Raw genomic sequence first — 288358 nt, 5'->3', positions numbered from 1 at the left:
GAAATATGTTTATCATGACCTGAGAAATAACCTGGTATACCTTTGTCCAGAGAGTGACGGGACACGCTGTATATATATACTGCGGGCGCGTGTGTGTTTTTTGTGTACACCGATTTTCAGTAGTCTAAATAATTCTATATAGAGATTTTTAAATTCTTATTACCTCTTAAATTTTCATTTTTATACATTTTCTATTGACATAGCAAGCGTCAAGCAACACTGTACTACAGACGATCCTTACATGGCATTAATGAAATACAAAAGCCCCGCAATTCTTGTTGGCAAAATTCTCATACCTGTCTTCAAACTTGCCTATTACAATCGTTCTCACATATATTACGTGGCTTGTGGAAACGATAACAGTTCCAAAAGCCTAAACATGTTGAAACCTGGCACAAATATATATCTGGCTAAGTTTATTGGCCAGCTCAATGCGTCATTTTATTCCAATATGGCGGCCATTCCAACTTTTAAAGTTTCGCAACTTTGTTATTTATAGACTTAGAGGAAAAATAAAAGTCCTGGAATGCTCATTATATTCTCTACACTTTGTAATATTAAGAATGTTTCGTGTCGTGAACCGTTTTCAATATCAATTAAATTTAAATTTCACAAGAAGTGAAATATTAAATTTAGATTTTTGAGAACGTCCAATTAAAACTATGTTGGATACAATAAAAAGAGAATAATTTTTTGGGTCTATGTTTTATATAATTTCTTTAACATTACAAGGTAGAATTTCCTCTTGCATAACCACCTATAACGGTAGCAAATTAGTTATCAATTTCTAATAATTCTGAATGTTACTATGTTTTTTACTACTTTACTCAATTTTTGTCACTCTTAAGGTGGTTTAGGATTAATTCTCACAATAATTAAAAAAAATCGTGACACAATAAACTAATAAGTGTCGTTCGGGATCCAGAAAATAAACATTCACTGATTCAATAATTAATTCCAAAAAAATTAATTTAATTTTACCTTTTCCAGTTGTAATTCTTTTGGCATGCACCACTTTAAATATTATAAATGATTCATTATTTGTTATATGTTATGTATATAGCTCCATTATAGCTGTATATAGCACATGCTTTATGGCAAGTACTGAGACAATACGAGATTTATAATCAATGTTGAGTTACACTGAATACTTGACGGCCATTCGTTCACATTATTACTCAGGTCGGAATTAACCACTAATCGTTCTGAACTATAATCCAGAACGCTGGATTTACGTAGTATATTAGCAATTACCAAAGGCCAAAATAAGGTAAAAATGGGGTTTTTTGATAGTTTTACCCATAGCGTGTCTCTTTGCTATCCTCTGCTGGAATATGAATATAAGAAGAAAGAATAGTACAGAAAGGAATGTTTACAATATATTAGACTGCTGGCGGTCTGCAGAATTTTGACTTCACACAAGAAGCCGTCCTCATATCGATTTTTCACATCTTAATTGTGGAGTTATATTTTTTGTTGGCTCTAATTTTAGAGACATACAAAATAGTATTTCAGTTATTTATAAAGTATTATACGTGGATTATAGATTGAAAAGATACCCATGTTTCGTAAAGATGGACTGCGATACCTTATTTTCTTTACTATGTGTTTATATTAAAACTGAATATAAACTAGAATTTTTCTTTCATAGAAAATATTATAGCGTGTTTCAGAAAATATACAATATGACACATAACGTTCCAAAATATACGAATAAATAGCAGAAATTTAACTGAATACGAAGAACTCCATTATTCTTAATTAGCTGATTGGCTAAGCTTTAGGGAAGGCTATCACTCGAAAACGAACTGACCTGTTACATTTTAAATTGTGCATGAAACTTCTTTTCTATGTGAGGAACATTGATTTCGATGTGTTTCATGCCTTTCCGTGGGAATTGGATGTGCTTTAGCGAATATTTTTACATTGATGTTATGGGTTTCCATTGATGGAAACGAGAAAACATCATAATAAAAAATAAACTTTTCAATAAACGCAATGCACTCATGAGAGACCTGGTATGGAACCCAATTTTAGGAATAAAAATGTGAATGTGTCATGTAGCAAGATATGTTCACTCTTTCTTTATATAAAACAAACACAAACAAATACAAAATCAAATTACAAGTAGTTTTTAATTATAAAAAATGTTCTGACACTTGTTCGGTGTATGTTAAGACTTGAAGATAGCGAGGGTTCAAAGTTAGGAACAGAATAGTTACGAATATCGCATGCAATCCAATCACCTAGCCAAATCCTATGTACCAACATCAAATTTTATCTTTTCTATGTAGACGTGAATATTCACGCACAACTTAAATTTTAAATCTCAATTCCTAATACGGACAGACTGGCGGATGTAAGTGACAGGCTTCGTTAATTCCCAGTCCATTTAAAATATGCTGATGTAATAGCATTTCTAATGAACAACATTCTACATCCATTTAAAGAATGATACCATTGAAAAGAAATATATCTCGTAGTACACTATTTTTATGAAAATATATTTTTTATATTAGAAATACCTATAATAGTTGTACTCATTACCGCAATAAAGTTCATGTCTTGAAACCATTCTTTCATGAAAATACAAGTTATGCGTCACTGGGCATAAAACTCATCCTCCTTACCGTACTGTTGTTAAATGTAATGTTGTAAAATGTTATGTACACTTTTTTAATAAAGGTTTGTAGGGATATGTTTCTGTCAGTATTTCGTTTATTCGCCCTTTTCTTAATTATAAAGCTACTGGCTATATAGTTTTTATAATGCTTTAACTATAAAAAGTATATACCATTAAATACTTTATAAACAAGTTTTTTTAAATAATTTTAAAAAAGAATATTTTGAGAGCTTTATTGGGTTTAAAACCGTATCCTTCTCCCTAGAAGTACGCTCTATGTGGGAGATAGTGAATTAAAAACTGAAGAATGAGTAACATTAATAGCATTTTAAATGTGTATAATAGTTGAAAAAATTTAGAAACCGTTGACAAACCAATAAAAAAAGGTAAAGAAATATATTATTTTAGGACCTTAAAATATATTAAGCTTTATTAATTTATGAATACGAATTAAAAAAATTTAGCAAAATATAGCTAAATTAATAATTTTTATTTAGTATAATGTTTCAGTTTGAAAAGTCCATAACAGACGAAAAGAATATAAAAATATATTTTGCAGACTATATAAGGGAAGATAATATTGGTTGTTCTATCTAACAAATTTGAGTACATAATAAAAAAATGTTTATGAAATTAAATTGGCAAACCTGGTCGCAATCTTAATTTACCGTTGGATATATATCATTTTTATATCTCTATGTACGGCCTCATTTACATTACACGCCAATTGGACTTTTTAATTTAAATATTTTATTCCAACTTTCCAACAAGAGTTTGGGAAGTCATGAATTATAGTGGTAATAGAATAAAAATAACCAAAATGTAATAAACAGTCTGGAATTGATAATATCCAATTTAGATTGAGAAGCAGTCGGTGTTCCTTGAGTAAAAATAAATTTAAGAGTATCGTTGATAAGAAAGGTGAAATATACGTCAGGTATAATTTACATAACATCGTAGCACAAGGAAAAAATATATACCATTATTTCATTTTACAGTTTTCCTTCGCCAGAGCTTAGTGCTTCTACGAGATTAAGGTGTTGGCTTCTCAACCGTGTATTGAAAAGAGTGAAACCGCTATGTTGTTTAGCAAAAACTGTAAGAATACGAAAAACAAAATGCCCATCAATTTTGTAGGAAGCCCTTATTTTATGCCAACATTAATGTATTTATTTCCTTCTTATTATTTAGATGTTAAACAAGTGAAAATCCCTTTAAGTGCACGGTGAGTCATGTGGTAAAATATCAATATACTTATATATATATATATATATATATATATAATTGTAGGATTATTACATCCTTCATTATGTCTATAATTATGTTTCTAAATGTCATGATTGATAATGTTTCTTAGCTCCACATTCATAGTTACTAAAGTGTAATCATGTATATTCTTTCAATGTGTTTAAGATTTTTTATTACGTAATAAACACGATACATTCTTAAAAATAACACTCGATAAATATACAATAATATATAATGAAATTTCCATTTTACTAAACGTAGGCTATCACAATACAGGAAGAACACGTGGGGGGGGGTGGGGGGGGGGGGGGGTGGGGGGGGGGGGGGGTGGGGGGGGGGGGGGGTGGGGGGGGGGGGGGGTGGGGGGGGGGGGGGGTGGGGGGGGGGAATTCACATGATTTTTATACCCAATGAAGAACATGAGTTACAGAAAAATACAAGTTCATTTAGAGCGCAACTCCTTTCAGAATCAAACAATATTCTTTTTTCCTTATCAACAGTTATTTTTAAATCCACGTTCCAAAAATTATTAGTAATTACTTGTAATTTGAACTCCTATATTGTACAGCAACTCTTTTACACAAAAAACACCTTTAAATTCTTCTCTTGCAGGACGAGAATACTTATGATACAGTGCTAGGGCCACGGTCTTATTCGTAAGTAATTAAATAAAAACTCTAGCGTTCAAAATATTTATAGGGGTAAAATTGTGTTTACTTAATTTAATAATTTTTATAATTTATCTTGGATTTTGTTCTTTTCTGGAAACCATCACTATAATGAGTAAAAATGTGTCCTCAACTTGTAATTCGTCTTTACACGAGATATGTGATTACATTTTAGTGTAATTGAAATACATTTGAAATTAGAATGCATTAAACTCAACAAAAACGATTATTTTAATTTATACATTTGGGTTTGAAAGAAATAGTTAAAACTAAAACTTTGCTGCTGTACAATCAATATAATGTTTGGTTTATCAGCCTCTAAAAGTGTTTTTAAAGAGTACCATTGTATGTCATTGAATGAAATAATGCATTTTATGTTAATGAATAATATTAATGAATTTAAACACTACAAGAAATAGAACAAGATATTTAAACGGATTCTTTGCTTGATTATACTGTAATAATTATCTCTAATGAATGTTTTCACACTGACTTTATTCGTTAAACGTGAAATGTGGTTTCCGTTCTTAGTGACTCTAAAAGCTATCACTATATAAATATTACGACCTGACTACTATTTAAGTTAGTAATTTGCTATCATTATTTTAATTTAAATTATTTAACCTTCTTTACATATTGATACTTTACTATGTATTACCTGTTACTGGTCTCATATAAAACATATAAGTGAATACATAGTGCATAGGTTAAATATCATCTAGAAAATGAAAATTCTTGGATAGTTCTTTGGCTGTGACAGGTGTGGAGTCTTAAGTACAGAGCATTTTTAAAACAGGTTACAGTTTCTTGACAGAATACGTAGAATTTCCTCCTTCATTCATTGGCTGCGGGTAACGAATCCTAAAGGGTTAAAAAAAATATCACGAGAATGCACTTAGTAATAGGTTGTACATTAAGCTCCATTTCTATGCAAGCAACATCGAGTTCAGTGATGCTTTATGTCGTTCAGTGGGAGTAGATTGAGGATTACCAAATCATTTTACATTGTTCTATCCGGGAACTATGATTGCAACGTGGATTATGATGGAAAACATAAAAAAATTGAAAACAAACTAAATTAAGTTGTATTACTTTTGAACATGTGACATAGTGATGTATCTAACCTAATTAATTAAGCTATAGACTTTAAATATTGCATAGAACTTTACTCTTACTTGTCAAATAATATGTTAAACTGATGTGAATATGAACAAGTACATGAAGAGAAATATAAATTTACCTAAGTGGGATGTCCTGAATTATGTGAACAAGGATAAAGGGTTGTGGGTATAGGGGTGGGATTCGTTGGAAGGTTTGTGAAGGCAGAGGAATAGGTATTATTTTTGCCAGCAACGAACTTTGTTCCAGTAGGTTTTCGGGTTCTTCAACCATTCTTTCCTCAAAGATCTGGTAATGCGTAAGAAAGAAAGTCTGTATCTGGACTTAATAGAGATGCTCTTAGACAGAGTGGTTCATGCATACATTGTAGGTATTGTATTGAAGATCAGGATCTGGAGCTTTCATTTAAAAAACCGTGTTTAGTATTGAGATTTTTATTGCTGAACTTTTCTATATTGTTGATCTCTTTATACAATTATGAAAATTGAGATCTTTGAACCTTCTGATTGTGGTTCGTATACTATCTTTTGAAAAATACAAAAGCTTACTTTTGTAAATTCTTAGGTTTCATTCAAATATACAAAAGTATGCCTTAATAATTAAATTTAAGTATAGGTAAGACACAGTTATATTTAAATTTTGATATTTTGTAATTATATTTTATTATATTCGTTACAGCTCAAAGCAATAAAATAAACTAGTATAATATTAATGTTTTGCTGAAAATTCATTCACCATTTAGAAGAATACTTATGAACTATCAATGAGTACCTATACAATTTGGAAAAGGTAGTTTTAGTGCTCTATTATTAGTTTTAATAAACTTTGTAAGGTGACCAATCTCAATGTCCAATTCACTGCATATGACGTTTATTTATTATCCGATTAACAATTGGATATTGAAAATCCTTATTGTCATTGTCACCAAACCATAAAGGTTACATGCAGAATTTTAAATAAAATTTAACGTTTTTGTCAGTTTTACGATTTATCTAATTACACTATAAGTGCTGTTTTATAATTTAGATAATTCGTCGTATTCATTTCTGTATATTTATTAAATTTTAAATTGGATATACGACTATTAAGAAACATTACCCAACACTTTGAGAGCTCCACAAAAACCTAGACAGACTCCACCACTGTTAAACTAGCGGAGACAGTTTATTTTAACGAAAATAAATTTAAATACAAGAACAAAAAATACACAGTGTAAAATCAACACTGATTTGTATATTTTATACTGTAGGCCACGATATTTCCCAAAAAGGAGAACTAATAGTAAATTACCAACAACAATCAGTTACTCTTGTAATAATGAATCACACAGCTCATTTAAATGCAGGCGCAGTAAAATATAGGGGAAGTCGTAATGGAACTGTAGTGATAACATCACGGTTTGCTTTTTGTGCCTATAAACTGAACAGGCCTCCGCGAGATTCGGCTATGGTAAATTACAGAGTTTTCAAATTAAATTATTTTCAAACATTGCATGTATACTGAATAATATTGAAAAAATGTGGAGAAATTAAATGCCAACAGATTATATGCTTAAATAAACGATTAATGCAGATAACACATCAGCTGTGGTGAGCGCAACTTACAGTTACTAATACCCTAAACTCGGTACAGGACTGGTGCCACAGTGAAGGAGGAATTTGGAATTGAGTTTTTTTATGTTATTTAATAACATATTTTATTATACTATTTTATTCCTCTACGTTCAAATAAGAGACGAGTAAGTTTACTGAGTTTTGATAAAAATCCATTAATAAAAAATTTACATTATTTTATTATTAGCAGAAGAAAACTAAGATTCGTTATTATTCCTACAGCTACTGTAGCAGCCAGAGTAGTAGATTTTTAAATCTTAAAATTTTAGAGAATTCAATCGTTGATAAAATGTTTTAAACAAACATACAAATTATGCAGTATAATCTCGAATTAAATATTTACTTTTAAAAATAGGACCAAGCGAGATAAAAGGCAATGTTTCACAAATATGGGGATTTAAAACAAATTCGTTTAGCTTAAGAGTAACACCCCAAAAAAATGGCTTAAAATAATGTTGAAGAGGGCCACCACAAAAAATTTTAGCACATTCATTTTTCAGTATACTAAATACAATTTTTCGTTTAGATTACAACAATACCTTAAATTAGTTATATATGTGATAAATTTGTGTTAATCATATCATCATTTTATTGGGAGAATAAGAATAACTGAGAAGGGAATTTAAAATATTACTGAATTGATAAACATTTATATATATAATCCCTAAAATATTTCTAAAACACGATTCTGGCAGTTGTGTTGCGAATGGTTTCAAGAAATGTCCATGATGATGGTAATATTTAGTATTTTATTTGTACGGTGTCAAGGAATAATTATGACTGATCAATTGTAAATTTACTGGAATATAAAGTTATATATAAAGTTATAATCAAAAATACATGGATACTTTGAACTTTGCTCAATATTGGCAAGTTTTATACATTACTAAACAATAATATCATTAATGCATTTGAACATAAACTGCATGTTTTCTGTCACATAATACGGTGATTTACTACAACGTATATCCGTATGGACTTATAAAACTATGTATTAAGCTGTTGGTTTTACAAGTATTTTGAATTGTTTGAACTTAAAACTTGAGTTATCCCCAAAAAAATTATTTACCTAATTCATAATTTAATAAAATGTACTTATTAAAACTCTTTATTTATTGAAAATAAAACATAGTATATACGTGTCACAATAGTTTCTTGTATAATATTGCACACCATCCTACACCATAAATATCAACCATATATATTTTGTATGGTAGTTATAAATTCTGGGAGGTATTGTTGGAAAAAATGCTAAACATCACTCAGAAATTCACCATAAGGGCCACGACGCTATATATTACCAAGTATTTTACTTTTATTTAACACTTTAAAGGAACGAAAGAAATATAGTTTTAAACAAAAAATATCGGAATACATAATTTGAAATTTACGTTACAGTTGTTTTCAGACCGAGTGAATGTAAAAACAGTTATGTATTCGAAGTTAATTGATCCTTGACAACGGACTGGAAACTGTTATTACACGCTAATTGATTGCCACTGCGTATGTCCGTAGTCGGCAATAGAAACCTCCATAAAAATACTTAGTGCTTTATTTTCTTGTTTGACCAAAACAAACTGAGGAAATCTGCAATTATTCTCACTAAACAAAACCTGTCTGAATGTATTACAGTACATTATTAATAGCATAATCATGATGTATACTATAATATAGAGGAAAAAAGTTATTGATATAATTAAATTACGATTTAGTATAATATAATAATTAACCAAAACGATCGTGCCTAGCCTTAAAATTTCGTAGAACACTTTAAAGGAACGAAATAAATTTAATTCTAAATACAAAAACTATGATCTGAGATGACACATTTAAAACTGACCATCATACCCTGAAAGATAATATTTATGCTACCGTCAGATAACTAGATAAAGGTACTCAAATTGGCCACTTTGAGACATGTAATTGGTAAATAGTGTTTACTCTTATTTAACGTGTTTTGCGTTTGATTTAAAGAGTTTAAAACTAAAAAAATGCGATTTGAGAACAGAATTGTTGTTTTAAATTTTTAAACAATTTCATAACTTTATATTTCGACCATCAAAACCATCTAGGGCGACTGACGATCCATTTCATTCTTACAGGACCTTCTTATATTGGTTAAAAGAAACCCAAATTGTGTGGACTAATAATCCATGTATAAGTTTATGTCAGTTTCAGATATTGCAAGTCCTAAACAAACTATATGAATATGTGGTATATCTAATGTAAAAACAAATTAAACTAAAAAAATCATGAAGTCCCTCTACTTTTGGTTGCACTACCCTAATTCAAGTGAATTCCGTGTGAAAACACCATAATATGAATACCTCAAAAGCTTGTCAAGATTTTGGTTTTATAACGAAAAAAGAATGTGACCAATTCAAATTTCATCCATTTCTAATTTATAATTAGTTTTTACTCTACCTACATTAAACTTCAAATGTTACTATTAGCAATACTGTACAAAAGTAGCAAAAATATATTACATTTTTGGATTCTTATGTAACAATAATATGATGAAAATTCAGATAAGTAGATAAAGATACTCAAATTGGCCACTATCAGACAAGTAATTGGTACGTATAAAATACAATTTGAAAATAGAATTGTTGTTTTACATTTTTAACTCATTTGATAACTTCAAATTTCGACCATCAAAACCATCTAACGCGGCTGACAATCCCTTTCATTCTTACAGGAAATTCCTCTGTTGTTTAAAAGAAACCCAGGTTGTGTACTTATACAATGCGTATTGCCTGTCCTGCGGCTTGTGGATTACTAACTCATCATGTCAGGTTAAGATAATGCAAGGGATAAAATCTTATTTATATTTCAACAAAATATGAATATGCGGTTTATCTAATGTAACAACAAATAAAACTAAACAATCATTAAGTCCCTCTACTTTTCGTTCCAATACACTATTTCAAGTGACTAAGTGTGAAAACACCACAAAACGAAAAAAGCTAATCAAAATTTTGATTTTATACCCAAAAAAGAACAACGTAATTCACCCATTTCTAATTTCTAATAAATTTTTTATTTTTTAGAATTAATATATATATATATATATATATGTATAAACATGTGTGTGTTTGTGTTCGTTTGTTACCTCATAATTTTAAGCAAAAGCGTATTTTGAATCCAAAGTCAATAAACCGGTCATATTTGGAATTTTGCAAATTAACTTCATAATATAAGACCTTTAAACAAACAGGTCAATTTCAGGAGAGCGGAGAGTATGTCACTTGGATATAGGTCACCTCACTTTACAACTCGCAGTGAGGAAGAAAACTGCCTCCATCCAATCTATCAAAAAGGTTCGCGTTCTCAGAGTGTGGAACTAAGTGGATTGCAGATTTAATTTTCTAACAAACCATTAAATACCGTGTTCTACTACCCTAGTGGCTAGCCTGTCACTTCGATATAGTTGGTTCACTTTACAACTCTCATTATCCCAACAGTAAGAAAACTAACTCTATCCAATGTGACACATAGCTTCGCATTCTCAGAATGTTGCTACGATCATTACAGCGTTTAATTTTCTAACAACCCCGTGTATACTGTGTTGTATTGTTATTGTGATAACCTATGTTTCGTAATATACAGGGTGAGGCAGACCATCCGTACAGTACGTACAGCGGCCAAACCAAACGAGGTAGATTATTCGTAACAACTTAAACCCCCCTATTTCCACCCCAAAGAATTTAGAGAGATTATTTTGAAATTTATAAAAATCCCCAAAAGGATAGTTTTCAGGGGGTAGGGGTGGTTTTTGGAAAATTTTCAAATGTAAAGGTATGTTGAGTTATACCTCACTTTAAAGGTATTTCTTCACTGATTATTTTGATACAAAAAGTTTGAACCTATCTTTCCGCTTATGTACAGGGTACACCAAAACGTTAAAAAATCAGGGGTTTGTGGGTTAATTTATTGCAACTACCTGCACAAATGTAGAGAGACGATATTTTTATTCAATACTAATGATGAGACGGCTTATTGAAAAATATCATCAAATGCCACCCTACCCCAAAATTTACACATTTTAAAAATACATAGAATTTTGAAATACTCTAACAACAACAATCTAAAAAAATCAAATAGCAACCTAGGTTGTGTTGTACATAATTATAAAGGTCTTTAAAAAATTAGTATTTTCTACATTTAAAGTTTGTCTCTATCTCCAATTGTTTCAGAACTGTACTACAAAAATAGATTTTTTAATAATTATACTAAGTTAGTTTCTAAGTTGTTTGTCTTTTAAAGGCTGACGCCCTCGGTTAGGCTGTAGTCTTCTAGAGGCCAAAAGGAGAAAGCATTTACATTTAAATTGTCTCTAGTGACCTCCTTCGCTAGTCAATAGAGTCAAAGAGAAGAGAAGTTTGGAGTTGAAAATCTTGAATCATGAAACTTTTACAGGTTGAAGGGGAACAACAATAAAGATTATGTAGACACCTAGGGTATGCAGGCTTATTATAAATTTGTTTCCTCTCTTAGAACAAGACGCTGAGAATCCTCTCATTGCAATTAAGAGGGAACTCTTACGCTTATCTTGTAGGTGACAGGATATCGGTGAAGTCGGGAGTAGAGTTTGCCTCCTGTAGACATCTATGAGGAGGGATAGCTAGCATTATATATCAATCATGTCAACTTTGAAGAAGGGGAGGCCAGCTCTGTTCCACCCTCTTCAGTTAAAGCGAACAAGGGTAGAACGTCCTTCACTTAAGAGTCAGTCATCCTCTGCAGTAGACGAGCCTATCGATCTACCCTTTCAACACAATATATCAACATTTACGGTTAGTGATATACCACTACTATTTACTATATATTTGCCCAGATTTAAGTGAAAATGGATTTTGCTGTACCCAGTGTAGCAACTGCAAGGTAAACCCTCCTTGGGTCCCTGTTGTATATAAACTTCAAGGATAGGCTTATTAATATTGGAAATATTAAGATCGGAAGTTCTGAAACCAGGAGCTCTTGAGAAAAAGAAGTTACCTTGTACCACAGTTTCACAGAAAGGGATAGTTTCCATAAGTGGTGACTGGCAAAAAAGTCAGGATTACCAGGAGTTGTGAATCTTTAAAAAGCTAGATAATTTCAGAAGCCATGCTTTTCCAGAGTGCGGGAGTTTCGAATTGAATTCTTCAATTGTAGAGTACGGAAGCTCCAAGAGTCCTGGTTTTCCAAAGATAACCGCAGAACAAAAGCTTGTAGATACAAGCTTCCAAATGTTGAAAGACCACACTTTCAAAAGATTCCCAGAGGTAGGTAGCCTTTAGAAATTAAAAGTTCCTCAAAGGCGGAAATTAAAATATACAAGAATGTAGAGGGCAACGGTAAAAAATATAAGATAAAAAAGTTAATGAGTTTTTTTAATATACCGGGATGATCTATACTTATGAGGTCCTAAAACCTAAAAATGTAGAAAGTTTAACCACGGGTTAGAATAATACCTTTGTGGTCCTTCTAAAGAATATACAATATAGGAAGCATACTTCAAAAATTCGTTGTTCCACTGTTTCTTTACTATTCCTCAAGGATTCACAAGCCATATCGTTTAATGTATATTAGTGTGTCGCTAAATTTTATGAAACACAATGGAACATGTCTTTAACTTGTGGTCAGAGGGCTGAAATGTATGCTTTTATTATTGTTTTACAATCTTCAACAGTATTATTCGGTTATATGTAAAGATTTCATAACTGTAAAATGAACAAGTTCAAAATTTATGAAATAGTTCACATTCCAACATTATTCACCAAAATTGTCAATACGTCTATGTAGTATCTACCTATTAAAGTCTAGAAAAAACAAAACCAAACACTATAAAAAACCCAAAGCGCGTTTCTTGCGAATAATAAGCAAAGGAATATGACAAAAAACATCATTTTAAGTTATTGACCTTTAACATTGTTAAATCAAAGAATGATAATTTAGTTTTCAGGTTTGTCAACGGAGAGAATTTGAAACTATTAAAACCCTGTGATTCTATAGAGGCTTTAAAGGTAGTGTAAAATGTGAGAGAGACAAATGTCGTATAACCAGTGAGAGAGTAAACACGAGCCGCCAAACTGACACCAACCCCGCCGCCTGGTGACTAGCTCTCTAGGGATCAGTGTCCCGTCTGTACAAACTTCACTCGTTTTGTACATAAAGGAGACTCATTACTTTAATATATTTGAAACCACCACCGTTTCTCAGTTAAATGGTGAGAAATAATAACAGGGTGGCTTTTACAAGTATTGCAAATTGAGTAGTTCACCTTTAAATGTCACTCCACTAACTATACGAGAATTATATTATTCTATTTGCATCTTTAAAAATAGATTTCGGTATAAAATATATATACCGATTTTGGCATAGACTACGTATGGAACAAATTTAGGTTAGCTTTATCAAACCTCATTATACAAATGAATGGAGCATCAGAACTAAATGATGTACAGCCAACCAAATTGAACGTAATTTTAATGAGAAGGATATCATCTATATATATATATAATATATATATATATATATAATATATATATATATAGAAATGAATGTTTGTGTGTTTGCCCTTTATGGAATCGTAAACTATTATGATATTATGATTTTACTATTATCGTAAAACCGACCATTATGAAAATTGGTATGTATATGTATTTTTCCATAGAGAAGGTTTATATACTATGCCCATTGATGTAATTCGCCACCAGGCAGTGCTGCAAAAGATACAAGTTTTCAAAGCGCCTGCACACTAAAAACTGCAATTACGAGAAATTATGTGTATTAAATAACCAAACACTATATTCAAGTTATGATCTATATTTGTCTTGAAGATAAATTTCTGATTGAACTTAAAGTTTGAGTGTTAGACCACTTTATAATAAATTACATGTAAGTGTATGATGGCTATAAACATACACAGATTTTCTTGATCGTGGCAACAAGGCAAACTCGACATCGGCACTGGAAATATAATTCACTTGAACCAGAAGTACACATACACGGGCAAAGCTTACGAAAAGCGTGCGAAGCCGCGGGATACAATTAGTATGTTATAAAAATACAGTTTTACACCCTGTATAGACATCAAAGCTGTTGCAAGTTAAACAACTGAAACCATGTATCTTCCGGCCAATCACAAAAGAGCCGAATAAACAAAACATCGACAAAAATGGATCTCATCCATATTTTAGAGTGCAAGCGTTCAGAACCTTCTACACCATTTCATTCAACAATGGTACGAGGAAGATTGAGAAATATATTAACGGTTATGCATTTAACTAAATAACTGCGTTTCACAGTGATAGAACGTTGTGGTACATGTTGGAATAGGAGTTTTATGCTCAGGGATGTGTAAATTTACATTTCTATGAGAGAATGCATTTCGAATATCAGCTTTATTGAAGTAAGAGTTTTTTGTTAGTTTTATTCTAAAATTTCCTAATATTATATTCTTAAAAATATTGTACCATGTATTTCTTTCAACTGGGATAATTCGGTAAATGGATGTAGACTGTAATTCGTTAGAAGTGTTGTTATATCCGAACAATGCTTTGGATACTCGCTAACTTGAAGTCTTAACATACACAGAATAAGAGTCATAACATTGGTTATAATTAAAAACTGTTTATAACTTTATGAAAGTTTTATTTTTGATTTATTCTCAACAAATTAAGGATTTAAATATATTGATACATGATTTATTCACATTTTTTCATTAAGTAGGGTTTCATATCAGTATTGAAATAATTAATAAATGCCTACACGCAGTCACTATAAAATGGTGTTTTATGTGTTGGAATAGTTTGGCTGCATGTCTTAATATGTCATATATATTTTAATCCATTATAGGTATGCATTGCGTGTGTTAAAAATTTATCCATACGTTTACTTTCACTTTCAATTATGGTTACCCATAAGACCAAATATTCGCTACGCTCTACCAAGTCCCACAGAATGACATGTACCAACATCGAACTCAGTGTTCCTCTTATACGTCTTATACGCTACGTGCACAATTACAAGTCTTATAAATCATTTCCTTTGCGAGATATTGTGGGGACAGATATTCAGATTGACTGGAAGATATTAATTAAATTTGTACATCCCTCAGAGTTAGGTCTATAGTTCATCCCTAAAGCTCAGCCAATTTGCCAATTGGAAATCATGACAGTTTTCGTATTTAACCATGTTGCTGTTATTCTACCGTATATTTCTGATTTATTTCTACAGCATATGTGTTAGCTTATAGATTATGAAATATAATATTTTCTTTAAATCAATTATATTCAGTTTTAATATAAACTCATGAGAAATAAGGTATCCCAAGTCTTCACGTAAAATAGTTTTTCTTTTTTATCCACGTATAATATTTTGAATGTAACAGATTATCCATTTAGTATGTGTGGAGTCAAGAAAAATATACACTTCACAATTTGGATGTGAGAATGGATATTAGAACGGCTTCGTGTAAGAAGTCAGGTTTCTCAAGTGCAGAACCGCCGGCAGTCTGACATAATGTGACATTCCTTTCTGTAATATTCTTTGTTCTCAAATTCATATTCCAGCAGAGTATCGCATTCAGACACTCTGCTCTGTTGCTAATATACTAAACAAAATCCAGCGATTTGGAAGTAATAATTCCTACATTAGAAATCCCGTATATACAGACAGAAATGGTCGTCAGGTATGGAGTCAACTCAACATTTTTTATCAATCTCATATTGCCTCGATACTTACCATAAGGTATGTACAGATAGAGGAGATATGTTCATAAAATGTAGCGAATAATGAATAATTTAAAATGTTTGAAGTGGTACATTTTCATTAATTGAGAAAAATATTATAAAAGTAATATACTGGTGTTCTAAAATTAATCTATGAATATTTCTTTCTGGATCGGAACGATACTCATTAATAAATTAGTTTTTAATTATTTTTAAAACTAATCAAAAACCATGACATAATTAACAAAATTTAAGTAAAGTAGTAAAAAAAAGAGTGAAATTCAGAATTTTTAGAAACTTATAAACCGTTTGCCACCGTAAAAGATGATTTTGAAAGAGAAAATACTACATTGAAAAGTTTAGGAATTAGATAATACGCCGAATTCACTAAAATTCACAAATTATCCCCATATTATCCTGTAGACAATTCTATATCCCGATCTTTAAATTCTTATTCACTTTTAAAAGCTTACCATTAACAAGTATAAAACTGGAGAATTATTTCTAACACCGAGTTAATTCAAATATAAATGCTATTAAAATTAGATTATCTCTTGAAAGGCAGTGGAGCCGAAATGATAACATCAGGGTAGCTTTTAGAGGCAATAAACCTGGAAACCACATTTAATGCGCTGCCAGTGAAGGAAAGAGTGAACTCATTAATGCTCCGTTACTGTCTCTAATTAGCGCGTATCAGGTGCAAAGTAATTTAGCTAAATGGGTGATTTTAGTCTCCGTAAACTGTTATAATATCATAATGTGGTGGAATACAGTCAGGTTTTAATCCTTTATCTGCTTGAAAACAATAATTTGAATATCCAGTAATTAATTTTTTTATTAACACTCTCAATCTCATGTAAATATTCACGTTAATCATGTGTTTACTGACATATATCAATTATTAATGTGTCTGATAGTTGCATTTACGTGTATGAAATAAGGATAAATTAATTTGAAAAAAACATTGTCGTTTCACTTTGTAACCCTTACGTTATCCTTCCATTTCGACCTGCCCCAATATTTGTGCTGCTGTGATCAATTCTTTGAAGTCAATTCCTTTGTTATGCAGTGCGAATTGGCTCCCGGCTTCTAGTCATTTTTATTGATTGATATTTTGTCTCATAAATAAAATAGTTATATACTATGTAAAATAGTTATGTATAATATATAACGTATTAACTTTCGGAAATTTGAACAGCAGTCATATTCAACATAAAAACACATACAAATTTGTATAGGAATTAAAAATGTTTTCAATAGTTTAGGGTTTTTTCAATTGATTCAAGTATATTATGTAATAATGTGGGATTAAATGTTTCGAAGTAACTTCGAGTGAAACGACACCACAAACATGTATAAATAGTCCTTCCATATTATAAACTGTCAGAATCTGTAAAAAATTACTTTTTTCATTCATCTTGTTTCAATGTTGTATATTTTTTAGCATTACCAAAGTAGCAATAGTAGTATAACGCCTACAGAGGATATGATAATTCATCATTTTAAATTTGTTACATGGGTTTATAGAAGAACTTAGAATTACACAGACTCAGTGTGCTATATTGAACTTTTTATGACGTTTCCATTTCTATAAATTGAGTCCAAGAATTTTAAGAAACTAATCTCAATCTCTAAAATCTAGTTTATGTGGAATCATCAATTGTCTCTGAAAATGTACCACAGATAGTCATGATTGGTACTCAATTTATTTATATGATAATATTTTCATCTACACCACAAAAAGTCTTAGTAGTAAGAAAAGGGTATTTATTGTTCTAAAAACCTGAATTTTAAGTAAAACAGTCCACAGTTCGAAAATACCTTATTTCCCAAAAATGTACATTATCAAGTGCTTGGCACAGTATGCGTGGAAAAAATTTAAATAAATTTGATTTAATAAATTAATTTACAACACTATGTACAGTTGGCAGTTAATTAGAACAGTATAATCAACATTACATTATTAAACATTTGAATATTTTATTTATAAATAATCAAATAAAATATAAAATGTAATCATGATTCTTAAAAACCTTACTATACCTCAAAAAACGTTTGAGAATAAAACGTCGTTTGAGAGCTGAAGTCCACCCGGTCAAAGACGTCGGACTTTAAATCTGAGTAAGAGATAGCGCAGATTCAAATCCTGTGTGTGACCGATGCACTTTTTATCAGTACTACCGACCTTGTGCCGCATAGAATTTACTCCTTATTCTGTTTGATAACATCTTCACGCAGGCCAGTGGCCCATTAAAACGGGCAGAATGAGGTTTAAATTGAGATTGAAGGTTTATAAAATGAAGAAGTAAAGACAAAAGTTGTTGTTATACTACATGCAAATGTTTGTTAACATATTAAGCTAAGGTACTCTAAATTTGATTCTGTTAAAATTTTTATAAGATATTAAAAAATCGGTTGGAATACTACTTTTTGACGTGGTTCTAAAATAGTTTTAGTCTATTACCACTCCATACTGTTGAGAAACAAGTGTTGAAACAATCAAAACTGCCGGTTTTTAACAAGTTTCTCTGAATGAGAATGGGCAACGAATCAATGCGCTTATTTTATTCCCAAACAGAACTTTGTTTGTGTAATTAAGTAACTACGACAATTACCGTGATTATAAGCTCGTTTTATAAATCATGATCAGTGAAGTACCAAAAAACCTTTGAACGTTCTTACATGAAAGTGATTGCAACAGAAGAACAAGTTAACGATATACACTAAAAGATTAATGACATACAAACAAACGACATGACATCAGTCTTAACATGGAACTTAAATATAATAAAATACCATCTTAAAATCAGCAAAGAAAAAACGTTTTATAGAGTTTGTAGCGTTTTTCTTTTGGCTTTGTACGCTCTAAGAAAAAATGTATGTAGCATTTTGGAACTAGTTTCTGACTTATGCATAAATTTTATGGTTAGGTTAATACTATACAATTTGATTAGCACTTTTTTATCAAATATGGATAGAGTAAAAACATTTGGTGGTAGGTAAATGCAATTTATGTAATCTGCATATTGAAATTTCACTAAAATTGTTATTTTTGTCCCTAAACTAAAATTCTAAAACTAATAATATTATAATAAAGAAAATATAAATTTTTCACTTTTCTTTCTAGTGAAATCAAATTAGGTTAAGTACAGCTTATCATCACTAAAACCAAACTGTAATGTTATTGATGTAGATCCATTACAGACGTGCCATTCTCTATACTTGTTATTCATGCATTTAAATTATATGCGTAATTTATTAAACTAATCGTAACAAAATAACTTATTCTGCTGAATTTATTTAACCTTAATTATCTGTTTAGAAAGATTGAAATGTAGAACAAACATCATCACTTATTTATGTGATGAGACCTTGAGAAACGAAGAATAGCGGTTTTTATTTATAAAAAAGTTGCTAATATTCTGTAGCTCCACGAAAGTTTTACAGAAAGATTCCATGAATTTAATTGAATTAGAAACTCGCTTTACCTTATTAGTTTGATTCTCTTTGAAAGATTATCCCTTCACGGCTTCAGAGAACAGTAGATTAATTCACTAATATCAGAAATAATCTTTGACTGATTAAATGTAGGTTTAAATAAACTGTAGAAGTGCCTGGCGTAACTATGTCTTGGATTCAGGAGGGATGAATCTATTAAGAGCACACCAAGCCCGTGGTACGAAATAAATCTGCATTTTTCAAAATTTAAATAAACAAGATAGGTCTAGTTCAACACAAGTGCTATCACTGATTTTTCCAACCCAGTTAGATTGCTTTTATATTTATATTAAAAAAAATTTTTTAGAGATTTTTAAATGGAATTCTTTCCTCTCATATTCAACTTAGTCATGCCAGTAAATGGTGAAACAAATATAATAATGAGACAAAAAATCTTTACAAACGAAATTTGGCAAAGAGAAAGTATTATGACTATATTAACTGTTACTAAAGTAATAATATATTTTTATGCTTTCATACATGGAATACTAGTTGCAAGAAATTTGGAATGGGCATAATATTTCCTTATTGAAAATAACATGATTTATTAATATAAAGTTTATAATTTGTATTAATAAAAGCAGTAATTAATTAATAATTCTGCCCTCAGCTGCAGAAAAAAATCAATGTCTTAACACTTATGTGAAAGTCCACTTTTGTCGAATAGAGAGTGGTAAAGTGACGGTACAAATTAAAATAAAGGTAACGGGATAATAATATCATCCGATTGGGCGTTAGGGGGTTAAAATTTTATTATATTCACATTTCTGTTGCCAACACACACAAACACACACACACACACACACACACACATTTACATGTTTATGCAATAGCAATGTTTTTTTGTATATAAAGAATTTCATGCCGTACAACTTATTCTGTAGTCAGTATCATAGTATTAGTATTTTACTGTGTAACATAATTCTGAAGTAATTCAGACCCCGTTGCGCAGTATTTTATAAAAGTTATTTATATAGAAAAGTTCATGTAACAAGTAGCCTAATTATCAGAAAAACAGAATGTTGCAGAATTATCCTTGAGATGTTACACTACTGTAGATCTATGTTTTCCAAAATCCGAAAATTCCAATTATTAATTTTCCTTCTTGAACACTCTTTCACATCTTATTAACATATTTATTAACAAGTGACATGATGTTTCCATACTGCTTACAATATAAAGTTTTAAAATAATTAACAAAACTTATAACTCTTTCGTAAATGAAAGATTATTAAAAAAAAGTTAGTAGTATTAAATTTCAAACGTTTGTGTTTTTTATGGGTGACAATACTCTTAAACTTCTGAAACAAAAACTAATAGAATATTAATTTTAAACTATTGCAGTATTATATTTGAAATTAATAGCTCGATTAATAATTTACGATGAGTCTAAAACCCGATAAAATAATATGGGTTGACATTACATGAATTTATGGTGTAAAATCACTCCAGGATATAATATTTCTTTGCAATATTTGATTTTTACGCCAGAAACTATTGTGATGCGAATTCGCCGGTATTTTTAAATATCTTAAATATTTATAATTCTAAAATATTTAATCAATATAACTTAATTAAGGGTAACTAACTAAAGGGCTAACTTAACTACCTGATTAAACTCACTAAATAACAACATATAAACATTATTTTAAGATTAATTAAACATGTATACAAAACTTATTAGTTAACGAAATTATTTTGTTATTTTATATTTTTAATACACACTGCATGTTCAAGAAATGTATAAACTTTTTTATGAAAAGTATATTTAAGAAATGAAATTTTCTAGAAAGTATATGTTTGTTGGAATATTTTATAAGAAGTGGGATATTTATTAAACAAATTCTGTAGAACATCCTTTTTGAGCCTTTTAAATCCTAAAATACTGTAAAAATAATATTGAGTATAGTATTCATTACTGCCGATATTATTATTATTCACATTTAATATTAATTTCGAGTTATTTGTTGCAGTTTACATTGTCCAAAAAACGAATTAAAAAAGAAAAAAATCTATTAGCTATAAAATATAGTTTCCTTACAACAATGGTAATAAATCCTTATTTATCGTCATAAGTAAATGATTTTAACAAAGAGCAAAATAAGGACCATGCAATTATTAGCCAAATATTAGAGCGTAAAAATTTACGATAATCTAAACAATGATCGTGAACGAATAACAAAAATATAAATCCAAACGCTTTAAATTAACCACATCTTATTTAAGTATACGTCTCATTTACATTGAATTCTTTCACAAACTGTTATTTTTCTAAATTATTCATCTATGAAGCGTATAAAAATAATGTGATTTAAAAACTTTCTTAATTTACCATAGCCACATTTCATTAATGAAAACAATAATGTTATCATAACGGTTCGATGATGACTTCCCTATATTTTACTGCTTCTACATTTAAATATTATATTAATTTGCACAAGCTTAAATCAATGTTTCAGCACGTACTGTTTACACGCTAAACATACTAGCTGCTATTGTAATTTTTGGTGATACAACACAAATTGTTCAATACTGTTTTGACTCTGTAAAGATTTTTCATTCATATTTACTTTGGATTTATATACATTTGCTCTGCTGTTTGTTGCTCGTCTAACAGTGAACTAAAGGTTCAGGTTAACTTTTAGGCTTCTCACAAATCTCAAACATTTTACTAACCATGCTTGATAGTGATATATACAATATTTTAATGTATTAAAACATACAAGGAGATAACAATAATGAATTATTTAAATAACGAAACAGCTTTGTAGTGTAATAATTTCGAAATGGCTAAAACTTTAATATTCATGTATTTCAAAATTCTGTATTAAACCTCGGAGATTTGGGTGTAGTGGCAACGAAATTATTCCATCCAATATTAATAGAGCTGTTTAAATAATAATGATATATAAAATTTATATATTACTTTACTGAGCACTGGGGTTTATTAGATTGAAAACGTTCATTATTTATAATAATTCAGTATATGTCAATGCTTCTCACGGAACTTCCTGTCGAATAATGGGGACGTAATAGACATATAATTTTTAAAAGACTTACAAAAACTGTGAATCTAATTCATAGTGACTGATTAATACCAATCTCCTGATTCATACTCAAACAAGTGGACTTGAACGATTTCTTTAAAACGTAATCATTGTGAAGGATTTAAAAATCAACACATGAAATTACTGTAAAATACGTTTCTATAACATTTGGCGAACAATTTTTATATTTTATAACCTCTAAGCCAATCAGTTTTAAGACTGTGTCCAGGTAAGACCACTATGAATGATGACTATACCACGATTTCCAAAGGGCCAGAAAAGAAAGTTTGCCGTTGCTATGAGGTAGTATTATGGGAAATTAGTATGAATATTGTAGTTTAGGATGTGGAACCTATCTGTAAAAACATATTTAATAATTTTCAATTATTAGAAGTTACCTCTAGGTGTCATTAAAATAGCCTGCTGGAGATAAATAAATACCTTAACTAAAGTTATCGAATCTATCACAAATTCCAACAAAATATTTTGCCGTCTCATACTCAAAATTATTAGTTTGTGCCATACCTAAAATTAAATTACGAGGACCTATTTCAAGGTGATTCTTTTATGGAAGATAAGTGTAATAAAGGTACATGCACACATTCTGTAAACACACCGAACTATTTAAAATGTGTGTTTAAAACGTTGAAAACACTAGATTTTATTTCTCTCTACGCCAAAGGATTATCAAAAAGCTCGACTACCTAAAACCTAGAGGATAAAAAAAATTGCCAATAATTTTTATAAGAGTGTTATAAGACCAGAAACAGGTAAATTATAGCAGAGTGTCAAACATAAATAATGTAATACGACTTAATTTAACTTTAAAACAGTTAATTACCACCTGCAAGCAAATCCATAATTATATTGAGGCTGTTTTTAGCGTAAATAAAAGAGTAAAACATTAACATATTGGTATTAACGTCATTGTGAATATAATTATCCCTTTGTTATTGGCTGTAATTAGCACTGTTTTAAGTGGAAACGAATTCAGTTCAAGAATATAATTATTTTTCATACTAGTGTTTAATTGCCTTTTAAGTGTAACTTTGCCTCTCTTTGAAAAATGTTCTACTTTTTTCGCTACATTCAAATTAAAAACAAAACAATTTTGCTGTATGAACATTATTTAGATTTTCAAAGAAAAGTTTTCCGTTTGTTTTGTTTCTAAATTTTAATTGTATTTTCACATAAGGTGTTATTTTTTTATAATTTTTTTCGAAATATTCAGACTTTTATAACTAGATAAGGGTGTTACTATTACAAATGTATTGAAAATAATTAAAATGACGTTTTATTATAACTTTCTAGGCGAAAAGATTTGTACATTTCAAGTATTGAATGAAGCTTACCAATATTTATTTTTATTTTATTTTCTTTATATTTTATTTTTTAAATTTTTTTGTAGACCAATATTTATTAGTATTTTTGAATGGATTTTATCAAGTTGCATTATATTATTACTCATAATATTATTATTGAATAGTATCACTGTAATATTGTTATATAATGTCATTTGTTAACTCTAATGTCTTTTTTTCTTAATTGTATTGTCTTTTCTTAAGCTGTTACGGCCCGGTCTTAGTCCTTTATTTTATTTGTTTATTAGATGTTAGGTATAAATATATTTGTAATTAGTATCCCACTGTTTGGTCACTGGAAACACCACTGGTCGATGGCACTGTCACTATGTTCCAAGTCCTCCGATGTTGCACTGTTGACACTGGTAGTCTATGTTGACGAAAGTAATGCACTGTTCACTAATGTTCTATAAAACATTCTGGTACGATTGGACTATCCTGTCTAAAATGTTCTACAAAGTAATCCCGGCTCTGTAGGACCATGTTGGCGGCGCGCTTGACGGGCCTTGTATACTGGAATATTTATATGAAATGAAACACTCGTTTTTTGAACGAAGTAGTAATAAATTTAATTCAAACCATCAACAACTCAAAAAACCTTCTAGTTCATTTTTCAGCAACACACCATGTTGCCCCTTATGCAAAAAGGGTCATAAAATATATCAGTGTGATAGTTTTCAAAATATGCCTGTATTATCCAGACTACAATCAGTGAAAGATTTTAGGTCTATGCATTAACTGTCTATCACATACGCATATTATCAAATACTGCAAGTCAAATGGTTGCAAAACTTGCAGCAAAAAACACAACACACTTTTACACCTTCAAAAAGGACCACTCCAACAGCAAAAATTTAAATTTTGAGTCAAGAAAAGTAAACGTTCATCCTGCAGCCTTAACGTCTAATGTTACTGACAAACACATTCTCCTCTCAACAGCAGTAGTAGATATAGGAGGATAATAATGGCGGGACAACAGCGTGCAGAGTGTTGTTGGGATTCGGCTTCACAGTCGAATTTTCATTACAGAAAGGATGGTGAGAGCATTAAATTTGCAAAGGGTACGCTCAAACATCCAAATCACTGGCATCGGAAATAGGGCAGGCCTCCATCTCACACTTGTCTATTGCACCATCCACTCACAACATAGTGCTTACAAAACTACATTAAGCTGTCTCATTTTACCTAAAATAACTAACGATTTGCCCCACACTCAGATTGACACAAGCAATTGGAATCTGCCATCAACAATGACTCTAGCAGATTTTAATTTTAACTCACCAGGGCCAATAGATATGCTCATAGGAGCAGAGCTCTTTTTTTAGTTTATTGTATGTTGGAACAGGTGAGACCACATAGATCAATTTTCCAAAAGACATCATTAAGGTTGGGTCGCCTCTGGTAGGGTTAGCTACTAGGAAACAACAACCAACCTTGACATGCAATTTATATATAGATGATCAAGTAACAAGGCAAGTGCAACGTTTCTGGGAAATTGAAGATTGTGACGTTCACACATCCCCAGCCAGTCAAACTACCACGTGTGAACGGATGTACACAGAAACAACGTACAGGGATTCTACAGGCAAATATGTAGTTAACTTGCCATGTAGTGATGACATAAATAGTCTAGGTGAGTCCAAGAAAACAGCTGAATACTCGATTTAGTCAACTGGAAAGAAAATTAGAAAGAGATCCCAATCTACATGCAGCATATTCACAATTCATGAATGAATATGAAGCACTAGGGCATATGGAAGCGGTGGAACCCAACGTGAAGCCAGTTGGTCCAGTATATTACATTCCGCATCTACCTGTCGTTAGAGAAGACAGTTCAACAACGAAGCTCAGAGTTGTATTTGATGCTTCGGCCAAAACGAGCAGTGGTCGATCATTAAATGACTGTCTTTTAGTTGGTCCTACCATTCAGCAAGATGTCTTCCTCAATCTTAGCAAGATTTCGATATCATACATACGTATTAAGTGCAGATATAGAGAAAATGTACTGCCAGGTATACATTAATGAGAAACAACTGGACTTACAGCGCATACTATGGAGACAAGGTAGAGATCAACCTCTAAAAGTCTATAGGTTAAAAAACTGTCACCTATGGTACAGCAGCAGCACCCTTCTTAGCAATCAGGATCCTCCATCAACTGGCCACAGATGAACGATAAACATATCCTATAGCCTCATCTATAGCGCTATCAGATTTCTATGTAGATGATCTTATGACAGGTGCAAAAACACTCGAGGACGCTAAAGTCATTCAAACACAAATGTCGCAAATGCTTAACTCAGGAGGATTTTAATTAAGAAAATGGAATTCAAATTCGAAGGAATTGTTGGAAACAATCCCAGATAAAAAAATAGAGCGAAACAAGAACAAAATAAACAGTACAAAGTGCTTGTATGTGGTGGAACTCTGAGACCGACATGTTCCATTACGCATCTACTGAAAGAAAGCCACATGACAAGATATCAAAGCGTTCTGTTCTGTCAGAAATAGCCAGTTTATTCGATCCTTTAGGACTTGTAGGGCCTGTAGTTTTGAAATTCAAACTATTCATGCAAGAGTTGTGGGTAAGAGATCTGAGTTGGGATGAATCTCTTCCATGTTGATCTTCATACATCGTGGCAGACACACCGACAACAGCTCTCAACTTTGAAAACAACTTCAAATACAAAGGCACATCACAGTAGGTCACGCAATCCAAAAAGAAATACATGGGATTTGTGACGCCTCAGAAAGGGCGTATGGAGCATGTGTGTACATACGAACAACCGATACTGACGGACGCGTGTCAACACAATTATTATGCTCAAAATCTAGGGTATCACCACCTCAAAAAATGACCATTCCTAGATTGGAATTGTGTGCCGCGCTGCTACTATCGAAACTTGTAACTAAAGTAATTGGATACTGGCATTAAAGTTGATGGATACACACTATGGAACCGACTCCCTCAATAGTTTCTGGCTTGGATCAACTTCATCAGCATCAAAATGGAAAATTTTACGTTGCTAATCGGGTGTGAAAATTATTCAAGAATTGACGACTGAAAGAATGTATTTGGAGGCACGTAAGAACCAACGACAACCCAGCAGATCTGATATCAAGAGGTTTAAATCCGATTCAAATTATCGATAACAAATTAATGGTGGCATGGCCCAGAATGGTTAATACAAAAATTCTAGTGAATGGCCCAAATTTGATTTGAGTAGGATTTCAGATGTACCAGAACAAAAACTAATACCAACTACATTGGCGGTTGTCAGCACTGAGCCACTAATAGATGTTGCAAAATACTCATCTTTAAGCAAACTCACAAGAGTTACAGCGTATTGTCTTAGATTCATCAGCAACCTGAAGAATTCACATCATAAACTTACAGGTCCATTAACTACAGAAGAGCTCAACCATGCCACAAATCATCTCATCAGAGCAGAACAGGAACATTACATGAGAGAAGATTATAATAGGCTCATGGAAGGAAAGAAGATTAGGAAAGACAGTCCATTGTGGAATCTTCAATCTTTTTTTTGGTCCCGAGAAACTCATCAGAGTAGGCGGGAGATTAAAACATGCAGAAATCAAAATAGATCAAAAACATCCCATTGTTTTACCATACAAGTCACATCTAACAGAACTTATTTTTCGTCATGAGCACATCAGACTTCTGCATGCGGCACCTCAACTGCTGCTTGCATCGTTGCGGCAACGATATTGGCCCCCTTAAATGGAATCGAAATTTAGCAAGACGTACCACACACAGTTGCGTCAAGTGTTTTAAGGCTAATCCAAAAACAACGCAACCTCAGATGGGTGACTTACCATCAGATCGAGTACGCCCATGTCGACCTTTTCAGTAATACTGGCACTGATATCAGCGGCCCAGTATTTATTAAAGCCTCAAAAAGACGAAACAGTCCTACATCGAAGGGATACATAGTGATATTTGTATGTCTTTGCAACCAAAGCTGTACATTTAGAAGTAGTAACAGACATGACCAGTGAAGCATTTATAGCAGCATTCAAGAGATTTATTTCACGACGAGGAATTGTTACAAACATGTACTCGGGACAATGGCACCAATTTTCGTAGGCGCAGAGAGAGAGCTTCGAGAGCTTCAAGATTCTGTTTACAAACGAAGAACATCACAGAAGAATCGTCGAAGAATCAACCGCTCACCTCATTAAAGTTGGCACTTCATTCCACCCCGATCCCCTCATTTCGGAGGCTTATGGAAGCTGCTGTTCGGTCAGTGAAACATCATTTGAAACGAGTTGTAGCCAACGCCTCACTCACCTTCGAGGAATTTTACACTACTTTAACAATGATTTGAAACTTGCTTGAACTCTCGTCCTCTCACTCCCCCTTTTCCACTGACCCAAATGACCTTTCACCATTAACCTCTGGTCACTTTCTCACTGGTGATGCTTTAACCGCATTACCTGAACCGAACATTTTGTTACATTCAATTAAACAGGTTAGTCACATTGGCAGAGGACACAGCAGATTGCGCAGGCACTTTTGGACACGATGGTCCAAAAGAATATCTGTCTCTCTTACAACAACGGCCAAAGTGGAGATCAGAAGCAGCCAACATCCAGCTCAATCAACTAGTTCTCCTGAAAGAAGACAACTTGCCCCCTCTCAAGTGGGTTACAGGTCGAGTGGTGGCGGTCCATCCTGGAGCGGACAATAGGATCCGAGTCGCCACCGCAAAGACGTCGTCTGGCACCTTCAGGAGAGCAGTCAACAAGCTATGTATCCTCCCCCTAGAACCTAATACAGTGCAAGAGTGTAATGTGTAAAGCGAAGGTCAGTGTATTCGTGTATATAGTTAATAATACATTTAACATCATAGTGACCTCAAATACTCGTAGTTTAGTCCGTTGTATAGCATAGCTTAGTGTAGTAATTTTCAATTATAGTAGCGAAGTTCAAAGACACACATCCAATTGTTTGTAGTTCTATTCAGTCGTGGGTATTCTACTCAACCGTGTCATCATTTCTAATTACAAACTGTCTATGTTTAATTGTGTATTAATAACAGATTGATTTATTAGTTGAATATTCATTGTATTTGTTTCAATTTCAATATTTTCATAATTTTTGTTGTTATTAACTCTGTGTAAAAACTATAGTAAATGTAAATTAGATTTTCAATTTAATTATCCTTGTTCTGCTAACTACCATGTTTAAGTTTTGTCTTGTACACATACATTTTATAGACTTATATTTTTGATTAGTATTGTTCCATTGTTTAGTTTCATTGTTTCGTCCTGCACATGTGTCATTAGTAGAAATTTAGAATTCTTCATCACATAGCTTCAACAAATCAATTAGTTTTGAAATCAATATTTCAAGGCGGGGAGTATATGTTACGGCCCGGTCTTAGTCCTTTTATTTTTATTTGTTTATTAGATATAGTTCATTTATGTTAGGTATAAATATATTTGTAATTAGTTTAGTATCTTACTGTTTAGTTTATTAATTGTATTGTTAGAGGGGAGAATTGTTGTCTTACATATTACGGGTGACATCCCTAATATTTATGACAAGGTCGCCTGGAGGTGTGGAGTTCTTGTTCTCAGGGCGTGGGAGGCGACAGAGCTTTCACTCCCATTGTTAGAGGTGGCCTTCCACCAATGATTACATAGTATAAAACCTAGATAGGCCATGGGAGGCGCTCGGTGAAGCAGCCTCGGCAGCCCCGAACCTAGACCAAGATGGCGGCGCGGAGCATGACTCACCCTAGTACCGAGCGCCCAACCGCCACCCGCTAACCAGTCCAAAAGAACAACAGAACAAATTAAGAAAAAACAATGATAGTTTATGACATTAAGAGGTATACAATTTTTATCTAACTTAAGACTGAATTTAAAAAATCAATTTTCGGCGTTTTGTAATAGCCAAGATTGCAATTGATTGCAGAAACCTTTTAAATTGGTACACATTTTTATATTATTTGGTAACTGGTTTGAAATACTTAGGGCCATTGTATACCCATAAGCCTGTCTAAAAATAATTTTGTTAACTTTTTGGATTCTAAAAAAAAAATTTTATGTAAACTTCGAGTTTTATAAAAAAGAGTATTAGTGCCTTGATTTCCACTTCTGATATAGAACAATCTGAGAACTTTAAATATATATATATAGATGTTGGGTCGGTAATATTTTAATTCAGAATAGATAGGAAAGAACTTTCCCATTTTCGTTTTTGCCTTAATGATTCGTATAAAATGGTTTTGTGTAACTCTTAGTTTTGTCTATTAGGAATATTTAAAAGCAAATATTTTGTAATTTATCTAACAATGTTCTTTTTCCATTAAATGTACAGTATTTGAAACTAAAAATGAGTTGTTTTTATTATTTGTACCTGACCAAGTTTCCTAATCGTATTGAGACTTTTAATAAATGTTGTCAATGTGTCAAATATAAAACACGTTATACAACATAAAATATACAGGACGAAAAGTACCTGTTTTGAAAATATTTAAATTGTGAACAGTTAAATGTAGTGTTATAATTAAGTATTTAATAATTATGTAATAGTTAATAATAATAGTTTTGGTTACAATGATAGGAAGCGGCCTACGGAGCAATGGCCAGGTTCGGAGTGCAATCCTGACGCGACTATGCCGCGGCCAGTGTTGAATTACGCTTATCTTCAACCTGCCTTCCCTGTTCCCAGAGTATAGTTCGTACAAATTTTTTATGACAAAATAAGCTAAATTCAAGTGTTTATATATACAACTTTGTCGCTTACAAAACTTCTCTAAACCCAAAAAATAAAAAAAACCTCGCAGACCAACTTTTTCATGTCAAGTTTTAAAAAACCATACAAAAGTTTTTAACTTTAACTTGTAATATTAATTAGTAATAAAATTATATTTATAATTTTAAATTGCACCGTTTCTGTCCAACACTAATGTTTGGTCTGCACGCGAAAGTTTCGAAATTTTAACTTCATTGTAAGTCGGTCAAACGACAGTGTAATTTGAAAAGCGCCCATTAAAATTTTCTCCGTGTAAAGACTGCATTTGACGCTTCTATACTCGACCAAGATGGCGGCGTTGGCTTCAACTGCTTTAAATGCTTGTTAGAGTCCACGGCCTATCTAGGTTTTATACTATGTAATCATTGCCTTCCACGAACCAAGGGGATGTTACCCCAGGTTTATATGGTAGGGTCGCTTCAGGGCGGGAGGGGCTGGCCCTCACGCCTCGTGGGAGCAAGAAGGAACCTTTTACCTGGGACAAGGGCCTAGAACGGTGCTCCTCTAGTCAGTTTCTTCATTGTACTCCGGAGGCGTAGGGTAGAGAGCACACAGCTCTCTACATTACATATAGTTTAGGACAGCTAGAGCCAGCTAGCTGTATTACAATACAGTCCGCTTATTCCACTTTTTTGTATTAACATTTTAGTTTGAGTAAATACAAGTTCAGTTCGTTCAAAAACAAGTGTTTCATTTCATATAAATATTCCAGTATACAAGGCCCGTCAAGCGCGCCGCCAACATAAGCTATTCTTGCAAACTAGCGGTTGCCGTTGGAAGAATAAATAAATAGATAAACTTTATTTATAAGAATGCATCAGACATGCTGTGTGGTACATATCCATCAATAGGATTTTTCACAGCACAATTAAAAGTTAAAATATTTAAATTCGTTTATACCACTGCCAAGAGTCTGTAAAAATTTCTTTTCTATCTGATTAGTGTCTGGATGTATTTTATCGAGCCTTGTCTACAATGAAATAAGCTATAGATATTGCTTGCAATTTCAGGGGAGCTTGTTAATATGTGTCCCTTTATCGCCAATAAGTTTTATTAAATTAACATACACTTAAATTATAACTAGCATAAACGAGAGTAGATTTAAATATACAGCATGTTTTGTAATACATTTCCAAAGCATCAGGAAATGATAATAGGCATATCAGTTTCTTGGAATTATTACTTGTGTCAGGTTTAGTTTCCATGTAAATTTTTTCTTTGAAAACCTCAGTTTTAAATTGATTTACATTGTTGTGTTGTAAGTCAACATTATTATTTATCCTGCGTTATTTTCACCAACTAAAATGGCTCCAAGATGCCGTTTCAAGATGTTAATATAAACATTATTTAATGCCTATGAAAGGACAAAAAGGTATCCATGTGTCACATTAAGAAATCTTATAAAGAGGTAAAACTTTATGTACGGTGGTACGATCGGTTGAACGATAACTATGAAGAGTAATTATTACTGATTTTAAGCAATTCGAACACTAATAAATGAATGGAAGAGGGAAAGGATTAATGACAAAGGCCTGTTACAGTTTAGTTTTGCTGAGTTATAAATCCTTCGTGCCATTGATTGATCTCCTCAATGTTAAATCAAGTTGGAATGCGCGCCTTCAATGATAGGATACAACAATAATAGTTGCTTTTGATTAGGTATCATTCCCGGGATGTAACACTCGTAAAATGTAAGCTAATCACAAACTAAACGTCACGTAATTGTCTAGCTGGTATCTGGCCGTTATCGATCTGCTAGTTAAACGGCCATGACCTGCAGAATTTTATAAGGTCGTATCCTGCAAGGTAACATGACATGTTGGTACGCCGTTGGACAGAATTGGTGAAGGAAGTTGTGGCATCAAGACCCTCTTCAACGATCTCCATTATACTTGAGAACTACGCTTATAGTGATTTTTTCAGGGTATTATAAAGTATTCAAAAACTTTGTAAATTATATAAAACAGTAAATAATTCTTTTGAGATTTAATCTATGAAGGGATTACAACCCGTTAAAATGGGTTCAACCTACCGCAACAATGTGCTAATTTCTTAATTCTATTCTATTGGTTTTTAAATAGTTAATAATAGAATTTATCGTATTTAGTTTAAACAGAACTATAATATAAACTATAATAGCATTTGTTTAAACAGATTTATTGGGTGTCAATTCAAGATGTCTTACATATAAGGGCTGGTTTTGTTTTCATAAAAAAAAAATAATATTACATTTTAATAACGTACTTTTATATAACATGTTTTATTGAACAGTCATATTTATTGAAAAATTATTTACTGTACGTGCTTGTAACTTAATACCAAGCTATATAAGGGTCATGTTATTTTCTATAAATAGAAATCAGTATTTTATTATTAGTATATTGCTATTATTTCCAGGTCTTTTAATTAAAATGTGAATTCAAACCGGAAATCTAATTAGTTAATTATTTTCTATTTGTGAATAAATAATAGGTAATGATTTTTAGAACTTATAATAACTTACTTGGTAAAGGTTTGTAATAGACTTTGAAATAAGATTTTATTGACCTACCGTGGCTTCGTGATTAATAACAATATAATAATGTGTTTATACCATACGAAAGCTAACTCTTAATTTTAGTTCCTTGAAACCATATTATTGGAATATATCACATTAAACTTTAATACATGAGTGGATTATTCAACTTCAAGTAATGGTAAATCTGAACGTGTTAAATAAATATTGATAGCTTTTATTAAAGGAATATTTGTAAATATTCCAAATAAAAAATAAAAATAAATGTTGTTAAAATCACTCTTACATCAAATTGTCTATATGTATGTTGAAAAATGTACTGTCCATTTAAATTATACTGTGTGGGTACAATATTTTAATTGTGTAGTAACTCAAAATTTGTAAATGTATCAACTAATATTGTGAATAGAATTATGTTCATGACTGTAAAACTGACTAAAATGTGTAATATTAATCGTGAAAGTAGGAAGTATTGTTTTGATTTGTACTAATTAATAACCTGTGTCATATTATTGCAATTTAATATTAGGTTTAAGAAAGCCTAAGTAAATAATTAGTTTAGCTATATCCATATAATACTGTACTTAGATAACACATCGGTAATTGAGCTAGTAAACATTGTCACATGATGTAACTTAAAATCTTATTAACATATCATGAATAATTTTGTGAATGTATAAATATTTTTGCAGTATACTGTAAATATATATTCTGGTAATCAGAGGCTGTATCTACATATAGTAATTCCATTTAATAAATAAAATAAATAGTATTTATTTGAAATATGAATTGATTTCTTTAATCCCGGGAGCATGGTTTTATTAAACTTTTAGTACTGAGCTTCGAGAGTAAAACAAAAAAAAATATATCGATTTGATGATTAAGACTTACTTTTACATTTCTAGTAAAGGAAGCATTAAATATACTTATGGTTTTGATAGGGGTAATATTTGTTAATAAATGTACCAGATATGTTGATAATATTGAATATCTGATTGTTTTGCAAGCGGTGGGTCGACCATAATACACAGCACGGATATTGACATGGTAACTGTTTTGAGGACGGTCTCCTTAATTATAGAAGATTCTTTCTTGTTGGAATTCTATATCAATCCTTGAAACAAGGTGGTGCCCTGGAAAATTAAGGGGCAGCTTCATCTTTTCAGATATCCACTACCATCGGACGGTACCCAGTGACTCATTCTTAGAACTCCACCCCCCCCCCCCCCCACGCGAGCTTTGCTTATCTATTATGCATCCTAGGGTAGTTCGCAGGCTGTAAGTACAGGCAAGAAGTTGTGGTGGTCTTATAGCCAGCCGAGTATTAGCCACCGCAATTGTGCAGGTTTGTAGAATCATTAATGAATGAAGCCAATTATTAATGACTGAGGCCACAAGTACAGGCAAGAAGTTGCTATTGTCTTCCAACACTTGGAGCATTGTCTCTAATATAATAACAGCCTCGTTACTTGTAAGGATGTGATTTACGGCTAGTCATAGTGTACACAATCTGGATTGTAGATAGTTTTTATATAGATTTTTACATGTATGGAAGTTATACTTTTTAATCCTTAAACTATCTTAAAAATATGTTTCAAGTCTAATTTCTCTATAATCAAAATACGTATATGATTAGATGAAAATTTGAAATTCTTTGGCAATTTTAACCGTACTTACTAACGCACCAGTAGCGATTATTTTGTTTACGTAACTTTTAAAACCATAAATCGAATTTTTCGAAGGAATGTAAAATTTTCTAATAATTTTTAAACAATGGTTTATATTATCTTATAGTACTCTCTAGTGGATCTTCAGGTAGGTGTTTAATGGTTTACATGATTAATTCTGACATTTACATCGTATTGGCCCTAATGATAATTATATTATTTTGTTAAGGTTTAAACAATTACAATATTTATTACTTTATTGCCTAGGACTCTATAGGCTACATAAAATGTGTTTTTCTCAATATTAAGAACAAAGACAGTTTTATTTGTAAGAAAATATTGTATTATAAACGGCCACATTGTATTACATCCAGTGTCAAAACCAAACACGACGTTGAATATGACGAAAATGTTCTTGAGAACATCCCCTACTACTATCCAAGAACAATAAGAGAAACCTTAGAAATAATCATTAAATAAATTCAATTCAACAAAGCAGTTTAGCATGAGATTGTCAAACCGTAGGGAACCTATGATAAAGAAGCTATATTAATCTTAGTTAGTTATTGGTTAGTGAAAGCTTCAGCCTATCACGATTAAGCTCCTCTATTCTAAATCTAAGACGGGAAGGGCACAAAATCAATGTTTTGCACTGTGCGGACGGGAAAACATAGACGTTAAAATTTTAGCAACATAGTACTATGCACTACTACTAGTACAGTACTATTCATTTGTGAACACACCCTTCGATTTTGAAAAGTGAAGTGGCAGGTAACTGCTAGTATCATTATTTTTGTATTTCAGAAGCAGTCAAAGACATGTTTCCCGTTGGTTCATTTTATTAAGGGTAAATCACTACGACATTATGCAGATTTATCCTGTAAAAGGAAGACAAGCATTTAATTTTATGGTCATTGTAGAACATGGACTTTTCGTAGATTCTGTTATGGCTAAGCCCTAAACTTCAGAGATTCCCGTTTCACAACATTAATGATTTCAAATCATGTAAAATATTGTGGTTTTAAATTATTGCAATAATATCTAAACATTAGTATTTGAATATCATTTAATTCATTTGAATATCACTGAGAAACGATCAATAAGCCCTGATCGATCTCAGGCTAAGCCTTGGAGATTTCTCTTTCTCTTTCATACAAAACTATTGGTTAATGTACATAGTGTATCTATTTTATTTGTTATTTGTCTAATTTTAAACTATAGTCTTAAGTTTGTAATCAAGGACAGACTGGTATTATGAATGAATTGTGTATACATATATATGTAAAAATGTAAAAGAAAGAAAGAGAAATAAAGAAATTATTATTATTATTATTATTATATTGAAGGAAATAATTATGGATTATGAAGATACAAGGATGCTATGCCATCACAATAATTTATTCAACAGAGCTACGTCAATTGTTAGAAGAAAATAGTGAGAACATTTGACGTAATCATGGAGTTTTATATTAATTCTAGTAATGTGTTGTCCGAACGCGAAACATGAAATGTCAGGATATAAATACGGTGCTTTTGAAGGGATGCGGAATGCTCGACACTTCCGTTTAGTTCATTGTAACTCTCTGTATTCTATAGCAAGGACAAAACAACTTTCATCCAGTTTGACATTACCCACTCGTATTTTTGACACCTGGGCCTGGAGGAAAAGTGAACAGCCGCTTTCAATTTATTACCAGGCGCAAAAACCGCTTAATTTGTAATTAAACTCAAATTGAAACGTTTGGATTCATGGAGTTCACGTCAAACCTCAATTTATATCATTTCCTACCATCGCATTTCAACTTTTACTTGTAAAAGATTTATAATTGAATCAGAAAAAAGTCTAATATTTTGTATAATGTACCTGTATATTGTATGGAATATTTTGTTTTATATAAAACCACTCTGTCTGATTTTTATACCATATTTCCTTAAAGTGAATAAGGCTACATTAGTCAAATAGTAAATCTTCCAAGCTTTATTTGTTCTTGTGTTTACATTAAAGGCAATGTTTGAATTGTCACTCATGTGGTTTATAATTGTTTAAGAGCCCTCACTGAAGAACAATATTATTAATATTTTACTCTATTTTCGTTCTTTTATGGGACACTGGGAAACTGAGAAATTCCACTTAGTCCTAAAAGGATCTTCCGCTGTGTCCGGAATGACAGAATAATCGGGATGTGTAAGGTTAAGGGTAGGGGTCCTGTCAAGATCCATTGAAAACATTTTTAGGCATTTATCTCAGTCATGTCTCATTGAAAGAAGGGCAAGCCAGCTCTGTATCAACCTCTCCATTCCTAGCGAGAAAGAGGTGGCAAAAACTTATGTTTTGACTAGCAAGAGCCCTTAACACCTAGGGAACCCCACCAACTCCAACAGTCATCTTCCGCAGTAGACTAGACGTATAGAACTATCCTTACACCCCAATGTGTTGTGGTTAGTGATGTGCCCGCCTTTGATATCCATAAGATTGCCCCGAGTAAAGTGACAAATCGGTTTTTACTATACTCAGTGTAGGTTTAACTGGATTTATGAAACAGCCAGAAATGGACCCTCTGGGGTAAAACGATGATACGTTTACAAACATAACGTAATATATAATTGTTACCATAATACAGTTTTGTATATTTACAAATATATATATATATATATATATATATATATAGTATATTTATTATACACACACACACATATATATATATATATATGTATATATATATATATATATATATATATATATATATATATATATAAAACTGATAGTTAATTAAAAACAAACACTCCAATAATATAGGTTTTTTATTTTTGTGAGGCCTTTCGTACTCAATGAGAACATCTTCAGACCCACACAACTGAATACAAGTGTGAAAATATTTACATCTGTTTCCTACAACAATTTATCTACAGATATTACTAAAAGTTTTAAGAAACATGCCGATATTAATGTATCTACAAATTCAAAAATAAAATTAAAGAATATATTAGGAAATCCCAAGAATAAACTTAATGAAGAAGAAAAATATGGAATTTATCAAATTAATTGTAACAATTGTGATTTAAAATACATTGGCCAAACAAAAATAAAGTTAAAAAAGAGACCTAAGGAACATAGGGCTTGTTTAGATTACCAACAAAAAGAAAGATCGACCATGGCAAAACATGCACTTCAAACTGGACACTCTTTTTCAAATGCAAAATTATTAAAAGAAGTACAAAATAACAAATTCCTCGATGCATAGGAAACAATTTTTATAAAGAAGAACCAAAATAATCTAGTAAACAACGAACCTGGGCCTTTTCAAAATGCACCGTTATTTAATTTGATCTAATTAAATATCAAATTTATTTTTATACATACATAGACATACTGTCCTGTCATAGAATATTATCTCTTTGTATTTTTAATGACATATGTTTTTATTTATTAAAAAATTGTGTATGTTATTATTTTCACAAAAATAAAAAAAACCTATATTTTGGGAGTGTTTGTTTTAAATTAATATCTAATTGCCAATAAGAAAAGAGCTTCAAGAATGTAACTGACAGTTGTTTCCCTAAGTATTGAAGGTTAACTGCTACATTATATCGTGTTAAATTAGAAACCACCTAAAACAATATTAATATTGTTGGTTCTTAAATTCAATCTGTAAATCAATAACTATGTTAAACTTTGGAAATAATTTATTGTAGGCTAGATAATGTGCTACTGGCCATGTATATGGTGTAAGCATTATAAAAATTTCTAGATTTGTAAATTGGAACTGATTAATAAATCAATTTAATTAGAACAACATTTACTGCATTTTATAGGTTTGTAAACCCTTTACTAAGAATAAGAAGAATAACGTAACTTATTCACCCAACAGACCACGAAGGTTTTCTTTTCAAGTCAAAACATCAGTATAAAAACTAATTTTTGAAAATCAACTTTAATTTTGAATTTGAAATATAGTTAAGCTTAAAAGCTATTACTAATCATTAAAGAAATTCTGTAAGAATTGATTTATTTTGAATCACACACATTTATGTATGAAAGGAAGGAACAGTAATGGAACTCTGCTCAGGTTTATAAGCACTTACAACCCACCTGATGATATTGTCATCCTATTAGGCTTTGAAGGAGCAATATTGCTCAGGAGATTTAGCCCAAGTGAATCACTTCCTTAGAGTTTCCTGACACTAAATTCCTGTTCAGTGTTCATGTTAAATATATTTTTTTGCATTTCCAAATGAAAACATAAACTTCTTATATTATATACTTTTATTTTCATGATCAAAAATTAGAAAAATAAGTGATTTAGGATAATAACTATTTTTAATACCTTGCCTTACTACATTCGAAGTGTAATATTATGATTACGCAATACTTTACAACGGTTTATTTAAAGTTGCATAACTGTTACTGTTATTATAATGCTATAATAATAATATTGTATTACTCATATAAAAAGTATTGTAGCATTGTACGATTATATTATAATAAAATAATAACTAAATAACTACAGTTGGGAAATGTCCATAAGAATAACGCCATTAGTCTAGCTAAAAGAAAGTCTAACAATTAAAATTGATTAAACATGTATTAGATTACAATAAAATATTCGCTCAATCTCTAAGCTTTTGTACGGCTAAATCTCAAAAGTATTGATCTTTAATTCTCCAATGCTATTTAAATTTTGACACAAACAATATATTATGCCGTACACATTTGATAAATTTACAGTATTTAAGTTTATTGTATTTCTTTAATAGTTTTCAAATAGTCTCAATTATTGATACATTAATAAAATTTTTTAAATTATCTCGAGTGATGGTTTTTATTCCTGCAACGCTATTATCTATAGTATAGCCTCGTATAGAGAAAAAAAATAAAACTTCAATAAATTCTGTATTTTAAAAAAACAACTTTGGCCTGTTACAAATACAGTACATTTTTCTTATCATGTTTAAAAATGCGTGATTTTCAAATAGTTGAAACATAAATTTTCCACTTTTCATAGCAACAGCGTTGTACAAATTGATCTATGCATCTTCGATCTGATATTACCAGATACCTACCATATGTGAAATATGCGCTTCTTCTGACTGTGTGTGAATGATATTTTTTATTAGAGCGGAGATCTTAGAGCCAAGGGAAAGGTTTTCTTATTAAGAACTAATAACTGTGTGGCGATGAACTCGCTAGTGTCTACGTAATAATATTATAAGTTTTATGTCGAAAAACGAAATATATAATGATGAGAAATAACCCTATCAATATTATTGCACACAACCATACGGAACTACATAGGACATCTTGCACGCACCAAAAAAGACAAGGGACTGAGGAGCAAATCATTCTGCACTTCCTGTGGTATCGTGGCACGTCTTCTGATACAAAAAGGAGATCAAGGCATGGTGGGAGAGGGAACTAGGGTTTTTTCTGAAAAACAAGTTATTAAATTTCCAAAATCCTGTTATCATAGTTAGGCGTCTCAAAAACAAAGTTTAGGAAAAGAATTATCTCGCTTTATAGTTTTATATCGCGTCAATTCTGAAAGAAATTGTGGTATATTCTTTAAAGGAGTATTTACTTTTTTTTAACTAATGTACCCTAAGACGAGCGTAATAAAAATAGAAGGTTTTAACTACCATGTAAGCTTACAGATTAATACCAATAGTTTCTGTTTTTGATCTATTGATGTATAATGTTCTAGGTGCTGTCATGTTAAGGAAAGTAATTTGAAAAAAACATTTATATTGTAAATTAAATTTATGTTCAGAAAAATTGTGATCATTATTTTATTGGAGACTGTGATAATTTCACACATTTTATTTACTTGTTTTAGTATTTGTATCAATGCATAATATAATTGTAAAGATAACATCGCGGTTTGTTTTAAGTGGCAATAAACTGTCGTACAATGAATGCAATTAGGATTAAATGTAAAAATGTTTATTAATATCTAATGGTAAACAATATACAGTACGTAACCTCAGTTTTATTTTTACTTCTGAGGAGTCGCCATCACTCTGAATAGGTAAAATCTTTAGCACCCTTAAAATAACTCTGTATTTTTAGACCACAAACATGGATGTTGAAATTCACAATAAAGGTTTATATAGGGTTTTAAATCATGAAATTAACTAAATTTCTCTTAATTAATTTCAACTTAATTAATTAAATTAAGTTTTTGAGAATTAAACATAAGATTGTATCAAATAACTTCCTGAAAATGGTATTTTTATCGCACTTTTATAGACAGATTTATATTATTGGCAGTTTCGATTTATCATCTATTGATTTAAGATGGCTCTCGTCAGTGAGGCCAAAATATTTCAAGAATTTAAGTGTGTGAGCTAAGTTTTGAGACTGAAAACTTAGACATCAGTTAAGGAAACGGCTGAGCAAGCTTAAAAACTAAACTAATTAAAACTTTTGTTTCCTAAAATTTACGTTTTTAACTGAACTACAATTATTTGGGTATTACATTTAAATATATAAAAATTCCAGAGTATTTAACCTAATAACCAGAAATAAAATCGAATAAAAAACAGAACACTAAAAATTGTAAGTTTTAGGAAACAAATTATTTGTTAAAACTGTAGAACTACTTTTGAAAACTGGTCATTTTAAAATAAAAGTAACTAAAACAAACTATTTCACTTGTACAAATAGTGTGGCTGTGTAAATTTAAAAAAGAAAGGAAATATTTTACATCGTAATTAAACAACTACAGTATTTATGCGTTATACTATTATTAGTTAGATTGTAACTTATAAAAATACAATATACATGGTTAGATATAGATTTTAATAACATAATTATGGCAAGAGTAAACCTCGTTGATGTAAGCTAAGTTATCCTTTCGTTACTAGTCGATAGTATAACGAATTATATATAAAAATAACCCCTGTTGTCTGATGGCTCTGAGGACACCTACACAAAGGCGATCCCTGGCGGGGATGTGGGTGCCCTGAGTACGCATGTTGACATGACACCCCTACACAAACATTTACACATCAAACGTCACAGGTTCGCTTTGCTGTGGCTAAATCAATGACGACAAAATTCAAGAGAATCAAGCCCCTACAGCTTTTACAGATTTGGTAATAAAAGTTTTCAGATCTGTGCACAAAATTTTAGAGTTGATTCAAACTTTCATGGACTATATTGTGGAACGTATTAATGATTTTCAAGTGTTATTAACTGTAACGCAACTTTTCCTAGATAGTATTTTCTGTTTATAAATAAAAACCTGAATAAAATTTTGCAAAGTCTGCGTCAACGTGCAACTTTAGCCTTAGAGCAAAATCCGTACGCACCATTTATGATATTGATTATATTTAATAACATTTAAACTGTTTTACACTGTTGTTGTACACTACTAATTATAATAAGTTAGAATAATTTTCTCTGATTTTAATCGCCTTATTACACTGGCAAAATTAAGGGGGAGTTTCTGTATTGTCAGTATTGGTACTCTACACAATTGGCCTAAATTATGGCATCTTAATTAAAATTTAAATAGTTCCTGCCTTAATTTTTTTAATATGTATTTTTACACTTTTAAAATTGAGTGTCCACTTCCGCAGTATGAACGTAATTAATTTTATTTTTTCAATTCACAAGTTATTTCACAATATTTAACGCTCTAAATATAGTAAAACAGGTGTATACAGATATTATTAATTGTAAATAGTGAAATAAAAATAATGCAATATCAGGAAGGGGAATCTCGTACATAAAAAATTGTTTATCTGTTGTATTGACCTTAAATGAGAATCTACTTTTAATTAAATTTATATTTGAATAAACTCAGTAGTATCAATAATTTACAACGTCGTAATTCTGCATTTTTTGTTGGCTGGATTTTAAAACCTTACAAGAATATATACATAACAATTTGCCCAAAAGATACTTTAAGAACTAATTTAACTATTCACAATCAAATATGCAACTTAAAGCTTAAGAATAAAAATGTGTGCTATTGTAGAAAAACAATGTATGAAAGAACTCATTGTTATGACACAATCTATATTTATAGGGTTTATGCCACAAAACGTGTCGCGTAAAAGGATTCAATAAGGTTACATAACCGTTGAGCACAACATTTTTGCTGACAATCTATCGTAATTATTTATATAACCTATATATCAAACTTCGTGTTAAAAGATTTATCTTTCATCTGGCTTCAAATTAAGTGGACTTTGTATACAAAATCAGCCTATTACAATTGTCCTCAAATATATAACAAAGCTTGAAGAATCGATACTTACCTCAAAAAGACCCAAAGATTTGAATCTTGCTACAAAAATTGGTTTTATAAATACATATATTAGATAAGTTTATTGACATTTCAGTGCGTCATTCTATTCCAATACGGTGGCCGTTTGTACTTTACCTGTATACGTTTCACAACTCGGTATAAGACTCACAACAAGAGAAAAAAAGTAGTGTCCTGGAACGCTTTTAATATTTTCTACTAATTTTAATATTAAACAATGTTTTGAATATCAACCTGTTTTCCATATATCGATTATATGTAGAAAACAAATTATTAACATAACTGCTGTCACAAAATCTACCTACTTCTTCCGACAGAGCCGGAAAGATTACTTTTATTACGTTTTCCATTGTTCGCAGGAAAAGATTCAGCTTCTTTGTTACTTTTAAGTTATTCATTCAAAAATGAAATACTTCATTATAATTTAAGATTACGTGAAATTAAAACTGTGTTAGTTACAATTTTAGGAATAATAATTTTTTTATCAAATTCAACATATATTTTACCTCCCAAACATATCAGGTAGCTTTTACTCTTGCGAAACTATTTGTTACGGAGGCAAATTGTTTATACATTTCTACCAATTCTGAATTCCACTCTTTTGTTCAGCAATTTACTTAATTTTTGTTACTCTTGACGTGGTGTAGGATCCAGTCTCACAATAACTCAATAACAAATTATTAATGAGTATCGTTCCAATCCAGACAAATGCATTCATAAGTTTAATAAATAGTCATAAAATATAACTTTTCTGTAACTTTAGTAATTTATAATGGTTCTTTGGCATGTACCACAATTAACATTTTTAATGATTCATTAAATTTATATTTTACGTATATGATTCCATCTCATCCTTTATATGTACATTCAGATGGAAATTACTGAGGCAATATGAGGTGTAAATTGAGTAAACTCGAGACCTTACGATCATTTCTGGTCATTCACAAAATTACTAAGCTCAGAAACTGTAGTTTCAGAAGGCTGGAATTTATTGAGTATACTAGCAATCAGCTATGGAAAAAATACTGGGTTTGTGGTAGTTTTACCCACTTTTGAATGCGATCAACTGAAGGAATATGAATATGAGAATAAAGAATATTACAGAAAGGAATGTCATAATATATCAGTTCTGCACTTGAAAAACCTGACTTCATACAAGAAGCTACTCTCATATCCTTTCTCACATCTGAATTACGTACTGTATATTTTTTCTGACTCATTTACAAACACAAACACACAAATACAAATATATATATATATATATATATATATATATATATATATATATATATATATATATATATTTATAAAAATATTGTAAAATGAACTGTTTATTGATAAACCCAGATTAATATAAGAATCATGATAATTTTTATTTTTAAGAAGTTTTAAATGATCATATCCACAAAATACACATATTATAACGTCTGGAATATCGTCTGTAAGAAGTGTATAATTCTTAAGAAATTAGTTGAGGGCTAAGGCACTAACTTCAGCTAACTTTATACATTCCATTATTATCATAAACACCTTCAAGTTATGTTTATTTAAGTGTACAAACGATGCTAACTCCAGTAAAAGTATTTGGACTAGGAACTCCTTTCATGTGATATTGTAGTAAAATACAGATACTGATTAACTGAAAGTTTAAAAATATTAGTAACTCCAGTTAGTCATAATAAGGACCGTCGCAAAATATATCGCTTACATTCATAGTTGTTATTACATGTTCAGCTAGTGTTGCATCTGTCGTGTAAATGAGGTATGAAAGGGTTACAACTTATTAAAATTGTCAGACTATAAAATGAATCCAAAGGCTCTAAAGAGCAGTTTCCAAAGGCTCTGAAAGGATTTAAAAGAGTATTTGAAGGTAACTTTGATTGAAATCTACTCCTACATAAATTTTATACACATGCAAAAATAATTAAAACTTAGGTTTTAATAGTGTATAAATAATATGTTAGAAGTTGTGACCCTTAAGCTCTGTTGCTATATTTCAAAAAGTAATGAATAAATATTTGAGTTACCTACTTATTCCATTAATGTTGAGGTAAATTTTCGTTCACTTTCATGAATCCCAAAGAGGCCTATAGCAGTTTCGGAGCAATGCCTTAGGCCCTAAAATGCCACTTCTTCGGCTCAATCAATTCATTCATGTATCGGCATGTTTCTTACGAGGAAGCAACATTTTGTTCTGGTGTTTCATTCACTTCTCTCAAAAGTTTCGGAAACCTACCCTGGTTAACATTTTTTGCATACATAGTACATTCCAAATTTGGTTGAAATTCGTGGATAACAAACACTTTTAGGATTTTTTTAGTATAAAAGTCGGTTTTAATTCTTGGGCTTCCTTCCCTGGACCCATAGAATCATCAATTAAAAAAGCTTAACATAGATTAGTAGTACTCATTTAGGTCAAATAAATATAATGCTTTTTTTCTCTTAGCCTCTTTTGGCTGGTTAAAAAATTGACAATGAAATTTAGTGTAGAACGTTTAAAACAATACAATGAATTGTGGCGTAACCGTAATTCCAAAATGCAATCATTATATAATTTGTTTACGTAATTATTTTGAAAAAGATAGACATGAAATTTACCTAACATAACGCAAATAAAATATTGCGACAAGCAATATAAAGATGTGCAAAGCCAAAATGTGATATTTACATTTATTTTAAGCTTTCACAAAATGATATGTGTAAGCTGTCTATAATTTACACTCAATATGTGTTTCGCCAAACACTGAATACAGTAAAGATTATGAAAATATTCCTGTAAACTAGGTTTAAAAAACGTTTTTGTTTACTTTTTTGAGATAAATGTTTAAAGACAAAATTAGAATAATATACTTCTTCTAAATATGATCGATTTCCTAAACAGAACTACTTACTTTGTAACATTTGAAAACCCAACCATGTTATTATTTTTTAACATGTAAAAGAGTACCTGTGGTGTTTTTTAATTTATTTCAGTAATGAGTCGCCTTTGTGTGCCAAACAGTGATGTTTGTACAGAAGGGACACTGATCCCTGGAGAGCTTGTCACCAGGCGGCGGGGTTGGTGTCAGTTTGGCAGCTCGTGTTTACTCTCTCACTGGTTTACGGCTTTTGCCTATCCCTGTCCGTTAGAAACTGAGGCAGCCTTAATAGTACCGCAGGGTTTCAATGGTTTCTAGTCTTTTATTTGACAAATCTGAAAATAAAATGATCGTTCTTTCATTGAACAATGTTAAAAATACATCTTTTCATATTTTCTCTATCACAAGCTTTTCCCATTAGTTTCAAGGTATAATAATAGGGTAATAAGGATTTAAATTTGATCCAAACTTATCCTAAGGAAAAGAATTTTTCTTTTGTCTCAGTTCACAAGCTGTTTTACTTTAATAGTTGACAAATTTGACAACTAATATTTATGAGGTCTATGTTATAAATATTTTGATTTTTCATGTAATAATCATGGTATGATCTCATACCAAAACATAATGAAGATGATTATTTAAATAATTAAAAGATCTTTTACGACACTAAACACAATTTGAAGATAGATTTCGTCGTAGTTCATAAAAGCGTCCTATAGATATTTAGAACCGCCTTGATATTTAGGAGTGTCCATGTTAGAATCTTCGGTACTCTGATAAATCTTGGCTCCTGAACATATCTAGCATTTATACATTCTCTAACTCTGGAATTCCTAGCTCTCTTGACAGTTTTTCACATATGGAAATTGCCTGTTAATGGGAACCTGCGATCTAAAGGAATTTCTGTTTTCAGAGCTCAAGACGTCATGGTTACATAACTTCTCAGCTTAATCCTGCCAATATTACAAGCTTATCTTTTACATGATATATAAGAGAAGACCTCAGAAGGGTTCTCATTCCAATTGCTACACTCGGTACAAAACACCTATGTGCTATTCAATCTGAGAAATTGCTGTGCAAGGGTAGATCGATAGGTCTACTCCATTCGAGAGGATGACTGTAGGAGTTTGTAGAGATCCCTAAGTGTTAAAGGGCCCTAGGTGTTAAAGTTTGGGGCTAACCTGGATATAAAAGCGTGTACCAGTGTACTGTGCTTCAGCTAAAGAGGCTAGCCCAGAGCTGACCTCCTGACCTCCTTTTCTTCTAAGATGATATGAGTGAGATATAATACCCGCAATCCCTTATATCCGTAGTGCTTTGGGATCTCTACAGGAGGCAGGCATGACTCCCAACCCACCCACCCTGAATATCCAGTAATTCCGGAAGCAAGCTTAAGGGTTTATTTTAGGACTAAGTACAATGAGAGGTTTCTTCACTTCTTTTCGCAAGAGAAAGAAATTATAAGTGGCCTATAGCCTTCAGGCCTGTAAATGTTCTTGACTATTATTCCCTTTCAGCCTGTGGATATTTCATAACTCTAGAAGGCCTCACCACTATGTTATAGCATGCTATAACACCACTACTACATATTCCCTGGCCTTTAGAAGTACTTGAAAAAATTTGAATCAGGACACTTTCTAGTTTTAACCTCTAGATTCACCAGCCTACTCAAGGTTCTAGCTTTTAGAAGTTTGTGGAGTCTGGGAGGTTTAAAATGTTTAAGTTCTAACCTACTACATTTAGTCGATTTCTCTCTATATAATCTCCAAGTTCGTGTGAACTCTCGGCGTCTTGAAGTTTCTGAAAGAGTCTGGCCTGTAGAAAATCCAAGCCACTATAAAATTTCCTTGAAGTTTTGAAACTCGTGGCTATGAGGGACAATTTTTTATAACGCCAAATTTATTGATACTTTATAGTTACATAATTAAATGTTACATTTACTTAAAATATCCAATTATTACCCCCTTTCTTACAACTGTATGAGGCGTGTTACATATAAAGAAGGTAACAACAGTTGGCACACATTGGTAAATGAAAATATTAAAGAACCTGGTGTTTCGAATTGAGCCATGCTGTTTTATGACATTTCATTGATCATGTATTTTACATTACGCCAAATATTGAACACTTTTTGACTAGTCTTAACACATTACTTTCATCGATCTTTGAAGCGAAAACAGTACATCTTCTCCAACAACCTATGCCTAATTGTTTAGTAATAGGTGGTACAATATATTACGAGTAATTCTAAAATAATTAAAAATTTAATCTTAAAACGTGATAAAAGTGTAAATTTAGTAAATTTAATAGATAGGATACTTACATCATGGAAAGTATTTAAAACGGTTTTTGTTTCAGTGTCATAATTTTTTAAAGTAACTTAAAAAGCTTTTGTGAATTATTCCCAAAAGCATATTATATACTTGACACTTTAACTGTAGTAAACTCTTCCTACTCGCAAGGTTACAAGGACACAAATTAAGTTTAAGTAATAATATTGCAAATTACTTATGAATATTCTTTAAATAATATTAATTTAAAAACTCACAATTTACTGATCAAGCACGTTTGTGTAAGAAGATTTTCATAGTGTTCGCTAGATATTTTTCCACAAAATATACTCGACAAATGTACTCTAATACTTAATTGCACATTCATTTTACAAACTTAGACAGTCACAATAATAAAAGAACACGAACGTATATAAGGGTGTGTTAGTAAATTAAACGCTGCAATTCACTTAGTTCCACACTCAGAGAAAGCTAAGCTATTTGTCAGATTGTATGGAGGTAGTTTTCTTCCTGTTGGGATACTGCGAGTTGTAAAATGAGCTAAACGATGTCTAAGTGACGAGCTGCCCGCTCTTCCTGTTATTTTCCGGTTTGGGTAAAGGCCTATCATTAAGAAACTATAGCCCGCTAAATCCGGATATAATCGGCTTATTGAAATCGCCACTAAAAATATGTTTTTGCAACTACTAAATGTATTTTCATTCATTTTACATTTAAAATATACACACACACTTAAAAAATTATGGGGAAAAATACTTTATATAATGGTTTAGTTACATTCAAAACGAAGAATCAATATGAAAATTTAATAATGTAATTATTATCTTTATTATCTTAGGTACGTTGGAATTTAAGCGTGTCATGTCAAGTCATGCGTTTCGTATTTAGCTTTAAAAAAATATATTTCTTACATTGTTGGTGTTCTTTAAAATTGAAACACTTGACAAGCCATACTAATGTGTTTTTATATTAAACTTTACCATATTTTGATTATTTCATATACCTTTTTCATCAGCAAAGCGCAGCAAGATTAATCTTAAACTTCGTTAGTACATTATGGTCAAACAAGAAAATATATAAATTTTATGCAGGTTTATACAGGAGACTCCGGACAGTGGCAATCAATTAGCGTGTAATAAAAATTCCCAGTCCGTTGTCAAGGATTAATTAACATCGAGTACATCGAATATTTTCGTAAAGTCAATTTGAGAAATGTATTCGATTTCTCTGTTGAAAACTGATAAAACATCAACTGTTTGTCTTCTATTGAGGGTTACAGCAATTACGCCAAGCTGATTTGTAACTTTCATTCGTAAACAATGTAATAAACATGATTCTTTGCTGCAAACCAATTAAGTCTGAAACTGTGTCATTGCTGTATGTGTTTGAGATCTAATTTTTTACTATTTTATTATGTAAACTATTCATCATTTGGATGTTTTTTATTCTGTTAAAAGTGTGTATTATTAGGTTTGCATGTCGTTTTTGCCATCTACCTTTGAAAATTTGTAAAACTTGGGTATTTTGAGCAAGGGATTCTTAGGTATCTTCTCGATTATCCCTACATTTATAAGCAAACCCTTTATGAAAATCAGCATACAAGCAAGGTCAGTTTCTTTGTTAAAGTGAAAAGGAGTGAAATCTCAGGAATAACTTAGACAAGTGTTATTTTATACAACTTTATATGTCTTGCGTTGCATGCATTTTGAACGAACATTTTCTATGAAACAAACTTGTTTCTACAGAACAATCGTACTGTCTTAAGGCATGGTATTAGTTTTACTGAAAAAAATATAATTTTAACAACGCACATCCGAACTGAAATTTAAAAAACAAGTATAGGCGTATTGACTCTATACTTCAGTAATTTGAAACATAGTTAAAATAATCATAGTATCAAAAGAAGTTGTTTCGAAACTACGCGCTGTCATAATACAGCAATTAAAAGTCTAAGAATTCGATGTCAACTCGTTCTATAAAAAATTACTTTTTTATATGGAAGTTATTTTACAAGTGTCTATTTTGCTTTCTTATATTAAAAACCATTTCCATGTACTGAAAATAAAAAAAATACATTATAGTAAAGATTAAAAGGGTTATAAAAAATGATGGTGTGTTAATAAAAATAGAGATATCATTTATACCGCAGTTACATAAACGCTTAGAATAATTTACAATAATGCAAAATTTTATTATCCTATGTACATTACTACATCAACTTATTCATTCATCAGGGTCATGGTCAACCAAAAAACACACACAAATACAGCTGAAAGGGCAGTCCTACCAATAGGGCTGTGAGTACGTGCGAAACGATGAGGGAGTCCAGAGTTTATAATCCCTCAAATGCCACGGCTGGGTGGTTATTTTTGTAATATATTGCTTTTTGTCTACTGTATTAAATTTATAGAAGCGGATTCCTAAATCTAGATGAGACCGTAACAAGCTAAAGTACCTTAGAAAAGGGCAGTTTTTCAATATGTATATCCATTGTATTATCATTCTCCATTAGGCCACATTTTTAGTGCCATTTGACATGGTGAACATTTTACCACAGTTAAAGGTGCTGTAAAACAATTTATAAAAATTTTTAATTAAATTCAATTTCAGGATTATCACTCTGAAACAAAAGTTTTAAATACTTTCCACACTGTAGTTATCTTATTTGTTGAGTTTACCCTTTTATCACGTTTTAAGATCAAATCTTAAACTACTTCAGAATTACTTTTAATTAAATTATCGAACGATTGCTGTCACATAATATAGTTAAGCATAGGTTCTTGGAGAAATTATAACGTTTTTCCTTGAGGTATCGAAGACAGTACTGTACTGAAACTAGTCTTCAATGTGTTCAAAGTTCGCAGAAATAGAAAATACAACCTATTTTATTGTAATAATTTAACATACCCCAATTCAAAAGTACAGGTTTTTTAACATTGTACAGAATTAATAAATGTGGACCAACTAAAATGACGAACAAGCCACACTACTTAAGGGTCTACCCTTGTACAACAATATCTCAAGATTTGCACTTGATAAATCGCTGCTCCTGGACATCCATATACGTCCATCAATAGAATTTAAGCATCGGTTTTTCTGAGCCCATCGTAGCAACTGGAATGTGAACCCTCCTGGATGCCCCACACTTAAAGGATAAGCTCATTAATATTGGAAATATTGAGCTCGGAAGTTCGTACGTCAAGAGCTCTTGGTAGACAAACGTGTCCTTAGACCTGCGGGTTCCCAGAGAAAGGCAATTTTCATTTGTGGAAGCAAGACAGCTAGGAGTTGGAGGAGTCTGAGAATCTCTAATTGCTTGATACTTTCAAAAGCCTAGCTTTGAGAAGCTAAATGCCAAGGCAGTTTTACAGTTCCAGAGCACGAAAGAGGCTGGGTTTTCCAAAGGACCAAAGCTTGCAGATACAAGCTTCTAAAGGTTGGAAGATCTCACAGTCAGAGAATTCCTAGAGGCCGATATAGCCTTTGGTAGTTAAGCTGTAAATTTCACTCCTCAATACTGAAAATTGAAATATATTGAATAATAGATGGCGGCGCTTTCAAAAGGTACAGTGGACTAAAGTACGAGTACTTCAAGACCTCTTTCTTAAAGATAGAGTTTCTTGAATATACCGGGATGATCAATACATAATTAGTCCTAAAGCTGACAATTTAACCTCTGGTCACAATAAAACGTTCGTGATCCTAATAAAGAGTTCATAGGGTTAGACGCATGCTTCACAGGCTATGTTGTTCCATAGTTGCGTTACTGTATATTTAAGAAGCTTTCAGGAGCCATATAATTAAATTTATCAACTACGATTAAATGTATATTTAACTAGTGGTCGGGGAGCTAACATGTATTTGAAATTTTCTTCAATAATCTTAAAAGGTGTGTATTTTTTATAATTATAAAATGGACAAGCCGAAAAGTTATGACATACAGCTCATTAAAAATATGAACCGTCAAAGGTTTATGTGTATTTTATAGTTATTAATATCAATCATTTAACTGTACGAATTGCCAACGGGGAGACTTTGAATCTATTGAAACCCTGTGGTGTTATAGAGGATACTTCAGTTTAAAATGTGAGAGACAAAAGCCGTATAACCAGTGAGAGAGTAAATACGAGCCACCAAACTGACACCAACCCCGCCGCCTAGTGACAAGTTCTCTAGGGATCAGTGTCCCGTCTGTACAAACATCGCTCGTTTTGCACACAAAGGCGACTCATTACTGAAATAAACTAGAAAACACCACAGGGACTCTTTTCCATGTTAACAAATAATAGCAGAATGGATTTTACAAATATTATAAATTAAGTGGTTCCGTTTCAGAGGTCGCTTCTCTGACTATGCAGAAATTATATTATACCGCTTTTTTCATTAAAAATGTATTTTAAAATACAAATGGGTAAACTAAATTATTTTCTGCTTCACACAAGCCTAGTTTACAGGAATGTTTTCAGAATCAATCTGTGTAATTTGTTAAAAAAATAATATACGGCCATTACCATTTTCTTTGGTTATCAATTTCATGTTGTATAATTTTTTAGAACTATTTTGCCTATCAAGTAAGATCTTTAAATTAGTATCAATTTTAATTATGCTTTAATTTTTATTCACCACCGACCATATGGAACGCACTTCTTTATTACATGTTATAAAAAAAGTTTTCAACCTTATATAGATGCCCAAAACCACTTTGTTATAAGTTAAATTCCTAAAAACATTATATAGCCGGGAGCTTTTTAATCAATAAATAGCCAAATAAACAAAACTCTGACAGAGGTGGATCTCATCTATACTTTACAGTACAAGCGTACCGAACCATTCACACCATTTCATTTAAAAACGGTACGAGAAAGATGGAGGAATCCATTAATGGAAATGAATTTAGTTGTGACTAAAAGTGATAGAATATTGTAGTATATATTGAAGAAGGATTTTTATGCTCAGTGTTTCATAACTCAGCACTTTCATTAAAGAATGCTTTCGAGTATTCAGCTTTATTGGGGTAATAAATTCAAAATTTGATTTTTATTTAAAATATTTGTATAAAGTGATATTCTTAAAAACAATATATTAGACATTTATTTCTTTAAATTACAGCTATTCTTTAAAAAGATGTAGAATTTAATCCATTACAAGAGCTATTACATCAGCAAAATTCAAATTGGCTGAGTATTAGAGAAGCTTATCACTCAAGAGGGCTCGCAGTCTTTTATCTAAGTTCTATGTGAAAATTCATTTCTACGTAGAGACTATAGCATTCGACAATAATGCATAGGATCACATTCACACATTCTGTGGTTAAAACTACCAAAATACCAAGTTTTACTGTATTATTTCTTTAGCTAATATACTAAGTAAAATCCACCCTTCTGGGATTTCGAATTCCGAAGTATCTTGTATGGCAAGAAATTTTCGTAATGTTTTGAGTCTACTCAACATTGCTTATGAACCTCATATTAACATAAAGTATGCACATATAAAGGAAGTACATACATAAAACATAATTAATTATTACAATGTTGAAAGTGGTACATGCCAAAAGGACTATCATAACTTGGGAAAGTAATATAAAACTCATATTTTAGTGTTCTTTATTAAAACTATGAATGAAGTTTTTCTCAATCGAAACGTTATTCCGTAATAAATAGCGACTATTTTAATTATTGTGAAAACTGGACCCAACAACACGTCAAGAGTAAACCTTTAAGTAAAGTTGTGAACCAAAGAGTGAAGTATATACATTTTCTACCGTAATAAATGATTTTAAAGAAGGAAATACTACCTTGAAATAATTACGAATTAACTTATTCCCGTGACATTGTATCTATCATATTCGTAATTGTACGTTACAAAAATTAAAAGTCAATAATTTATAGTTATATAATGGAAACCTCAAAACTAACTAATCAACTCAATATTTGTTACAAAAAATTTGAAATGCAATAAAAATAGTACTTTTTCACTCAGAATAAGTAGGTAGTTTTGTGATATAAATATTCATAATTTATATCTTGTGGGACCTAACAGTTGTCAACATCAATATAATGCTTCGAAATACAAATCATTGTAATATAAAAGAGTGTAGAAAATATTATCAGCATTAGAGGATACTTTTCATTTTCCCCAAGTCTACAAATAAAGAAGTTGTGAAACTTTAACAGTTTAAAACGACCAGAAATTGCGCACTGGGCAATAAACGTAGCCGAGATATATTTTTGTGCCAAGTTTCTACATGCTTAGACTCTTTGTTTCAGTTATCGTTTCCATAAGCCACAATATACATGTGCATACAATTGTAATAGGTTGATTTTGTATGCAAAATTTTCCTAGTTTGAAGATCGGCGTGAGAATTCCTTTGTTAAACTAGAGCTTTAATGTTTATCTGTGATAGGGCTGCAAAAAATCAAGACTTTTGTGGTTTATAAATGCCATGTCAAGGGTCGGCTCTAGTATAGTGGTGCTCGGCGGTTGCGCAGTTAATTAACAATGTTTAACACTTTTAACATTTCTTATAGTAACACATGTAGACTAATGAAATGATCTTTATACTTGAAATTTTATATGCGACTCCAGTGTAGCTTTTATCGACACTTGCTGTGGCATATTGTTACCTTTCAGAAATTGCAATATAACAATGAGTTTTTTAGATACATAGATTATTTTTATACAACACTACACAATTTTTATGCTTAAGCTTTAAAGGTGCATTTTAATTTTGAATAGTTCATACAGATCTTTAACGTATTATACATATAGCCATAAATTCTTATTGATTTTAAACACAAACCATTAAAAAAATGGAAAGGCAGTCGCGGGACTGACCGACAGAAGTGACTACTTCTTATAACGGTCTGTGAACACATATCTTGAAAAAGTACGTTTGCAAAAAATATTAAATGGTTATTTTTTTATATTTTGAAATAATACGAGTATAAGAATACATTCATCCCCTAAAAGGCTTAAAATTTTAAAACATATAAGTATAATAGCAATCCAACTTGCTAAAAACCTTAGTGAAATGTTGTAAATAGAATTGGGCCTACCTAATATATTTTCAATGTTATTTATTCATATTCATTCCATACCCCTAGTATGGTAGGTTCCTGAATTAGATTCAACCTCCCTGAAGCAAAATTGTAGTTACGCCACTGAATTCTACAGTTTATTTTATACCTAAATTTAATAAGTCAAAGATTATTTCTGAGATTTTTCAATTAATTTACCGTTCTTTAGAAGTCTGAGGAGATAATCTCTCAAAGAGAGCAAACTGATCAGGCAAAGCGAGCATCTAATTGAATCAAATTCATTGAGTGTTTCTGTAAAACTTTCCTTTAGATCTACGGAATATTATTAATTATAGAGAATGGTTGATCTACATCCATATAACCCAAATTTGGTGCCACTAAAAGGACAAATAAATAATCTTCTTTTCCCCACATGTTATTATTTAATTCGAGACAAAATAGTTTTCTCCAAAAATTTTAATTTTAGTGGGATTTCAATAAGTAGGTTACGTACATTTTGTTTAAAACATGTTCTTCATGTATCTAGCTTTGTAAAAAGTGCAAATAAAACTGTATAATATTAAACTAATCATCAGTGTTATGTTAAAGTTAGTAACTAGTTCCAAAAACGCTACATACATTTGTCTCTGTGCATACAAAACATACAGATTAACGCTACTATTTTCATTCTTTAATTTTTATTGTATTTAAGTTACAGATTTTTAGTTTTCAAGTTCGAGGTGACTGACGTCATGTCGTATGTTTGTATTGCGGTAGTTTTGTTAAATATATTGTTGATTTGTTTTTCTGTTGCAGTCACTTCCATGATAGAATGTACAAAGATTTTTTGTAACTTCACTGATCATTATTACTAGATCCTCTAAAACAAGTTATCAAACACGACAGTTGTCGTAGTTAATGAAATTACTCAATAACTGTTTGATTGAGAATAGAATACACGCCTTGGTTCGGTAGCTATCCTTATTCAGAGAGAAGTGTTAAAAAAATTGGCAGTATGGATTGTTACTACACTTTTATTGTTTATAGTATTGAGTAGCTATCGACTACAAATATTTTTGAATCGTATCAAAACGTTTTAATTGTTACAAACTTGGTAATATTTCATAAGATTACATTCTTAATATAAGAATATCTCGTCTTAATAGTCTGATATGCATAAAAGAACTACCACATGGTAGTTAAATAATGTAATAGTAATAATCATGTAATGTAATAAAATAATGTAATACTTTAACTTTTGTTATTCTTTCTTCTTTTTTAACCTCCAATTCCCATTTAAACCTCATTTTAACCTTATGAGCCACTGTCACATGTGAGGAGAAGTAGAGTCGATACAATACAGGGTCGGTAGTAATGATAAACAACTTTAACACAGGATTTGAACTTACGCTATCTCTAACCGAGGTCCAAGGTCCAAAGTTTTGACAGTGTGACCATCTGCTATCCCAAAAAACGTTTTGTTCTTTCATGTTTCAATACTTCGAAATGTTATTAAGAATATATTTTTTTAATTAATAGTGGCTTTGATTATTTAAAAATATATATTCAGTTCATTGAAAATATTGAGTATACAGTTCAATTAAAAATCTTTTATCTTTTTTTAGAACAAGAAATACTGAAGCGATATCATATCATATAAAACAAACTATTACAGTTCTTACAAATAAACTGAGCACCATTCAAGACTATTGTAAGACGTTTTAGGGACAGTTGCTTATTCCACACAATCGTAAAAACATAAAATTTATAATAATAGATAAAAATACTAATAAACAATGTATCAAACTGAATTTTTGCAAGACTGTTTTTTTTCATAAACTCATTTAACACATTCTCCACAATTGTGCAACTACTAGTACAAAACATTTTAAAGGTATGCAACAAAGAAATAATATGAATGAAAACAGTAATGTCTAACATATTCAAATAATTCGTAATAAGGAAGTACTAATTATACATTTATAGATTTGGTGACTCGACAACCTTATTCAAAAAAAGGTTTTTTTTCATTTATCGCTGTTCGCGTTTTAATCGAATTTAGTAACCAGAAAATATAAATCTCGATTATTACACCATATACTCGAACAGTATTAAATATTGAATAAAACTGCATATCGTTTGAAAAACCCAATTTTCACACCTTTTTCATGTATTTTGGTTCCAGATGGTCAGTGTTCGAAGTTCAAAAACGTTACAGGTTATACATCAGATCTATACAAGTAGATTATATCTATCTTATTTATGAGAAACAAGATCGATTATTAATAAAGTCTAAAAGCCAAGAGACAATTTGCAATGTATAAAAAAGGTAAAGATAAAGAATTGATCAAAACCATAAAAATTTTGATGAGAATCTTAATGAGAAGGTATCCCAAGGTTTAAAAAAGGAAACTAAAATGATTCTTAATTTTATTTTTTTCCTTATTGATTCTTGTTGGTTTATTTCCAGCTATCAGACACACAAATAAAAGTAATATAATCGTCAGAAAACCACAAAAAATAATGAACTACGCCAATTTGAAACCCTTTAAATGGTTTAATATTTATTTAATTGATGGTTGCTTTTACATGTAACGAGATGAGAGGTGTATACGAGAAAAAATATCATTTAATTTTTAACTTTTTCGATACCTTTGCATTTCGACTTCCAACTGAAAATTCTCAATCAATTTCGAGAAAAATCAAATTTTGTGTTAATAAAGTGGTACTCGGCTATTTAACTAATTTGTTCACCAAAACGTTGTTTCCATCTTTCATTATAAACTTTCAATAATATTAGTGATACTTACTAAAATAAATAATAATATGTAGTTAGCTAAAAAAAATAAATTGGCACATATGTTACTGTACAGTCAGTGAAGACATGTGTAGCATTAATCTTCACGTAACGTTAAGAGTGTAATTTAATTATTACTTAATTATTATTTAATTATTAATTAATTTGGTTATTCATATGATTGATTTTAAGCAGATAAAGGATTAAAAGCTGACTGTATTTCACCACATTAAGATATTATAACAGTTTACGTAGACTAAAATCACCCATTTAGCTGATTTCGTTTCCACCTGATACGCGCTAATTAGAGACAGTAACGGAGCATTAATGAGTTCACTCTTTCCTTCACTGGCAGCGCATTAAATGTGGTTTCCAGGTTTATTGCCTCTAAAAGCTACCCTGATGTCATCATTTCGGCTCCACTGCCTTTCAAGAGATAATCTACTTTTAATAGCATTTATATTTGACTCGGCGTTAGAAATAATTCTCCAGTTTTATACTTGTTAATGGTAAGTTTTTAAAAGTTAATACGAATTTAAAAATCTGTATAAACATTAGTCGACACGATACTTTAAGAACTATTTAGACTATTTAAAATCTATTTTCAGTTTTAAACTAAAGACTAAAAAGTTTGGAATATTAAATAAAGATAATTAACTAAATATGTTTTACAACTCATAGCTGTATCACACACACACACACACACACACACACACACACACACACACACACACACACACACACACACACACACACACACACACACACACACACACACACACACACACACACACACACACACACACACACACACACACACACACACACACACACACACACACACACACACACACACACACACACTCACACACACACACACACACACACACACACACACACACACACACACACACACACACACACACACACACACACACACACACACACACACACACACACACACACACACACACACACACACACACACACACACACACACACACACACACACACACACACACACACACACACACACACACACAAACACACACACACACACACACAAACATATGTGCCAATTTATTTTCATAGTCCATATACTTATTGTACTATTTTTTGGAAAATTTATATACAGATTTTCAAATTCTTATTGTCTTTTAAATCAACATTTTAATTGACATAGCAACCGTCAAGTAACACTACCACAGACGATCCTTTCATGGCATTAATAAACTACAAAAGGACCACAATTCTTGTTGCCAACATAAGTCCTCCCACACCTGTCTTCAAACTAGGTAGATTTTTTTATTTACAACATTTTGCCTATTACAATCGTCATCACATATATAAATTGCCTCATGGAAACGATAATTTTCCCAAAAGCCTAAGCGTATTAAAACTTGGCACAAATATATATCTCCGGCTAAGTTTATTGGCTAGCTCAATGCCTCATTTTATTCCAATATGGCGGCCGTTTCAACTTTTAAAGTTTCACAACTTCGTTATTTATGGACTAGGAGGAAAAATAAATGTCCTGTAATGCTCATTATATTTTCTACACTTTGTAATATTAAAAATGTTTTGTGTCGTGAACCGTTTTCAATATCAATTAAATTTAAATTTCACAAGAAGTAAAATATTAAATATAGATTTTTGAGAACGTGCAATTAAAACTATGTTGGATACAATAAAAAGAGAATAATTTTTGGGTCTATTTTTTATACAATTTCTTAACATTTCAAGGTAGAATTTCCTCTTGCAAAACCACCTATAACTGTAGCAAATTAGTTATCAATTTCTAATAATTCTGAATGTTACTATGTTTTTTACTACTTTACTCAATTTTTGTTACTCTTAAGGTGGTTTAGGATTAATTCTCACAATAATTAAAAAAATATTACTAATAAGTATCGTTCGGATCCAGAAAATATACATTCAATGATTCAATAATTAATATTAAAGAATTAATTTAATTTTACTTTTTCAAGTTATAATTCTTTTATCATGCACCACTTTAAATATTATAAATGATTCATTATTTGTTATATGTTATGTATATAGCTTCATTATTATAGCTGTATATAGCACATGCCTTATGGCAAGTACTGAGACAATACGAGATTCATAATCAATGTTGAGTACACTCAATACTAGACGGCCATTCGTTCATACAATATTACTCAGGTCGGATTAACCACTAATCGTTCTGAACTATAATCCAGAACGCTGGATTTTACTTAGTATATTAGCAATTAGCTAAGGCCAAAATAAGGTAAAATGGGGTTTTCTTGTTAGTTTTACCCACAGAGTGTCTGCATGCCATCCTCTGCTGGAATATGAATATAAGAAGAAAGAATAGTACAGAAAGGAATGTTACAATATATTAGACTGTTGGCGGTCTGCAGAATTTTGAATTCACACAAGAAGCAGTTTTCATATCGATTCTCACATCTTAATTGTGGAGTTATATTTTCGTTGGCTCTAATTTCAGAGACATACAAAATAGTATTTCAGTTATTTTTAAAGCATTATACGTGAATTATAGATTGAAAAGAAACCAATTTTACGTAAACATCAACTGCGATACTTTATTCTCACGCCTATGTGTTTATATTATAACTGAATATAAATTAGAATTTTTAATTCATAGAAAACATTGTAGCGTGTTTCAGAAAATATAAAATATGATACATGCCATAGATATAATTCCAAAATATACGAATACAAAACAGCAATTTATTTGAATACGAAGAACTCCATTATTTCTAATTAGCTGATTGGCTAAGCTTTAGGGAAGGCTATCACTCGAAAACGAACTGACCTCTAACATTTGAAATTGTGCGTGAAGCTTCATTTCTATGTGAGGAACACTGAGTTCGATGTGTTTCAGGCCTCTCCGTGGAAATTGGATGTGATTTAGCGAATATTTTTACATTGATGTTACGGATTTCCATTGATGGAAACGAGAAAACAGCAGAATGAAAAATAAACTTTTCAATAAACGCAATAAACGCACTCATGAAAGACCTGGTATGAAACCCAATTTTAGGAATAAAAATGTGAATGTGTCATGTAGCAAGATATGTTCATCCTTACTTTATATAAAACAAACACAAACAAATACAAAATCAAATTACAAGTAGTTTTTAATTATAAAAAGTGTTCTGACACTTGTTCGGTGTATGTTAAGACTTGAAGATAGCGAGGGTTCAAAGTTAGGAACAGAATAGTTACGAATATCGCATGCAATCCTAACACCTAGCCAAATCCTATGTACCAACATCAAATTTTATCTTTTCTATGTAGACATGAAGTTTCACGCAAAAATTAAATTTTAAATCCCAATTCGTCAGACGGGTAGACTGGCGGATGTAAGTGACAGGCTTCGCTAATGCCCAGTCCATTTTAAATATGCTGATGTAATAGCATTTCTAATGAACAACATTCTACATCAGTTTATAGAATGATACGAGTCGAAATAAATATATCTCGTAGTACACTATTTTTGAGAATGTAATTTATTTTTAATATTAGAAATAACGAAAATGGTTGTAACTACATTCCCAATAAAGCGTATGTCTTGAAACCATTCTTTCATAAAAATACAAGTTATGCGTCACTGGGCATAAGAATCTTACTCCGTACCGTACCGTTGTTAAATGGAATGTTGTAGAATGTTATGTACACTTTTTCAATAAAGGTTTGTAGAGATACGTTTCTGTCAGTATTTTGTTTATCCTGCCATTTTTTAATTATAAAGCTACTGGCTATATCGTTGTTTTACTGCTTTAACTATAAAAAAGTATAAACCATTAAATATTTTATAAATAAGTTTTTTTAAATAATTTATAAAAAAGTATATTTGGACAGCTTTATAGGGTTGAAAACCGTAACCTTCTCCCTAGAAGTACGCTCTATGTGGTCGGTAGTGAATTAAAACTGAAGAATGAGTAACATTAATAGCATTTTAAAGATGTATAATAGTTGGAAAAAATTAGAAACCATTGACAAACCAATAAAAAAGGGTAAAGAAATATATTATTTTAGGACCTTAGATACCTATTAAGCTTATTAGTTTATGAATACGAACCATAAAAAAATTAGCAATTATAGTTAAATTATAGTTTTTATTAAGTATAATGTTTCGGTTTGAAAGTCCATAACAGACGAAAAGAATATAAAAATAAATTTTCAGACCCTATAAGGAAAATAAATATTGGTTTTTCTATCCAAAAAATTTGAGTACATACTAAAAAAACAATTTGAAATTAAAGGGACAAACTTGGTTGCAATCTTAATTTACCGTTGCATGAATATCATTTTTATATCGCGATATACGGCTCATTTACATTATATGCCAATTAGAATTTTAAATTAAATATTTTATTCCAACTTTCCAACAAGAATTTGGGAAGTCATGAATTATATTTCCAATTAAATGTACGGGTGTTAATAGAATTAAAATACCCAAAATGTAATAAACAGTCTGGAATTGATATTATCCTATTCATATTGAGAAGCAGTCGGTGTCCTTGGGTGGAAATAAATGTAAGGGTATCGTGAATAAGAAAGGTGAAGTATACATCAGGTATAATTTACATAATATCGTAGTGTAAGGAAAAATACATACCATTATTTCGTTTTACAGTTTTCCTTCGCCAGAGCTTAGTGTTTCTACGAGATTAAGGTGTTGGCTTCTCAACCGTGTATTGAAAAGGGTAAAACCGCTATGTTGTTTAGCAAAAACTGTAAGAATACGAAAACAAAACGCCATTTTTTTTTGGTAGGAACCCATAATTTATGCCAACATTAATGTATTTATTTCCTTCTTATTATTTAGATGTTAAACAAGCGAAAATCCCTTTAAGGGCATGGTGAGTCATGTGGTAAAATATCAATATACTTATATACATTTTTGTAGGATTATTAAATAGTTCATTATGTCTATAATTTGTTTCTAAATGTCATGATCGATAATGTTTTTAGCTCCACATTCATAGTTACTAAAGTGTAATAATGGATATTCTTTAAAACATATTGATTTAAAGATATAGATATTTACTTATGTAGTAATGTGTTTAAGAATTTTTTATTACGTAATAACACGATAATTCTTAAAAATACACTCGATAAATATACAATAATATTTAATGAAATTTGCATTTTACTAAACGTAGGCTATCACAATACAGGAAGAACACGGTATATAAAGGTTTGTTAATAAATTAAACGCTGCAATTCACTTAGTTCCACACTCCGAGGATGAGAAGCTATTTGTCAGATTGGATGGAGGTAGTTTTCTTCCTGTTGGAATACTGCGAGTTGTAAAGTGAGCCCAACTATATCCAAGTGATAAACTTTCCGCTCTCCTGAGGTTATCCTGTTTGGTTGAAAGTCTTGTTAATATGGTATTAAAGTCCGGCAAATCTGAATATAACCGGTTTATTCACTTTTCCATACGAAATACGCTTTGGCTTGTATGGTTTCTCGGACTAATTTATTTTAAGGTTGAAAAGTGAGGGTATCAACTGGAATAAAAATATATAACGGTAATTCTCTCCTTAAATCATATTTTTCTTTGTTTTAATACACTCTAAACCAATATTCAAATAAGTTAAAGAAGCCTAAAAAACTATATACAGACCCAGCATTGTCTGAAAGTAGCATGTTTGTGTATCTTTATTTAACTGTCAGACGGTGACTTAACATCGGTTCTAACAAGGTTTTAAGCGGGTAATGTTTTAGATTATGGGTTTTGAATTTATAATTAAATATCTTTCATGCCCTTTGGTGTTTTATACATGTGAAACACTTGGAAATATGTAACGTTGTCGTCCTCATGATGAATGTCCTAAGAGATATTTTGACGCGTTTTTCCGATGATGACTCCTAGAAAAATAACTACCATATTCCGAAAATGTATAAACATTCTGACATTTATGGTCGATGGTGTGCAATTTTATCACATACTAATGTGATAAAAAAATATCCTATGTACTATTTTTAAGAAGTAAATATTTATCGTAATAAGGTTTGTTTAATGTTTAATCTGCTTTATTAGTGTGAGAATCGAGTAAATTCATTTTGTAAGAATAACTCAGGTTTTAAGATGAACCGAATAAAATTCCTGTGAACCCACAGGTTAATATATATGATTATATGTACAGGCGGGTACACGTTGTGAATCGATGTACTCTTTGTGCAGCTTATAATAAGATAACTTGTACAGTTTGGAAGTTGAAACACATCAATGTGTAAATGCGTTTATGCATTATTGATATGTTTTAGTTTAGTAATATCTAAAAATCTTTTACGATAATACTTAAATTTGTCTCTGGTAGCAGACCACAATTCAACGTTACACTCAGTATCAGGTACACTTTCTATTGCCTATATATTTTTATTGCAATAATATAGTCCAGTAAATCAACAACTAATCCTTTAGATTTGTTACTTGGCGAACGTACAAATAAACCACTAAGTATTACATTCATTATGGACTTTCCTTGAAACAATGTGCAACTACAACTGTCATCATTGTCTTCAAATAGTGCTTGCAGGAATTAATAGTTCAGTTTCTAAAATTTAAAAAATGCTAAACTTTGTATATTTCTTTACAAAGACGTGTTTTAAAAAATGTTTGGGGGTAATATATGAATTTGTATCAACTCAGTGATATTTTGAACGGAACTCAATCATTCTTAGTCTTACAAAAACATCATGATAAGAATTATTTATTATGAAATCATTTTTGAACTTAAGTTGATTACATACATAGATAATTTCAGAAATTAAAAATTGCACATCGATATTGGACGTACAAAAACTTCTTATATTATCAGTAACCTTTCACCTTAGGTGCTCCCTTGAAGGATAAGTCCTCTTTAACGTCAGTACAGAAATTAAAATGAAATTTAGGTCACCATATAAAATATAATGATTATTTAGGTTTTAGAATGTTGTATCGTCTGCAAAATTTTATACAATCTGAACGAAAATTGTATACTCTGAAAGCTAAATCAGCTTTAGCTCTGATTAAATACAATATTTCTGGGGCGGTCCTCTGAAATATTATTTTAAGCGATTATATTGTGGGTGTTACTTTAGGCTAAAACAAATCTTTTTTTAGAAACCCCTATTTGTTAAAAAAAATTAAAAAAACATCGCTTTTTAGCTCTCTTACGCTAGTATAACAAATTCTATTTAATTTATATTTTATTTTAGATTTATTAATATATTATTTTAATGTTTATTTTCAAATTTATTTTATAGTATTCTCAAAAAAATATTTTTAAAATCTGTAATAACTCTAGCATTATTTACTTCCTTTTTTAAAGAGAATAATAATAATATTGGAAATATTTCATAATGAATTTGTAGCAAAAACCAGAAAATTTACTTACTTCTTGTTATAAAATAGAGAAATAAAAGTAATCTAATAAAGTGTCAGAATGAATAACATAACTAAGGTAAATTCCAAATTGCACCTTCACTGCGGCACGATGTACCGACGTTAGGCCAACCTGTATAATAGCACTCCTAAGTTGGGCTAACCGCTGTCAATGTGTTATCTGTTATTGTTTATTTCAGTATATAATCCATTTAATTTAAACTCTCTACCAACTTTTAATTTCCAGAATTTTCTGTATCTATGCATTGTATGAAAATTAATTTAATTTACAAACTCTCAGTAATTTACCATAGCCGCATCTCACGTAAGTTTGCCTGGTTTATCGGCACTAAAAGCAAACCGTGATGTTATCATTACGATTCCATTACAACTTCCCATATATTTTACCGCGCCTGCATTTAAATCTCTGTAAATTAGCTCTGTAATTTACTAGCACAAGAGTAACTAGTTGTTTATGCTAATGTGTTTTCCACGTTAACCGTAATTGTTCCTAATATATTAATTGCTGTTTTTGGGGGACGCGTAGCCTAAATTATAAACTATCTAATAAGGTTTTAATTCTGTAAAGATGTTACATTCTTATTTATGTTGGATTAAAGCAAATTCGTTCTGCTGATTTCTAATTGTTTAGCAGTGGTTTAAACTTGTTCGATTTCTTGGGATCCTCAAATTTTGAGTGACGATTCTTGATAGTCTTATGTCCAATTTTAAATCTGCAAAATGCATAGAAATAACTCAAATAATTATTGAAAGTATGAAACAACGCTTAATGTGTAATATAATAATCATAAAACTGGTAAAGACGATTAGAATTCATACGAGCTATTTAAAAATTCTGTATGTAAGAAACTTTTGATATTCAGATAAGGGTGACAATGGAATTATACCATAACACATGCAGTTGTTCATCAGATGATATATAACCGTCATATTTATTGAATTAAACATTGATACTTTTAAAAGTTTCTTTATTTATAGTGAAAATAATAATAACATACTTAAACCAACTGTAATAAATTGTATAAACAATAGGTAATACATACATAGACCCTTAAAATCATATAATGTATTAGTTTACTTAGGATTTTGAGACTGTCAATTCTCAACATAATTAGTTTGAAAAGTAAGTGTTCCGTCGTTAATTCAGTGAATAATAAGAATGTAAGTTAATTGTTTGAAGTTGTCTTAAAAACTGTTATAAAAGTGAAAACATGAAGAACTGGCCAATACAAATTCTTGGTTTCAAAAAATTCAAAGATTAAAATCAATCAATTTAAAATTTAGATTGATCTATAGCAGGTCCTTATGGAATATAAATTTTAAAATTTCTAGAATTCCAATTATCTTCTATCTAAGAAATAAAACACATATATGTTATCACTAATTGCATATTAAAGAATTAACTTGAGTAAATAAACTTGAAATAAATACCGTATAAACTGAAGGTTAGCATTTGGCATTGACTTTGGTCAAATCCTGGGAGAAATAAAACGCCGGTATTCGTACTTCAAAGCGTAAAAGGATAACAATATGACCAGATTGGCTGCAAGTGCCTATAAACCCAAGCTTTTACTGTCTTGCGATCAAACTAAAGGGCTTTTACTGTAAACAAGGAATTCTATCAATAATTGAATTATGTGGAATAGATTTTCATACGATCTTTATATAAGATAGATATGGGGTACTTGCAGTACCTCAAGCTAGATATTTTATATCTGATCAAGATTTCATAAATATTAAAGAATTAGAAGACATTGTATTTTTATTACGTGTTATAAATCAATATTCAAATTATCACTAGTTAAGTGAGAATTGCTTTTGGGCTAATTTTACAAAATCATGAATGGAGCATGTCTTTTAGGAATAATCTAAATCATTACGTATTTCGACGTTATTAAAACTTTTTTGAAGGTTTTAAAAATGGAATGGTTCCTGTTTCTTCATTTATATATATATATATATATATATATATATATATATATATAATATCTTTTCATCTATGCAATAGCAATGAAGCAGAATAAATAAATTTGTAAACAAGGAAACAAGCCTGAAAATCATGACTGATGAAGCAATATGCATTATTATTACAGTAATCAATGCTAGTTTAGTTATTTTCATGATTCGGGAAAGTATTACCAGGCGTAGGTGTGTAGGCTTGTATAAGATAATGATCATGAATCATTAAAGAATGCAAGAGGACATAGATTATTGTACAAGAACGCAAGTACAGACAAGAATTTGCCGTTGCCTTGTATCCAGTATAACCGTCGGAATTGTATAGGCGGACGATACTCATCATGAATCATTCATGAACGGAATAAGACAAGGATTAATGCAAGTACAGGCAAGAAATAGGAGTCGTCTTGTAAAGTTTGGAGCATTCTCTAACAACATAACAGCCTTGTTACTCTTAAAAAAGTGATTTATGCTAATCCTCGTTTGTATAGACCATTTGTTTTAATATATTTTGTATACATGTACCAAAGTACGTCACGCTTTATAATCATTAAACTACCGTAAATTATCCTAGAAATTCAATTTGCATTTAAAATTAAACTATTATGGAAATATTAAATTAAAGTATGGAATATTTTAGACATTATTTTGTAGATGCGTCTATAATTACATTATTAGTGCTGAGCTGTCAAAAGTAACATAAAATAAGCGTGTTTAACGAAAGATGGAGTGACTGATTATTACAATTAGAGAATACTCGTATTTTAACAGGTATAAAAAACAATGGTACGTGTTTTTTTATAAAAATTCCATTTCAGTAAAAACAATTGCTGCCTGAAAATTCAAAATAACCTTCTGTAGTACAGAAACAAAAATACAATAAGATTGGTACTGGCTGTGCTCCCTTCAATTCCAAAAATATCATTGCTATTCAAATAACTGCACTGAAAGTCTTCAGTATTTTTAATACATTAATCATTTAGGAAACAGGATATCAGAAAGCAGTAAAACTGAAGGAATTAATCAAAACTTGAAGGTCAGATAATTCTCTGACGTGACTATCACTGATAAGTAACAACTTTTACTAGATATTAGGATTAGAAACTCTTTTAGAGACTGGTTTAGACATGATTTTAGCTTCAAAGTCTATTATAGTTCTTCGGTGCATCAGTGGAATTTGGTGTTAATAGAGTGTATACCTGCAAGATCGAGAAATCTTTCAGATAAACCATATTATCGAGATTGGTAGGATCACCGCATTCCTCATAGGCCACCAGTCAGTGGCACGGCAAGCTCACCATCTTGGCGCGACTTCTATCACCACCTCGGTCGATTTTCACAGTTCAGTCGCCAGCCGAGTCATATGCTTCATGATACAATCGTCCAAAGAGTGAAAATGGTAGAAGATACTGGGGCCCTTGTAATATAACAGAAGAGACCAGTGATTGCCGTTTCACTGCAGTTCGCCACTATTGTCAACTCCAGACACCTCGCTGTTGTCTTCCCAAGTGCTGCTATTGAAAGTCCCCATCTTGTATGTAAACTGTCTCATATTAAGTTGGACAGACACATGAGAAACCACAGCCACGATCTTAGACATTTTAAGAAGTTGTTAAACAGAGCTATCAAGTAAAATTGCGTTTTTAGGAACGTTAAAATGTTTAGAAGTCCAATTTCCATGTTATTCGGATGAAACCTCGGATGCTGGGCTTGGCATTGTAAGCAAATTTGAAACGAACTTATAAGTTCCATCTTCCTCTTATAATGGTTTGCCGCCAGCCTTTTTCCTTTAATGACCTCCTTTTGTTTAGCAGTAACAAACATAGTAGTTTGTTATATGTGGGTGCCGACATGCGCTCAGAGTCAGACATGCCATTTTATTGAATCTGTAATGGTGCCGGCGGGAAACTTTCTAATAAGAAACTGATCTCCTTTTTGACATTAACGTTCTCGCTTTTGCAGCAACCAATAATGAGATGCCTATCAACCTCCTGTGATGGCTTTTACGTAACTTAGGCAATTAATTAATTTTATTTAAAAGACTTATTTAACCTCGGGTTTTAACATCCTAATTTTTTCAATCATTCCTGTATTTATAACCTGTAATTTATAATAATAAACCAAATTTGGTACTATTTAACTTCCATTTTCCGTAACAATAAGTGTTACTATAAGGATCTTGTGACTGGATTTGTACTGTATTGAACCGATTGTATGGAAATCTTACATGGACATCTTTAGGGTACCTGGTGTGAATAAAATCCTATTCTTGTTTCAAAAATCTCTCAGGGCTTCGCCCCACTGGTCTCTAAAGCAGTTAAAAATTCCATGTTGATCTCTAAAGTTGCGAAAAATTAGTTTAATGAGCCTGTTGAATATAATAAACTGTTCTTTGTAAATATTGTAATATGATAGCACGGACATATGTTTGAATAAATAAACCACTATTATCAGTTTGTTCATATTTATAGAGTGAAAGCATAAATTATGTGAGAAATAACAACAGATCTGAAATTAACATCGTACAACAAGGCCATAATTTATTCTGGATCTAACTTAACTTAATGAACAAAATTTATTGGTTAGCTCAGACATTGTAGAACTGCCTATTTACAGCAGATGAAGGAACAAAATGGAATAAACTCAGTGGGTACTCATATAATCTCGTATGAATATACTCATAAATCGTCAAGGAAACATCACATATATTTGTAACTGATGAGTTATATGATACTGCTTAGGTATATAAATGCTGATTTAATTCCTAAACTGGACTGAGAAATTAGTATAATAATAGTGAACATGGATTTTAAACCAATGCCTTTCCTGAATAATGTATCACCTTGAAATATGGATGGCAACTGTCATAATGTAAAATATTGATATGTTTTATTCTTATTGATGTTAATATTAATTAAAATTGAAATACGGATGAAATATGGAATGATAAATAATGTGTCACCTTGAAATATGGATGGCAACTGTCATAATGTAAATATTGAATTTTTTTTCTTATTGATTTTAATAATAACTAAATTGGAATGAAAGTATTTAATTTCCAATCATTTTATATAAAACAATGCGATTTATGGAATTGTAGTGGTTTGATTAAAAAATAACTACATTATATATATATATATATATATATATATATATATATATATATATATATATATATATTGTATCTAATACAGCGACTGTCGTAGTAACAATAAATGCCCATTTCCATAGTAACAACACATTTTAAATTAGTATCGTGACTACAAGGTAAACCAATTAATTTATTCTGGATTTGTCTTAATGAACTAAATTGTGTTTGTGTCATAATGTAAGTACTGAAATGTTTACTATTATTGATGTTGATTTAAATTTAAAACAACTATATCTACAGCTATACAATTTATAAAACTATACATATATATTTAATTCTAAACAATTACATAGTTGTTTTTTCTCTCAAGGCAAAAGAGTAAAATCGAATTTTGCGTTGGAATTAGAATTAATTTCAACTTGAAGTGTAAAACCTAACATTGCTCGCAACTTTGCTTAACCTCTGATACTCTTGAATACTGAATAATGGGTACATGAAAACTAGTTCTAATGATATGTGACATTCTATATTTTTAATATAATAGGACCCTACAGTATTGCATCGCATGTGATTTCACGAAGAAAACTATAAACATTTCTTCCTAATTGGTCTAAAATAGTTCAAGTGTTACAGAAGTCGTGAGAGCTATTCAATCAAATACACGTGATGTTGTACAAAATTGTTTCTGAGAGCCGCGGGAATATCATCATGAATATCTACTTCAATATTTATCATCTCTGAGCATTTTAACTTTCCGGCTACTATACAAAATAAACGTTTCATATGGTTGTCAGGTTTTCTATCACAACTAATCTTTGTAAAACTCCCTTTTTATAGAATTAATTATTTTCAAAAAATATGCTAAAAAAAATATATAATTTCACGAAGAACTAAGAGAGGCAAATTTTCATACAAACAGAAAGAACTTTTGACGTCCTCATGGAATTTTATATCAATTTCCATAATGTGTTTTTTGTGGCGAAACGGGAAATATCTGTAAATAAATATATACGACACTTTTGAGGTGAAGCGGAAAACTCGACACTTTGGTTTAGTTTATTACAGCTCTCTATATTCTATAGCAGGGGCAAACCGACTTTAGCCACGTGTTCTCTTGACACCTGAATCTGGGGCAAAGTGAACTGCCGCTTTCAATTTATTAACAGCCTTGTTTTTACTGCTTTATTTTATCCACAACAACACCTTCAATTTATAATTAAGGTTAAATTTAAACTTTTGTATTCAAAGGTTTCACACCAAACCTCGATTTATGTAATTTCCGACCGAGTCGACGTAACGATTAACTGTAAAATATTTATAATTAATTCATGTGAAATTGTTGTATTGTGGATCATTCATATTGTACTAATACTTAACCGCAAGTTCGCTCGCAGTTTCGTATTCAGCATCCAATTCACCTGGATTACACTATATTTATATTTTATAATATAGGTGTCGCTGGTATCGAAAATATGTAAAATTTTAAGCTTCGTTTGATCAACTTTTTATCTTAATACAAACAAGACACCAGATTCTAGGAATTAAGTCTGTAACATCAGATTCTAGACGCTGCAGGTGAACTGCAGCTAAACTCATCATGTATATTAAATAAATACTTCACACCATGCCTACGTTTGGGTCTTTGGGTCTGATATACTTTAGTGAAGAACATTACATTGCTATTAAGCGTTCATGCTGCTTTTAGGTAAGAATTTTAAGGACAATCGAACTTCCTAACACGAATGACCCTAGATTTGTTATAGTCCAAGTATATTAGAAAATCTATGTAAAAGTAATATATTACAAATTTTGAACAGAATAAAAGAATATCGCTTCCAGCTCAGTTCGAAGAAAAGTGATTTCACATGTTGTCATCACGAAATATCAAATTGAAGATGCATTAGTTTAGATTTTTTAATCAAACAACACTGACAACACTGAGGAGACAATGACACTCAATGTTAGCGTGTAACACTTCAGTGTTCGCGCGGAGTACAATAGTACTTCAGGTATTTTGTTTCGTTCATAAAACATAATTGGGAACATGAATGAGCATAAGCTCTCATTTCCCCCCCCCCCATGGACATCCCCGACACCTATCAGTACAGTGACATCTTCCGTGTCGCCCTAGACTATATTATATTAATTTATTTCTCAAGCACTGTAGTATTTGAAGTGCTATTGCACTCCACGCGAGTATCAGTGTTCCATCCTTTTCACTGAGTGATGATGTCTTTCATGATTTTTTTGCAATAATTTAACTTTTGTTTTTTAATTAAATGTTTTTGAGCTTGAAAGTAACTAATAAAATATTAGATTGGCAATTCTTTGTGTTTGAACATGTAAATAAATTGCAGCTAATTGTTCTATTTTATATAATCGAAGTGTATATTCACACCTATTGCAATATTTATTATTATTATTTTAAACTATCTGACTTGAATTTTTATTTTAAATACTAAAGTGTTTTTAATGGTTTTTTATGCCAATTATGTACGTACACCTAATATACTAACCTGTATAAACTAATATGGTTAATTATGTTATGTGACTATTTTTGTGTGTTTGAAAATATAAATCAGTTGCTGCTTTACTAAATACCGTGTGTACTTAGCTCATGTTACAACCTCGTTACGTAAAAAAACCAAAATGTCACTCACCTCGAACACTCATGTTACAGCACTACACCCGAGCACCGGAGTTTTAATATAATCGTAATACTTTCATACATTTAGAAAGTACATAATCGAAACCTTATTAAAAAAATATCAAATATAAACTTCTCCTTGTGAAAACATGGACTTCATTTAATTTCAATTATTGTTATGTTAATTTCAAATTATTATGTAAACATTTTTACTTATTACGGTTCCATTGTATACTTCTATTCTTGTAAACGGTTATTATTTTTAAACCTAAAAATTTTAAATAATGATGATTTAAATTATTTGTCAATTTTATGAAAAGATTTATATATATGTGTGTGTGTGTGTGTGTGTGTGTGTGTGTGTGTGTGTGTGTGTGTTTACTACTATAAATTCTACCTTAAAAAGGCAACCGGTAACGGTTTTATATCTAAATATAATCGAATATCTAAATATAAAAAACATATAACAAAGAGAGCTTCAGAATTGATTGGTTTTGCAACAAGGAAACATGTTTATTATGTTTGATTGTTTACGCATGAAAGTTACAAATAAGCGTGACCTAATTGCTGTAACTCTCAATAGAAGACAAACAGTTGATTTTTGCTCAGTTGTCAACAGGGAAATCGAATACATCATCTGATATCAATCTTACGATTGTTTTCAGACCGAGGGAATGTAAAAGCTATTTATGTACTCAAAGTTAATTAACACTTGACAATGGACTGGGGATTTTAATTACATACTAATTGATTACCACTGCGTATGTCCGGAGTCTGCCATAGTAATCTACATAAAAAGGATTATTCCTTAATTTTATTACCGTAAAGCAAGTCTTGTCTAAATGTTTTACAATCAAATTATGTATAGGATATTACGAATTCAGTTTATAGTATGAAGGAAAAGTTTAAGAAATAATTAAAATTCGATAAAATCTAATATAGTTGTTCCCTTAAAACCAATCGTAATGAATTTAAATTTATATAACCATCAATTTCAATTATGAATTTCTTTATTGTATTACTGTATATTACCAGATACGTCAACAATTATATTATTGTAACACTTCTCGCCTCTGTTGTGGAGATCATCCTCAGTCATCAGATGTTCAACCGAAACTGCCAGTAATACGCATTGGTCTATACAGGTGAGGTGAAAGGAGAGAATCTTTAACGTGATTAGCTAAAGCCTAACCAACCAATAAGTAACTATGATCAATGTGATTTCTTTTTAACAGGCCTCATCATATTTGCTTTGTTCAAGGTATTTGAAAACCTTTGGACTGGACTGGGCAGCTGATAATGACGGAATAAGTCGATTTCTTATGTAATTAAGATTTTTTTAATAAGCTTTTGCTTTCAACTGTGAACTACTGTTGTTCGATGTCCCCAAATGTGTGATAGGTAATTGTCGAGGGCATTTAATTTTTCTGATAGTATTTGTGCAATGCTATGCCTAAACTCAATGCACTAACACTATTTCTTGATTAAACCCATTCTTCAATAGGAATACACTATTATTATTTATAATCTGAAGAGGTTTTAAAAACTGTTGGAACTGAACATGGTAAAGCATGTGTAATAATCGACAAGTATAGATATCTTCCTGATCGTGCTCATTCCAACGGTGACGTGAGGTGGTTGTCAAAGAGTTGTGTGGTCAATATAATCACCAACTCTAACCATCATAAGGTTTTGGAGCATCGGAAAGCGCACTGGCAGAAATCCCGTGACTATCAGTTCGCCGAGTAGATCATCTGCTGCATTATCCGTTTCTCCTCGGCTCTTGTCATCATTAGACACCTCACGAACACGGGAGTGTTCCGCAGCAGAAGTGTATACGCCAAATATGTGTGCTTGTAGTTTAACACAGAGCTATTCGAGGGAATAGATAAGCTGAAGAGTCAATCTGGTGCAAAAGATTAGCATTAATATCGATTAGCTGCTAATGAGTTCAAAAACGAAACTTCTTGATCCTGTCAACAAGAACCGATTGGGCATTGAACAAAAATGTATTGGAATTGTGTTGTCCTATAATTCGTTGATCAATAGAAGACAAGAGGCAGTATCCAGTTTGTGTACCGAAGGTGTCTTGGATAGTACATATTTAACAGCCTACATTTTAAAATAAGTGATCTTACTTTGGAATATTGATTGCTGCAAAAGATGAGAATCTCAAAAAGGTCCTAAGTTCTCTACTGTCGAACATCTCTCGGCCAACACCATTACAGATTCAGGAAATCTACATATCTGTCCGTGGCGATAGGCACATCTGGCTAAACCCATTTCTTGACTCAGTCTGCCAACCAATAATTATATGGCTCTGTAAGGAAACGATTATCAATTGTGACGTAACTGCTAAACAAAATAAGGTCATTAAAGGGAAAAGGCGGGCGGAACCCATTTTTATTAAAGATGAATCTTAGTAGCCTAAGTCGTTTTAAATTTGCTTACTAAGCTAATCCCAGCTAAATTACCGTGGTTTCACCTAACCGACGTGGACATTGAACTTCTAAACATTTGAATGATCCTGAAAAACACACTTTTATTTGATATCTCCTTTTTACATTTCTCCGTGGCTGTGGATTCTCATGAATGTGACCAACGTAATACGAAACCGTTTAAATACATGATGGAGACTTTCAATTGCAGCGAGAACAACGGCGAGTTGTCTGGTGTTGGCAAGAGTGGCGAACTACGGGGAGACGGTAATCACTAGTCTCTGCTGATCTATCACAGGGTTCCCGGTGTCCTCCACCATTTTTACTCTTTGGGCGATAGGAACATTAGACTTGGCTGGCGACTGCAATGTGAAAATAAGACCATAGTAGTTAATAGAAATGGCGTCAGGAGGGTTAGTGTGCCGTGCCGCCCACAGGTAGGCCTATGCGGAAGACGGAGATCCTACCAGTCTCGATAACATGGTTTATCTGCAAGATTTGTCGGCGTAGCAGGTATACATTCTATTAACACCAACTTCCAATGATGCACCGAAGAGTCCTAATAGACGTTTTATGCTGAAAACCAGTACAAAGGCGTTTATTTAAAGTCCAAATACCAAGTAAAGGTTTTTGCTTATTGACAATAGTCACGTCAGATATTAATCTGACCTTGACCAAATAGAATTATCTTTTGTATGTCAACGTATGGTTTCCCGATAGTAGTCGTACAAAGTTATATCTAGTACACGACATTTCGGGAATAACTGTGAAGACGATAAATACCCTTGTTCTCGCTATATATAAAGGCAAAATTTTGTACAAAGGCAGTATTGTATATTGAGGGGGTCGTTACCCTGTCTTAACCAATAAAATGTTTCAGGATGGCAATCCTTCGCATATTAGTGAAGATTTTATGTCTATTATTTAACAAGATAATTACAAAATTACACTTTTCATGAAATGTTTAAGTAATTTCAAACAACATTTTTTATCCCATTTATTCCTTGTTAACGTTTTAGGTTTCAAGATGGTTGCATTTAAATTTATATAAGTATACCATTGAACCGTTATACGTGAATACGTTCACCAATATAATTGAGGAATAATTGCAACTAAACTCGCCCACATTTTTACAAAGACATTTATAAGGTTTCAAGATTATGTATTTATTTGTGTTACGGTTATATTAACATGCCGTACTGATAATGAATGTTTAAACTGACAATGCATCTTCAGCTTAATATTTTGAGGCAACATCCTTATGTGAGAACTACCATTCTTCCAACTGAGCCGGAAGGGACATCGCTTTATGTTGTTTAAAGTACATTTATGGAGATTTTCTAATATACTTTGAATATAAGAAATCTAGAGTCTTTTTCTTAATGAAAGTTTTACGCAACTCCATGATTGCCCATACAAATACTTAATGCAAACCACAGTGCACGGTTAGTAAGTGATATAAGGTATTTCATTAAAGCAAATCAGACCCAAAAGGTCCACTTCAGGAATTTAAACTGTAACTGAAATAAACCTATTATAAAAGGTAAACGTTTCGAAACTACAAGTAGTTTTGCAATGGAAAATTAGAGGGTTCGATGTTATCTGGTCCTGTATAGAAATTACTGCCAATTAGAAACATAAATAAAGAAATACATATAGTTAGGGTTGAATAATATCACAATGAGTTACAAAGTAGATAATATAATTTAGATTGCAGCTATAGAAAGATGTATAAAATTTTAAAATATCTGGAGTACCTTTATTCATAAAAGTAAATAATATACATTAAAACCCCAGTTTTTCATCACATAGTATAGAATAATCCTGTTTATTAAAATACGAATTGTTCCGAAATGTTGTACTTGGTTTATGTTATGTGTAAAAGTTAAACACATCTCAGAGGTTATATTTTTACCAATTTAAATTATTTCTTCACTTCGTTCATGACAATTTTTAGGAATGAAATATACAAAAATAAAGTGCCCTCTGTGCCAATTGTTGAGGCAAATTAATTTTCACGGATCTTTAAGATTTTGATAACATAAGTAGAATAATTACAATAATCTCGGTCAGATCTCATTTAGTACTTGGTTTATTCATCCAGGCCCCCAATTCAATGTCAAAAACAAATGGAATTTAGTGTCATGTTTCTAGTAACTCTCATGAAGCCGAATAAAGTCTCGTGGTTGCACACAAACAACTCAAGCGATAGCGGGACAACTGTAGTGCCAGATGTAATTAACCTCAATAGCTTCCTGTGAAAGATTTATGTTTCGTCTGAATTATTTTATATCTTGGTTTGCTTGTAAATTTGCGTCTAAAACTATGAATGAACCTCTTGAGTTAGGTGTATTGAAGCTTGTGGACAAATCTTTAAATCTTTCAATATTATATTCTTTGTAATTTCAAAAATTCAGAACTCAAAATTAACTCTTTGTTAGAATTTGATTTGTTGAATAGATTTTAATATAATTCTGGAAGCTTGAGATCATTCAGTCTATCACTTTTTAATTATTTGTATTTCGTTATGATTATTGATGTTATTTATATCTCTACTATTATATAAAAACTCATGGTTTCTGTCTGTTTGTTTGTGTGTGAGTGTTTTCAATCACGTAAACGCTACTGAACCGATTGTAATGAAATTTTTCTTGGAAATATATATATATATATATATATTCATATTGATATTTAAAAAACCCTCTGGGCCACCTCACACGCAATTTGGTGAAAAATTGCATCTTAGTTGCTAAATTTGTATTACAACAAACAAATGTTAATTAATTAAAAGAGCCTGTTCAATTTAATTAACTGTTCTGTGTAAACATTGTTTCATGACAGTACAACAAGTTTTTTTAATTATTTTCAATTTGTCTACCTTTGTAGTCTTAAAATAAGTTTGATAGCTTGCATATTTCTTATTTCAACCTTTTTGACAACCTTGATTTTATTACAGAATAAGTAATACCTACATACGAAAATTAAATAATACTGTGAAAATATAATAATAAATTTACATGTTATTCAATAGTAGGAACACAGTGGTTTTTAAGTATTCAAGTGCACATACAAAAGACAAAATTCTAACCTGTAGCATAAATTTAAAGCCTGTTATAAAACCCACCTTAGTTGTTTTTAGACTTCAGTAGGCTTCACAGACTTATTAATGTGTATATAGCGGGAAAAGTAGGTAAAATCAACCATGGCAAAAAATACTGAGGCTGGATTAATTAAAATAGCGATAATTGTACAGGTTGTGACATATCTTTTTGATCACAGCTACAAGGTGAACTCGACATTGGTGTCAGAATGTCAGTAAGTGCTCACACACGTGAAAAGCCTACGAAACTGCATGAGAAGTCACTGCTAATTGTTATTACAAGATAAAATGTCCACAATACAACACTTTTACGTAATTCAATATACATTTTACTAGTACGAATCAAGTCTTTTCGGTCAAAAATACACAAATTGTGGTTCAATGTGAAGCCTAATGAATCCAAAACTTTCAATTGAAATTTAAATACAAATGAAGCTGTTGTTGCAGATAAAATTAAGCAGTAAAAGCAAGGCTGGTAATAAATTAAAAGTGGCAGTTCACTTTGCGCCACGTCTAGGAGTCAAGAGAACGTGTCAGTAAAATCAAAAAGAATGAAGGTAGTTACCATCCTACTTACTGTTATAGAATTCAGAGGGATGTAATGAACTAAACTGAAGTGACGAGCCTTCCACTTTCCTTCAAAATTACGTATATATATATATATATATAGGGTGTATATTATGTCTGGAAACACCCAAATATATCCTTTAATAATTTAAATATAAATTTGAAACCTCTTACAATCGTGATAGAGATTGGGCATCTACTTTTTGGAACAATGTTTTGTTATGTCACACCAACGGGGGACGTCCTGCCGAGGGTATCGTGAATATTCTTAATGGAAGCCTATACCTTGTGATACATAATTTTAAAGGTAATAGCTTACTGAATTGAATGCCACAAACCGCATCTCAAGGGAATTATTCTATCAGAAAATAGAGCATTTTTAGTATTGAAAATTTACTGATGTTCAACAATGTAATTTTAACATGGTTCTTGCCACAAAATGTGTTACACTAATTTTTTAGCATTTTTTTAAATGTTCAATTAAATAAAACAAAAATTTCATTTTAAGCTGGTTCTATTAGCACAAATTTGCCAGTTTTTATTACAGTACAATTATGGAAATACTTATGTTATTGATTTCTTATTACAAATAAAAAATAATGTATGCTGTTAGAAAAGTCTTACAACAAACGTTTTACCTGCATTTGGTGTCAAAGCAATTGTTCGAACTGTGTTCCTTCTACGGTTTGACAATGAGCCAATCTTGTGTAAAATGATTCGACAGAGTTGCCTAACATTTCTTCAGTTATCAGAGCAATCTCCTCTATAATCCTGTTTCTTAGGTCTTCCAAATTATGAGGCTTTCTTCTATAAACATTGGATTTTAAATGACCCCATAGGAAATAATCGATTGGTGACAAATCCGGAGATCTTGGAGGCCATTCGATTTCTCCTCTTCGGCCAATCCATTTATGAGAAAACCTTAAATCCAAATACTCTCTTACCTGTCTCCCATAATGGGGTGGAGCACCATCCTGCTGAAACCATACATTATCAAAGTATTCTCCTGATGCAATTTGAATAGCTGGGATTATTTCATTTTGGAGCATATTGTAGTAAAGTTCGGCATTTAAATTTCCATTGATGAAAAAGGGTCCAACAATTTTGTTACCTAAAATTCCACACCATACGTTCAGTTTTTGTGGTTGCTGTGAATGGGACTCAGTAATCCAATGTGGGTTTTCACTAGCCCAGTAACGGCAATTGTGCCTGTTAACATTGCCATTTAGGAAAAAAGTTGCCTCATCAGAAAATAGTATGTTGGTCAGAAAATCTCTATTGTCATCACATTTGCGCATCACAAGTTCACAAAACTCAACTCTTCTGTTGTAATCATCCTCACTTAACTGTTGGACTAAATGAACTTTAAATGGTTTGTATTTATTAATTTTCAAAATCTTACTCACAGACATAGGGTGCATATCATGTTGCTGTGCAGCTTTTCTGAGCGATGTATGTGGGTCTTCAATAAATGTTTGCAAAACATCTAGTGCATGTTCTTCATCTGTTGCAGATTGTATCCTACCCGACTTTGGCCGATTACGTACACTCCCTGTCATTTCAAAACGCTCAATAGTTTTTGATATTGTTGAAACACTTATGGGATTCCTTTCTGGGAAAGTGTCATTAAACAAATTACAAACTTCCCGATAAGATCTTTGACGATCGCCATATCCTCGCATCATCAACAGAGTAATTCGTTCTCTTTCAGACAATTCCATTAAAATGCCAAATAAAAACTGATCTACTGTAATTAGATAACTTGTTGAGAGCAATGCTTCAGAGACACTGATTAACTCGACAGGAATGATATGACCTTTGTCCATTTGTAATTCCCAAGCTTAGACCTGTCTAGTGAAAGCTCCATGCTCAACAAACTGAAACCTGTAGACCAGATGATTAATAACACAATAATGTTTCTCACAGGCTAGTGACCTTTGTCTCTTTAAACCTTCCTGCTGACTGGAAAACACTAAGTACAGATTCATAAGTAATCAGAGAAAGTGACTCATAAGTTTTATTCATTGTAATAAAAACTGGTAAATTTGTACTAATGAAACCAGCTTAAAAATAAATTGTTTATTTTATTTTAATTGAACATTTAAAAAATGCTAAAAAATTAGTGTAACACATTTTGTGGCAAGAACCATGTTAAAATTACATTGTTGAACATCAGTAAATTTTCAATACTAAAAATGCTCTATTTTCTGATAGAATACTTCCTTTGAGATGCGGTTTGTGGCATTCAATTCAGTAAGCTATTACCTTTAAAATTATGTATCACAAGGTATAGGCTTCCATTAAGAATATTCACGATACCCTCGGCAGGACGTCCCCCGTTGGTGTGACATAACAAAACATTGTTCCAAAAAGTAGATGCCCAATCTCTATCACGATTGTAAGAGGTTTCAAATTTATATTTAAATTATTAAAGGATATATTTGGGTGTTTCCAGACATAATATACACCCTGTATATATATATATATATACACAGGGTGATTCATGAAGTTCTCCCCCCACTTCTACAGCAAATCTTACTAGTAAAAATAATGAAAAAATGTTATATAAACATAGGTCCGAAAACGCTTCGTTAGCGAGTTACAGCTAGCGAAAGATTTCGCCTGAATTCCTGGGTAAAGAGTAAAATAAAGCCATATTGAACTTTTGGAAAGGTTAATTAAGTAAGAAATATCATGGATTCTTATGTATTTTTACCTGATAAAGCTAATAAAATAGGTTTCAGAACTGTACCTGTAGTAGTTTTTGAGGGATTCAGGGTTGAATGCAAAAAATTGGGGCACGAAACAATGTTTTTTTTAAGTTTGATGTACAATAACTTTGTTAAATTGGTAATAAATACATAAAATCAACAAACATTAATTGTAGAGAATTTAATTCTGAGAAAATTTATATAACCAAAGTCTAAAATAAAACAGAAGTAAGTACCAAAAAATCGATTATATTCAGTATAATACATTACTAGTTTTAAGCAAAATTAATCAGGTTGGGCCAACCGTACGCACCTTTTTATAATAGATGTTCGAAAATGAGGCCATCATTATTAATACATTTTGCAGCACGTTTGTGTATTGCTTTTGTTGCGTTTCTTAATTTTTCAGGACTTCCCTGTATCTGCACAGCCGAATCCATAATACGGGCAATTAATTCATCACGAGAATTCACTTTTGTCTTGTACACAATGTCTTTCATCCATCCCCAGATGCAATAATCCAATGGAGATAGATCTGGTGATCTTGGTGGCCAAGGGTGAGGCCCTCCACGACCAATCCAGTGTCCAGGAAATTGATGATTTAATTAAGCAGAAACGGCACCTGAAAAGTGGGGAGGTGCTCCGTCATGCTGGAAGTACAAATTTTGTCTGAGATGTAAAGGAACATTCTCTAACAGCTGCGGCAACTCTTCTTGAAGGAAATGCAAATAGAACTCAGCATTTAGGCGTCCAGGTAATATGAAAGGTCCAATCAGCCGATTGTGCAAAAGGCCACACCAGACATTGACGCTAAATCGGTGTTGAAAGTTCTGTTCCACTACCTCATGTGGATTTTCTTCTGCCCATGAGTGTTCATTGTGCAAGTTATTGACACCATCCCGAGTGAGTTGTGCCTCATCCGTAAACAAAATACGCTTGTAGAGTTGATTATTAATATTCAAAAAGTTGCAAAACTCCAAGCGAAGCGGACCATCCCCTAGCTGTAGATGTTGAACCTTTTGTTTATGAAACGGATAAAATTTGTTTCGATTAAGTGACCTCCATACCGTTGACTGCGAAACTCCTATCCGCCTAGAAATACGTCGTGTACTTACACCTGGACTGCGATGAACAGCATTAATAACAATATCATCATCAAGTTGGACAGCTCGTTCATAATTGGTTCTAGTACTTGGTAGTGATCCTGTTTCCCGAAGAGTACGAAAAGTTCCTGGAATTGTTTTGGTATCTGGAATCCTCCTATTAGGGTAACGTAGTTCATATTTTTCTACAGCAGCTCTAGCATTACCATTACAGTAACCCAAAATAAAAACCATATCAGCGTATTCCTCTGATGTAAATAAGTAAGGCATTTTTTCGCTGAATAAACAATCGAATTATAACTCACAGAAAAATTGCATTTAATAGCACGATTCACAGAACCCGATCTCCTGCTGTAGCTTGCAAAACACTACTAATACACAGTTCTAACGTAACAGTACAGAATACCATTGTTGATCAGCTGTTATTCGTGCGTTACCAACTTAGAAATTAATAAAACAAAAAACTGCATTTCAATGATTAGTAAACAATAATGGGAAAATGTTTGCTTCATTTATTTTCGAACATTTGATGTACATTAAAAAAAAAAAATACAACGTAATAAAACATGATATTTTTATTTACAAACAAATTTATTTAACAGTTAATCTTGTTTTATCAATTTATCTCATCATTAAGGAACAAACATTTTGTTTTTGTTTTATTTTAACTAAATACTGTACGGTATTTCTTTACAGCTAGTAATGTATTATACTGAATAAAATCGATTTTTTGGTACTTACTTCTGTTTTATTTTAGACTTTGATTATATCAATTTTCTCAGAATTAAATTCTCTACAATTAATGTTTGTTGATTTTATGTATTTATTACCAATTTAACAAAGTTATTGTACATCAAACTTAAAAAAACATTGTTTCGTGCCCCAATCTTTTGCATTTAAACCCTGAATCCCTCAAAAACTTCTACAGGTACAGTTCTGAAACCTATTTTATTAGGTTTATCAGGTAAAAATACATAAGAATCCACGATATTTCTTACTTAATTAACCTTTCCAAAAGTTCAGTATGGCTTTATTTTACTCTTTACCCAGGAATTCAGGCGAAATCTTCCGCTAGCTGTAACTCGCTAACGAAGCGTTTTCGGACCTATGTTTATATAACATTTTTTCATTATTTTTACTAGTACAATGTGCTGTAGAAGTGGGTGGAGAACTTCATGAATCACCCTGTATATATATAAAGTTCCTCTTTCGCCACGAACACATTTACTGGAATTAATATTAAAATCCACAGACAGCAACTGTTCTCACTATGTTTGCCTGAGAATTTACGTAACTTTCTGGAATGATATTGAGAAAGAATTGCACCTTAAATCATACATATATGCTTTAATAATAGTGTTGGTCTTTAAATTTGCTCTACAATTAAGTTTATTGCACTAATACTAAACCACGAAAATTGTCTTTTGCAATAAACAATGGTATAAAACGTTTAATAATGTTGAGAAGACGGTTTTGATAGAAACATGATGAATCTATGAATGTATCTGTTCTAGATAGGCCGGAAAATTAAAGTGCAAATTGAATAAAATAAATCTTCGTACTGCGTTAATAATTTGTATTGAAATTAACAATGATTTAAAATAACGTCTTCTGCCTTTGATGAGAAAACACGTACAGGTATACTGAAAATTTTAGTGTGAGATAGGACACAAGACATCTTAAAATCATTATAATTATATATATATATATATATATATATATATATATATATATATATATATATATATATATATTAAGATATTCTGAACTAATTTATTTTCTTTTAATCTTATCATCAAAGACAAAATTCAGGAGAAAAAGGACACGCATTTCCCTTATCGCCACGAACAACATATTACTGGCATTAATATAAAACTCCATGATAACTTCAACTGTTCTTACTCTGTTTACCTAAAAAGAACTTAGCTCTAATGAATGAAGTATTGTGATACGATAACATCTTTGTTCAACACGAATATTTACTTCTGGTAAGATAAACATACAATGCTGATATTGATAATCTAAACATGTTTAATCAAATTAGGTATTAATAGTTTTTAGATATTACTTTTTATTCCCTAAAAGTTTTATTTTACAAACAGTATTTTTCAAAAATTTATTTACAAAAAAGTGTTTTTTTATTGTAAGTAAATAATTTTATAAAGTAGAAATTTTATAAAGTTAGGAGTATTTTATTTTTATTATAAGAATCACTTATGATTCTATGAAAAGTTTGTTTAATAGAATGTTCAGAAGATAACAATGCTCGGCATAATGTCTTAGTGATTTTTCCTTTAATAAAATAACCAATTTGACACATTTTTCTGCTCATCAATGAAAATTTACAAAAAACTTACTATTAGACAGGGCACGTAAAATATTGAAGCAATTAATTCTGTCAAATAATACCATTTGTAACTATTTTATTTTCAAATTAGTCATAAAATATTAATTTCATGTTAAACAAACAAAATAAAGGATTCCTAATACTTGATTTAATTTTCTGTCAGATTTATGCTTATATATTGCCTAAAACCAAAAAGAATTGTTTGACACTCTCGTTGCTAAAACCTTGGGAAAACAAGATGACTATAATAACACAAAAACCAATAATTTTACGACATAAGACACAAGTTAAATAATCATTTATCTCACATTTACACGAGTTCATCATAAATTGTACCATATTTTGGATTTATTGTTTTATTTCACATGTGTAATATGTATTTTTTTTATAAAAATAGAGCGTTAACTTCTAAGATTAAATTATACTACTACATAAAATTAAATAAAAGCCTAATATTCAACTTATTAGAATATGAAATAATCATTAATCACAGAGGTGTTATTTTTTTAAGTATTCACACGAACTTTAGATTCAAACCCAAAATTAGTATTTCTATATTACATTGACCTTATCACTCACTAGCTATGTTACAAACAGTGCATAATATTTTCTTAGCGAGCTATCTAAACTTTTGGTGATCTGTACTTATGGTAATGCATAAGCATAAGCTTAGTACAACATTGACGGAACAAGAATGTTGCATGTACGGTCAAGCAAATTAGATTGAATTAGATTTACCGATACTGTATCTTGCATTTATAAGGCATACTTCGTAGTATCCTTAAAGTAGTACATCAGAATTTTGTTTACAAAAATTAATGTTAACTTTGTTTGCTATTTCAACAAAATTCCAATAGTTCCACTAAATCCATTTAGCTTGATAGCAGATTGCTGTTTGTGAAAATATTTCAGACCGAACAGTAAATCTGCCAACAGAAGCTGTTAAAATTTTATTACATCTGGCTCTCACACCAGTGCTACCTGTTGGAGATTTTATCAGTCTATGAATGGATAATCTGCTGAACAACACGAGCTTACTAAAGACTTCATTACTTTAAAAATTTCTCGATAAAGAAAATAGGAACATTGAAAGAAATGTATCTGTAATAAGATAACAAGGTCATCAAAAGTCACCTAACTGTGTAAAATATATCGTACTATATACTCAGTATAAACGAGGATTAGCCATAAATTACACAGCATTATATATAACAAGGTTTTTGTATCATTTGAGACCTCATAATATTACAAGCTATAGTCAACCTCTTGATTCTACTTGTGGTCTCCGTTATTAATCCTTGTCTTCCTCCATTCATTAATGATTCATTATCAGTGTCTTCCGCAAACCTACACAATCCCGGCGGATAATACTCTACTGACTACAAGAGATCAACCACTTCTTGTCTCTACTTGTAACTTACGTCATCAATTCTTGTCTTCTTCCAATCAATAATGATATATTATCAGTGCCTTCTAAAAACCTACACAATCCCGGTGGATAATATTCTACTGACTACAAGAGATCAACCACTTCTTGTCTGTACTTGTAACTTACGTCATCAATTCTTGTCTTCTACCAATCAATAATGATATATTATCAGTGTCTTCTAAAAACCTACACAATCCCGGTGGATAATACTCTACTGACTACAAGAGATCAACCACTTCTTGTCTCTACTTGTAACTTACGTCATCAATTCTTGTCTTCTTCCAATCAACAATGATATATTATCAGTGCCTTCTAAAAACCTACACAATCCCGGTGGATAATACTCTACTGACTACAAGAGATCAACCACTTCTTGTCTCTACTTGTAACTTACGTCATCAATTCTTGTCTTCTTCCAATCAACAATGATATATTATCAGTGTCTTCTAAAAAACCTACACAATCCCGGCGGATAATACTCTACTGACTACAAGAGATCGACCACTTCTTGTCTGTACTTGTAACTTACGTCATCAATTCTTGTCTTCTTCCAATCAATAATGATATATTATCAGTGCCTTCTAAAAACCTACACAATCCCGGTGGATAATACTCTACTGACCACAAGAGATCAACCACTTCTTGTCTCTACTTGTAACTTACGTCATCAATTCTTGTCTTCTTCCAATCAACAATGATATATTATCAGTGTCTTCTAAAAACCTACACAATCCGGCGGATAATACTCTACTGACTACAAGAGATCGACCACTTCTTGTCTGTACTTGTAACTTACGTCATCAATTCTTGTCTTCTACCAATCAATAATGATATATTATCAGTGTCTTCTAAAAACCTACACAATCCCGGTGGATAATACTCTACTGACTACAAGAGATCAACCACTTCTTGTCTCTACTTGTAACTTACGTCATCAATCCTTGTCTTCTTCCAATCAACAATGATATATTATCAGTGTCTTCTATAAAACCTACACAATCCCGGCGGATAATACTCTACTGACTACAAGAGATCGACCACTTCTTGTCTGTACTTGTAACTTACGTCATCAATTCTTGTCTTCTTCCAATCAATAATGATATATTATCAGTATCAGCAAACCTACACAATCCCAGCGGCTAGTACTCTACTGACTACAAGACATCGGCCACTTCTTGTCTGTACTTGTGACTTACACCATCAATCCTTGTCTTCTTCAATTCATTAATCAACTATCAGTATCTTCCACAAACCTACACAATCCCGGTTGATAATATTCTACTTCATACTAGATAACGATAACGTTTTGTGTGTATTTCAACCTATGCCATCAATACTTGTCTTCTTCCATTCATTAGTGATTGTTTATTAGTATCTTCCACAAAACTAGACAATGGCGGCCGATAATACTCTACTGGGTACAAGACAACGGCCAGTTCTTTTCATTAATTACGACTCACGTCATTAATTCTTGTCTTATTCCATTAATTATTGATTGATTATCAATCTCTTCTACTAACCTAAGGTCCCAGCGGCTAATACACTTCTGGCTACAAGACTCTGCCCACTTTTTGTCTGTACTTTGCGACTTACATAATCAATTCTTGTCTTCTTCCAATCAATAATGATATATTATCAGTGCCTTCTAAAAACCTACACAATCCCGGTGGATAATATTCTACTGACTACAAGAGATCAACCACTTCTTGTCTGTACTTGTAACTTACGTCATCAATTCTTGTCTTCTACCAATCAATAATGATATATTATCAGTGTCTTCTAAAAACCTACACAATCCCGGTGGATAATACTCTACTGACTACAAGAGATCAACCACTTCTTGTCTCTACTTGTAACTTACGTCATCAATTCTTGTCTTCTTCCAATCAACAATGATATATTATCAGTGCCTTCTAAAAACCTACACAATCCCGGTGGATAATACTCTACTGACTACAAGAGATCAACCACTTCTTGTCTCTACTTGTAACTTACGTCATCAATTCTTGTCTTCTTCCAATCAACAATGATATATTATCAGTGTCTTCTAAAAACCTACACAATCCCGGCGGATAATACTCTACTGACTACAAGAGATCGACCACTTCTTGTCTGTACTTGTAACTTACGTCATCAATTCTTGTCTTCTTCCAATCAATAATGATATATTATCAGTGCCTTCTAAAAACCTACACAATCCCGGTGGATAATACTCTACTGACCACAAGAGATCAACCACTTCTTGTCTCTACTTGTAACTTACGTCATCAATTCTTGTCTTCTTCCAATCAACAATGATATATTATCAGTGTCTTCTAAAAACCTACACAATCCCGGCGGATAATACTCTACTGACTACAAGAGATCGACCACTTCTTGTCTGTACTTGTAACTTACGTCATCAATTCTTGTCTTCTACCAATCAATAATGATATATTATCAGTGTCTTCTAAAAACCTACACAATCCCGGTGGATAATACTCTACTGACTACAAGAGATCAACCACTTCTTGTCTCTACTTGTAACTTACGTCATCAATTCTTGTCTTCTTCCAATCAACAATGATATATTATCAGTGTCTTCTATAAAACCTACACAATCCCGGCGGATAATACTCTACTGACTACAAGAGATCGACCACTTCTTGTCTGTACTTGTAACTTACGTCATCAATTCTTGTCTTCTTCCAATCAATAATGATATATTATCAGTATCAGCAAACCTACACAATCCCAGCGGCTAGTACTCTACTGACTACAAGACATCGGCCACTTCTTGTCTGTACTTGTGACTTACACCATCAATCCTTGTCTTCTTCAATTCATTAATCAACTATCAGTATCTTCCACAAACCTACACAATCCCGGTTGATAATATTCTACTTCATACTAGATAACGATAACGTTTTGTGTGTATTTCAACCTATGCCATCAATACTTGTCTTCTTCCATTCATTAGTGATTGTTTATTAGTATCTTCCACAAAACTAGACAATGGCGGCCGATAATACTCTACTGGGTACAAGACAACGGCCAGTTCTTTTCATTAATTACGACTCACGTCATTAATTCTTGTCTTATTCCATTAATTATTGATTGATTATCAATCTCTTCTACTAACCTAAGGTCCCAGCGGCTAATACACTTCTGGCTACAAGACTCTGCCCACTTTTTGTCTGTACTTTGCGACTTACATAATCAATTCTTGTCTTATTCCATTCATGTTTTATTGATTATTAGAATATTCCACTAACTTAAAAAATCCCGGCTGCTAATATACACGGCTGGCTACAAGACTCTGCCAAGTATATCTAAACAAGTAGAACTGATGTCTGTAAGAATGTCGGATATTGCATCATCATGTACGATTTGGAGGAACAAAGTAGCTATTGTAGCTGTTATAAAAGTTTATAATCGAACTATTGCCAAATGATTACTAGGGTTACTACCAGTAATACTATTAAGCGGTAAGGTTTTCGCACCGCTATGTAAAATAATAGTAGATACATATACGAGCAAAAAATCCTGGGGCAAATGTTTCTACCGCACTTTCTCACTTCTTTTACTGTCTATCAACGCGTGTCATCCTGAAAATGTTCTAATATCAAGTATTCTAACACGGTAAAACCCGTAACAGCCTAGTGTATCAATGCGGACTCAGTTTTTCACAGTCATTGTCAATCAGGGCTGAGATTGGTTAAGTTATATTGTTACATTTTAGAGTCTATATGAACTTTACTGTAAGCAAATGTACTGTATGCAGTTATTTTCAACCAAGAATGTCGCATCGGTAGCCTAGATGGCAATGAAATACTTATAATTTATAATATTAAAATTATTAATAACTTAAGATAATAAGAAAGACATTTTGTACTAAACTATGACGATATCAATTACGGAAACTTTTTCAGATACTGTCAATTTGTTTATATGGCGTAATTTTTAACTTTAGTTGTGCGTTATTATTTAAAGAATTGTATATATAATTTAGGGTTTTTATTTGGTAATTTGTATGTGTATTCTCTACCATCTAAAAAGTATACTCTGAGTTGAATACGTATATCTTTCTTGAATTGAGGTTTGAATGGAGGAAGCACTTAGTTTCTATAGATATTTAATCATTAGTGAATGCAGTAATTGCAAATTAATGAATTAACTTGAGCAGAGAAATTATTACAGTGTTAAAACATGGAATCGACTATGGTCAAATTCAGAGTGAAATAAAAAGCCGGTGTTGGTGCTTCAAAGCGTAAAAGGATAACAATATCATCAGGTTACATGTAAGTGCCTATAAACCTGCGCTTTTACAGTCCTGTGATCGAACCTAAGAGCTTTTACTGTAAACAAGGAATTCCATCAGTACTTGAGGGACGTGGAATTTATTTTTATACGATCTTTAGAGAAAACAGATTCGAGGTATTGCAGTAACCCAAATAATTTATTTTCTAATCGCATCCTTTGTGTTAGAAAACATTAAACTTTTAATAAATTTGTTACTATTTAATAAACATATTATAAATAGGTAAGAAGATGTGCTTATGAGCAAACTTTACCCATTGATTAATTTAACATGTATTTGAGAATAATCTAAATTTCTATTTATTCTGAAATTAACAAAACTATTGATTATTTTAGATCTGTAAATATTGAATAGTATTATTTTCTGGCGTATGTATAATCCTCAAATTTATTCAAACAAGAACTCATTGACTAAGCATTAGTGAAGTCTGTCATCCAAGGAGCTGACGAATTTAATTTATATATGTGTCTTTACGATATCTCTAAATCGAACTGGCTTTAGTCTTACGTTTTTTAAGAGAAGCTTCATTTCTATATCTTTATGATAATGCAAGTTATTCCATGAGATTTGGCTGAACGTTAGCATATATTTTAAAGTTTATATTCTGGGTAACCAGTAAGAAAATATCAGAATAAACCATTTGTAAACAAGCCGATTACAATTATTTGAAATTTTTACATGTGAAATTTAATGTTGCTAAGTTTTATATAATATACAACATTATATTTTAGAAAATTGATGCGTAAACTTATTATTTAAAAATACTATGAACCCTAACTTAAGGAAAAAGATTAGAACGTATCGTGTCGGATGATATTTTGAAAAAGATTCTGTACTCTTTAAGTTTTACTTAAAACTTCATTCGTACGTAGACAAAAATGAGCTTTATGGGGTATGCAACCTACCCCATCCATCTAACCATGAGATTTTAATTAGTGTCTTTGAAGTCTATCACTTAGTAGGCTAGCTGATTTTCTATACTGGCTGCCAAAAAAGGCATGGTATGGCGTATTTTGTATTTATCTTACGTTACGTATACTTTAAAACTAAGACAAAAGTAAAACTTTCACAATAACCTCTAATTTAAGATTCCATATTAAAATTAAAGAATGCCTATGAAAGAACTAAAGAGTTTCCAGGGAACACAAAAACTAGACCACGAAGACGAAAGTTTTAAGTACCTCATATGTTACTATCGGTTGAACAATAACTTAAAAGTTTAAATGTCCTTTGAGCAATTTTATTGAAAACCAATAAATAATTTTTATGATTTCTTAAACTGTGAAATATCATTAATCTGGTTATATTAAATGGTTTTAGATATTACACGTTTGATCTTTTATAGCATAAGGTTGATTGACACCGTATTTAACCTAAAGAAGCTTTTATAAAATATGACAAGAATGTTTTAAATGGACAAAATATTGAAACTGGAAGTTATAGTCTTTTTTTCAGCAGTATATTAGCTTACAGTTAAACTTATTAATATCGTTTCTGAATTTTTACAATGTAACTTAGCCCGTAACAACTAGAAATTATACCAACAGTGATAATGTTGTTTGTAAGTACTGCGTGAACAACTTTGTCCCTATTATGCTGTTACGGGTAACACGTGTTGGCTGTAAAGAAAGTGAGAAATACGGGTAGACAATTTCTATCCAGAATAAATTTTCTTGTACACGTGTTTACCATTATTTCACAAATCAGCACCAAGATTACTTCGCTTAATATTATTACTAGTATTAACCCTAGTAGCGTACTCATTTGCCATCCGTTCGAATACAAAATCGTAGATTAGCTACATTATTTTTCTCAAATTCGTACATGGTGATGCAATATCCGATATTCTTACAGACATCAGCTGCTTTCACTCTCGAAATGTTCTGCTGTTAGATAGACAGATACGTCACAGAGAAAAATAAGTCTCCGGACAAATATCTTCAACTTAATAAGTGACTTCAGCAAATTCAATTACTCTAAATTCCATAACTAATCATATCACTTATCCTTTTCTATTCATTTTAGATTCTTAAAGTATTTAGATATTTGTAAACACACAAACATATGGGAAGGCAAAAAGTATGATAACTCTTTGTTTCTCATTTCTTTACAGTCTTTAAAACCATGAAGTCTTAATTAAGCTCATGTTTAGCAGATAACTATTCACTGGCTGATAAAATCTCCAGCAGGTAGCACCACTGCGAGCGCTAGATGTAATAAAACCTTAACAGCTTCTGTTGGCAGATTTACTGCTAGGTCAGAAATATTTTCACAAAGAACACTCTGTCATCACGCTAAGTGGATTTGCTCGAAACTATTGAATTTTGTTGGAATAGCAAAGGTAACATTACGTTATTTAAACAAAATACTGATTTATTAAATGAGGATACTACCCAGTGTACATTATAAATGCAAGAAATACTAACAATACAATCTAAGCCAATCTAATTTGCCTAACCCTACAGATAACCTTCTTGTTCCATCAATGCTATAGTAAAGTTTACTAATACAACTAGCGCTGTACAGTGCATAAATGAATATTATAAATAGTTTCGATTAGCTCACTTCGAGAATATTATACATTGTTTGTAACATAGCTAGTGATGAGATCAACATACTATAGCAATATTTAAATTCAGGTCAGATCCACGCAAGAGGTATTTTCCTTCGCAATAAACGTTTGCATTAAAATACAGAACAATTTTTAAAGTAGGTATAATATCGTATCTAAAATTTAGGTGAATATTCTTTAACAGTAACACTTCGGTGAATAAAGATTAATTCATGTTCCTAATGTGATGACTATTAGGCTACTAATTAATTTTATTTAAAAGACTCAGTATTGGATGATAAGACCCTATTTCTTTTCAAATAAATGTTTACACATGTGAACTAAAACAACAAACACGAAATCTGGTACTATTTGTAGCATTTGCGATATAGGTAATTTAAAATTTATTTACTAAATATTATGGGAGAAAAGACATGCGAAAACATTTTAGAATTTAAGTAGTGTTATCAAAATATAGATAAAATAAATAATGTAATTTCTCAAGAAAAGGTCTGCGGATGTAGGAATGGTACAGTACGAATGGTAGCAGGTTTTTCTGGTAGTCTGCTTTGAAAACGATATTAAAATAAGGGTGAGTTTGAGTTGACAATAGATCTCTCTGGCCTTTTTAAAAGATATTCGGAGGCCAATCAAAGGCCTCGCTTATTAAATGGCTGGTTAAGGAAAGGTGTCGGTGTAAAAAAACCTCCCACACGCGCATCTCGGCTTCTTTTTTTGTGGTTTAGTTGTTGGTGTTTTACAATTTAAAATTTTGCTCTTCAAGCCTGCATGTGATGTTCGTAAGTATCTCTTTTATAGTCGAATTACAATTTTCACATTTTGATACAAACAGAAATTAAGAAGAAGGAATTCACTTATTAATTAACGAAATTAAAGTTTTTAGGAAAGTACATGTCGTTGTAAGTATGTTCCAAGTAAAGTTCTTAATTTTTGTATATATAAAACGTTAATTTTAATACATTTCTAGTCCGCAACAGTCGCAAATGTTACTACATCAAGATATAAAATTTTACAATTTTATTTTAAATCTAAATTTTATAACTAGATAAACAAAATTTATTATAGTGATAAAGTGATTTAAGAAAGTACTCTACTATCAATCTACCATAATTTATAAAGGCACTTAATTAGTTTTCAAACGGTATTATTAAGTGCAGTTAAAATAATAAAAGTATTTTTGTAAAGGGATAAATTTCCACACTATTTAACTTCCATTTGTAATATAAATCCATATGTAAAATGTAAGTTACAGTACTATTTAATATAAATGTTTTTGAAATTATTTTGATATTATATTATAAGTAAGGTTTCATAGCAAACAGAGTGTCAAACTACTTTATAGGTTACAGACACAATATAAGTAGAAAACTGACAGAAAATTAAGAAATTAGTAGCAAGCCCCCCCCCCTTCAGTATGATCAAGTACCTTAATTCAATTTTTATTTGTTTTACATTAAATTTATCTTTGATGATTAGTTTGAAGGAAAATAAAATAGTTTTGAATGATATTATTTGATAAAATTATGTGCTTCAATATTTCCGCTTCTGATCGTACATTTCTCAATCTTATTGTTTAGAAAAAAATGTCTCCAATTCTTTAATATTATCAAAAGGAAATAACTGAGAAATTAAGCAGATTTATTTTGTAAAAGAAGGAAAAAGATCACTTTTATTACCTGTCCATTGTAAAAAATAGTCTTTTCGAAAATTTATTAGTGGTTTTTAACAAAAATTTAATTCTAAACTCTATACAATTCCTATTTAAAAATCAAATTATTTCCAATAAAATTGACCTTTCGATAGTAAAAAGTGATTATTTATTATCTAAAACTTATTAAGAATTAATTTTATGAACCATGTTTAGACTATCAATATTGACGTAAATATTCATGTTGAATAAAGATGTTATCGTATCACAACACTTCATTCTTCAGAGCTAAGTTAATTGTCAACAGTTTTCGAGATTTCCGACAGTATATAAGTAGAAAACTGACACCAAACTAAACCAAGTAGTAGCAACCCCTCCGACCTCCATCGATGACTCTAAGTACATTTGTTTGATTTGTTTTACACGAAATTCGTGTTTTGTGATTAGTTTGATGGAAAATAATATAGCTCCGAATGATATTATTTAATAAAATTAATTTCCAAATATTTCCAGCGTCCTATGTGACACTAAATTTTTTGGTATGCGAAATATCAAGACAAATACAGAAGACTGTATCCAATTAGTTCATATTAAAAAGGGAAAATCCTTAATAAACTATGCAGATTTAATTCATTAAAGTAACACTTTAATTTTTCGGACATTCTAGTGAACGTGTACATTTCATAAGTTTATACACATTTCACCATGTTTCTATCAAAACTGACTTCTCATCTTTGTGAAACTATCTTTTTAAAAGATTTATTGTTTCAAAAACACTTCATGATTTAAAATTGGTGCAGAAAACTTAATTATGAGAAAAATTTAGGGAGCAACATATGTTGAATCAGATATGTATAATACTTTAAGCATATACTTTCAGGCAAACATAGCAACAATGGTTGACGTTTTTTATGGAATATGATATTAATTACAGTAATGTGTTGTTCGTGGTGAAACGAGAAATGTATATACATAAATATGGTACTTTGGAAGGAAAGTGGAAAGCTCGTCACCTCGGTTGAGTCGTTTCAACTCTGTTTTCTATAGCAGGGCACAGCCTACTTTCATTCTATTTGGTTTTACTCACGAGTCCTCTTGACACCTGGACCTGGGGCAAAGTGAACTGCCGCTCTCAATTTATTACCAGCCTTGTATTTTTGGCTTATACAACAACAGCTTCATTTGTAATTAAATTCGAATCGAAACTTTTGTATTCAAAGGCTTCACGCCAAACCCGAATTTATTTAATTTTGACAGACGCGAAGTGGCCGTACTTGTAAAATATTTTATATTGAAACGAGTAAAAATGTTGTATTGTGGGTACTTAAATTGTACTAGCACTTAACCATGGCTTCCCACGCAATTTAGGAGGCTATACACGTGTATGAGCACTTATTGTTTGAGTTAATCATATTCCGACACCAATGTTGAGTTTCCTTGTTGCCACGAACATAAATAGTATATTAGTGCCACACTGTACACATTTATGAACGAATTTCACTGGGACAATTTTTAATCCAAATGTTTTTTTACAGTAGACATTTAGGAGTCGCATAGTTTTTTTGTATTTTTTATAAAATGGGTATAATCATTACAATAATCTCGGTTAGATTTAATTTATTATTCGTTCATTCATCGAGACCACCAGCTCAATAAAAAAAAACAAATGGAAGCTGTTGTAATGTTTCCAGAACATTTTTGAAGCAGAATGAAATCTCATGTTGGCAGACAAACAACTCAAGCGATAGCGGGACAACTGGAGTGCCAGATGTAATAAACCTCAATAGCTCCCTGTGAAAGATTTATGTTTGGTCTGAATTATTTTATATCTAAGCCACTTTGTAAAGTTGCGTCCAAAATTATAAACATTGTGTGTGTGTGTGTGTGTGTGTGTGTGTGTGTGTGTGTGTGTGTGTTCAAGTTCAAGTTCAAGTTCAAAAACGTTTATTTTCTTGTAATATAGGAAGACATACATATTCCATGAGTTCTGTTGAACTCGCGCGGAATAATTTTTATACTAAAACATACTTAAGAAACAATCAGTTGGCATGTGATTTATGCTATGTAGCTATTCTTCTATACAACTAACATCATTCACAAATGTTCTTAATTTTATCTTTTTAAAATTGTAATGAGCAATTAAAAATAGCATAGTGTAACTATGAACCCGCTAATATTACCAATGTTATTCAATATTAAATTTAAAATGTAATAGAAAATAAAATAACAATGACCAACTAATAAGAAATTTAAATATACGAATTATTAAATAAATAAATAAGTATAAATATATGTATATAAATAACAATAAAATATAAATAGAAATAACAAGAAACAAATTACTTAAAAATTCAGGAAATTCCAGCAGACAATAGGGCTGGATACCGGTCTGGGCACACAAACCCGAACACATTTTACCCAATCCCAATTCCTCGGTTACAAATAACAGCGGAACATAATGAAAGCAACAACAATAAAAAATACCCAAATAACGACAACAAAACAGCTTAATGAAACAACAAGTAATAGAACAATTAAACATAAAAAATAAACACATTAGCAACGTTATAGTTGTTACCGCAACAGCTACAAAATGTACTGTATCAAGCAATACTAGAACGGAACAACAAGAAATAGAATATACATACAAACAATAACTAAAATAGAATATACAAACAATAACTAAAATAGATTATATAAACAATAACAACAATATAAAATAAATATAAACAATAACAAACATGTGAAGCAAAAGGTACTATTAAAAACAGGAAATAAGAAGTATAACAATACTTATACATATAAATTAAATTCCTACTTAATGTCTATACATTAATGCCATCATTTACAAATTGCTTTGCTTTCATTTTAAATTTCGGTTTACTGTCATAGGTGACACTATTCCCAAACTTCCTTATCATTCCATTGTAAATCTCCTTCCCCTTATAACAGAACTGTCTACGGCTTATATCTTTAAAAAAATTATCAAGTTTTAAAGTGAACGTATTTGCAGCTCTCGTCCTTACAGTGAATTCTTTAATCTCGTAGGTACTCAGAAACTTATGAACATGCATTAAACATGACAATGTATATAGTTTTTCGAATGTTAAAATATTAGTTTGTAAAAATAAGTAAGTTAATCTTTCAGTTTTTTTAATAAAGTATATTGTTCTAAGAGCAAGTCTCTGAGTCATTACAAGAGGCTGCAAAACAGTAAAATACGTACCTCCAAAATGTATAATACCAAATCTTAACGTACTCTCAACCCATGATAAATACAGCTGTTTCAGATGTTCACTCTTCAAGAAATTCCTGATGAAGTAAAGAGAATAATTGATTTTTGTAAGCTTTGACGTCAAATATTTCACATGTTGGTGCCATTTCAACTTATCATCAATATACAAGCCCAAGTATTTAACTGAATCTACAATTTTCAATTTTTGAACAAGAACATTTATATAAACACTGATGTCCGTGACACATTAAGTCAAATTCATTTCTCAAATTTTCCTTAGGTATATCAGTGTCGAAAAATATAACGCACTTAGATTTGGAGTTATTGATTAACAATTTGTTACTAATAAGCCATTGGGAAATTTGTTTAATGTCTTTCATTTATTTTCATTTTTAGAGAATAACGATTTGAGGCTGAACATACCAAGGTAGTATCATCTGCATAAGCAATTATTTCTGAATTTAACTTCATTTCCAATAAGTCATTTATGTACAGGTTAAACAATAATGGTCCCAAAACACCCCCCTGTGCCACCCCATAATTAAGCTCCATTAATTCGCTATATTCCTGCCGAATCTTCACACATTGCTTCCTCCCAGCACAAAAAGATCTTAATAAAGTTAAAGCTGGTCCCCTTATTCCATACTTTTTTAGTTTATTTAACAATATTTCAATATCAACCACATCAAAAGCCTTCTGAAAATCCAGATATAAAGCTAGAGTTAAATTTCTTTTTTCAATGGATGACACAATGGTATAGACATGGCGTTCCACAGCTAGATCAGTTCCCCTGTTTGGTAAAAATCCATACTGGTTCTTTGAAAATATATTATTATTTAAGAGGAATTGTAATAATTTATTTTTTATAAGCATCTCAAAAAGCTTAGCCATTGTATTTATTAGAGTGATGGGACGATACGACATTACAAGTTTGCTATCTCCGGCTTTAAAAATCGGCACCACTACACCTAATTTAAAACTGTTAGGGAATTTTTCTTGTTTCAACGACTTATTGAATATGCTGTATAGCAGTGGAATAAAAACATTGCTATTTTTCTTAATATTAATAATACTAATATTGTCCATACCACAACTTTTCTTGTTTTTTGCGTTAATAAGAACCGCACTAATATCTGATTGACTTACATTAAAATTATTTAGAACATTATTAAACTTAAAATCCAACTCATTGTCTAAAAACAAATCCTCACCGAAAGCTTGATATTTTAGTTCGCCCACAACATTTGCAAAGTATTCATTAAAATAGTTTGCCACTATTTTCTCGTTATTTGTCACTTCCGTGTTAATGCCATTCATATGTATAACTGACAAAGACTTTTTTTGTTTATTCATAATATCCCTAACAATAGACCAATATTGCTTTGTGTTGCCTTTATTTCTTTCAACAAGAGAAGAGAAGTAATTAATTTTAGCTTTTTTTATCTCCTTAGTCACTAATTTAGATAAAGTTTTGTACTGCAATTGTACTGTGTGTGTGTGTGTGTTTGTGTGTTTACTCAATCACATAAAGGCTACTGGAATTTTACGTTAAAAATCTTAGGAAATAAGGGTAGGGTATATGGCAATATTGATATTTCAAAAATCCCCGGGCTACGCCTCGCGTCACAAAAACATTGCATCTTAAACTGTAAATTTTCATTTCAGCAAAACAATTTAATTAACATACAGACATACAGAACCTGTTAAGTTTAATGATCTCTTCTGTATAAAAATTGTTTATAACAGTACAACAATATTTTTAATTACTTTAAATACTAATTTATTTTGTACCTTTATAACCTTGAAATAGCAGGACATTTTTATTTAATTTAAACACTATTTTCAATGTGTCTACCTATATAGTCCTGAAATAAGTATGCTAGCGTGAGTACATCTTAATCTTTTTTACAACCGTGCCATTTATTACAGAGTAAGTAATACCTACATAAGAAAATTAAAAGATACTGTGAAAATGTACTATTAAATGTAATTGTGAGCAAATATTAAGAATGAAGTGATTGATCAGTATTGATGCACACATAAAAGACAAAGTTTAATATCTACCGTTTAGTATAAATTTAATGACTGTTATAATACCCACCTTAATTGCTTATATATAGTAGTAAGTTAAAAATTTTTTTAATATTTATATATTTTCTTGATTGAAAAAAGCAAGGCATACTCAACTATGGTACAACAAATACTGAATAACTCTATGAATATAAAATTTTTACTCAATGGAACAAATGATGTTTGAGTAATTTGTAAGCACACCATATGAATAATTAAATATACTTCATAAACTAAAAGAAGAAAAGAAGGTTTAATAATTTTTATTACTATAAACAAGAATTAAACTGCCTGAGTCTAAGTAAGTTAGAAAATGATTAATTTTTACAAACGTTGCTATATCAAGTTATCACTTACACGTGTCCTAAAATCAAATTTTTAGTATACAGGTGTCTCATTGGTTACATTACATATGGGTGTATATTTACATTTGCAATAAAGTTAATTAGTAAATTTTGCCCTTATCCAAAGTTAATGTATTTGATAGAGCTTTATACGTTTTTATAAAATGCTACAAAAATCGATAGCTTTTAGTATAGAAACGTCTCCAAGAAAAGTTATTTTATTATATTAAACAAAAAGCAACTTGTAGGTTTACGTTTACATTAGCAACTTCACGCAGCAATTGGTTAACGTTATCAGATCGTGAACAATCAATCAAAACACAAATATTTATTTCTAAATTAAGAAAGACTGAAGTATTTAACTCTTTCTTTTCAATCTCCTATCGAAATAAACCCCTGTTTGGTACATTAACTACATATATTGCTTATTTTAACGGAGAAAAAAAGGCTAAACCCTTACTAACTAACTGCTAGTTTTCCAACATCCTGAATATTCAAATAGTTGAAATTTGGCACATAACTCAAATAGTACTAGAGTATTTTCAAAAATATATAGCACCAGGTGTTGAAATGGAGTTGCATCTCTTTTGTTTCTCCAACTTCCCAATGTCCTCAAAAGATTAAATTTTACACACACTTCATAATAAAATATAACAAAAAACATTTGTTATGAAAATTAAAATTAACCACATTTAGACGTTTAGCGGTGGAGCAAACTGTTTAGTTCACCAATCTGCCTTAAAAAAGTGAAATATTTATTTTTTGATTCAATGTTTATTGAAAAAAAAATTAGGCTATTGCCACTTATATAAGTTTTATGAATATATATATATATATATATATATATATATATAAGCATCTTATAATATGTAAAGCATTTAATGCCAATGTCCTTGTTTTATATATTTCTTGTGATTTAAACTCCTGCTAGACACAATGAAAACTATAAAAACAGAAAACATTTATTTGGAATAGTCAACATCTTGACAAAAAGAATATTTTAATTTTTGTATTCATTTATTCATATATAAGAGGTATAAAATGAAGATATTTCCTATCTAATATAAGCCAAACAAAATTCTGATAGGCATATATATCTCTTACTAACATTTTGTTGAGATTAATCAGAAATATATCATGCATGCACTCAGTTTTTTCAGCTAAAAATATCATACTTTTTTCTAGTGAGTTAAGAAAAATTCTGTATTGAAATAAGATAATTCTGGTTCCACCACATTTCCAATTATTTCCTCATATTAAAAATATAATCAATCATGATAATTATAAATTATCGCGTTTGACAATGGTTTCGTTATAAGTTTCTTAAAATACTAAAATATAACAAATTACTTTAATTTATATCTAGGTTTATAATGGTCAGCCAACAAACAAAATTCGTGTTTAAATATAAACCATCAATATATTTTGACCCTGATTTACATTGATTTACTAATTGATACTTGTAAATGTAACTAAAGTGGTTGTATTTTGATTTGTGTCATAACGCAATTCAATCTCTACTTGATTACAAACATTCCTACAATCAATATTTTTGAAATTTTTCATAAACATGTATTATAATTAAATAGTTTAATACACGTAATGTAGAATTTGCTTCATAACTGAAACGAAAGCTTTTGACAATCAGAAAGTCAATAATACGGTTGTATAAAGACAATTTCATTAACGAATTGTCAGGGCAAACTGACAAATCTCTGGCGAGCTGAGAGCTCGCCACTTGAGAATATTACAGTTCAGCACTAATCGCTATATTCCAGCAGGGTAAAAAGTACCTCCCAATCTGACAAATAGTCTCGCGCTCTCTGGACGCCAGCGCCAACGTGTGGAACGAAGTGAACTGCAGCATTTAATTTAATACGAGACTCTTCCACATCACGTTTATCTTTTACTGCGTTTACTTTTTACTGATACATTTTCTCAAATACATGTTTAATTAAGAATCGGAGAGCAATTAATTATTGAGTGCATATTTTTTAAATTAGAGGCTCCATTGGATTTTGTCACGTACTGCTAACAACATTGGGATTGAATTACATGCATTTAGAAGTGTGCGTCAACTTTATATTTTTATGGGACCACATATATCTGCTTTATTTCATATTGAAGCGATATGTTGCATTGTGTACTGCAATGAAAAATGCTCTTGAATTTTAAACTAGCTCCGAAGCGTTGTGTAGAAACGTATTAGGTTTCATAATAATTCGCCACTTTTAATTGAACGTAAAAATGCCAGTTTGAGGGAACAATTAGTTTTTCTACGTCTGTTAGAGCACTATGATTAACCTAACTGCCTTTTTCCTTAGTTTATATCGAAGCATGTACACAGCATTGAATCTCTGCAAGATTTAATCTCGACTCTCTTAGGAATATTGTGTTACTAATTATCCAAAAGAGTTGAACGTTCATTTAAAGTCAAGCAACTTGTTATTATTATTGCAATGCTTTAGACAATATAATGTTGTTTTAATATACCCAGCGTTTTGAATAATATTTGAACAGCTTTGAAGACTTAATCTGGTGGTATTTCACGTCTTATTTGCAGACAACTTTAGTGATAGTTAAAGAATTTTTTTTGAAATACGACTTATAGTAATATTAATACATAAGTTTTGAGTTTATTAAATAAATAGTTTTTTATATATATATACTATTTATACAATTGTAAATATTATATACACTGAGACAAAATATCTACATTGAAATAATATACACACATTACACACAGCTATTTATTTGTTACTCTTGACTTATCATATTGTTCAATTCTAAATGTATATTTATTTTTAATACAAACGAACGAAAAAAGTGATACTAATGATACCTCTGAATAAAAAGCGTCATGATTTTTTTAAATTTGTATATTGTTTAATAAATATTTGTCTCATATGTAAATTTGGTATTAGAAGAAGCCTTTATACAGCGATATAGATATACTGCAAGAGAAGTCCATGTAAGTGAAACATTTATTCAGTCGCTAATAACAAAATCAATAACTCACCATCTGTCGGAGTCTATGGGCAGCTGACTCCAGTTCCAGTAGTATTCAACACAACCGAACTCTAAAAATTCTTCTTTACAAGTGGGGTTTTGCAGATATAAGAATGTCAGTTTTCGCTGTATGATTACTTTTTCTATATCTCATGTCTACGAATATAAGCGTTGTATACACGTTATTAATATAAGAATAACCTACTTCATGTTATTTCTAGTCTATGCCACTTTTGCTATTATTGGGTTAATTGGAAAAATAAGAATCCCGTATTAAGAGTTGGAGACACTTGATTACTAGACTTGCATAATCAGAAGGTTTGTAAGCATAATATTAAATAGTGGATACTCGTCTATAGTTGGTTTAAACAAGTTTTGTTTAGGAAAATACAGGGATGTGAAATAATTAATGGAATATCTTACGACCTTTTGACTCACCAGTCACAATATTCAGGTAGATTTCCGTTACACATTATAAGACTGGCGTATTGATCCACTTTGACCCTAAAAGGCACTCTAAGTTCCGATCTTCTGAGAGCTTCAGGACTGACGTCAGTTCCTTGTTTTTGGAGCTCCCAGAGTCTGAATGTCCTCAGCCTCTCAGAGATCACTACGTCTTAGAGCATAGTAGCAATAAGAGTATGAAAACCCTTCTTTGCCAGAGTGATTAGACAAATATTGAATAAAGCGTTAAGAGTTAGACTCTATTTATTGTCATATATGCAATTCATAATCTTTGGTGTGCATTCTATCTCCTCGCTGTTGCTTGTCTCAAAGAATGTTCGGATTCTTGTGACCTGTAAAAGAATACCAATCGCAATTTTGACTTTAGAATTGAAACGCTTCTTTGCATAAGACAACCCAGCAAAATATATAAGACACTCTATAACTGTTTTTCTTTCCGTTTTAGGACAAGTTTTATGGGCTTACAAGAAGAAAGATTGATGTTCGCAGTATCAATGAAATAATTCCTAATGATTACTGTTTCTCTACAACTAACACCTGCTTCCTTTGATCAAAAACATGTGTCATTCGCCTTCAATTAGATAAATGATAGCTATTGTCAGTTAGCTATAAGTTCCATCTCCGTATTCTATTCTATATATTTTCATTATATCACATTCCAGAGCTTCGAATAGAAGATACTTGAAATCCTGATAGGTAAAGCAATGTGTTTTCTATTATAAAATAGTTATGTCATACACAATTGGAAATCCCCAACATGAGATTTACTGATATTGTAGTATTCAAATTCTCCTTGACAGGTATCTCACAAAGATTGGGATTTAGGGCTATCAAGCCTTTCTACCACCGAACCGATAAATATATACATATTTATCGTATATTTACTGTTTTCATAACAGCTCAATTACATATTATATTTACGATTTACAGAAGTTAATAATATGTATTGAAACAATAACAGCACATATTAATTTTCGCCTTCATCTCATAAACTAGTATAATGAATCATATATAAAAATTAGTCAGTAATGTAAAATTCAATACGACGGAAATCAGTATTTCTAGGTATAGAGTGTCTGCAGTAGATTATTTCATAACAGATGATCCAAAATCCCGTGAAGTATTGAGCGTGCTCTCCGTATGCATCAATGTAATATTCTATCAATGTAAAATGCAAGTAATCTCATATTCCTTATGGGTTTTAATATGCATCACCTCTTTGTTAAATCTAAAAAGTTTGCGGTTCGTTTGGTTGTTTTTAAACCTTTCTCTTTGATAACTTAAACTTCTGGTTTTATTTATTTAGTTTTATCAGAACTTCCTTCAGTAATCTCTTTGGGTTGATTTATTTGAGCACATCCGTAATTATTTGTCCAGTTTCAAATTAAAATACGAGTATTATTGGCATTCGGGTATTATAGATTTCAATAATTCCATATAATTATATTACTTTATAAGCATATATAATGGACTGAAATCCTTAATATTTTTCAGAATTAAAGCAATACACTGTAAAAGAACGATTATTTTGTAAGAATTGTAAGGAAAACCCCATCTTATATTTCTAAAAAAAAAAAACTTCAAATGAACTCCGTACACACTGCTCAAACTCAGAAATGATTTTGAAGACCAATAATTCGATTTGGCTACAGATAAGTTAATCTCTGATTTTTATATTAAGTTTAGAGACCACCTCATTATCATAACTTCATCTCTAATAAATATTTCCTTTAGTTTAACTTTTAAATCTGGGAGAGCAGAAGTTCTAGTTCGAAATCGCTTCTTATATTATTTTAGACTCCTCTTATATTATTATTTTTCAGGACGCAAAAATATTTTGCGTAAACTCAAATAGAAATTTGGGTCCCTAGAGGAATAAGTATAAACGCCAAGCATTCAACTACTAGAGTTCGATTCAGAAAATAAAAGTTTATATACTCCACCCGCTCATACGTTTTTCAACTACAACTACGATCTACCTATGTAATCTTGGCAATGAGATTTATTGTGGAATATATAATAAAGTTTATGAGTTAAAGTTATAACATTTTAGAAACCTAAATTGTATTTACTTTTTATAGTAATTTTTGTCTCATTTCTTCCCTTTATGTATTTTTTCATTTCTCTTGTAAGCTATATAATTTTCAAACCCTACTAAATATAATCGTATGCCTGAATAAGAGTTGTTTTTATCTGAAATGTTTGCACTTACGGACAACAATATCGGATTCGTTTAGTTTTGCACCCTTTGTTTTATTTAGGTGTATATAATCTAATTACTACTCTATAATATATAATTTTGGAAACTCAAGACTTTCCCATGTACAGGCTCTGTGTTTATGGGATAAACAGATTTCATCCAATCCAAACCACAACATTAAGATCGGAAATTTCCTATAATGTTTATTTTCCTCAAAAGAAAAGTTGATTTATTAGGTATTTTATATTATAAATTCAATATAGATACACTGTATCTACCCCACAAATCAATATTAGCTGGCAGTTTTCTCATCAAACAGCTGATATCCTGAAAAACCTTAAAAAAACATTTATTCAGCCACTAATACCAAAATCAATATCACTCCGTCCGCTGAAGGTATCAAACCCGGCTTGTATTTTCAGTTTTCCTCTCTCTTTGGAGTTATGCCACAGATTTAACATGGGACATTATCTTCGACAGGTGTAATTAGCTTGAAAACGTGCATGCCTTAGCATAGACTAAATTAATCTACTGTTCATTTATTTTATTTTCATTGTCTTTAAAATACAGTTGTAAAAAAATGTATATAATTATTGCCCATCTTATGAATCTCTAATACGTCCTTGGACCCCAGTCATGTTATTTTTCTTATTTATCTACTGATGCTAAACATATTAAAGGAGTATATTACATTCCGTTATGGATGCCTCGTTTCGTTATGGACTTACCAGAGATTACGTTCTTATTTTTAATTTAAATAGTGTGGCTAAATATCTTTAGTTAACGATAATGAAAAATGAAAATTTAGCACTGTAAATATAGGACTACATTATATTATCGATTACTCACCATTTCCTGCTAACAAGCCTCAACGTGAGCACAGTTCCCATAAACACTACCAACGCCAAGGCTGTTTTACACAGTTATACCACTACCTGTAAAAATAGGTTATTCAATTCAATTTTTCCGGCTCACCAATTCGTACATTTTTTTTAAGCGGATAGTTAAAATTTATTTTCTTTTAAATAACATAGTTCATTTAACACAAATCCCTCTCCTTGTTAATCAATAGATCTATAGTAGGTTAAAAAATTATGGATTTACCAAGACTGGTGTATTTTATAACCGATATCTTGTTTTGTGGGTGTATCTGGGGGTATTCAATGGTAGTGGTACCGTAATTCCGGTTAAAGTATGCCGTCCTAAATCATATTTGTATCGAATTTAAAAATCTTATATAAATTTGGCCCAATTTAACACAAAATTGACATTTACCTATAACAATTAAAAATAAAACTTTAAATCTCTTACAAATGTTATACATTTTTATCTCTTATGGTAGTTGAGGAAAGGTTACTAATTAACCAGTACTTGGATGTTAAAATTTCATGATCAGGGCCAGGATAGACTGGAATGGGGAACGGTTTAATAGGATAAAATTAAGAATAACAAAATTCTAAACTCTGATGGTAAATAACGCTTATTTAACTCCTAGTTACACGATGATGAATCATATTTGTATAAATCTTATAAGTAAATGTTTCTGTTTAAAAACTTTGAGATTTTTTGCAGGAATCCTCTATCTGAAAATTAATTCAGTTTTGTTTTTTATGATAACTTAATACACCTAACGACCAACCAAGAGTAAAAAAATGCTAAATATTAAAACAATGTAATTTTTGATGAAAAATAATTGAAAAAAGTTAGAAATAAAAGATATACCTATTATATGTGCACTTGTGTAGGGAATTTTGCTTATTTTCTTGTTTTACAAGGACCTTAGTTAACTTAGGTAAGGCTATGGCATGTTGAGCAAGTCCACGAAATTTGATAATTATCAATAAAAATAACTAGAGTAGGACTACAGCAGGAAATAAGGATGTCGAAGAAATAATTTACTGATGAATAAACTGGACAATTTCTGTTTACTATACGTCTACCGTGCCATTAATCAACATTCCGTCTCTGATATACAGTGATGATATTTTATATTGAAAACTCCATGATTATTTCTTTATTGAATGGAGAACACTAGATTATTTATATCTTAATACGTGTGACAACTTCTATTGAAAACAAACATTTACCTTCTGGCGAAAACTTGTGAATCAATATTTATAAAACTATGTAAAAAGAATTTAATCGTATGGTAAATGAGGTGCTTCCTTGTCTTGTAAGGAACGGGTGGAAATAAATATTAAAGATAATAAATATATTGTAAATACAATGTTAAGAGGTTATATGTGATGAAAAATTTAAAATAATTACAATATTGGGTATGTAACTTGGCCAAGTATTGTAAAATTTTATCACATGTTTTGTATTTAATTTTTCTTAAATTTAATTTTAAGTTCTTGAACACATATTATGATAAATGCCGAAAATATCGTAGAAGCAGAAAAGAAAACAATGATTTATAAAAACTCTGACAAAAATTGCACCAACAGGAAGTTGTCACGCCTATTTGTAGTATAATTTACTAAAATGTCGCTTAATTTAAGATATCTACCAATGCAGTTTTATATGTGTCTGAATGCCGAGTAAAAAAAGAGTTATCCGTTTGGCTGAAGTTTGTGACTTCAATGAGCGCGTCTACAAATACAAACTGTAACTGCTGACTGTATGTATTCGTATTACATCAAATTACAGATTCATCTTCATTTGTATATAGCGATTAGTGTTTAATATATTCTAGATTTATTTTACAAGCTAATAATAGTAAAAATGTAAAAATATAAAAAACATTGTTTATTTTTGGTTAATTAATGAACAATCATAGCGAGTTACCTCCATTTAATAAAATAGTACTGGTTAACAAGTATAATTCTAAAGACAAAGAGAATGAACGCGCTCTAATCATCCATTTACGGGAACAAGGCTCTAATGAATGTGGGTAATGAATTGCAGCATAGAGAAATGTGAGGTTGAATGTGATGCCAGTTTTAATTTTAAGACCAGCAACTAATAGCGCCACTACATCAACAAAATAAGTATGAGAGAACATTCAGCTCACCTCTCAGTACCTTGTCTGAGCTTCGTTACTTTGTTTTATTAGTGCCTTTGTTCTCTGACATGATTATTCATCATAGTCAATTTTCTTTGAAGTTTTTAATAAAAATCAAGTAATTATTTTAGTCTCAGTAGTACATTGTTGAATACAATTTTCATAAGCAAAATAAACGATTTCTCATGAAATATCTTAGTCCGGAAGTAGATAATATGGATGTAAAGACGCTCTTTGACAGAAGAAGTCTTTTTACACCGTCGTGAGTGTATTTTTTTAATCAAGACAACGCAAACTTTATGAATTCGCAGAAACAATTGCTTATACCTAGAATAGATTACAATGGACTAAAGTAGTCGTTATCTGGCGAAAGCAGACTTGAATATGTTTCTTGACAGCGGATTTCTTGATTCTACTACTATCTAATAACATTTATTACGGGAGGGCCGGTATGCGAGTGGCCTAAGCGTCGGACTTTGGATCTGAATTAGAAATGGTGCACGTTCAAATCCTGGCTGTGACCATCGCAAATGTTATCGTTACTTTCAATCTTTGACTGTACCGACTCTCGTTAACTTCGCACAGTCTTAGATAAATACAGGGTGGCGCAAAGGTCACTGGACAGTTGGTTAAAAGAAGAAAAAATCACAGCAAGACATAGTACAATAGTTTTCTTCCATGATGTTGCTATTACTAAATGTTGGTAATTATGCCTTTTTAAGTTTGCAATACAATGAAATTAAACACACAACAATCAAACTAGTGAGTTCATGTGTGACACGTGTTTAAAGCTGTAGTCCCCGAATTATTATTTTTCTAATAGAATTTTTGTTTCAAAGAAGAGTTATTGGTCGAAGGGCAGATATTGACATGCCCCCCACGTTCACCAGATATCACACCAATGGTTTTTTCCCTATGGGGAGTAGTCAAGAATTCTGTTTATTCTCGAAAGCCTCATACTATTGACGAACTGAAAGACTACATACATGACGCATGATTAGGACAATGATCCCACACTATGCCGTAGAGTATGTAACAGTATTCCAGAAAAATAATTTAAAATAAATCTAGTCTTGTTTTAACCAACTGTCCAGTGACTTTAGCGCCACCCTGTATAATGTCCATGGAATAAAAACTTCTACCATGATATACTTTTAAAGTCTTGCTTTAATGAATTCACGAATTCACTGTCAAAAATATTTAGCACTATAACATTTTAGCGTCATATATATATATATATATATATATATATATATATATATATATATATATATATATATATATATATATATATATTGATTTACATTGAAATCACAAACTTACTCTGATGTTTTTGCATGTGGAGTAATGTATATTATATATATATATATATATATATATATATGTGTGTGTGTGTGTGTGTGTGTGTGTGTGTATACACACATTAATTTTATTTACATATTATTCTAAATAAAAGTCATTTGACAGGTATTTGGTCTTCCGATCATAATGTTAGTTTGGTTACTTAAACACATATGTGACAGATACGGCAAATACAAAATAATTGAATCGTAACAAGTGAGGGCTCTGTGGTGTAATAGTAGCACATTCACCCGGAAAGTGAGAGATCCGGATTCGAGTCCCGGCGGAGCAAGTACTTTTTGCGATTCAATGTTTATTGAAATTATATATATATATATATATATATATGTATTTTATCTCAAATTACGTTCCTTGTAATTCTAAAGATTTCTTAAACCTAGTTGAAAAATTGTTTGCACCACGCCATACTTTATCTTCAAGTACCTGACTTTTCCTCCCAGTCAGAAATTCTTGTTTTTTTAATATTAGAAACCTAGCTAAATCACAGTACTTCCCCTTCCAATCCAATAGTTTTCATTGATCAGTAACAAAATTAAATAAAACTCTCACCTACAGTTGCTTCCATCAGTCAATTAAATGCACTAGTATAACATACATTTAAAAAAAAAACATACTGATTAGCTATAGTAATACAGTAGTTTACAGTTTATTACAGTCATAAAAAAAATCTAACCAGTACAGCCCCTCTACGTGTTTACTCAATGAAGAACACATGAGTGGCGAAATTGTTGGTACTCTCAATGGAAGACTAACAATTGATTTATGTTCAGTTGTCAGTAATGAAATTGAATGTCATCTGGAGTTGACTTTACAACTGTATCAGGCTGTGGTAATCTGGAAACAGTTTTTGTTTGTGTTGTATATTAATTGATTTTGATAACGGACTGTAAACTGTGATTACACGCGTTAGGCTACTCTATCGACCAGATAATGCGATAGAGACCCTCATTTAATAATGATTAGTCATTGATATACATTTTTCTTAAAAAAACCTTACCTAGGTAGACGATTATTCTAATGCTTTCCACAGAAAATATAGCCTACGTGACTGGCTTTCTGTTTTGTATGGTGTCTAGTGTCTGATGTCTGGTGTTAGACACCATCTATAATTTCTTTTTCAACATTGGAAAAGTTCTTTTTTGTACGTGTTTTTAGGTGAGTTTTGCTCGCATGAGTTTCTCCGCGTATTATCCCGGATTAAATCTATTAAATAATAATATGTAGCGGAAGTTTGCATTTTAACTTTACGTATTAGTGATCGGAAGTAGGGCTTGGTAGTAAACACTTAGATCGTAGTAGGCTACTACGATCTATCCATGTGTATATTTTCTTGGTTAGGACAAGAAGGGAAACAACGACGCTGGTAATAAAATTACTTTAAACCTTAATTAGACGGACCCACCTTTCCCAGAATGAAGAACTCCTGTTTTAAATGAACTTGATATGAACGAGATATACAAATATTCTAAACCTTACAACCGAACACGAACGTGTCTATCTGTTAACTAGGATGTGTCTAAAATACTTGTAACATAAAATTAATATATTTAACATAATTTTGCTTAAGAAATTTAAATTTCACCTAACAGTACAGACTTAAATGAAATTGCACATAAAACGGCATATCATGTGTCAAATACATTCAATATGATTAATTATTTCATTTAATACACATCATCTAACCCAGGTATGTAGAGGAGAGCCACAATTGCACTGCCAAAAAAGAAGTTTATACTTTAAATTCAAACATTGTTTTAATTTTAAACTAATTTTTAGTTATTTCTCATTCAAACAAAAACAGTATCAAAATAAAACAAGTTAACGTCAGGATAGTGGAGAGCTCGTCACTTGAAAGAGGTTCAGTTCACTTTGCGAGTTGCAATATTCTAACAGGGATAAACAGCTTATAGTTCTCTGATAATTAAAGACTACGGCAACGACAATTGCTGCTATAAATGACAACTTGAATCTGATAAATTCTGTTTCTTTATGATAGTTAAATTCAACTCTACCTCTATTATGTTTGATTTATATCCGTTCAAGTAGTATTGTTCAACTATCTCTTTAAAGTATTATTTCTAATTTAAATTGTGTCCGTGAAAATAATTATTGACTGGTACGAGATTTCTAAATATTATGGTTCAATCTGAATTCAATTAAATACAACGGTTTTGTTTAGTATTTTTATCGTTTACGTTTAAAGTTTGGACACTTAATATACATTTTCATCAGTAATATGTAGTACTTTTTATTAAGGAATCCCATATTTGCTGTTATGCTTCATCAGGATCCTTCCTTATGCCTTACTGATAAAAGCGTAAAAGATATACCTATCACGCAAGAAGACAAAGAGACAGGTTTTCTTAAAAATTTTAGAGCTTAATTCTTTCTAATAGATGGAGAAATCAAAATGCCAATTGAACTGATGAATTTATATTTGGGTTTGGAGGCTCGTACACGCCTGAAGGTATATGTGTTTGAAGAGGTTCCAGGAACTTCCTCAATGCTGGAGTCATACAACGAACAGATGTTCCCAGTGGTTAACTGCTGCTTGAGCGTGAATTACTTCGAATTCGTTGATGTACGATGCAATAGTATTTGCCAATATATTAGGTACTGTCCTATAACATTGATAAAAAATAAGGATTAATAAAAATCTGGAGCCTTCCAACAGTCGAACCAACCATGTAAACATACCGTTACTTATTTTGTTATCACTAAGTAATGGAAATTTCCGCAAATCCTGTTTTATTCACAATCCCTCCTAAGTTAAAATAAACTTCGAGAAAAGAGACAATTTCACATTCTATGGATAGAATCTATCTATCGAAAATTAAATTAAATATTCTTAGTGAAGTAGAAAAATTCTGCGGAAAATAATGATATTGACAACTTCAATACCAAATATTGAATACAATATCAGTTATTATTACGTTATACTTCTAATATCAGATACTGAACCACTTGGTGCCTAAAGTGGTACACACATTTGTAATTAAAATTTAAGTATAAAGATTGAATGGTACTTTAAAATTTTCATAACGTAAGTAAATAAAAATTTCTTATCTATCTTTTTAAGCTCTCCTTAACTAGTTAGTTTATTCATCTAGGCCACCAGCTCAATGTCAAGTACAAACGGAAGTAGTGTAATGTTTGCGGAACTCGTATGAGAGCTCACGTTGGCAGATAAACAACTCAAGCGACAGCGGGTCAACTGAAGTGCCAGATGTAATAAACCTCAATAGCATCCTCTGAACGATTTATGTTTGGTCTCAAATATTGTATTTATCTAGACCGTCTTTTGAGTTTATGACCAACATATTGATCGATCTTGCTCTATGTATTAATGTAAGGGACTGAAACTTAATTTTTCATTAGTTATTTCATATTTTCAAATATAAAATTAATAATACTACTTTAAGATTGAATTATTCAAAATGCGTGTACTGTCATTAGCTTGTAACTTTAGGCCATTCTATTTATATCTCTAGCCGGTAGCTTGCCTTATAAACTCGCAGTTTGCCACCTAAGGTGGGAATTCCTAACAATCCAGAGGCTTAAATCTGATATGTACTAGGAGATTCAAGTGGTGAAGTCAAAAATTTCAAAGTTTTCAAATACAAGACTTGTTCATTCGTCGATTACTCCCAGAAGTCGGGAATGTTCATAGGTCAATTATCATGGAAATAGGGAGCTCTATTTGACCACTAAATGTCGAGAGGCAAGACATTTCCACCTGTCACACTTATAATGAGGTAGTTTTTTTCCCACGGTCTAGTAATCCATGGAGACTTAAAAATTTCCATTTTGGATTGAAATTCAATGACAGTCTGAATACGGCAGCTGCAATGAAGAGATCCAGAAGAGGTTAGGGATTCTCAGGAGCCCAAAAGCTGAACGCTTTTCTGATTTTTACACTGAAAGGGCTCAATAACTGTAATTTGGTAAATTATATGTTCAACCGGGACGTTCCCATTGCCCAAATAATTTTGAGGGTGGAAGATCCTAGGCACCAGGTATTTATAAAGTCACCTGAAGGACAAAAGCGTCTAGACAAAAACCTTCCAGAGAGTTCCCATGCCCCCAAGATGTCCGGAAGCTTATACTGTAGAGCTAAAGATTGCCAAGATCCTGAAGTATCAGAGGCCGTAAAAAAGAGGACAACGGTTGCAATAAGTCCAGTGAAATCAAATACAGATGGCTCTCAATTTTCTATAAACATAAAAAATATGGACCGAATTATTAGATACGTAAAACAATTCAGGGTTTGAAGTTCCTAATTTTTAGTTAGAACAATACCGTCCTGAAGAGTTTGATAAGCAGTAGTAGTATTGGCTATGGAATATCAGACATCAATTTGTTCCACAGTAGCGTTACTGGCTCAGAGAGCTGGATAGATTTACCTAAATAATTTTAGAGAAAAGTATGCATGGAGAAATGTTGTGTAGTGAATTTGGAGTGTTCCAGAAGAAATATTTAAATAATGAACGATTAATGCTGTGGCTTTATAAACTATAGAGTTTTAATTACTAACGAAATTCTGTTTTTTATTACACTAAGGGCATTTTAATGAATCACATTCCTTAATGTTAAGGCGCACTATTACAATCCTAACTATAAATAGATAAATGGCTGCTATTTTAATGGCTGTCATTTTCAACTTTAGTTATGAATCAAACTATTACACTCATATAATTTTGACGTTTTCAGTGTAACAAGTTTCACACGTACTTGCATTTCGATCTGTTTCTGATATCTTATAGAATATATGACTAAAATGTAAAGGTCACAACAGTTATAAAATTTTTTTTTCCAGTCCCATACAGATGTCTAGTTTTACTTTTGTATTAGTCAAATCATTAAGAATTACGTAGCTTCGAATGTTTTGATACACCAAGCAATAACCGAGAAACTAAAACAAGAAATGAAAAATAACGCCTTCAGAAATTAATTGAATCTTATGAATAGAATCGTGCCGATATTTCTCAATGTTTAATGTACCAATAAATTAGAAAAATTAGAAACTGAATATTTCAGAATAGTTAATATGTGTTTACTTGCTTTTGCTCTCTTCTACATTACATGCATCCTGCCACTATTACCAGTAGCAGAAATATTTGGAAAAAGAGATAATATTTTGATTCTTGTTTTTTAATGTAATCAAAAAATTAGAACAATGTATTTAACATTACCTTTGAACCCATAACTGTTGAAATATACTTATATATTTTAATTTTAATCTATAAAAGATTATACACTAAAGAAATATCTGTTACGTAAAGATTTTGAACAAAAACATATTAAACCGGTTATATCCGGATTGCTGGTCTTTAATAATCACAATAGAATTTTACCCAAACAGGATAACTTCAGGAGAGCAGAGAGCTTATCACTTGGATATAGTTGAGTTCACTTTACATCTCGCGGTATCCCAACAAGAAGAAAACTACCTCCATCCAATCTGACAAATAGCTTCGCGTCTGGAACTAAGTACATTGCAGCGTTTAATTTAATAACAGACCCTTATATACCATATTCTTATTTTATTGTGATAGCTTATGTTTTTTTTAACGAGTTTAGTATCAAATTAAATTTATTGAGTTTATTTTGGTCTTCAATTTATTGATCACACTAATTATTTTCAGTATAACTGATTTTATATCATACTAGATAATTTCCAAGCTATTGCGTTATTTGCAATATGATTGTTAATTTCCAGCCTTATTTCGCAGATGTATCAATGTATTTGTTAAAATGCAAATATATTCCAGAGTGTGGAACAAAGTGTACTTTTGCTTTAAGTTAACTACCTTTCACATGTTAACTTTACGATAACTAAGTTTATTTGCACCATATTTTATCTCAGACCTTGTATGTGTATATATTTTTATCAATTCCATTTTGAAGGCATTAGAAATCATGTTCATTCTTACGTGATTATATCTCTTAACCTTTTGGAAAGTGGCTTGGAATATAAAATCTTCGTCCCAATGTGTTGAATTTCAGTTTCCAAAGATTTATCATTACGTTATCATCGTTACGTTATATTATCGTGTGATTATCATTTAAGTGACCTAATATGATATTCTGATATGATTTTCCCCTTCCTATTGTTATGATTTAAATAATTTAGAGCAAAAAATTTAAAAGGATATGTACTGAATAAGTCTCTAAGAATCAGAGTGTTTTCTTGCTTAAATGGTTTTTTTCAAATTGGGAAAAGGATAGCCGAAAGAAGCGTTTTAAATATTAAATGTACACATATACTAATAACATATCATCATTAAGTATACTAGAAAAAGTACTCGCTTCTAAAAAATGTATTGCAAATCTATAGTTTTAGCTAACAATTAAAAAATCTAATTTCCCTTTTTTGTAAATAATTGTTTATCAAAATCAATTGTTTTCTTTTGAATACCATATTTTCTTTGAGATATCAATGTTGCAGTGAAGTAAACTTTAATTCCATCCCAATGAAGAATTCAGAAGAGAAGATAAAGGAAGTGAAACATTTATACAACCACTAATACCAGTAGTACTCTATACTGTGTCTAAATATAGGCGAGGACGGAAAATGTCACACGTATGAGTGTCAGGGATCTACAGAGCTGGAAATCCGACGTGTCATTACAATTTTTCCCAACGAGAAATAAATGTCGATTCAAACAGCATATTTAATTTTTCTTTAACATATAACAATTTATGTAGAATATAAAACCAAGTACTTTTTTAAATGTTTCGAGATATTTCAAACTAGAACTGCCAATTCCATACCAAGTACTCAGACCAAGAAGGCCGAAACTTCAATAATCTACTCAGACCATACAACTAAAATTGGAACAATAGCATTCTTTTAGACTATTGGAAATATGTGGCCTTTTGAGAGAGGCTTAAATTTAAAAATTAGACAATTCTTATTTCTAGATTTTCCAGAGGAAATCCCTTGTCCAATTCTCTAATAAAGTATATTTATTCAGTAATTAAAATTTCCTATTATAGTGGCGTTTTTAATATTTATACTAAATAATTGTATAAATATTTTCTAAAAGTAAGCAGTAGTTGCACATTAAATTGATTATTAAGTTGATACCAAAACACAGTCATTTCCAAATAGTTGGAGAACTTGAAGAAGGATCCGCTCATGTTTTGTAGATAAGCCAGTCTAGGGCTGATAAAAGCTTCAGCAGAAAACATCACTGCGAGTGCCAGATGTAATAAAACCTTAACAGCTTCCGTTGACAGATTTACTACTCGGTCTGAAATATTCCACACAAACAATGCTCAACCATCATTCTAAGTGATTGGATGTAAACTAATAGAATATTCCCAAATACGAGTACATCAAAACTGAATAAGTGTACTGTTAATACGAGTACAATACTATACTGTATCTGAAATTATTGCGTTTAACGCGATTGTCATGAAAATATTAAACATTTATCAATGTTTCCTTTTAAATAATATTCCAGATATATTCTGGTCTACTTTAGGCGATCTTACAATAACAAAAAAAATATTCACCAAAGTAAAATAAAGAGGGAAATGAGATTAGTTTTTAATACAGCTCCGTTAGACCTTCCATTTAGTGAAGTGTCTGAAATCTGACGATGTCACAAATATGTCTCTTGGAATATAGAATCATATGCCTTTGAAGAGATAAAAAAAAAGAAGCACAAAGTTAACTCATTGCACTGTTTCAAACTCAAAGCCAACTAGACTACACAATATAGTGTAATATACGTTAATAGGAATTCTCGTAATCACATCTGTTGATCAATTGATATATCTACGATGTTTTAGATACGGTCCCAATGCACTGCGGAGCAACCGAGTTTTACACACACAACCGATAATAAAACTTCACTACCGTAGCTACGTTATGCGCAAATTTTGATACAATTGGCGTAGTCTAAAAGTAATAATCAATTTTGACAAAGATTTTGATTTATGTACACTAATTAAGAATAAAGCAAGGTTTATGACTGCCCTATGAATGTAATGCTCCACTCCTTTAAAACCGTTGGGGATGACTCCTCAGGGTGTGCATAATTACTTTATCAAACTTCTTCATTTGATTTCTGTGGTTATAGTAAGTATGAAATGTCATAAAGTAAAGTCATATTAAATTAGTTTATCGTCTGGCTGTCCGTTTGAATTTTAAGGAAAATATTATACCTTTAAATTGAGTAAAGACTTAAAATTCAAACCTTAAAAAAATAATGTGTTACCTAAGACTTTAAAACAAATCAGAACTATATCATATCAGGATAAAAATGGTGTTCATACAAAACGTTTAAGGGTAATACCTCAAAAACTGGAGATTTTATACAATTTGTAAGAATAATGAATTAGACTACTTTTAAATAAAAATTTTATTGCTAATATCATTTCAATGCAACAAATATAAAACTAGTAGTAAGGTTTTACTGAGCACCATCATTTAGTGTAGTTTTTATTTATTGCAGATTTTACTCAATAGTAGGATGGCAGAACCTTGAGAAGATAATAAATTTATTGATTTATAAACAATATTTCGCATGAAAACTAATTATTATATGTAATTAGATATATGTATATTCCATTCCTTATTTAGACTTAAGTATTAGCTATAAATTGAGGATGTACATTCTTTCTTTAAACGTTATGATTGATGACTTAGATGTTAATGTACCACAAACAGATATGCTTACAGAAAATTCTATATTTAAATTACATTACTTATTAAGCCAAAGTCAACAACATGAACATCAAAATCCAAAGTCCTACGAATGGTAAAATAATTTAAAATATAAATGAGATAGGATATAAAATAAATCAGGTAAATAGAAATTAACTCATTGTTGCGAATATTAAATTTTAGCTCCATTTCACCTTTCCTTCCGTACAGCGTCTAAAATATGACATATATTGTGCCAATTGTCAATGAAATACGTGCTTCATAACCTAGATATATAATCAAAATAATTTTTATGAACATTAACCACCTATAGACATTTAAATCTGGTTGCAACCCCTAGAAGAGATTTATGTTTGTTTTTCAACTTACCAATGGCCTAGAAAGCATTACACTCCCAGATGTCTTATCGTTTAAATAAAAATTATCATAAATATCAACCACACATAGAGGTTTAAATGGATCTACAAGGTCTAAAGGAAATATATTTTCTCGATGCCCTATAACGGTGAAATTTGGCACACGAAAGTATTGTGATCTCAAGAGCCTGCCAGAACTGGAATACCTTACCTGGAAGTAGAGAACAATGGCCGAAATTAGTGGCTTTTTGACAGAAGTAGACATTTAATAACACCATATTTATATTATACTTTCTTGATCGGTAAACGGTTCTATGGCACGGGAAAAAAACTATATTTACCAATCTAAAACTTGAGACCAAAACTATATTTAAATAGACTGAAGTAATCGCTGTTTGATCGAAGAATATTCTAAAGACCAATACAAGTATATATTTATTGATCATAGCAAAAATTCAAACGCTACTAAGTAGCCTCAAATTCCTTAGACCGGAAGTAGATTACTGTGGCCGATATAGAATTTTCAGACCAACGTATGTACACAAACGTTTTTGACCGAAAGGTCAATAACTAAAAAAATGTTTCACACCCGGCTTCTGAGTCCAAAACATTTAAACTTAAATCTAAAATGCCTCAGGAGATAGGAACATCTTTCAGTAACTGACTTACCTCATGTTTAGAATGTAAAAGAATGTTTCTCTGTTGAAAAATATGGAATCGCTGGCGAAGCAACGGGAAGCTTCTAGTCTATCTATCTATCTAAATACTTATACAGCCGCAAGTGAAACTGACTCACTGACATATAGATACAAATTCTAACATATTTCTAGAAGTGCTGGAAACATGAAATTTGGCATGCAGGTACCTTTTGCAATATGACTTATGACAATAGGACTTTTTTTACTTCTAAACGCCCAAAAAAATTCCTCAAAAATCGCGCATTCTTTACCCCAGCAGGCATTTCTTGTAAGCCTGATAGCGGGTGAACCGTTGGAGCTAGCTTCGATCTGACGAAAAATCGTTAGTCAGGAATGAAGTGAACTACAAAAAAGGTCCAGTGACTTTTTGTCCTATCTCGTGTGGTTAAGCGACAAAACGCGGGAATGTTTGACATTCCAGAGATTTTTTTGCTTAAAATAACGTTTCGAGCCTGATAGTGGCCGAACGGTAGGTCGTAGCTCAAATCTGATTAACCCATCAAATTAGCAAATTGCGCGATCTACAGAAAAGGTCTAGTGACTTTTCGCTCTACCTCCAGTGGTTCGGCCGAAAAAACATGATTATGTGAAATTTGTTGTAATTTTTACGTGAAACTTTTGTTTTCGGGCTCGATAGCGGCGAAACCATTGGTCGGAGGTCGAAATAAGACAAACGTTGGAGTTAGGAAATGAGGTGATCTACAAAAATTTACCAGTAACTCTTTACTCTATCTCCATTGGTTTGGCCGAAAAACGCGATTAAGTGAAAATATTTGGAAATTTTCGCCTAAAAATTTACCTTTCGGGCTCAATAGCGGCTAAACTGTTGGTCGTAGCTCAAAAACAAATTTTTAAAAGGATTTATGAAATTGCGTGATCTACAAAAAATGTTTATTAACATTTTGCCCTATCCTCAACGGTTTGGCCGCATAACGCGTTTTAAAGTATAGATTTTTTAAGTTTTACGTGATATTTTTAAACTGCCCAGTGCAGTCTTTTGTCCTAAGCTCTGTACTGCCTAAATTATAGGTCGTAGCTTAAATCTGATGGCATAATCGAAAGACAACATTAAATTTTCGACAAGAAAGGTCCAGTCACTTTTTCTCGTATCTCTAACGGTTTAGCCGCAAAATGCCCTTAAATTCAAAACTTTGGTTAAATCTGGATAATTCGATAAAATAGGTCTTCTTTTAATTCCAAGATCCCTAATCTAATGCTCGTACATAAACTCTCCCCGAATACCGCTAATCCGGTTAACGAGTGAATATACCCCACATTAGAAATTGGCTGAACGTTAGCTAAGCGTCAAGAGTAGATAGGGATAAAGTGAATTTTTATTATGTTCACAGGCAAACACCTTCTAAAATAAGCCCATGTGTCATTAACCCCAGGTAACATTAACCACCCCCGGAAATTTCCTGGTATGACCAGATAACCTCCAGGGTAAACTAAACCCCCTGATGTCTTAACCCCCGGTAACATTAATCCCCCCCCAGGGAATTTCCTGGCATGACCTCATGTCCGAATTTTACCAATCACCAAATCCCTCTCATCTCCGAAATTGGCAAACACCCAAAAGGGGGCCTGGGGGCGTAGCCCCCAGCGAGCCGAAGGCGAGTAGTAATATAAACTGTGACAATATTTAAAAATCAGAAGCTTCGATGGGAATCTGTTAGGATTGAGGTTTAATACATCTAGCTCTTCAGCTGCAATAAGAAACACAACCAGCACTTGAGATGTTTTCTCTGTCAGTATACAAGTTAACTAGCTAGCACTTCCGGTAACTGAGATATTCAAGTCCAGGCGCGTTGTAGCAAATTGTTTTGTTCATGAATCGTCTTTAAAAAATCAAATAAACTAATGTGACAGTCATTAAATTATACAAGTAAGTCTATACATCTTTAAATTTGGAGGATATGTAATGGTAACGTCTGTGTTTTTTATACCTCGTGATTTAAACACATCCTATCCTTTTCTACCTAAGAAACAATGACAACTATAAAAACAGACCACATAAAAATTTTTGTTTACAATATTTAATATCCAGAAGCAAATAATATTTTAATTCTTTCATTTATTTTATTCATTTAGGATAGATACTGGTATACGTACTGCATAAAGACTTTTAAAGGTAGAGTCTGAAGCTGATAATTATTGACACTGAATATCGGTGCTTCTTGTCGGAAACTTTTAGTGTCTCGCTCTATATATCTGATTTTTTTTATTTACCTTTGTAACGGCAACTGATATGCCAATAACGTCATCGCCAGTATTATTTCCGAACCATCAAAAACCGAGGTGTCCCTTATATCTGGCCAACTCTATGTATTTCCACAAGCGGCACATCACTAACCTCAAATGACGCAATATTGGGATAGACCGATAGATATATCGCAGAATGTGCCTGTTGGAGTGAGTGGAGCTCCCTTATTATATTTAAAGTTTCTTTCTAGCCAGGACATAAGGGAGTGGTTTCCCCGACCGTTTTGGCTAGAGGAATCTGCCCCAACAGAGGCTACAAGAGAGCATCCTCCCCTACTTCCAAAGTGACATGACAGATATAGTTTCCACCATCCATCCTAATGGGACCTAGACCCCCCCAACCCTACCCGTCCTGGATATTCTGTAACTTGGAAGAAAGCGTAAAATCCTTTTGAAAATAAGTGCTATTAGAGGTTTCTCAACTTTTAGTATTTAGAGAACAAAAAAAATTGTAATAACAACTGATGTAAAGCTATCTCTCAATATCATTATATAGTGATTAATTATAAATCATAACTATACAATGTAACTTTTCACTTGTTCCAGCAAAACATATCATGGTTGTTTTTTATTAAATATTATTACACATTATTCTTTTTACATGAAAGATTATTCTGCTTTCCCAATATTTCTAATTTATTTATAATATCAAAAAATTAAATTGTATCGACTTCGAACATATTCCTTGTAATACGTTTAGTAAATACTGAAATATATATAATGACTTTAACCTTAGTATGTACGTACCTTAAGATAGAAAAAAAACATGAATTCATGTAGGAGTATAAATCCATTGAGTCATTTTCACTAAATTTTAAACCTAATTTTTATTTCCTAATTGTCTTATGGCTTTAACAGCATTATTAAAAAATGTAACTACAATTATTATGTATTGGTTTGTGTTATAATGCAATCAAATATCTTCTAGATTATGAAAATACCTAGTCTCAATATTCTTTAAATTTCACATAAATGTATATTGTAAATACATTGTTTAGAACACGTAATAAACACTTAGCTACATAATTTAAACGTAAGCTATATAAAATTACAAAGTCAATAAGCCGGTTTTACCAAGACAATTTCATTAATGAATCGTCAGGACAAACTGACAAATCTCTGGAGAACTGAGAGCTCCCCACTTGAGAATATTTCAGTTCATCACTACTCGCTATATTCCAGCAGGGACAAAAGTACCTCATCCAATCTGACAAATAGTCTCGTGTTCTCTAGACACCAGTGCCAACGTGCGGAACAAAGTGAACTGCAGCATTTAATTTACTAAGAGACACTTTCTTATTTTAACTCAGTGATATACAAGTTAAATTAAGAAAGTAACATAATGTTTATAAGATCTATCCATTTTTAATTTTAAAGTAACTTAACATCACTTATGATTTGATAATAGCACGATATTTTAAATTTGATAGGGAAACGAAGAATGTTCTTGACGTTTAAAACAACTTCAAAACAATGAGAAGAAAAATATTAGGTTTTATAATTATTGGACACTTTTGTGTTAACGTATCAATACAAGCTAGAGAGACCCATTTTATTATTCTACATGTGCATTATGATGAACATGACAGTCTTCCTTAACAGTTTATAACGAATTTTTACTCTTAAGTTACTCATTAATCAATTCTAAACGAATATTCAAAATAAACAAAATAAAAACAATATATTTTTGTGACAGTAATGATGCCTTTGACGACAAATGATCATAATTTTATAATTTTTTCTTGATTTAACGCTTATATTGTTTAATATACATTTTTATTCATATTTAGACTTTGTATTAGAAGAAACTTTTTCCCAGCGAAATAGAATTTCAAGAAGAGAAGTTCAAGTAAGTAAAACATTTATTCAGCCGCTAATAACAAAATCAATAACTCACCATCTGCTAGATATTTCTGAGGACAGCTGCGTCTTCCGGTTCCGGTAGTGTTAAAAATATCCAAACTCTGCGTTATAAGTGGGGTTTTCAGATATTAAATTTTCAGTTTTACGAATATGCGCAATGTATCACACGTTATCAATATAAGAACAGCCTATGTCTCGTTATTACTACTCTATGAGGCTGTTCATATTATTGGATTAATAGGAAAACGAGAATGCTGTACTAAGATTTACTTCATATACATAGGGTTGAAGATATTTCATTATTTTATTTGATGATCAGAAGCAGATTAAATGATCGTACGTATAATATGAGATAGCTGATGTTTGTCTATATTGTGCGAGAACGAAAGTTCGTTCTGTAAATTATAGTGTTATGAATTAATGGAATGTCTTACAACCTTATGACTGGTTGATGAACCACATGTGTCAGGTACATTTCGGTTACACTTTATAAGACTGGTATATTGATACACCTGGATCCAAAAATCCAGAAAAAACTTCCGATTAAGGTACTTTGAAGCACTCTAAGCTCCCGTTCTCTGAGAGGTTCCAGAGTTTTAGGAGCTCCTAGGCTTCGAGAGTTCTCAGCCACTCTGAGCTCATTACCTCTACCAAGGCATAGTAACAATGAGAGTACGAACACCCTTCTTTTGCAGGCTGATTGCACATATTTCGAATAAAGCGTTAAGAGGTAGACCTCTCTTTAGTGTCATATAATCAACTCATAGTCTTTGGTAGAATTCGTATCTCCGCACTATATCTTCTTGCCCCAAAGAATGCCCGTATTCGTATGACCTGGGACAAAAACAACATGATTAGGCACTCGTCTCCTTCCATCAATCGACCCAGCAAAATATATAAGAAAGAAACTCTATCACTTATCTTTTCTTGCTGTTTTAGGACAGGTTATGAGTGCTTACAATGAGAAAGCTTTAGTATGAACTAATATGTTCGTAGTACCAAAAAAGTGACTATGTTTGCTTGAAAGATCCCTAACCTCCAGCCTACAACCACCCCCGTTGCTTAGCAAACGTGTATCATACGTTTTCCATGATGTAAATTATAGCTATTGGTAGGAAGTCAATCTCTGTATTTAACATACTTCCTTTCTCCATGTCGCATTTCAAAGACTTTGGATGGAAATAGTTGGTGTCGATGCTAAGCTGTCTAAAGGGTTGGACTTTGGATACGAGTATGGGAGGAGATTCTGCGCTATCTCTAACTCATCTTAAGTTTTAGAGAAGTCTTCTTAGCCCTAACCCCACCTTATAAAATAAGACATACTTGGACTTTTTAGATTTTAACTTAAAAGGAAACAGTATTTTTCCGGACATTTGCCATCGTTCAGTGATACAAGAAATCAGTAACACTACGTTTCGAGACCTGCAATCTGATCTCTTTTTAAGGTAAATAACTAACCTAATACATAATTACAAACTAGGTTAAAATCATACTAAAGCGTTGTGGCACGCCTAAAATAAACCTTCAAACAAACAATTTAACTTAAACCCAAAATTCGACGCCCCACACTGATCAGCACCTGGCTCTCCCAAACTAGACTAATTGAAGAAAGAGTGACATGAATTATATTCTGTACAAGGAAGTTTCTGCATATTTTATCGTGTATAAATACTATGCTTATTAAAGAAAATATAAATTAGGCTGATCAGAAGATTTTATATTGATCATTTCACAGTAAACGTTAATTTTACATGTAGTTTAACTGCACATGACATCTAACTATCAAAATACGTAGTAATTTTTAGTACATTTCGAAAATATATATATATTTCTGTGAAAAAATTGTTACATCATTCAGAGAGAAGGAATAGCTTTTAATTTTATAAAATCACGTGAACGTAGTCTTAAGATCAGTTCTCACATATTTTAAAAGTCTTGGTGTGGATTTCTGTTTAAAGTAACATTGAGAAACGTGTACAATGAACGCGTACGACTTTACTTTTGAATTAATAGTAATTCTAATTAAAAGCCATATATCAATTTATTATTAATATCTGCAATATCTTATACATGCAATTGTATATAAGTGCCAAAAGACACTTAAAAAAAAGACATTGATTAATTACTATAAAAATAAAATAAGAACTAAATTTTATTGAATTTTTTTGACACAATAATGACATATTCAAACTGTTAATCTTTAATATAAGAAAATAATTGTTATTAACTTTTACTAAAACAATAACATAATTTAACATTAGCACATTAAAAGAACTGAGATTATGTGCCAACTGATTTTCGTAATGAGACATTAAAAAGCAAAAAATTCATAGACTATTTGAAGTATAAAAATACCTGTTATTAGTGCAGTATATAATAGTACACAACTTATTATCCGAAGCGTACTCTTTTACATAACAGAGCAGCAGTAGGTTGCATTTAGCTTTTTTCCTGTTTAAGGACATTTTATTTCACTAAATGAATATAAATTTGTCATCCATTTACTATTTTTTATTACAGCCAAGGTAATTTTGATTTAACTACGTTTCCTAGCAATCTTTCATTAACTCATGCCAATAAGATGTGTCGAAATAACAGCATAACCAATTTGCTTATTCAGCTCATAAACAAATAATATATTAATAATTTATAAAAAATTGCTATAAGAGTATAGTAGAATTTAATTCAGAATATAAAATTCAACACGTCGGTAATTAATATTTCTAGATACAGATTGTCTGCAATAGATTATTTCCTATGAGATGAGGCAAAATCCCGTGAGTTATCGAGTGTGCATTTCTGAATGCACGAAAATGTAATATTCTGTTACTATGCAATGCAAGAGCTCTCATATTTCCTGATGGTTTTTAATCTTCTTACACTCTTAGTATAATTCTTTTCAAAAATTGTATATTAAAAATAATTTAATATCTGGTTTTATTTGTTTAGTTTTATCACTACTTCCATCTGTAATTCTTTAAGGTTGATTTGTTTCATCGCATCCGTTATTCTCTGTCCAGATTTAAATTAAAATATTATTGGTGCTTGGATATTGCGGATTTTATTCCATTCCAATTATTTGAATTTTTTAAAATTTATTCCAATGTTATTCCATTCATAATAATTTTAAGTATAAATATTTCATTAACATTTTCAGAGTTTCGTGTAATTATAAGAACATATGTAAAGACTGGTTGGTTATACTGGTAGTATATTAAATAAAAAACCTTAAGAGGTGTTTATTTAATATTATCTTAATTATAATTAAAATTATCTTTTATAATTATCTTTTACAAAATTTACCCTAAATAAAAGTAAAACAACTGAATTGCCATTAATTTGTTTACAAAATAAATCTTTAACAACTAATAACATTTACGAAGTGGTTTAACTGTACTTCTAAAAACTGCACATAGTTTATAATTTCCATAACAATAAATAACTGTAACTCAATTTCATCAGTTTCTCCTTTTATATTTTAAAAATCTGTAAGCGGCTAATGTTGCATTAAAATATTTAACTTGGAAATTTTACAATCCTTACTTATAGAAAAGTTTTATAGATGCCTGTCATAAGCTGGATACTATGCAAGTGTATGTACAGCGGGTTATACTGATGCATTTCACTCCCGGTTATAAACTTGAAAATTATGTATACACCTTATGTCTTTATAACTTCATTCTGTAGTTTCACTGTGATTTTCGCATTCATATTTCTACATTCACTGATAACTTGTCGCATCTATTAATGTCATAACAGTATACTTGGCTGCAGTACGTTATTTACCTGAAAATCCACCTAAGATCATAGAAAGATCTATTTTTTTATAAAACCTATTCTTAACATCTAAACTGTAACGTCTCTTCTCCAAATTATGTTTGCAGGCCTCTGGCCAACGAGAACGAGCACAATAAGACTAAAACGGTGATCGGCCTCTCCTAAACAACATTTCAATATACGGTCTACTTGAATAACTTCTACATACGTAATAGGCCATTAGTGCAGAAGTTTGGAGAGAATTGAAGTAAACGCAATACCTACCAAAATCAGTCATCTGTGAAACTAGAAAATGGTTATGTAATCCAGTAAATTTTAAGTGATTACAGGTCAGTTTATCTCTGATGGTTTAACATGAAGTGAATAGTCCTAACGTATACTCTAATAAGGTGATTTCACTCACTTAGTTTCACTTTAAATCTGGCAGAACCGAGAGTCTAGATCGGAACCATTTTTATATTCCCTAAAACTGCTCTAAGACTACTATTTATTGGTGAAAAAAATGTGTTGCCTTAACTGGAATTAGAATTTGAGTTCCTGGAGTAGATGTAGAGATCCCAACCATTCAGATACAAATATTATGTTTTAGACAAAACAAAAGTTTAAAAATACACCCGAAAAAACGTTTTTCACCCACTAGTACAGTTTTATATAGAGCTTTATAGTGTTGTGACTAAAATGTATTGTGGCACAGAGTCAAAATTTTATGCTCAAGGGATGAAGCTAAAACTCTTATAAGACTTAAGAGAAGCCTAAATGATATATTAAATATAGACACACAGTATACCTTAGAGACCGATAATAGGTGGCAGCTTTCTCATCAAACAGCTGAAAATCCGGAAAATCCTCAAGTGAAACATTTATTCAGCAAGTAATACCAAAATCAATATCGGTCCGTCTGCTGAAGATATCTAAACCCGGCTTGTGTTCAATGACGCTACAAACAGCTTTCTCTCTTTCTTGGATTCCCTCACAGATTTAACATGACACCCCCTATCTTTGAGATGTACAGTAAATAGCTTGACGACGCATATGCTTTACATAGCATACATTTAACTAATTTACAGCTGTTTTGTTCTATTTTTGTTCTCTTCGAGTGGTAGTTTTAGAATATTTTTAGTATTATTGCACGTAATCCTGTTTACCTCTAATATGTTCTTAAACCTCACTTCCTTTATTCTTCTTATTAATTTACTTATCTTAAATGTATTATAGGATTACTTGCCACACCTTATCCTAAACTCCGTTGTAGAAGACTATCATTGTTATGGACTTAGCTGAAAAAGCAGATTTTATTTTTAATTAATTATTGCTTGGTTAAATTTCTTTACCTATTAAACACATTAAAAATTATGGAATTTTCCAAACAATCTTTAAAATGTGCTATGAGCAGAGAGCTGGAATTTCTATTATATACAATGACGCATTTTATATTCCGTGTGGCTTAAAAGTCCAACTCCCCCTACCCTATTAAGTTTCTTAAGAAATCTGAACATATTTCCGGTAACTAACAACAGTATATCCAAAACATATACTGTACCTAAAAATAATAGGTAAATGTAGTTTATTTTTAGTTCATACATTAGCGACAGTAACATTATATTATATTATGTTTTAAATATTAAATGAAACATCAAAGAGATTTACTTCCATCTAAATAAAATAATAGTGAATGACAGTAAGATTAGTGGTTAAAAAGTATAATTATAAAGACAAAGAGAATGAACGCGCTCTAATCATCCATTGACGGTAACAAAGCTGTAATGAATGTGGGTAATGAATGGCAGCATAGAGAAATGAGGTTGAATGTGATGCCAGTTTTAATTTTAAGACCAGCAACTAATAGCGCCATCTACATCAACAATACAAGTATGAGAGAACATTCAGCTCACCTCTCTGTGAGCGTGAGCTTCATTACTGGTTTATTAGTGGCTTTGTTCTCTGACATGATGCTCCAGCATATTAACCTTTCTTTGGAGGTCTTTAATGAAAATAAAGTAATTATTTTAGGTTCAGTAAAACATTTATGAATATAGGTTTTGATGAAGATAGGCCAATTAAACATGGCAGTAGTTTATATAATTATCATTTACGTATAAATTAGCAACTTATTTACACTGATGCCTTTTCACGTGGAGTAAAAGGCGCTGTTTTATTTCATCAAAGAAACCAAATATTTAAGTTTAAAACCATATAATCATTTATTATCAATTAATTATTTAGTTATTTATGAATCACGTTTTATAAATTACATCCCTTTTAATTCTAACACTTGTTGATAAATTATTTACAGCACGCCCGGTTCATGTGTCAGTCTGCATGAGTCAGTCTGCAGTCTATTTTATATTTTAAAGAGTAATAAGCGCCGTTTTTTTACATTCCTCTTGAGGAAACCTAGCCAAATCACAGAAGTTCCTATTCTAATCTAAGAATGTTTATTTCTCAGTTAAAAACACAAAATGAAATATATACTTGCTTCTAATGTTTAATTAAGTTCATTGGTACATCGTATGACTTTAATTAAACAAACTAACTCATTAGTAATAGTTTATATCAAAGTAAACAAAGAATATTTTCAAAAATATAACCTGCACAGCTTTAAAATGTTTATATCAAAGAACAAATAAGTGTTGCGTAATCACTGATACACTCAATGGAAGACAAACAAGTGATATATCCAGTTGTCAACAGGGAAACTGAATGTCATGTGTAGGCTTACTTAATTGTGTCAGACTGTGGTAATATTGAAACAGTTTATCTATTGTAACTCAATTTATCCTTGACATAGACGACTGTATCAACCAGATAGTGCGATAGAGACCTTCATTCAGTAATAATTAGTTCTTTACATCCATGTTATTTAAAGATTTATCGAGATATACGATTATCGTAAGGCATACCACAGGAAATATGTGGATGACTGTTGGTCCGTAGTAAAACTAAAATTGTGGACATTATTCATAGACCAGTTTTTTTATGAAATTAGACTGGTTCGAAATGTGTTTTTTATGTGTTTCGGAGTGTTATGCCCCACATGGGGGTCCGCTTATCATCCTGGTATGATGTGCGGTAGAGAGGTTGAGCTCTAAAAATTCGATCTATTAAATAATAAGACGTAGCCAGAAGTTCGGTTTTATCTTCACATTTTAGGGGCCGGAAGTAGATTACCATGTAGACACTTCTAAGACGCATGTATATTTATGTTCTTGGTCAGGACAAAAAGGCAAACTCAAAATTGACACTAAAAATATAATTAATATGTATAATTTTAAGACAAACTATTTCCAGAATGAGTGAACTACTAATTAAAATGAAGTTAACGAGGTCTGTAATATTATAATGAAACTTAAGGCATAAAATATAAAACCTAAAATATGTGTTCACAAAAATTAATTTATTTAAAATAGTTAAACAAAAAAAATTAAATTTGGCATTAAAATTTTATATATATATATATATATATATATATATATATATATATAAACGAAACATTACCAAGTTTCATGTTTTTGCGTATTATTATTTAACTTTACCTAGTTAAATATAAAACAAGAGACTCTTGCCATACTACTATCAAATACAATGTGATTAATTATCGCATGTAACACACACCCTCGCACCAACGTGACGTAGACGCCGAAAGCACATAATTGCTCTGGCAAAAAAAGTTTCTAAAAGAACTACTAAATAATTTTTGCTAATGACACGTCTTTGATCAATCGGGATAATGTCAGGCGAGCAGTGAGCTCGATACTAGGTAGAGGTTCTGTTCACTTTATAAGTCGCAATATTCTAACGTGGACAAACCTATTGAACCCCCCCCCCTCAAATCTAATCTTACAAGTATCTGAGAGTTCTCTGGTCCTATTACCAAATATATTTTAAAACACACTTCATTCGTTATTGTATGGACTTTGGCCAACATTTTAAATATTGCAGGTAATGAAATTAACCAAGTATATTTCCTTCTCAATTGATGTTTTCTGTGGAACAGCATGGCACATTATAGCCACATCATTTTTTACTTAAATTTAACTGCGCATATTCAAATATTATACACACAATTTTGCTACGGAGGGAAGGGTTTATTCCATATGGATGTTGAGTTCAGCTTCAGTTTACTTACTTTTAGTGCAGCGGTTGGTGTCTGATGCTGTCACAGACGTGACTCCTGGAATCTGGAGTCATGTTAATGTAAAGAAAACCAAAACATTTCGACGAAATAGGAATTTAAAACGAATAAATTATATTGTTTCAAAGATAGCTACGTAAAACTCGGTTACTCCACCGTGCTTAGAGATTGTGTCAGAATCATCACAGTGCAGTAAATTGTGCACCTGATGAGACAATGACAATGCTAAATAATCTGGATTGCACTATAGTTATATATTTTGTAATTTAGGAGTCTGTTCTAAATTTTCCAATGCTAATCTATTTGAGACTGACCTATAACATTACATACAACAAATATGAATGTCTATCTATTCTGGAGCCTTCCACGTGTAGACCAAAGAAAATCAGATAATTTCAACGAAACGTAGTGTTACTGATTTTTGTATCGCTGAACAACAGTCAGTATCAGTCACTCGAACTGGCCGGTCGTTATCACTCTGCGCTCTGACTGAAGGTTAAGTGTAGCACGTGCTGTGTACAGGTTAGCTTAACCTGCTTGTACTGGACGTTACAGTGAATTCGTTCATTTTCGCCTAATTATGTCGGCTAACTGCAGCATTTGCAATTTGGTGTGTGACGATGAGAAGAGTTGTATAAAGTGTGTTGGGAAGTGTAGTGCAGTGATACATATTAACTGTGTTCCAAGCAAGACCCGTTCCAAACTCGAGTGGATGTGCGATGTATGCAGACTTTAAAAGGAATCCGTAAGTATTAAAAAATCGTCATCAACTGTAATAACTAAAGATTTTCTTATCTCAACCATGAACTCTTTCAAGAACGAAGTTTTTAGTGAGCTTCAAACCTACAGCAAAGAGTTTAAAGACTTCAAATCCTCCTTAGAATTTTTCTCAGAGAAAATGGACAATGCCTCTGAATTAATGAATAAAATAACGGAAGAAATGAAAGGTGCAAAGGAGGAAGCCCGACTACTGCGTGAAGAAAACTCCAAGTTGCGCACGGCCGTGGAGGACCTGGAGATGAGAATGAGAGACATGGAACAGTATTCGCGGATCTCTAACATTGAAATTAGCGGAGTTCCTGTGTCCCAGAATGAAAATTTGGAGAGTCTGCTGTGTGATATTTCCAAGGCCATCAACGTGGAGCTGAAGGAGGAGAGTGTCGAGGCGGCGCATAGAGTCCCCAGCTACAACAAACAGCGAGCTGCCCCCATCGTCGTCAAGTTCAAGTCCCGACGAGACAAGGAGACGTGGATCAACGGCTTCAAGGCGTCGCGACCCCTGACAGCTGACAAGATCAACCCGAGGATGCCGAAGGAGAAGGTGTTCATCAATGAGCACCTTTCACCAGCAAACAAGCAACTCCTCTCCAAGACCAAGTAGGCTGCAAGGGACCGCGGTTACAAGTTCGTCTGGACCAAGGACGGGAAGATCTTCGCACGGAAGGACAGCGGCGATAGAGTATTGAAGATCACTGGTGAAACTAGTGTTAGAGACATGTGAGTACAGAGATGTACATAGTTTGTATATAACTGTATCATATAACAATCAGTCATGTATATTAGTTTAGCATATGGACCCAGAAAATAATATTTTGAATTTTGAATATTTAAGCAAGGATTTTTTTGCCTCCACTGAAATTACATTTAGCTGCATCCATATAAATATTAGAAGTTTGAGACAAAATTTTGACATATTACTAGCCAGCTTAGCGAAATTAGACCACGAAATAGATTTAATAGTTTTATCAGAAATCTGGATTTTCGAAGAAGAAATTTAGTTGTACAATATACCGGGATATTCTAGTTTTGCGAACTGTAACCAAACATACCGCAGTGGCGGTATTATAGCATTCGTTCGTGATACATTTAGAACCAGAGACAAATGCATAAAAATGACCTCCGCCGATATTTTAATTCTAGAGCTTAAAATAAAAAATTATATTTTTAATATATTTTGCATTTACAGACTACAAAGTCATACTGCACATAACTTCATTCAAGAACTAGAACCTATATTAAACCAACTTTCAACAAATGTAATTTATCTGGGTGATGCTAATATTTGCATAAAAATAAACAATGCAGAGGCAGAAGTATATCTTTCTTTAATGTACAATAATGGATTTTCTTCCTTTATTAACATACTAGAATATCGCCAGAATCTTCCTCCTGCATAGACCATATTTTTATCAGACATAAAAATCTAAACAAATTTGTATCAGCAAACTTTAAGTCCGAAATTACTGATCATAATTTAATAGCTTTGTTGATTAAAAATGAAAATAATGTTAACCGATTGTCTGAACATAGTAATTCTACTGTAACTTGCAAAAAAGTCGATTTTGAAAAGTTAAAGAATTTTTTAAATGATTATAACTGGAATAATGTGTTAACTGAGTTGAATGTAAACATTGCAGTAACAGCGTTTTATAATGCAATCCAAGAGGCCTTGTCATGTAGTAAGGAGACTAAAGTAATTAGATATAAATATCAAAAAGCAAAATACAAAAGCCCTTGGATTAATGAGTACCTTTTGAAAAAAATTGAAAGAAGAAACAAATTAAGTAAAATAAAAAGAAAAAGGCCATATGACTTAGGGTTCAAAACATATTTCAGTAATTTTGTAAATAAACTCAATTTAGATATTACTAAGGCTAAAGACAAATATTATTCAAGTTTATTTGATGCGTGTAAAGGTAACAGTGCTCAGCAGTGGAAGTTGATTAACAGCCTAACTGATAAGACAGATAAGCAGCTGATAACGTGTGTTCAAGACAGTGACGGCAACAATGTAGAGGATCCACAACAATTGGCAAACATGTTCAATGAATACTTCATAAACGCTCCCTTATCACTGGTGGCCGGCTTGCCCGACACTGGTGGAGTGGCTGGTTGCGTCTACCAAATAAACAGCATGTTCTTATACCCCGTATGTGAACAAGAAATTCTTAAAATAATCAAATCTCTCAAGAATAAGAAATCAGTGGGCAGTGACTCTCTCTCGGTTCAGCTGTTAAAGGAAATCGCTCCAGAAATTTGTCATGTATTGGTACATTTAATTAATATTAGCTTCTTAACAGGGGAATTCCCAACCAAATTAAAACAAAGTATTGTTGTACCGATCTTTAAGAATGGTAAGCGGGACCTCCTACACAACTATAGACCGATTGCTTTGCTTTCTGTGCTATCGAAGGTGTTTGAGAGAGCAATGAAAGTAAGGCTCCTAGAATTTTTAAATAAACAAAATTTTTTCAGTACAAAACAATTTGGCTTTACTAAAGGGAAAAACACCGAGTTGGCAATAGTGGATTTTACTGAAGGCGTATACAAGGGTTTTAACAATAGCGAAAAAAACATCGGGGATGTTTATAGACTTCTCTAAAGCCTTCGACCTTGTCGATCACGAAATTTTACTTAGAACATTAGAAATAGCTGGGATAAGAGGCATTCCCTTGATGTGGTTCAGAAGCTACCTATTTGGCCGCTCACAGCAAGTACGTATTCAGCAAAATTTAAGTCCAACAAAAATAATAACAAAAGGCGTACCTCAGGGGTCCGTGCTCTCTGCCTCTTTATTCTTAGTGTTTATAAACAGCCTATTAAATATCCCAATGTACGGAAAAATCAGTGCTTTTGCTGACGACGTCTCACTTCGTTACACAAATAAACATTGGGCTCCCATTTGGACACAAATAACTGAGGATCTCAAATCACTTCGAAATTGGTGCAACAATAATAAAATGGTAATTAACGTTTCCAAGAACAAAATTGTGAATTTTGACCTTAGAGGGTTTTCTTTCGATACGGATTTACATTTTCACGTCGTTAATGAGTGCATCCAACCTTGCGATTGTGTTAAAATTGAGCAAGTTAATCAATTAAAATATCTTGGTGTTTACATAGACGATAAACTTTCATGGAAAACTCATACTTCACAATTACAGATAAAACTCAGGAAAAACATAAGGAAATTTTATTTTTTAAGAAATATTGTAAATTTAAATCTTATGCGGACCCTTTATTTTTCACTTATAGAGTCAAGACTAAACTATGGAATTGAAAACTGGGGAGGGACAGACAAAGTGTCCATTAATCCATTAATAGTAACGCAAAATTATTTTGTGCGTATAATTACCTTCCAACCAAAACGTGCCTCTGCTCCTCCATTATACAACCACTTAAAGATTCTTCCCTTAAGTCATTTATTTGTCTACAAAGTTTTAAAAATATTTTTTAATAGAAGTGGAAATTATGGCATCGACAGAGCCTATAACAATACTAGAAGTGTGGCTCGCGGGCTCTACACTCATCCTAAAGTAAAAAAATCGATTTTTAATGAGTTTCATTTTTTTGGGCCCCAAAATTTACAATCAATTGCCAAATTTCGTTAAAATAAACAATAAAAACTGCAAACAATTTTTGGCTAAAGTTAGAAAATGGTTATTGACTAAAGATGACATAAGTTATTTATTTACGATTTTATCGTAAGCTGCAATTAAAAACAGGTAGAATAGATATAGATATAGAATAGATAGAAACAGGTATCATTAGATTGAGTTATTTTCCACACTTTAATTTGTATGTACGTAAAAATCTTTTTTTCACTTAGATGAAACAATTCTGTGGTGTAATACTTTAATTAATTTTACGTTTATTATGTTTTTTAAAGTATATATTATTTTTGTATAAAGAGTTATTTTAGCAATAGCAAGCATAGATTGCGAGTGCTGTGGTGTCGACCAGGTACACAAGAAGATAGCTATGTAGACTGACTGTCAGTGTAAAACACTTAGTTAAGTTTTCTTTGCACTAGCCATCGCTACTTGTTCAGATGGCTAGTATTTCCACAATTTCATTTATTGTAAATTTGTACAAAGTTTGGAATAAAATATTTCTTATTTATACTTATTCTTATTTAGTAAATGCCTAGAAGAATCCTGTTTCCTGCAAAATCCTTCCATCGTCAAAAACAACTCCAAACAAAGAGATGATTTTTACTTTTTGGATAGATTCTGACCATCGAAAATGAAATTATACATTCATAGTAATTAAAATGCTTCTGAGGCAAATGATGAGTTCAAAATTTTCGCTACAAAAAGTCTCAGAAGCAATATTTTACGATACTCTTAATACAAAGACACTGAACTGCCTAAGTAGCCAAAGTTTTAAATTAATTATTATTTCATATTAAAATTAGAATTAAAGATTTGGTAATACTGAATAAGGTATTAAATTAGGTCTGAATTTATCATCTATCTTGGTCATATGCAATTTAGTAGTTGGTTTATTCATATAGGCCACCAGCTCAATTTCAAGTACAAACGGAAGTAGTGTAATGTTTGTGGAACTCGTATGAAAGCTCGTGTTGGCAGATAAACAACTCAAGCGACAGCGGGTCAACTGTGCAGTGCCAGATGTAATAAACCTCAATAGCTTCCTGTGACAAAATTTATCATTGGTCTGAAATACCTTATATTCAGGCCGTCTTGTGATTTCCTGTCCGAAATAATTATTGAACTTCTTGAGTTTAGTGTATTGAAGTAGGTTTATGAACCTTGATTTGACTAAAATGGTAATGCTTTGCTTAAGTTTGATTTCTTGATATGAGTTGAATGTATTTATTTGTAACGAAACTTTTAAACTGATAGTGTTATTAACTATGTTATAAAGATTATTAAAGTGATAAGCAAGAACTATATATTCGTGTACAAAAAATTAACGTTGAATTTAATGTCTTGATATAATAGACCTTGCTCTTAACAGGCAAAGAACACTTAACTATTAATTAAGTAGGTACTTTCTTGATTGTGGTTTGGGCAAATCACACTATAATACCTAACTGCCTAAGTAGCCAAAGTTTTAAATTAATTATTATTTTATATTAAAATTAGAATTCAAGATTTGGTAATACTTAATAAGGTATTAAAGTAGGTCTGAATTTATCATCTATCTTGGTCCCATGTAATTTAGTAGTTGGTTTATTCATCTAGGCCACCAGCTCAATGTCAAGTACAAACGGAAGTAGTGCAATGTTTGTGGAACTCGTATGAGAGCTCGTGTTGGCAGATAAACAACTCAAGCGACAGCGGGTCAACTGGAGTGCCAAATGTAATAAACCTCAATAGCATCCTGTGAAACAATTTGGTTGAAATACAGTACATACATTTGGTTGAAAAATGCTTGGTCTGAAATACTTTACATCCAGGCCATCTCGTGATTCATGTCAAAAATGATGATTGAACTTCTTGGTTTGAGTCAATTAAGGTAGGTTTATGAACCTTGATTTGACTCAAATGGAATCCTTTCTTTAAGTTTGATTTCTTGATATGAGAGTACTGTATTAATTTGTAACGAAACTTTTAAACTGATAGTGTTAATAACTATGTAATAAAGATTCCTAAAGTGATAAGCAAAAACTATATATATTCATGTACAAAAAATTTACGTTGAATTTGATGTCTTGATATAATACTCCTTGCACTTAACAGTCAAAAGAACACTTAACTATAATTAAGTACTTTCTTGATTGTGGTTTGGGCAAATCATACTATAATACCTCTATAGTTGTTAATATATTAACTGCAGTACGAGATATGTACCGACTGAGAACAGCCAATATGGTTGCTACTATAGCACGAGATGTATCAATGCAAGCCTGGGATGTTGCGGGGTGTTGCCAGCTGTAACGGAGGAATAACTAATCTAGCTTTTGTTAGCGATCTTTACTCACAATCTATTTTCGTTAATCCTTTACCTTTACGATTTAAATTAACACGTGTTTAGACTATGACAGAATGTAAGCAATAAATAATAATATTAAAACGTGCAGAATAATCTAAAGCCTAAGTGTGAAACTGATACAAACAACCGGAACAAAGTGAAAGACATAATCTTGTCGCCTCATACTGAGAATTAGCTTATATGATGTGGTAACGCCGCCAACGTGTGAAGAAGTGGTGCGGGGTGACTGCCCATGCTGGCCGCTTGCGATGAGTGACTCCTACTATTAATAGTAGTTTACCACTGTCAAAGTGTTAATATTATTGTCCATCACTATGTTAATTTTCAATAACAAATATTTTTCTTTTAGAGTCAGAAGTGCCAAATTAACCGATTTACCTCAATCACGTTAATTGTTTAGACATTTCATTTAAAATGAGGTAAATCATTTTAGCTTGAATGTAAACAACAAAAGACTTTTATAATTAATAGGAGAACCATTTAAGAAAGATACACCGTCCGTTAAAAACTTCTTATGGATAATATAAAGTTGGTTTTATAGGGAAGATTAATCTCAGTATGTGGTTTTGGGAAAATTTCACTGTTAGATGTTAACAGAAATTAATACAGAGCCTAAGATATAGTTTCTGAGAAGATGAGGTCTCAAAGTCTTCTAAACACTTTTTACATTCTCAATGAAACGCAAGCTCTAAGTGTTTGAAATCGTTCAGAAGCCGGTACCTTGCCACATTATCTTATCCATTTTTCAGATACGTGAATTTTCAGTGGTCGATAACTCTCAGAAACCGAGAATTTTCATAGGTCAAGTATATAGAAAATCTGGAGTTTATATGACCTAAGACTTCCAGGGGCAAGAAATTCAGACATGTCTCACTCTTCATGAGGTAGTGTTTTCCCATACTCAAGTAATCTATCAAGACTAGAGCATTTAACGCTGGTTTTCAAGCCAGGGCAGCAGCTAGAAGTCGGGAGTTTAGATTGCAGAGATCCCTAAGAGGCTATGGATTCACAGAAGTTGGGAATTTCTATTAGCTTAGTGGTTTTCAGGCGGAATTATATCATTTTCATAGATCTGGTTCTCACAATGTAAAAGATTAAATTCGCGTGTCACAATCAGAATAAAGGAAGTGGCGGCTTATCACATATTAATATTATTGAAAACAAAAAATTATTTCACAGTTTAACAAAAGTATAAACCAATAAGGATAAATAGTACTACAATACTTTCAAAACACTGCGCTCACTTGCTGATAAATCCTAATCCAGATATATTAATGTAATCCTTGCCGTACGCAAGTACACACTCACTTTACAATTACACTGCAACACATTACATTACAAGGTTGAACGGTTTAAAAATGTATAGCACATGCAAAATTTACAAAGACAAAGCAATAAAACGAAAATTAACGAAGTACTAGTTTAAAAAATAAACGAGTAAGTGAAGTTATAAAGTTTGACTAGCAAATACTTACTGATAGTTATCTTATCCACAGATAAACGAATATTGCAAATACAGCTGGACAAGATAATATACCGTCACAGGGCACTTTCTTTCTTCATGCACACTACATGGTTTCTTATCTAATCTATTGTGTGGCTTAGTAATTATGATCCTTCTATATAATAATATACCGTTACACTAATTGTTTTACGTCTAAATTCTATATACCTTTAACGAAATTTTAAGATTTAAGAGCACAACATATATAAGCCACTTTAAATATAGATAAGAATATAGCGCCTCCCTATATTTAGATTTTTAATTCCTAAAACATTAACAGAATAAGTGCAAATTATCTGTATACAGATCTTTGAGGGTGTTGCATGCTTGGTACCCACTGACAACCCCTGTGTGGCTTCTTGGGTCTTATGTTTAAGAAATAAAAATGTAAGTAAATAAAATTAAATTTATACAAAATTTTGCAAGCATCCTCAGCGAACATGTACAAACTGATTGAAGTTAAATGTAGTTTTCTCTCTCTTAGAAATACATTTCATTATAATTTACAAATTGATACAAATATTTTCACTTTTAAAATCTTTAAGAAATACGCACTGAAGTAATATGTGAGAGTGGAAATAAGAATAGCTTCTTGTATAACGTCAGGTTTCTCAAGTGTGGAGTTGCCGGCAATTTGAGTTATTATGACATTCCTTCACGTAATATTCTCTCTTTTCATAACATATTTCAACAGAGAATCTCATAATAAATCGTGAAAAAAAACTGCCCGAAAATAAAGTTTAAGCATATTTGGGTTACTACAGTTTTTCGCGAGCGTTACGAAACCTATCTCGTAAGGGCAGGTTCCATCTTGTTTCTAATAAAAAACGCAGTATAACTCTCTTGTATGGTTGTTCAGTCATCACTACTTTCTATTGTAACTCTACGTTCCGTGAGAAAAGTAGTTAACCCAAAATTTACCAACTTTGAATAGTTGTTTTTGCGTGGCATTTCACTCATCACTTTTGTGTATTCGTACTAACCGTGCAAAGTCTGTGCTATTGTGTAGAAGATAAATATCAATTTATATTAAGTTTCTATTGATACAAAATTAGACCTGTTTCCATGGGAACAAATACTGCTATAATGACTTAAGTACGAGTGCCTTGCGCTTACCACTAGCTTTTACATCTGAGCTATACATTTCAAAACTATACTATCCACGATGGAAACTTTAAGACATGTCTAAAACACTACTAAGCCCCTGAAACCAAACTGACTTATTACAGAGTTTTTTCTGTTTTTGATTTTAAGGAATGAGTCTCAATATTATGTTAAAAAATAAAACAATACGTTTCGAGGATTGGAATCGACACTATTCTACAATTGTTTAAAGAATCTTAAGGCGTGTGGTTAAGCAAAATCCAATGAAAAATTAAAACTTACCTACAAGTGGTGGTGATATTGTTCTGTTTCAGTTAACAACAGAACAATTTGTAGGTCAAGAAAACTCAAACAATCATCTGAGCGCCCAGAGCAAGTACCAATAATGTCACTCGACTCGGCAGGTCAAGGGAAGTTGGAAGAATGTCATATTATATACATCATATCATATGGTTTTTTTCAGCCTGCTTATATAAATAAATAACAAAAGCACAGTATAGTTTCGATGATAGCAACATACACATACTGTGTGTTATCTAACCGATAAGAGCCAAACCCTAGAGTCCATAACAGAGCTTCGCTATCAGCTTTATGGATTTTCATATCACCTGAAACATCCGACAGAGTCAATAATGAGATTTTGCACCTCTGCACCTCAATCACAGACCTCGTCTTAAGCAAATTAATTCCTTACGAAGGAAAAACTACTCCTTATACATCATATGATAACGTAGGGGTCTGATACTTAATTTTTTCGTGTTTCAAAAATATCCTACTCGGATGTCCAGCGGGCAGTGGACGAAAAGTTGTGTGCAGCAATATGCTTTAATATTGTTAACCCCTAACAAGGAGGATCGATTCCAATCTTTGAAACGTTAACGTACTGTTTTATTTCATAATTTGTTAGAATTGGGTAAAAATTCAATAGAATTTAACCTTAAAAAGTCATCCATAGCAGAATACCTTTAGCTGATTCAATAAAAAACCGCACATGTAGGAACTGCGGGCCAACGGCCAAAAATTTCTAAACTCTATTTTTGCTTAAAAATTTGTAATGGCAAATTTTTAATTTGATGTTTTATTATAGATTAGGCGGTCTCTACTGATAAATACAGTAAAGACAAGTCTGGTTATGAATTGAAAGCGGCAGTATACTTGAAAGTCTGTGTTTAGGCTTCAAAAGAAAGCTTTAAGAATAATTTGTCATGTCCCATCCAGAACCTCATGTGTTAACCTTTTTTCCTCCAACAAACTTTTAACTTTTCCTTCCATTTATATTCTGGAAACCTTATCATTTCTTCATAAAAACTTTCACCATTTTAATAGATTTTTTCCGACTCACATGTATGGAACAAGAAGTAAACCCAGATGCATTATGAATATCCCGCCACACTCCACCTCATTTTTTGAAAATCATTTAAAATATTTAGCAGTAATTCTTTTTAACAGTCTTCCATTAAGCTTAAGATTAGTCCAAGATTACACAGTTTTTAGAAAAAAATTGAAATGGTTGTTGATCGAGAAGGCTTACTATAGTAAGGACTTTTTAGCTGATAAGATAGTGTAAACTTGAAAAAGTAAAATTATTTTATTGAGAGACATTATTATATTTTGTTATGATTTGTTGACTTAGCATATACATTGTTAACTCTGTCTACATGCTGAAAAAAGAATTTGAATTTGAATACTTCCACGCGACGGTGTCAAGGGAACGCATGGGTAACGTTATATTACAGGAGAGTTTTTCCTTGCTGCAGGATACAGTGAGCTAATACTGCATAAAAGTGGAAGTGACGAGTTTCCCGCATTCCTATAATAATAACGAATGCATTTATATACAGACAGTTCTCGTTTTCCGGACGGATGAAACATTACTGAAGTTGATTTTAAACTGTAAAATGACGTCGAATGTGCTAACTTTGTTTGTTTTAAAATATACTTTACTCTAGTACATTAAATGTTGTGATTGAATTACCACCTTTGTTATATATGTTGGATCGTCTTTTAATTTTTCGTGTAATGAAATTTTAATAACGTTTACCTAATATTCTAATAGTTTTAAACGCATAAAAATGTATGAATAACTTAATATATGAAGTTATTAAGTATAAAATATAAATGAGAGTAATTACTAACAATGACAGGAAAGAAATTGCTTTCCTGTTTTAAATGGCATGACAAACCTATTTGAGATAATTGATGGTCGTTGTATGAAATACCCATCTCCTTAGCCATTTTAGCATACGTGTACCTTACATTTTGTACGCTGCGCTTTGAGAGGTTACGCCAGAGATTGAAATAGTATGGTATAACATGAAATATTTTACAACAAATTTATATATGAATAATTTCAAAAATTTGAGTAATACTTGATTTATTTTAGGCGAGTGTGAAGGAACTCTAAAGTATAAGACCGCAGCTTTCCTGGCTGTATGACATTACCTTATACAAACAGTTTTTCACGTATTTACGAAGAGTTATTTTAGTACGGATTTAAGGCCACGTATCATGTGGCACAGATTTACTATTGAAAATTTAGTAATTATAATCTACAGCAGTAATATCAAGTACATTTTAATGTATTTTATGTAATGTAATGTATATATTTTATGTAATATGTATTTAATGTAATGTAAAATATATTTTCATATTTATACACATTTATATTTTCAATTCATTTTTAAATTATGTAGCTTCTGTTTTTGTTTATGCTCATTTTTCAAAATTTTAATTCGGGGTAGGGTGCACGAACTATTCTAAATAACTTCTTGTGACGTGAATACAATGCAGATTAATGTAATAATTCTTTTAAAACTGTTATTTTATAAAATAGTTTTCTAAATAAACTCATTGAAAGTTTATCGGATGATTATAGTTTAAAAAATATATACAAGTAACAGAGTTGCACTTAAAATATTTTTATTCAAACCTAGGATATCAAGTTCCACAATCTGTTCTTCAAATTTGAAGAAAATGTTAAAACAGAATTGTGTATATGATTTAGAAAGGTTGCATTTTGTTTCCCCATTACAGTTCTAATAGTTTTCCATTTATACTTTTATAGCGCCATAACGAACTCACCATATAAAGAGTGAGTTTTATGTCCTGGCACACCTGGATATAATTTAAACGGCCCGAGATATCTATGTGAAACCTTGACCCTACCTATTATAAAATATATTTTTTAATTTTTCAAGTTGTTGAAAATTTTGCGGGGGGTAAAGGGGGCAACTAAAAATTTCCAAATACAAACCCCTATCATGTGACCCCTCATTTTAAAGGGAATAAAAAAAGAAATCCAATAATCCAAACTATAGGTCTCTACGTTTATTTTAACATATTTTATGACAAATTTACAGTAATAATATATCTTGTTAATATATCTGTGTTGGATATCTTGTTTTGTTTATCGTAACATGAGTCAACACTAACGCAAATTCTAAAAACAGTTACCTGTTTTAATGTAGCAGGTGTTCAAACTGTTCACCTTCGGCTGTTTGACAGTGTGCTAGACGTGTGTAAAAACTTGAGACATGATAGGGGTTTGTATTTGAAAATGTTTAGTTGCCCCCCTTTACTCAATTGTAAATTTGTCATAAAATCTGTTAAAATAAACGTAGAGACCTCTAGTTTGCATTATTGGATTTTTTTTTATTCCCTTTAAAATGAGGGGTCACAGGTGTGGCAGGACATAAAACTCACTCTGTATACACCTGGGTCATCTCTCATAAATGACCAATAAGAATCTGATTGCTCCTCCATATACAATGGCCCCAACCTGCCGCCATTCAAAGCTTCACTGATTTGGAAGATTTGTGAACGTGGATAAATCTTGAAATTGTAATTTTTTATTTAAAGAAATTATTGGTATCGTATTGTAAAAGGCCATTTTTAAAAACTTTATGGAATTGTGTGTATATAAAGCTTGTTTCTCATTTAATTATAGATATTGATATTTGTTTCAAATTCACTCCAATTATTCACCACTTCTGAATAGTGACTCAAAATATGTTTCTTCTCAATTTCCACCTATTTTATACAAAAAACGGAATCTAGGAATGGTTTTTATAATGAATTTCAAATGCTCAGATCGATCTCCATGAATAAACTCTTTCCAGATACACAATACAAGTGCACAATCTCCTAAGCGAGGTATAATATTGACAGAATGTACAATAAGTATACTCGTAAGTAAGAAAACAGTGAAGCTCGTAATAAATATTAATACTGTGAAGTGGATTGCATAGTGTGCTTTATTGGTTGATGGAAAAAACAACATTCCCGTTCTGATGCAAGAGGGCATCCAATTGGATAACGTGATTGTTGGATATTTATAAAGAAACCTTGTTCGTGTAATCAGTGACCGCAATAATCGAGCGAACTATTATGTGATATTTGGCACAGAGTCGACAACTGAGCACACATAAACTGTTTATCTTTCATTGGCAGTTGCAGTATTTAAACTGTTCTAATGGGTAACTTTCGTGCACAAATAACGAGATTATTGTTTGAACTGAAACAAATTGTGTGGTTGTTGCTCATTGAGTTCTTTCAATAGCTGTATGTTCGTGTTACGAACAACATTAATTTAAAACGGTTGTTTATTGGCTTGATATTAGTCAAGTATGAATCTCAGAGAAATATCACGAGAATAATTTGAGATATACGCTGGAAATTACTTATCTATCGCTATGGGTTTTGAAAACATTAATCTCCAGTCTGTCTCTCTTTCAAACCACCTGCCATTTTTCACTGGTTATATCAAGAGCAAATTTCACTACTGACCTTTTCGAGTAGCATTATTAGTAAATAGTCTTCGATAATTCCCTCTTTGGAATTTGACAGAGCCTTTAAGTGGTCCAAATATCTGGAGAATGAATTGTGCTAAATACAATAAAATTTCGGATCATATAACTGGTGGTGTTGAATAAACTATATTCTCTCAGTTAATTTACCCGTCTATCCGTCGGACCTTAGGAAAAAATTAAAATCTGCTCAAAGTTTGTTGCAAAACGTATTAGTTAATTAGTTTAATCTCTTTTGGAATCAAATATATTTGCCTTGGAGAATGCAGAAGGCAAAGGAAATTGTTTACTTCTACATCACTCATGCACAATACATCCGCTGCACTATTTTAAACTTCATAAGTAAAGGGACAACGCTGATAGCAGTGCTTATTTTCACTTTTCATAATTCCATTTGGCGTTGAACTATGTTTACAAGGAACTTTTCAGGCCATTTTGAGCCACTATTAATGAGAATGTTGTTTGAATGAACTGCTGGAATATCTATATTTTAATAAACAACTTTATTCCTTAAACGATTTACTGCACATTTTATTGAGTTCTGTATGATTTTTGTCCGGTAATTTAATGTTGGTAGGCCGGTCACATGAAATAACGACCAAGACTACGATGGTACTTTTGAAGCTGTAGGTAATAGGAAGAGCGTGTTCGTACAAGATTCCACAAAAGTTTAGCGACTTTTAAAATAAGCCATTTTACGTTTAATATATTCTGCTAAAATCGGTTTTTGACCTGTATGACGATAAAGCTGGTTGTTTAAAAGATTTATAAATTTTAGAAACCTCTACAAACTATATATGTTATACAAAAAATGTGTAACAAAATGTCTTATTGTTGCACACAACATAGCATATTTGTAAACAATTTTGAGTTTTTATGAGATATTTTAGTGCTAAAAGAAAAATAACTCATACTCATGTAGTATGTATTAGTCATTTACCTCGGTTATAACGTATTGGTGATATATTTAATGTCGATGTCTAGAGCAGAGTGTTGTTAAAAGATTCGTTAGCGTATAGTTCTATAATCCGTTCATTATTAATATTAGTAATATGTAAGAGTTTCAATGATATAACAGAGGTCAAAAATACTACTCTAATGTTGAATCTCATCTTTAGTTACACATAAATGAACAGAAACTCTTATAAGTGTTTTTACAATATTATCAACGCTTAAATTTTAGAGATAAAATCAAGATATTATAATAAAAATTACTAAAAATATTCTAATTATACAAATCAATTATTTTTTAATAACGTTAATTGGTTGCTAGCTCTGCAAAATGCATCAATCGGAACAAATCTATAAAGACAGTTTGATGTTGCATATGAATGGTACTTCACATATGCATATGAGTAATTAATAATTTTATAATACATATTTTAAAAACTATATAAACACAATTTGCAAAAAATCAAACGAGAGTAATTAAATTAGTGTATTTCTCGTTATATATATTTACATAACTTTTAACTATAGGGTTTTACCTATTTTCATGGTTTCCTATAAACTAAAACTAAATTCAACTTTTTTTGTTCTATTAGGACAAGAAGCTTATAAATTACACTTAGTCCTTTAAGAACCTTTGCGCTGCTTCCGAAGTGACAGTATATTCAGGATGGGTAAGGTTAGGGGGTTGGGGCCGCCTCCTATCGAGGTCCATGAGGAATAATTAGGGCACTAATCTCAAAGTGATGTCCCCCCCTAAGAAGGGGAGGCCAGCTCTGAACCAGCCTCTCCAGTCAAAGCAGGCAGGGGGTGGCAAACCCTTGTTGAAGCTAGCAAGAACCTCTGATAGTTGGGGCACAAACTCCATAAAACTCCAACAGTCATCTCCCGCAGTAGACTAGACCTATTGAATTACCCTTGCACCCCAGAATCTCGACATTTGCGGTTAGTGATGTGCCTCTCCTGGACATCCATAAGGTTTCCCAGATTTAAGTGACACATCGGGTTTTGCTGTATCCATTGGTAGGTTCAACTGGAAAGTATAAACCAGCCAGAAGTGATCCCTGCTAAGTATAAATTCAACTATACTTGTTTATAAATGCTATCTTTATTACTGATCTATTGTAACACTTGCATTGACCCAGATGTAGTGCCCTAATTCTTCCTCATGGATGTCAATAGGAGGCGGCCCCTACTCCCTAACCTTACCCATTCTGAATATCCTGTCACTCCGGAAGCAGCGCAAAGGTTCTTACAGGACGAAGTGTAATTTATAACCGTCTTGTCCAAACTTATGGCTAAATAACTATCTTGTTATTGCTAAAACAACGTAGTTCATTATTGAACGACAAACTACTTGTATAAAGGTTACATTTAGTTTTTAAATCTCCAACAAACCATTCTCGGCCTTCTCCAAACAAACTAATCTTACGGTTTAGTAATCGTTATGTACGCATTATCTCATTTAAATATTACTGAGGTCTATAAGATGATCCAAGAAATCGTTTAGCATTTAGTGTTAAAGTACATTAACTTATACTTTATTATCATGGTATTTCTTGCATTATAATACACAGTAACCTTCGCCCACTTTAATACTAAGATTTTAAAATACTATACTCATATAAAATAAATTAATATTATTTTTTTATATATCAATTTTCATAGTTTTTCATTAATTCCACTTAAGATGATGGCAGAGTGGTGTTTGTGTAAAATATTTTAGACCAAGCAGTAAATCTGCCAACGGAAGTAGTTAAGGTTTTATTACATCTGGCACTCACAGAAGTGAATGGCTTATCTGCAAAAATTAGCTTTTTAAAGACTTCATGGCTGATTTAGAGGTATTAATATTTAGAAATTGAATATGAATAAAAATAAAAGATATATAATAAGAAATAATGCAGGAAACCTCAAGGCAACAAATTTTGTTCAGCAATTTAACTGTGTTTGTCTATAAAAGTGTTAGAATGTTCCTAAGCCATTTATGAATTATATATTCTAAGTGACATTCTTGAAAGCTTTATACACATTTTGGATTTGAATTCTTATCTAGTATTACTTTTTCCAAAACTGGCTCAATGCCTGTACTTATGGCATACACCAATAATTAATCCATTCATAATCTATACCTTCAAAAATCTGTTGAATGATCGCAGTATTATATAATATATAATATGAGGTATTGCATTCGACGCAAGACTTTGAAATCATGCAGGCAGTATAAGACTAGTGGATACCAAGTTGCTGTAAGCCTTACAACACAGAGTGGGGCAAAGCGAAGTAATTTTATTGCATGGGATACCGAAAGCACCGCATCACTTTTACAGTAGATATCAATTAAGCAAACTGTTCTTCTCCAAATATATGATTATATCACATAGTTTATTATCTATTTGTTCACCAACACTAACAACCACACGGATTAAGTTAAAGTTTGATATTTTAACCTTCAGAATTTATACATCTTGTGTTACGTTAAGTTGGCGATAAAAAAAAAACAAAAAACTATTTCCCAGCTTCAGAACAGTAGTATTTTAAAATATGTACGACATATTTCACAAAAAAAAATTATGGTTGCCTGTAAAGTCGGTTTTACGGGCGAAGATTTTACGTGACAACGTCTTTTTCTCCTCGGTAGAATATTTATTGATATGAATATTATTAAATTGCACAATAGGAACAAGGAATTGAATGAAAATAAGAATTGCACAAATTTTAACTATAGAAATATATTTTTTGTTTACTAAAAACATTGTACAAAATTTGAAATTAATTAAAATTTGTTATTGTAAATGGTAAAGTTGAATAAAACATTTACTAAAATTGGAATTTGAAATTCTTGCTAAACACAGTTAAATTCTAAACTTACGCGCGTGGTGATTGGTCGGTTTAGTTCGTTTTGTTTGGTCGCACTGTTATGACTAGCAATACGCGCTGTTTCTTCTCAATCGACTGAATTACGATTGATTGCAGAGTGATTTAAACTAATAATTTTACTTAACACTATCAACATTTGTCAATAGTATGACATAACCTATAAACTCAGTTTCTCAACTTTTGTGTCAATCTAACAATTAATCAATCAATCATAGTTTACGATAATGAAATATCAGTGTACAATTATTTACCTTTATTGTTGTAGTTGTTGTAAATGACGAATCTAAGCACTCCAACATTTTCACGAATAAACATAGTTATCTGCTTTATCCCGTGCGGCGGACCCACTGGACGGGCATCGTAACGTTACCGGGCGTTACAAATTTTTTCATGAGTGACTCCGAGCCGCAACCTAATTTAAGACGTTGTCACGTCAAAACTGACTTTGTGAAAATATTTCAACTAAAAAAAATAACAAAGAACAATAAGAATTTTTAAATGCACCTTTCTTAATTATACAGTATTAAAAAAAAAATGCCAATTCAGTTCTTATAATCGCTTACTTATTGCAGTAATACGGTTTAAGAGTTTTAATTTATTATTTGTATATTTTTATAACACGTCTCTCTTTTCTCTTAATTTGAGTTCCCTCTGCCTAGTTTATTATGCCAGTTTGATTTCTTTTCAAGACTGTCACCTGTTATGATCTAGCTTAATTTATTACAAAGACAAAATTATTGGTAATTCTAGTATGATACTCTATAATTATTTTAAAACGGCCATGAAATATCTGGCTCACTAATAAATATAAATATTTCTGTATATTCGTACAATCTTTTAAAGACACATTGCGAAACAGATTCATTATGATATCTTTGATTGTATTAGATACAGCAGATAAATCATTCATGCAGAGAAGATATGCTGTGGTCCGAGGGGTTACTACTGTTAGTTCTGAGGTCCGTCGCTAGGACTGCGGTAAGTCCGAGTACTCACCTTTGCCGTGCCTCAATTCAAAGCATTTGGTGAGTTTTCTCTCGTATTACTATTACAATTAATATTAATAGGTGCAATAGTACACTCATTTTACACAAAAAAACAGTTTTGCAAAATGATACATGTATAGAAATTTATATCATTGATAAATATGTGTATGGTAATAGTTTATCACAATTTCGATTAAATGAAAGTTGCATTACATTTAGCAAAACATTTCTTCATCGTGAGAATGAAATATTCATTAGGTTGTACCATAAAACCTAATTAAACTATGATTCCATACAGGGGGGGGGGGTGTGAAATCTTCCCCTTTAAATTAGTTCTCACAGAAAACGCCACTTCTTTCTAATGACCGGTATAAAATTAAAATCCACGTCCCACCGGTATTGATACAATTCCCTGTTTACAGTAAAATCCCTTTAGTTTGATCGCAAGAAAGTAAAAGCACGGCTTTATAGGCACTTACAGCTAACCTGGTGATACTGTTATCCTTTTACATCTTCAAGTACCAAGTCCACAGTGTTATTTCTCTGCGGATTTAACCAAAGTTGGTAAGAAACTTTAAGCTTTTAGGCAAACTATTTTTAAATCTACATATGATTTATTAGTAAAAATTAATGCATTCGTTAGTAAAATCTTGAAGCTTTTTTTTTTCTTTTAATATATTTGTCTTTTTACGAAAGGCCTTTTTAAAAGCATATTAAATACATTTGCCTATAACCTAAAAATCATATTGATTATCAAGCCTTTTTCAATGTTTAGCAAAATATGATATTGAATTAATAGCAATACAATTTCAACAGTCATTAATAATCAAAACCGAATATCTTAGTTTATTGCTTACATTATTTTAAATTTATTCTTTTGGACCAAAAATCTCTTGAATTCTTATTAGGGCCTAGGGGTGTTTTAAAATTTTGATCTATTTACAAAACTTTCCTCATTTCAATAAACTTTAATTGAACTTGTGCCAGGGAGATTATTAGATGTAGTAATTCACGTATATGAAGAAAGAAAAAATGTATTATACTTTCTTTTATATATTTATATTGTGTTCAAAATTAAACCTCTTTGGTTTGCCTAATAAAGCATTGTGCGTTGTACATTACTAGACCAAGTTCCAAAAACATTTGCTTTAAATATGTTATTGTTAAAGTCTTTATTTTCTACCCGTAATTTTGTACATGTACAAGTTTGCACAGAATCAAAAACCGATAAAATAACAGTGAAAGTCTGGAGCTTACCTCAAATGAGAAGATAGTTTATTTTTAGATTTAATTTTCAGTATCAAAAGGATAAAACAAGGAGATTATTAAGAAAGTTCAAAATATAATTTGGCGACGAAACATCCTCAGTAAATTCAAAGACAAAAATAGGGATGAAATGCGTATAACTTCGTAATCTTTGGAGTATACTATCTATCCGACATATATGGTAAATCGGATTTAGTTATTTAAAACTGCATTTGAAATCCTTATACCTGTAATATATTGAAGGTATTTCCTAATGTACCTCGTATGTCTTAATATTTATTGCTTGTTAGCTCAAAGATATTTTCTCTTCAACTTTGACAGTGTTTCATCACACTTTTAAACTATCTACCAAGATTAGTGTAGGAAGTAGGAACGGAAAAATAATGTCCTTTGAATCTCTTTCCTTTCCATAACGGTGCATTTAAAACAATTCTTTAATTTCAGGAGCATAAAATCAAGTAAGAGCAAATCAAATAATATATAGAAAATCAGGAGTACATCAGAAGTCGAGTGAGAAATTTTGTTGATCATTCACTCAACATTTAATGTCAACAGATGTAACCTTTCTTGAGTTATCTTGCCACATGACACTAATGATATTTGTTAAATTGGGTTTTATAGCAATATTAAAATGATAAGAATCTACACACGAAGTCAACAAGTGATGATGTACTCTCAAGAGTTGGGATAGTTTATTTTGCGTTTCCATTTGGTTACTCCTAATATCAATGTAAAAATATTAGGTTACGCTCATCCAAACCCATGCTATGATATGCATCGTCATCAAATTCAAAGTGTCTTTAACGTAATGAAGCTTCATGCAAAATTTCAAGTCTATAGTTCATTTGTTTGCGATATATCGTGCAGACAGACAGACAGACAGAAATTGAATTTCACAGCCTCTCAAGTGATAGTCTTCACTAACACTCAACCAATAGATTTCTCTAGTGAATAACAATTAAGTTACAGAAAATGTGTAACCTCTTATCATGCCAGACGTTCTGATACACTCTGCTAAAAAATATATTTTTAATAATTTATCTTAGTATTAAGCTTACCGAGTAGTCTTCACTTATTCTTAAACAAAGCAGAAATACGTCATCATTAGGTAATGCATTATTAAAATATATAGTTTAGTTCATACTACCAAAATATGTGTTTACGATTAACCGAGATACAATTTTTAAAATCAAATGCATTTAATACATTCGATATAGATCAAATTAATTACCTTTCCTTTCACAGCAGTAGTACTAATTGGGTTGTAAACATGTGTGACTCCATTAATTTAGCAAGATAAATTATAACTTTTAAAAATAAACTTGTTCTGGCTTCCAAAATCTATGGTTGCACACCAATAAAACAGTTTTGTAAGAATAACATTACATTTCATTTGATTTATCTCAAAATTAATAATTTGTTTGAATGGTAAACGCTACATTGAACAATAAATTGATCATTAAATTAAATTTCTTTCCACCTAAGCTGCGATAATTAGTGCTAATGGGAGATTAAAGTATTGACACTCGACTTTACTCGCAGCTCATTACGTACTGTTGGTTACCCAGTATATTGCCTCTAAAAGCGAGCCTGAGGTTAATGCTACAAATCTACTACCTTACAAGTTGTAAATAACTATCTTTAGATAGAAGGTTACTCTTAACCCTATATAGTGTACATAAAACTGGATTAACATTAAGTTCTTTGGAATGGACCAGATAAAAATAAAAAACAGAAATACGAGTGTAAAACGTGTTGCTTAATTTTCTTATGCATAGTTAAATTTTTCAACCTGAAGTCCACAGGAATACCTGAGTTTTATTTCGTAACAAATTGTAATGAAGGGCTATGTTTAATGCTCCATCATTTTAAAGCGTAATTTTTTAATAAGAATCCACAAGTTTCAACTTAAACGACTTAATCAGGTCGTGATATTGAAACGGGAATTTTTGCGTTATAAATACTAAGTCTAATGATGTTATACTCCACTCCTTGTAATTTGGTTTACCGTTAACGTCTGTTTTTTGGTCGTATGGGTAACCTTGTTGGCAAAAAACCAAATAGCTTTGTAAACCATCTCAGTAATGAGGGCCTAAAGCCTACCACAAACAATATCGCTTTGGTTGTCAAGATATACACTGCTGTGAAACCCATTTTAGTGTATCATGTGGCATATCTCGATCATCAAGAACATCAAGATATCTAGAAAAACTTCATCTGTAGAATTTGTTTTTTTTATGCAACCTCAGTAAAGCCTGTTACGCGACACATGGTATGGCGTACTCCTACAATGTTCATAGTTCAATAGCCTGTGCAAATCAACGGAGTACTAATAATTTATCCAAGCCCATCACGAGTCTTGGTTATTGATGGGCCGCTAAAATTGATATTAAAACTCCAACTTCACCTATCATTCATCCACTCCAACTCCTCTGTTTCGATCCATCGCCTGTGTTAGGGCGGCCGTGAAGTTTGCACGTGACCCAAATGTTATTTTAAATGTTTAAACCATTATATTCCATTTCTAAACTTGTAAATGTATTTTATAGTACCTATATTTTCCTATTGTATAAAAATGGTTTAATAAGTTTACCCTTTCGTTATGTTTGATGTATATCCTTTTGCTTATTTCAAACAACACTATCATCAATTTTGTAATACAATTAATTTACTATAAATAAATGTACTAGTACTAGAGCCAAGAAAATCTAGCATGAAACAAAACTTACTTGATTAAATCTATATAACCAAAGCGCAACATTATTACGATGTTTCGAAAATGGCCACTAATAAATCTATTAGCAGCAAAGTGTGTGTATGTAAAACATTAGGGGGGAAACAATTATTTACGCTTGTGCTAATGAATCTAATATAAATGCAGGGCAGTAAAATATAGGCGAAGTCGTAATGGAACTGTAATGATAATATCACGGTTTGCTTTTAATACTGATAATATCACGGGTTGCCTTTAGTACTGATAAACTCGACAAACATACGTTCATGAGCTGTAACTACAGTAAATTGTTTAGTTGTAAATTTGAATTATTTCGATTGAATATCATTATTTACCTATGTATAATATTTGTGAAGAAATTAAATAAAAATGTTAAACATGTTTATAAATAGACAAGTAGATAAATTACAGGAATTTTGATATTTTAAGGAATTTATTGGTGCCATTAAACATTTTCATTATTAATTTAGTGGAGGTCAAAACTATTCTACTTTAAATTAATTTTTTATAGGAACATTTATTATTATAACTTAATATATCGATATTACTGGACATATATATTAATATTACTTACTATTATCATAGTCAAAGGTTAACCAAGATTATTCTCCTTTATTCCGAGGGTTTGTAAATTCCAAAATATGTATAAACAAAAACACACACACACGTAATTTATATATATATATATATATATATATATATTGTGTGTGTGTGTTTTTATATTTTTTTTAATATAAATAATCAACCAAAACTTTTTTAACTGTTTTAGCCATAAATAGGTAAACAATTAACCACAACTGATATTCCATAAGAAATTGTAGAGTATAAAATAAAAATAATTTATTACAGGTTAACAAACCGTAAAGAAATTGTCGCAGTTTTAAAAACTAAATTTATTGACATTTGTATTGATTTGGGACCCTACATTAGCAATACCTTACAACTTTCATTGTTGTCCTGAATAAGTTGTCTGGAATGTACAGAGAAAAACTTCACATCTCCATATTTAAGTTTGTAAGAATATATACTACAATTAATGTCTAACTTACAATGTATTTAATGAACTCATCAAGATAGTTAATAAAGCAAGTTAGACGTACATTAGAAGAAAATCGGTTGGATTGTTGCTGTTAATTGTTAGTTCTCAATCCAGAATTTCTAGATATTCAATTAATTTTCTATTTAATTTTAAAATAATTATCGGGCTAGCTGAAATAAAATAATGCCATATTAGATCTCCGAGTGCTGTCCTATAGATAGTTATATCTTTTCGTTTGCAGTTATAAACGATAAGAACATTATGTATAAAGTCTAAAACTAGGAAAAAATTCTGACTTCTTGATTATCTTTCAATTTCGGTTTGGTGATGAAAGCAGTTTTCCTGTTAGTTAGAAATTTATTGTTAATTTTAAAACCACGAACATTTTTTACAAGTTCTAACTGTGAATGTGTTATATAGATTATAAAAATTACTTTTATAAAATCAGCAATTCTTCACTATCTTACGGGGTCACCAGTCAGGGGTCGGTAGAATTATTTATTAAGAGTTAGGCTACATTCAGTTTTACACGTGAGGTTTATATAAATATAATTTAAAGGTTGGACCCAATGGAAATCTGTTATTCAGAAGTTGAATTGTAAAAAAATGCATTGAATACAGTACAATACTCTCAACTCATCTTGTTACAGCGTATCAGACTCAACTTCTAATTAAATCATATTCAGCACTCAAATTTACCAATTATAATTCTTGTCCGCTAATTATAATTAATCTAACCGAATTCATTTATTTTACCTACAGTGAAGGAAGTCACTGTATCACTTTTCATTATATCAAGGTCTCTGTCTTGCCTTTAATTAGCGACCTCAAGGTAATAATGGTAAAGTTAGGTTTTTTACAATCGACTCTTAGGTCAGCGGTAATTATTGGAAAGCACCTTTATGCTTTTCAACTACTTTTGGGCATTATATCTAAAGAACTTCGTTAAAAAAGGTGAACTGTAAATCCTTAGAATATTTCCAACCAGATCATCAATTTATAATATGTGATCTGTGGTGTAGTCTGTGGTTGCCATACCTGATCAACGTCAAGGAGTTTAATATGCCGCTGATGATATAACTGGAATTTTCATAGGACCGAAACTTATTTGCTCAATTCAGTGTAATTCTTATTTAAAACAATCTATTCTTATGAAAATCACAACTCTAAACGTGCTATAGATTGGTAGAACAATAGCTTTTTTATAATATAAAAACAAGAACTTAATAATGAAGCTTTTCTAACTTTGTGCTCTCGTTAGCAAATTAAAAAAAAAACAACGCCCAATTGTAAATTCATAGTAAACCTAATTTATTAGTGGTATTATTGAAATTAACTTATTATTACAAATTTATTTATAAATGAGTTATAAGCAATTTTCTAATCTTGCAAGGTTAGTTTAAAAGGTTGCCTCATTTGGTCCTTAGTGACATAAATGTAACAATAGAAGCAAAGAATTAGTATTAATTGGATTAAATTTTATTTTAAATCTAACAATCCAATAAGTTTGTATTTTTTAAGCCTTTCACTGAAAAAAAAACCATTTTTAGAACAATATTAATAGTGAAATAACATTGTAATATAAAAATATAACATTAGATTATTAGTTTTATTTCAAATTTAATACAAATGTATCACTATTTACATTAATATTATTAACATTTTTAATAATTAAAATAAAAAAGTATTTTAAAATGAAAAAGTAATTTAATTCAACATTAAAGTATAATAATTTTGTAATAATGAAAAATATGAGCCCTTAGATGAATATTTATTTTTCAACTTTCAGTGAGGATATAAAAGTTGATTTTTGCTTCCGTTCAAGATCCTTTTATGAAATCAGGCACTGTCACAGACTTGACACGTGAAAATCTGGATTCATGTTCGTTTGAAGAAACTAGAAGATTCGGCAGAGGAGACATTAATAATGAACTCTTCACATCGTTTAGATATAAGAGAAATCCAAAAGGACAAAAAACATATATACTTACATTAAATATATGATTTTCATTTAATTCAATTTTAATTTGCAATAAAAAATCAAACCATTAATATAAATAAGCTCATCCACTTTTACAATTATTCATAATCACTTTCTTTGAAATTGCATTTCAATGCTCAAGCGCCACACGCCAAATCGTATAATGCTAAGCTCGAAGACCGTTTGCACTCTAAGAAAAATCATTATTAAATGCTGTGATACTTATTAGAAATATAATTCCGTAATTAAAAATTAGTTTCTATAGCAAGTAAACATTTTACTATGTTGATATACGAAGAATAATTCAATGCATTTTGAACTTATAATTTTGATAGATAACAAGAACGAATAAAAATCTGTTCTGGATCCTTAAAACATACTAACAAAGAATACCTATCAAAACAAAAATGAAATTAGTGATTAATATCAAAGTAAAAAACTCTGTGGCAGATATTAGTTTCACACTTTTGCTACAAAATATTACAATAAAATTATTTGTTGGTATCCAAAGTTTTATATCAATGTTTACTTTAATTAACATTAAGATGAACTATTGAATGGTACTTTATGATTTTTATAAAGTAACTCTAAAGTAGGTCTACATTTTTTGTAGTTGGTTTTATTCATCCAGGCCACCAGCTCAATGTCAAGGTCAAACGGAATAAGTGTAATGTTTCTAGAACACTCGTGAAGCCAAATGAAGACTTGTTGGCAGACAAACAACTCAAGCGATAGCGGGACAACTGGAGTGCCAGATGTAATAAACCTCAATAGCTTCCTGTGAAAAGATTTATGCTGGACAGAAATGTACTATAATCCAGGCAATCTTGTAAAACCATTTCTAAAATTATGATTGGAGTTATTGAGTTGAGTTTACAGGGGTAGATGGTTGAATCATAATTTCTTGTAAATATTTTTTTTAGTGCTTTCAGATTTTCAAATCTAAATTATAATATTAATTTTTAGTTTGGTTTATTGAAATAATTGTATTGTAATTGTTGTTTAACTTTACACACTGTGGATTATTTAATTAATAACTATGATAAAAAAATGATTGAGATTATACGCAAGAACAAGTACTCGTGTACACAAAATTAACGTTGATTTTTATGTCTTCATATAATTGTAAGCAAAGTTTTTACTACGACTATACCACATCTTCCGGAAACCTTTAACTGGCCACATAAGCCCAAGTCTTGCCCCCTAAAGCTTAACACGTTTATACATTCACGATTTCAAAGATTTCAGGATTCATTACAGGCGGGAAAAACATACGTGGGAAATAGAGGACAATGGGTGTAAAGTGTCTAGTGAAACGAAATACAGATGTCCTTAGATGTTCGAAAACACAAAGATAAAAAATAGACCAAATTATTAGCTGCGTAACAGATCTAAGTAGCTGGAGATTGCTATTGTTAAGTTAATATGATACATGGAGATTTTTGAAAAACTGTAGTAGTACTGGCTATTGGCTTTCAGGGATTAGGTTGCTCCACAGTGGCGTTACTGGTAAACACTTTCATGAGCCATGTGGTTCAAGGTTGAGGATAAGAAGTCAAAAAATAGCAGGCCTTATTACTACGAGGAAAATCTATATTAATTTTATTTCAAATTACTGCTTAATAAAAGCACAATTTCTACACTTCACGGATTTATTAATATACTTTGAAACTGGATCACTGCATTGTTAAGCCAATTCAATTTCAGCTTAAGATAGAGACAAAAGCCGTAAAGCAGTGAGAGAGTAAACATTAGCCACCAAACTGACACCAACCCCGCCGCCTGGTGACAAGCTCTCTAGGGATCAGTGCCCTGTCTGTACAAACATCGCTCGTTTTGTACATAGTGGCGACTCATTACTGCATTTTATGTTTTATTAAAAATTAAGTGGTCTCTGCGAATAAAAGCAGTAAAAGCGAGTCTCATTATGAATTTGAAAGAGGCAGAACACATCAACGTGACGATGTCAAGGGAACGCGTGCGTAAGTTCAGTTTAGAGGAAAGTAGTTTTCTTGCTATAGGATAAACTGATTAGTAGTGAATTAAAACGGAGTAGTGTCGAGTTTTCCATATCCCTTTAAAAGTAAAGTGTATATTTATATAAACACATTTCTCGTTTCCTGCATGGACGACAAATTACTAATATTAATTTGAAACTGTAAATTACGTTGAATGTGCAAACTTTTTTGCCTGGAATATACTTTGCTCTAGTAAATAAAAGTTTGTCATTGAATTAACACTTCCAATCACTTTATGTATAAACGTATATGCTAGATCATCCTTCCATCTTTCGTGAAATAAACTTTTAATATCGTTTAGATAACATTTCACTAATTTTTAAGGACAAAAATGTATACTTTTTGAATATAAACAGTATTGAAAGTAATTATAAATAATGTTAGAATTGTCATTACCTTGCCTTTTTAAATGGCATGAGAAACCCACGTGAGATAAGTGATGGTTACTGGAAGATATCCCTATCTCCTAATCCATTTTAGAAGAAGTGTACCTTACATATAATAAGCAGCATGTGCAAACGCCAATGAAATAAACTGAACTCATTGAATTAAATTAAATTAAATTTGAATTTAAACGATCAAGAAAGTTCCGGTTTTTAACTTTAGAATTCCTTCACTCTAGCTAAAATAAATCAAAAATTACTACAACTGTTGGAAGTATTAAATGAAATATAATGGTATATTGTAAAACTCAAATTTAATTTAATTTAATTAATGAAGTTAAATTTATTTACGATAGAGCCCTATGCTATTTTATAAACCGAACCATGCATTTTTAAAGTTTATATTAGTGTTAGTTGCAATAATTTTACACAAATTACATGTAGTAGCTTTTTATAACAGAATAACAAGCATTCAAATTATCACGTATTTACGAAGAGTTTACTGACACAGATTTACGTTTGAAAATATTACCATTGTAATCTAAAACAGTTATATCGGGTGCGTTTTAATATTCTTCACTAAACTTGGATTTTTGCTCCTGAATTCCTAACGGTTAGAGATTCGCGTATAGTTGCACGTATAGTTCAGGTTCGAAATTTATTTTTATTTTTAACATTTATTTTTATTAAATATTTTAACATTTGTATTTTTAATTAAGTTGAAATTTATATATTAAATGATGTAGCTTCTGTTTAGTGATGCTCATTAGTTTTTGTTCTAAATATTAATTGGTTGTTATGAGAACGATGAACCATAAGTTCAGTATAATAAATAAGTTCATGTGACAGGAATACGTTTGCAGATTAATAATGTGATATGATTAATAATTTTACAGTTCGTTCTCAAAAATGTATCTGTTGACTCGAGCTTTAAAACTGTTTACTCAAAGTAACAGGGATGCAGTTTAAATTTTTTTATTCAAGCCTAAGACCTTTAGTTCTAAACTCTGTTCATTAAATTTTATAAGAAAGTATTAACCAAAATATAAGTATATGATTTAGTGGGGTTGCATTTTGTTTCAATATTCCAGATCCATTAGTTCTAGTAATATTATTTTAGGGCACCATAGCTAAATCACGTTGTATTCACCAGGATTTACTATAAGCGGACGTATAACAATCTGTTTCTTCCTCCATTATTTAGCTGGTCATTAAAATGTTCAGTGATTTGGAAGGATTAATGAAGGTGGACAAATCTTGAAATTTTCATCTTTTATCTAAAAGATTATTGGTACATAATGACAAAAAGGTTAGCATTAATGTTCGTAAAACATTTTAAAATTGTGTGAGAAGCCTTTTGTTTCCATTAACTTAGTTAGTGATATTTTGCATTTTTCGCTTCCTATTATTCAACACTTCTAAGCAGTTCCAACAAATTTTTTCTTCTCAGGTTTTACCCAACATTCTCAACGGGATTATTTTGTAATGCATTTTGAAAAACAGATTATTCTGCGCGAAAACATATTATTTTCAGGTACAGAAAAGGAGTATTGCGTGATGTATAATATCCACAGAATGTATAAGTAGTATAATTATATATTCAGGAAAACGATAAAAACGTAGCTCTGAACAAATATTAATACTGTGAGGTGAAGTGAACAGTGAACTTTACTCTTGAGAGGAAAAAGCAACATTCTCGTGCTTTTGCATGAGATCATCCACATGGAAAACGTGGTTGTTGGATATTTTTCAAGTAACCTTGCTCGTGTAGTAACCAGTGACCGCAGTATACGAGTGAAACTATTACCTCATATTTGGCTCAGAGTAAAACAACTGAACACACACAAACTGTTTGTCTTTCATTGGCAGTTTCAGTAATTAACCCACCTTAATGTGTAACTTTCGTGCACAAATAAAAAGATTATTGTTTGAACTGAAACCAATTTTGTAGTTGTTGTTCTGTGCATTACTTCAATAGGCTTATGTTTGTGTTACTAACTGTAATCTATTAAAACAACTTTTATTGGATCAGCGTTAGTGGGTGATATCTAGAGAATGCATTGAGATACGATCTTGAAATGTTTATATATTTCGCTTAGTAAGGGTTCTGAAAATATTCCTCTTCAACCTGTCTGTCTGACTATCTGCCTGTCTGTTTCCGGTAGATATCTCAAGAACGCATATAAGTATGGACTTCTTTTTGTAGTATCATTTCTAAAAAAGGGAACATCGTGTTTGATAAGGAACATTGAATTTGGCAGAACCTTTACGTGGTCCAACTTTATCAGCAGATCTTGAGAATAGAGCGAACTATACACTTTTTTTTAAATTTTTTAATTCACTCAAGAGAATTAAATAATTTATATTCTGTCTGTCTTCTGCAGGATCTTTTGAGATATAGTAATTACCGTAATACGAGAAATATTGCAGAATCAGAAAACCAGCTCAACTGAAGTTTAAAGAAAACCAGCTAAGAGGAATTTTGTAAGGTGGCTCTGTAACTTTGACTACTGTTTAGCTAATCAGTGACCAGCATAAACTGAAAATAAAATAAAAACTATTGTTAAGAAATTTAAAAAAGGACACTGAAATTCGGCCATAACTAAGTATATTGGAGAGGTAAACTAAGAACTAAACAATGATCAAACATATTGCTAAGAACAGAAATTGTCGTTTACGTTCTTTAGTTTGGTGGATAATATTCATTACTAGTTTTAAGGGCATATTTTAGAGATTGTGTGCACGGAGTTAACCATATCTATCTTCTGTCTGTTAAAAAGTATTGTTGTTGTGTAGTTAGTATAGCCTAGTTTGAGGTTTATTTGTTAGGTAATATATCCATTAAAGAAGCCATCAAATTACAGATCACGTTAACTTAGTTACTCCTTTGTTTCATTCAACGATTGAAAATAGCCAAACATAGTATGTTACCTTCACAGAAACTTAATTTGTTTAACATTGTTATGTCAAAAGGAAATATTCCTATTTGATTGGAAATAATTAAGTATTAAAAATGTTCCAATAAGTCATTTTGTTTCATTCATAATTTTCTTAATCGAAGATCACATATGTAGGTTTACATGTTTCAAATCTTTCATATATAAAATTATAACAGTTTCAATATGTTACTTCTTTGATTAGAAATTTGACTACTGATTATAAACGTCAAAAAGAAACGGTTACATATGACATTTAAAGAAAAGTTCAGAAAATAAATCACTCTCGATTAAATAAGATTATAGTTAGCAGGCGCATTTGCCTTATATAAGAAATAGGTAACAAAATGCAAATATGTAAGAAAATAAAGAAACGACGGCTTTACAAAATTGACGACTCATCCATGTGTACAGTTTGTACTGACTCGTTCTTTGAAATATTTACAGAAAATACTGTCAGAAACATTTGATAAATCATCTCGAACGTTAATAATCGAGATGGAGGCCTATCTACTTTGCTTGGACTTGTTGTGCCAGGAAGGATATTAGTTACAGTTGTTGGCGTATATGTTGAAAGTAAAAGTTATATTATACTTTGTATTTCATATTTATGAATCTTGTCTAAAATTAAACTTATGCGATTTGCTTATTCAACAAGTGGACATTACTGTACATTACTAGAAAAAGTGAAAAAATATATAATTGGTTGTAAAAATGCCATATATAATGCCAAAAATATTCTGCTACTATTTAAAACATGCTAAAAGTGAGCGCACATTCCAGTCAAGATAGTTTCATTTTTTTCCAATTTCAGTATAAAAATTACGAAATTAAGAGATTTCTAAAACAAAACGATTTGGTCAAATTCAAACACAAACAATTACTATGAGTAATTACCATTATTGAATTACCACCTTTGTTATTTATGTTGGATCGTCTTTTAATGTTTCGTGTAATGAAATTTTAATAAATTTTAGCTAATATTTAAATAGTTTTAAACGCATAAAAAATCTATAATTTATTAAGTATATAAAATATAAATGAGAGTAATGACTAATAATGTCAGGAAAGAAATTGCTTTCCTTTTTTAAATGTCATGACAAACCTATTTGAGATAATTGATGGTCATTGTATGAAATACCCATCTCCTTAGCCATTTTAGCATCATACGTGTATCTTACATTTATTACGCTGCGTTTTGAAGGATTATGCCAGAGAGTGAAATAGTATGGTATAACACGAAATATTTTACAACAAATTTGTATATGAATAATTCCAACAATTTGAGTAATACTTTATTTATTTTAGGCCAGTGTGGAGGAACTCTAAAGTATAAGACCGTAGCTTTCTTGGCTGTATGGCATTACCATAAACAAACAGTTTTTCACGTATTTACGAAGAGTTTATTTAGACCAGATTTAAGGGCCACGTATCAAGTGGCACAGATTTACTATTGACAATTTAGTAATTATAATCTACAGCAGCAATACCAGGTACATTTTAATATCCTTCACTACACAGAGATACACTTATAGTTTGGACGTAAAATTTATTTTCATATTTATTCACATTTATATTTTCAATTCATTTTAAAATTCTGTATTAAATTATGTAGCTTCTGTTTTTATTTATGCTCATTTTCAAAATTTTTATTGGGGGTAGGGTGGACGCACTATACTAAATAACTTCTTGTGACGCAAATACAATAGAGATTAATGTGATGCAAAAAAATTGTCATTTTTTTAGAAACTATAGGTATTTTCCTGTAAAAAGGTCATGTTCTTAAAAACCTGTGTGGTATTATTTTGTAAAGCTTCAATCTCATTTAATTACAGATATAATTACTTTTTTAATTCATTCCGATTATTCACCACTTCTGAATAGTAGTGACTCAAATTGTGTTTCTTCTCAACTTCCACCTATTTTATAACCCAAAAACGTGTTACGGGGAAGCTTTTTGTAATGTATTTCGAAATGCTTAACTCGATCTCCATGATCATATATACTGTTTTCGGATACAGAATAGGACACTATCTCCTAAGCGAGGGGGGGTAGGACAGAATGTACAATAAGTATACTTGTAAGTAATAAAACAGTGCAGCTTAAAATAAATATTAATACTCTAAAGTGTGCTTTACTAGTTGATGGAAAAATATATTTCCCGTCTGTTTCAATAGGGCGTGGAAAACGTGATTGTTGGATATGTTTAAAGAAACCTTGCTCGTGTAATAAGTGACCGAAATAATCGAGTGAACTATTACGTGATATTTGGCACATAGTCGACAACTGAACACACATAAACTGTTTATCTTTCATTGGCAGTTGCATTAATTAAACTGTTCTAATGGGTAACTTTCATGCACAAATAACGAGATTATTGTTTGAACTGAAACAAATTGTGTGGTTGTTGTTCTTTGAATCCTTTCAATATTTTTATGTTCGTGTTACGAACTGCAATAATTTAAATCGGTGGTTTATTGGGTTGTCATTACTCAAGTATGAATCTCAGAGAAATATCACGAGAATAATTTGAGATATACGCTGGAAATTACTTATCTATCGCTATGGGTTTTGAAAACATTAATCTCCAGTCTGTCTCTCTTTCAAACCACCTGCCATTTTTCACTGGTTATATGAAGAGCGAATTTCACTACTGACCTTTTCGAGTAGCGTTATTAGTAAATAGTCTTCGATAATTCCCTCTTTGGAATTTGACAGAGCCTTTAAGTGGTCCAAATATCTGGAGAATGAATTTTGCTAAATACAATAAAATTTCGGATTATATAACTGGTGGTGTTGAATAAACTATATTCTCTCAGTTAATTTACCCGTCTATCCGTCGGACCTTAGGAAAAATTAAAATCTGCTTAAAGTTTGTTGCAAAACGTATTAGTTAATTAGTTAAATCTCTTTTGGAATCAAATATATTTGCCTTGGATAATGCGGTAGGCAAAGAAAATTGTTTACTTCTACAACACTTATTTATGCACAATACATCCGCTGCACTCTTTTAAACTTAATAAGTAAAGGGGCAACGCTGATAGCAGTGCTTATTTTCACTTTTCATAATTCCATTTGGCGTTGAACTATGTTTACAAGGAACTTTTCAGGCCATGTTGGGCCACTATTAATGAGAATGTTGTTTGAATGAACTGCTGGAATATCTATATTTTAATAAACAACTTTATTCCTTAAACGATTTACTGCACATTTTATTGAGTTCTGTATGATTTTTGTCCGGTAATTTAATGTTGGTTTGGCCGGTCACATGAAATAACGACCAAGACTGCGATGGTACTTTTGAAGCTGTAGGTAATAGAAAGAGCGTGTTCGTAAAAGATTCCACAAAAGTTTAGCGACTTTTAAAATAAGCCGTTTTACGTTTAATATATTGTGCTAAAATCGGTTTTTGACCTGTGTGACGATTAAAGCTGGTTGTTTAAAATATTTATAAATTTTAGAAACCTCTACAAACTATATATGTTATACAAACAATGTGTAACAAAATTTATTGTTGCACACAACATAGTATATTTGTAAACAATTTTGAGTTTTTATGGGATATTTTTAGTGCTAAAAGAAAAATAACTCATACTCATGTAGTATGTCTTAGTCATTTACCTCGGTTATAACGTATTGGTGATATATTTAATGTCGATGTCTAGAGCAGAGTGTTGTTAAAAGATTCGTTAGCGTATAGTTCTATAATCCGTTCATTATTAATATTCGTAATATGTAAGAGTTTCAATGATATAACCGAGGTCAAAAATACTACTCTAATGTTGAATCTCATCTTTAGTTACACATAAATGAACAGAAACTCTTATAAGTGTTTTTACAATATTATCAACGCTTAAATTTTAGAGATAAAATCAAGATATTATAATAAAAATTACTAAAAATAGTCTAATTATATAAATCAATTATTTTTGAATAACGTTAATTGGTTGCTAGCTATGCAAAATGCATCAATCGGAACAAATCTATAAAGACAGTTGGCTGTTGCATATGAATGGTAATTCACATATGCATATGAGTAATTAATAATTTTATATACATATTTTAAAAAAACTATATAAACACAATTTGCAAAAAAATGTAACGAGAGTAATTAAATTAGTATATTTCTCGTTATATATATTTACATAACTTTTAACTATAGGGTTTTACCTATTTTCACGGTTTTCTATAAACTAAAACTAAATTCAACTTTTTTTTGTTCTATTAGGACAAGAAGCTTATAAATTACACTTAGTCCTTTAAGAACCTTTGCGCTGCTTCCGGAGTGACAGTATATTCAGGATGGGTAAGGTTAGGGGGTTGGGGCCGCCTCCTATCGAGGTTCATGAGGGATAATTAGGGCACTAATCTCAAAGTGATGTCCCCCCGTAAGAAGGGGAGGCCAGCTCTGAACCAGCCTCTCCAGTTAAAGCAGGCAGGGGGTGGCGAACCCTTGTTGAAGATAGCAAGAACCTCTGATAGTTAGGGCACAAACTCCATAAAACTCCAACAGTCATCTCCCGCAGTAGACTAGACCTATTGAATTACCCTTTCACCCCAGAATCCCGACATTTGCGGTTAGTGATGTGCCTCTCCTGGACATCCATAAGGTTTCCCAGATTTAAGTGACACATCGGGTTTTGCTGTGTCCATTGGTAGGTTCAACTGGAAGGTATTAACCAGCCAGAAGTGATCCCTGCTAAGTATAAATTCAACCATACTTGTTTATAAATGCTATCTTTATTACTGATCTATTGTAACACGTGCATTGACCCAGATGTAGTGCCCTAATACTTCCTCATGGATGTCGATAGGAGGCGGGCCCCTACTCCCTAACCTTACCCATTCTGAATATCCTGTCACTCCGGAAGCAGCGCAAAGGTTCTTACAGGACGAAATGTAATTTATAACCTTCTTGTCCTAAGAGAACAAAAACAAAACACCTGCATACATAATGGCTAAATACCTATCTTGTTATTGTTAAAACAACGTAGTTCATTATTGAACGACAAACTACTTGTATAAAGGGTTACGTTTTAGTTTTTAAATCTCCAACAAACCATTCTCGGCCTTCTCCAAATAAACTAAACTTACGGTTTGGTAATCGTTATGTACGCATTATCTCATTTAAATATTACTGAGGTCTATAAGATGATCCAAGAAATCGTTTAGCATTTAGTGTTAAAGTACATTAATTTATACTTTATTATCATGTTATTTCTTGCACTGTAATACACAGTAACCTTCGCCCACTTTAATACTAAGATTTTAAAATACTATACTCATTTAAAATAAATTAATATTATTTTTTTAGATATCAATTTTCATAGTTTTTCAATAATTCAACTTAAGATGATGGCAGAGTGGTGTTTGTGTAAAATATTTCAGACCGAGTAGTAAATCTGCCAACGGAAGTAGTTAAGGTTTTATTACATCTGGCACTCACAGTAGTGTTCTACGCTGGAGATTTTATCACGAGTGAATGGCTTATCTGCAAAAATTAGCTTTTTAAAGACTTCATGGCTGATTTAGAGGTGTTAATATTTAGAAATTTGAATATGAATAAAAATAAAAGATATATAATAAGAAATAATACAGGAAACCTCAAGGCAACAAATTTTTTTCAGCCATTTTACAACTGTGTTTGTCTATAAAAGTGTTAGAATGTTCCTAAGCCATTTATGAATTATATATTCTAAGTGACATTCTTGAAAGCTTTATACACATTTTGGATTTGAATTCTTATCTAGTATTACTTTTTCCAAAACTGGCTCAATGCCTGTACTTATGGCATACACCAATAATTAATCCATTCATAATCTATACCTTCAAAAATCTGTTGAATGATCGCAGTATTATATAATATATAATATGAGGTATTGCATTCGACGCAAGACTTTGAAATCATGCAGGCAGTATAAGACTAGTGGATACCAAGTTGCTGTAAGCCTTACAACACAGAGTGGGGCAAAGCGAAGTAATTTTATTGCATGGGATACCGAAAGCACCGCATCACTTTTACAGTAGATATCAATTAAGCAAACTGTTATTCTTCAAATATATGATTATATCAAATAGTTTATTATCTATTTGTTCACCAACACTAACAACCACACGGATTAAGTTAAAGTTTGATATTTTAACCTTCAGAATTTATACATCTTGTGTTACGTTAAGTTGACGATAAAAAAAAAACAAAAACTATTTCCCAGCTTCAGAACAGTAGTATTTTTAAAATATGTACGACATATTTCACAAAAACTGACTTTGTGAAAATATTTCAACTAAAAAAAATAACAAAGAACAATAAGAATTTTTAAATGCACCTTTCTTAATTATACAGTATTTAAAAAAAAATACCAATTCAGTTCTTATAATCGCTTACTTATTGCAGTAATACGGTTTAAGAGTTTTAATTTATTATTTTTATAACACGTCTCTCTTTTCACTTAATTTGAGTTCCCTCTGCCCAGTCTATTATGCCAGTTTGATTTCTTTTCAAGAATGTCACCTGTTATGATCTAGCTTAATTTATTACAAAAGACAAAATTATTGGTAATTCTAGTATGATACTCCATAATTATTTTAAAACGGCCATGAAATATCTGGCTCACTAATAAATATAAATCTTTCTGTATATTCGTACAATCTTTTAAAGACACATTGCGAAACAGATTTATTATGATATCTTTGATTGTATTAGATACAGCAGATAAATCATTCATGCAGAGAAGATATGCTGTGGTCCGAGGGGTTACTACTGTTAGTTTTAAGGTCCGTCGCTAGGACTGCGGTAAGTCCGAGTACTCACCTTTGCCGTGCCTCAATTCAAAGCATTTGGTGAGTTTTCTCTCGTATTACTATTACAATTAATATTAATAGGTGCAATAGTACACTCATTTTACGCAAAAAACTGTTTTGCAAAATGATACATGTATAGAAATTTATATCATTGAGAAATATATGTATGATAATAGTTTATCACAATTTCGATTAAATGAAAGTTGCATTACATTTAGCAAAACATTTCTTCATCGTGAGAATGAAATATTCATTAGGTTGTACCATAAAACCTAATGAACTATGATTCCATACAGGGGGGGGGTGTGAAATCTTCCCCTTTAAATTAGTTCTCACAGAAAACGCCACTTCATTCTAATGACCGGTATAAAAGTAAAATCCACGTCCCACCGGTATTGATACAATTCCCTGTTTACAGTGTAAAAATCCCTTTAGTTTGATCGCAAGAAAGTAAAAGCACGGCTTTATAGGCACTTAAAGCTAACCTGGTGATACTGTTATCCTTTTACATCTTCAAGTACCAAGTCCACAGTGTTATTTCTCTGCGGATTTAACCAAAGTTGTTAAGAAACTTTAAGCTTTTAGGCAACTATTTTTAAATCTACATATGATTTATTAGTAAAAATTAATGCATTCGTTAGTAAAATCTTTATGTTTTATTTCTTTCAATATATTTGTCTTTTTTACGAAGGGCCTTTAAAAAAGCATATTAAATACATTTGCCTATAACCTAAAAATCATATTGATTATCAAGCCTTTTTCAATGTTTAGCAAAATATGATATTGAATTAATAGCAATACAATTCAACAGTCATTAATAATCAAAACCGAATATCTTAGTTTATTGCTTACATTATTTTAAATATATTCTTTTGGACCAAAAATCTCTTGAATTCTTATTAGGGCCTAGGGGTGTTTTAAAAATTTTGATCTATTTACAAAAACTTTCCTCATTTCAATAAACTTCAATTGAACTTGTGCCAGGGAGATTTATTAGATGCAGTAATTAACGTATATAAAGAAAGAAAAAAAATGTATTATACTTTGTTTTATATATTTATGTTGTGTTCAAAATTAAACCTCTTTGGTTTGCCTAATAAAGCATTGTGCGTTGTACATTACTAGACCAAGTTCCAAAAACAATTGCTTTAAATATGTTATTGTTAAAGTCTTTATTTTCTACCCGTAATTTTGTACATGTACAAGTTTGCACAGAACCAAAAAACCGATACAATAACAGTGAAAGTCTGGAACTAAACTCAAATGAGCAGATAGTTTATTTTTAGATTTAATTTTCAGTATCAAAAGTACAAAACAAGGAGGTTATTAAGAAAGTTCAAAATATAATTTGGCGACGAGACATCCTTGGTAAATTCAAAGACAAAAATAGGGATGAAATGCGTATAAACTTCGTAATATTTGGAGCATACTATCTATCCGACATATATGTTAAGTCTGATTTAGTTATTTAAAACTGCATTTGAAATCGTTGTACCTGTAATATATTGAAGGTATTTCCTAAGGTACCTTGTATGTCTTAATATTTATTGCATGTTAGCTCAAAGATATTTTCCCTTCAACTTTGACAGTGTTTCATTCACACTTTTAACTATCTACCAAGATTAGTGTAGGAAGTAGGAACGGAAAAAATAATGTCCTTTGAATCTCTTTCCTTTCCATAACGGTGCATTTAAAACAATTCTTTAATTTCAGGAGCATAAAATCAAGTTAGAGCAAATCAAATAATATATAGAAAGTCAGGAGTACGCTTACATCACGTCGAGTGAGAGATTTTGTTGATCATTCACTCAACATTTAATGTCAACAGATGTAACCTTTCTCGAGTTATCTCACCACATGACACTAACGATATTTGAATTGGGTTTCATATCAGTATTAAAATGATAAGAATCTACACACGAAGTCAACAAGTGATGATGTACTCGCAAGAGTTGGGATAGTTTATTTTGCGTTTCCATTTGGTTACTCATAATATCAATGTAAAAATATTAGGTTACGCCCATCCAAATCCATGCTATGATATGCATCGTCATCAAATTCAAAGTGTCTTTAACGTAATGAAGCTTCATGCAAAATTTCAAGTCTATAGTTCATTTGTTTGCGATATATGAATTTCACAGCCCCTCAAGTGATAGCCTTCACTAACACTCAACCAATAGTTTTCTCTAGTGTATGACAATTAAGTTACAGAAAATGTGTAACCTCTTATCATGCCGGACGTTCTGGTACACTCTGCTAAAAAATATATTTTTAATAATTTATCTTAGTATTAAGCTTACCGAGTAGTCTTCACTTATTCTTAAACAAAGCAGAAATACGTCATCATTAGGTAATGCATTATTAAATATATAGTTTAGTTCATACTATCAAAATATGTGTTTACGAATAACCAAAATACAATTTTAAAAAATCAAATGCATTTAATACATTCGATATAGATCAAATTAATTACCTTTCCTTTCACAGCAGTAGTACTAATTGGGTTGTAAACATGTGTGAATCCATTAATTTAGCAAGATAAATTATAACTGTTAAAAATAAACTTCCAAAATCTATGGTTGCACACCAATAAAACAGTTTTGTAAGAATAATATTACATTTCATTTGATTTATCTCAAAATTAATAATTTATTTGAATGGTAAACGCTACATTGAACAATAAATTGATCATTAAATTAAATTTCTTTCCACATAAGCTGCGATAATTAGTGCTAATGGGAGATTAAAGTATTGACACTCGACTTTACTCGCAGCTCATTACGTACAGTTGGTTACCCAGTACATTGCCTCTAAAAGCAAGCCTGAGGTTAATGCTACAAATCTACTACCTTACAAGTTGTAAATAACTATCTTTAGATAGAAGGTTACCCCCCTATATAGTGTACATAAAACTGGATTAACATTAAGTTCTTAGGAATGGGCCAGATACAAAATTTTCTTATGCATAGTTAAATTTTTCAACCTGGAGTCCACAGGTATACCTGAGTTTTATTTCGTAACAAATTGTAATGAAGGGCTATGTTTAATGCTCCATCATTTTAAAGCGTAATTTTTAGTAAGAATCTACAAGTTTCAACTTAAACGACTTAATTAGGTCGTGCTATTGAAAAGGGAATTTTTGCGTTACAAATACTAAGTTCAATGATGTTTATACTCCACTCCATGAAATTTGGTTTACCGTTAACGTATATTTTTGGTCGTATGGGTAACCTTGTTGGCAAAAAACCAAATAGCTTTGTAAACCATCTCAGTAATGAGGGTCTAAAGCCTACCACAAACAATATCGCTTAGGTTGTCAAGATATACACTGCTGTGAACCCCATTTTGGTGTATCATGTGGCATATCTCAATTATCAAGAACATCAAGATATCTAGAAAAATTCATCTGTAGAATTTGTGTTTTGTATGCAACCTCAGTAAAGCCTGTTACGCGACACATGGTATGGCGTACTCTTACGATGTTCATAGTTCAATAGCCTGTGCAAATCAACGGAGTAGTACTAATAATTTATCCAAGCCCATCACGAGTCTTGGTTATTGATGGGCCGCTAAAATTGATATTAAAACTACAACTTCACCTATCATTCATCCACTCCAACTCCTCTGTTTCGATCCATCGCCTGTGTTAGGGCGGCCGTCAAGTGTGCACGTGACCCAAATGTTATTTAAAATTTTTAAACCATTATATTCCATTTCGAAACTTATAAATGTTTTTTTATACCTGTATTTTCCTATTGTATAAAAATGGTTTAATAAGTTTACCCTTTCGTTATGTTTGATGTATATCCTTTTGCTTATTTCAAACAACACTATCATCAATTTTTTAACACATTTAATTTACTATAAATAAATGTACTAGTACTAGAGCCAAGAAAATCTAGCATGAAACAAAACGTACTTGATTAAATCTATATAACCAAAGCGCAACATTATTACGATGTTTCGAAAATGGCCACTAATAAATCTATTAGCAGCAAAGTGTGTGTATGTAAAAAATTAAGGGGAAAACAATTATTTACGATTGTGCTAATGAATCTAATTTAAATGCAGGGCAGTAAAATAAAGGGCAAAGTCGTAATGGAACCGTAATGATAATATCACGGTTTGCCTTTAGTACTGATAAACTCGACAAACATACGTTCATGAGCTGTAACTACAGTAAATTGTTTTAGATGTAAATTTGACTTATTTCGATTGAATATCATTATTACCTATGTATAATATGTGTGAAGAAATTAAATAAAAATGTTAAACATGTTTATAAATAGACAAGTAGATAAATTACAGGAATTTTCATATTTTAAAGGAATTTATTGGTGCCATTAAACATTTTCATTATTTAATTTAGCGGAGGTCAAAACTATTCTACTTTAAATTAATTTTGTATAGGAACATTTATTATTATTACTTAATATATCGATATTACTGGACATATATATTAATATTACTTACTATTATCATAGTCAAAGGGTTAACCAAGATTATTCTCCTTTATTCCGAGGGTTTTGCAAATTCCAAAATATGTATAAACAAAAACACACACACACGTAATATATATATATATATATATATATATATATATATATATATATATATATATATATTGTGTGTGTGTGTGTGTGTGTGATATTTTTTAATATAAATAATCAACCAAAACCTTTTTAACTGTTTTAGCCATAAATATGTAAACAATTATCCACAACTGATATTCCATAAGAAATTGTTGAGTATAAAATAAAAATAATTTATTACAGGTTAAAAAACCGTTAAAGAAATTGTCGCAGTTTTAAAAACTAAATTTATTGACATTTATATTGATTTGGAACCCTACATTAGCAATACCTTACAACTTTCATTGTTGTCCAGAATATGTTCTCTGGGATTTACAGAGAGAAACTTCACATCTCTATATTTTAAGTTTGTAAGAATATATACTACAATTAATGTATAATTTACGATGTATTTAATGAACTCACCAAGATAGTTAATAAAGCAGGTTAGACGTACATTAGAAGAAAATTGGTTGGATTGTTGCTGTTAATTGTTAGGTTCTCAATCCAGAATTTCTAGATATTCAATTAAATTTCTATTTAATTTTAAAATAATTATCGGGCTAGCTGAAATAAAATAATGCTATATTAGATCTCCGAGTGCTGTCCTATAGATAGTTATATGTTTTCGTTTGCAGTTATAAACGATAAGAACATTATGTATAAAGTCTACAACTAGGAAAAAATTCTGACTTCTTGATTATCTTTCAATTTCGGTTTGGTGAAAGCAGGTTTCCTGTTAGTTAGAAATTTATTGTTAATTTTAAAACCACAAAACATTTTTTACAAGTTCTAACTGTGAATACAAACGTCATATAGATTATAAAAATTACTTTTATAAAATCAGCAATTCTTCACTATCTTACGGGGTCACCAGTCAGGGGTCGGTAGAATTATTTATTAAGAGTTAGGCTACATTCAGTTTTACACGTGAGGTTTATCTAAAATATAATTTAAAGGTTGGACCCAATGGAAATCTGTTATTCAGAAGTTGAATTGTAAAAAAAATGCATTGAATACAGTACAATACTCTCAACTCATCTTGTTACACCGTATCAGAGACTCGACTTACTTCTAATTAAAGCATATTCTGAACCCAATGGAAATCTGTTATACAGAAGGTGAATTGTCAAAAAATGCATTGTGAATGCAGTATAACACGCTCAATCTCATCTTGTTACACCGTATCAGACTCGACTTCTAATTAAAGCATATTCTGGACCCAATGGAAATCTGTTATTCAGAAGGTGAATTGTCAAAAAAAATGCATTGAATGCAGTACAATACTCTCAACTCATCTTGTTACACCGTATCAGACTCGACTTCTAATTAAAGCATATTCTGGACCCAATGGAAATCTGTTATTCAGAAGGTGAATTGTCAAAAAATGCATTGAATGCAGTACAATACTCTCAACTCATCTTGTTACACCGTTATCAGACTCGACTTCTAATTAAAGCATATTCTGGACCCAATGGAAATCTGTTATTCAGAAGGTGGTGAATTGTCAAAAAATGCATTGAATGCAGTATAACCACGCTCAAACTCATCTTGTTACACCGTATCAGACTCGACTTCTAATTAAAGCATGTTCAGCACTCAGATTTAGCAATTATAATTCTTGTCCGTTAATTATAATTACTCTAACCGAATTTCATTTACTGCACCTACAGTGAAGGAAGTCACTGTATCACTTTTCATTGTATCAAGGTCTCTGTCTTGTCTTTAATTAGCGAGCTCAAGGTAATAATGGTAAAGTTAGGTTTTTTAATCAACCCTTAGCGGTAATTTATTGGAAAGCAACTTTATGCTTTTCATCTACTTTTGGGCTTTAGATCTAAAGAACTTGGTTAAAAAAAGGTGAACTCTAAATCCTTAGATATTTCCAACCAGATCATCATTTATAATACCTAACGACGTAGTTCAAAAATATTTAAATATTTAGAGATTCAGTACGTTTTTTATAATATTTCTGTGGGTCCCATACCTGATCAACATCAAGGAGTTTAATATGCCGCTGATGATAATAACTGGAATTTTCATAGGACCGAAAACTTATTCGCTTAATTCAGTGTAATTCATATTTAAAACAGTCTATTCTTATGAAAATCACAACTCTAAACGTGCTATAGATTGGTAGAAGAATAGCTTTTTTATAACATAAAAACAAGAACTTAATAATCAAGCTTTTCTAACTTTGTGCTCTCCTTAGCAAATTAAAAAAAACAACGCCCAATTGTAAATTCATAGTAAACCAAATTTATTAGTGGTATTATTAAAATTAAATTATTATTACGAATTGTTTTATAAATTCCTTACAAGCAATTTTAGGTTGATTATGAGTTTGTAACATTTCTAATCTTGCAATGTAGTTTAAAATATTGCCTCATTTGGTCCCTAGTGACATAAATGTAACAATAGAAGCAAATAATTAGTATTAATTGGATTAAATTTTATTTTAAATCAAACAACCCAATAAATTTGTATTTTTTAAGCCTTTCAATGAAATAAAAAACCATTTTTAGAACAAAATTATTAGTGAGATATCATTGTAATATAACAATATAACATTATATTGTTTTATTTCAAATTTAATATAACTGTATTACTATTTAACTTTAATATTATTAATATTTTTTTATCATTAAATTACTCATCAAATAAAAAAAGTTTTATTAAATAAAAAAATGTTTTAGTTGGTTTATCTATCCAGGAAACCAGCTCAAGTTCAAACGGAATAAGTGCAATGTTTCTAGAACACTCGAGAAGCCAAATGAAGAATTGTTGGCAGACAAACAACTCTAGCGATAAACGGGACAACTGGAGTGCCAGATGTAATAAACCTCAATAGTTTCCTGCGAACAAGTTATGCTGGACATAAATGTATTGTATCCAGGCAATCTTGTAAAAACCATTTTCCAAAATTATGATTTGAGTTATTGAGCTGAGTTTACAGGGGTAGATGGTTGAACCATAATTTCTTCTAGATATTTTCTTTAGTGCTTTCAGATTTTCAAATCTAAATTTAATAATGTTCTGTTTTCGTTTGGTTTGTTGAAATAATCGTATTGTAATTGTTGTTTAACTTTACATACTGCACATTATTTTAATTTATTAATAACTACGATAAAAAGATGAATGAGATTATACACAAGAACAAGTACTCGTGTAAACAAAAATTAACGTTGAATTTTATGTCTTAATATAATTGTAACCAAAGTTTTTACCACGACTATAACCTCGCTCAGAATGTAAAATACAACACATCTTCCGGAAACCGTTAGCTGGCCACATAAGCCCAAGTCTTGCAACCCTAAAGCTTAACACGCTTTATACTATTATAGGAGCTTTCAAGTAATTAAAGCCGAATAAGTCAGAAAACGTTCAGAGACGAGAAGGTCAACAGCTTTTAGAAGCCGGGAATCTTCACATGCTTCCCATAAATTGGGAGATCTGGATTGACCCAAAACTCACAGAGGTAAAAATTTCCCACATGGTTCACTTCAATTATCATAAGGAAAATATTTTCCATATTCCAGCTATCCTTGGAGATAAACATTTCACCTTGGATTTCAAGCAAAGGACAGCCAGAAATCGTGAACTCAGACTCCTGAGATCCCTCTGCCTCTGGGATAGGATTTCGCCAGGGCTGAATGACAGTGATTTCGTAAGAATATCGTGAACGTTCAACTGGAACGTTTCACAGTCCAAATCATTATAAAGAGTTGGAAGCTCTAAGAGACCAAGTATTTCTAAAAGCCACCTGCAGCCTCTAGACAGAATATTTCCAGAGATTGAGAGTTCCCATACCCCTAGAGTCCTAGAGACTGATGGGGGTGGGGGGGGGGGGGGGTGGGGGGGGGGGGGGGTGGGGGGGGGGGGGGGTGGGGGGGGGGGGGGGTGGGGGGGGGGGGGGGTGGGGGGGGGGGGGAACCTGTAGAATTCACTCACCACAATCCAGTCTAATTGGTCCCGCATGTAGCGCTCGTTGAGCAGAACCGGGAAACATTTCTCGTCAAACATTGTTGTATACTGCTGCTAGCAATTAAACACGGAAATGAATTCATTAATTATTTTGAGACGAAAATGTTGTTAATTTGAATTACTGGTTTTAGTATTCTTTTTTAACTCTTGGGTCTAGTATAAATACCAAAATAAATTATTGAATATTACAGGTTTCCAATGAATAGAAATGATATAATAAAATTCTGACTGATTATCAACAATGGGTAGCCTTCATACCTTTTTGGATTTACTTAAATAAATACAAACTGGTACGTCGTAATTATATAATATTAGATTTGACAAGAAGAATGCATTGGCAATATGTGCATGTTACAAATAGAAATGTGTTCAACTTGAGGTGAAACCCGACAAGCGAGATGCAACTTACAGTAGTTTTGCCTCTATCGATAACCGCTAACTACAAAACTGCCGTTACATAATGAGCTAAAACTTCCCTGTATACAGCCACCTATTAAATCCGCTTTTCACTTTTCAGTCCCTGAAATACAGCTGGGTAAAGAATATCACTTACAAAATTTTATAAACTTCAACTAAGTCACCACTACGTTGAAAAAACTCACATTCTTATAATTGAAAATCACTCCAAAACGACTGTTCTTCATCTATACTTTCTGTGACGTTCCACTTCTTCGTTTCATATCTAAATCATTTGGATTCTAAATAAGTTGGCCCCGCCTTGGCAATCAGTCGTTACTCATGTCTGCTGCTTGCTACATCACTGCCAGCCGTAAGATTGGTCAGTGGAAATACAATTATTTATCCCTTTTATTCTTTATAAATCAGATATGTTAAAATATTTTAATTTAGCGATAGTTTAAAGCTCTCCTAAGTAAATAAAACGAATAGTTGGTGGTAATTATTAAATTAAAAAAAATGATGCACATACAGGTCACGATTTTTGTAAAAATATAATGTATACAATTTAGCAATATAAAATATTAAATTTATGAATATTTACAAAATAAAACATATTAATTACATTATATCATAAAAACATCTACATTTTTGTTACAACAACGCATCGATATTACTGGCACGAACCAACTCTTAAATTACATAAACCTCACTATGAAAGACATATTTATGAGCTCAGTAGTTGCTAATCCAAAAGTGCTAATAATACATATCCTGTTGTACATGTATGTTAAATAGATGGATTAAGATAAACTAGTCTTAAGACTAATAGGACAAAATTGTGATTTGAATTAGTCATTTTTATTTAATTCAATTTGAATGACTTATTTATCACAGACTAACTGACATTCTTACAACCATAAGTTAATTGTATGTTAAGTTAGCATAGTTTCATATTATTCCTAAGGTTTCTCGTATTATATTTTGAGCGTTTTGATTAGTTTTCTCAAATTTTATTTTATTTGATTATAAATTATTTCCTCGTATGATGCAAAACCTTCATTATCCTAATGATTTGTGTGTTTAATGTACTCATTAACACGTTAATATTAACTAGTTAACACGATTCTTGTTATTGTGTCCTTTTTTGTTATTGCTTTCGTTTTCGGTTAGATACAGATTAACATACTTTTAAAATAGACCCAATAGTAACCAAGGTTAAGTCATAACCAAAATAATATTGAACTTTAAACCCATAAATTCCTTTGTTAAGAAATTTGGAGAAGTAATGGTTCAGTAATAACAAATAATTCCTTAAATACATCTGTATATAGTAATATTACATCGAAAACAAATATAAATATTCATTTGTGAGTATAAACTTTTGTTATAATATTTAATTTGAAGAAATGATGAAAAAAGGATTAGTAATTTTTATTTAATCCAATTTGAATGAGTTATTCGTATGCATCATATTATATGTTTTAATAGAGCTTACATACGATTAAGTTTGTAGCTCTATTCGTACATTTTTATATCACTGTCCTTATAAAAAATTGTCTCTTGTTTTTGCTTGAAAACCTATTCAAACAAATGAATGCATATTTTAGAAAATGCTAGGTTAAAAAGGATAGAATGAATTCTTAAAAGAAAGAAGTATGTCATAAACTTGGCTTGCACAACTTTCTGAATCTCTTTTGTAAAAATGATTTAAGAGGAACTGTAAAGGCAAGGACGAGTGTGACTGGAGAATCAGAAGCAAATTTGAAAGGCAACGGTACGTAGAGAAGTTGCGGCTCAGCATGTGACATTATATAGCAGCTTTGTGACGGTCGTTGGTTAGTGTTACAGACTGTTGTGTCAGGATACCACTACTTGCTATATAGGATGCTCCAACACGACTCTTCTTCATCTACACTTTCTGTGACGTTCCAATTCTTTGTTTCATACCTAAATCATCTGGATTCTAAATCAGTTGGCCCGGCCTTGCCAATCAGTCGTTACTCATGTCTGCTGCTTGCTACATCACTGCCAGCCATAGGATTGGTCAATGGAAATACAATAATTATTTATCCCTTTTATTCTTTATAAATCAGATATGTTAGCATTTTTTAAGTAGATAGCGAGAGTTCATAGCTCTCCTAAGTAAATAAATTGACTATATCAATATTCACAGAATAAAACATATTAATTACATTATAACATATTCTAAATCAACATTTTGGTTACAGCAACATATACATATTACTGGATACGATCCAATTCTTAAATTACATAAACCTCACTATGAAAGACATAATTACGAGCTCAGCAGTTGCTAAGCCAACACTGCTAATAATACATATCCAGCTGTACATATAAGGCTGTATGAGCTGAATAGTTGGCGCTGTGGCTTGATTGGGTAATCACGACACCAATACGACTAGAAGTGACCAGCATGGCTTTTATATTACTACATGATATTCTTACAACCAAAGGCTGATTGTTTCTTTAGTTGTCATAGCTTCTCGTATTTGTATAGTGTGTTTTTCTCAAATTCTATTGCAAATTTTATTTTAAATTCTTTTCTATTCTGTACTAACTAAGTATTCTAACTATTTGCGTGTCTCACATATTCATTAACTTGTTATTATTAACTGTTTACCCAATACTTTTGTAGATACTGCCTTCTTGTTTATTATTGTTCTCCTTTACGGTTCGATACAGATTAACAAATTTTGACATGATTGATACTAGTAACCAAGGTTGTGTCATAAGTGAAATAATATTTAAATTTAAACTCGGAAATTTCTTGATTAATAAAGTTGGAGGAATGAGAGTTTAATAATAGCAAATAATTTAACAAATGTATCTGTATATACTAATATTACATATAAACAAATATAAATATTCATTTGTGAGCAAAAACTTTTGTTTAAAATATTATATATTAATAAATGTTCAAAAAAGGCATTTTTATTTAATCCGATTTTAATTAAAGATTCGTATACATCATATTGTAGCTTTTAATAGAGCTTACATACAATTAAGGTTGTAGCTCTATTCATACTTTTTTATATCACTGCCTTTGAAAACAATTCTCTTTTGAAGATCAACAACTGGTATGTAACTTGTCATTAGAAAGCTTCTCCAAAGAAGAAATGAATCTTTTGTATAAAGTTTTACATTTTAATCTAAAAAGAAAGAATGATAACAAAAATATGATAAGACAATTAAAATGTCATTTTGTTTAAATATTTTATAATGGGTAACCATATATATCCAAATCTTTTACCATATTTTATTATAATATCTATTATTAACAAAAACTTTAAACATTTTTTGATTTTTGAAGTGCGTGATGATGGTAATCATTGATTCTGACAGACCTTGCACTAAAATTAAAGTCACTTTGGAAAATGTTTTATTTATTTATAAACCTTTTTTGAAATGCTCTAAGATTCTACATTCTACAATTCTCCTCTTGCTTTGCTTGATAAACAATTCGAACAAATGAGTACATTTTTAGGATAAGCTGGGCTAAAAAGGATAGAATGATTCCTTATAAGAAAGAAGTATGTTGTAAACTTGACGTAAAAATATCTGTTTCTGTTTTGTAAAAGAATGTAAGAGGAACTATAAGTTAAGAACGAGTGTGACTGGAGAATCAGAAGCACATTTGAAAGGCAACGGTACATAGGGAAGTTGCGGCTCACCTGTGACATTATACAGCAGCTTTGTATCGGTCGGTGGTTAGTGTTAGACTGCTGTGTCAGGATACCACTTTTTGTCATATAGGATAGTAAACTATATCAAAGATCAAAATGTACCATAGTATTTTATATCAACGCTTCATTATAGTTTTATCTTGACTATTTCACTGCAAAAGTCATAATCTATAACCGTTACTATGCAAAATAACTGATTAATGTATTAGTCTGCTTAGTTTCAGTTGCTGTGGAAATTGTTTTAAGAAACAAGTGATTTTGCAAGATGATGTTTACCCCATTATACTGATTGCTACAATTACGATTAATGCCATCAATAAAAATTAAGAATTCACGTTACGTAGTATTTAAATAATTTGTTAAGTAATTCACAAACACCACGCCCTTAAGAGATCTTTACTCAATTATATAACATGAAATAAGATTGACGTTTACATTATTATTAATATTGATCCAACATATTTTATAATTTAATAATGATGGACGGTAGCAATGATATATCGAAACTGGATATGTTTATGTACGCGATCAAATACAATTAACAGATTTTTAATCGACTTAACTGTATCTATACTTTGAATTAATCAACTCATAACAGACATTTTAATTATCATTTTAGTGTCCATAAACGGACATTTATTTGCCCTTATAATTTTATTTCATTTTTCAATTTAATATAACTTGCTACTTTTAATTTCTTTGTACATAGAGATGTGTACTGTCGATTTATACATTATACTGTTATAAATGTCTATATTATTTATAACAAACTCTTACCTTGTCTTGAGCTGGTACCACAACTATGCCATAGTTAAATGATTAAATATCAATGTTAAAACATCATTCAAAGAAACCGAGGCCTTTAAAGTATTTGAAATTATTAAAGAAATCTTTGTTCAAATTGGTCTGCATTAAAATTTACAGTAAGATTTTTAGTTTCAGTATACAAACGGTTGTGAACAACAATATCAGTCCCTTATAATTTAGTATTCGACTATGTACTTATGATGTTTTTGTGATTTGTTTAAAAGGAAGCAGATCAAAGCCTATGCCTTGAACAAAGGAGCTAGTATTTTTGTACAAAGTGTAAAAATCTATCAAAAAATAATAAGCTATGAAGTTAATCATACTAAATTATAACATCCAACGAGGAAGACGAAAATATTTACTAAATAAATTGCCTTTAATAAAATAGTTACCTTAGTTAGTATTTTATAATGCATGAAGATATTGATCATTGCCTTTTATCAACGTTGAAGCTCATGGCAGACGTCGAATGTATCTATTGCACTTTTCGTGTGTGAAAACTAATATATATCTATGTGTGTGTCCTTTTAAAGTGTTACCAATGACGTTATTTAAGTAAAAAGTTAAATTTGTTATTAAGGTTAGTCGGACCAAATCGATTGGAGAAACAGAGGCAAAGGTATTTTTTAACTAATTAAGACACCTTACGGGTGTTATTATATAGAATTATATTAATTTATTTTCTGAATATAGACACTAAAGACAAAAAGGGGAAAACATAAAATATACCTCTATGTGTTTAAACATCCTTGATGACCATAGATCTATTAATGTCAATAAACATTAATCTACAAATTCATTGGTCTAAACGGTTGCCTAGGATACCTGTTCCATGTATTTTATGCTATGGGGTCTGAGTTAAAAAATTGCATGAATTCCTTTTAATCGTGGTTATTCGTAGAGCTTTCCGAATCAATGGATCTCAGCTATTTCCTTTAAAAATATTATTGATGTTTTAAGCATTAATAATACTAAGCATATTTTCAATAGTTAAGTTAAATTAATCTAAGACGATGGAATCAAGGCAACTACTATTCCCAAATGTACTGGAAGATTTATTAAAGGCATCAACCTATGGTATAGACCAAATTTGGCATGGATACTCCATAAATCAGATTAAATGGCACTTTATGGATCTATCGATTAGAACTACAACTGGCATGGCAATTTTTTAAATACAAATTAATACCGTACATATATTTTGTTTCCTAAAAGACTAGAAGATTCAGTTTAAAGGCTATTCGACTTTTATCCTACAAGACTTACATATAAATGATAGATTTTTACTAATACTGGCATACAAGTACGTTTTTCATCAAACTTTTAAGACAGGTTCTAGCAAAGTAGTTTTGAAGCCAGAAGCCCTACAACCACCGTGGATTCCTTTGTTTTGGTGCAAACCAAAGGCAAAGTGGTATAAAAATTAGACCATAGAAACGGAGAAATCATCAGGCGCATTTTAGAGACCATAACTTCCAAAAACTTCATTTTAGGATTAGAACGTGTTTGATGCCAGATGCTTCCTCATTTTGTGAAATAGTAGCAGGAAGCTATAGCTATATTGTGTAAATTCGATCAAGAGGTTTTTATTGTATACTCGCACGGATAAAATTGTATTACTGCCAGGAGTAATGAACTCATATATAGCCTATATTGTGAAGGGTGGTCGAAAGAACTTCTTCTAGTATAATACATCTAGCCAATTATAGTTCAAAATATTGTAACAGGTGATTTGACGAGTTTTCACAAATTTTAATTAGTTTTTATTGGAAGACTTGATTAAAGTAATTTTTAGATATTATTTGTAGTAAAATAGGAAGAAACAAAGCTAGGTCCGTAAACATAAAGAAGACGCCACATAGGAATTAGAATGTTGGAGACTTTACTATACACAATAAAATGCTAATTAAAATAAAGCTAATAGAAAAAGGAAAGTTACGTAAGCTCGATAAATGAAAATAAAATAAACAACATTCTGTATATGATAACATAATTTTAAAATGGACGTATTCTCATTTCGTTAACGTGCTTATTATAGAGGATCTTGCAATGAATAAAGGTCAGAGCTGCGATTCTTTCCCTTGACAGTTATCAGAATATAGAAATATTGAAATGCAAATGTGGAAAATATTTGTTATCCAAAAGGTCTGCCTTTGAAAGAATCCGTGTATAATAACACAGTACTATTAAATGTCATCATTAAGCGTCCTATGCTCTCAATATTTGTATTGTTTATAATAAAAATAATTTTTTCCGAGCTAGTTTCAGATAAAACTCATTCAGTAATAGCATCCAGGTTAGTTACGAAAAGACTGGAATAGTCATTGAGATACGTCTCTTAGAGTTCAATTGGTCTCTACAGAACTACAAAGAAAATTGTATAATTATTATTTATCGCTGAATTGTAAAGTAATCATAAAAATGATTTTTTCCCAAAATAATTATAATTGTAAAATATAACTATTACGATGAGGACAATGAGATAATTACCATGTGTTAACATTTACTTATGGTACTTAAATTCTGTTCAGTACTGGAAATACTGCTAAGGTTCAGAAAATGAACATGAACTAGACTGGTTAAAATAATTAAAAGGTTCCAACGAAAAATCTGCAATGTTTTAAATGCAAGAACAAGCAGTGAACAAGAGCACAAGCAAACAATAATTTACCTGAGGGAAACCTGTAGAATTCACTGAACACAATCCAGCCTAATTGGTCCCGCATGTAGCGCTCGTTGTGCAGCGCGGGAGAACATTCCTCGGGAAATTTGGTTGTATTTCTGGAAACAATTAAATACGCAAATTAACTTATTACTTGTGGTTGCTTGGTTCAGCGTGAGTCGTATTAATTGAACTATTCCTTCAGGAGGAATATCCATCAAGTGCGTCCCTAAACAGTTGTAAAAAAGTTGAATAAAATGAAATTTTTGCTAATTTTTATGAGAATTATAAATTGCTTTTTAATCTAGGTTTTATTTGTGTTATTACTCTTCACATTTATTATCACCTCTGTAATATACAATTTCTATTATATAAATTAAATTCCCAAAACAGAATTCTGTAAATGGAATTGAATGTAAATGCTAAAAGAACATGTATTATTAGAACGTTGCAACGGGTTGATATATATGTAGAACGGGGGATATATATGTAAATAAATAAATAAATTAAAATATATATATAAATATAATTATATATATATATATATATATATATATATATATATATATATATAAAAACAGTAAAATGTTACTCTTCAATATATAAACATTTAGATGATATATTTTAGCAGCTTAGCATTTGATACTAGAACCACATGAGAATCGTTGTTTTACATACTTACCTCTAAGGGAAGTTGAAAATTTACGATTTTGGAGTATAAAAACTAGAATTACATTAAATAAGGTTATTTGTCATTTAAAGTTTATTTCTTCACCTAAATAGAAGTCCAAAAATAAATAAAAAAGGTATAATCCAGTCTTACTGATAACTTTGCTTATTTAAATATGTAATTGGCAAATAACAATAACCATTTTATCTCCTTTATTCTTGCAGCAGAGGGGTCACGAGATGTTTTACTTGAATACCGAGTATATAAAACTGCTCTTATCAAAAAGTAAGAAATATTAATTTGTAATTTAATAAAATTAATACATATAAAAATATGTATATACATACACATAATGAAAAATTATGTTTTCCGTGGAAAAAATATTCAATTTGTTAATATTTGCATATGTAATTAATTAATTAAATCATTCAATTACCGGGAACACAAACAAACATCGCCTAAACACCAATGATAAATGTAAGTTTTTGTTAGGTAAAACTCACTGTAACATGTCCAACATAATCAATCAACAGACTGTTGTAAAACCAAAACTGACAATAATACGTAACCTGCTTTACATGTAAGTTTAAAAGGCGTAGGGATATCATGATTGGATGAACATTAACCAATCTTAAGAACAATACGACCAACAGCGACTAATATGGCATATCTGGTAGACATATAAAAAGTAAAAAAGTAAAGAATGTCTTATTTTACCAGGCGAAGTTAGGGCTAAAAAGCCTTTTCTAACACTTAACCTGGGGACCAACGGCTTATAGGTGACTTCCGAACCACCACCAATGGCCGGGCAGGCGGGCCGCTTGCAAGGACAGGATCGCTCAGCGGTCACCTACCCAAGCAGCAGCCACGCTCGACGTTGCTTGATCTGGTTATCTTGGGATAACCGCCGTACCCACTACACTGTGCCATTGGGTTTCAATATAACAAATTGAAGGTATTTTTTGTCCTAAATTATTAGACTGTTTATCTAAGAGTTTTCCTACTAGCTTTTAATGGTATTGTGAAACCTTTGGCAAATAATATTGCACATTTGAATTTGATTCTTTGCTATCCTGTAGCTATTTTTCAATAACCAAACGATTGGTATATTTTATGTATCAACCAACTCGTTAGTATTACCTCATTTGCTTCTCTTGTTGTGTTTTTGTTTATTATTGTTTTACTTCTATATTTTTCGATAAAAAATAATAACAAATGTTAACTCATAGCTGAAACATACTATTACTAGAGTTTAAGGAATCGTGGATTAAAGAATTGAGAAAAATAAGAGATAAATTATATTAAGTAATTTTAAAAACATATCTTCAGATACAAATTTGTCTTACAAATATTAATTTGTATTCAAAAAGCTATTGAAAATATTACGTTTCAAGAAATATTGATGAAACCTATTAGTAATCTTTATTTAATACACTTTTAAATTAAAAATCCGAGCTTACCTGTAAGAATGGGTGTATTCTATTAGTAATTTTATATAACTGTTATCTTCGTAAATAATCCTTCTTTCTTTGCTTGTCGGGTTGAATCTTGCCTTGTTATAATAGTAGTAGTAGTTTCAGTTTAGTATTTTTAGTTTATCCACACTAAGATATTAAGAATTAGAAAAAGTGTATTGATTAAAGTTAGAGTACGTATGAATTGACTACATCAAAATTTCACATGTATCTTTCAATATAAGCTAATAATGTTTCATTTTAAACTATCATGTGGTCTAGAAAGGTCGACTTATATTACCTACCATAATGCTTACTCTTTACATCTCGGATGCTTATTAAAATCATAACTAAGGTTTTGTTTGCAAGGAAGCGTGGTTTTATTTATACCGCCCTTCACACAATCCTTCCACTAATCCCGTGTATGATGGTTGGATAATTGAAAAGAGTTTGTATTGTGATATTTTTCATTGTTAATTTTCTCTCCGATATCCATTCACTCCTACACCTCATTTATTTTCATTTCCGGTACTGTCAATTTAAAAAATGAAAACCAAACATGACGATAATGGATTGCTTTACTTAAACACAAAATGTGCTTTACTTTATTTTATATACTCGTATGTTGTATTGGATCAATAATATCAACTAACATCAGTATAAATAAAAAAATAAAATAAAATATTTAAAGTATCTTCGGTTTACTTATGGTAATTTTGAGAAATTATAATGATGCATAAGTTCAGTGATATTGGTGTAGAAATTCTTTAATAAAAAGAAATACGTTGAATTATTATAAAAAAGTAAATCTAGTATGAGCTGTATTTTAACAGTGCAAATCTCACCGATTAGTTACAGTAATAGTTATAAGTAAACGAAAATTTGGATTAATAGAGTTTCTTAAGAAAAACAAGTGTATATAAACTGAAATACTAAATATAATGTTTATTACCGTTAAGTAATTCTTTTTATAGATATAATTAAGTTGAGTGGTAATTAGTTGATTGTATTTGATATCGTAAACAAACATATCTTTCTTTCAATATATCTTTGGTACCATTACTTATTATTGAATAATAGACATGTCGCTATATACTTTATAAAAAAGTAAATATCGCCTAAAGTTATAGTTATAGTTTTTAAACCATTTTAGGACAACAAAATGCCACATTATAAGATATGTTATAACACACACACACACACACACACACACACACACACACACACACACACACACACACACACACACACACACACACACACACACACACACACACACACACAAATTCTTTAACAATATTAATCGCATCACTAATAATCATCAGGTTAATTTATTTAAACATCATCTTGTAATAATGTTTAGTGTTCTTAAACCGACTTTTGTACAAGATTAAGCTATAAGATATAGTGTCACCGTTTTGAAACAACTATTAAGCATTTCTTACAAGGAATTCTTTTTGCACTATAACCTTTACATGTCTTCGGTTCTCTGACCTTAGCCTCCTCGGCTTATAGCTTTCCGATTTATTTTTAATCACATAACACGCAATTTAAAGTGCCATCCTTCACTTTTACATAATAATTTAATTAATTCATTGACATTTTTAGTTTGATATTTTAGTATGGAGATCTTAATTTTAATCGTAGTTACTAACGAGCTTAATATTCCTCATGATATTTCAAGAACAGTTTGAGGTATAAAATTGAAATTGTTCATATTATACTTTTATCTGAAGAGGGGCTGGTAAGACTTTTCTGTATCTTTTTCTATCATTTATCTGTAAGAGATAGATAAGAGAGTAAGCCAAGACCTTGATATGTTGCTTGAAACTAATTATTCAAGTTCGAGTTTGATACTGTTAAATGTCTCTTCGTAAGGAGTTGCCTGAGCATTAGTGAATGCTCAGAGGATTTTTCGAGAATGGATTTAACTGTACGAGTAGATTTTAAATTTAGAAAATTCTATACACTGCTACTTGTACAATATGATAGCCCGTAACCATCAATGGGTTTTGAGGAGCGTTAACACATTGTATTACTCAATGGGATAACTCAATATCATATTGTGTTGAACATATTATAGTATATTTTTTAATTACAAAAAAATAGTAGATAAATTATAGATAAAGAAGTTGGTAAGTGAAACATACCAGCAACTAATAGCCTAGACTATTTTACACAAACCTAATCTGCATGTTTATGGACAAGAGAAATAAATCGAGACTCAGCGGTAAACAGGACAATTTTCTTTCAATATAACTGTGCAACGGTAGTAAAATTCTGTAGTAAACGATAATCGAAATGTTGTGAAATAATATTTATTCTATAGGTATCATAATACTACATCATATATACTATATCATAATAGTACAATTTAGAAAAAAACTTTTGAATCAATTTTATTAAGAAACCTAATTACAATATTAAGTGTTTATACTACATAAACAATCAATAATTTATTGTATGTACGTTCCGACCATGCGTGTACAATCACAAGTATATCCTACAACACGTTAAGAATTTAACAATGAAACTGTGTAAGGGAACACTTTCATCATAATTTATTATTTTTCATTTGTTGCACTGTCAAGGAAAAACTTAAATGAAGTTGCATTAACAAATTGGAGGTAACTGCAACTACTATAATATGTGACATTAAGTGATAACCAGACATAGCAGACCGCACCTAACACCTCTCTATAACACTAACCACCTACCTATACAAAGGTGCTGTATAATGTTACGTGCTGAACCGCAACTTCTCTATGAACAGTCGCTTTTCAAATGTGCTTCTGATTTTACACTCTGCCTTACCTTTACAGTTCCTCTCTCAACATTTTACAAACGAAATACAGTACCCTTTACACGATAAATTTTATGGCATACTTTTTCATTTTATGATATATCCCATCAATTGTAACCAGCTCATCCTAAATAATGTATGAATTAGTTCAAATAGTTTATTGAGCAAAGTAAGACGAATTATTTTCAAAGATGGCAGTGATACAAATGTATTAATATAATTCACCCATGCTTGCGGGTAAGCTCGATTACAATTTATAAAATCATGCATACGGGTTTTTAACTTTTTAAAAATATTAACTTTAAAAAAATTTAATTTAAAAATATATTAATATCAAAAAATATTTTAACTTGTAATATAATGTATCCCTTATTTCTCCCAATTAATAATCCATAATTGTTTTTAGTTTGGGGAATATTAAATTCTTCTGGATATGAGTTAACACTGGTTATTATTTGTCACGAAATGTTGAACTTAAAAAAGTTCAAGTTCAAAGGATAGCAAATAATTAAATTCACATATGCAATATTATTTTGCAAAAATGTCACACAATCATTAAAAGATAGTATGAAACGCCTTATATACATTAAATAGTCTAATGATGTAACATATAAGACTGCTTCTAATTGTAATAATTCTGGAGGTCTGTGATAAATAAGCCATGTTAGTTCCTGTTCATCGTATTGTTCTTAAAATTAGTTAAGCTTCATCCAATCACGATACAGCTCCGCCCAATAAAATTAAATGTAGAGCAGGATGTGTGTTATTGTTAGTTTTGGCATTGCAACTGTTTGACTAAATATACATTATAGAAACAATGTTTAGTTAACAAAAATAAATTTTGTCATTATGTTTAGACAATTAATATATTACATATACAAATATTTACATATTGAATTATGTTGTTGTTGAAACAGATAATATTACGACAAATCTTTATGTGTGTGTACTTACTTTTGTATGAATTATTTTTAATAAAGTACCAATTGCCATTTCTTACTTTTTGATAAGGGAAGTTTTAGAGACTTGTTATTCAATTAACATATCTTGTGACATTTCTGATGTAAGTATGAAAGATATAAAAAGGTTATTGTTATTTAACAATTACAATTATATATTTCAATAAGCAAAGTGGTTACCATGACTGGATATCAGCTTTATTTTATTTGTTGTTAGACTTCTATTTAGGCGAAGAAATAAAATTTAAGTAACATATAACTTAATTACACGTACATCTAATTTTAACTCTCCTAAATCGTAACTTTTCAACTTGCTTGCTAGACTTCCTTAAGAGGTCGGTATTTTTATTTAGAGCACCGATCCCCACGTGGTTCTAGTATTAGAGCCTAAACTGTTAGATACAAATAAATTTCAGGTTTACATATTAAACAGAAACATTTTTACTTTTTTGCATGTGATATTTAAATCTTCCTTTAAGTCTACTGGGCAAAACTCGCGCTACTAAATGATATTTATTAAGCGGTAGAGGTAAACCAGACAAACATAATAATGTCTTAATATTAATTTGAAGCATAATTATCAGAAATATCTAGAATATATTTTTTACTAAATCCTGTGTACTTGAAACAAGTTCAAGTAGGAGGAACCTTGTAAGAAATGTGGAATGTGATTGGAGAAAGTAAAATACATTTGATAGGCGATTGCATATATAGGGAAGATCATCTCACTGTGTGTAATTGTCCGAAACTTTGAATGGGTCAGTGGTTATCGACAAGAGCGAGGCAGTCGCAGTTTTCATGTGTTAGGACACATCTGATAATGAACACATTACGGATTATTATTTCAAAACGGTTTTATTTGCCCCGATCATAGTTTTAATTGTAATCAGCTTCCTGTCTAATATTTGTATAGTGCCATAATTTTAGTTTGCCTAGTTATCTCAACAATAATTATGTATATTAATGTAAATTCGAAAGGGCTTTTGCTTGTTTTTCCCTTTCAATATTCAAAATAATAAACCTATTGTACTGACATTTTTCACATTTCTTTTTAAGGTACCTGGGATGATTATAAGCCTATTTCTATTTCAAAAATCCATCCTGCCGGGCTACGCCCCAGTAGTCTCTAAAACAGTTAAAATTCCATCTTGGTTTCTAAAGATGTGAAATATTAATTGGAAGATCCTGTTAAATCTAATAAAATGAGCTGTGTGAACATTGTAATGTGACAGCACGATTATATCATTAATTTATTAAACCACTTTTTAAATTTTTTTACGTTTTTAGAGTAAAAGCATAAAGTAATTATCATATTAGGCTAACAAATGTTATTTCAACAAAATGGCAGGTAACAAAAGTAAGGCAAGGTTAATTTTCTGAATTTTACTAAATGAAATAAATTGTGAATGTTTATGTATAAGGTCTAGAATTTTGTTTCCTTAGACATTGGGGGACGGCATATTTACAGTAGCTTTTGAAACATAAACGGTGGGGCTGGGTATTAGCATGATTCGATAAACTACTTGATCCATGGCCACAATTTGAGGAAAAAAGGGAGCGCAGTGAGTCCGTGATTGTTTGCTACAGTGCAATAAAAAAGCAATAAATTAAGTTACATTTGTAGCACAGAAAATCGTCGAGAGGAAATCACAATCCATTTTTACCGATGAGATATACAATCCTGATTGGGTATATAAATACTCATGTAATTACTAGACTGGACCAAGGAAGTGGTATGATATAGCGAAAATTGATTAGGAAGCAACAACTTGACTGTATCATTATCTTTCCTTATGACAATATGTTACTCATATTAATGCTGATTTTAATTTGGAATAGTTTCAATACCTATATTTATATCTATATAGTTAAAAACTTGTCTCACAATTTTGCTTAAGCTCTGGTCCTCGTAATCATGAACACTGAAAAATGAGTAACTGATGACTAATTGTAATAGTTCCGTTTATAAAATATCATAGGGCCCTATCATATTATATTGGAAGTGTATTCATTAATAAAACTACTAACTTCGATATTTGAGCTCCTCTACATTGGTCTAAAGTAGTTTAAGTGTTACTGAAAGCGTGGAAACTATTCAATCAAATATATGGAATTCTGCACCTAAATCTTGGGCGAAGCCGCTGTATGTGCTATTATTATAAGGTACATACATAGGACTAAAACACTATATGTTGCACGGCTGTTTTATTAACAAACGGTTTAAAAATGTCTATTCCGATCGTTTAAATTAACTTCCTGTCTATTTTATTTACGATGCCACAGTTCAGTGTGCCTTGTTTCTCTATAAAAAAATACAAATAAGTTTTCATGACTTACTTTGGTCAAAAACCTTATCTACTGGATCTTGTAAATTACTTTTGGTATAAGTTATATCTAATGCGATAGAAGGATTTGACTTTTAATAATGATTAAGAAAATATACTTACTCACGACTATTCCGACTATTTAAATTCACTTCCGTTGTTATAAGTAACGGAACAAAAGTTAAAATGATTTTGTTCAGAAAATATTAACTGTCACTATCTTTTAGAGTAACCATGCGAACTTTTATTTAAGCTCCATTAGGAATTACGTGTATGATCAGTATGAAGCATATACCGAAATAATTACCATACATATACCATACCTTCACTGTTAATTATAATACATCAACTATTGTATACAATTAGATATAAGGTAAGGTTTAGGCAATTTCTTGCACATGAACTCCACTAGTTAAATCATTAAAATGATCACCAAAGGTCATCAGTAATGTTTTAATATGCAAGAACTAGTAAGTGAACATGACCGTGAACCAAACAAATATTTAACCTGAGAGAAACATTTAGAATTCACTCGCCCGAATTAACCTCATTTACCACTCGTTGATCAGTTCTTGGAAAATTTCACGGATAAAATTTATATACTGTTGAAAGCTACACGGAAATGAATTAATTATTTGTGTTTGCTAGGCACAGGTGAGGTGTATTAACTCAATTATCATTCTAGGAATAGCACAATATTCATCGAGTGCGTTCTTAAAATATGTAAAAGAAGATAGCAATTAAACTTTAGCGATTATTTTGCAAATATAAAATGGTTGTGTTTAATATACAGGTTAATTTGCATTGTCAATTTATTACGTATTCTTCATTTGGTAAATATGCTGTAATCACCAAATTAGTATTCCTCGAATTCTGATAATTAGAAATGGTAATACCATGGGTGTCTGATTATTAACTTTTAAACAAAAATATACCAACATGTAAACTCCGACTAATTAAATGACATCTGATTTAAAAGCCCATGTAAATTATAAATTTCAGCATATCAGAGGTATATATCTTAATACAGTACAAAATATTGCCCTGTCAAGATTTTTATTGAATTATAAGCTAGGAATCAATACTTTAGTTCAATGAAATACTAAGCCAAACATAACGTATTAGATGTACAAAGGTCATTGGACAAGACACCAGAAGCTCACTTGACTTTTGTTTCAAACATTATTGAGATTAGAAATACCATTGGTATGTGCTTCAATGTTTGATAGGTTTTTATTCAGGAGAGTGGCTTTAATAGATAATTACATTTTAAGCACTTGCTTTGTTGTAAAATATTGTTAGATTTAACGAAGCAAAAGCTCAAATGATTTTGTAATAAGGTGTGGTGGGCAAACACATTCGCCAAGCTGTACGTGTGGTCAATATATGGCAGAATCTGAACTTTATATTTCAAAACGTAATGTTTAAATGATATTATACACATACATTTGATCCGAAATAATGTAAATTTTACCATAAGTTCAATAAGGATGATTTATTTAACGGAGGATCTTGTTTTGTCAACCGATGATGCAGAAAATGAAAGAAAATACTGATTTTATTCCTGAAAACCTTTTCTGTTACGAAGCAGTATTTTCTTTGCATGGAACAGTCAACCTACAGAATAATCGAAACTGGCCAAACACTAAATTTTATTAAAAATACGAAATTTCAATGGCCGGAAAATGTCTTGGACCTTTTGTATTGATGGGCATTTAAACGGCTACTACTTCTAAGAATTGTTTGAACGTAATACTGGTCCTGCTATATAAGACGTAACTTTATGTAATTTAATCCTTACTTCGAGCTAGACGGTAGTCCATCGCACTTGTGACAAACGATAGAGCATATTTTTAGACCGCTATTTTTGTGTGAGATGGATAGGTCGACGTTACTCTGTAGAGTGGCCATATCGTTCACTTATTTTTCCTTCCTTATTTCTTATTTTTCGTTCCTTATTTTTTTGCCTTCGGTAGTTTTGAAAAGTAAATTGTACAAGACCACACCACAAAACCATGATGACTTAAGAATGAGGATTGAAAACCCTTGCTAAGTAATCACGCCAAAAAATGTTGGTAAATGTAAGAGATGCCTATGAATCTAGGTATTAGAGGGCATTTGGAGCATTTAAAGTTAATGAATAATAACTATTAAAGTCGTAAAGAAATATTAATTATTAGCGTATTTTTAAAATGTAAACTTTGATAGGCCGCCGACTTTTACTTTCTACTTGACTCAGTCAGAGACCTCTGATTTACATGATTGGTCTTTTTAGTCAAGGGCCTTTTAAATAATATGGATTTTCATTTAAATACTTTTACTTACCCACCAATCCCTATTTCAGGGAAGGAGTTGAATATTCCAAAACATCTACACAAGTATGATTATGTAAAGTACCCTATGCATGTAAGAACAATTAACCCTATTATTTGTATCATGTTTATAGTCTTGATAAAATAATTATTGCACTAAAACAGGAAATAACCAGCCGAGAGTTTTCAGAATTACAATTGCAAATATTATCGCGTTGTGATAATATGGGGCATATGCTCACTGATTATAAGTTTACCTTATATATTTCAAGGCAAAACACTACCCTGAAAGATTTACTGCGCACAGATAGAATTGGGTGGTATTTCAGTAACCGTAACATAATAAATAGTAATGTTTGTAAAAATGTGATTGTGGAAAATAAAATCGTTTGGAAGTGAACAGTTCGAAATGTGTTCAATATCAGATGTGTCCTAACACGTGAAAGTGCTACTCAATACAGTCTCACCTTTATCGGTAAACCACTGGCCCACACAAAGCTGCTGCATAATGCCATACATTGAGCTGAACTTTCCTCTGTCGCCTTTCAAATGTGGTTTCATTCACCAATGACGATATTTTAATAATTAATCTTATTTTAATAAGTTCCAAAAATACAAGAACCTTATAATAAATATTGAAAAATTATCATTTCTAATGTTTGTACTTTGATTTAATTTAAAGAAATTTCGCTTTTTATTTGGTTCATCTCGTTCATTTAATAAATATAGTTTAGCAGCGTAAAAATTGTCTTGCAGATTTCATGGAGGGGTCGGAATAGTAGGAATAAACTCAACATCATAAAAAAATGCACTTTACAACACAGCGGCCATCTTTATTTTGATGTGTTGGTTGGGTTATTTTAATATTAACACTTTCCAAGGACAAAAACCAAGTATGTAAACGAGGACAGCAAAACCTCTGATGGTGAGCGAAATAACAGATGAGTACTTTTAAGAATTTTACTTGATCGCGAACATTATAAATGTGATTCACTGAATTCGTGCTAAATATTATTTTTTGAAACAGAAAAAACAATGTGTACTGATCCTCAATATGTCTATATTGGTCCCAGAATTATGCTATCACTATAAAAGCTACGAACGTTCTCCTCACTTGCCCAGAATATGTTCAGGAACTATTGAAATCCTTGGTGCCATCAGACGTCATAGAGTGTTGTATACGAGTATATAATAAAGTTACTTCGAACGTTATTATGTAAACTGTCCCACTCTTAGTTTTCAGGATTACAATGCAGTTTAATTTTAATGTAAAACTAAAATAATAAAATTAGACCAGTATAACCAAACATGTTCCAAAAATAATTAATTATCTCAGGAGTACTTAAAACACCTTAAATAAAGGATTTTTGTATCACGTTCCTATTAAGAACATCGAATGTGAAGCCATGGGTAACATCTAGTGTTACTATAACATTACTGAATGTTGGACAATAAGAACATAATAAAGTGAAATACGCCACTTTGTATTGTGTCAAATGTATCCGGACACTTCAATACGGAAAGCGCATATGAAAGCAGTCTGTTTTGCTACCCACTGATTCTCACCAAGCTGCTGTGTACTGTCATACTGTGCTTCAACTTCTCCTCTCTATACTTTCAGAATTCATTCTGCTGCAACTTGGTCCAAAAACATGAGAATTTTATTTTAAAAATAAACGAATTCCCACAATTTCCGTATATTTATTCAATAAAGAAAACATTTATCCATCTAGTTCTTCCCATTATTATACGATTTATTGGAGATATTACTTATAATATTGGCAAATTTTGATGGTATTACAGAATTATTACTGAATGAATTAGCAAAAGTTTTACATACAAAACAAGAACTTTTGTAAGCTTCTGGACAACTAATGGAAACCTAATTGAAATGCAAATCATTATTTTCAAACAACAGACAGTGGATAATACAAGTTATAGAATATTTAAATGGGAAATAAAGGTGTTTTCTAATAATTTATTTAAAATAAGAAATATTCATAAGGAATTTATTTAACAGGTACCAATTAAACTAAAACTTTCATGAATGAATATCTGCGTTTTGAATTAGCTTTTTGAAGTTACTTTAAGTTCCTACGAATCATTAATGAGCAGAGTTTTGACAATCGAGAAACATCTTTTTAATTATTTGTAGTATTCTGTGCATTCACAAATTGTCCCTATTATTACAGAAACTGTACAGTTATTACATACAAATACATGTTTTACAAATATAATACTAATGTGACAAAAGAATTAACAATCTTCATCACTTCCTTATCAGTTAAATAGAAGACAATACATATATTATACCATAGGGTCCATACTTTTAGGCCTCATCCTATTTTATTTGTTTAATAAGCCTATTTATTATAATGCTATAGTTATTGTTATAAGATATAGACGGTCTCATGGTGGTATACTTGTTACCGTACTCAGTTCAGCGTCAATGTTAGATGAGTCAATTAGAAAATTTAATTAAATATGATCTACGCTAAGTGAAACTTTAAATATGGCCGAATGTGATTGAAAACTATAAAAGAGCGCGTAACCAAACAATAGTTTACCTGCGGGAAACGTGTAGAATTCATTGAACACAATCCAGCCTAATTGGTCCCGCATGTACCGCTCGTTGAGCAGCGCTTGTGAACATTCCTCGGCAAACATTGTTATTATACTGCTCGAAGCAATTAAACACACAAATGAATTCATTACTTGTGTTTACTAGGCATGATATGCTTGGTTTTAACTATACAATTTTGTTAAGAACAATATTCTCCTACTGACTTTCCCCCTTCGTTAATAGTTAAAAATATAAGTTTACAGAATAAAATACGAACGAATATTTTATAATATATTTTAAATAAGTCGTATTTAAAAAAATTAAAAAATATATGACTCCGTTGAAATATTATAAACATTTGCTTTTAATACGTTTACTATAATTTTAAGGTGTTTTTTAGGATAGAGTGTTTGTGAGGCAAGATGTTTGTAGGATATTTTACAGCATTAACAAATGCAGTAACGCATTTGCGACGTAAATCACACAGTAATTCGGCCTACTACATATGTTAACCCTGTTAAGAAATATAATTTAAGATAATCATACTATTTTTAAGGATAAAATATGAAGCATTGTTCTATATAAATGGTTCTAATTTTTTTATTTTGTTAATTCATGTGCTTATGACTTATTCAATAAGATATTTTTAAACTAAATGTTTATATGTTTAACTACAGAAATTATTTTAGAAACTCACATTGACAATGTACATGACTTACTAATTTAAAAGTCATAGGATATATACTATAGTTCTGAGAATGAATTTGAATATGGTATATATAAGTATTAAAGTCATCAAAAGAAACAGCCCCATATTTACGTTAAATTCGTTTTTACCCTTTTTGATCTTTGATGGGTGGATTATGAAATACAATATTAGTGATAAGCTATTTATACATCTATTTTTAATATTATTTTGATTCCTATACTTGAAGCAGAACTTAAGATCATTGCGCAATCAAGCCAAAAACTTTAGAAAATAAGGGTTTGGACTTTTTTAAATATGTGCTCGTATTTCACCTGCTAGAGGACATTCATCACCAAGGTTCATGATCTAACGGTAGTGGAATATAGATTTTCCCTTCTTAATTTATTTACTTTTAGTTTTTTTCATACAATAAGCAGCGTTTAGCGGCTTCAATACTGTCGTTGCTTAGTTTTTCACCAAAGAATGACATTAAACACACATTTTTTTTCAATAATACCAAGGAGTTGCATTTACGCCATTGAACGATGAGTGTTTGAATTAGTAATTTAAATTTACTTCATTTTGTATAAACAAACATATTATAATGTCAGGAAATGGCTGGTATTTGTTAAACACTGAAACAGTATATTTGACATTATAATAATTGAAGCGAATTGAAAGGCAGTTATACGTAAATTGGGAAGAAAATGTTTATCGATGCTCCAATTTAAGTGGGCAGCCATTATTAAGTGTCCGATAGAAATTGTGACGTAGCAAAATCAGTCTAATTAAGAAAATATACGGTTGGTTGGTCGCGTCTACCAATACCTATTAGGTAGTTTTACAATGCGATCTGCCAATAACTGGTAATTGATTTATATTGGTGCTCTCGGCAAGCTATAAACCTCTGTTTCTCGAGCTGTTTACGTTTATTATTCAAGCCGAACACGTATAATAGCGTCTAACGTGAATGACTGGAAATCCAGCTTATTTACTCCGAGCTCGCTCATTCGCTTTTCATTTCTACACTGTTATCATTTCTTTTATTGACATATAAAATGTAATTATATTACCAAATCGTATCTCAGCAGCATTTTTAGTGTTTTAATGGTTAAGTTGAGATGCATAGCAATATTTGAATAACATAAGTCTACACACCAAGTTTAAGTCAACATATATAGTCAGCAGATGTAGACTTTCTCGAGATGTCTTTTCACGTAATGCATACCCATTCTGTATATTAAATTAGTTTTCAAAGCATTGTTCAAATAATACAATTTCCAGTGAGCAAAGGAGGATACGAAATCGCATGATTGTACTGAAATGAAATCTCCAAGTTTTGTTGATTTTATGTCCTTTTTCTCTACTCTATGAACAAATAACACACATTGAAATTTAAGTTATTGATTTCATGTAGTCGTGCACACATTTATTTATCCTGCTTTTTCATATCGCCATCATGATTTCCTACAATATAAATGTAAGAATATTTTTAATGCTCAGCCCAATCATATGGAGTGACAACACAATTATAAAACTCAATATTTTTATTATATAAATGCAGCTTCATGCAAAATTTAAAGTCGATTGGTCAGTTTTCGAGATATGTTCGTCCTGCAGCTAGACAGACAGAAAGAAACGATATTTTTCAAGCACCACAGGTAATGGAGTTCGCTAAGCCTCATCCAATGTAAAATAATCCAGCTTAAGATTGATTTGTTTAAATTTTTTTGTTTTGTGTATAATTTGTTTGACATGCTCGCTTGTTTAGTATCAAATAAGCCAGATGTCAATGCATTCCCTATAGAGGAGCAAACATTCAAACCGTGTTTTCTCAAAAAAAAATATTTTTTGGAGATATTGACATATTTGAAAACTCTTTGTTAGACTACAATTGGAACTGTAGTTATTTTAAACCTAAACAAGTTTTCTCCAATTATATAATAGTGAAGAAAAATTGAAGTTTTGATCAAACAGTGTTTTCTCCAGCTGTTGCATTCTATCAAACCATGCTTTCTCCAAACAACCAATAAGAAGTGCTCCCATTAGTCACATGACCACTTTGTTTATCTAAAATTTTGTAGGTTATGCTCAATAGTGTGTGCTTTGTTACTTCTAGTATTGTGTGGTTTATTAAAATTGTTGAAATAATTAGACATTTCACATTATTTGGTGATGGATGAGTTAGTAGATGGTATATTAGTGGGTATTGGTAATAGTGGCACTCGTAAACGACAGAAGTCCTGGCGGTAAAAAGAGCAGATGCGAAAAAGAAGAGGTATTCAGCACCTTCAGGCTGTAATGTGTACATTCCTTGCAATCATAGCAAGACATTTTTATGTAATGAAGGTAAAGCCTAGAGATGTTAATAAATTAAGGGACAGACTCTATAACGTTTCCAGACAAACAAAAACAAGACTCAATACTTGCATCGTGGGACCGAACAACTCAAACCAAAATAAATCTAAACAATCAGGGTCACAACATAAATTTCAACCAGGTATTTCATGATCACATTGCAGTGGTAGGAGAATAACCTGTTTGTAAGAATAATTTTATAAAAATAACTAAAGTTGGACGAACTAGACTCTCAAACATCGTAAAAAAGATTGCTTCGGGAGAAGCTATAGAAGAACGAAGAGGAGGTGACAGAAAGAGTCATTTGAGTGTTCGCAAGAAAAACAAAGTAAGGGAGTTTTATTTCAAACATGAAAGGGTGTGAGAGTCATTACGGAAGGAAAAAATCAAAGCGCCTGTATTTACACTGCCGATTAAGCATACAAAAGCTGCATGAAGATTTACAGCAACAGTTGCACTGAGGACCTTGATAGGGTTAGCTTTGCTATGTTTAGAAGAATCTTTGTTAATGAAATTTAACATAGGATTTAAGTCTCCATCTAGTGCTGTTTGCATTACATGTACTTTACTTGATCAAAAAGTAAGAACATCCCCAGTAGAACCTGCAGAACGTATTCATTTTTATGACTGAAAAAAAGGGTTTACAAACTACGGGCCAATGCTTTTTTATTCCTACATGAAGGAAGAATTAACAGATGAAACCGTTGTTAGTTTATGTTTTGATCTACAGCAAATTCAGCAGCTGCCTAAAAGTAACATTCAAGATGCAAACTACTTGAGGCAATTCAACTTTTATAGTTTGTGTATAACTAGCTTGGATGGAGTGAATCCTACATTCTACAACATGGACGGAGGAGTTGGGTGGTAAAGGCAGCACTGAAATATTATCTGCTCTTTATTCCCACTTAAGCAAAATGAACCTTGAAGGTAAAAAAAAAAAAACTGTGAGGCTCTTCAGTGATGGGTGTATTTCCCAAAATAAGAACAATATAAATCTTCAAATCCTTTTACATTACTTGTACACATCCAACTCAAGAATTGAAAAAATACTGTTATTCTTTCCTGTCAGAGGACACAGTTTCCTTCCCAGCCGACCGTGTGTTTTTGGTCGTGTTGAGAAGATAATAAAAAAAAAATGTTACGATAATATCAAAAGAATAGTAGTATGAAATCTACAAAACCATTGGTGATGTAAAAGTTTTAGGGGCAGATTGGAAACTACTAGACACAAAGTCCCTTAGTGTTTATTTTCGTAACTTTCCATATATTTCGGAAGTATAACTGTTAGTTTTACAAAAAGAGAAGGCACATGTTAAAGTTAAAGGATTCAAAAACTTTAGGTTCGAAGAACAAAATGATTAATCTGGTGTAGTGTTGCTTAAAAATGGGTATAAAGTGTTGCGGTTGTCAAGCGGCATGTTTTACAAACTCTTTCCCCTTAGTCCATCCCATAACATTACAAAAGAAGAAGGACGTGGAAAAACTGTTTGAAGTTAATGTAATGGTGAAGAGTGGCAAAATCAACCCGATGATGTTTTTAACTGGTACAAACATATTATCTACGATATGCTTGCCAGTACTGAAGAAGTTGAAGAAGTAGAGTGTGATTGCTTTGACGAAAGATATTGGTTTAAGGGTTTAAAAGTGTTATAAACAAATAATGTATTGTAAAAGGTTACAAGGTACGAGTTACAAATCATATGCTTTCTTTTGTTTTAATAATAATAAAGATTTTGTTATGATTCATTTCATTCAAAACCTGCTTTATCCAAGACCTTAACGTTCAAAAGAGGTTTTCTCCATTGAGTTCGGTCAAAACGTGGTTTCTCCAAATTTTAAACGCTTTTTTTTAAAGCTGTTTATTGATAGAATATCTATTACATGATTGACATTACTAATAATAAGCCGTAACAAATGTAAATCAATAAGAATAAATAGTTTTTTGGCATTGTTTATTTTTTTACATGTTTTTTGCCTCACCTGTAAAGTTGTATCTGAAAGAAAAAACACGGTTTGAATGTTTATTAAACAGAATGGATAAATAGCATGATCTCGGTGTAGCTTCTTTTATTTTCATTTCGTGTGAATCTCTCTATTGTTAACCTTGTGGTGTACAGTCGCTCGTTTTTGTCTAAAAACGTTGCGTCATTTGCCCTCTCCCTCTCAGATATGATCTATTGATTGTTAGTTCATTATCATTAGTCTGTGGGTTTTCTTTTATGATAATTTCCTCCAACGCATTGTCAAGAAAATCAAAATATATAAACTTGGACTGTGCTCCCTCTTGTGTATTTTACATCCATGTTCAGACTGTGTGTGCCTTTAGGTCATCTCCTTGTGTTCGAGAGGAGATACTATTCCTTGTGCAATGCTGTGTGGCAGATAAAACCCACTTCAGTGAGTCTGTCAATTGATTTATCTATCAATTTATACCCGCTTTCCATACTAATTCCTCCCTCTCTCAAAATGTTGTCACAGTTAGTTAATTTTCTTCATTGTTTTTAAAGTAATTTAAGGTAATTATTTTATTATATTAAATTTTAAAAGAATAAATGGTTAAATACAATGATTTCTAGAAATCGCATTTTATATTATTTTACTATTGTTATACTCTCAAAATTTTGTCACTGTTAGTTAATTTTGCTTCATTGCTTTTAAAGTAATTTAAGGTAATTATTTTATTATATTATATTTTAAAAGAATAAATGGTTTTAAATAGAATGATTTATAGAAATTGCATTTTATATTACTTTACTATTGCTATAAAGTGAGAAATAAACTTAAATTCATACAAGCTACACAAATGTGCTTGTTTTAATATGACCTTAAACGTGTTAGTACCAATTTCACCAAATTTACTGCCTTTTTAAACAGATTATGGTAAGTTATATTTTATGTTTTAATCGGTGACTTTTTCATCGAGAGCTTAAAAATATGTATTGCATCGTTCTATATTTACATATACAAACATTGAGATTTGAACACTTTGTACATATATTTTTAAGAAAATATTTTTAATGAATTCTTCATGTGCGTCTCATGATGAAGTAATTTTTATGTCATAGCAATACACTGTTTTCATACTATACATGCTAAAAGGGCGGCTAGACTTATTTTTGTAAACAATTATTCCTAATTTTATTCGCATGTATAATTTGTAGTTGTTATTGATCACCTTTTGTGTTTGCTGGCCTAACTTCGTCATATCGTCTACGTTTTTTGGGGACATAAACTAAAAGAGACTAGGTATATTATCGTAAATAGAATTACACAAAATATGAAACTGAGTACTGTTCTAGAGCCGCCATCTGTTCTACAAATGCCACACATTTAACTACCCATGAAACTCTCGTAAACCTACCAACGCAATAAGATTAGGTTTGTTATTTTCAATTCGATCATAGGACGGACATTTATTAGTGTCTTATTAAATCTGCTTTGGAAACTTTTTAACAATATTTTGTGTAATTTTGAATTATAACATAGGATTCTTTATAAACGTTTTAAACGTAATAATCTTGTATGAAAAATTACTGCTACACCTACGCAGTAAATTTGCTTTGGGGTAAAATAAAGTGTTATAAGTATATTAGATGTCTAATGTATTGTTGAATCTTCTTCTATAGCATCTTAACTTTCAATGTAGCGGAAGTTGAAATTAAAGGGTAACTATTTTACGTTGCCAGTGTTTTTTTACTATATTCCTAGCAGTTGACACGGCCAAAAACTCTTTGCATTTTCACCTGAATAGTTCTGAAACGCTAAATGGTTTTCTTACATTTTATCTGTGGGTCAGGTATTATAATGAGAGTAGTAGCCAAATTTATACTTCAGTCATCCTCTAGCATGAAATCTGTAAACAAATATTCCACTCAAAAGAATTTCAGCGATGGCCAGAACGTACCACGTCAACCTTCATTACGTGTAATCATATGTTTATTATAAAAAAAACTTATATTACTCGTAACTGTTAATTTTACGTCTCTGAAGTCAGGGATATAAAAAAGACTATTATCACTCTACGAAGAATTACAGGCACTCCGGTTTCTTCAGGGTATTCAATTTCAAACTTCTTTAGTGTGGGAGGTTGGTACATTCTTCCATCTAAGTTCAGGCACATACCGTGATATAGAGACACCGCTATTATTATGCTATGCAAATAGAGGACAAATTGTGATGATCACTAAAATCAATTTAATCTCTATCATCTATGTTTAACGTTATTTATTACAAAACCCCACAACTTACTTATAACAGTAGTTTTATTATTTTATGTTTCTTATTCCTTTAAAAGTTTTAAATTTGTAATTCAAAATCCAAGGGGGACATAGAAAGCTTTTTAAAATGGGAATGTTTTAAGAGAAAATGTTGAACAATTCAGAATAGTTATCCTGAAGATGTAAGTATTTTTTATATATACCAGGTTATATCCTAATTAAAATATGCGTGGAACACTTCATATTATTGACTACACTAACCACTAGTAGAAGTATTTTGATTTAATTATTCTATTTGTGGTCATATTTGACGTATTATCGAACTAGTGGATGTAATAACTAATGGCTTTTCTGGGGCTAATTAACTTGTTTACTGTCAATCTGTCGGATACAAATTTGTAACCCTGAAATATTCAGGTTCATGAAAAACAGATGAACCATTGACGTTATATACCGTTTCATTGGGGTGTTGTTGAGAACATGATAAGGTGAGAACCGTGTATAATATGCTGAAGACGATTAGTTTAGCGTATTAATGTTATTATCTGTGTGCACTCAAAACACATTATGGCATCAGAAATTACAATAGCGTATCCAAATTTAGCCCCAAAAATATGGGTCTGAGAGAAAATTGTGTAAATTGAAATGCCTAGTTGGTCTAGATCAACATGCTTTATAGTATTTCTCTATATTTGAATTTGAAAAACTTTTATATTGTCAGCAATTACACCAATCTGGATCAATTGATAATGGTCAACACTGCATAATAGGGGCGTCATTAAACAATGAAGTAAAAGAAGATATAGAACATAAGACTCTGGCTGAACTTATAGAACACATACATTTAAGAACCTAATTATTTTAACTTTTCTGTACGATAGGATAAGACAGTTCCTACCCCATTGTGACAGTAGATAAAGCTATAACATAAAGAGAACTGAATTCTCATTGTCTCTAGAAATCCATTTTAAAAGGGGACTGATCCGGGATGATCACATTACAGCGTTTGTTTAAAGGTTTATCATATATTTACGTTTTACCAAACATATTTAGTGTCGATAACTGGATAGTTTTGTGTGTTTTACCTAAATTTTACGTATGATATAAAGCTATTAAATTGATGTCCTAGATATACATTTTTAAAACTTGTACAGTTTCAAAAAATGTGCAGAATAATCTCTGAATTAAAACAAAAATTAGATGGCCTTCTAAGTTACTAACCCTTACATAGGCCTTAATTTTTAATGTTACTCTGAACAGGTTTGTATAAGGTGAGTTGGTTCATACAGGCATGTGCACGAGTACTTATCTAAAACAAGGGGAAATAATCGAACAGAATATTTTAAAATTTTTGCGATTATAAGCTAATCTAGAAATACGAAAAATCAACTGCACCAAATATTCAGATCTTCAACAGAATATTTCTGGATCTAAAGCGAACATATCGCTAACGAATTGATCGACTCGCTAGAGTTAGTGTCATACTTTAATGCTCTAATTACCATAATGATATTCTAAATCGTATAAAGTTATAGAGGTGGTCGATTTAAATTCTTAAATTGTTTAAATAAATAATTATTTTATCAAACATTAGTCGTAAAGTTGATATTTATGCGTGTTATTTTTACTTTTTTTAATGTTTTATATGAGTTAAGTTACATAATCTATTAAATATAACGAAAATGACTATGACTAAGACTAAAATACAATTTTAAAGTATGAATTTTATAGAAGTTAATTTAATTAAAATTTAAATGTGAAGGTAGAGTCTTGGGATTGTTCCACGGAGTAAGTAAGTTTCTGCTCTAGTTCCAATAATAAGTAAGAGTTAATTATTAATCTTAATAAGTAGGTTGGATTGAAAACTTAAATTCCAGATTGAACATCACGATTAATTTATTAGAGTGAACAAACGAGGGAACTAATGAACTTGCGACTTGCAGATTCAAGCCGTCCGGGAAGTTTACGAGATTGGACAGAATTGTCAGAACTTAATTGCCTTTTTAAACGTGAAATTGTACCTTAATTGAATATGCATTTGTTGAACTTTGATAAGTGGATATAAATGTATTTTTTTATTAAAAATGCGTTTCAGTGGTTATTTATTAAACCGAGTGATAAATTAAATTAAAGTTAAAGAATTAAACACAATTTTTGATCGATATAAATATCTCAAACTGTTTATATAATTTGGTTTAATACTTAAAAATGCTCAAAATACGTTTAGTGTCATATTGGTTTAAATAATAATTGCTATTATATAAGAGGATAATTAATGCGTATAAGTTCCTGAAAAGACATAAGGTTATAAAGGTTTCTTAAAGGAAATATGATTTCTTGCCAATAATGTTGAACAGTATTTTGTTTCGAGAAACGCAATCTATTCCCAAGCAGACTTCGACCTAAAAAAACTACAAATTAAGAACTAGCTTAAAAGATTGTAGCATACCAAAGGATTGAGTCAGCCGGAATCAGAAATTGGAGCTTATACTCTGTGTCAATTTCATACACATTAACTATAAAACGTGCACTTAATGAAATAACACTATCTATTATAACCTAACTAAAGAAGGTGGGTCATTAGGGTAGCTCGGTAAGTTATCTGTCATTTGTTGTAGCAACCAGATTTTAGTCATTTGTGCTTCTGATGTAATTTGTCTTAAATAGATTAGATTACAAATAATAAATACTTCTTTTAAGTATTTCTTTTAAACCAAGGTGTAAGCAATATTAGTAAAAACGTAAGGAGAATTAGTCTGAATGAAACATATATCTCAAATTATAAAAATAAAAAATATCTCTTCTCATATAAACCTATTGATTTGAGTTGGGTGCTATAGCATTATTGAATATCTAGGTAAATGATAGTGGCTACATCTGAATTCCAGTTTTTTTAGCACGTTTCTTATCTCCTCATATTTATATCTTTTTCTACACATAATAACGGTTTTATTTCAAGTAAGACGATTTTAGTTTTTTTTTTTTTTTTAGTAAAGTAACCGTAGGAATGGTCTATACTATAGCAAATCTCTTAAAACTAATAATATTGTATTTAGTTAAATTTAATAAATAAATCTTTTTAACTTTCATATAATAATATTAAAATTTAGTGCGTTATATTTCTTCTAACATGGACATCCAGATACATGCAAAATTGCATTTACGTAAAACTTTTTATCATTGCCAGATTTAACTGTTTTGAGTCACGATAATTGGTTGATACGGTTACAACCTCATTGTGCATCTTAAAGTTGTGTTATAAGGTTTGACAACTAGAGATAAGAACACAATATAGTCCTCAAAACGTAGTTTTCTAATATAATATATAGCAATGAAAAATATAAAATCTGAACCCCTAACAACTTTTGTTAGTAATGCAATTAAAACAAACAATTACAATAGGATACGTCATTAGTATTTTATAATAAATTATAATCTATTATAACAATAACAAAGCCTACTACAGTAACTTTATGTATTTGAAACAGTTTATTTTTAAATATATGATATCTCAGTTTTTTACTTAGAAGAATTATAAGGTGGTTTTATTATCTTAAACCGTTTGCAAAAAAATATTTTGAATAAATGTTTTCAACTCAAAATTTAATAAATTAAATAAAACTTAACTCGTTTACAATATTATTGTAACAAATTGAATATAATATGACATCTATGGCGTAGTTCTTTGGCCGTTAATAATATAACTATAGAAACACCACCAATAGTACAAAGGTTCAGTTACGCGAACGAAGTGATATAGTTGTATGTGTTCCACGTCCTTTAAAAAGAAGGCAGGCCATGCTGAATGTAGGATACATAAGGGCATTGTAGAAATGACGGTTCAACAAAAATGCTTGGGTGAGACATTTATCCGTCTTCAAACAGCATTTCTGCTGATCCCTCTGCTGATCTGGCAGTTGACGATACTAAAGTATACAGACATTCCATGAATGCTGCTTCACCAACAATGGCTGGATTTGACAACATTTATCTGTCTACAGAAAGCACATCTGCTGATCCCTCTTCTAAAGTGGTTGTTGGCAATATTGCATTTTAAAAGTAGAAAAAGCTTTCGTATATAAAATATTTTAGGTTAAGAAGAAATTATTCGTTTTTAACTCTTGATATTTAATTTTTTAATCCCTTTCAAACACACCTTGTAATAACGTTTAGATTTAAAGTAAAATTGACTATGTAAGCCTTGAAGTTTTAAGAATCAACTGTTGAATAAACGTGTGATATGCTCACACGATACTTTCACATGATAATTAGTTTTACTTCTACACCTTCTTAAAACTTTCCTAACATTATAAGAATATTTTAACGATTTGACTCGAGTAAAGTTTCAAGCATATAACACATAAGTTTTAAATCGTACCAGTTTGGACTAAAAATCACAATTGGCATTTAAAGTATAGTTTAAACAAACATTTACTTAATGATACAAAGTTAAATTGATTGTTATATATATTAAATGGTGTTATATATTGTTTTGATTATGAATACAATCAGTATTAATGGCTATGAAAGAATAATAAATTGTTTATTGTATATTTTTATAAATTTAATTTACAAAATAATTTAACGGACTTTTGTTTTTGCATAAAACGAAACACGTAAAATGTTACATTAAATATAAAAAATGTATATATAGTTATTAAGACCACCACACCACAGGTGCGGTGGTCAATAGCTAAAATAAAATAGGTAAAATCAATAGCTATTACCAAAGTTTAAAAAACAGAGAACAAGTTTACAAACCTTTGAATTATCCTATTAATTCATTGAATATTTTACTTCAGTCGAACTATTTAATTACAAAAAGACAAATAAATGCAGGAATACATGAATGAAATACAAATACGAGTTTGTATGGGCCTCTCTCCGTTTCCCTTCCATAAATATGTTTGATGTGGTTTTACTCAATGTTTGAAATAATTCAAAATGTTTACTAACCAAGTTATTTCTTTTTGTGTTTCCGTTCCTTTTTTTCTCTTGCAGTGGTTTACAATGTTTATTTCAAACTAGACTTATCGTATATACATATATTTTGTAACACTTTTCATTAATTGCTTCCTTTTATTTAATTTCTGTTTAAATAAGTACTTTTTCCTCTTCACAGGCTTTTTGCATATTAGAAATTTGAAATTAATCATTTTAAAATTTTAAGATTGTTTTTTTTTGTAGTACGAAATAATGTTATTTCATCTAATTTTAACACTAGGTAGTATCATCAAGTATTTGTTTTTAAACAGATTAATTATATATTTTGTAAAATTGCAATGGTAGACTTGCTAAACAGTGTAGATGCAGTGAAATGTTTACTTCCGGATTAAAATGTTAACCGCTTTACTAAGTTGGCTGTGTGTTTTACAGAATTTAAATTTTACAAAGGAGATGTTGGAATATATAATATATTTTTAACAATAGACTATTTTATCTTAAAAAGAAATGCACATAGTAATACGTTGGTACATTACTATACAAGTGACATTGTTATATCGTGAGTGAGTTACAATGTTCATGATACACGATACTTAACAAAACTGTATAGTTGTAGTTTAAATGTAGGTACAAACTATTCTACAGTTAAAATATTACTTAAGAAATTTTGATCTCGTGAGTTGTATAAAAAAAATAATCTCTAATATTAAAAATTCACGTGTCTCACTATTGTTTTAACTAGTAAGTGAATAGTATGTTTCAGATTAATTTCCTAATGTTCATTAAGATCCAGCACTGATATAACAGGAAACTATAAAATAAGTTACATTATAGAAGCTCCTGAAATAATAAAGACAGGTTTAATGGCTTAAGGTCGGCTGTATGTATTATTAATTCAACATTCAGTTATCTGATACGTCATGACACATAACATAACTTACTGATGAGTGGACATGTTTTAGGAGGGGAGGCGTTGTTGAAAACTGATTTCCGGCCATCAGGTCGGAACAGAACTTCTTTGTTTTATTCGGGTAAAAAATGTGAACTGTCCTTAAATATGTAACTCGATATCTAACTCTATTTTTAGTTTTTTTATCAATATTGTAAAATATACCAGAAAATAAGTTAACTGAACATATAACTATTTCATAACATGTTATTAGTGTTTTACTTTGAAGCTAATCATTTCATACACAATACGAAAGTGGAATGAAAGCCAAACATATGACGAAACATTATTGGTTAATATTTGTTAAACACATGAACATTTTTGTTTGCTTAACAGTAAAAAAGTTGTTACGTAAAACGTACTCCTTAATAAAGAAATAAATTTTACCTCATAAAAGTTCAAAAAATTACCTTAAAAAGTATAGTTTTTTAATATTTCTTACTTTTATGATATAGATTAAATATGCCATCTTTCCAGGCATACTTCAAGTACGTATTGTATAAAATTTCATAATATTATTTTTACAAATTACTTTTGGGTTTGATTATAAGTCTTACCACAAATTTTGCTTAAAGATTCTCATGGAATGATCGAAGATTTTCAATGTTTCCTGTTCATAAATAGTATAAATAGTAACTTGGCCTGACCGGTTGTAAAAATTACAAAAAATCCCTACTCGTATTTCGTATCACGTTAACAAAATATGATAGATATTCCTGGCATAAATTTGTTATTAAAATCCACCAATATATTGATATTATTGCTATATTATACATTTGAGAACATTTTGAAAACAAGTAATTTAATTGCGTATGACTGTAAACTTATATTTTTTACACACAAAGTTCTTTTCTAGAATTAAAAATTTCTACCTTTATGGAAAACTAAGTACTTATACCTAATACGTAAGAAATAGCTGGATTATATTTCTTTATTATAAAGAAATCAACATCACATAAAGTATGAAAACTCATACGTTATATTTTTAACGAATAATTAATAGAACTATGATAACGTTCTGGCTTATAAGGAATGTCTAATATTGTTTCAAAAACCAAAAGTTAAAGAAGTTAAGTGTACACAAATAACTGTGTACGTAAGAAAAATTTCCTCACATTACTTCAACTGTAAGTGTAGTCGAATACATGGGATGAAAATTAAAATTTTGCATTTAATGAGGAAATAATATGCATAATATAGGAAATCAACAAAAAGGTAAAGAGTTTTTGCATAAATTGTAGAAAATTTAATACAGTGAAAACCTATGTTTGAATTCTGAAATTATTGCTCCATGTTTGTATATTTGTTTTACAGACCATCTATTTTCTTATGTTTTTCTAAATTGTTAATTTTAACTAAGTGTAACGTAGCTAAGTTGGAAAGCGTTTATTAATGTAAAAGTTGAGTTTACTCCAGTTTTCACTCGTCTTATCTGACGCTGTCACATTTTGGCATGCATTTCTGGAATTTAGAGACATGTTTATCTGAAGAGATCCAAAAAAAGGGCGCAACATCGAAACTCAAGACGATTTCTTTGCACCGTTTTCATAAAAGAGACACCTAGACTACATAGTATAGTGAATTATAGTTGAGTAGGTACTCTCTTTGTATCACCAGATGTTCAACTGAGTGCATTTCGATGTTTAAGACACGATCTCTTAGCCCTGAGGAGCAACCGAGTTGAAAAGAATGAATTTTGGTTATGAGAACCGTGAAATAAGATTTTAGAGGCTCGATTAAGAAGGACCACTTCACACTAGGCAGTGAAGACGCCGAATACACTGATTTTAACAATAGTTCACCAGTTTACAAATAATGAGTTTATGAACAGTGCATATTCAAATAAAGTGCAGAAAATAAACAGTTACCTTTGTTTTCATGAGGGGTAATCGTAGTCTGCTCTTGTTGAGGGCCAGGTTGTGATCAGGAAGTGTGGAAATAGGCTGCTGTCTTGTAGGCAGGCGTGAAGACGGAAGATGTCCTTCACGGATTCACTCACGCACAATATGATCGCAAACGAATAGTTCATAACACTGTGGCCAGTCCTGTAGAGCACGGTAGACGCGGGTGTCCGGGAACAGAGACGTTCTGGTAGAGATTGCCAATCCAGAGCACTGACTTTATGTTAATGTAAATATACAACAAATAGAGATAAACTAATATTTAAGTGAGAGAGTAACTCATGGGGCATAAAGTCACGTGTTGAATAAGTATGGTCAGCAGTGGCTAGAGTGCTATATAAGTGCCCCAGGCGGGACTGAGCGTACACTGAGCAAGCGTGCAGTCGCTTGCAAGGTGGGCAATTGATAAGTCAACCGTTGTGATTGGTTGGTGAGTGTACAGTGAAACAGCTGATTCGTGAAACAATGGTTCATTGGTCTGTCACTGTACGTTAATATTTTAATCCAGTAAGGAATGGTATTGTAGGCACTAGGCCGCAGAAAGAGATATAGAATTAATGCAGTATATACAGTTTAGTAAAATAAAGGCAAATATAGAGTATAAATTGCCCAAAAAATATATACATAATTATTGTTCAATAAAAGTAGCCTTTTCATATTAGGCAATAAAAAACAAGTTATTTAACGCAATAATACTTAACACGAGTGTTCTCCGTATAACTTAGCAATGGTGTAAAGGGTAGATTCAATATTGGGTTTAGCTCCAGTTCAATCCCACCAGTTTGGAGTTCCTTATGTAAAAACATTTACAGCTTTGTTCATAAAGGTTGATTTTATAACAGGGTTTAAATATTATTTACGATGTATTAGAGGTTTTAAATTCTTCGTAGGCACAATTCGGATTAAAATTTAGATTTCAAATTTGTATTTTCCCTTTGCATTACACTACTGATAAATCACCGTATACTGTTAATATTTTATAAATTTTAAATATAAATTAATATATCAGCCAATTTGTTGAACTTTAACTGAAAGTTTTAACAAGTGTGTTTTAACAAGTTAATTATTGAAAGTTTTATTATACTTATAAATAATTTTGTTCTTTTTTAATATTCCTGGTAACTTGATAATAGGTGATAACAAGGTAAGTCAGGGTATGAGGAAATATCTTGTTAATCAACCTATTCCTATTGATATTTACTATTTCTTCCCACTGTTTTCAAAGACTTCAACTGCCATACATAACAGTGACGGAGGTGACACAACTTTAATTTCCGTATGACAGATACAAATCACAATATATCTTTGGATAGTGCACTATGTCAAACAGTTTTTCTGTAATATGCAACATTTCATATCTTTTCGTTTCACAGTAATAATAAACGTTATAATTACAATAAACGCTAAACAAACTTCTAGTTGTAGTTCATGTTTTGTTGTAATCTTTTAATAATATACAAGAAACGAGGAGAGCGTGCAGCAAGCTGGCGTTCATTAACTCACCAGTAGCGATGTAAAGGTCATATGCTGATCATGTAACTTAATTTGTCATCATATAAACCGTGTAGTACTTTTATTTATTCCTTTTATTGTATTCAGTGTAGAATCCAATTAAAACCCGGCTTGAGTTTAGAAATATTACGTTTATATGTATAATGTAATGAAACTAATAACCACACATGCGGAATATAAATTAACCTTATACATTTGTGTGGTTTTCCGGACTTACATTACAGAATTCGTAGTTTTTTTTATTTAACTGAAAGTTTTCGAAGTAAAAATAGATTTAACTATGATAGGAATTCATCTAAACGAAAAAATATTTCTAGATTTATAAAAAATGGCAATGGCAATTAAGTAAAGTGATATATGTTGGTGGAGCGTTAACGAATCCGTTAATAATTATATATACTATATATATATATACTTTTAATTTTGTATATAATGAATATATCTATAGAACTAGTAAATCTAGAGATAGAAAAACTTGGATATTATGTTGTGTAAAATAAGAGAAAAGGAAACAAAAATGTCTTTTTATTTGCCTTAAAATTACCAATAATAGCAATTATTGAACATTTTTAAATTAAATTAACAATAAAACCAGTATACTATAAAACATTCGAAATATGGATATTTTGACATTTTTATTATAGTTCCAAATATTTGTTGTTTCAACGAAATATGACGACGCGTATGCGAGTTCGAGAACTTTTAATGTATATTTGCACAAGCGGGAGCAATAAATATGTTAAATAGCTTATGTCTCTCAACTGATAATAATGTTTGATACTCCTGGCTTGTGTGTGTAATCCATGTAATATCTGTGTTTTATATTCACGTATCAGAATAGTTTTGTTGACATAAACTTTCTTTAAGAAGTCTCGATTAGAACGTATTTAAAGACACAAAATATTAAATTGAACTATAGACTATGTCCGTCATGTTATTTAATGATTTTTCCTGGAGGAATTCTTTACTTTTGGAATAATTTGTATGTTAGTAATAGGGGCATAGTAAAGTTTCAGACAACTGTGCAAACAAAGAGTATTTTCGTTATATTATGCTCAGAGTAAAAACGAAGATTCCTGTAGCTCTTAAATGATAGAACCACATTTATATGTTTATGTTGGGATAAAAATTTAATAAGTGGAATTGTAGGAAAACTTCGTGAAGTATTAAAGGTACGGCCGTTTTTTCGCAATTGAATTTTGTCAACTTACCCTTGAAAGTAGCTCACCCCTATCTGCGCTTTTTAGGGCAGACCCTAGTTTTCTAATGATATAGCCTACTGATTCACTGACAAGTATATGTGTCTTTTAATTACATCTGAAGACCACAGGGGAAAAAGGGGGAATGTAAAAAAAAAATTTTTCCGGTTTTTAATGTATTTGTATTCCTTGGAAGATAATACATTGAATGGTATTACTAACAATGGCAAAAAAGGTTCAATGTCCAAAGATATAATGCATAATAGTATTAGCAAACAGGGAAGAAAGAGGACTGTCCATTGTAAAAAGGTAAAAAGGGGGAATGTCCTAAACTCTCCCACCATTGTTACTCAGGTGATACACAGCTGATACTTATTGCATCATCCAACATAACCTTAAACAGTGCTTGCATTTTATTGTGTGTTTTGGTTGTGCTAAAACTAGTTTGTTTTTAACAATGTTATCGTACAGTGAAAGTGATACGGACACAGAAGAAACTAAAAACTATTGCTAAGACTAAGAAACGAAAGAGTCATGGGCGAGTTACTGATGTAATGAAGAAAAATGCGCCCTACAGTCACATGAGCTAGGCCCAGACTGTTGTTTGTGCTAGGTTAAAGTGTTTCTCAGAAGTGTCAGCAGAAGAAAGATCCGTAAATATATCACATTTTAATAAGTTACAAAGTGTTAATGAGCAAAACTCCCTCCTGAACAGGTCTTATTAATGTAAGTTCCAGTATCCAGACGACGATCTCGTAAACCTGAAGAAGAAGCTAAAAAACATGATGGTGCATGTGCATACAAGGTACGTGTAGTTAGAGATGGTTGTGCTACCGAAGTGCTGGTTTGCTATACGGCATTTTTAAGCATGTTTGGTATAGGGAAAAAGAAACTACAAGGAATTCAACAATCAGTAAAGAGATGACAGGAACGTCTCCTAAAGACAACAGGGGAAGACATGAAAATAGACCTAGCAAATTATATGATGATGTAGTGTTAACTTAATTAAGGATCATATTTCCTCATTCAAAGGACGTAAGAGTCACTACTGCATCAAAAAAACTGATCGAATATACTTGTCTGAAACCCTTAATATTAAGAAAATGTACAATTTCTTTTTGAAAGACAACTCATCAGTAAAAGTGGTCATACGAAATTATATCGTAACATTTTTAATACTTTGCTTTAATATAGTATTTGGGTATCCTAGATCAGATACCTGCACAAAATGCGACAAGTATTCCGCACAGTTTCGATGTCTTGAATTGGAAATCGAAAACTCTAAAACTGAAAAAGAGAAAATCGACCTTCAGCAAAAACTAAGGCAACTGGAAATACAAAATAATGTTCACAAGGTAAATCTGCAGTCTTTTACAAACGTAAAAGAACTGCCAAGAAACAGGCTTGAAAAATAAAAAGCTTTGAAGTCATATGTATGGATTTCGGTAAAAACTTCCCAATTCCAAACCTCACGACAAATGATATTTATTATATAAGACAACTCTCATTTTATTCATTCAATATTCACGTGTTATCTGATAACCAAGTTTTCTATTATAACATATACAGAAGTTGACGGAAATAAGGGTTCAGACGCAGTGTGCTCTATATTCCATGACTTCATAAGAACAAAGCTTGGATCTGAGAGCTTATCTGAGATAAGAGATCTTCACATTTTCTGCGACTCCTGTGGAGGCCAGAACAAGAACTACACTGTTTTTAGACTCCTTTATTTTCTTGTTCATGAAACAAATCGCTTCGACTCAGTAAGGGTGACTTTCTCAAAAAAACACCTGCAGAAACCCCTCAACAATGGAATGAGGCTTTTGAAACAGCTCGAACTAACCCATCACCTTATGAAACGGGTTGGCATGGAACTTTCTTTGTTTCGTAATTGGACAGAGTTCATTATATCCACTTTATGTTGAGAAATGCCCTTTCAAAATCAGACCTGTAAGGGAAATCTTTGTTGAGAGCTGTAATAAAGACATTCTGAAGTACAAAACCACCTACAATGGGGTCATGGTACTCCAGTAGGTCTCTTACAGAAAAAAATAATCAGGAAAGCAATAATAAGAAGAAAAAAACATCATAGCGAAAAAGAACATCGCAGAAGAAATCAGCAATAGACAAAGAAAAAGAAGAAAAACAACAAGAAAGAAAATTAAACTTAGCGGCCTATAAACTTGCTAAAAAGTCGGCTTGAGCCTGGAGAGTTTTCTGCTTCCTGAACCAGTCACATAAAGAACCTTTGAAAATAAGTCGTAAAAAGTTCAAAGATCTTCAAGATCTGAAGCCTTAATATGGTCCAGATGGAAAGATGTTTTTGGACAGTATTAAGTGGCAGTGAATAAGCAATTTAGCAGCCTGGTGCAAATGAACAGACATATTTCATGTTGTTACAAGAAGTTTGTTATACAACCTACCATTTCAAAAATAAAACTATGTTTGGACATTCCCCCTTCTTAGCTATAAAACTCTGACAACATTGTACAATTATATTTTTAAATACATTTCGTGTATTATTTTAGTGTTTTTATACCTATAACGTATAACCAAATATATTAGCTATAGTGTTGTGTAGGTATGTAATATTTAACTCTGAAAAAACGTTTGTTTTATAATGTTTATCGATGGTTTTTTAGGCTTTTCTCGAAAACTGTTTTGTGACATTCCCCCTTTTCCCCTTGTGGTCTTCATCTGTAATAATCTTATGGACGCCTGCAGAAATAAAAATTAATGAGATTAATATTATGGTGTAAATATCTAGGGTAACTTACATATTTCTCGTAGTGGGCTCGATGGTATTTTTCGTGATTTTTATTAGTGGTCACAATACTGTAGTGCTGTAAGGTTTACATAGCATTACAAGCGTGACTTACAAATGTTCAGTTGAAGGATCATTGATTAATATTTACACAATTTATAGAAGTTCAATATTTCTGATAGTTGTAAGAGGGAACATGTAAGTAAGGCACCACTTAAAGTGCGACTTTACCACTTAAAACAATCTGAAATTACTCCCTCCTACCCAACATTTACAGAATATTTTCAATAAAATATATTTGTTTAAGACTTTTATCCAAACTTTAAAATACGAAGGATAATGACAAAAAAGTAAAATTTAAAAGGGTCAGCTTCCTTATATAGGCTGGATCCATCACTTTACCCACCTATTCAACAAAGTATTTTAATTTAATTGTGGTTTAGGATGAATGTATATATTACAATTTGCACTTATTCTTTGTTAAAGAACACTACCTACCTGTTTTTACTGGATAAAGTGTGACTAAGTTTTTAAAAAATATAATGAATAAAATATAAATTTTGTTCTTTAATCAAATATATAATGGTTTATTTGTTTAATAAAACATTGCTTGTGTTATCTTTTGATTTAAACTTCAATAATGGTATTTAATTATGTTTTAGTCAAAGTGTTATAAAATAATATTTAACTATGTGTTCGTTTATATTATAATCTTTGAAACTTATTAAGTACTTTAAATCATTAACTTATTCCATATCTCTTAACGTTTCATGATGGTGGCCATAACAAATTTGAAAAATTATTGAAGTTTTTATGCATTTTAGAGGAAACCAAAGACAAATTTGTAAGTGTTCAGGTCATTTACAATAGTTCTTGTCAAACGGGTTTTTTACATCAAATATGGTTTCTAAATACCGGGCGTATAAAGATTTTACCAGTATAAAGAATTGTGGGAATAATTATAAACACGGGAGGGGATACTTTAACTTTTGTCTGTAAATATATTCACCGTATTCTTGCACCATTAAGAAATAAATCATATACACTCCTTAAACAAGTTGCTAACATTGGGTGTACGTCAAAACTCAAAACACCTCTTATGCAAACATGTTCATAAGAAGCGGGGGTTATTGTTAGCATATAATTAGTAATTAAATATGCAGTAATTAGACTAAGTTAAGTGGATTAAAAGTCTGTTGCGAATAATGCTCGTTCCAGACTTAGTAGAAGAGGAAAGCTTTTAGTCAGTGTATGATAGAAATTAATAATTAATAAAATAAAGCTCACGAAAAAAACACTTCACCAGTTGGTTTTATCATAGTTGGTAATTACTTTCTATTTTAATACTGTATTAGCTAATAAGTAGCTTTCTTTTGAAGTTCCAAGATACTTTCTTTGAAATTGAACACTCTGTAAAGCCCAATGTACTTTTTATATGAAAATCTCTTATTATTATATGTGCCATAAATTTAAATCCGGTTAGTAGCTGGATTTTATACTAAATCCACAAGAGGAAATATGTAAAATCTCTTCACGTTTTGTGTGTTTGTAAATGAAGTTTCATAATTAGAAAATGACCTTTGCAAAGCTGCTGGTGAGCTGTTAAATGCCAACGGCACGTTCCCTGACCTCATTCCCTGTTTATTATTAGAGCATTTCATGGTAAATTTAATTAAAACTAATAGTTTATTCAACTGTCGGAACATTTTATATATTTTTTAATTCAACACTAACGTAAACCGTTAAAATACTATAAGTATATAAAATGTTACGTATGGAAATATGTATGTGGTTATTGTAATATTGATGTTTTTCGTTTTTAACTTCTGCAACTACGTTTTTCAGCTAATAATTTCTGTTTGTTATCCTGTATTGTTTACATAAAACTCTGAGCTTTGAACTTTAATAAAAAATGAAGTAATTAGAAAGAAACGAGAATAACTAGGACGGGACCTCCGTTGTGAACACAATATAATAGTCATTAAACTTTTTGAAACAGAATATTTCAATCTTCAACGAAATGTAACATTATTCTCACAGTAGTTTATCATTATCAAATATTAAGGCGTGCCTCTAAAAGAACAAAGTCAAAGTAAAAAAGTATTTATTTCTTCATCTAAAAACACATTTACATCTAGTTCACATGCATTTCCTTAGGTGAAATAAAATACACTACAATAACTATCTACGTTCCTGTAAAACTCTATAAAATAAAACTTAGAAATTAATTTCCAATCTAAGTAAAAACCTGTGTTTCAGAATGAGTCGTCTAATGTACCACATTGTTACTTAATATTTTATTAGCTTAATTAAAACAAACTAAAAAGAATTTTTATAAAAATAATTAAAATTTCTGTAGAAATTAATAAATAAATATTCAAAAATAAAATTATTAATTGATTATGTTTTTAATAATTTAAAAGAATATGCTAGATTTGCTTGGTTTCTTGGGAGAATACTATGGCGGTTGCAACCCTCCCACCCCCCACCAATCACCTAATGACTCGTACGTCCCCAATCATTCGCACTCTCATACACCCAATTTATACTAACTCGAACAGTGCACACACACACACACACACACACACACACACGCGCGCGCTCTCATACACCTTAGCACACAAGGACAACACATTTGTACTACGGTAGGTCGAAAGTTAAGTTTATAATTGTTTTTTATCTATCTATATATATATATATATATATATATATATATATATATATATATATATATATATATATATTGATTTTATAGTTTGTTCACTTCTTTCCCTTCCAACCTCTAGTAACCATGTATTAACTTTTTTTATATGTCGTGCTTGTATAAAAGTTGTTGTGCTGTAGGCCTTCAGGTATATCTCTGTATAAATAGTGTGCAATAATGAACGGATATAACAAAGGGTCGAGTAAGTCCTCAAAAGTCTTGGTACACGTATTCCAACATTTTCCGCATTTCTAGTTTTGTAGTCGTGAGTGATTTCGTCGAAGATTTCGTCGATTCGCTTGTGTATATGCTTCAACAATTTCCTAACAAATAACTGTCATATGTCAAAACCTTTTAAGTTGTTAAAAACGGCATCTGTAGGGCTGCTATTTACTCTTAGAGCTGCTTTGACTATTGCCTTTTGCGTAACTAATAATGGTTGTAGAATTGTTTTGTACGCTCCATATGCATATGCTATCAGTCCATTTTCTAAAGTAATTGTTTTAAAATAAAATAAATAAAATAATTTGCTCTAAATTCTAAAAGTGACTAATTTTTCTAAATGCATAAATAAATTATCTAAATTTTTTTATTTAAATAATCTATATTTTCTGTCCAGCTTAACTTGCGATAAAAAAACAACCCAGATATTTATAACTTGTGCACACATTCAATTTCCTCACAATTACACGTTGTGTTGTCGAAATTTCCACAACTATGAAGTTTATTGTTTTGGATAGGTATGTATCCTGTGTCTCTTAATGATATCGGCAGGAATTTTGTTTTTTTTGGAACATTAACTGTGAGTAGGTTGTGGTCTAGCCATTTTTTTAACAGACTCAATATCTTTAGTAGCCTTGCCTCTCACTTCCTCCCAAATTTTGCCAGCAAAGAATATCGCTGTATCATCGGCAAAGAGATAAAGCTTACCCGTTATATTTATTTTAGCAAGGTTATTCGCGTATATGAGCAATAATGTGGGGCCGAGCGTACTCCCTTGAATGACGCCGTAATCTATGGTGGTTTCCGTACTATTGACGCCATTAATTTTAACAAACTGCTTCCTATTTTCTAGATAAAATTTTAACCAATTTGATGAATTTGCTTTAACGCCAATTAACTCTAACTTACTTAGCAGTTTGGCCCTATCTACCGAATCAAACGCTTTTGCGAGATCCAAAAACACCAACAGACAACGCCTGATACTACTAACAGTCTCGTTGATATCTTTATTTAAACCAAAAAGTGCATCTGCAGTGTTACTAGATTTTCTGAAACCATACTGCGAGTCTGTTAATATATTATTTGTATTTAAATATTCAGTTAACTGATCGTTTACTATTTTCTCAATTCTCTTAGTGAAAACGCTCAATAATGGTATAGGCCTGTAGTTAGATATAATTGTAAATTCGTTTCATTTATAAATTAGTACCACTTTAGCAATTTTGAACGCGTTGGGACATTTTCCAGAGCGGATGCTTTCGTTTATAATATGTAGCAGCGGTTTCCCCAATACACTTAAATTGTCTTTTAAAAAAGAAGCAGATATTCCGTCATAGCCCGGAGCTGAGCCACCACGTAGTTGGTTGACGTGCCGTTAAAAGTCATGCTCCGTGACAGTGTGAAGTGTAAAGGTCGAGTAAGTCGCATAGTCAGTGCCGTCTACTACAGGTGGGCCGCCTGAATTGGAGCGGGAAGGCCCTATACCGACCATGTTAAATTCTACAAATTTAGGTACACTTTTCTCAGGAACCTTAAATCTATAGGCCTACAATTTTGTGTAGGTATTGTTATGATATTTATCTAACTACAGAAGCACAATGATAAAAATTAAAATAAATTAATAAATAATTTAGATTTTTTTTAAAAATTATTTAAAATTTATAGTTTTTTTTTAGAAAAATATTTTTTTGAAGCTAGTGTGTTGTGCTACACTGTCTATTCTGCTTCCATGGTTAGGTAATTAGGTGTTTTATAAGTGGAAAAAAATTGGTTGCCATACCTCCATTGGTTTTTGAGAAAAATGTACCTTTGTTTAAAAAAACACAGTTTTCGGGAAACGACGGTTATATTTAAAACTAGGTACTGTACTTACTTTAGCTAGCTTAGAACATCCCAGCACCATAGGCAGGGCCATCAGCATGCTCCTGATCCTCCTCTAGAACCAGTCTTCTCTTTTTTCTAGCTGTTCTGGCTTCCTTGGTCATTAGTTGTGCAGCTTTGTCGGCTTTCTTGAGTCGCAAATCATCAAAACCACGAAGCGCGAGCACTGAGTTTTTACTCAAAGTTAGGCCTAATTCATTGTAGATATCCAACTTACTGGCAAATCCATCATTTACATTTAGCACTGCATCCAGCACACCTAACTTCAAAGTGTTCAGTCTACAAACACATTTTTGGGGACTTTATTCCAAACTACGTTATTAAAACTTTCGTTAGGATTTTGAGTTTTTTTTGTGAAGGCATTTTTTTAGAAGTTCGGGGTTTGCTAAACCCTTATAAATTTGTTTAATTGTGGCCATTATGTCACTTGGTACAAATACTGCATCAGTAACAACACAGGTTGTACTATATGAAAGTTGTTCACAGTGTGGAGTAAAATTTCATGCCAAAAGCGCCGGTAGTTACTTCGCAAATATTTTTTTTGCGTACTTAGAATAATCTTGCAACAAAAAGTGTTATATTTTCTGAAACTGTACAAGTCTGAGTAACAAAAAATGAAAAAAACAGAAAACTAAAAAAATTCAATTTTTTGCCATCCCGCTCCCCTGAATCAATCGCATTCGCCAGATTAGAACCGACTTGAGAGAAATATCGATTAAATTATTCTGCTACCTTTAACTTAATTTCTCCAGATCCTACAGTTTGATTATATGTAAAATGTTCCAACGGAAATATATCTTTGTGTTGTTTTTTCTACCAGCAAGTTTGTTGACAGTATTCCAAAAGCTTTCTGAATCATACTTTGCTTCGTTCATTCTTTCTCTATAGTATTATATATTAACATTTTTAATAATACTATTCAACCTATTTCTATATCTTAAGTAAACAACTTTTATATTATTGTTAAAGGGTTACGATTTAACTAACTAACTACGCTTTTCTCGTCTTCTTATAGATCCTACTATTCCTTCAGTAATCCAGGGTTTTATAGGTCTTAAAAGGGCAGGTTTTATTTTAATGGATATTTTTGATTTCTCTAAACAAACACTTATAATTTCAAAAAATATGTTCTTAGCGGTATTCAAATCGGAAGTTTCCGTAACACCTGCCCAATTGCTGTTATTTATCTTTGCCGTTACTTGTTTTTTTATCTATATAAGTAATACTGTTAAGTGTCCTGCTAGCATTGCTTCTATTAAATTGTACTTCTAAAACCACTGCATAAAGGTCTGTTATGTCTGTTTCGATTACTCCAGTCCGTACATGTGTGAAATTATCGTGATGTATGAAGACGTGGTCGATGCAGGTTTTACTCTCTCCGACTACTCTTGTTGGTTTGTCAATCCCACACATAAGCCCAGCGTCATACAAGACATCCAGGTAGCGTTCAGTCTTGTTGTCAGTAAGTATCAAGTTAGCATTAACATCCCCCACTAGTATATACGTCTTGTTATTAATCTTGTCCCCATAGTATTTGTTTAGTGCTGTAGTAAAATTGTCAAGGTCACTATCGTGGATCCTGTACACTGCAAGTAGGTTGCATGTTTATTTTGATAAGTAAAGTCCAGACTCATGCTGTACACATCACCAAGCTCTACCTCACACACAGACACACTCACTCTCATACACCAATACGCCATAATTTTTGTTTTTTACTTTAGAACTTGAATAAACGTAAAATCCCTCTAACTGAATCCCCAACCCTGTTCCGCTAAGCCATGTCTCCCCTAAAATTATAAAATCAAACTCTGTTTTAATTTAGTTTAAGTGTATTAATAGTGAGTCAAAATTTTTATTGTAGCTTCTGATATTAAGATAAAAACCTTAAAACTATGTTCCTCTGAGGAGAACACCAGATCAATATGTTTAAATTTTTCAACCGAACAAAAATTTACTTTTCTATACTCTTCTACCTAAAGGTCAAAATTTTTAATTTAATTATAAGAATAGTTGAGAAAAAATGGGGGAAATTAAACAAATTATTAAACAGAAATATAAAATAAAAGAATAATTTTCAACCCACCCACCCTGTTCTAGTTCTTATATTATCTATTAACATGTTTTATTTTAAACTGAAATGAAAACTTCATTTTAATTTAAAATAAATAAATGAAAATTAAATTTATTTCCTTCATAAAATTGTTAGACATATTGTTAGGAGTTTAATAAAAACAAACAAAGTATCCTATATTAATAAAATGCAAGGAAATTTAATTTAATGCATATAGGTTTATAGGGTATGTTAAATAGAGACATTACAGTAAACAATCCAATTAACATGACATTACGAGTTACTGAATTGTTAAATATGCTTGAAACTGAGTTAACCATATTATACACTAAGACTTACGAAATAATCAGATTGTGGCCCTACATATTTATTACTATAATAATTAATATAGGCTATAGTTTCCTTTAAGTGATAATAAACATTATTTAATAAGTTATGACTTTGACTTTTATTATATGGTTACATAAAATAAAAAAATACAGTAAACTTAATAACAATGGGCAAGATTAAATACACAGTTCTTTTATTGGGGTAATCAAATCATACTAAGAATGCAAAACATAATTGTGCAAACAAACTCCTATTATACTAATAATAATGAAAATAGAATAAGTGTAACCTTTGAAATTAATTTTTATAAAGCTTACAACTTTAGCTTAATTTAACATAAACACCATTGTAGAATAAATAAATCTGATGTACTAAAAATCCTATTTTAACTTAGTTGTTTTATATAAGTTATATACGTTTTTTTAGAAGTATTAATAAAAACTATTTTACAACCTTTAGTGACCCCCTTCGAAGGTTTCAAATATAGTTACACATATATATTTATATTCGTTTTAATTAGTTTTAATATCTTACTTTTTAACTCTAGTTGAGCTGGGTGATGCGTCCATATGGTGCCTTAAGGTGTTGTGTTCGAGCCATCATACGCCGTGGCGGTGTCATCAGGTGCCGTGTTGTCCTTAGATTTAGTTGTTCGTGGTCCCGCAGCTACCATGTTGGCACTCTCACAGCTTGCGAGTCTGCTGTCTTGCGTACCAGGATGTTACCGTCACTCACCTAGGCGTAGGCGAGCTTCTTCTCCCTGACCAGGGTCTTCGTGTGTCCTAGAAGTTGCCTGTTGTGTGCCGTGAGGTGTTCATTGACGTACACAGGGGCTTGCTTGAGTGTCGGGGACAGGTCCGTGGTCTTGATCTTCTTCCTCTTGGCTGCGGACAACCACTCGGCTCTGGTGTATATTGACAAAAACTGTATTACTATGCCTGGAGCCAAAACGTTCTTAGTGGGTATCGACAACCGGTGCGCTATAGAGATGTCCTCATTTGCATGATTCACATCCAGGGCCTGGGCGACCATTCTCACTACATTGTAGATATCCTCATTACGAGAGTAAGGGATTCCTCTAACTTCTATGTTTCGGTTTCTCGAATACTGCTGCATTTCGTTTATTTCATTTTTCATGCTGCCAACCTTCTTGTCTAATAGGGCGTTTTTATTGTATAATTCTTTACACTTAACTTTCAGGTCTGAATTTTCTTTTTCAAGCATAGTTAATTATGTTTGTTATTCTCCGTGTAGCGTAGTGCTGATATTTTTAAGTGTAATTACAAGTGCAAACGAAACTATCTTTATTTTCTTTGCTGTTTTTAATCATTTCTTGTTGTATAGATTTGAGAAAACTCATTGTTGCTGTATCTTCCAGACCGGGGCGTGTCACCGCTGGCACCACCGCTGGCGTTTGCAGTCCTCACACCTCCATTTAATGGATTAGATGGTTATCGTGTCTTAATTTAAATGTTGCTAAAATATATGGTGCTCATATACAGTGTCAAGTCTTAATAATCAAATGTTAGAAATAATGTGAAACAGTGATATCAAAACAGTGGAGTTAAAAATTTTTGTAGAAATGGCTCTAAATGTAACACTAAAAAGAGTCGAACTTCAAAATCTTTCAATTTTATATTTCAGGAACTTTAAAAAGACAACATGGTAAATTTTGTGTAGGAACAAATGATGATCAATTATTTGATAATCTTATAAAGTTTTTATTTTATTTATTGTAAGTAAGAAAACATAATAGCCTACATTGTAGTCAATTCAATATAAATAAAGGAGGCATTAAAAATTGGTGTTATTTCTTAAATTTAAAAAAGCGCTATTTTTCACAGATAGTATTTGATTTTTATTTGTGGGTCCGATAGTATGAAAACGTACGAAGCTGATTATCTGTGCAGTGAACTGTTCAGGTTTATTATTCAAGCTGAACACGTGTATAGAGTGCTCACATGAATGACTTAAATTTCAGCTCGTTGACTCTGAGCTCAATGATTCGTGTTTCCCTTACACTCGGCTTTCGTTTCGCTTTTATTAACCAAAACAAATTTTAGTCTTTTACAGATTTTTATTTTTGGTAAAATTTAAGTAGAATTGATGTACTATACTATTGTATGAGTTTTAGCTTTAAACTGTAATTCGCGTTGTTGAATAAAATAAAATTAATAAATATAAATGCATTAACCTATCCTAAGAAGAACATGCAAACGATATTTAAAGACGTTACTATTGAAATCTTTTTGACTTTGTTATTTTAAACGGACCCTATGTAATTTTATGTTTTAAGTAAAACTTTGGTTATAAACCAGGTTTCATTCTAACATTAATAAAGCCACATTTCCGTTAAACTTTGTACTTATTTAACTTTAACTTAACCGTTAAACTATATGCTAATTCAATATATTAACTGTTAAACTTCAGAAAGACGAAAATCATATAAACAACGATTATCAAATCACTTCGACCTTGAGTGAAAGATGTAAAATCGTTTCTCTATTCCTGTCCCTAACACCATCTTTTAAAGTTTTTACATAATTTTTAACACAGTTAAAATGCATTAACATGTTGCATTTCTATTAGGTTAAATATATTCAATATATAAATGTTCAAAATAAGGAAATTTACATTTTATTATGAAAGTAATATATAAATATTATATATATATATATATATATATATATAAATATATATATATATATTTATACACTGTTGCTTTGTTTCTTACTACAAGTGAGACACATTACACCCACTTTGACACAGGAACTGGACTTAATGAACCTGTACAACAGTCATATAAAACTGAAAGTAGAATGTATATTAGTAAAATGTCCATCTGAGGTTCAGGGTTGTAAAACAACGTAGTCTAAGCTTATTACAGTAAGAGGTTTACGTTGATGGAGAGCTTTTTATGAGCTTATTAAATGAACCCTACTTAATTACCAGATGAGAGCTCTTTTTAAGGAACTTTAATTTAATAAATGAAGCCCACACTTATGTTCTACTTTGATTTTTAATGAAGGGCCGTTAAGACTGAGAAGTGTTATGGGTAAAATATATTTATTAAATTAAAATGTCTAAGTTTGTATTCTATAGCGATTTATTAATAATTGGCTTCATAGAATTACTGAATTTCAAATATACAAAATCAATAGTGTGATATGAATATTTAGATTTAAATAATACAAATTAAATATTTAAATTATTTTAGGCTGTATAAAATAAATATTTATGTATTCATATAAAATTACACCCCATTCTCCCGGGTTTTACCATATCTTGCAGAAAACTTTAATAACATAGAATAAAAGAGTAACAATATATATTAAAATAGTCTTATAAAATTATTTAAAGTTTTTGACTTTCACGAATTATAAAAATTCAATGAGATTTATTAAAGAAATTTATTTTTGGTAACTACTGATAAGAGACTGAGATATATAATTCAGTGTAATTTCAAAATTTAATTTTTTACTTTCACTTTAAATGGCCTACTCTTCAATGTTCTTACTTTTAATATTTGTGTATAATTGCTTCTAGATGGACCGAAAATTTCGACAGTAAAAGGGTACACGAATGTAATAATGTAATAAACATGTAATAATTAACGAATGGGAAGAGTTCTTAGTTCTAAAAAAATCCATTATTAAACTAAGCCTAAACGAATAGGTATAGAACACGAGGTAACTTTATTTTGAAGGTGAAATATTCACTCTCAGGGTTAGTAAAAGTCATTGGGATAAATTTATATTTCTCCCCAAACAATGTTCCTCTACACTAAGGCTGAAGAACCATCGGTATGGTAACTGCAGATTGCCATATACTGGAGGTAATAATTGGAGAAATTCCTTACCTACTCATCAATTACTATTCCAATGTACAACATCCTAATACTATGCATCCTCAAAGTATATAATCGCTCGTACTTACAAGAAGATGGGATGCCCCACGAAAATTAGCATCAACAAAGTATGACTCTTAATGATACTTTGTATCTGCAAACTTAGTATATGATATTTTGATCACTCCACGTTATTGGTTATGCGTACATGTTACGATTTTTTAATCAAACATTTCTTTCTAAGTAAAAGCCATTAGGAGAATTCCTATCCCCGCACTCAAACTAGTTCTACTGTACGCTACCGCAAGTATTAGTCTCTCACAGAATGAAACTTGTTTGATTTCTAATAGTATCATATTTATATCACTTATAACAAGGTGTATGTTTAAATTACTGTGGTAAAAGTACAGTATTTTTTAGAAACTGTTTCACTTGGCTGTAAAAACTTATTTTCTTGTTATAAGAGAAATGTATGACCTATGTATGTTAAAAAACTTAAAACTCAACTACCTTATATTCTTTTCCGAAACGACGTAATAAATTATTTTTAAAAACCTATTTTCATGTTTTCACTGTAAAGATACCAGTTTTAAAAATCGGTTTCAATTGATCTAACATTTTATGTTAAGATACCGGTATTTAACACACATATAAACTATGATCAAAGTTTATATAATTGTGAAAGCTAAAGTAGAAAAATATTGCAAACGCTTATCTCAGATTAATGTGACTATAAGAACAATTCCATCTGCAATAATCTCCCATTACAAATCTCTTGACAACTTCTCCAAGCACTTGTCTTGGGATATGACATCCACTTACGCTATAACGATGATTGCTTGATCCTTTACTAAAGAGAGATGCGTCGTTAAAAACCTGGCATTCTCATGCACTTTTGCCACCAAGAGTAGTGCAATATAAATCATCAGTATGTTGGAGATAAACTATTTTCATTATTTTTAAAATTAAATTTTAGGTATTTTATACTAAATTGATTGTACTTGTTTTTAGAAAATGTACCACTTATATTAAATAAATACTTTATTTATACTTTAGTGTGTTTTATGTACATCAAGATAATGCAGTTATTTTCACAAAGAATATTTAAACCCGATTTCATATTAAGGTTTTTACTGTTAAGATGATCTAATAAGTCAGAGTAACTATACGTCATTGGATTCAAAAATTTAGCGTAAGGCTCAGAGTTTTTTGTTCAAACAATATTGCTGAAATATGTACAATCAAAATATTCAGAAATAAACGGTATTTTGTAAGTACAGCTTACAATAATATTAGTGGGTTATGTCGGTCATTTGGACTAGCAGTAATGGAAAGAACATTAGGTGTTGTTCGTATATAGTGTTAAAATGAAGTAATCATTATTTAGTTGAAATTTAATAAACAGATTTTGAAATAATTCTTTCGGTATAAAATTTTTTGGATAAATATTGGCTTAGGAAATGGAGACAAAGTAATAATAATTGTAAAACATTTAATATTTCCCTAACTTTCTTTATAACAAGTTGTGTTACTTTCTTGGTCACATTTAATGTTACTATTTCTATTGAATTTATCTAACACAATTACCCTCTCACGTCCTATCAGATTTCTTCTTCCATTTAATAAAAATACGAGTTAAGAGATTAGGAAAGAGACAAAGTCAATAAACCAAAGTGCTCAATAATGAAGCTGGTTTATTCCAAAAGGTGTTGTAACAGTTCTGCTACCGAAACTGTTGTATTTCATTCTCGCTGTGTGATTCTGGAAGAAGAATCATTCAGGTTTGTGCACGATATTAAAATTTGTACAATATTTTATTTTGTGAAGTTTTCACATGCAGATTCCAATTTAAACTTATAGGTTTTGACATAAATTTTAAATAAAATACAAAACTATTTAATGCTGCATTAATCAGGTCCATTCTTTAAACAAATTATAATAGGATATATTTCACAGAACGTAACTGACGTGTTACCAACGAATACAACAAGGTAACATTATTACATACGTATACGGTTTTAATCAGTTTGTTAAAAAATTGCGTATCCTATGATTTATGGTTCTCGTCATTGTTACCCAAAAGACGAACTTAAAATTTTTATACATTTATTTTACCTTATTTTTGGCCATAAAATGAAGAGAAGTCTGTGTACAAATTTTTAAGTATTTAGACCTTTTCTCTCCAGTATTTTTACAATGACAATATTTTTTTAGAAAATCCTCTACTATTCTAATTCTATATTCATTTAAACTATACTCTTTATTAAAGGTTATTTTTGATTTGTTATAATATACAAAACCCTAATATTTAAAAATTCACTGCCGTCATTAATCCAATTAAAACCGATAGCTTCGGAATTCTTCACTGTGTACAAAGTTTCTTTTAGTGAAAAAACACAGTTTTTTGTATTAATTACAATTTTTAGTGTAAAACCTTTGAAATAATTATTAATTTTTGTATCAATCCCTATATTCCGGTATTCCCCCTCATTGCACCATAGACTTTGTCTTTAAGCTCGTTGATAAGATTAGAAGATTTACTGAAAGAAAACTTTTCTATATAGTGCTTTTTCAGTAGATACTCTGATAATGATGTGTTTGTTTATGCATATTCATCAGACATGTAAGGTAACAAAGGATCTAATGAGACATTGTTTTTCTAGACTATTATGTAACTAATTAGCCGAGCATTACAACGAAACGTTCTTCTGCTGGAACCAGAATAAAAACTATTCTTTCATTAGATACTGTCTCTACCTGGTATGTTATTTCAAAATGTAAATAACTAAAAATGACGCTTCTTAATGCCATTGTGTTAGAAGCTGCTGTATAAAAATTGACAAAGATGTTAGTTTGATTAACACAAATCTCAGAATTGTAAAAATTCTGAAGAAATAGCAAGAACGTTTCATTGAAATGTGTACCAAAAATGATTATTACAGTTTTGTTAATTTATGAGGCAGTCTTTGTCATAGACTGAAGAAACATTTTAAATTGCACAGATTTTGTTAGGTTATAGTTGTTTTATTAAAGTTCTAAGAAAGCTATAAACAAGTATTGCCAAAGTAGTGTGAGTTCGCGAGCGTTAGCAAAGCCTACCACTGAAAAGGCTGAAAGATGTCATTTCTGTCTATCTATGTGCCTGTCTATCTGTGAGAGCGAATTAACCCTTGGGCTTTTGGAACATGGAAATTTCGCATGAAATTCATTTGTTTTTAAGTAACATTGATAGTGCAATTCACGCATCGGGGATTGGCTGGGCTTTACACGAGTTTCATGAATAATAATCAATATTAAAATTTGGAAAAGGTATTCCATTCTTAGTGCAAGGAATAACAACGTAATAGCTTGTTGGCCTATATATTTTAAATATTTCCTTCGGGTTCAAAATTATATACATAATGTCTGGCTTTCCATTATTTTTATGTAAACGTTTTGACACACACACACACACACACACACACACACACACACACACACACACACACACACACACACACACACACACACACACACACACACACATTAAATATAAAGTATTTTTATGTCTCCTGGTTTGAAAGCATGATAAGATATGGTGTCATACATTATGGTGGCACGTATAATACCATACTGAATCCTATAATTATGAGCCAAAGAAATGCATTGAGAACAGTTTTTGGCATTGGGCGTATGGGTAGAGTAAGCAGTTTTTTTAACGATAATAATATTCTTAATTTTTTTCAGTTGTATAAATTATGTGTATTAATGTATATTTACAAGTATTTAGATGAGTATCCAAAAAGAGAGACATCTCGATTAACGAGAACTGCTCAATATGATCTCCTATATGTGCCAAATTATGCAAAAGAAAAATGTAGACACCAGTTTTGTTATGCAGGGTTAACATTTACTTTATTTAACAGGTTTATTACAGTATATGTTAATAGTGTATTTCTTGACTCTAAACCCAAATTTAAAAGGAAAGCCGTGCAGTTTGTATTAAACCTTGGTCCTTGATAATTTATTTCTATTTGTTATATTTATGAAAATAGTTTATTTATTTCTTGCATGCTTATCACACCTTATGTTATATTATGCCTGTTAATGATTTATATGTTGTATTTATTATTGTTATTGTTGTTGTTATTAATTTGTTATTGTTAATTATTTATTATTGTTATTTATTTATTTATTGGCTGTTTTAATTTACACTCATGTACACAAATGTACTCAATATTGTTGTTTACTTTTTTCACTCATATTTATTGTTATATTTGTTAATATCTAATCTATCTGTGACTTATGAATAGCATCTATTTATTACAAATTAGTTCGCATTGTTATTGGTTTGCCAACATAAAGACTAAATATTTTTGACTTGTAAGCTGCATTCCCGCACGCGCCTTGCAAGGTTTTTGGGGTAGTATATAAATGTAACATGTCTTTTTCTGAATAAACGAGTTTGAACTTGAACTTGAACAACCACACACACAGACACACACACTCACACACACACGCACGCACGCACGCACGCACGCACGCGTTCAAGCACACACACACGTTCAAGCACACGTAACTTTATGTTCTTGTAAAGATCACATTTGCCATTTATTTTTTTAAACAGAATTATAAATTACAAGCATTTTTTTAAATAAAACTTTAGGGAATTACAGTATTTATAGCTAAAATTTTCGTTAGCATACAGAATATGCAAACAAACTAGAATGATTTTTGGTTTTGTAAAAAGAATTTCTTGCGTGTATTCCAAGCTAATCCGTTATAGAGTGCTGTTATAGAGTATCCTCTGAAACCCTGGGATGGGTTGGATTTGTTCCGAGTATCCACAAACAAACAAATAAACAGATCATGCCTCGACCAACCAATATGGCTGAGATATTTGTTTACAATTAACAAACAAATCTGGCATGAGATCGGATTAAATTCTTTTAGCTAATCCGATCTCATGCTAGATTTTTTGGTTAAAAAGTATATAAAAATTTAAATGTAATTTAAAAAATCTCAAATTTTATACAATTTTTTTTGTAAATAAACCTGCAATTGTGTTCATGCGATACAATTTTAAAAATTAATACAGCAAATAGCTATAATGGAGCGAATACTAAATTAGCGATTAATCGTTCCTCAAATCGTTATTTCTTTCTATTAAAGGAGATTAATCACTAATATTAAGCACTAAGCTTTATAAAAAAGAAATGACTTCAATAAGTTCAATACATCCATGCTAATTTAGAAAATGTATGAGTCATATATGTTTTATTTCTTTGCAAGAAATCATTATTTACTATAAAAACAATATTGTACTATGAAACTAGTCTAGATTCTTTTATTTTTTTCTATTGATATTTTACGAAGTATTCTACGACTCGTATATTTTATTTAGTCCTTCACCCCAGTCTTTATAGTATGAAGCTATTTAAAATTAAGTTGCACGAAGTTTTGTAGTAAGATAAAGCTGTATAAGCTATGGATAGCTTACATTACATTTTTGTATAATTCTCTGTCTAAAGTACTTAGGGGTATTTTATGTATTCCTATTTAAATCCTAACCTAAATCGCTAAATTTACCCGTACAACCTAGTGCAGCTCTGTATAAATTATAAACTTTCGCGGGTTGTTATTTTCTTACTTATAATTTATTGGGGCTGATACCGGTTAAGGAATCAAAGTTAACTTAAATTAATACAATATACTTAATTAAATACAATTCAAGTGTCAAGGCACGAATAATTCAAGTTCAAAATAAAATACGAACGTCTTTGTTAAGATCAGATAAGAAAAAGTCGGAAGCTACTTTAAAAATGTAGGGCTACTTTTATTTAGTTATATTTTTTATGTATTAAAACAAAACTTATTTATGATTAAATCTATATTTTATGTAGACGTGTTCCTATTAACATGCTAACCTACATCACTAAATTATTCCGTAACACGCTAGCGTAGCCTTGTATACATTGTGGTACGCACGGAGATTGTGATTATCTTACTTATTGGGACTGAAACTGGTTAAGAAATGAAAAATAAACTTGAATATAATATACTTAATCAAATACAAATAAATTGATAAAGCAAGGTTATTTAAAATTTCAAACTAAAACATTATCTACTCTTTTCAGATTAGATACCAAAAAGGCAGAAAACGACTTCTGGTTATGTCGAGGAAAACTTTGAGGAGTTGAAGTAAACCTACAAAATCAGAATTGTCAAAGTTTGCTAAGAAGTACTTTAGATTTCTTTCTGTATATAGCTCTTAGTTTAATAGATATTTAAGAACACTTACTTACTTACTTGTACTTGATGTCATGTCCAGTTGGCCTGGTAACGGCGTTGGACGAGTCATTAGTGCCCTAGGAAAGGGTCACGGGGGGGGGGGTGTTAACTTTCTGTTAAAAACTCTGACAATGAGTAATAACTTTTTTTTATTAAAAAATCTTTGAGTTCACTCTTGAATTTGTTTACAGGAATTATGTTTCTAATGGAAAATGGTAGTTTTTGATAAATTTTAAGACCTGAGTAGAGTGGTTTTGTTTCAAACATTTTTAGGTTATGCTGCTCAGAATACAAATGTTTGTTTCTAGTATTGTACCTATGGGTGTTATTAACAAATTCAAGATGGTTGAACTTAATGTAGTTTGCCATTTCATAAATGTAAAGACTAGGTATAGTACAGATTTCCAGCCTTTGAAAGTGTTGCTTGCAATGGGCTTGAGGGGGCAGTCTCAGCATTGCTCTGATTGCCTTTTTTTGAACAATGAAAATTTTGCTCAAGGCTGACTCCTTTGCTCCCCACAGGGCGATTGAGTAGGAGATGTGCGATTCGACCAAGCAGTGGTAGACATTTTTCATGAGTTTCAGATTTTTGAAAGCACTGAGGCTTCGAATGACAAAGATTCCTTTTGAGAGCTTGCTTTCTAATGCCACCAACTGCTCAGTCCAACACAAACCCTCGTCCAACATCACCCCCAACAGTTTTGCTGTTGAGGTCGTTTCCAACTCAACATCACCAATGCAAATGACAGGGGCTCCTGAAAGCTCAGTTTTGGATTTTCTTTGCTGGGTCTGAATGACCATGCATTTTGTTTTTTCTGGGTTGAGGTTGAGAAAATTTTGGGAAAAGAATTGTGCAAGATTGTTGATTTTGGTGAAAGAGTCAATTTCGAGAGCCTCCCTACTTCTTTGTTTGGTGATAAGAGTGGTATCGTCTGCAAAAATGAAAAGATTTTTTTCGGGAACGACATCTGCGATGTCGTTTATATAAATCAAAAAAAGCAATGGTCGTAGAATTGATCCCTGAGGTACCCCACACTGGATCAGTTCAGGGTTTGAGCGATAATTTTGAATTTTGTTGAATTTTGACTCGTGTTGGATCTCTACCACCTGGAATCGGTTTCTCAGGTATGAGGAGAACCAACCCAACTCTGGATTTTGGATGCCCAAGGAATTCAATTTTTGGATGAGTGTGTCTGCATCAACACAGTCGAAAGCCTTCGAGAGATCGGCATAGCAACCATGAACGATCTCCCCCGCATCAACTGCATCGATACATTCGTTTATGAAATCAATGAGTGCCAATTTTGTCGATTTGTTTTTTCTAAAACCATACTGCCTGCCAACCAAGAGATTATCTTCTAGGTAGGCAGTCAGTTGGTCACAAACTGCTCTTTCGAACACTGCATACTAATTCACAAAGCCTTATTGAGACGTTCGGTTTGCGTGTTTATAGTGTTAAAAGCACTACTAACAAGTACATTTTAGGTACATTATAATTAATAATTATATGTGAACTGCAAAAAATGGTTGAAAAGGTCTTTAATTTCAGTTTAAGATGCAAAGGAATTTCAAGCACACGAAAAACCCTAAGCGCGTATTAATAATCGCAAGAAACAAGCGAATTTCTGGGATTGGCCTATTTTGTATTTTTTTAAACTATTGTTCGTGGTTCTTGTAACTTTAAATTTTATTCTTCGCAAATAGTTTTATTCTATTAAAAATACTGCACGCATGTAAATCTTTTGAAAACAAACAGTACAGTATTCTATGAAGTTTATCCAAATTTTCGAATAAAACTGACCAAAAGAATTAAAATAAGTTTGTTACTCTGTACAGTTAAATATATAAATATAAGAAATTAAATAATGGGTCAGTTAACGTCTAATTGCATTTACATAAATTTGTATACTCCATATGCAATATTGATTATATAGGTTCTGTAATTTTATTTCACTTGCTTTTTATTTAGACTAATCTATGTTCCCAATAAACATTTTTTGAATACAAATAAACGAGAAATAACTGAATTTCCTCTGAACGAAATGGCGAAAACTATTTTAAACTTTGCAGTTTTGTAGTTCACCGGCATTTTAAGTAACCATCGTGTTCTGTTCTCTCGAATTAAACCTGTAAAACAGAGGTACAAAACTAAAACTTGAATGGATGTTAGTGAAATGTCCATCTCAGGTACAGGGTTGTAAAACAACTGAGTCTAAGCTTATTACAGTAAGAGGTTTACGTTGTCGGAAATATTTTTTATGAGATTATTAAAAGAAGTCTACTTCATTAGCACGAGAGCTCTTTTAAGGATTCTTATTTAAATTAAAGAATTTTATATTTATGTTCTATCTTGAGGTTTTAATTAATGGGAATTTAACACTTAGAATCTTTAAAAATGAAAATGTTGCTTGGAATAAAACATTTCTGGTATTTTATTCTATGGCGGTTAATTATTAACTGGCTCCGTAGCAATGCTTTACTTAATATAATTAATCATATTTTACCTAATAATATTATATATGTGAAAGTGACTTTGTTTGTTTTCATTTCACGTGTACACTACTGAACTGATTGTACTGAAATTTTACATGGACATTTTTAGGGTCCCTTGGATGAATATAGGCCTATTCTTATTTGAAAATCCCTCTAGGCTACGACCCAATGGTTCATACATTTGTGAAATATTAATTTAAAGATCCTGTTTAGTGTAATAAATTTTCTGTGTAAGCATTGTTTCATTCATCTAAATAATATTTTCGATTGTATACAATGATATATTAACGTTTAACGTCTCTAGAGTTAATTCTAGGGTTAATATAACTCATAGTTATCATTCTCTACAACTCATCACACGATTTTTAAATTCTAGCGATTAGATAAGTACTCATCTACCTTATAAAATTTAATAAAACAATCCTCATAATATGACTCCCTTTTAAGCAGGTGGAATGAACTCTGGCAGATGAAAATTCGCTGGACTTTGCTATTGACGAAATGTACTGATTTCATTTGTAAATTTTCATTGTTAATGTAGTTAAAACAGTGGAAATATTTAGTATTACATATAAAAGGCAAAGTAACTATCAATCTTTTATAATAAATTTAAAGTCTCCTATGAAACCTATTTTAGTTTTCGTCTAGTGCTTCCCAGAGCTGTGTACGTGTTTATATATGAATATGAGCAACCGACTCAGAAAGGCAAGGACAGAATCTAATCAAGTTTTTAGTTGAATAGATTCAAAACAAACTGTACAGCCACAATCATTCAAGATACCCACCCTGAAGACCGGAAAAATATAAAGTAATATTTTGGGTCACTGTATGAGGAATTGTAGATATTTGAATTAGTCGTTTTGGGCCATTTTCTAATTACGCCCAATAGAAAACAGAAGCAGATAACGATTTCAAATACTGACAGTAAGTAAGGTAATTTTGACCGAAGGGATTGGCATATTTTGTATTTTCAAAAACACAGGTTGATTTTAAAACATGTATAAGATTTTACAAAAACATTTCGTTTTATATATTTTTTAATTAAAAATTTGTTTATCCCTCTGGATGAATGTTATATAATAGTTAAGGTTTAAAAACAGGATATGAAAGTTTTTAGAGTAAATATATTTTAGTATCTGATACGTTTAAGATTCCAAATTATTCATACTAATCCTAATTCTAAGTGATTGTTATTACGCTGAAACCCCAGGATTAAATGTCTTTGTGGTGATATTTTGCAAATACTTCATTAATAATTAATAATCTGTTGTAATATAATATGTAATTAAAATCATATGTTTTAAAATTATTTTAGTTAATATAGTTAACAACGAATGTAAAAGTTACTCGTGTTTTGAGATTTATATTTATTGCACTGGAAGAATTTCAGTTATTAAATCAATACTATATGTATAATGGGTTTTAATACATATTCCTAGACATAACTACTAATCTCGCTCTTAAACTCTTAAAATACTGTACAAAACCAGCATTAGGCTAAAAAATGATGTCACTGGTTTGTTATAATACGTGTTGTTTTGTATTTTTACAACCCAGGGTGAGAGGTTCTGGTTTAAATTAGAGTCGAAACGTTTTTATTTGTCAGTCAACAGTTATTAAAATTTCTTTTAAAAAATGTATTTACTAAAAATAAAATCATGAATTATTATCATAAGAAAACTAGAAATTTTCCCCCAAAATTGGTTATTATTTCATCGGTTCACATTGTAAGGTAATTACATTTTTTCTACACATGAGATCTCAGTTTTACACAACATATATCATTTAATAAACCATTAATGTTATGTAAAGAAGCGAGAATGTAAATTAAACTCATGAAGTAAAACCGCACTTTATTTCCCATAAATGTTTAGAGTAAAGTATAAAACGTTACTAACGTAAAAATCCTTAATATGAGTTTAAGGACAACTCCATCAGTAATAATAACCCATTACAAAACTCTTGAAAACCTCCCCAAGCACTTGACTCAGGATATAATATCCAGTTATGCTATGACGGTGATGGGTGGGTGCTTTACTGGAGAAAGATACGTCATTTGGTACTTGGCTTTCTGTTGTAATTTTTGCAGCAATCTACAAAGGTTTAACATTATGAATGAAACCTATCTTCAGATAAGTAGGATTAGAAATGAATACATATATTTAAAACTTAATATTTAGACGAAAAAGTTTGTAGGAGCAGTATTGTTAATTTCGGGCTTTTACACATAGTTTATTCTTAGCAGACCAATTGCAAACATCATAAACCTTTCCTATTTGCATAAATTGTATACTTCGTTAAATTGTAGTTATCGCTTATTCGTACGATAAAAATATTTGTCTTTAATTTAAAAGGTGAATGGTTTTCTTTATCACGATGTTTACAACATTTTTTTCATATAAGAAAATTAATTTCTCTCTCACCCCCCCTCTCTCTCTCTCTCTCTCTCTCCTCTCTCTCTCTCTCTCTCTCCCTCTCTCTCTCTCTCTCTCTCTCTCTCTCTCTCTCTCTCTCTCTCTCTCTCTCTCTCTCTCTCTCTCTCTCTCTCTCTCTCTCTCTCTCTCTCTCTCTCTCTCTCTCTCTCTCTCTCTCTCTCTCTCTCTCTCTCTCTCTCTCTCTCTCTCTCTCTCTCTCTCTCTCTCCCTTTTATGGGGTACCTTGTTATGTAGTATTCCTTCTGCGATTTGGTTTCTTTCAAGGTTATGTTTTGTTTACCTACTATTAGATGTAAAAAAAACATTTATCTGAGGTGAGGAAAAAGACAACGTTGAGCCAGCGAAGTCCTTAAATTACAGTACTAGAGATTTCCCTACATGTTTTAACATTTCATTGAGCGAAAAATAGACATAAATGTTTTTTTTTAATATTATTTATAATACTTTCAGGCCATATTTTTGTACATAGAGAATTTAAAACTCCGCCCTTAAACTATTCCTACTCTACAAAACCAGTTATTACTCTTTAAAGTAAATTAAACACATTCATTATTAAATATTAAATATTGAAGGTAAAGTCCAAAAACTATATAAACGCAAGTGTCTATTTAATGTGACTATAAGGAATAATCATTTGCAGTAATATACCATTGCAAATCTCGACAACTTCTCCAAGCACTTGACTCGGGATATAACATCCAGTTATGCTATAATGATGATGGGTGGGTGCTTTACTTGAGAATGATGCATCATTGCAGTAATCTGCCGACGGTTATACACTACGAATTATCATTATCTTTACTGCAACTACAATAGAAATGAATAAATCTTTTATTTTAAAGATAAATATTCAAACATTTACATTTTTACTAATAGCGGTCGTAAGAACAGTATTAATAATTTCGTGCTTTTTATTTAAAATGTTTTAAAATCAAACAACAACAAGCAGTTTACTGTCCGTGAAATTAAAATTATAAAAAGAAATCATAATACTTTTTTATATTCTATAATATTTTAATTATATTTAACAAATTTTCTCTTCATTTAAACATTCCTCGCAATCTAACCAAACATTAAATAGAAGAATTAGAGGAATTGGTCTGCTGATCTCGAGATTAGCAGTGAAAGACACACATTTAACACATTAATGAATAATTTTTATTTACAAGATGCATGTATGTGCTTATGTAATATAACACAAGCTTGTGAATACTGTAACTGCCATAGTGTTTCATTATCTAGAATTAACTTGTCACAAAGTAGTAGTTTCACATGGTTTTAAATGAGTTTGTTCGTGAGCATTAACCAAAAGTTTCAAGATAGTGGTCTTGTACATTGAAGGAAAGTTTTATCTCAACTCACACAATATCAACTCAATTCACAGCAATGATTCAAACCGATAGTTTTACACATTACATAATTATAAATAAATGTTATTGTACATTTTTAGTTTTCTCTTAAAGTTTCATGATGGTAGTCATTAAAAGTTTGGAATCGTTATATATAAGAAATAATGCATTATAGCAAAAAAATGAGAATTCTCAAGTCACATAAAGTGGTGTAAGTTCTCAAGTATTTTTAAGATCACGTTTGGTTCCTAGATAAATAGCGTGCAAAGTTTTAATTATAGTACAACATTGTGGAAATAATTGACAATTCATTCAGTTCATGACAATTATTGTATTTATTGATAGATTTAGACAAATTTTGTTTATTGAGAGTATTTGTACACAGCTTGAATGGTTTCTTAATAAAACGTTTCAATTTCGCGGTATTTGAAAAAGTTTTTACTTTGAGTATTTTAAGAGGTAAATGAAATAAGATAGATTAAAAACCTTTTTTTGTGTAATTATTTTTGTATTAATGTTAATACTTAATTATATTGGTCGTTGAAAGTTATAAAAGTAAAAAATTTAATTTTAATAGGAAAATAAGTTTACAAATATATTTTTCATCTCAGTAAACATTTCAATCTCAGGAAGGAAACGTACATAGTAATAAACATAATTTCTCTTAGAGTTTCAGTTGTGGCCTCTCTTAATATTTGAAAGTGTGTATTATATTAAAATGCCTGTTGGAATTAAGGGTTATTATAATCTGGGGGTTTAAGGGTTATTTATACATCCGTGATGTGCCAATAAAACAACTAAGTTAATAATGCATATTGGGATTGACACTTTGAGATGACGGTCTTATCAGAAAACTACCTTTATTCCGAATGAGCCGGTAGGAATACTACATTCAATATAAAAACCTACAGTATTAAAAACATTCACTGCTTTGCTAATCCAAGCGAAACTTGATTTAACAAAACTGAAAGAAGTTAATAATAAAACACAAAATAATTAAAAAAATAGTAATTGTATTTATTAGTATAGAACTTTTAGAATAACAAAAGCTTTTGTAATGAATCACTGTCTACCCATTTTCCTCCTCTGTACACGTTGCATGTACTTGAGGTCGTCGTCTCTAACAAGGGGGTTGTCTATGAGACCTAATTATAGTACAAGATTCACTGAACAAAAAGTCTCTTAATATACTCATTTAACTTCAACTGACTTGCTAATAATGACGTGTTTGTTTATTTATACGCCTCACTCTTATTTTGTAACAAAGAACCTAATGAGGCAATGTTTTTCTAGAGTATTAAGTAAATAATGAGCTGAGCATTACAGCAAAACAATGCCAAACATTGCACGAATAATTTTGGAACCAGGATAAAAAGTAACTAAATGTTAATAAGGCACTATATCTATGTGTTGTGTTATCTTTAAACTAAAATAATTAGAAGTCACTCTTCTTATTGTTAACAACCTAACTTTAAAACTGACAGAGCTTTTGGTTTGATTAATTAGGACAGCAATGAGAATGAAAGCTCTAAATAAGTAGTTACTAATTTTTTTTATTGAATAGTGAATAATGAACGTTCGACTAATTGTGTCGGGATGTTTGTTTTATACCGAAGAAAATTTGTAAAACACATAAATAGTTTTTCCATTATGGTGGTTTTCTTAAAGATGCTAAGAAACTTATAAAGTAGGCTGATAGTGGTTAATGTAACCAAATTAAACTCGAATATAATATACGTAATTAAATAAATATGAAAGAGCACAAGTATTCCGATGTTCAAAATAAAACAGTAAAGTTTCGGTTTCGATAAGAAGTAAAATGTGATACGGAAAACCCAAAGTTTTCTGGTTACGTTCAGGCAAACTTTGAGGAGATTACAGTAAAATTCTGTTATCAGGAGACGTAAAGTTTACACACATACTTTATACTTTTGCTACATAGTTTAGTCTATGTTTAAGAAAATTTTGTTTTTATTTAATAACATTTTTTATGATGCATGTGTTTTTTTGCGTTTGTATTACTAATAGTGCTAAACCAAAACATGTTAAGTGCATTTTAATCAATAACCATAAAATACCATATATTCATCAAATTTGTATAAGTGGCCATAGCCTAATTTAATTTCAATAAACATTGAATCACAAAAAGTACTTGCTCCGCCGGGACTCGAACCCGGATCTCTCACTTGCCGGGTGAGTGTGCTACCATTAAAATTAAATTTAAAAATATTCTACAGTAATTCTACAGTAGGACAGAATTAGTTAGATGGTTGTTTTCATAGCGAACTAAATATTATATTACACTGTTCTGCAACTGGTAAATACATCTCTTTTTAACCAGATAAAGTAATGTTTATGAAATTTAATAATTAAAAGAATAATTATAAAAAGGAATACTATAGCAATTTTTAAAAAGTCAGTGTTATGGGATTCAAATAAAATATTTATTTCTAAACATATTCATATGTGCCTATTGATGAATATAAAGTCCTAACAAACACTTTTTATGTAATTAGGAGATGACAAAAGGGAAATGTTACAGACTAGACTGGAGGAGACGTAACATCACTAGAGTAGCACTGATTACTTTAATGAGGTTGTTGTGTTTGTTCAGTAAGTAGGTTAGGAATTAATTAATTCCCAAGTAAGAAAGGTATATGAAATCCGACTTTCTAATACCTGCTTTCCCTTCTTCACCCACAGTTGCCAAATAATCTACTAATATATTTTCTGTATTATATATCTGAAAATAGTTTTAAGTTATTTATGTTATGAAATTCACATTTATGACTCCATCAGTAACTTTCTGTCGCATAATTAAATGACTAGCTTCAATTCACCTAGGGATTTTGAAAAGTGAAAGCGAGAAAAAGTGAGATTTGAATTAAATGTATACAAGCTTTACAATTTTCACTGTCAGACTTTCAGTTCTGGGTTATATTTTTAATAAAATTTATTGGTTTATTTTTAACTAAAAATTTTAAAAGGAAAAAAAGTATGCATATTTGCTGAATGCTGTATTATGTAAATTATGTAGTCTAAATTTACATAACTTACATGTGTTACTATTTTAACGACACCTAAAGCCTTGCTAGCTCATTTTTTAAAAGGAGTGCGTCACATTAAACTTTGCGTAATAGGCTTCGTAGAGGCTGCATGCATAATTTCAAGAGCTAAATGTATGTCCCCTGTAAAGTGTCATATGAATGTAATAACTTTTACCATTATAATACAGAGCCGTTGTGTAGCAAATGAGTAATTTACTTTTGTATTATGTAGATTTTCTTATTTTGCGAGGATTTCACGAGGAAATCCATTATAAATACATTATAGCTGCATATTTTTATGTATTCTTATGTACTCTAATATTACTTATGATCTCCCAATTACTCCTAACTAGTCCTGATTAAAATAATATACTCACTTTTTCTATCCTATCGCATACCATTGATTGCAGCAAAATTTAAAGTACCTAAAAATGATTTGGGTTCTGCTTTGAAATAGTTTAATCGTTTTGGAACCTATGTTCAATGTATTATGTAATTCCATAAAGTTTTTTATTTAAACTACTTTACCGACTTTGATAAATCTGTTATTAATTAAAGAAGGCTGTTACACAGTGGCCTCACGTCATTATTAACGATCGAAAAAATATCTGATGAGGAAATCATAATACTATATTGAGAAGCAAGAAAAATACTTGCGTCGATGCCGTTTCCTTAAAATTACTACAACTTTCCTCAGAAGGTAAAAAAGTGTTTATCTTTGACTTTAGAAAGATTTTATACAGTAGTTGGAGGAACAATAAATAGTCCACCTTAACCTATACAAGTCCTGAAGATAGATTCTTAGAATCCGAAATGTAAATTGTGCCAAAACAAATACAAAAGTGTTCAAAGGTATATTCATATTAATTAATTAATAGTTCGTCCTAAAGGACCGGGACAGGTTTGAGTGCAAAGATTGGAATTTTCCAAATCAATATAAGTTACCTCAGACCTGTTGTGTTAAGCTTCCTAGTTTACGTCATAACTCAAGATAATACCTCTCTAAGATTACTCTAAGAAAAGTAACATGTAACGTCAAAATAGAGTTCGTAGCTGAGGAGTATTTTTCTTTGAACAACAATAACTTACTTAACTAGGGAATACTAATGACAAATGTTATACACCAGTACGGTACAAGAGAGATCAGACAGTTTGGGATATCAGTAAGCCTGTTTTATTGTGTAAGTTTGAGGTAAAATGGGACCTAGTGTAGCTAGAGTAGCGAGTAAGGATGTAATACATAGATTAAGATCTAATTGATTAAAATTACATCTCCAACGTCACTAGGGCATGGTTTATGTTTCATATTTTAATTATTAATATATAAGTATATAAGTATTATATATGTGAGAGAGAGAGAGAGAGAGAGAGAGAGGGAGAGAGAGAGAGAGAGAGAGGAGAGAGAGAGAGAGAGAGAGAGAGAGAGAGAGAGAGAGAGAGAGAGAGGAGAGAGAGAGAGAGAGAGGAGAGAGAGAGAGAGAGAGAGAGAGAGAGAGAGAGAGGAGAGGGAGGAGAGAGAGAGAGAGAGAGAGAGAGAGAGAGAGAGAGAGAGAGAGAGAGAGAGAGAGAGAGAGAGGAGACGAGAGAGAGAGAGAGAGAGAGAGAGAGAGGAGAGAGAGAGAGAGAGAGAGAATCCTAAAACACATGTTTTACAGGCCGCCTGCAGACAATGGAGTAACTGTGTCAGAGCACTGAATAATAGGCTTCCATAACGCGTAGCCAAATCTCATGATTGAGCATTCACCATTATTGAACTCATTCGTTTTTTCTCAAAATTCCAAGTCTAAAAATTAAATATTTATCAAGATATCTTGTCACATGATTGTCATGACGGCATTCAAGTTTTTATTCATTAAGTTAGGTTACATAGAAGTTCAAGTAATAATGCAAAGTGTGCGTTGAAATCATATCTTAACACGGAATTTAATATTGACTTTACTATATACTATCTTTTTTTTCAACCTTTGAACGAGTGTGCAAATTATATAGTCTCGTACAATTGTACTCAGTCTCTTCCCAAATCTATTTATTCTGATATTTGGTCGTTATAAACATGGTTACCTATAAGACCAATGTAAAATCATTCACTAACGCCATTTTAAAATGTATAGCAATAATAAATTTTTAAATAAACACAGTGGTGAGAAAAGCTTATGAAGAGTTGCTCTGAAAATATGGATTCGTCCTAAATATTCAAGAAAACATGAGGTGATATTCTGACACGGGTAATCTCCACTAGTGGCAGTCGACTCTCCGAAGAGCTCCGAAAAATATTCAGATGGCATGAGGTGATATTCTGAGACGGGAAAACTCAGCTGCTAGCAGTCGTCTCTTTGTCGGCAACCAGCGATCCGGACAAAGCGGCCATATAATACACCACGTACTGAGCCGCAACTTCCTTCTGCAGCTGTCTTTCAAAGGTGCTTTTGATTCACTTGAACTGGTTCCAAGAGTGAAATAAGACTTGTACTAATAAAACTTTCTTTTTGAATATAGGCATTATATATCTTAAGGCTACGTTGATTTGTAGATTCTCTAACTTACCGAAAAGTTAAATATTTACAAAATAATTCACCTTAAAACTTAAACTTCTTGTTAACAATTCGGCGCAGGAGTTTTCACATATTTTAACACTAGTAAAATACCATTTCTCAATGTCGCACAAGGATGATGAAAACTCATATTTTATTTTATTTCAGCTAAAAAATATGATACCCATACAAATGTTTTATTCCTTCTAAACATCTTGGTAATTTATTGAATACATAAAGCACTGTAGATTAAATATTTATTTAAAGTTAATGATTGTGAATGTAAAACGTTTGTAAAAATTGTCTAAAGAGTGTTTAGAAAAATATATCACAAAATTCTGCTGTTGTTAGTACTCATCACATCAGACAAAATATTTTCTGTCAATATAGATCGAGAAATATATTTCTTACATTTTAGCAATTTTGTTTTTAGTATTGATTTCATTTTTAGTACGCATTCCCTCTGGTAGTTGCTTGCATAGGTACTGGGATATTTCCCATAATGATAAGGTAGTTAGATATCTGGATTACTAATCACAGGTTCAACTACCATGTTAACCTCCATTACGGCCTCCAGACGACAGCTCAAAACGATGAAAAATTCTGATATGAAAACATATATAGAAGCCTCTTAAAATGTACCTTGCATAAGTCCTGAAGATATGCATGCTCCCTTGCTGATAATAATAATCACATGGATTATCTGTTTTGTTTTGTTTACCTTAAATCCTCCTCAGCGAAAAAAATAAAAAAATAGAAAAATTTAAAAATAGTTACATAGCGGTAAAAAATAAAATAATTCACTTTTAAATCTGTTTTTTTATGTTTAAATATATAAGTATGTCCAACACAACTTTTCACTCTAAAGTAAAAACGTTTAGGATAAAGGAGTCATTTGGAATTCATTTGATACTTACCGTAATTTTTAAAAGTAATTCTCGTATTTTAAGTTAAAATATACTTTTGCTTAATAATTTTTGAAAATTTTTAACACCACTTGGTTCCAGTAAAAAAAAAAACAGCTATTAAACAAATATTAATGTTGGTAAGAATTTAAATCAAGTTTTAATGAATTTACGCCTTTGCCTGTGCAAATGCTCCAGGTAACTGAGGTAGCTAGAGTTGTCTGTCAACAGGCACGTAATATTGTCTCTATTCTAACATAAACATGTTAAAGTACATAAAGAAAAAAAGAGAGAAACGTCTCCACAGCATTTTCACTTTTTACTTGCAGGCTTGTAATTTGTAGTAAAAATTTGTATGTATTCTGTGAAAATTATGTAAAAGCTTACTCGGAAATTTAAAATAATACGAGTGTATACAAAACTGACAGCATTTAGGACTGCAGGAAATGTACCAAGCAATTATTAGCCAGTTTTGGGAATGCTGAAGATGGTCTATTGTACTTGTATTGTAGGCTTGAAGAAAACCGGTAAGAATTTGCTTAAGTGAAGCGTTTCGCACAATTTTGAGGTTGTTAAATACATATGAAAAAATCGAAAGGCAGTCGCGTATCAAGAAAAAGTACGTTTGCTAATTATAAAAAGTTATTTTAGAATAATATGAGACACTAAATATTTTAAATAACAAATGTTAATATTTGATATTTACTGTTGCTAAATATTTTGTAAATACAGCATCTGTAGTTTTTCAATATCTCGTTGTACTTATGTTTTTATAGTTTAACGTTGTTAACTCTATCTTATGTTTTAAAAAGTAAATTAATGATTTTGACATTTCTTCATAATAATTTATACTAAATTCTGTTTTTAACTTATTTAATTTTTTAAGCCAATTTAAGTTTAGGGTAAAGGTATGAATATAATCAACAGAAATGGTAATTTTCTTCTAGGATTAATTTATACTACTGTTTTGTTAGCTAGAAAAGATCTAATCAATTTTTTAAAATCTTTTTTTAAATTTCGTCAGGACGATTTTAGTACCCAACTAGAATAGGAATTAATATTAAACGAGCTGAAATTCAATTTAGAATCCGACGACCTTTAAATACTGCTATTTAATGGTGCAGTAAGTTAATTAATTTTACATTGGATTAATAAATAAATAAATTAGTAGTTCGTAGATTTATTCAAACCAATCCATAACTAATCAAAAAATGTAGACACTTAAATAGATCGATAGTAACCTCTCACTGATAGCCACTGAGCGGAGAATCGCCCTGCCTGACATCAAAATGGCCACGATAGTTCAGTCCCTAGCGACTACAATCAGTCGCTTCGTTATGTGACGCGAAACAAACGTTTTCCTCCGTGCATACATTCATAGTCTGCCAAATGAAGTAGTTACTTAAAATAAAAATTCTAATTAAAAATACATCTCAGTCATTATAGAGGCAATCTTTAAAACAGTTTGTAATCGATTTCTAGGTTCATAGTATAAATCCATTTTTAATATGGTTTTAAATTGAACTGCTTTATTAATATAACAATTTATATTCCAACAAAGTTTGTTTTCTAATAAAGGGAGAAATTAAAAAAAAAATACTATTTTACATTCTTAGTGTCACAATAACTTCATTTCCATAAGAATGGTCACCACCTCATGTAATAAATACAATTAATTCCTGTAAGAGTTAAAGATAAATTATGATTTAATTTAAAATGAAATATTTATCCTCTTTCTTAGTTTCATTAAAAAAAGTAAAACTTTTAATACATTTAGTATTTGGAATTTTAGTAAATAAAAGACTAACCCTTTCGCGAAGTAGTAAATTGACCCGACAATACAGAATAAATTTAAGGAACGCCATTTCTACTTCTTCGCATTGACTACAGAATTAATTTGTGCTGCACAAGGACTCATCCCGATCAGATTGAATTTTGAAATTTTTTCTATGCCTTATCTTTCTCGATGTATTTAGCCTCCTATGTTCATAAAATACTGGGACAAATAATTCATATCTTTCTGTAATCAGCCTATTCCTCATCCCTCATACACTCTCTTCTGTTACTGGTCAAGAACATAAAACGAGAACATAAACGAGATTAGTGTATCCATACCTAGCTTAGCTGCTACATCATCTTTTCCATACTATACCCATTTATCATGAATAATTCACATATACTCCAAAAATTACTAATAATAAAAAATTTAAGTTTTATTCAGTAAGTAATGCATTTGAAATTTTCTAGGAATTTGAAATGTAGCTTGGGAAAAGTATAATACAATGTCTAACAAGAAAGAAAATGGGTAATCATTAATTTATATTTGAAAATCTTTGACAACATCGGACTAGAAGGAACATAGAAGAAGTAGAATTTGTGAGTTTTACACATATAATATGTAATGCCAGTTTGGCTTCACGGTATATGAATTCATCATCGAGAACATTATGTAAACTCTACTGTTCTTGTTCACGAAATTTTACAATATACACAAGTTTCCTAACTTTTAATTTACAATAGAACTGTAAACTATAGGAGTTTTCTATTTTAAAATAACGTTATAATAACTGGGTACTGGACTTTTGTATGGGACGTTTAATCTTGTGTGGGAATAGTGAATTATAATATGTAATGCGACAAAAGAATTTGCACCGATTTAAATATTTTTTGATTAAAGAAAATGTAATACATCAGATTCTACAACAGAAATATTGAATAAGGACATTTATAAAGGAATTGCTGAATTTGTGCTCGATATCTGATATATCGTAAAGCTCGGTTGACAACAGTCTCGTCTTTCTCTGGAACCGCTGACACACACAAAGCTGTCGTATAATGTCACACAGTAAGCCGCAACTTCCCTTTATACAGTCGCCTTTCAAACGTACTTTTGACTCACCAAGCACGCTCCTCCTTGCTGTTACAGTTCTTCTCACTTCAAGTGCTTCAATGAATGTGAAACTTTCAACCTCAATATTTTGATTAATTTTAATGTGCATAAAATGTCGTTAAATTTAATCTTACGTCACTATTATTCCCTTTTTATAAATATTAATTACTGATATGATATTGATCTATTATTGTTTTATACATATCATGAGTTTGTGGTTGATATAAAAAAATATTCTACAGCGTTTAGACATAGACTTTAACATTGATAAAACTTTTTTGTATCCTGAATATGAAGAAGTCAAAAGATTGAATATTGTAAATTATTGGTTTCCAGGGATGATATAACGCAGTTCTTTTATTCATGGCGTACGTAAAACGATTTTGGATGTTAAATGAAATATGAAATCCATAAGTAATGAACATCACTGAATGGTTCTTTTTAGAAAGGCTTGGATAAGATAAACCTATAACTTGATTTCGTAGGCAGATTCTTATCTGGAGATTGTTGAGGATCGCAAGTGCGGACTGCTAAGGGCTAGGACTTAATGAGACACTTGACTGGATTGTTGTTGCTCTTACAATAGGATTCTGGCTGCTCAAGGACTTTGGACACTCGTTGTTACATTGTATGTTGCGTCTAACTAGTTCCACTTGGGCGATCCTTACCAAGTTAGGTGGGATGTATTAATTAGAGTCAAATTACACGTTGAGGGTTTTTCATTTACAAAAAATCTTACCATTACGTATGTGTTACACTGATTTAAACAATTATCTGTTGCTCATTCAACAATTATTTACAGTCAGGATAATGGAAATCGATATGTTGTATTTCTAAAATCCTTATGGTACCATTAGTCAGAGGTTATTTCACAGAATAATCTATATATATATATATATATATATATATTTATTTATAATATTTGTGTAAAATATAAGATCCATTTTACCTTTATATACGTTTTCCTGGCGGAGCAAATGTTGAAATTATATTGGCTCTTATCTTTTACATAACTAATACAAATTTATAGTTACTTTAGTGTTATGTACATTTTGCAATAAATCTTTAAATATTATACATTTTTTGTTTTATCTAAAACCATTATAGTAGAAACAAATTACTCATTAACTAATTCGCTAGTTTAACTCTTTTTACAGTATATCACGTCTAAACGGGCTTAAAATTAAAGTTTACTTAGATTTGTTTATTTTTCTGTTTAATTGTCACTTTTAATTAAAAAGTTTTCTTTTAAATACTGTGAGTATTATTTTTTTTGTTTAGTATAAGCATACAGTAAAATATTGTTGGATGAAGTACTACAGCTTTTCAAGTATATTTTGTCTTTAGTCTAAATGATTATGTTTTGTAGTTTGTTAATTATAATTAGCAAGGTAAAAGTCAGCTGTGTCTGACAGACGCCACAAAGTGCGGCTCAACTTGTAGCAACGAAATATTTATGGACTCAAGAATTTTATTAGTTTTTATTTAGTACAATCACTGACCACAATACTTGTAAGAGTGGTCAGTGTTTTCCAGGGAAATTTTCATTTAGTTTGTTTTTGTGCATTTTAAATGCTGGAATAAATCATTATTCTCATTATTCTCTCATTTTATATTCGTATACTAAAAGAAAAATTTGCGTTGTGTAAAGACTGTAACAGCTATTAATTTATTTCTGCATACTTGAACTAGTGTCTTAAGAAATCTTACAATATTGAATATTTCTTTTTACGTTAAATCTATATAACGACATTAGTTATCTCAGCGTTATAGTCTGAGAAAGTACATTTCACTTGAAATGTACTGAAAATATGATAATAGTAACAATGTGACCATTGCTAAAGTAAAAATAAGAATACGCAGATAGGTGAGAGAAGATAAGAATTAAATACCATGCGCAAAAACAAAGCAACGACTATAGTGTGGAGGGATAATGCCAAATTTAGCAGTTGTGTCAACAGCCAGAACGAGTTCTAGTCTACACTCGTACACGTGCCAGAGCAAATTTACAGACACCTGCGCAGCTAATGAAACAGTCGCGTTGTTTGTCTCTAACTATTTAATGAGCCTAGCAGTTCATGACCATTATTCAAATAGGACAGAGAAGAGAGTGAACAGATGTGACATGAAACATTGTTGGCTGTAAACAAGGTAGCGGCTGTAGTGTGTTGGGACAATGCCAAACTTAGCAGTTGTATCAACAAACATCAGAATTGTGGTCTACTCTCACCGTGGTGCAAAGAAAAATACTCCTGCTCTGCTACTGAAATAATCACAGCTAACACTTTACCCCACTATTTAATTAAGCCAGTAGTATACTCGAGTAAAATAGTTTAAATTATGAAAGTTATTTGAACTTTAAAAATTAACAATATTTCTCAGTCCGTGAAACCTAATATGGGCCAGAATAACAATTACTAAACATTAGAAATAATTTACATAGTATATATATATATATATATATATATATATATATATATATATATATATATATATCTAATTTATTATTCGTTTTGGAAGGTTTAAATTGAACTCATCGATCTCTTATATACTATATATATATATATATATATATATATATATATATATATATATATATATATATATATATATATATATATTATTAAATATATATCTATATATCTAACACAAACTTTTGGAGTGTTATATTTTGTTATCTGTTTCTGGTAGAATACAGAAAATTATAACAATAAATATAATAATTATAATACACATAATATTTAAAGCTAGTTTGGAGGTTTTTTAATGTATACATCGAGATAGAAAAAATAAACAGTAAAGGCAAAGTCAATAGGTTTACATTAGTAAATACTATCCGTCAACTGTCAACACCGTCCAGGCCACATCACTCTAAAAGGTCAAAAACTATCATAATAGAGTTACCTGAGGCTGTTCCACCAAAGATCAGAATAGGGACAAAATATCTTAAATAAACCAACTTAAACGTCTTCGTACATAAAGATGTGGACAACAACTATCTCAATGAGTTTATAGAGCCACTTCTTTTTTGAAATTACTGATTAATATGTTTGACCAATCCAAATTAAAGTCTATGTAAAGTCCTAAAAGACACAAAAATGTGAATTCCTTAACATGATTACTATCAACCAGATGATAGCTGTAATTTGATAGCTTTACCATGACAGCTTTACCACTCCTATCACTTTTGGAGTCGTTTTTCGTCTTCTCAGATCACTGATTTTGCAAATAAAATAATCTAATATTCACAGATAAATTCAAATTGAAGTTGTGAGATTAAGGCCCAGAGGTTTTAACAGAGATCCAGTTACGTTCACTTTGATGAGGAATTAGCCCATTTAATTGCAGGACTTATGCCAGTTGCTTTTCAATTAAACTGCGTTGGAATACCGATCCAAATTACCAGTGGGAGATCGTTTACAATTGATAGGGAAAGGAATGGTGAAATGGGGTTTCGATTTGCGTTTGATTCATTAGCAAAAATGTTTTATAGAGATAGTAACGCCCCAAAATTAAGGAATAATAAATCTTTACGTTAATTAAATTATATATTACTAACTATGTTTTAAATTGTCAGCAAAACCAATAAAATGTAACGGAAAGCCATTAAAACCGTTAAGGAAATGTACTGATACGAAGATATCAAGTAGACATTAGTTACGCCCTTTTAATTCACTTAAATATTTGTGACTAAAACATTATGAATAACAGCTTCTTCCATTTTTCCCAAATATTGAGAGACTAAAAAAATTAAACAAAATATATCCTTTTAAATTCACCAAAGCATCCGGGGATGAAAAATAAAAAATATTATCCAACTTCAAATGTCTCTTGTACCCACGGGCATAACGTTATATATAGTTAGTTATTCTTTTGTTTTTTCCATTAACCCGTGTAACACTTATTAAGCACTCAAAATAGTTAATATATTACTTAACCCAAGTAACCAGGAAACAGACTTTTACATACGGTAGTTATTTTTTATTCCATCCATGTATTTAGAGACCACTCAAACACCACATAGATAACCTACTAATTTACGAAGTACTTTGGGACAACACATACACACAAATAGTTATCTACTTTTATTTCAAAACTCAAGTAACTAGAGACATACACTACTTGTAATTCACTCTATTACTACTTGTTGGATGCTGGACCGATTATCTAACTTCACATATTCCAGCCCTTTCCAGGACTATTGAACTCAGCTTAATATGAGAATTCTGGCCCTTTATCTAACTGGCAGTATGTGAGAACTACAATTATATGACTAACACTCATGTCATGTGATCTTGTGAGACATCTACACAAGCTTTGCTTACCCATAAACCTGCGCTGTGTATAGGAAAGAGACAATAGCTACATATTTTTATAGTCACAGCCATCGCAGACCGAAAATACAAAGAGATCTATTTCATAATGTTTACAAGCTACGCACAGTGATGTATGATATACATGAGACTCAATTTGCCTATGTTACTACGACATAAAACTAGGATTCATGAATGCAAAATATTCTATTGCCATTAAGCAATAACAAATTCAGTAATAGTCAAAGCAATGTTTTAAAATAGTATGTAAGAGACAAATATTTTGTTACTGTTATTTAATTTAATAATACATTCACTTATTTTAAAACACTATTTCAACGGAAAATTTTCTAAGGTCAATATAAAAAACAAAAATAAATATTTTATTTGACGTAGTACACTGTATATTTGTCTACAGAGAGTTATCTTTTCGGATATATTTCTGAGTGATAAAACTTAAATTTAAGTCGTAACAAATTTAAAAAGTAAAGTAAATTTTAAACATTTATATCACAGTCGAAAACACTGTGTAAGGTTTTCCTTACACTTTACTCATGAAGTAAACATTGTGGCTTTGTGGGATCAATATGGTGTGGATTTAATATAGAGAGTAGTGTAATTTTGAGGCGTTTTTATAACTTATTGTATCTAGATTGTTAAACGTTTCTATTGTATGGAATAAATACATATTAAAATGTACAGTCAAACTGGTTGTCAATGCACAATTACTCGCGATTAGTTTTATGGTTATTGGTCATTACTGGTATTGTTTATTTTATTGGAAATAAATTAAATAAAATATTTTGTACAATATTCCAGTTTTAAATTTAAATATTTCTTACGGAAAAAATAATATTTCATGTGTATTTATAAAATAATAAAAATACAAGTACATAAATAATATGAGTATATCATTAAAAGTTGATATTACAAAAGCATTTTAAAAACTGGTATGTTACTACTATTTTAACTTAATTTTTCCTTTATGTGGGTTTTGTATTGGGCTTAACTCTAATTATAATGGGAACGAGAAAATCGGAGGTAAAATTTTTCTATCAAACTGAGTACAATAGTATGAGATTTTAAAATGTGACATGGTAATGCATGTAGTCTAATTAAACAAGCTATAAACTCAAAATGTGTCATGCAACATTAGCGAAGCCTGTCATGTGGAGTAACGTACACTATCTTACACAAAATACAAATTATACCGGGTGTCTCGCCTTCCCCTTATTAATTTACTAGTAAATACAGATTAAGTGATTTAATTTGTGGGGTGTTTATATAAAAAACTTACTAGTGTTGATGTATGGAAATGTTTGTCTCCCCCCAAGTTTTAAGTAGAAGCCCCTAGCAAGACTGTCTACTTTTACTGCGTCAGTTAAATTTTGTATTTTTTATAAAAACCCCTACAATTTAAGTTACATTTAAAGTTACTGAAGGTCAGATCAAACATTTCCTCACTAATTATTTTTAGAAGTTACGACACGAAATAATAAAAGATGTTATTACAAAACATCCGTGACTAACATAGCATTTAGAGTGTCTTTCGTATGACGGAAACCCATTAGGAAGTTCTGAAAATACCAATAACAGGTTTTTCACATCCTCAATTTATTGGTCAATAGGTGTTTGTGAGACTATAACGTTTACTATCGGCGGTCAGGGATAGTTTTTATAAAAATATATAAAACCTCAAGACACTCGGATAGAACAGTCAGAGAGGGGTAAAAATCCAGGGTTCGAAAGGGAAGAGGTAGTTTCCAAGTTACAGCTCAGAACCGAAATTTAATGGTGAAACCAAAAATGCCCCGAAGCAAATACAGCACCGATGATCAACGGATCAAGCATGCTTTTCATCATCGCAGGACGAACGGAAACGAAAGGGAATAAAGGGAAGGCGTCAGCATTTGCTTTAGGAAGTACTGTTCCCTACACCTAAACGTCCCCTAAATCACGACAGTTGTTAGTTAGGTTCAACTGAAGCTTCGAAAACTAGGAACGCTGGAGCCAACTTACGTCCAAGCGACCCTAGCGGCCAAAAAACAGAAAAAATAACTAACATAAATCTAAATGCGAACACAAGTTCGCTCGAAATCACACATAGCTCGACTCGAGCTCGAAACTAAGGACCGCTGCTGGCCAACGTACCGTCCAAGCGACGCAGCGGCCTCGAACAGAAAACGATAAACTAAATAACAGCTAAATGTAAACACTAGACGCTCGGAATCGCGCCTAGCTCCACCTAGAGCTCGAAAGCTAAGGAACGCTAGGTGCCAACGTACGTCAAGCGACCCAGCGTCCGTCGAAAAGAAAATCGATAAACTAAAGTAAAACTAAATTAAATTCCGCCTAGCCAAGCTCAGGAACGCCTGTGTGCCAACGTAAGTCCCAAGCGAACCCAGCGCGCCTCGAAAAGAAACGATGACGTAAGTAAAACTAAATTAAATTAACGCCTAGACCCGAAGCTTCAGGAACGCTGGTGCCCAACGCTACGTCAAGCTACCCCAGTGGCCTTCGAAAAGAAAACCCCGATAATAATATATAATAATAAAAATAATAATATTTTAATTCGTTCAAATTGCAATACAATTGAACACATCAAAGTAAAGAATAAATATATAACAAGGAAAATACAGTTTACATGTCATGTATAAAAGTCCTTCTTATAAAAAGCCTTCTTGAGTTTACAAAATACTCCTCTTAAAAGTCCTTATTAAAAGTATAGCAGCACGCTGTTTCTCATTTTTTATGTTTGAATGGGCAGCCTTGTTATCAAACTATCAAGTACATATGTACAGTGTGGCCCTTTTTTGAAAAAATGCAGAGTCGAATGTTTTTGCCTGCACTGTCAGTTCGCTGGCGCGCCCACTCGTTGAATACGAGTGGCAAGCCGTGCCAGCAGTAAACAGAGTGGGATTATTTCTAGACAAACATGCCAGCACTCCATTACCCCACCAGACCAGTCCAACGTCATTTATGTTTATAATTTCACTAAAACACCAAACTGACAAGACTCCCCTTCTGGTCCATTTTCAACCATTTGCCTCTTACACACCATTTTTTGAATGTTTGAAAACTCATTTGAAAATTTTTGTTACCTTGACATCACCCCAAAGAAATAAATTCCATACCTTAAAATAGAATTCAACATAGGAGAAAAATACAAGCGATGTAAGGACTCGGATGCTGCATACCTGAGCACAGGCGGCCGTAGAGCAAAGCAGACTGGGCCCGCAGGCCTTTTTGCAGATGACATCTACATGAGAATTCCCAGTTGAGATGGGGTTCGTCCAAATGCCAACCCAAGAAAATTTTGTGGCAGAAAAATGTTTGCCAATGAGTTTGTTGTTGTAGGTGAGTTCCACAGCCTGGAATAATGTGAACTATTGTGTGCTTTAAAGTATTGTGAAAACGTAATACAGCCATCTTGATATGGATTGAGAAACAAGCCCAATTTTTTGAAAAAAAACCATTCAGAAGCTTGAGCGAGGCCTATTGTTTGGCAGCATCAACTGCTGCTGACGCAGTAGACTCTGATGTATATGTTTGAAAAGTGCGGTCGGTCCGGCGTACATGATACTCTTACTATGGTTGATGAGTTTTGGGAAGATCATTTATGTCATGACAAACAGTATTGGGTCCCAAAAATAGAGCCCTGTGGTAGCGCCGCAATTAATGGAACTCCCTCAATTTGAATGGTGAATAACCTGTATTTGTGTGGATATTTCTACCGACCTTTTTTCTGTCTCTTTTAAATAGGAGGCAAATAAATTGAATCTCAACACCCTCCGAATTCCATATGCCTCCAAGTTTTACTTCAGCAGAACGTCATGCCTGACACAGTTCAAACGCCCCCTGAACATCCGCAGAAAATGCCTATCGAGTACAGCTTTGTGGTCAAGAGTAAGTTATAATGGAATTTAATGAAATTTAAAAACTTTGCAGAAGACGTAGATTTACCTTTAGAGGAAAACCGTGTTCGGTGCGTACTAAAACATATTATTTTTCAGTCCGATAAAACTAAATAAAATTAAACTAAATTTTAAACCTAGCCCGAAGCTCAGGAACGCTGGTGCCAACCGTCCCGCGTCACGTACGACAAGCGACCCAGCGGGCCCTTCGAAATAGAAACGATAAACTAAGTAAAAACTAAATTAAAATTACGCCTAGCCCGAAGTTCAGGAACACAGGTGCCAACGTACGTCAAGCAACCCAGGTGGCCTCGAAAAGCAAAGCGATAAACTAAATTAAACTACGTTTCAATACCTAGTCCAAAATTCAGGAACGCACTGGTGCCTAACGTACGTACGTCCAAAGCGACCCAGCGACCTCGAAAAGAAACGATAATTAAGTAAAACTAAAATTAGATTTACTCTTAGGGCTGAAGCTCCAGGAGCGCTGGTGCCCAACGTACGGTACGTCCAAGCGACGCCAGCGGCCTCGAAAAGAAACGATAAATTGAGTAAAACTTAATTTAAACTCATCTTTTACTCAGTATAGAACCTAAGATAATCCTATTCGTAACTGAATCTGTTTTCCTTGCTACACTTTATATCTAAAATTATTATATTCTGTAGCAGCTTAAGTACGCTAATTGCCATGTACTTATCCTAGTCGTTAGTGGACTAGGCAAGTTTCAGTAAAGGCGTGGTTTTGGCAGGGTAAATAAGTACCTACTTACATGCACCTTATCGTGGCGTGTGTGGGGGGCCGCGACTCCGACTCGAACCGACATCCCCCCCCCCCCCCCCCCGACTGCTATACCACCGACCGAAAGTATGACAGCGAGACCGAGAGAGCGAGGAAGCCAATGGCCATTAACAGCGTACTTACGTACCTGTAAGTACTGGAGTCGTCCGCTGTAAGGCGCTTCAAGCCCTTGAAGCGAGAACTTCACTCCGAGGCGGATGTATCCTGAAACTCCGCGTCTTAACCCGGTCGAGCCGGAACCCCGCCAGCTGACGTCCTCCCAGCGATGGTTGTTGAGCCTACAGGAATATAATTGTAGGTGGAAGAAAGTAAAAATCATAACATGTCATTAACTAAAAAAATATTCTACCTCTCAAAAACATAATAAAAATGGCCTTACTTAAACCCCCCTTTAAAACATGACATGTTACAAGACACATTCAAGAAATTAAATACATTTCAACGCATATATTTTACAAGAGATTTTATAGAAAATGTGGAAACAAAGGAGAAATTTTGTTTTATAAATACTATAAATAATCATTAACACACACATTTCTAAATAAGAAGAAGCGTGACATAAAATATCTTGACACAGCAAAAGTATTGTTGAAATCAGTGTCGCCTTTGTCATCAACCACTAACCTACATAAAGCTGCCGTGGCAGGTTGGTGTCACATAGTGATCGTTATCTACCTTCATTAATCGTTTTTCTCAGCAACCACCAAACCCACACATAGGTTTGTCGTCTTTTTATATGTAGATAGTGTAGATGCCATTATACCTTCAGTAATCGTCTTTCTCAGTAATCAACAAACCACAGAAAGATTTGCCGAGTAACGTGTGTAACATAGAGAGTGCCTATGTACCTTCAGTAACTCGTTCTTTCTCAGCAACTCACCAACCCACACAAAGTTGTCGTCTTTTATCTGTAGATAGTGAGTGGCCATATACCTTCAGTAATCGTTCGTCTTTCTCAGTAATTCAACAAACCACAGAAAGTTGCCCGTAGTAATGTGTAAGACATAGAGGAGTGCTTATGTACCTTTCAGTAATCGTCTTTCATCAGCAACCAGCAACCCACACAAAGGTTGTCGTTTTATATGTAGAATAGTGAGTGCCATATACCATCAGTAATGTCGTCTTCTCAAGTAATCAAGCAAAACCACAGGAAAGTTGCCGAGTAGGTAATGTGTAAACATAGAGAGGGCTTTGTACCTTCAGTAATCGTTTTTTCTCAGCAACCACAAACCCACACAATGTTGTAGTCTTATATGTAGATAGTGAGTGCCATATACCTTTTCAGTAATCGGTCTTTTCAGTAAATCAACAAACCGCAGAAAGTTGCCGAGTTAACTAATGTGTAAACATAGATGAGTCATGCTATTTACCTTCAGTAATCGTTTTTTCTCAGCAACCCACAAACCCACTACAATGTTGTCGTCTGTATATTGTAGATAGAGAGGTGCTATCTTTCTTCAGTATTCGTCCTTTCTCAGCAACCACCAACCCACCTCAGAAGTTGCCATGTTATATGTAATTAGAGAGCGCTACCGTACATTCAGTAATCATATTTCTCAAACAAATCACCAACTTAAACAGAAAGTTGCCGCGTAATGTTGTAACAATAGGAGAGTGCTATTTACCGCTTCTGTTAATCGTCTTTCACAGCAAACCACCCAACCCACATACATGTTGGCCCATGTTATAATGATAACATAGTGGAGCGCTACCATCATTCAGTAAATTCATATTTCTCAACAATTCACCAACTAACAGAAAGTTGCCGAGTAATGGTGTAACTTAGAGAGTGCTATCTATGTCTTAAGTAATCGTCTTTCTCAGCAAACCACCAACCCTCAACAAAGCTCTGCCAGTGTATATGTAAACATTAGTTGAGCGCTACTTACATTCGGTAATCATCATTTCTCAACAATCCACCAACCCCCACAAAAATGCGGCGTGTAATATGTAACATAATGCGCATATCTACATTCAGTAATCGTGTCTGTTCTCAGCAACCACCAACCCACCACAAAAAGTTTGCCATGATATATGTAACATAGTGAGCGCTACCTACATTCAGGTAATCGTCTTTCTCAGCAACCCACCAACCCACACAAAGTTGCCATGTTATATGTAAAAATAGTGAGGCGCTACCTACATTCAGTGTAAATCATAATTTCTCAACAATCACCAACGAACAGAAATGTTGCCGCGTACTGTGTTAACATAGAGAGTGCTTTTTAACCTTCACAGTAAATCGCCGTCTTTCTTCAGCAACCACCAACCCCCACGCAAAGTTGTCCATGTTTTAATATGGTAACATAGTTGAGCGGCTAACCTACATTCAGTAATCATAGTCTCACAAACAATCCACAACTAACAGAATGTTCGTGCCGATAATGTGTGAACCATAGACGAGTGCTATCTATCTTAATAATCGTCCTTTCTCAGCAACCTACCAACCCTCCACAAAGCTTTGCCATGTTATATGTATCATAGTGTGCGCTACTTACATTCGTAATCCATTTATTCTCAACAATCACCAACCCCCCACAAACAATGGCCGTGTAATATGTTAACATTAATGAAGCACTATCTACATTCCAGTATTCGTCTTTCTCAGGCAACCACCAACCCACACTCATAGATTTGCACATGATTTATATGTAACATAGTGAGCGCTACCTACACATTCAGTAATCATAGTTTCTCAACAATCATTCAACCCACAGAAGGTTGCCGAGTAAAAAAATTTTTTTGGTGGGTGTAACTTAGAGGGAGTGCTATTCTATCTTCAGTAATCGTCTATCTCAGCAACACCAACCAACACCACACAAAAAATGCACCGTGTAATAGGTAAAACATAGTGAGTCGATACCTTACATTCGGTAATCATATTTTCTCAAACATATAACCAACCCCCACAAAATGCCCGTGGTAATATGTAACATAATGAGCCACTAATCTACAGTTCCCAGAAAACGTCTTTATCTCCAGCAACCACCAACCCACACAAAAGTTGCCAATGCGTTATATGTAACATAGTCGAGCGCTACGCTTCATTCAGTAATCATAGTTTTCTCAACAATCACAACCCACAGAATGTTGCCGAGTAATGGTGTAACATAGAGAGTGCTATCTATCTTCAAGTAATCGTCTATCCTCAGCAACCACCAACCCACAACAAAAATGCCGTGTAATATGTAACATAGTGAGCGCTATCTAACATTCAGTAATCAATTTTTTCCTCAAAAAAATCACCAGCCCATTCACAAAAATGCCGTTGTAATAATGTAAACATAGTATGAGGCGATATCTACATTCAGTAATCATATTTCTCAAACAAATCACCAACCCACACAGCATGGTTGCCGAGTAAATGTGTAACATAGAGAGTGCTATTCTATCTTCGGGAGTAATCGTCTATCTCAGAACCACCTTAACCCCACACAAAGTTGCCATGTGTATATGTAACAATTAGTGAGGCGCTACCTACATTCAGTAATCCCACATTTCTTCTTCAATCGCACCAACCAACACAAAATTGCCGTGCAATATGTAACATGATGAGATCGGCTAATCTTACATTCAGTAATCATATTTCTTAACAACACACCAAACCCACAGAAGGTTTGCCGAGTAATGTGTAAACATAGTGAGTGCTATGTACCTCTTTCAGTAATCGTCCTTTGCTCAGCAACCACCATCCCACACAACAGTTGCCCGTTTGTAATATGTAACATAGTGAGCGCTATCTACATTCAGCTAATCGTCGTTCTCAGCAACCACCAAGCCACATAAAGTTGCAGTGTAATATATAACATAGTGAGCGCCATCTACCTTCTATAGTCGTTTTTCTCAGCAACCACCAGCTCCAAAAAGGTGCCGTGTAAATTGATACATAGAAAGCGCCTTCTGTCTTCTATAGTCGTCTTTCTCATGAAGCACCAACCCAAATAAAGCTGGTGAGTAATATGTAACATGGAGTCATAATAACTTCAGTCACACTAATCCTTGCTACTACTAATTCTGTCACTGAAGAGATTAAAATTGCAGCAGAAACGTAAGACGTGGAAGATTCTTTTTAAGGAAAGACAGTTTTATATTTTTCCAGAAATTTTTCATAGTTTTAGTTCTGACTCTATAAATACAACACGGTTCATAAGTTGTTTAATTTTATACCATAGATGAAACGATTTCTTTTGTGCAGATTGAACTTGAAATATTCTTTATATTCCACGGTATAAATTAGGTGAAGATAAAAAGGATAATAGAAGGATATATATTTCTAACAGTGGGTAATTAAACTTGGTGTGAAGGATTGTGTCAACGTGATCATTGAGTTTAATTCCATTCCATCCTCCAAATATAATTAGTGTAAGTTTTTAAACCTCGGTTGCTACGCAATTTCTACACATAACGCTGCCATATCAAGAAGCGTTTAATCAATTTTAATGTTTGGAAACCTCCATCTTACTTAGAGCAAGTGTCTATAATTTTATCGACATGCACTCAACTGTGCACCTAATGAAAAAAAAAATATATTTTACCAATATTGAATTATATTTGGCAGTCTGGGTGTATCTGATGTTTAAACAATGTAAAGAGTTCATTTTGAGCTTATTTTTGCCGGCTTTCTTCGTATCTCCTCATACTAAATGGAACTCAAGATTCTAGGAGTTAAGTCTTTGATTGCCTTATATTTTAAATTACGCACTAATTTGAAGTTTAAATGCGGCTACATTCAATATTATAAATAATTCAACCATTTCTACCAAAGCAATATTTTGTGTAGAACAATCGGTTGTTTCACGGCATTTAGAGAACCTGTATAAAACAACTTAGTGCAATAAATTGTACACCTGATGAGATAATGAGAATGACTCTTCACCTAGGTTACGATATATTTCACTATATAGGTTACGCAGCGTCTGAAATCAGATGTAACTGACTTCACTCCTCCACTCTGGAGTCTGAAGTAGTATAATTAACGTCTTTTTTAACATTAATGAGGTTGAAAATATACCTGACATATAAATAAAACTTTATAATAAGATATACAACAGTGTGTACCGCATAATACAAACGGAGCTTAATGCACAATCCAGTCAGCATCTAAAATATTAGAAAATTAAATAGTTAAAACCTAACTAAATAGTTTACCCTATATTCCAATATATTGTGAAATAATGAAAGCCAATCAATTCATCTAGTAACGAACCAAATTAGTTAACAAAGTGGCATGCTTAATAGTTAATCGTATCTAATATTTTGAAAAATGATTTTTTTTTTTAATTAAAACTAAAATTGGAGAGTTTTCTAAAAGTAAAAAGTACCAAATCAGTTCAATGAGATTTATTACGTTGATGACTCATTAGAGACCGTACATATGTAATTTAAAACAAATGTAATAGACTGCACTGTGTGTGCTTATTTATAAATCTATATACTTGTGAAGCACAAAGATGATTATGGTTTTAAGAGTGAATATGTTCATATTAGACATCAGTAACTTATAAAGCATAAGAACACTTAAAGGCAAGTTTCGAGTGTTGAAGGGTTTAACCAGATTGCTCTTAAAGTACAAGTACTAGGCCACTCAAGTACTTGAGATACAGCAATGCTTTAATAATATTAGTTACATATATTACCTTGAGTGAGTTTTATCTAATTAACTAAAAGATTGTGAAGCAGGCTGAGCGTTAGTGAACTCTATCATGTGCTGGTAAGTTTCATTTCTAACTGTATGTCTGTTTGTCTATCTGTCTATCCGCGTTATATATCGAGATTTAACTGACCTGTAGATTAAATATGTTTCATGACGTTTTATTTATATAAATATAAAATCGAATTCCGTTGTGGTGCACGTCTTACCACGGGATTTAGCTGAGCGTTAGTGAATGTTTTTAGTGAAGTCGTGATGTTGATTCACGATGGAAATATCGTAATAAAAGAATAAATAAATTTGTAAACAAAATTATTACAATTAGTTAAAATAGACGTTTTAACATGTTGATATAATGCACTCATATGCGTTCTTTTGAAGAGATATATCTAAAGTTTTGCATTCAACATTAGTAAAACCTGTAACCTGAATACGACGTTTCCTTATACTCATGTTTTTTATATTATTAAAATTCTATAGTACAATACAGTGTAAAATTTAAGGTGTATAGTGGCAAAGTCCTTTATTACCTTACCTCAGGCACCAGACATGTATTTGAATAAAACGAAAGCTTCATTAGGACGTTTACCATACATTTTAAACATTTTTTAATTGAGTATGTATGTTATTAGCTTAATAATAATAATATGTCACACAATTACTCACTGTTATTTGAGTGAGTAAACCCCAACATCTCTCCTTCTAGATAGGAACAAAATTCTGAATTCTTCAGTGCCAATTATAGTGTAAAGTGTTTTAGATATATTTGAGACACTCAACACAAACGTGTTTATAATTAATACTATCTCGATCAGATTCTGACTGTATAAGATGAACTCATCAAATATAAATCAGACAGTAACAAAAGACATAGAGAAACTGGTACAAAAAAAATTATGGTTGCCTGTAAAGTCGGTTTTACGGGCGAAGATTTTACGTGACAACGTCTTTTTCTCGGTAGAATATTTATTGATGTGAATATTATTAAATTGCACAATAGGAACAAGGAATTGAATGGAAAATAAGAATTGCACAAATTTTAACTATAGAAATATATTTTGTTTACTAAAACATTGTACATAATTTGAAATTAATTAAAATTTGTTATTGTAAATGGTAAAGTTGAATAAAACATTTACTAAAATTGGAATTTGAAATTCTTGCTAAACACAGTTAAATTCTAACTCCGCGCGTGGTGATTGGTCGGTTTAGTTCGTTTGTTTGGTCGCACTGTTATGACAGGTTAGAGGTTATAATTTGTTATTTTAAAATGTTTGACTAGCAATACGCACTGTTTCTTCTCAATCGACTGAATTACGATTGATTGCAGAGTGATTTAAACTAATAATTTACTTAACACTATCAACATTTGTCAATAGTATGACATAACCTATAAACTCAGTTTCTCAACTTTTGTGTCAATCTAACAATTAATCAATCAATCATAGTTTACGATAATGAAATATCAGTGTACAATTATTTACCTTTATTGTTGTAGTTGTTGTAAATGACGAATCTAAGCACTCCACATTTTCACGAATAAACATAGTTATCTGCTTTATCCCGTGCGGCGGACCCACAGTTATCTGCTTTATCCCGTGCGGATCCCGTGCGGCGGACCCACTGGACGGGCATCGTAACGTTACCGGGCGTTACACTTTTTCATGAGTGACTCCGAGCCGCAACCTAATTTAAGACGTTGTCATGTCAAAAGTAGGCTAATTTTTGATTATTGAGTTTATTTGAAAACTGTTATATTAAACAAAGACTATGGGTAGTTCACATTTTGTAGACGGTTCAAATTTCTTAGATATATATAATCTTCTGTAAAATATATAATCTACAATACTGTGAAACTAAAAATGTTTAACAATAAATTTCTTTTTATGTTAATTTAAATTAATTAAAGTATATTAAAACATTAGAGAAAATTACGCTATAAAACTTTAAACACAATAAACTATATTTTTCTGAATGCAGAACGTTGGCAATTATAAAGTATAACAATATCACCATTTTATTATCTTACCTGACTTTGTAATTCAAAGTTAAAATAATTGCCATTACCTGAAATTGAAGTCACTATAAAGCGGGGACAAATCGTTATTATGTTTAGCAATAAAGAATATGATGATACGAGTACAACTACGAATGTAAAATATATTTCATCGTTTATTATAGTATTTTTCGTAATAAATTATTTCTGCGAGAACCAAAATAAAATAATTACAATCCATAATAAAGGTAGGAGCTTAAAATATTTGCCGGAAATTATTAAAATTTGTGTTGAATGTAACATATTATATTTAATGCTTAATCATCCACAAATATGTGGTGTAAGGGATGTAGGATTTTTATCTACGTATTATTATAAAGAAACTAGATATTAGAAACAATGGTGGCTTGCTTACTCGGTACCGTTTTACTGGCACATAATGGGTTAGCTTTGAAATTTAAATTTTTGTGAAGTTTCAAAAAGGAAAACGAAAATCTTCTAAAATAAATAAATTTCAAACTAAAATAAAACGTCTTCTTGATAATAATCACTGGATTTAAAATTAAAATTAAAACTTCTTGATGACTTTTAAATTCAAACTTGCAATATATTCGTCACTCAAAATGTACAATGTTCTTACAGCTTGTCTTTTATTCAATATTCAACAATTCAAAACTTTCACAATCTAATCTGATCTGGCAATTCTTCACTTTAATTTATCTTTAAAATTCAATTTTATTTTGTTACTGACTTTCTTTACTTTACTTTAAATATTACTTCATTTCAGTGTTAGAATTTAATAAAAATTCTTCAGTGATAGAGAATTAAAATTGCTGAAAGCATCTGTAACAACCACAAAACTCTTTTAGTATTTTTACATAATATTTTATATACATGTGCTCACTGCACCAACAAGTTTTATATTGCACAGATAAAAAGGGAAAGTTCCTAAATTCCCATTAAATTTAATTTTTACAATATTTCTTTCCCCAAAATTATTCAAAATTTGAATGAATATTGACTGGACTCCAGTTCACTTACCCGCAGGTTCTATGACGATTAGCAAGAATAACTCTAAGCACTTTCAAAGACTTTACTCGTTACAGCTACTACTGATCAACTGAGACGGGAGGTACGGTACGTCTACCTTACCCACCTCTCAATTTCGTTATCAAACACTCCCATTAGTATGCAATTTAGAATAAAATGCTGATCAGGAGGGAGCTATGCGAATCTGAGGAAGCCTGCTTGCGCTATAAATATTTGCAACATCGTGGCGTTGCAATTTTAAGGTTGTTAATTTTCCAGAGAACTAATATTTTCCGTAAATCTGCTACACGATTATTTCTGTGATAACCTAACAAATCTTGGTGAGATATTATTGTAAGTAATAATTTAATAACATTCCGAAAGATTCTGGAATTATACAAATTTGGGCCTAGACGATTCACCGCCTTTACGTACGCTTCTTCAGTTTGCCAGAAATGTCATCATTGTCACAAATATGCCTACCAGAACTTGTACTAGAGTATTCAAAATAATAATAGGTTCCCATTGCTAAAATCTAATTGGTCGTCCCATCTGACACGTTCTCGGCAATTGAGTGCTGACGCGGAAAGTTCAAACTTATAATATCACGATAATTCTTTCCTTGGATAATATTTTTCTTAGCTTATTACTCTTAATAAACCACTATGAAGATAAATAAATTTTGAATCAGTGACAACTAACCCCATACAGACCCTTAAAGTGGCTATTTGCAGTCTCTTTATTTAGTGGCCTAAGGGTGATATAATTATTATTTATGTCCGACAGTTAGTTTTAAGTGCATCACCCTAGAAAAAGTATAATTTAACAAAAAGCTACAGTTTTATAGCTGTAAACATTTTTATATTCTGATATTCAGATCTCCACATATTCATAGTTGATGATAAATTTATTTCTTAGTAAAAACACCTCTATCAATTTGGATAAAAAGTTTCCGTGCTTATAAAGTGAAAATAATATGCTATGTAAAAATATTTGCGACTACTGATATTTATAATATTATGATAGTACGTCCCCACTCTGATCTCTATAAATGTGAGGGGTGTCGAGGTTCGGACAAGGACTGCGGCGAAGTACTTGGGTGTGTTACTCGACTGACGTCTTCGGTATTGGGAGCACATCCAGGCGGTGTGCGACAAAGCCTCTAAGGTGGTTTTGTCTCTTGGCAAGCTAATTGCTAACGTAGGAGGCCCTAGATCAAGTAAGAGACGCCTCCTCATGTCTACTGTAAACACAACTCTTCTGTATGGCGCAGAGATATGGGCGGGTGTCATGAGGATAAGGCGATACAGTCAAAGGCTGTTATCGGTACAGAGAATAGGACATAGGGTCGGCTGCGCCTACCGCACCGTTTCCGGTTCGGCCGTTGTGGTCATGGCTGGGGTGATTTCTATTGATCTGCTGGCCATCGCGAGACAGACCGTCTATCGGGAGGCTGCCGAGCGGGGTACAGAGGATGCCCTGGCTGCTGCCAGGGTGGAGACTCTGCAGGTTTGGCAGCGGAGGTAGACGGAAGGATCGGACGGTCGCTGGACCTTCCATCTCATTCGTGAGCTTCAACCCTGGATAGATCGTGGCCACGGGGAGATAGATTTATACCTGTGTCAGTTCCTGACGGGGACGGTTACTTAAGGAAGTACCTCTACAGGATGGGAAAATTCAGGTCCCCTCGGTGTGCTTACTGCCCGGAGGAGGATGATTATGTTCATCACACCTTCTTCACTTGCGGGCGCTCCACCGAGGCCAGGCGAATGCTCGCCACCACAGTTGGCGATGTTTCGGCAGACGCTATTGTGGAGCTGATGCTGCAGAGTGAGGACGCAATGAATGCAGTCACCACTCATGTAAATGCGATCCTTCATCAGAATCGTGAATACGGATACCTGGCTAACCCCTAGCTTCCGAAACAAGTAGTTTTTGTTCTGGATGGGACATAAGTCACACAGACCAGGCAAGATGTCATCCGAAAGGTTCCGGCCTGGGCCTCCGTGGCCCGTAGGGGGTTTAGTCGGAGTCCCACACTCCGTGCACAAATGCATTTCCCCTACGTAAAAAAAGAAAACGTTGATACTTTATTGATGTCCTCTTCGTGAACCAGAATATTGTAGATGGTGGAACATCGTTGATCTTTGGTCGCTTTAGATAGTAAATACGGTTTTCACACAGAGCGTTCAGAGAAAAGGTAGATAGTGAGAAGTGAGGAACGTGTTTAAGGATATTATTTACACTAACCATAATGAACAACCTAGTATTACATTTTTTTTAATTCGTAGAGTTTTAAACACTTTTAAATATTCCAAATGATTTTACTTGTGATGGAGTTATTTCTTACAGTATTTAGAATCAAATTTTAAACAATGAGTTGTATGAAGACTATGATTTCAACTTATTCCAACCGATACTTTCATGTTTCTTCCTTCATGTTCCATTATTTTGTTGCTGAAAGCTTTAAAATAGACTTTAAAAGTACGAGTATATTAATATATTTTTAAGTAATATTTAGAAAAACTTTAATACCAATATACACGTGAATTAATCAGAATGGAATTGGTAAAGAAGGAAACTAAACTTGTAAAACATAGATATTAAACTGAAAGTTGAATAGATATTAGTGAAATGTCCATCTGAGTTACAGGGTTGTAAAACAACAGAGTCTAAGCTTATTACAGTAAGAGGTTTACGTTGTCGGAGAGCTTTTTTATGAGCTTATTAAATGAACTCTACTTCATTACCAGATGAGAGCTCTTTTTAAGGAACCATAATTTAATAAAAGAAGTCCACATTTATGTTCCACCTTGAGTTTTTAATTAACGAGCAGAACACTAAGAAGCTTTTAGTATAGAATTCATGTTGCCCAAAAAATATTTCTACTAATTTTCTTTTGCAGGATAGTAATAATTAGCTCTATAGCAATACTGAAGTTAAATTACTCAAACACAATAATATAACATAAATATGTATATTTTGATTAAAATACAACTTTTTATAAAATGTAAATCCATGTTTAACTTATATTATGCACGAAACCGTAATAATAGACAAATAAAGTTACCTTATGTCCGACAAGTTCAACAGTTTGAAGTAGATTTAACGCTACAGGTTTTGTGATGAAAACCTCATACTTGATTGTGTAGAAACGTTAAAGTAAATTAAAGTTACAAAAACAAATAAAGGAACATTAGATAAAATGCATGTAAATTCTATAAATAAGACATATAAAATGTTTTTTATTGCACAGCTTAGGGAATGTATGTGTCTATGTATTTATTTCATATAATATTTGACTTTATTTTATTTTTTAAGAGTTATTTAGCCCATATATACCCTTGACTTCACAATAACTTCCACATAGTATAATTAATATAGTGTTATAAATTTATCCTATCATAAACATTTCAATAATTTCATATTCACGACATTCAGTAGTAGCTTGGAAATAGGACCTTAAATGAGGGACATCACGTTCATACCAATGAAGTCTTTTCTAGAGCAGTAAGACAAAAGAGAGATCAGACCTAATTAATTAAAATTTAAGCCTTAGTTACCCTAATATTTTGAGGTAGTACCTCAGTTGGAGAATATGTGATATATATTTTATGTAGCAATGAGACATAATGGAATAAAGCGATAGCGATTTCTTTCAATGACCATAAACCTCAGATATTGTACGGGGTTTTTTCACTTTGTCATAGTTAAAAGCGACAAAGTTCTGTTGTGCTATGACAGGGGACCACATAACGAAATAAACCAAGATTTATTGTAATAATGATATTTATGCCCTACAGAAAACTTGTATGTACTAGAAAAAAGCGACACATTCGCAAAATACAGTCACTACATTTTAGGTTCTAATCCCTGATTATCATCAACTGTATTAATAATTACAGGAAGGTTTAAAAAGCTATCCAAATTAAAATTTTAAAATAAAATAAACCTATTCTAAAACCAAGAAGTAAAGGCATTATATTGAGAAATCAAAAGTTAATCAAAGGTAACACTACACTATTTTTTAAGGTGGTGCAAAATTTTAAATGGAATAAAAGTAATGCTGTGATACTAACATAGATTTCGTAGAACATAGTATCATTAATAAAATTCTATCATAGAAATACGTCACTGGCAAATACATTTTAAAATTAATAAACTGTTTTGTGTAAACATTAAATATATGAAAGCACAACCATATATTTAATTTTTTATCACTATTTTAAATTTGTATGCATATCGAATATTGAGAAAGCTTGATTAAGCTTCATATTAACTAAACTTCATATTTCTACATTTTTTGCATAGAAAATATCCAGACAATTTAAGGTTAAGATAAACATAGAGATGTAATTTGAAATATACATTTAAAAAATGCATAATAAGTATGCAACGCATTGTCAATACTTAAACACAGATATAAAAGTCAAAATGACTATGTAATATTCAAAAGCTACTATATTATTATAAAACCCAACTTATTTTGACAGAAGTGGGCTTCTCAGGTAGATTATGTGTATGTTTTTGTGTATTTTATATACAGGTATTTTTAATACAAACAGTTTGATGTCTATAAGTCATATAAGTCATAAATGAATATGAACATGTTACTACCTGAAGCTATAGCCTATGTAACATTGAAAACTTTGCAAATCCTTCATCTGTGTTTTGGTGCTGGTTACAAAGTTGCCTACTTAAAATAAATGTTTCATTTAAAATCGAACTGATAACAACACATTTTCCAATACAAATATATGTTCGTACTTAATAAAATATATATATTTTGTAGTAGTATTTAGTTTCCTTACTGTAAACGTTACTCATTTTAAAGCCTTCTTGTAACATCTTTACAAATTTAAATTAAAACAATATATTGGAGTATATTTGTGACTCATAACTGTTAATACGTAAAGATTTTTATAAACTCAAGTTTAAAACAAAACAGATTGGTCGTAAAAAAACATTAATTATTGTGTTTTAATATATTATAATAAATAAATAAATTGTGGCCATACGTGAATGTAGAGATTTCTGCTGCTTTCGTAATTACCTATTCTCTTTGTTACATTTTTAACTAAGATGTTTACTTTACGTTTTCAGTGTAATTACACTGAAAATGTCTTTTTAACAACTTTATTCTATTGAAGTCATATTTATGAACTCATAGTTTATAAACACAATCGTTTAATAGAATAACGTCCGTCAATTACTTCTATGTGTATTACATCTCTCTTCGTGTAACAAAGTAATTTACTTCATATCCAATGTCTTAGTTTAGTCCAGGGCTGCCCAACGTACGGCCCGCGAGTCAATTTTATGTGGCCCGCCTTGTTGCCAAAACAACCAAATTTGTTTACAAGCATTTGAAATATGAAATAAATACAAATTTTGAGAACCAAGCAGTCCAGCCGATTTCACGTAGAACGAGCCGTATTTATTTGGTGGAGTATGAGTGTTCAAAGAAGTAAAGTAGTTGCAGACAGATTTCACTGACTACGGTGGTGGCTGCCGGCTGGCGAATAGAGCGCGCGTAAAGCACAGCACAGCGCGCGGTGCGGCGACGTAACCCCTACCCAACTCAAGGTCACCACTCGCCACGTAATTTGTATGTCTTAGTATCCTAGTAGGATTAATTAAAATCAATGTATTCAATTTATTGGTGACTTTTTTATTGTTCCCTCAGAATTAGAGCAAACATCCAAAAGTCTGGGTTTATATTTATTTCTACTAAAAGTACCTAAACACATAATATATTATAAACCTTTACCTAACAACTAATAAATAATAAGAAATTACAATAATCAGGAAACGAGGGCCAAATAACCTTAAAACTCATATTTTGCACAAGATTTCTGGAACAAACCCCGGGCAATACGTTTTGTTTGGGGTTCCACATTCCCTGGGATGTTGGCCCGCCTGGCCATAAAGGCTTTACAATGTGGCCCTTGGGTAAAAAAGATTGGGCACCCCTGGTTTAGTCTTTCATTCACGTGTGGTTGAGCAATATTTATTTTTTAAAACAAAAAGAAAATTTAAATATACGTTATTATTTGTGACGTTTGGTGTAATTAATAAGCATCATCACGTTACATATTTAATGCTTCGTACTAATTACAAACATCAAGTTTGGGAGGATAATTAAAATATGCCAACTGATTTGGAATAATACATGAATGCTAATACATTACGTTTCGCTCAGTAACCTAATTCCTTTACATTACATTATTGATTTAATCCAGTTAAATAATTAATTAAAGTTTATATTACATGTTTAATAGTTATTAAACCTGTGGTATTTTAGTATCTATTGATGCAGTCTCTTGTTCAAATTAGAATTTACTTTTACAATTTTTATTGGCTGAGCATTAGCGCGAAAAATGGGCTTGTGCGTACGGAAAGGTTCGATATCTATTATAGCTTTGGTAAATAAATGCTAGTCCTACAATGTATTAAAATTATATTAAACCTATCAGCCACTCCTTCAACACTTTTTCATAAAAAGATCTCAAGCAATTAAGCTTGTATTCAATAAATCGGTGAGCTATTGATTAGGTTAAAGACTTACAAATCCCTATTTTTTCACATTTTCAGAACATCTCTATACTTAATGCGTTGTCGTAGCAAAGTTTTAATATAAAGATATCGTAATAAATTCACTAAACATGTTAGATGTTAAAGTTTTAGATAGAAGCATAAAATATTTGTATATTATGACAAATGAACCACTCATCTGATTATTGCATAAATAAATGTTTTCAATTTTTGATTGAGCATCGCTTTTTGAGCTTAAAACCGAGCCTATGCAGCTCACACACTGGATAAACGGACACACACACACACACACACACTGGACACTTACGTAACTGTAGCCTGTATACGTAAGTGAACACTAAATAGCTTACGTGAAAATATTTTTACATATCTATAGTATTTTCGACTTTAACTGCATTAAACCTAAAGGAAATTACAAGGTAAAAGTATGGGGCACAATGTTTCAGGTAACATCCTTCGCTGAGGCTGAATACAAATATGATAGATTCTTCAAAAATATTCTAGACGACATGAGGTGATATTCTGACACGGGTAAGCTCCACTAGTAGCAGTCGTCTCTTTATCGGCAACCACCGATCCCCTCAAAGCTGCAATATAATAAACCACATACTGAGCCTCAACTTCCTTCTGTAGTGTCTTTCATAGATGTTTTTGATTCTCTCACTTGACCTGTTTCCAAGTCAAGTAAAACTTTTACTAATACAATTTTCTTTTAGATCAGAGACGTTATCTATTTTAAGGCTACGTTGTTTTTTTAGATACTGTAACTTACTAAAAATTGATATATTTACAATTTATTTAGTTTACTCTATAAAGTTAAATTACTTTTTATACTTATCTTATCTATACTTTATGGTGCAGAAGTTGTCCCATGTTTATTGCCAGTAACCTACTATATCCTCAATGCTCTATGTCTCACGAGGGTGACGACAGTTAATATTTTATCTTTCAGCTAAAGATAATAGAGGTATACAAATGATTAATTGTTCCAAAGAAATTATTTCTTAAATGAGTATAAAAAATAATTTAGGATCATTATTTATATAGAGTTAAAGATTTTGAATGTAAAACGGTTGTGTAAATTGTATTTAGTATTCAGAAAATGTAATACTCGCTAAAGTGAAATTATTGAAAACGATCAAAACAGATTTTTTTATAGTATTTCAAAAAAAAAAAATACCATTAGCCAATATTAATACTGGTAAGTATTTAAAGCAACTGTTAGTAACTGTACGCATATGCCTATGCATATGCTCCAGGCAACTGTGGTAGATATAGTTGTATCTTCATAGAAACTTTTATTGTCTCTATTCTAATACAATCATGTTAAATTAAATTGAGAAAAAAAAGACAGAGACGCCTCCACAGTGTTTTAATTGTTCGAATTTCAGGCTTAGTTCCGTTATGAAATCCATCCCGAATTTAAGGCACAGAATCTAGATGTTAGACTTACATGTTATGATAGAACATTAGGCATGCTGTATATTTGTATTATTTAATGAAAAATTAATTTTTAAATTTTAAAAAGTAAGATAGTATAGAAAAACTTGCAGAATTTTAGATTACTAGAGAAAGTAATTATTTGTGCTCTAGGGTTGATGAAATTATCAGTTTCACTTTTAGCTTGAAGCAATCAGTTAAGGTTCTATTTAAGTGGCGTGTTTCGCACAATTGCGGGGTTGTTAAACACCCACCTACATGAATAAAAACACATTGTATGAGTGTAAAACAACACAATAATAAATACAATTTTAACTTGTATAATTAGCCTAAAAATGGTTAAGAGTGTAAAGTGCGATCCAGTTGAGTGTCGTGCAAGGACTAGTTAGTTGATTTGTTTATGTTCATGCTCTATACCGTGACTTTCTTATAATCTACCACTGGTCAAGCCTACAGCTTTGTTTTTTGTCTGTTCATTATTGAATTTCTGTAGAAATTGAGGTAGTTTCTAGCGCTATTCTATAATTTCAATATTTTTCCCACTTTTACTTATTTGTATGTCCTCTAATCTTTTAAATGTTAGTACTTTAAGGTCGCGCTAAGTTATTTACATATTATTTCCAATGTTTTTATATAGTTGTAATTATTTAAGTAATCGTTGAATTTAGACTGTTTTTATAAGCTTAACTGCGTTCTTTAAAGAAGGATTTAAATATTCTGTTCGTTTAAGCTCGTTAAAATCAATCCCAATAAATGCAGCTAATTGAATATTGCTTGATTGTTATTGGTGAATTTAAATTCAACAATTAAATATTATTAATTGAACATTGAACAATTCATTCAATATACAACTTAACTGCAATAAACTTTTGGCTTGTTCGTAGTTTATTTAATCTTGTTCTATCATTTTTTGCTGGTTTTGTACGTTGTAGATAATATGTATTTTTTAATATAAAAATGTTAGAGATCGCTGTTGATTGCATGATTTCTCGCGGAGAGGGGTATTTAATAACTATTCTTATAAGCTTTTATTCTGTAATTGGGTACGAAACTCAGCACTAACCACTTTTGCTAACCACCACCACCACTAACCACCATGCTCTTAACCACTTTTAATATTTGACGATACGACAAGGTTTTTGGGTCTTTTGACTATTTTGCCGTGCGTACAAAATATGAGATAACCCTTGATTTACCTTATAGCTATTAAACATTACTTTAACATGTAAATAGTGATATGTGAATTTGATTCGAATTAAACAAACATCTCCCGATGATAGATGCAAGCCACAATACTATTTAAAAATCGATTTATGATGCAGTTCATAAATATATCCTCTTTAATAGGATGTTAAATTAACTGCTTTATTAATATTATTAATTCGGGCACATACTCGTATAATGCACATATTTCTCTAACCTGTCTATCCCTCGCGTCTTAGCTGCTCTCTTGTGTATCTGGTCAAATACGTAGAATGAGGCTGATTAGTGTATCTATACCTAGCATATCTTCCGTACTATCTTTCCTCAACCAACCCCTACATTTAATTTACCCTACGAGTAATTTACATATACTCGAATAATGACTGTAAATAATAATTACAGTTTTATTTGGTAAACAATAAAATCATGGGGGTAGAAATTGAATCACAGTGTATACATTTACATGTAGCGTGGGTTGCGTAAAATAAAATGACTAACAGGAAAAAAATAGTTACTCAATAATTTTCTATTTGTAAATGGAAGAAGCGACCGTGGAGGTACTATTGTTATCAGTAACAGCAAAATCATACACTTTTGAGAATATGTTACTGTAAGGAGCACAGAAAAAGGCCGGAGTTATCAGTTTCGTACATAGATAATATAAGACAAATTTTGTTTTCACTGTAGATGAAATCATAAGTAAAATGTTAAAATCTTTCTTTTTTTGGCTCACGAAATTCTTATGAAAGATTGTAACTCATAGTTTACAATAAAAAAATTTAAACAATAGGCATTTAAAATTTTTGTGAGATTAAGGTTTTTTTCATTTATAAATTATAAATCAAATTCGTAATTGATTGGTGGGAATTATGAAATTATAATACTTAATGAGACAACATAGGGTTTGCAAACATTTTTAATTATATTTATATTTTAACAATGTGATCGATATCAGATGTGCTGTCACATGACAAAGCACGGCTGACAACAGTCTCGTCTTTCTCGGGAACCGCTGACATACACAAAGCTGTCGTATAATGTCACACAGTAAGCTGCAACTTCCCTTTATGCAGTCGCCTTTCAAATACGCTTTTGCCTCTTGAAACACGCTCCTCCATCTCATTTCAACTAATTCAAAGTTATCACACTGTTAACAGTACCATTTTGATTCATTTTTAATTTTTAAATGCATCTAAAACTTCGAAGTAAATTTGGTTTTATTCCACTACTATTCCCTCTTTATAAATTTTACTTCATTATATAAAATTTATCTAGTAAATAAGTATAAAACTTTATATGCGAAAGACTTACATATTTGGAAAGAAATATAGTACTTAATTGAATAAGAAAAGAGGAATTACGACAGTAATAAAACTCGAATCAATTACACCTCCAATAGGCTCCAACTGTCACAATGATCACTTCGAAACCGGTACTCAAAATATACTACACTTAATTATTTAGTTTATAATATTTGTTAGGGTAGATAGACAGGCGAATACTTTTTTAAATTATAAAAATAATTGTTTATTAATATGCAGTTCAGTAATTTCAAATTAAATCGGACTAATTCCCAAAAGCTTACAAAACCACTTGTGTTGTTAATGTTTTCTCGAGAAAAAGTTTCCTCTTTCAAATAAAACAAATTTAATTGAATTTAAATTTGTGTTTTAAAAACAAAATGGAAGTAAAAATGTATCTTTCTTATAAAACTTAAATTATTAAAATTTCTAATTTTACTACAAATAAAATGTAATTTCCTCTATCACAAACGACGCTAAATAAAATTAATATATAATCTTAAACTTCTTGAAAAATGCTTCGTACACTTGCGTCACAACCTGTTACTGGTGTTACAGACTCAAAGTTCATACTGTAGTTTCACTATGTTTCACCCAAAAACGTTTACTAAAATCTTGATGCATAACAATATGATTGTTGCCAACTAAATGGTTATTAAAATTAACTTTTTAATAATATAAAAATCGAAGACTTTACTCTGAACAATACATGCAACGATGTGTACTGTCTTAAAAACTTGTGTTCATTAATTTAAGTAAGTAAAAATTTTCTTATTCCTCTTTTATATGAAAATAATACAATAATCCCTATTAAATAAAGCTAAAATTAGTTGAAAACACTTTCCCGTATGAAAATCGCAATTTGAATATCCAGTATTTACCTATGCAAAATCAGGCACAGACTTATTTAGTAATAGAGTTAACAGAAAACACCAAAATTTAAACCCCAAAATGATACTCAAAAGATGCCGCGATGCGCGTGTAAGATGTTTTTTGCAGATTACTTCCCCTAAACAGCCAATAACTATAACAAAAATCAATGAGAAGGCCAGCGGGAACAATTGCAATGCACTCGGTGTCAGGGAATGTACCGTTTATGCCTGCCCTTCCTCTCAAACCACATAACGAAGTTATCAGTTATTTTCATGATCGTAATTGTCATTTTAAAAAGTAAATTTTGAGAGGACACGCTGAGATCTAGGCAATAATAGGGTAAAAAAATAAATTATTGCATTTTACGATCATTTGGATAAACACAATACAGGTGTAACATAATTTGATTAATAATGTTGCCTTAATAATATGGTTTAATAATTTCAAACGCTGAGACTTCCTGGTAACCTTAAATTAAACTTTATTTTATAGTTTAAAGCACAATTGCTTTTTAAATAGTTGAAGTATTATGAAGAAAACATTCGAAGGATCACCATTGCTAAAAGTTCTTCTATTTCCTTATAACTAATTTTAGTATTCGGATTGGTTTTAAGCAAGTATAGTACAGTAAGAGAATCTTGCAAAACTGTAGTTTAGAATTGTAGGGTAGGTTAAACATTTTACTTTTCGTTTACTTCTCCACCTATAAAAAAGTTATATGATTATTAAATGAGTGTTGGTTAGTCTGAAATCATTGGAGGACTAACCCATCTTTAATTTAATTTAATATGTGCTTTGTTGAAGTGACGAGTTAGAAGCACAAAAACGTTTAGACTATTAATACATACATGGTGAAATTGTAATAAGAAAGTCATATATACTAATTTAAAAATATATCTAAACTATTTTTTAAACTATTTTTGTAAAATATAAACTTACAAAGAAAATTAACGGTTATATTTTATTAATGTTTTTGATTAGTTTTCTGGAAAAAATTATTGTGACCTAAAAGTACCTAAAAATGCATATTTACCTCAAAAAGTACATTTCACTAGAAATTCACTGAAAATACGGTAATCGATGGGCTGGATTTTAGATCTTATTAACAAGTGGATTACATTAAATACCTTATGTCAATCCCCATACGTTCAATTTAAATTAGCTTAATATCCATTTTTATCTCGATCCTTTGCGTTGTCGGAACAATATAAACATTGTCAACGTAAGAAGGAAAATAAGCAGATACGTAAGATTACAATGTTTCCCATTTACAACGCAGCGACTTCGGTGTGCTGGGACAATGCCAAGCCTAGCAGTTATGTCAACAGCTCTCGGAGTTATGGTCCACACACGTACAAGCCAGCGAAAATTTACAGACACCTGCGCTGCTAATGAAACTGTCTCGTTGTTTGTCTCTAACTATATAATGAGCTCAACAGTATATACAGAGTGTTCGCGCACCCATTATAACCACTACTCTGTTATAGAACAGAGAGGAGAATGAATATACGTTACATTAAACATTATAGGTTGTAAACAAGCTAGCGACTGTATTTTGTATTGAAAATTTCAAACGTAGCAGTTGCGTCAACAGCTTTAAGAGTTGAGGTCAACACTCGTACTCGTACCAGAGCAAATTTACAGACACCTGCCCTGCTAATGAAAGAATTGCGTTATTTGTCTCTAATTAACTACGCAGTGTACCATTTTGACGATTACTTAGTTAGAACGGAGAGGAGAAATGAATAGACACGAAACAAAGAATGACCATAAACATTATCCCACTAATATTATAAATTGCGAAAGTTTGAATGTTTGGATGTTTAGATGTTTCGAGGTTTATCCGCGAATCACGCTGAAACTGCTATTTGGGATTGTCCTGAAATTTGGAACAGGTACAGCTTTTGGTCTGAATTAAACATTTAGAGTGCTTTTTACTACCATAAAACGTTCATTTCACCAAATATAAGTCGAATTCAAGTCGAAAAATTACTTTGTTTTACATTGGAATGTTATGATAAGAACCGAAACGTACTTATTGATACAGCTGTTGACATCTATAGTTCGACAAACTTTCTGAAAACATCTGTTTAAATTTGAATTTTATCGTGTAATGCGTTATAGTAAATAAAACATAATATATATTATATATAGTATATATATATATATATATATATATATATTTATATATTACCTAAGCACGACCAAAGAAAACATGACAGTTGGGGGTCGACATCCTTGCAATAAACCCAGGTGTTTAGTTTGCAACATGTGCTCTACTTCAAAAACATTTACAAGTAGTTCTACACAAAAATCCATACAGTATATTTGAAGACTTAACATGTGAATCAAAAAAATATATTGTTTACCAAATCCAGTGCAAGTTATGCCCTAAAGATTATATTGGTTCAACGATAAATTCTCTCATAGAACAAGGATGGACTGGGCACAGGTATGCATAATAAACATAAAAAAACAGAGCAACCTGTAAGTGGCACATGGCTTAATACATCATTTAAATTTTTGAAGAAGAAGAAACATTTTCAGTGAAACCAATTAGAAAAATATCACAAAATTTAAGTACAACACAGTCTGAGAACCATGGAACAAGACCCATCAACTCGTAACTAAATCAAAATTTCCAAGTGGATTTAAATTTAAGGTGACTTAGTCAACAAAGGTGAATTTATAAAATTAAATCATATGTTCACCATTGTACATAATTCATTTCTTATTTTTCATTTTCTGTGTTGATGTTTTATGTTTATTCTGTTCTCTTTATAGCCCTATTTATATATGATTTTTGTAATTACCTGAAGACGGCTTAAGCCGAAATATAGAAAATGTTTATTACAATAATTGAAGAATTCTTATTGAAGATTAATATATATATAATTTCAATTAACATTGAATCCAAAAAGTACTTGCTCCGCCGGGACTCGAACCCAAGATCTCTCACTTGCCGGGGTGAATATATTATGTTATATATATATAGTTATATATATATATATATATATATATATTATATATATATATATATACGTTTAAATTGTATAAATGGCAATAGCACTTATTTAATTTCAATAAACATTGAAGATCACAAAAAGTAATTGCTCCGCCGGGAGTCGAACTCGGATCTCTCACTTGCCAGGTGAATATGCTACCATTACACCACAGAGCGCTTACTTTTTCCGATTCAATTATTTTGTATTTGACCGTATCTGTCACATATGCGTTTAAATAAGCATTACTAATCATATGATCGGAAGACCAAACACCTGTCAAACGACTTTTATTTACGTTAAATTGTATAAATGGCAATAGCCTTATTTAATTGTTAGTTTGCTTATTTTAAACGCATATGTGACAGATACGGCCAAAAAAAATACAATATATATATATATATATATATATATATATATTTATATATATATATATAAATATATAAATTTTAATCTCGATTCCACCAGTTAAGAATTCAAATCATCCAATGCATTAAATACTGTTATAAAACTAATGAAGATAGTTATGAATGTTTTCACACAAGTTACTTTAAACTGGTGGGCTTCCTTTTTACATTATGATATTACATTTTAACAATGGCTTACGGAAAAACAGAGAAATGAATCACTAACATACCTTAACGATTCATTCTTTCCCTGGCTACAGTCCAAAAAAACAAGTGTAAAACTTTAATAACGATTATTTTGGAATGTTGCATAAACTTAATAAGGATTTCCCCCAATATACCTTAAGTACATAAGAAGTAGGTAGGACTTTCCCCCTAGGTGGTAATAGGCTTTTCAGTCCTAGCAAACTCAAAACTATGTCAACACGGTTTTGACCAAAGTAGATTTCCGAGAACTAGATAATCGAATGTATATAAAATTTGATCGAGGCAATATGGCAAGCTAAACTGTGACATAGTAGGTAAATAAATTTTAAATGGTCTTAAGTAGGACTATTTAACCGAAGTAGGCAAACTCGGTCCTACGTAATATATACGTATATTATCTTCTTCGTGAGAACCAAAGGCAAAATCTACTATAGTACTGGAAATATCTTAGACCTGAAATACATGGACAAGGACTTGAAATATAAACCTATTTGACCAGAAGTAAGATTCCGAGACCTGTGTGATCTGAGATTTGTGTTTTCTTGATTGGGATGACAAGGCAGATATGTATATAATTAATTAGAACCAGAAATACTCCTACACGTGCCAAACATGATTATAATAATTAAGTTAAACTCTGATACTATTTACCACAAACTTAAATAATATCTACCTGATGTATGCCTACCTACGTTTTAAAATTTTTATAGGAGTCACATCGTATTACACCACAATTGCTTTTACTAAGTAATAGAAGGACTTTGGTTCTAAGATTGCGTGCAAAAGCCGCGGGTAACAGCTAGTAGGTTATAAAAAAGCTAGCGACTGTATTGTGTCGGGAAAATGTTAAAACGTAGCAGTTGTGGTCGACAGCCTTCAGAGTTGAGGTCTGCACTCCGTACTCGTACCAGAGCAAATAACCTAGAAATAGATTTTACGTCACCAAAAATTTTCGTGATATTCTTTAGAAATTAAAATTTAAATACTTATTTCTGAGTATTTGAAATTTTTCAAATATTATTACTCCTATCGTTACGCCTACCCGTTATAAATACACATCATATTGTACCAACTTTGCTTCATGCTTCTTAGTGAACGGGTGTGTATTAATCAATTGAGCTTGATATCTATAACAGTACATAAAAAAGTTCTAGTTCGTAGAAAATCATCTGTACGACCCAATAATACAATATTATATATCATGCCCAAACCCCGTAAAGTTACCTATGTAAACCGATTGCGATAACACGTATAAAAACAGTGCATTTTAACAATAGTAATAAATGTTTAATTTACGTTTTAATTTATTCAAGGGAAAACGTAAGACCAATATATTGTCAGTCTTCTTAAGAAGAGTGAGACAGGTCTTTATTCATAAAATTAAATTAGGAACAAATATATTAGTAAGGCCATAAAGGCTATTACAGACCACTTACTGTTTTCACTTACTACTCAGTTTTTTTACCATGAAATATGTCAGTACAAAAAAAACTTTGATTAAATTACACCATGACACAGAATAACGGTTACCAATAATTCTGATCCATAAAAATAATAATTTCTTCCGAAATAACAGTTTGAGTTGGACCATTAATTAATATTTTATTTTTATTTTTACTATACTTCTACATCTCTGCGTTCAGTTGATGAAGATGAAGCGTGACAGGAAATATCTTGACACGGCAAAGAGTGGCTAAAAGCAGTGTCGTCTTTCCCAGCAACCACCGACCGACACAAAGTTGCCGTGTAATGTCTCATATTGTGTCCCTACTTCCTTCTTTAGTCGCCTTTTGCAGCAACCACCAACCCACACGAAGCTGCCGTTTAATGTCTCATATTGTGCCCCTACTTCCTTCTTTAGTCGCCTTTTGCACCAACCACCAACCCACAGGAAGCTGCCGTTTAATGTCTCATATTGTGCCCCTATTTCCTTCTTTAGTCGCCTTTCTC

Source organism: Homalodisca vitripennis, chromosome 7 (assembly GCF_021130785.1).
Source record: "Homalodisca vitripennis isolate AUS2020 chromosome 7, UT_GWSS_2.1, whole genome shotgun sequence".
NCBI classification, from domain to species: domain Eukaryota; kingdom Metazoa; phylum Arthropoda; class Insecta; order Hemiptera; family Cicadellidae; genus Homalodisca; species Homalodisca vitripennis.
This window is presented reverse-complemented; position numbering follows the sequence as displayed.